This window comes from Neovison vison, chromosome 5 (assembly GCF_020171115.1).
Source record: "Neovison vison isolate M4711 chromosome 5, ASM_NN_V1, whole genome shotgun sequence".
Classification (NCBI taxonomy): domain Eukaryota; kingdom Metazoa; phylum Chordata; class Mammalia; order Carnivora; family Mustelidae; genus Neogale; species Neogale vison.
The window spans coordinates 22,925,175-23,203,769 of record NC_058095.1 but is presented as its reverse complement, the minus strand read 5'-3'; the positions used below and the strand labels follow the sequence as shown (position 1 = coordinate 23,203,769).

The window sequence follows — 278,595 nt, the reverse complement described above, 5'->3', positions numbered from 1 at the left end:
GTGCTGAAACCCCCGCTCCCCAGTCCTCCTTCCTTCCCTCTCTTCTTTCTGCATGCCAGTCCCGCATGGCCATCTGAGAACTTTCCCTGTTGACTCCTGCTCCCTCTTCTGTGTGTTCTCCACAGACACTGTGTCCGGAAAATCTGGGGAAATCTCATGCACTTTCTAACCACTTGGTGTCTGCTTCCCCGAGGAGTTTTCTTCATTTGCCAGACGACCCTTGCTCAGCCATGTGTATTTAAGGCCAAGAGCACTAAAAAACAAACTGGACATTGCATCGGCACGAGTGAGACCCTTTTTTTTTTTTTAACTGTTTTTTTTGCTTTTTAGCGATTGGGCAAAGAACCAGCTGTTTCCCCGGGAACACTCCAAATGTTAGTATAGGGATTTTTCTTTGAAGTCTAGTGTTTCTCCAGATAAGAAACTTCTGGTGTTCTGTCTGGATGTGGGAACCTTGTTTCTGCCTTTGTGTGCAGGGCAGAGGTGGAGGGGGCCAATGGTTCTTCCACCTCTGCCCTTCTGTGCAACCTGGGGCCTCCGGATTCCCTTTCCCCTCTCATCTTCTGTCTCCTTCTGTCCTGGTCGCTACATCTGTGACTCTTCCTCAACCCTTTTCAAAGCAACCATGACTTTGCTGAAATTCTCTGTCGGCTAAGATATCATTTACCCTGTCCTTGTGGATTTATGCCTTCCCTCCTTCTTCACTACCATTTGAGTGAGCCCTTAAAAGGGAAAGGGGATACAATTCGTCCCCGTTAACAAGGGACCCCCACATCTGACTTACACTGTCCCACTGCCCACCTGGCTGCTTTGCGGAGAAGGGACTGTGGATGGGCCGGGAGAAAGAGCGTCAGTCAGGAGGCCATTGCCACAGCAGAGGTGGGCGATGAGTGTGAGTAGGCCTGGGATGGGGTCCTGTGGAGATGAAGAGAAGTAGATAATTCAAGATATATTTCGATGGTGGTTTTAAAAGACATCCATAAATTCTTAGGCTGGCCTTAGTGACTCATTCTAACAAAGAAGACTACAGCAGAATTAACAGTGTGTGACTTTGGACACAAGATCAGAAAAGACATTGTGGCTTCCTCTTTGTTCTCTCTCTCTCAGATCACTCACTCCAGAGGAAGCCAGCCGCCATGTTATAAGGACACTCAGGAGCTCTATAACGTCCACATGACAAGGAACGTGGGCTTCCTGCCAACCGTCAGCACTAACTCCACAGCCTTGTGAATGAGACCCTCTGGAAGCAGATCTTCCAGCCCAGGCAAGCCTTCTAAATGTCTACACCCCCACTGGCATCTTGATGGCAGCCTCATGAGAGACTCGGAAGCCCTGCTAAGTCACTTCCGGATCCCTGGCCCCAGAAAAGCATATATTGTGTGAGATAATTAAATGCTTATTATTTTAAGCCTCTACGTTTTGGGAAGTCATCTGTTACACAGCAGTATATAACTAACTAACACAGGGGTTGAGGGAGGGAGAAATCAAAGGCTTATTCTGGGTTTGGGGCTTGAGTAATTGGGTAGAGGACAATACCATTGACTGGAAGTAGGGAAGCCTGGGAGAGTAGAAGGATGAGAAATCACGATGTGGATCTTGAAATGCCTTTTAGACATTGGGAGGTATCAGGTAGATGTTGACTATTAGTCTCCAGGCTAAAGAGATGACTGAGGGTCCCTGGCGTGAGGCTTATGGGTAAAACCAGGGACACTCAGGGAGAAAAGATGAGGGGTCCTGGACCAGGCTCTGGGGCCCTCTGAACTTTAGAGGTAGGACGGAAGAGAAGGAATCAGACAAAGGAGAGGCCAGCAGGGTGGAAATCTGGAAGCCAGTGGCAACTCAAAGCCAAGAGAAGAGAGAGTTGCAAGAAGGCAAGGGATCAGAGAGGGGACTGGCTGCAGAGCCAGAAGTTCAGAGGAGAAACTCCTCCTTGATGACAGCGACTTCAAAGAAACCAGACGTTAACGGCAAGCACAGCAGTCACCAGATCTGAGTGTCTACCACTTTGATGGGTTTTCCTGTTGAATCGTTACCATGAATCTATGAGGTGAATATTATTGGCCCCATTTCACAGATGGAGGGACGGAGGGGCAGAGAGATTAAATAATCTTGCTCAAGATCACACAGTTTGTGAAATGGCAGCGGCCAGGTTGAAACCCAAGCACGTGGGACACCAAAGGCCACAACCTTGACCATAAGGTTGGAGCAGAATGCAAGGGGCCTGACCTTTTTTTTTTTGCATCTCACATTGCAAATTTCCTAAGATTTTTGTGCTGGGCCCCAGAGGGAACCTAAGGAAATGTGAGCCCAACAGGTAGGTGTTCCCCAGAGAGTGTGCAAAGAAAGTGAGGTGGGGCAGACAGAGGCCTCTGTGAAGCTGGAAAGGCAGGACAGGGTGGGAGATCCGTGCCTTTTTGACTTTAAAGGAGCAACATGCAAATGATATTCAAAGTGATATGCAAATGATATGCAAATTTCATTTTCGAATGAGCATCTGTTCTTTTTGAGTCAACAGCTCAAGCACTTTTGGGTGAACCCTCCCCAGCTTTCTCCCAGGGTTGCCCAGGGTCAGGATCCCTTGCAGGGTCTATGAACTAAACTGAAGAAGTAGCAGGCACCTTCCGCAGGACAAACTGGGCTCTGGACTCAAAGGATAGGGCTGCCCACCCCGTCCAGGTGAGCTGTTCATTCATGCATTCATCTGACAAACACCTATAAAGTACCTACTGGGTGCAGAAGCAGATGCTGTAGGCATGTAGAAGACTCATTATTTCTAACTTACGGGAAGATATTCTAGTGGGAAAATGAATAGACCCAGCAAAGACCTCGGCATCAACTAACATCTAGACCAAAACTTCTCAACGCAGCATCTGGACATTTGGAGCTGGACTTCCTTGTTGAAGGGGATTTTCCTGTGCCTCCCAACATGTTCAGCAGCATTCCTGGTCACTCTCACTCCGTTAGAAGCCAGAACCACCCCCACCCCCAGTTGACAATCAAAAGTGTCTCCAGACATTGCCAAATGCCCCCTGGGGTGGGTGGGGGTGACCAAAATCACCCCAGCAGCTGAGAACCACTGCTCAAAACCCTGAGGTCTTGCACCCCTTGGGTGAGTTTACGCATTCAAGGGAGCTTAGAGTTCACCTTCCAGGCCCCAGCTTGTTCCATGTTTTTGTACTTGAACCATCATAGAGGGCAGTCTTTCTCCAATTTTGCATCTCATTCCTTTCCGCCAAACAGGACCCTCCCTTGACACCCCAAGCCCCCACCCTGAGCCAGTGCTGTTACTCAATCCAGCTCCCTGAGATTCTTGAGGAGCGTTCAAGGTCACCCCCAAACTAAATGGCCCTGGCCTTGAGCCGTTCAGGTTTGCATGTCTGCTTTTTAGCATCATTCTGCCTCTTCTCCCCTTGTCATCAAGTTGTCACCTGTGGGACTGTCACACTCCTATCTCGCCGGCCCCCATGCCTTTTGATTGGCAGCTTCCAAGAGTTAAGCAACTGAGATTTTGCAGATGAGTGTTTTTCTAGCTGTGCTCTGCCAAGCACTGGGAGTCCTGTGGGGCCTTTCAGAAGCCCCTAGGGGGCGGCGGGAGGGGCAGGAGAAGCTTCCAAGAGGTAGGAGGTGCAGAGCAGACAGGCCTCCCCAGCTCCCCACGGGTGGTTCCATCACAGCAGTCGGACTCTCCCTGGTTTTGTTTCTCTCTGCTTCTGCATGATACGCTTTGGACGAAAAGTCCCCAGGTATAAAGGGCTTTGGCAAATCACTGACCTGGATTGGGGGCACTGTGAGGAGCAGAGCGCCCCCCAGCATGTACTATGTCTGTGCTTTGATGCATGGCTTGGTAGAGTCCGTTGTAGCTGTTTGGAGGCCCTGAAAGCTTCGTCTCCAGCTCCTTCCTCTCAGGCAGATGGTGGGATATCACTTGACAGAGAGGCCAAGCCCTCTATGTGTTTGTGTGGGCAGAGCAATGGACCAGAGAAGCAGACCAGCCTTCCAGGCTTCCGTATCAAACCATGATGCTTTTCTTGGGTGGAGGACGCAGCAAACCCCAGGACACGAGGGGCCCTCATCTCCCAAGGTGGCAGAACAGAGAGTCTTTGCACTGAAGTGGCAACAGAAGGAACTGAAGCAAGACACCCAGAAGAACTTCCCAGTTTGGTACCTGGGGGCAGAGTAACGGCAACAGTGTGAGGCAGGCAGCTCTAGAGCAGGAGGGTGGCCCAGGGGTAGGCTGAGAGCTCATCACACACACACACACCCTCCCCCTCCCACCCCTTCCTGGCCCCTACCAGGGCTAAGTCCTTCCTGCACTGATAAACCTCCAGGGCTGGGACAGAGGAGGGGGATGGGGAGCAGAGCCAGGGCCAGACCCCATCCTGCCCTCTCTAAGAAGGCCTTTCTGTAGGAACCTTGCCAGACTATAGCAGAATGTGTGGGGATCTTGTTCCCAAGGGTTGGGGGATGGAGCAGGTTCTCCCTTCTCCTCCCGACCTCCAGGCCCCACAGAACTTCTGGACACAGGCACAATCAGGCATTTCATGCCTCTCAAGGGTCAGAATGAAAGGCCTGTGTCTGTCTGTGCTCCCCTCCCCCTGCCTTCCATCTTCAGATTTTTCCATCTCCCCCTGGGGCACAGCCTCATCTTTCCCTGCCTCTCCCCCTTGTGTCCTCTAAATTCTTTAAAAATATCTGGGAACAGAAAAGATTGCCCTCGATACCCTCTACTGCTTTCCACTAACTCAGGTCTCTGACATGCCCGAGAGCGAGTGAAGATGCTGATGGGCCTCCCCTGTCACTCCTAAGAGCCCAGATAGCTCAATGACGCCAGAAGGTCGCACAGCACTGGCCGGACTCACTGGTCTCCTGCCTGTCTCCTCCCATCCACTCTGTCCACCTCCACAGTTCGCCCTGGCTCTGGGCTGACTCGCCACTTTTCCATGGAACCAAACGGCTTCTTCCCACTGGAAAATCCCCAGACGCTGAAATGACCTGGATGAGCCGTGGAACCTAAAACAGCAAGTTCACATCGGAGTTCACCCTTCCAATGGCCGGCTGAGTGCCCCAAGGAAGGAAGGCTCCTGGTGCAGGTGGAGAGGAGGCGCTGATCTCTGAGATGTTCTCCCCACCCCCACCCCCATGCCAAAGCCAGACAAGCAGCCAGGAACTGGCGTCACCATTCTCTAGTCCTCCAGACACTCGCCCCACCGCGACCACCCGTGAGCCATCGTTCCGGGGCCTGACATTCTGTCGGCTTCACACCACCTCCCAGGGCCCCAGCCAGGAGCGCTTCCTGGATAAAATATTAAACATGCAAATCTGAGACAGTGCCTTAACGAGCGACAGACTGCACGACCACAGCCTGGCAAACGAGACGCATGCCGTCCGGGGGTGGGAGAGTGAGAAGTATATATAGATAGAGACTTTAGATCTATCTGTGCAACGTGTGTATGAGGCAGAGAACAGCAGGCGTGGAAAACTACCACAGCAGCCTCCAGCTGGGGTGGCCTGAGGTCGGCAGGCGGCTGGTGGGGGGGGAGGGTCGGGAGGGGACCCAAAGCCAAGCTCAGAGTGGGGATGACAAAAGCCCTTTGTGCTTGGGCTCCCGTAGTGCTGAGGGGACCAGAGATGCATGCAGGGCAGGGATGCAGGCATTTCATTTTGGAGAAGGGAACTGGTTAGAGGCGAGGCCTCGGGAAGGAAGAAGAGAAAGGTGGGAGACACAGGAGGCAGAAGTTTCTGGAGTCCCAGGAAGAGCACTTCAATCCTCAGGGGGGCCTGGGGGCTCTTTAATATGGCAGCCATATTGGTTTGGGCGTCACAGAGCTCCCATGACATTGGGTCAGTGTGATTCCGCCTTGATCTAAACCAACCCGAGGCTGACATGCTGCCGGTCAGCACTGGCTCTGCAAATCCTAGTGGTCCGGTGATGCCCAAAGCTTCCCCGTCAGAAGGTCTGGATGGGACCTAAGATGCTGCATTTCCAGCAAGTTCCAGGTGATGCCAAGCCTGCTGGACCTCAAACTTCCACTGAGCAGCAAGGGTCTGCAAGGAATTAGAATACCATAGAGGGGGGCGCCTGAGTGGCTCAGTGGGTTGAGCCGCTGCCTTCGGCTCAGGTCATGATCTCAGGGTCCTGGCATCGAGTCCCACATCAGGCTCTCTGCTCAGCGGGGAGCCTGCTTCCCTCTCTCTCTCTCTGCCTGCCTCTCCATCTACTTGTGATCTCTCTCTGCCAAATAAATAAATAAAATCTTTAAAAAAAAAAAAAAAAGAATACCATAATGGTCACTTGGCTGAGAAGGACACAGAACCTGCAGGGGTCCCTAGGGGTCTGGGCTGCTGATGGAGATGGTGTCTATCCACGGTGTCCAGCCGTATGCATGGAATTGCAACCATACAGGGCTGACCTGGACCTAAGCTGACATGGGTCTCCCAGCCCAGAATGTCAGGTTGCCCACGGCAGGCCACACTAAGAAGGACTCCACCGGGCCAAGGGATACACGGCATCTACAGGCGCTTGAACTAACGAATACAGAGCCCACATGGCTTTAGAGTATCCCGGAGCCCCATGAGGAACTAGACTGAAGTGCAGCCCCCCATGGCTACCGGGGTCTGAACCTACTTAGAGCCCACAAAGGATGAAGCTGACGCCCGCATGGGTGCAGAGTGACCCGGAGCGCCTAAGTGTTTGGACTAATGGGGTGCCTGAAACAGAGACCCTGACTTAAAGGGCCTCAGCGTGGGCCACAGACAGGGCAGGGGCTCTTGGTGGACTCCTGGGATGCAGAAGCCAGAAAGGGAGCCAGAGGGATGCTGTGGAGAGGAGGGGAGGGAGAGGAAGGGAAGGGGAGGGGAGAGGATGGGGGAGGAGCCAAGGAGCCAGCTCTGGTTCTGCTGTGAGCCTGCTGGCCTCGGGCTGAGTGGTACTTGGCTGGGCCCCAGGGGGAAGGTGTTGAGAGAGAAGGTGCTGCTGCCGCCCCAGCAGCTCAGATGGAGGAGGAAGCAGGAAGAAGCAGGAAGGTGGAGGCAGGGCCCAGGCGGCGGCAGGGGCCCCTGGGAAGGGGAGAACATGTCCTACCCAGAAAGACTCGGGCATTGGGGAGGGCCCCCTGCTCTATCCGGGGCCCCTGTCATTCTGATTCCCCACTCCCAGTACACACGGGGACCTGCAGGGTTGTGGAGCGAGGGCTTAGGGATGTGGGTTGAAGGGTGTCCAGCACTGAGAGAGAGAGACAAACTCCCTGTCTCCCTGGTTGGGGGACTTAGAGCCCAGAGGAGCAAGGATTCTCACTCGATGGGATAGGAGACACTCCCCCTGCATCAGGGTTCCTGGGCAGAAGGCCCTGACCCTCCTGGGGGAGGTTGTACCCTCCCCCAGGGACAAGAAAAAAAAAATAATAGAGGTTTCCCCTCCCTAGATCCCTAGCAAAGACCCCCCCCCCCATCAGTATCTGGACACAGACGCTCTCCATCTTTTTCTTAGTTAAATCTAGCCCTCACTCCCCCCATCTGACCAGACAGCCCCCCAACCTCTTCCCCACCCAGGCAAGACGCTATTCAGGGCCTACTTGCAGTTTCTCTTCGCCCCCAGGTGAAGGAAGAGAAGGGAGGGCTGTCGCCATGGAGTCTTGCTGTGGAAGGTCTGGTGGTATCAGGCAAGAGGGACACCAGCCTTTCTCCAAGGGATAAAGAGACATTTTTCTTGACCAAAGCCCCAGATGTCTGGCTCTCCCATCCCACAAGCCCCAGGCCAGGACATCCGCAACATGTCAGCCTTTCTCCACCCATTCCCAGTACCTGTGTGGTAAGGCTCTCCCTTACTTCCACTCCTTCCTTCGCACACACCCCCCCCCTTGCAGCTGTCAGGAAAAGGCTGGGGGCTCCCAGGATCCCAAGGATAGCTTTCCCTGTGCCCTCTCCCTCCTCCCCGCCTGCCATCTCTCCCCATTCAGCCTGTTACTGCTAGAGAATCGATCCCTAACTTCCCTCCCGCCCACACGCTGACCTAGTTTCTGCCTCCATGCGGAGGGGACACGTCCTCACACGCTCCTCGACACAGAGCCCTGCACAGCCAAGGGACAGATGCACACTCAGCGCGCTTGGGACCAACAGATGCAGGCGTGCCTCCGCAGACACACTCGGGCTCATGCACACGTGTGTGCAGGGCAGGAAACACCTCTCCAATTCAGGAACATGTCAGGGACCACTTCACGGACACATTCACAAGGCTCCCTTGGCCATAGGATCAAGGGACACAAGTGGACAGACTTACAGGCCCTCACAAGCCACAGACACAACTCCCCACAGGGCCTCCCCCGTTCCCTCTCCAGCTCCAACTTGTAGAACCTCTTCCTCTAGGCCAGTAAAACATCAAAGGAGGCACATGGCTCCCCACACTGGTCCTGTTGCTCTGCTGCCTCAGCCCCAGGATCGGGAATCACCCCAAACCCAGGAGTGGATCCCCAGGATCCCCTCTTCCCTGTAGGTCCCTTACTTCCCCAGGACAAGTCCCTGTACCTCCATGAAAGGGGTCAAGGGTCAGGGATACTTCCCTTCCTTTTCTATGGCAACAAAATCAAGGTCAAGAGAGACGTGGTCTACAGACATCACAGGATGTGATATGGGACAAAGCAAACCCCCCCCCCCAATGAAGATAGATCCTTGAGCATTTGAATCCCTCATTTGTTCCTCTGCTAAAACAAAAACTAGGGGCGCCTGGGTGGCTCAGTGGGTTAAAGCCTCTGCCTTCAGCTCAGGTCATGATCTCAGGGTCCTGGGATCGAGCCCCTCGTCAGGTTCTCTGCTCAGCGGGGAGCCTGCTTCCCCCCTCTCTCTCTGCTTGCCTCTCTGTCTGCCCCTCTGTGTACTTGTGATCTCTCTCTCTGTCAAATAAATAAAATCTTAGAAAAAAAAAAAGTACTAATTCCCTTCATGAGGGTTCCATCAACATGACCTCATTACCTCCCGAAGTTTAAAGCGTTACACAGGGGATTAGGATTTAAAAAAAATACACACCAAAAAAAACACAAAAAAACAAAAACAAGATTGCACAGAGAGGGGAAGTGAAAGCCTTTGTAAATGGCTAAGCTTTGCCACAGAAACGTGATGAGAGATCATTATTTATTCTGCCTGTCAGTGTTTGTTTGGGGGCAGAAGGGATCTCCTCATCAGCCTCCCAACAGCCCTGTCCTGTGCTACAGGAAGTCACTCAGCCCAGGAGGAAATGGGGACTGAGGCCCAGGGAAGACAGGCTAGGTGCGAAGGGAAGGCTCCTGCCACCATCTGCCCCGCCCACACCCCACTCTGGCTCTTAACTCCCAGCATGCCTCTCCAGCCCAAGTCCTGCTGTCATCCAGCGTGGCCTTGGGGGTCCTCTGCAAAGCTGGAAAAGTAAGCAGCCTCTACTAGCCAACCCCCTTACCCCGGTTCCAAGCCCCCCTCCCTCCACGCAGTGGTCTGCATCCTCCCCCCACCTTCCATGCTTCTCCATTTTCTGCTGAATTCTTTACCCACTCCCCTGGCTCCACTTCCTTTCCTGTCCAGCCCCTGGATCCAACCCTTCAGACTCTCATTCCCATGCCTATAATGGGAAAAATTCCCACCCTGAGCCTATCCCCCTGCCTGCTGCACCCCCTAGACACCAGAGGCTAAGGTCAGCTGGAAACAGCCCCCAGCCCCCCAAAATTCGGTGACTTTACCAGCTCTGGGTTTCCAACTGTCTCTGCCTTGTTAGCAGATTCCTTCTCTCAACTGAGCTCTGCCCAAGTCTCTCCCCTCCCTCACAGCACCCCTCAACCTAATCTCCTACTTCTCAGAGAAAATGGAAGCTCTCTAGAAAGTTCTTTTGCCTCCCTGCTCCCACAGCTGTCAACTTGCCAGTTTTCACGCTCATCTGCTCTTCTGTCTCTTGCGTGTGCGCGTGTGTCTGTGTGCATATGTGCATGAGTCAGAACTCGTCTGGGAGCACACATTTCCCTCCCATCCACCTGAGCTCATGGTCTCAGCCCCTGCCCTTCCAGAGAGGCCTCACTCCTGAATGAGCTCATTCTTTTTCCAGAGTCTTCAACCCCCCAAACTCCCCCGGCTCCTCCGTAACCATGCTTGATATGAGTCCCCTTCTAGAATCTTCTCCATCTCTAGCCTTCACATCCAAGTTCCTCAAGGAGATGGCTGCACTTGCTGTATCTACTCCTTTACCTTCCATTTCACCCCAGCATGCCCCTGAAAGGGCTCACTAGTCATCAGTGACCTCCTCATTGCCAAGGCCAGTGGACCTTCCTCATTCCTTATTATCTGATCTTTGTGCAACATTCAACACTGTTCCCCTCTTCTTCTTTTTTTTTTTAAGATTTTATTTATTTATTTGACAGAGAGAAATCACAAGTAGATGGAGAGGCAGGCAGAGAGAGAGAGTGAGGGAAGCAGGCTCCCTGCTGAGCAGAGAGCCTGATGCGGGACTCGATCCCAGGACCCTGAGATCATGACCTGAGCCGAAGGCAGCGGCTTAACCCACTGAGCCACCCAGGCGCCCCTCCCCTCTTTTTCTTGATGCACTGTCCTCCCTTGGTTCTTGTATTAGGATAAGTTACAGTGTATTAATAGCCTAACACAATATAAAATTAAAATGAAATAAAATATGGGATGCCTGGGTGGTTTAGTTGGTTAAGCGTCTGCCTTTGGCTCAGATCATGATCCCAGAGTCCTGGGATCACATCTGGCATCAGGCTCCTTGCTCAGTGGGGAGCCTGCTTCTCCCTCTGCCTGCCTTTGCTCCCCCTGCTTGTGCTCTCATGTTCTCTCTCTCTGGCAAATAAATAAAATCTTTTAAAAAATAAAATAAGGGGCACCTGGGTGGCTCAGTGGATTAAGCCGCTGCCTTTGGCTCAGGTCATGATCTCAGTGTCCTGGGATCGAGCCCCCGCATTGGGCTCTCTGCTCTGCGAGGAACCTGCTTCCTCTCTGTCTCTCTGCCTGCCTCTCTGCCTACTTGTGATCTCTGTCTGTCAAACAAATAAATAAAATCTTAAAATAAAATAAAATAAAATAAATTGTAATATAATAAAACAATAGCCTAGCTAATTTTTTATTAGGCTAATTAATGGTATTAGTTGGGTTATGCTAAATTGTATTAGCTTGGTTAGGCTAAGTCGTATTAGTTCAACTAAACTCCTATAACAAAGAGAACAGTGGCTTAGGGGCACCTGGGTGGCTCGGTTAAGGCTCTGCCTTCCATTCAGGTCATGATCTGAAGGTCCTGGGTTCGAGCCCCACATCAGGTTCCCTGCTCGGTGAGAAGCCTGCTTCTCCTTCTCCTGTTCCCTCTGCTTGTGTTGCCTCTCTTGCTGTGTTTCTGTCAAATAAATAAAATCTTAAAAAATAAAAAACAGTGGCTTAAAAGTGTAAAGTTTCTTCCTTCTCATGTTCAGAGGGAACATCTAAACATCAGGGCAGTGGGGAACCGCTGGGCGGGCATTCTGAAACCCAGGCTCCTTTTGTGGTGTTGCTGCAGTGCCCCCTAGGGTGTCATTGTCATCATCGGTGACTCAAGACTGGAGCGGGGTGGCCATCATGCTGGGGTGGCCATCATGCTGGGCTCCCGGCAGGAAGGGGAAGGGAGTGTAGAAAAGCTATATCCAGGGTCTTCAAGCCCAGGTGGAGAAGCGCCCACACCACCTCCCCCTGGAACCCCACTGGAGGGAATGAAATCACATGGCCAAGGTCCACATGGCAGACCTTGAGGGAAGCTGGGAGGCGAGTCAGCTGGGCAGCCATTGAGCACAGATTCTGGTGGCCAACCAACCGTGATCCCAGAGCCTCCTTGGCCTCTGTCCTACCTCCCCATTATCCTTCTCACCTTCGTTCATGTCCCTCAGGGTTCTCTTCTCTTGACACACAGTGCGGGGTCCTTCTTGATTCCCAATCATATGCAGACGACTCCAGAAATTTCCATCTCCGGTCCATGTTTCCCTCTTGAGCAGCAGACCCCCCTGGGCACCAAGGCCAAAATCTGGGACCCAACCCACACTCCCACACTCCTCCCTCTCCCTCACTGCACACTCAGTGCTGGCAATTCTACTCTATAAAGGCCTCTCCAGGAGGACTCTGCTCTCCTCCTCCAGCATTTCTCACAGCTTCCAAGCTGGTCTCCCTGCCTCCACCCGCTCCCCCCATACTTCGCACCATCCTCCAGTGAAACGTGGGCATTTGTCAAGGCCCTAAGCCCTCTTTTCTTCTCCCTTTTCAGTCCTTCCCTGAGCCCCACATCCAGCCTCCCAGCTTCCATTCCCACGGACACACACAAGTGTATCTCTAGCCCTCCCCTCTTCCCTGAGCATCAGACCCAAACACCCGCTTGGATGTCTCAAAGGCATCTTGGACTAAGTGCCACCCAGGTGCCCCTTATTTTCAAACCTGAGCTCAGGATGTGTCCCAAGCCCCCACTCCAGCGCAGTGTCCCCTGTCTCATTGTCAACCCAGTGTCTAAGGCCGGAGTCCTGAGACTGCTATTGTCACTGCCGTCTCCCCGATCCCCCACCTGACCTGCCCCACATCTGGTCAATGGTCTGTTCATCTGCTCCGCTCTATGCCTGCGTCGCACCCCTACCACCCCATCCCCCGCCCTTGCCTGGACTGAGATAGCAGTACCTTCATCAACCTGCCACATTTACCTCTGTTGCCATCCTCCGCTCTGAGGACGTGGTGATCCTCTCCAAACACAAAGTTGATTGCCAATGCCCTGCTTAGACCCATCTCTGGCTCCCCAGTGCTCTGAGAACAAGCCAAAATCCTTACCTTGGCCCACAAGGCCCAGCAAGTTCTGGCCCTACCCCTGCACAGAGAGGCCTCAGTGCAGCCTCTCCCCCTACTCTAGGCCCTGGACACACTCCGTTCTTGGATGCACTTAGGTCACCTAGACCTTGATCCAGCTGTCCCAGCCACCTGGAGCACTTCCCTCCCCTCTCCCTGCCATGAACTCCTAATCATCTTTCCAAGTTCATCAGGAGCACTGCTTCCCCAGAGATGTCTCTGCTCTCCCTGACTAGGGCACATGTCTTTCCCAGCAATTGTCTCAGCTGTGTGATTGTTGACTATGGTCTGTCTGTCTGTTTGCTACTTGCCAAGCTCCAGAAACCCAGGACCCAGCCTGTTTTGCTCACACTGTCTCTCAATGCCTGGCACAATGCCCCACACATAGTAGGAGCTTGATTACTATTTATGGAACAAAAAAGTAAATAAAGGAGAGTTTATGGCCACCACAGTCTGATTGGGACATCCTTTAGGGGCTCTTTGTTGCCTTCAGAATAAACTCCTCACCCTGAGACACAGGACCCTTTGTGATCTGACCTCTATCTACTTCATCTCCTGTCAACTTGCATCCCATTCTGCGGGTAATATGATCTATTTTTAGAGTCCCATTCACTCAGGCTGCCCAGTCTGTGCTCTGACCTCAGCACTTCCCTGGCCTTCCTCATTTCACGAATTCCTATCTACCTTTGAGACACAACTCAGATTTCTCCTCCTCCGGGAAGTCCTCCCTGATCTCCCAGGGCTCCTACAAGCTCCATTGTTCCTCCAGCCTCACTAATCTCTATCTTGTCCTGCCGCACTGTGGCCCTTTGCTCCCTTGGCTCTCTCCCTTACTAAGCTGCGAGCTTTGGGGAAAGAAGTACAGGGTTTTAGATATTTTTTATCTTATCTCCAACCCTTAGCCCATTGTCCAGTTAAGGCTCGAGTGGCGTTAGTGCCCTTTGCTTCTTTGACGCCCTGCCGAATTCCTTTAAAATTGGGCCACACAGCTTTATACACAAAGCTGAAAACTGGAAATGACCCAAAGACCCATGAACAGAATACAGAAATGGTAGACTATTCACACAAGAGAAATACTACATGGCAATGAAAAGAGTAAATGACTGCCACATGAAAGAACACGATGAATCCCGAACGTTATATAAAAGAAGTTAGGACCAAAACCTTTCACTTTGATGAAGGTTAAAACCATTCGCAGTGAATCTGATAGAGGCCACCAAGGGGGTCATGTCCAGGTCAGGGCAGTGACTGGGAGTGAGCCTAACAGAGTGTCCCAAAGGGCAAGACTAGAAATGGGTGGTGACCATATAAACGTTCATCAGGCCAGATTTTCATGCATTTTAAAGGAGATAATGGTCCTTCTCCTTTTTTTAAAGTGCTGTAATTTTGTAATCGATCATGATGGCTAACAAGCCTCCTGTGTCTGAGTCACTTCTCACTGCAGAGTCCCCAGTTTTAGGTGGTGATATGACATACCCCGCTCCTGCAGCCCAGAAAGGGTAAAACCCTCAGCTAGAGTAGACAGCATGTGTGTGGAGAGCCCACACCCCAAGGAGGAAGCTGCATGTCCTCCTTTCTCCATGCAGCTTTAGGCTCCTCAGGGTCAAGTTCTGTGTCTTTGTGTCTCTGGCACGGAGCTCTGTGACTTCCAGATGTTGGTGGGAGGCTACTTCTGGTCTGAAGCTGGTTGCAGCGGAGGCGGTGAAACCTGGCAGCAGTGTGGTCTTTAAGAGCACAAACTCGGGGGTGCCCGGGTGGCTCAGTCAGTTAAGTGTCCAGCTTTTGTTTTCGGCTCAGGTCATGGTCTTGGGGTAGTGAGATCAGGCCCTGCATCGGGCTCCCAGCTCAGGGTGGAGTCTGCTTGAGATTCTCTCTCTCACCCTCCTTATGCCCCTCCCCTCACTCACGTGTGCACTCTCTCTAAATAAAAATAAATAAAATCTTAAAAAAAAAAGAAAAGAAAAGAGCATAGGCGTGCCTGGGTGGCTCAGTCAGTTAAATGTCTGCCTTCGGCTCAGGTTGTGATCCCAGAGTCATGGGATCAAAGCCCCCCATTGGATTCCCTGCTCCACGGGGAACCTACTTCTCCCTCTGTCTCTCTTTCTCTCTTTGTCTCTCATTAATAAATAAATGAAAACCTTTTTAAAAATAAATAAATAAATAAAATTTAAAGAAAAAAGAGCACAAATTCTAATGGCACAATTCTGTGTCAGCTGAAATGCTCTATACCTCAGTTTCCCCAGCTTCAAAATGGGTATAATAATAGTACGTACCTGTTAGTGTTGTTCTGCAGATTAGAGGAGTTACTAGGCATAAGGCACTTAGAACAGTGCCTGGCTCCAAGCAAGTGCCATGTAAGTGTTTGCTATGACAATTGCCATTAGGGGAAAACCCAGTCAGATGAGAATTAAACGGTTCCTCCACTGGCTGTGTGATCACAGGAAAATTAATTAACCTCTCTGAGCCTCCATTTCCTCACCCACTAAACAGAGAAAATAATACCCATCTATTGTTATGAAAACAAGATAATGTATGCAAAGCACCTGACTTAGTCCCATGTATGCAGAGACCATGTATAACACAACCTCTCTCCAGGCCCCAGCCCTGGGAGGCGCTCAGTTGCATGGAAAACTTATTTCCTTCCCCCATCCACCTTTCTCCAGCCAGGCATCATCCTCTGGCGTGAGCAGACAGCAGCATCTAGTGGACGGCTCTAGAACTGCATCCTTGCCAAGTGCCACTCCCCACGTTGCTGTACAATCCTTTATAAATAAGCCCTTTTTTTTTTTTTAAAGATTTTATTTATTTATTTGGCAGAGAGAGATCACAAGTAGAGAGGCAGGCAGAGAGAGAGAGAGGGAAGCAGGCTCCCTGCTGAGCAGAGAGCCCGATGCGGGACTCGATCCCAGGACCCTGAGATCATGACCTGAGCCGAAGGCAGCGGCTTAACCCACTGAGCCCAAAATACACACTCTGCATTGGGCAAGAACTCATTAGGTGCCTGGAATACAGGACACAGATCCAGGACCTAAAGAAAATTAAGCGAAAGATACAAGATGACTATAGCAAGATGAAGGAAAAAAATCACAACTACAACCTTATCATCAACAACCTTAATTTTTTACCCTTAATTAAAGAAAATCCTTGGCACACTGGAGAGTGTCTTCTTGGGAAGTTTCTATGATTACAGGAGTGATTTTGAAGTGTCCGTTTTGTGTTAATAACTCAATTAAGGTCAAAGCAACAAAATGAAAGCTTAAGTCGGAAAGGTGATTCCTCCCTCCCCAGGGTGGCCTGACTTAGCTTCCCAGCCTCTCTGTGGAGAAGGGGAGCAGGAGTGTTTGGCTCCGAAGAAGCCCCTATTCTTCCACCACACTCCACTATCCCTGCCCCAGACGCAAAAGAGTAACAAGGGTCTAAATGTGGCATGGATGACATCCAGCGGGAGGGATCAAAAAAGGCTTTGTGGGGCGCCTGGGTGGCTCAGTGGGTTAAAGCCTCTGCTTTCGGCTCTGGTCATGATCCCAGGGTCCTGGGATCGAGGCCCACATCAGGCTCTCTGCTCAGCAGGGAGCCTGTTTCCCTTGCTCTCTCTCTCTGCCTGCCTCTCTGCCTATTTGTGATCTCTGTCTGTCAAATAAATAAATAAAGTATTTTAAAAAAAAAGGCTTTGTGGAGGAGACACCATTTCAAATGGGCTTTGGAGAAGAAAGGCAGAGAAAGAGGTGGGTGGCTGGGGAAGGAAGGCAATCCAATATGATGGGCCACATGGTGTATAAAGTGAAGAAACAGGGCCATGAGAGTTAGGGTCAAGTCCTAGAAGGCCCCAAATGATAAGTCAAGGAGGCTGCATTTAATAAAATCTGGGGACCTGCTGAATAAGGAGGTAATTGGATGTAAGGGGATCAGAGAAAAACCGGGGATACAGAAACTAGTTAGGTGGCTACCACAACAACCAGACTTGACATCGTGCCCGCTGCACCCTGATGGAGAGGAGAAAAGAGGTACTGCAGAAGCCAGTGGGAGGTGGAGGCTCAGAAATAGACAGCAGTGAGTCAAATGAGAGGACCCGGTGAGGATTCAAGGGGCTGAAGCTTGGGGAGAAAGGCAGAGCTGTATCCAGAACGTGGGCTTGACCAGGGGGGGCTGATGTGGGCCGGGGGTGGAGGCACGGAGCTGGGTTTTCAATAAGGAAAGTGTGAGTTGCCAGCAAGCACTCTGAGATCAGCTCAGGAAAGGGGCTGAGCTGGAGGGAGAGGAGGCTGGGACAGTAATTTCGACTCACTTAGATGTGCAAATGCCAGATGAAGGCTTGAGAGGGAGAGATAAAGGGAATCACATGGGGAGATGCCGGGGCGGAGGGTGGACACCACCCAGACATCACGGGGCTCCCTGTATCTCAAAGCTTCCTGAGGTCAGGGAAAGAAGAGAAGGCACGGAAGACAGAGCAGGCACTTGTTACGGGAGGGAACTGGAAGACTCTGGCAAACATGCAGCCGAGGTCATGGAGGATCCAGAGGTCAGGATGGCCAGGAGGCAACCACTGGATTTGTGGTTGGGGGTCGCCATGAGTGACCCTGGAAAAAGCCACTTCAGGGAGCAGAAGTCAAGCTGCAAAGATTTAAGAGGCAAGAAGCAGAGGGTATGGGGGTGGCTCCCAGGAGGAAAGAGGTGATGGTGAGCAGGGCTGGCCTTGGGTGAGGCAGGCGTCTGGGGAACAAAATTTAAGGAGGCCCTCCCTCTCAGGGTCCTGCAGGCGGTCCTGATGAGGAAGGGCAGACGTCCAGCCCCAGAGCTGTCGGGAGGTAGGGGCCCACAGAGACCAAAGGAAAAGAGAAAACCCAGTAAAAGAGACCCAGGGAGAAGCTAAGAAAACTCCCCATCTTGCCAGAGGGTGACCACTGGGAGAGCCTCAGAGGACGTGAAGTCTGGGTAGGGAAAGGCACAAGGAAGGACACAAGGGACAATCTGAGAGCAGAGGCTGGAGACACCTGAGGAGGCTGAAGGGCAGGCCTGAAGGGTGAGGAAACGGGACAGGGAGGAAGGAAGAGCCTTCCCTGTAGGGGGCTGAATGGTGGCACCCAAGAAGATCTGTCTGTGTCCTCATTCCCCTCCCTCTGGAACCTGTGAATGTGACCTTCTTTGGAACAAGGGTCTTTGCAGGTGTAACTACACTACATAAGGTTGTCAAGAGGAAATCTTGCCGTTTTATCTGAGTGGGCCCTAAATCCTGTAAGTGTCCTTATACGAGACAGAAGAGGGGAGGGCCACATGTAGACGTGCAGATGGGAGTGAGGCGACCACACCCAAGAGGGGCAGAGGCAGGCAAGGGAGTCTCCCCTAGAGCCTTCTGAGAGAGCCTGGCCCTCCTGACGCCTTAGTTTTGGACTTCTGGCCTCCAGGAGGGTGAGAGGAAAGATTTCCGTTGTTTTCTGGCGCCAAGTGTGTGGCAAATTGTTAGGGCAGCCGCTAGACAACTAATACAGTCCCCTGTTGTGCAGAATGACTGGAAAGCTTCTAGAGAAGCTTCCAGGCTTGAGTTTCTCCAAATTTAAACCATTCAGCAAGCAAGGGCAGTTGCAGGTCTGGCCAAAAGGTGTATTTTTTAACTCACCGCCCAGACTCCTTCCAGACTCAGGTTTAATGCTTCATGCTTTCCTTTCAAGGAGGAAGCAGGGAGGACAAGCAAACGGCATCACATCCCACCGCTCCCAGAAGTAGAGTCTGCCAAGGGTGTTCTGCGACCCACCTTCCTCCTCCTTCCAGAGCTCGCACCATCCTGCCCAGGCTGGTCCAAAGGGCCAAAGCTGACCTGCACCACATTACGAAAAGCAGGGGGCTTTTTAAAAACAGGAGCCTGCCTTTCCGAATTTTTCCTTGCAAACAAGACCCCCTCTTCACAGCGAGTCTCTTCCCAACCGAGTCTCTTCCCAACCCTCACGTCTGCCTTCTTCCTCTGCCTTCCCCATTCTTGCGGGGGGCGGAGGGGGGCAAAATAAGATAGATACCCCTGAAGCACGGGATTGGGAGGCACTCTCCCCGCCCTCCCCCCTCCTTCCCGCAACACAGCTGGAGGGGGGAGGGGAGGTCAGCAGGGTTCATAAAGGCCAGATGTTGAGGAGAAAGAGAGCAAAGCCCAACCCACACCGGCCCACCCCGCCCCCACCCTCGCCCCCCATGCAGAAAAAAAATTAAAAGAGACGGTTTTTAAAACAAACAAAACTTTTGTGGCGCAAAACAGTTTTTCTCAAGAATCTGCTCTATGCAAACAATAACAACTTTTTACAAAGCATTTTCACAGAAAAGGAGACAAGTCCTTCCCCAGTATCGTACGTGGGAATTGTTCCTCCCTCACCCCGTTTGGGGGGGGATGGGGGTGCTATTCACTAGTGTGGGCAGAGGGGCTCCCTGGGTCCCTCATTTGTCGGGCAGACCTACCACCTCCCAGGTTCCCCTCACACCTCAGCTTGGAGTCTCTCTCAGAGCTAACCTCCCCTGACCTCACCTGGGTGGAGGGGAAAGCGATTCCACCCCTCTCTGACTCTAGGGGATCCTCCCAGCTGCCAGTTGTGGTCCAGGCCTACCTCTCCCCTCCCCCCACAAAACAGAACCTCTGACCTCAAAACTAATCCCCTGGCCCTGCCCCCATCGGATCCATCAGGTCCCTGACAACTCCCAAAATGCCTGAAGTTAGGGGAGGAAGCTGAAGATGCTACAGCCCAGCTTCGATTCAAACCCAAACGTTGCCCCTTCAAGCCCTACCAGGCCCTGGAGGTTGGGGCAAGAACCCTTTCATTGACCCCCTCTATAAGGAGCAGCTAGCCTCCTCTCTAGCCTTTGAGGGGGCTGTTTGGGTATCCAAAGAATGGACCCAGGCCTGCCCTCTACCTCCACTCCCTCCCATCCATAAATCGGTGGAGAGGACCTCGAAAGGCAACTTGTTTGGTCTGATTTTATTGATTTCTTCCACCTTCCATTACTTTCCCTGGGATAGTCTCTGGCCCTTTCCCCAGGCAAAGGCTGCGCTTTGGGAGGGGAGGAGGTCCTTCAGGCTTGCCCCTCCTATAGGAGAAGCAAGCTGGGGAGGGGGGCTGATGGATCCAGGGGGGAGGTCCTCTTTCACCCGTCAGACCTTATAAACTGAAAGCAAACAGGAAAAATTGAAGAGAGAAACTCCAAAACTGGACAAAAGGGAAAGGCTAGTGGCTGAGGCTGAAGATCTGGCCAATTAGGGGGTCACCTGCCTTGGTCAGAGGAGAGGGCTTAGGAAAAGAACGGGGAGGGGGTGATCTCCCCCTGGCCCAAGCTGCCCTCTTCCCCACGAAGGCTCCCTTGGGCTTGGAGTGCTGGGGAAGGCCTGAGGGGAATGAAGGGTTAAAGGCCTGGATGGTGGGGGTGGGGGATGCCCCCAGGGAGCTGCCAATCACCTCCCCACCCCCACCACAGCCCCCTCGTCCCCAGGCTCGCCCACAGAAACAACCGGTTTGTCCATCACCAAGGTCTCTCTCCCTCTTTTTTTTTCCCCTTGTCTTTGAGCGGTAGCCTCCTTTGCTCCCCCTGGGGTGAAGGCCCTGCCCCCAGAGATCCGAGATGGAAGAAGGGAGGGATTGGAATCTATGTCATTAAGCCTTTTTCCGTTAAGCCTTCTCCTGACTCCAGCCCTTGATTCGTCTCCAAAGGATGAGGGGGAGGGGGTGTCACCCCAACCGGTTAGGTGCTTGAAGATCACTGTCATTTGAGGTCCCTCTGACCGCAGCCCCTAAAAGGGAATAGGCAAATGTGAGAAATGAGGCCCCGTCTTCGAGCCCAAAGTTTGGCCGCGGCCCTAACCTTTCCCCTTTGGCAGAAGAGGTCTCAGGCTCAAAGTTCCTCCAAGTTGATCCCCCAGAATTTGAGACCTGGGGGCTCAGGGACAGCAGGACCTCCTATCTGCCACCTCCACAGCGGGTGGGCGGGCGGGGGCTTAGAGTCTCCCTGCAAGCGAAGCGAGGATGCCGGCCCTAAGTCTCCGTCCTCCCCCACCACCAGGGCCGGGGGGCAGGGGAAGGAGTCAAGCAGGCTGAAGGTGCTCGTGGTAGGGAGCGTCGGTGCCGGGCGGCGGGGCTGTGCGCTGCGATGGGGGGGCGGCGGCCGCCGGCGTTTCTTGGCGGTTCCCCGGGCGGGCGCTTTGGTAGGCGGCCGCTCTGGCCCCCGGCGCAAACTCGGAGTGTCGAGAGCGAAGCCCTTCGCATAACACCAAAGTTTCGACCGGCGGATCAGACGATCGAAATGTTCCTGGCGGAGATCGCCGGGCGCGGCCGGAGGTCCGCTGGCCGTCGAGGGGCTAGCGGCTGGTGCCTCGGGGGCGGCCTGCGGGGGGCTTCCATCGCCTGCGGCCGTCTGGCCCGACGCGGGCGGCTCGGGCGCGGCCTTGGGACCCGCGGGCTCGGTGGAGAGGCCCGCAGGTGGCGGCGGAGGCCGGGAACCGCGCTCCTGATGGGGGCTGGCGGCGGGGCCAAGCTGGAAGTCGAGACCCGAGGCGGGCCGAGGCGGAGCCGAGGCGGAGCTGGTCGGAGATTCCCGAGGGCGCAGGGGCGCCGGGCAGCGGCCGGGAGGTAAGCCGGAGCGAGAGCCGAAGTGCGGGAAACTGCCTCCTCCCTCTTCCTCCTCGCCGCGGCCCCGGCACACTGCGGCGTCGGCATCCTGACCGGCGAGGGAGTTCGGATCGCTGGACCGCCCGGCTGGGCCCGCGAGGTGCTTCAGGCCATCCGCGGCCCAGCCGCCGGTGCACAGGGGGGCGCGAGGGCCCAGCAGCACCGGGGGCCGCGGCGCCAGCTCCCCAGGCCCCAGGCCCAAAGAGGACGCCCGAGGTTTGGCAAGGGCGCAGAAGGCAAGGGCACGCAGGCACAGCGGAGAGAACTCCTGGGTCCCCCGACGCGGCTTCCGGGGTGTCGGGGAGCAGGGAGACCCTCGCGGGGACGCCGGCACTGCGAGGCGGGGAGCGGGGCACAGAGTTTCCATGGAACCGTCCGGGGGGGTGCCCACTGCGGGGGCCCTGGTCCCAGCGGCGGTGTGCCCTCGCTGCCCGAAGAGCCCACGGGCGAGGGGAACATCGCCCCCCCTCGACGGGGAGGTCTCTGCTCACGGGCGCCCCCGGCCCGCAACCCCGGGCCGCGGAGCTCTGGCTCTCTCCTCGATCTCGTCACGCGGCCCTCCCGGCGGCCGGACTCCTGGGTCCCTGCGAGTCCCGGCGCGGTCGGCCGCCCTTCCTGCCGCCGCGTTCCCTGCGCAGCCCCGGCGGGAGCCCCTCTCGAGTAGCCCAGGGCGAAGAGGCTGGGGAAACAAAGCGGCCGGCGGCCGCGGGAGGCGGGAAGGACCCCGGGCCCGGCACCCGGTGCCCGGGCCCAGGCGGCGGGGAGGGCGCCTTCCGCCCGCTCGGCTTCTTTCTTCCCCGCTGGCTCCCGGAGACCGCGTTATAGAGAACTGCCCCCTCGCTGCCCCAATACCAGCGCCGGGGCCGCGAGCCCGCCGCTGATTGGGCGGCACGACCTGTGACGTTGGCCCGGACCCCACCCCTCCGGCGGCACCGCCCCCGTCCCCATTCCGCACACAGACACACACACGTGGACCCGGCGCGGCGGCGGCTGGGAGGGAGGAAAAGAGGGAGCGTGTGCGGGTGGGATCGCGAGGGGCAAAACGCGCCGCTGCACGTGGTCTGGTGGCGTCTGGCTATGCAGTTGTCGCAAAACAATTCGTTTTTCCCTTCGCAGTCACGGTTTTCACATCTGTAAAATGGGAATGTTCCTATCTACCCTCTTGGGGTTGCGCGAATAAACACATGAATCACAAAAACGGTGTGGAGGGAAAAGATGACTTGAGGCAATGGTTGTTGCAAGCTTGGCACGGCAGGGATTTCTGCGGGCGGAGAATGTTTCCTACCTCTCCGTTCTGGTGCCCTAGAACAGTGTGCTTGGCACACACGGGGCTCAAAAAAATGTTGAAAAGTAGTTAGGAATTCAATGTGTGCGAGATGAACAAAGGAAAAAATAAATTCGGAGCGGTGGAGGAGTGGTATTATTACCCCCACGGAAGACGATGGTAAGTGTTTCCATTTCTCTAATGAGCTTCTAATTACCCCTTGACCAAATACCGAGGGGCTGGCTTTTCGGCCCTCCCTAAATACCAAGACGCTGCCCTCTGAAGCTGAGCGACCAAAATGGGCTGAGGAATCCAGAGGAGGGGACCCCCAGACCCTCTTATCTCTCCCAAGGAGAGTAAAGCAAAGAAATATTGACCCCCCCCAAAAATCCTTATAATGAAAGACCACCTCCCCACAGCACATGCTGTCCCCCTTAACTTTCTTTAGCTTCTGCATAGCTTACTGCTATATGAAAGTCTGTGAATGTAGTTATTCTTTATTGTCTGTTTCTGATTAGTCTGGAAATGAGCCCATGAGAACTTTGTCTTAATCACAGCTGCATCCCCATGGCCTAAAACAGTACCCAGACATAATAGGTGCTCCATAAATATTTGTGAGTGAATGAATGAATCCCTGGAATATTTTTCTCTTGATAAAAATCAGGTTATTGGAATATGGCTGCTTCCCATCCCCAGAGATATAAAGAGATTGATATGATAGCTTTGAGTAAGAATGTGGAAGTTGGGGAAGAGTGTCAGAGAGAGAATATCTCTTTCTGGAGCTGGGGTAAGACAGGGTTTCTGGAAGGGGGCAAATGGTGTAGCTTGCATCCCTGCCCTCCTGGCAGTGATAACAGATGAATTGTTTTTCTCCTCATCATCAAATCACATTTGGGAGGAAAGGGATTTAGGAAGGTCTGCCTCCCCATCTCCCTCCTGCAGAGGCCCCAGACAAAGGCCCTGTGGTGGAGCCAGGATTTGAGGAACTAGAGGGCATGGTGTCCTATTGCTCCAAATACTCACGCCTTAGCATCTTCTGTAGAAGTCTTCAGGGCAGTTGTCATGAGGGGAGATCCTGGGGTCTTGCCAGGTCTATACCCCAGGGTTCCTGAGTGCTCCAAAAGCCTCAGCTCCCCTCCCCACCTTCTGCAGCCTCCTTCCCCTGCCATACACAGGAGGAAAGTTCTGGAAGGTTGCACCTTCTGCAACCACCTCCCCCCACAACACCACAAAACACCTACAAGAGGAAAGTTCTGGAAGGATGATGATCTGCGCAGCTGTCTCTTCTGGGAGTCAATGCTGAGAACTCTCAGACTGAGATAGCAGTGACAGATTTCTTTGGCTTGAGGGGCAGAGGGCTTTTGCTTCAACCCCACTGTACCCCAGCCTCTTTGCCACTTAGATGCCTGGGGAGGGAGCTTGGGCCCCACCTATGGGAACCTGAAATGGGAAACTCCTCTTATCTCCCATGGTCTCATTCATATTTGCATTCCTGTGCTTAGCACAGTGTTGACATAAGGAGAGAACACTCGAGATCCTCTTCAATACGACTACATGACCAAATCTTACCCAGCTGTGCAGTTCAATGGCCTCTTCCTTCTCCTACTCCAAAAGACTTCAGTCCTTCAGATCTGAGTTTAGGGGTTTTATTGGGGATCATTACCATTGGGAGTCCTTCCCTGGAGAAGGAATTCCCTCCACCTCCACTTTCCCTTCTCCCCATTCCTTGAATCAGACACCCCAGAATACAGCCCAGATGGGAACGCCTCTGTTGTGGGCATGGGAATACTTTACCAACAGTAGGGGTTAGTGTGACTATCTCCAGCTGAAAGGACCTGTAGTCATCAAGCCTCCATTTTCAGAGGACTGGGACTGGGGGTTCCTGCTGTGCATGCCAGGCAGGTCTCTGAGGTACTCTGAATCTCAGTGTCCCTCCTGGTGAAAAGGGGACAACAGTTGCTTCCTCATAACAGGAGGGTGGAAACGCGATGTGAGCGGCTTGCCCAGCTGTTGCAATACCCACTGCCTACGGTAGAGGACACTCGACCCCGTCCTCAGCTGGCGAGATGAGGAGGCAATACCGTTCTCTGGAACCCCTCTTCTCCGTAAGGAGAAAAGGAGGGACCAGGCTAGATGCCGGGTCCTATCTGACACCTCCGCAATAAGGGATAGGAAGGGCCTAGAGAGACCTGGAATCCAGCCCTCCCTGCTCTGTGGTCCATCTGGGTCTCACCCAAAGGCCCCTGTTCAAGGATTTGGGAGCAGCTCCTGCTCAGTTGTCCTTTTCCCTGGAAAGAGGCACTGCCAGGAAGTGGCCCCAGAGTTCCAGCCCAGTACCGTAACTTCTAGAGCCCTGACTGCATTCCAGTCTCTGTCTAGGAACTTTATGTTACGTAATCCCCATAACAATTCTAGGAGATAGGCTCTATATATTTTTTTAATTTTACATACCATACATAACCCATTTTAAGTATCCAAGTCAATGATTGTTATTAAATTTACAGGGTTACACAACCATCACCAGAAGCCAATTTTAGAACATTTCCTAAGAAATCCCTCATCTCCAATTGCTGGTAACTCCCCATTCCCACCCCCGGCCCTGGGTGACTAATCTGCTTTCTGTCCGCATGGATCTGCCTTTTCTGGACATTTCATAGAAACAGAATCGTAGCATATGTGGTCTTTGCATCTGACTGCTTCACAAAAGCATAATGTTTTGGAGATTCGTCCATGCTGTCCCTTGTACTAGTGAGTCTGTTTCCTTTTTCACACCGAGTAGTATCCCGGTATGGACAAAACGTATTTTGTGTAGCCAATCACATTTGGGTTTCCACCTTTCCATTTTCATGAATAGTACTGTTACAGACCCCGACACACAAGTCTTTGTGTGGACATAGGTTTTCATGTTCAGAGTGGAATTGCCAGGTCATATGGTAAACTTACACTTTTTTTTTTTTAAGATTTTTATTTATTTATTTCACAGAGAGAGAGAGATCACAAGTAGGGAGAGAGGCAGGCAGTGCGGGCGGGGGTGGGGGGGAAGCAGGCTCCCTGCTGAGCAGAGAGCCTGATGCAGGGCTCAATCCCAGAACCCTAAGACCATGACCTGAGCTGAAGGCAGAGGCTTAACCCACTGAGCCATCCAGGCGCCCCTATACTAACTTTTTAAGAAACTGCCAAACTGTTTTCCCCACTGGCCACACCATTTTACACTACTGTTAATATCCATGTTATAAGTAAGGAAAGTAAGGGACAGAGATTTTTTTTTTTAAAGATTTTATTTATTTATTTGAGAGAGAGAGACAGTGAGAGAGAGCATGAGCGAGGAGAAGGTCAGAGAGTGAAGCAGACTCCCCATGGCGCCGGGAGCCCGATGCGGGACTCGATCCCAGGACCCCAGGATCATGCCCTGAGCCGAAGGCAGTCGCCCAACCAACTGAGCCACCCAGGCGTCCCAGGGACAGAGATTTTAAGTGACTTTCCCAAGATCACACTGCTAGGAGGTGTCAGAGCCATGACTCAAAGCCAGGCAGAGAGGTCCCAAGACCACACTCTTAACCACAAGTCTACTCCCAGGACAATGAACCTAAAAGGGGACCCATTTCTTGGCCCACTGCAATGTGGCCACCACCATTTATGCCCATCTTACTTCCAGAATTCCCCAAGTCAAGCTCTGTTCCCACCCAGTGGGGCCGCATCCCCCCTATAGCCACAAGCACACTTTACTCTACCCCCTCTGGAAATGTGTGCCCATGATTAATAGCTGAAATTCTGGATTCAGATGGTCTGTTCGTATTCCTGACTCATCATCTTACCAGCTGTGTAGTTTGGGGGGCAAGTTACTTAACCTCTGCTTTCGTTTCTTCATCTGTAAAATAGAAATAGCATCTTCCTTCGTGCAATTCTTTAAAAATGCTTTTATTATGGAAATTTTCAAACCCCTACAAAATAAACAGAAGGGTACAATAAACCTCCATGTACCCAGCATCCAGCTTCAACACTTATGAATCCATAGCCCATCTTGTTTCATCCTTACCCCTACCCGCTTCCTCCCCTACTCCCATTTTTTAAAAAATCAACTTTACTGAGGTATGATTTATATAAATTAATGCACATTTTAAGTACATACTTCAAAGAGCTTTCATGAATGAATGTAACCATGAACAATTAAGGTATAGAACATACTCTATTATCCTGAAGCGGGTCCCGGACATCATACAGTTTCTTTCCTAAGTATTTCAATACGTATTTCTACAACATAAGGACTCTTTAATTTTTTTTAAATATTTTATTTATTTAGAAGAGAGAGACAGAGAGTACAAGCAGGAGGAATGAAAGAGGGAGAGGGAGGGGCGCCTGGGTGGCTCAGTGGGTGAAAGCCTCTGCCTTCAGCTCCGGTCATGATCCCAGGGTCCTGGGATCAACACCACATCGGGCTCTCTGCTCAGCGGCAAGCCCACTTCTCCCCACCCCCGCCGCCTGCCTCTCTGCCTACTTGTGATCTCTGTCAAATAAGTAAATAAAATCTTAAAAAAAAAAAAAGAAAGAAAGAAAGAGGGAGAGGGAGAAGCAGGTTCCCCACGGAACAAGGAACCCCACATGGGACTCGATTCCAGGACCCTGGTATCATGATGCCAGCCAAAGGCAGATTCTTAACCAACTGAGCCACACAGACACCCCCGGACTTTTTAGAAATAAACATAACCCCAGTGCTATTTGATAATAGTGACCTAAAAAGAATTAATGCTCACTCTTTAACATCCTCAAATAGCCAGCCAGCGTTCAAATTTCTGATTATCTTATACTATTTGTTCCTTTATAATTTGGCTTATTTGAATTAGGATCCAAAGATGGATTTGTCTGATATGTCTCTTATGTCTCTTTTAATCTAGAAATTCCTCCTTTAACTAATGCTTGTCCTCATCAGTACAGTTGTCCGTGTCCCCGCCTGTCTTTTAACTCTTTTTATTTTCTCTTTATAGTTTATTCATTGAGATACTAGCTTTTCATCCAGAATTCCCACGATCTGGAATTTACTGATTGCATCCCCATTTTGTCATTCAATCAAGCAACGTTTATTCAGGAATATTTACTAAGCATCTGCTACATACAGGATTGCCAAATATAGCACCAAAAAATACAGAACATACTTAAGACTAGAAAAATTATTGCTTCTCAATAATTCTAATTTAACTGGATATCTGTGTGCCTGTTATCTGTGTGCCTGTCCAGGGTTGGAGGCACAACGGTGAGCAAGGGAGACAACCCTCTGCCCTCAGAGAGTTTACATTCTAATAAACCAGGGGAAGCCAGGGAACAAATGAGCAAACAGTACTTCTCCTGGAGATTTTGTGAGGTTTAATGAGAAACACTTAACTTTCCTGCCTGGTCCACTGGAAGCCCTTGATAAATGTGAGTGTTCTTGGCAACAGTCTAGCCTTTCCCCGGTCTGTTTCTTCCCTTTTCCCACCCCTGCTCCACATCCCCCTGGGAATTATTCCAGGCTTGCCCTCCTCCTGCTCTACTTCCTCCACGTATCTAATGTTAGTTAATTCCTCTCTTCACCCCACAGTCACTGGGCAACCCCCCCAACCCTTGAAGCAAGCCCCAGACCAGGCCCTGGGTACTCAGAGATGATGGGGACATAGCTGATGGGGGAGATGGACATTCTAGGCTAATTTGAGAAGAAGGAACAGAGGAATGACCATGGTCCTTGGAACATTAAAGTCAGGATAACCATACGGAAAGTAAGTCTTTTCAGAGGTGATCTCCCACTTAGTTTCTAAAGGATGAGAAGGAATACCAAAGGAAGCATGAGAGAAGAATTCCAACTGAGGAAACAGTATGGGCAAGGAACAGAAGCAAGCAAGTGCCTGTCCCATGGGCTGCCAGCTAGCAGCCATCAACATCTCTTTCTCCCTGTTAAGTAGAGGGGGCACCCTGGCGTTGGTCCCGACACATCCGCCCTCTGAGTCATCCCTTTATCTGTCTCAGGCAGCCCACTCCATCAGTGTGTTCCTCTCTTTTAAAAGCTCCATCTTCCCTTGACCCCATAGGCTCTAGCCCCCATCCGTCTCTCCTCCCCTTCACAGCCAAACTTCCCCCAAGAGCTGTCTACACACTGTCTTCCGTTTCTCACTTCCCACTTGCTCCTCAACCCACTTCCATCTGCTTCCACCCCCACCCGCCACCAAAATAGCTGTTGCTGAAGTCCCGGGGCGTCCATCTCATCGAAACTGGCAGGCTCTTGTCAGTCCTCTCGTCTTGACCTCTCAACAGCATCCCACATGATTGGCCACTTCCTCTTTCTAGGAACCGTCTATAGTTCTTCACCTCCTGGGCACCGCTTTCCCGGTGCCCTCCCTCCTCCCTGACTTCTCCCTGGTGGTATGGGCGCAGGCTCATTCTCCCTGCCTCAGCCCAGACGTCATGGGGTCCTCAAGGCTCTGGCAAGAATTTCTCTCCTCTTTCTATAGACGTTCTTCTTCTGTGCCCACTCCACAATTAGCATCCATCCACCGGGGCAGGGGGGAGCTCAGAAGACACTGCTCCTCTCAGCTCTGACCAAGACACTCCACTGCCCTCCCAGCCTCTAGCTCGGGAGTTCCAGAAGTTCAGCAAAATCAACCTGTCCCAGGCCATTAGCAGCTCACCTCCTCTGCCGCACGTCGCACTTCCAGGGAATCGTAGCCCGGTGGAGGGCTCCACTCGTCACCCATTTTAACAGCCAGAAACCCAGGGCTCATTCTGGCACCTCCAAGGCAACGTTTCGGCAAGTCACGTTGCCCTGTCTATTTCTGCCCACCCCGGCAGTCCCCCCACACCCTGCTGTGCCCTCTGTATTGCCACCAGCTATCCTTCTAAGCCACAAACTGGATTGGGTTACTCTTTGCTCCAAACCTTTTAACGGCTTCCCACTGCTTTCCGGATGCAGAGTGAAATCATTCATTTGGCTCACAAGCAGGGTTACCTGGGTCTGACAGCCCTACCCACAGGTCCTCCTGGAGAGAGGGGATGAGTTCCCTCACCTTCCACCCCCATGTCCCCTGTGCCATTGTCTCTCCCTTCAGCTACCCAGGACTCCCTTAGTGCCTAAAGCAACATGATCCCCCCCTCTCCCTCCCTTAGCATATACTGTTCCTTCCAACTGCACACTTTTCCCCCACCTCCCTTCACCTGTACCAGGCCAATGCCCACTCCTCTTCAGAGCCCCACTGAATCATTCCTTCCTCAGAGGACACCTCTCCCACTCCTCCAGATACTAACCAGGTCATCTTCCATCTTTATTCCGCCCCCCCAAAACCTACGTATCTTCCTTCAAAGCATTTTCATCTGTTTGTCACTATTTAATCATTAGTGTGATGAACTGATTATTCACCTCTCCCCGCCACACTCTAGTTCATGTGGACAAGAAGTATGTTAGATTTTGCCTCAGCCCAGTGCTTAACACATGGTTGGCATGCAAATACATTTTAAAAGTCTTTTCTATCAGGCACTTCTGTAACCTAGAGAGAAGCAGAGAAGAGTAAAATAAACCCTACATACCCATTACCTAGATGGGTAATTATGTTAATAAATTTTTTTAAAGATTTTATTTATTTATTTGACAGAGAGAGAGAGATCACAAGTTGGCAGAGAGGCAGGCAGAGAGAGAAGAGGAAGCAGTTTCCCTGCTGAGCAGAGAGCCTGATGCGGGGCTTGATCCCAGGACCCAGAGACCATGAACTGAGCCGAAGGCAGCGGCTTAACCCACTGAGCCACCCAGGCGCCCCAATGTTAATAATTATTAGCATTTTTTGCATATTTATCATTTTTGCTTAAATATTTTCAAGGGACTTAGAGTTTACATGACTGTTCACCCCTAAATAGGAAATTTTTTTAATATACATTATGACTGGGGCACCTGGGTGGCTCAGTTGGTTAGGCATCTGACTCTTGGTGTCTGCTCAGGTCAGAGTCTGAGACAGAGTCCTTCATCAGGCTCCACACTCAGCTTAGGGTCTGCTTGAGAGTCTCTCCCTCTCCCTCCCCGTCTGCTCCTCCCCTGCTCTCTCTCAAATATATAAATTAAATCTCTTAAAAAATACAATATTATGATCACACCTTACAAAATTAACAATAATTCCTTGAGGGGTGTCTGGGTGGCTCAGAAGGTTACGCATCTGCCTTCAGCTCAGGTCATGATCCCAGAGTCCTGGGATCAAGTCCCACATCAGGCTCCCTGCTCGGGGGGAGTCTGCTTCTCCCTCTCCCTGCTACTCCCTTTCGCTGTTCCACTCTGTTTCTGTCAAATAAATAAAATCTTTTAAAAAAACAGTAATTCCTTAATATTGTCCAATACCCAGCCCATATTCACATTTCCCTGTCCCCCCAAAATGTTTTACATTTGGTTTGTTCCATCAAAGATCTAAATCAGGTCCACACATTGCAATTGGTTATGTCTCTTAAGTCCCATTTAAATCTAGAATAACTTTTTCCCCCATGCCATTGAGTTGTTGAATTGCTGAAGTATTTTAAGTAAATTACAGACATCATGTCCCACCTTCTAGATTTCTCTGATTGCTTCCTTGTGGTGTTGTTTATCCTGTATTTCCTGCAAACTGGAAATTAGATCTACAGGCTTGATTAGATTTTGGTTGACTAGACTAGCAAAAACACCTCATGAAGAATCCTTCCCTCATATCACACTATGTCTGGTATCCTCAGTGTCTGAGTTCCAGCCTCAGTGATGGACCACTGACTAGCAGGTCTGCATTGGTGAGAGCAGATTTCTTTATTGAGAAGTTGCGTTTTCTTCCTTTAGGGCCAGCAAGTAATCTGTGGGATGATATTTTGGAATGACCACGATTTTGTTTATTTATTTTTATTTATTTTTTAAAAGTAAGCTCTGGGGGTGCCTGGGTGGCTCAGTGGGTTGAGCCTCTGCCTTCAGCTCAGGTCATGGTCTCAGGGTCCTGGGATCGAGCCCTGAATCAGGCTCTCTGCTCAGCAGGGAGCCTGCTTCCCCCTCTCTCTGCCTGCCTCTCTGCCTACTTGTGATCTCTCTCTGTGTCAAATAAATAAATAAAATTTTTTTAAAGATTTTATTTATTTATTTGACAGAGAGAGATCACAAGTAGGCAGAGAGGCAGGCAGAGAGAGAGAGAGAGGAAAGCAGGCTCTCCACTCAGCGGAGAGCCCGATGCGGGACTCGATCCCAGGACCCTGGGATCATGACCTGAGCCGAAGGCAGCGGCTTAACCCACTGAGCCACCCAGGCGCCCCAATAAAATCTTTTTTTAAAAAAGTAAGCTCTGTACCCAACATGGAGCTCAAATTCATGACCCCAAGATCAAGAGTTGCATGCTGTACCAATTGAGTCAGCCGGGCACATCATGAATGACTGTGTTTCTAATAAGTGAATGAAGTAGGTCAGTGTGGCTGAACAGTGGTAAGGACCGAAGGCAGGAACTCCAAGGGCTGAATGCCTTGATAAGAAATTCGGATTTTAGGGGTGCCTGGGTGGCTCAATCAGTTGGGTGACTGACTCTTGACTTCACCTCAGGTTGTGATCATATGGTCTTGAGATCAAGCCCAGCATGGAGCTCTCTGTGCTAAGCGTGGAGTCGGTTTGAGATTTGCACTCTCCCTCTCCCTGACGTTCACACTGTCTCTAAATAAGTAAATAAAATCTTTTTTTAAAAGATTTTATTTATTTATTTGTCAGAGAGAGAGAGCGAGAGAGTGAGCAGGGGCAGACAGAGTGGCAGGCAGAGGCAGAGGGAGAAGCAGGTTCCCTGCTGAGCAAGGAGCCCGATGTGGGACTCGATCTGAGGATGCTGGGATCGTGACCTGAGCAGAAGGCAGCTGCTTAAACAACTCAGCCACCCATGCGTCCCTAAATAAATAAAATCTTTAAAAAATAAAACAGATTTGGATTTTATCCTATAGGATTGGGAAATTAAGGACATTTTTTTTTTAAATTTGACACCGAGAGAGAGAGAGAGATCACAAGTAGGCAGAGAGGCAGGCAGAGAGACTGGGGGAAGAAGGCTCCCACTGAGCCGAGAGCCCGGACTCAGGGCTTGATCCCAGAACCCTCAGATCATGACCTGAGCCGAAGGGCAGAGGCTTCACGCACTGAGCCACCCAGGCATCCCAAGGACCACTTTTAAGCAAAAGAAATCATGTGGTCCAACTTGGCAAGGGAAAGGGTGCGGAAGCATGAAGGGAATAGAGAACTAGCATTTCCTGAATGTTCAGCCTGAACTCAACTCCATGCCCTGCATCTGGCATACTTGATTAAAGTGAAACCTTCACTGTGTTTAAAACAAAAATCCTATTTTGCAGATAAGGAAAGCAGAGGCATCACTCTCTGTCACTCACCCACAGTTCCTGCAAGAGATGGTGAAGACCGGATGGGAGTCGGAGACCACAAGCATGGTTATTTGAGGGAGAATGTGCGACTGGGCGGAGGGAAGGCTGAGGCTTCCCGCATATCATGGGTGGGATGCAGGAGGAGACAGAGCAGGTTGGAGGGGAAGATAATGAGCTCAGGCTTCCAGCTGCCCAGATGTCTCCAAGCTGCTCTCTTGAGAAATGGTGTTTATAACATGACAATGCCTATAATTTGGCTTCCGGCATGACTCGATAATTAGCTTAAGTTATCCTTCATTGGCATTTCATTCAAAGCAAGGACACTCTTCCATTCATTCTGATGAGACCTGTTTTCTGTGAGTGGTACAGTGGTGAGTGTGAACCCAGAGCCATCCAGTCTCTCTCTTGGCTCAGCTGGGTCAGACTGAAGTTGGTGCATGGGCTGTCTTTTCTCCTGGCTGGTGCCCTCTGTCTCGGGAGCTTAGGGGTGTGGGCACCCCCCGGGATAGGGAGCTGTCTGAAGGTGATATTCTGGAACCTGAACATTCAGTGCCCAGCAGAAGCATAACCCAGAGACTGGTTCCAAGAGCCACATGGAGGGTGCGGTGAGGAGGACGATGGTTAAGAGAAGTCAGCTGGGAGGCACCTGCTGACGTTGGCCACAGAGATGTTTAGGACTGAAAGAGGGCCATGTTTCGGGAAAGTTTGATTTAAGAGGTGTTGACAAGGCAGGTTTTATGAGACTGGCTGGCTGATTCAGAGGAGGAGGGAGAGAGAGAGAGAAAGAATTAAGAAGGACCCTCACGTTTCTTTCTCAGGAGAGAGAGGCTATTAACCAAAGTAGGACAAGAGGAGGGGCGGGTCCAGGGACAAGCTGTCAGTTCAGTTTTGGTCTCGGTTCCCAGACACAAGTACAAGTGGGCATGGCCTGAGGAGCCAGGGGGAAGGCCTGGGACTGGAAAGTATCAGGACTAAGTCATGGGCGCCCGGGTCAGGGTAGAAACCACAGGCGTAGCTATGCTCTTCCTGGGAGAGGTCAAGCTGGACCATGATTGAGGAGCTGCTGGCTTTAGTGATCCTGAGATGAACCAGCCAGGGGTCTGGAAAACTGATTCTGGCTTCTTAGGAAAAACAGAAGAATAGAAAGGATCACCTAGAGTTGGAGCCCTGGGGGCCAAGAAGGGAAAAGTACAGCTGTCTCTCAGCAGAAATGGGCCCCGGACACAGTCCCCCCAACCCCAGGGCACTCTGGGCAAAGCCATCAAGAGGGAACCCCACCAGCCTCTGTTCTGGTCACTTGGATCCTCAGAGCAGATCACGAAGGCATCAGATGGGCGAGGCTTGGTTCCTGGGCCTGCATCTAGTGTCCAGGCACAAAGACAGATGCTCAGAAGTCCTTCCTTCTATTCTTTCAGCAAATATTCATCAAACACCAAGGGCATGCCGGGCACAGTTCTAGTTCCTTGAGAACAGCAGCCAAATCCGAAAAAGGTCCTTGTCTTCATGGCACTTCCATCGGAGGGGAAACACTGACCACCACCAACAGATAGAAACATACGAAGGAGAAGGTCAAGGACAAAGGAAAAGCGTAAGGAAGGTTGGGGCGGGGCAGAAAGGGCACAGGGGGTGGGTGTAAGTAAGGGGGCCCATGAGAGCCTAACTGAGAAAGCAGGGGCGTGCCCACAGTGCACGGGGGAACAACAAGGAAGCCAGTGTGGCCACAGAACAGAAACGAGGGAAACAGTGCAGATGAAGCCAGAGGGATTGGGGCGGCGGGCTCTGTAAGACTTACACGCCCCTGTTAGGAGTTGGGCTTCCCCCAGAGTATAGTGGGAGCTCTCTGGAGCCCAGGGGCCACGTGATCATCTTACAGCTTCATTGGACCACTCTGGCCACTGTGTAGGGAAGCGATGTCAGGGGGAGAGGGGAGGCGGAGAGAGCAGTTAGGAGACCACCACAGTCACCCACGGGAGAGGACGATGGTGCAGATGGTGGGAAGTCATCAGATTCTGTGTGTGTCATGAAGGTGGAGCTGGCAGGATCTGCTGACAGAGCAGAGGCGGGAGCAAAATCAGAAATTCAGGTTTGGGGCCCGAACAGCTAGAAAGATCGAGCTGCGAGCATTGGAGATGGAGAAGGCCGTGGGTGAAGCAGTTGGTGCTGTTGGGGGGTGGGGAGGTTAAGGTGGATAGAGAGTTCTAGGGTAGATCACCAAGTAGGAGGTTCCCCTGAAACAGGATGGGGGCATGAGACAGATGACAACCTCCAGAAAACACCTGTGACATATGGTGACTGCTGACCACTGACAGAGCAATTCCATCCGGGCAAGGGGGGGCCACAGAGTCAACTCAGGCTATGTAAAGCAGAGCGGGGGTGGGACACAGAGAAACCAAGAGACAAGTGCAGCGAGGTGGCCTTCTGGATGGAGCCTATTTGGAGGGTGAGAAGAAAGAGGCAGATATGGGAGAGGTAGGTCAAGATAAAGAGACCCCCCACCTCAAGAGGGAGGACAGGCAGGTCCCAAGAGAGGCTTAGCCCAGGCAAGCAGAGGCTTAAGCTCAAGGCGCTGAGGGTCAAGCAACAAAGAGGAGGATTCCAGAGACATTTTAACAGAAGAAGTGGCCAGGCCAGTGGTGGAGAGTGGGAAGTCAGGCGTGACTGAAGGATTTTCAGTCCCAACTCCACCATCCAGTTTGAAGGCCTTCAGTGTCTGCTTCTGATTCCAGGCCTCAGTCATGCCAGTGAGCCCCGGGGCCTCACCCTGCCCCTGCCATGAGGCAGGTAAATTGTACCTGAAATGCTTCTACTCCGAGCACACACTCAAACCTGAACCCACACCCACATGGCTGCTTTCTCTGCTTCTGCGGGAGGCCACACTTGGGGAACACTGCTCACTGGAGGTAAGGGGCTCCCTCTCCTGTTCTCCATCTGAGCCCCCTAGCCAGCAATGGCTTCATGTCCTGTTTCAGGGAAAAAACAAAAACAAAAACAAAACAAAACAAAACATAGTGCCGGGTAAGAGAAGCCAAACACAAAAGAGTATGTATGGTAAGACTCCACTCTGAGGAAGTTCTAGAACCAGCAAAATGAATCCACCATGACCCACTGTGACAGAGATCACATCAGTGTTTGCCTGTGGCTAGAGGATAGGAAGGAACAGGATAGGAAGGAACTTTCTGGGGAAATGGAAATGTTCTCTATCTTTATCAGCATGGTGGCTACTTTGCCAAAAGTCATCACTTACACAGTTAAGATGTGTGCATTTTATTACATGGGAATTATTCCATAAAAAGTTGATTTCAGGAAACAGAGCATGGTGGATGTTAACTAAGCTTATGACGGTGATCATTTCACAATATCTACAGATGTCAAATCATGTTGTACACCTGAAAGTAATACACATTGAACAATTATATCTTGATAAAACTGGGGTGGGGCGCCTGGGTGGCTCAGTGGGTTAAAGCCTCTGCCTTCGGCTCAGGTCATGATCCCAGGGTCCTGGGATCGAGCCCTGCATCGGGCTCTCTGCTCAGCAGGGAGCCTGCTTCCCCTCTGTCTCAGCCTGCCTCTCTGCCTACTTGTGACCTCTATCTGTCAAATAAATAAATAAAATCTTAAAAAAAAAAAAAACTGGGGACAAACCGAGAACTAAAAAATGTTCTACAGAGAGTAGACACTAACAAGCAGAAGTGTCTTATACAGGCATTCACCAGTCTCCTCCTTCACTTCCTCCCCCCAAGAATGGGGAAGCAGGGTGCCCTCTGGTCCACCCAAGCCTTGTGTGGGAGACTGTCCCAGAAAACTGTGGGCCACACGTCCCTGACCTTGAATTCTCCTCCCCTGCTGTCATGTCTCCCATCAGCTCACAGCCCAGCCCCTAGGAAGGTTGTCTAAATTCACACTATGCCCCCTTCTCATGCAATCCACTGCCATCCCCTCCACCCCGCTGGGCCAGCTGCCCCACTCTGAGACACCTACACCGCACAGGCCCCTCTTACCATCCCTCCTCCCCCCTTTCCATGACACCATTTTCTCTGGGGTCCTCCTCCATCTCTGGTCACTTTGCATGCTCTTTGCCTGGCTTCTCTTGCTCTGCCCCTTCTTAAATGCCTCTGGCCTTGGCCTTCTGCTCTCTGCACCTGCACAGCCTCCCACGGTGATCTCACGCACATCAGGGCTTCGGTTACCGTCTATTGCTGACAATGCTCAAAGATGTCTGTGATTTTTTTTCAGAGTATCAAGGATATGGCAGAAGAGGTTGACAGAATATTCCGTAGGCTTCCAAAGCACTTTATATTCTCTAAAGTGACATGCATATCCAACCTTCCTCTGGGACAGACAACCAGACCCCCAGTTCAAGAAGCCCCCATCTGATTTCTTCAACTCTCCCAATTTTGCTCCTCCTCCTCCCTTCCTCAGGAGCTCTGCTGTTTAAGACAGAAAGCTGGGAGTCACCCTCCCAGTCCCTGACTACCAACTGTCCCTCACCCCCTTCTCTCTACTTCACCCTCTACAAATCCTGTTTCTCAGTCCCCACACTCCAGTACACAGCCTCTTCTTTACTCCCAGAGATGGTCAACCGTTCATCCATTCACTCATTCATTCATTCATTCATTCAGCAAATATTAACTGAGCACCCATCATGTGTCAGACGCTGATCCACGGGCTGGGGATACATCAGCAAACACAACACATAAAAATCACTGTTCTGTGGAGCTGACACTCCAGCCCTTGTGATCATCTCAGAAGTCACTCCGTCTTCTGCCTTTACCCTCAGACCTCCAACTCGCTACAGCCATTGGACTTCGCAACACCTGCATCTGCTTGGCATCTTCCACGGGATCTCTTGCTCTGGGGAGGGGTCAGGTGAGGTGCCTTCTGCCTCACCGGTCCCATCCACGCTCATGTCCCCTTTCCGCCCACCACCACCTCCACTTTCCACTCCTCCTTCACTGAACACATTGCCCCCCACCCCGAACACAGCGGTGCTCTCATGCTAGCATGGACACCTGCTAGTCCTTGCCTTCAGTGCTTCTCTCACCTGGTGACCCAGCAAACTCCTGGTCACCTTCAAGTCATAGCTCTGACCCTGTCTCTTCCAAACAGCCTTGCCCGACTTCCCTGGGCAGACACTGGAGCTCCTTCTCCGGGGCTCTCTGCAGAGCAGTCCAGCCCCCGCACCTCCGATAACACGTCACACTGGATGGTGTAGTTTGCCTGCCCACCAGCCAGCCCTTCCTCTCCACCTTGAATGCCTGCAGGGCTGCAACCTGTTTCAATCCTTTCTGCATCACGGAAGTCTGGCCCATTATCTCACACATCGTTGCAGCCGTCAACAAATGCTGGCGGGTTAAATAAATGACAGTGAATTAGTGTCACAGATAGGGAGATACTTGGGGAGAAGGGGATATAAGACCTGAACTAGTTCCAGAACAGTCCTCTTACTGATCATTTGGACCCACCCCACGGTTAAAAGCGGGGTTCAAGTCCTGCTTCTGCACCTGCTGGCTGTGTGCTCTCTGAGCTCTAAGCTCATTCCCTTCCCTATAAAACAGGAACGAGAACAGAACCTACCTCGGTGGTGTTGCAAGGAGCACACTGGAAATTTGGCACAGTGCCTGGCAAACCAGCTCCATCAAAAGCAAGCCGTCATTATTATCATACTCACCATAGGTGTCTATCCTTGTCTCCTGACCCTCCAGTCCCCCTAGCACATTCTCCACTAACCCCTCCCTTCTCACCTTCCAATCCATGCTTGACCCACACCCACCAGTGCCTGGAATTTTCCAGGCTGAGGTCACCAGGGACCTCCTCCTTGCAGAACCCTTTCCTCTCTGGACCTCTCAATGGCATGTGACCCTGGCATCACTTCCTCCTTTTTAAAAGTCCCTCTCCGAATTCCATGAACGCTCCAGCTTCTCTGGACAGCCTTCTGACCCTCTCACTCCGGGTCCCTCCAGCCCAGTCTCTGCTGATACAGACAGAAACCATCCACTGCCTACTGAGCATCTCGTGTGTGCCACAAACACGCGATGCCAGGGGGTCCAAAGTGGCTCCTTACCAGCTCCACCCCCCGCCCTCACTCCTGGGGTCTATCAGCGAGTGGACAGAAAAGCCCCATCAACCAAATCCCCAAGCTGCCCCTCTGGGAGTTATTTCCCGGCTCTTGCCCTACTCAGCAGTCCCAGTCCTGGTCTTAAGATCCCACCTTCTTGACATCCTCATCCCCAGTGCTCCACTCATCCCCTCCGCTCTGCTGGAGTCAGACCATCTTCTCTCCGCAGGGCCCTTACAAGTCTGCTACCACTTGCTGTTCAAGTGTGCTCTTTGGATCAACAATACAGCATCACCTGGGAGCTTGTTAAAAATGATGGATCTCAGACCTACTGAATCAGAATCTGCATTTTAACAAGACCCCCCCAGGGATTCCCATGCATTTTAAAGGTTAAGGATTGCTATCCTAACCAATCTCCCAACCTCCAGCCTCCCCCCAACCCTAACCAACTCCAGACTTGACAAGCCATGTTTGCACCTCTTAAAAGCCCTTAGTGACTCCCCACTGCCCGTGGGATTAAGTCCAAAGTCTTTAGCAAATATGCAAGGTCCCCTTAATCTAGCGTTTGCCTTAAGGCTATCCCTCTAACCCTCCCTACTGTTTTCCTGCCACACCTACCACCCCGTGGCTGGCACAAGACACAACTTCAGTACACACTTTGCTGGTTCCTACCTCTGTGCCTTTGAACATGCTGTCCACCCCGCCTGGAATGTTCTTCTGTCTCTTATCTGCCTGTACCCACTTGGTCCCAGCTGAGACCTTCTCTGACTCCCTAAACACAATTACTTCTTTCCTGCCCATGTTAGCACTGTTCTGAGCACCAGCACGGCTCTTTTATCCCTGAAGTTATTTCTCTATATGCCTGTCACTCCCACCATCCTTGGTGTTATCTGTGTCTCTCCTGTGGTCCATCCGTGAAGACTCAATGAAGTATTTGCTAAAAGACTGAAGAATACAACGTTTTCAACTTCTGTTATGACAGCAACTATAACAGGAGGAATGGAGATTAGACTTCAGGAGGAACTGGAGGAAAAGGGGAACATAGCAGGGCAAATATGCTATTCATCTGTCCTCTCTCAGCCTGGAAACTCCCCAGGAGCAAAGTCATCAACCACAAAATGTTAACTGCAATGAGATTTTCAAGATCCGGTCACCCAACCAAATGCCAGAGAGGACAAGTGCTTTGCCCAAGGTCACACAGCTGGTGAGGGGCAGGGCTGGGACTAGATTCCAGGTAGCTCTGAGAAAAGACCTAGTAGATGGCTACTTCACCCCCATGAACTTCTTCCTTTCCTATCCATCTTAGCTCCCTAACAGAAGTTCCCTTACAACCTAATGTAATCAAAGGGACCACCTCACTCACAGCCCTTAAAGCATCCTTCGGGATCTTAGCTGGCTGGAGCTGCCAAAGCCCCCACGACTGGAAGAGGGCATCCAACTATCCCCATGTTCCAGAATGGCAAACTGAGGTAGCCAGACTGTGTGTCACACTGCCAGCTAATGGCAGAGGCGGGATTTGACACTAAGTACTGTGCTGTTCCCGTAGAAAGATTTGAAAAGCCAAAAATCCCACCACGCAGAGTCACTATTTACAATAATCATGACGGCTGGCCGCCTAATGTCTGGGGAATCCCCTAACTCCCACCAGTTCCCCTTTAAATCGAGCTTCTTTCCCTCTTGCACAGGATGTCTGACTTAGGAAAGAACCTGTACACCCGCCCTCGCACCCCAGGCAGGCCTGCTGGAGAGACCACCGCAGGGACATAACCTTTGACGGGGAAAACACCCTTCCCTATGCCCCACACTTGACAGTGTCACTGTTGACATCAGCCCTAAGGTTGGAAGTAGCGATCACATTCTGAGATGGGGGTATTGAGGGTCTCGGAGTGGTAATTACTAACCGATGGTCAAAGCCAGTAAGTGGCTAGGCTGAGTCTTGAACCCACGTCTCTCTGGCCCCAGCATTTCTCCTTCTATTCGGCCTCGCCAGGCTCTCCTACCCGGCAGGAAACCACCTGAAGCCTCTTACAGACTGGGTTACCTCGAGAAAGTAACTTAACCTCTCTGAACGCCCCAAGGTCAGAAGCTTTGCTTTCGGGAGGGAAAGCGAGACGCAAACCCAACGCAAACCCGCGGGCGCCGGCGCAGTTCCTTCCCGGAGCCCGGGGCTTTCTAATCCGGAGGGCGCGCCCCCAGCCCCCGGGACCCGCGAAACCAAGCGCCCGGCCGGCTAGCAGAAGCGAAACCTCAACACTCTTCAGCCTCCCCCGCTCGGTTCTGGGAACCAGAGAGCCAGGCTTCGTGGAAACGCGCGCGGCGGCAGCCGCCTCGGGCCCCGGGACCGCCCCGACCACAGCCCGCGGTCCCGGGCCGGGAGGTGCGGGGGCCGGCGCGGTCGGGCCCGAGCAGCAGCGCGACGCGCGCTTCCGCCCCGCTCGGCTCCGGCGGCAGCCGCGGCGGCCCCACAATCCCCTTCTGGCTCCGGGGACGGGCGGGGCGGGGCGGGGCGGGGCGGGCCGAGCGGGCGGAAATAATTTTCTGTTTGGTCCTCTCTGCCCCAGTCCCTTAGCCGCGGGACGCGCGAGTCGGGCGAGGCTGCCGGAGGCGGGAAGCGGGAGCGGGAACGCGCTGCCCTGGCACGCAGAGAGGGGTGGGCGGAGAGCGAGAGAGCAGGGATTGAGTGCCTACTGTGTGCCTTAGCGCTTTCCAAAAGGATTTTCGTTAGATTTTCACTATGACACTTGCCAGAGGGAGTTAACGTCCCATATAGGAAGGACAAGCTGAGCCTGAGAGGTGAAGTCAGTCGCTGAAAACTGCACAGCCCAGATCAGCGTGACACCCCCAAATCAGGGCACAGTTACTCCAAGGAGAGCAAGACGGACTTGAACCACTTGTTGGCTGAGTCCCGCTCTTGCTTTTTTGGGGGTGGGGGTGGGGGTGGGAGTGCATAAGCACATAGTAGGTTCTCAGGGAAATATTGGAAGACCGGGAATAAGCTTTACAGTTCAGCCCTCGGAGTGCCCGCCGCGAATCCAGCCCAACACGCGCGGAACCGGGTTTCTCCAGACCTCAGAAGGGAGCGTTTGTGATGGGCGGACATCAACACAGGCATTTGACCAATGCGTGGTGGCGGAACCCGAGCCCTAGCGGAGGACAGAGTGGGTTCAAGTCCCTGCTCTGCCGTTTTCAAGGCTGTGTGACTTTGGGCAAGTCACTTCATCCGCCAGAACCTCACCTAATTTGTTTATAAAACGGAATATTAACACCCATCCCAAAGGGTTATGGGAAGGATTAAACGAAACAGTTCCTAATACACTTACTAAACGCACAAGTATCATCGCGCGTTCACCTCACAATCTTCCGGCGGTCACCCGCATGGTATGAGAACCGGAGACAAAGCCTCGGCCGCCCCACGTTGGCCACCCCTGGATGCAGGGACCGATGGGCCTTCGAGTGACCCTCATCTTGCGAAACCCGAAACTTCGGCCACTTCGGCCGCGGTCGGTCCCGAAAGCAAATATTCAAATATTCCGAAACTGGTGCATGGTTAGGGCTGACATTTTTTGCGTTTGATTTTCTTGAAGTTTTATTCTTGTCTGGAAAAGTAATTCGTTTAAAACTCCTAAGTGACACTTCTCTTCTGTTTCTTAACTTTTCGTATGAGCGAAGTTCACAAAGCCGACCAAGATACCGGCACTTGGCAGTCCTCGCAAGGATCGCGGTCCTCTGGCCCGCTCCGACAAATCTCTAGATCTCCCTCCCCCCGTCTAGGCCCCCTCCCCCCCCGTCACGGAAGCCGCGGAGACAGGCCTCCTCCCCGCCGCGCCCGTTTAGACAGAGCTTCTACGTCCTGGGAGCCCTCCGGGATTCTCTGGTCCCTTGCAGGAGTGAGGGGAGGTGGAGGGCTGCAGTCCGGAGTTTAGCTTCCCCGACCTCCCCAAAGCCAGTGTCGCTGGGATTAGGGAGTAAATCCCTGACGCCAAAGACCAGGTCAAGGACAAGTTCTCCCCAGTCCAACTCCCCCCACTTCTGGGCGGGGATTCACACCCCCCCCCCTTCCCGGATGAAAGGTACTAAATAGACGCGAAGGGAGGGGTGGCGGCGGGTCCCGGCCCCTTGATGTTCCGGTTGAACAGGTGCTGGTGAAAAGGAGGCGGTCCCGGCGGAAGAATCGGCCAGGGGGGCAGCGCGCAGAAGGGGGGGGCAGCCTCCTCCCACCCTCAAGTCCCCCTGCGGGTCTTCCCCTCTCCTCTCCCTGGGCCCCTCCCCCGCAGGAAGCGTTCCCGGGCGCGAGGTCTTTGAAGCGTCGCTGAAGCCCTCAGGGCTGTCTTCTCCCCTCCGCCACCCCACCTCCCGCTGAGAGAGTGTGACCTTTGGTCCCTGAGGGCGTCCGCCCCCCTTCAGGAAGGAGGGGTCAGATTGCGTCCCCCTGGCCCACTCAGGTCTTGGGATAAAGCCATCGGGCTGACGCCCCTCACTTCTTCCCAGACCCAATTTCAGGGGCTTTAGTCCTTTCGGGGAGCTGTGTGTGAGTGTATGTTCTGTGGTTATGTACGTGCCTAGAGGTCAAGTGTAACTGGGTTGTTTGCGGGCACTTCCGTAAACGTGGGTCTCTAACTGGCGTGGGTCTCTAAGCGTGCCTGCGGGGGCCGGACCTGGGGTTTATGTCTCTCTGGGAGAGTCAGGTGGTGTGGCTGGATGAGGCTGGGGGTAATTTTGTGTCTGTGGGTGCTTCGAAGTGCCTTTAAAGGGTCCCAGTCCCTTTGCACGCCCTCCTGAGTCTATAAGCTGGATCGGAAGCTCCCTGAGGGCAGGAATCAATACCTGTTTTGTTCACTGCTCTATCCCAGCGGCTGCGCATAGTAAGCATTCAATAAATATTTGCGTAATGAACAAATGTCTGCATGTGAGAGTGTCTACCGTCCAGAGGGGCCTCTGAAGACAGAGCCCACGAGCGACCACCCAAACAGCACCCCCCAGACACGGAAGGGCGAGCGGCCCACGTAGTTCTCGATCGTTCTAGCGCCCCTTCCTCTGATCTCCACCTCTTGGAGTTTCTTCGGAGTTGAAGAGTAGAGAAGACCTGGGCAGAGGGGATGGAGAATTGGAGAACCGGGGCCGAGACGGAAGGGCAAGCGGAAGGAGAGCTCAGGAGTAACAACCGAGGGCCACCAAAAGAAAAAGAAAGAGGGAAAATACGCGCGGAGCGAGAGAGCGAAAAGCTCCCTACCAAGCCAGGCTTTGTTCCCTGAACCTAAGACTTTACCCGGCGGCTGGCGGCGGGCGGGCCGGGAGCGAGCGGAGGCGCGCGGCCATGGCTGCCGCGGCCGGGCAGGGGGGCCGGGGGGGCGGCGCGTGAGCGGGCGGCGCGGGGCGGGCGCGGGGCGGGCGGGCGCCCGCGATGTGCCACTCGGCGCCTCCCCCGCCGGGCCCGGGCTGTGAGGCGGCCGGGCGGCCCTGGTAGCTGGGCGCGCGGCGCGGAGGGGGCGAGCCCGGCGCACGGGTCTCATTGTTGGCGGGGGGGGGGGGGGGCCCGTCGGGGCATGAGGGCGAGAGCACGGCGGGGGGGGCGGCCAGACAGAGCGAGCGAGGAGGAGGAGGAGGAGGACGCCGAGGAGGAGGAAGGAGGAGGCAAAGAAAAGAAGCGGCGGCGGCGGAGGAGGAGGAGGAGGGAGCGAGGAGGCGCGCGGCCCCCCGCTCCCTCCCTCCCCCCCTGACCCCCGACCCCCGCCGGCCGGCCCCCCGCCCCAGCCCCGGAGGGAGCTCATGGGAGTATGAAGGAGATGGTAGGAGGCTGCTGCGTATGTTCGGATGAGAGGGGCTGGGCCGAGAACCCGCTGGTCTACTGTGATGGGCACGCGTGCAGCGTGGCTGTCCACCAAGGTACGGGGTGGCCCGCGGGGGGCGGCGGGACCCCGGGGGCGGCGCGCGCGGGGAGCCCCGGGCCGCGCCCTCCGGAGACCTCCCGGGGCTCGGGCGCCCCTCCCCCACCCCACCTGAAGGGAAGGGAGGCGTCGGGGGGCTCCCCCCGCCCGGTCCTGGAGGACCGGGTCAGGCATTGTTTTCTTGCCTATTGTTCCAGTCCCGAGCCCCCCACCCCAAGTTGAGGGAGTTTGGGGACAGACTAGGGGGCAGTGAGTGCACTCTCCGCGCCCCACACGGCCGGTGTCGGGGCTGCTGGGGGAATGTTTACCTGCGAGGTGTCCCCTCCCGCTCGGTTATTTTGGTCCCAGCTCCCGGAGGGAGAGGTCAAGGGGGGGTCATCCCCCCCTCCCGCTTCCGGATACTGGGAGGAGCGGAATTGGGAAGGGAGGAGAAGGGTCCCAGGGGAGAGGGGACTCCTAAAATCCTCCGGGAAGAGCTGCGGATAGGAGAGAGGTTGTGCAGGGGGCCGGGAATAGAGAAGAGGGAGGTTTGGAGTTTCCCCCAACAGCACATGGTTCGGGAGTTAACTCCTTGAGGAGTCTTGCCGAGGGCGCAGGCTGGCATCTCCCGCCTGTCTGGCTCAGCCAGCTTCCCCCTAGCCCCTTCCTGGGACAACCCTTAATGCTATGGCTGTCCGGGCTTCCCACCGTTCTCCTATTGGTTACCTGCACTGCACCTGCCCTCCAGCCTTGACTTTTGACCTGTACTTATTATAGTCAGTGGCTTGAGATGTGGTCCCTGGACCCCCTTCTTTCCCACCTCTTCCCTGACTGGCCCTTTAAGAAATGCCCCCCCCATAACAACAAAACGTGTTTGACTATAGTAAATGTTGTCCCTCTGGTTTCCTCTATCCCTGATGATGATAGTTTCCAGGCAGGCTTTGGGGAACAGGTCCAGAAAGAGCATGGCGTGGGGGTGGGGGTCTTCTAGAAGTTTAAGGTCAAGTACTCAGACTTCTTATCCCGGTTTGGACTGCTTGGTTGTGTGGTCAAAGGCTGACCATGTGCTGTTAGGCATTCCTGGTGATCTTGCTATCTAGTGAGCAACTCCAGACGGGAACAGCTCCCCTCTCCTTTAGAGTCACCCCCTCCCCCGCTTGCTCTGAGAGGATCCGCTGCTGACAGATTTCCTTGATGATTCTTCCACCCCCAGCTTGCTATGGCATCGTCCAGGTGCCAACGGGACCCTGGTTCTGCCGGAAATGTGAATCTCAGGAGCGAGCAGCCAGGGTGGTGAGTCTGACTCCCTCCCTGGTCCTGTATACCTGAGCATCTCCTCCCAGTTGAACTCGGGGACTCAGAGAGGCGCAGGCTAGGGTGGGACTGTCACACAGGACTTCCTGTTTCCTGTACATCTCTCACCAACCCCTCTCTCCCTCAGCTGATCCTTTACTCCTCCCCAACCCCCAGCACTGGGCCTTTTATTTTGTTTGTTGTTTGAACTTTTTATTATGGAAAGTTTTCAAAATGTACAGAAGTAGAGGGAATACTGTAATGAACCTCGTGTCCCCATCACTCATCTCTGACAATTATCACTCACGGCCAACCCGTGAGTGATGCCCCCACACATCCCCCATAACTGCTCACTTCATCCTGGGGCCCTGTGAATGTGTTCAGGAGGGGCCCAGCTCAGCAGATCCCCCCATCCCCTCTTGGAAAGCCCCCTCCCAAATCCCTGTGCCTCCTTGCTTTGGCAGAGGTGTGAGCTGTGCCCACACAAAGACGGGGCATTGAAGAGGACTGATAATGGAGGTGAGGGGGGCCCTGAGCCCAAGAGCTCATCGGTCGAGGTCAGCAGGGCCCCTGAGTGGGATCTGGGAAGGAGGAGTGGATTACTTTGGGGTGGCCAGGGTGAGGCTGGAGGTTGGGTTTTCCTTCCCTTGCTGGCATTAGAATCTGATGGGAAGGCTGTTGGGGGGGGGGACTGTGTGCTGTGTGGGGCGGTGAGGTGCCAGGGTCTCAGGCCGGCCCCCCACTGCCCCAGGCTGGGCCCACGTGGTGTGTGCCCTCTACATCCCGGAGGTGCAGTTCGCCAATGTGCTCACCATGGAGCCCATCGTGCTGCAGTACGTGCCTCATGACCGCTTCAACAAGGTCAGTGGGCCCAGCCTGGCCTGTACCAGCCCCTGCCCCAGCCCCCGCCCCACCCCACCCCACCCCCAGCCAGCAGTCATGGGGTCCCTCCAGCTCTCTCTCCACCAGTGTAATTGGAGTCTGTCCAGCCCAAGGGGGACTCAAGAGGTGGGTCAGTGCTTTCCACTGCCAGACACGCGCCTGTGCTCTGGAACTTGTGTGGACGAGCGTGCCCCATGGCAGTAGTAATGCCAGGTCATGGACCTGAGCAAGCCTGTCACCTACTCATTCACTGAACGTGTTGTATGGAATGCCTACCGTGTGCCAGGCCTGGGCTGAGGTACCAGGCACAAGGGGTCACTTATCAAAACAGATGTGCTCCCTGCTCCGTGGAATGCATACTTTTGTGTGGGAAGACTGTAAATGCCAGTAATCAGGCAAATAAAATAAATGCAGTTTGTGGTCAGTGCTGTGAAGAAAAGAAACAAGGTACAAAAATATAGACTACCTCCTGGGGCCCTGACGTTAGATAAAGTGGTCAAGTAAAGAGACATGTAGGCTGAAGCCAGCCTTGGTGGGGGGCTTCTGGATCCAGGGAGAAGGAACAGCATGAGCAAAGGCCCAGTGGTGGGAAGAAGCTGACTGTGAGTAAGGCAGACAGAGTCCTCAGCATTATAGGGCTCACCTTCCAAAGACTGCTGTCCTGCCTTGTAGCTACCAGCTCCACGCAGCGGCATGCATTAATTACAATGAAATATGATTTAAAGTTTAGTTCCTCAGTCGCAAGAGCCACATTTCAGGTGTTCAGTAGCCCGTGTGGTTTATGGCTACTGTACTGGACAGCGCGGTATGGAAAATTTCCATCACCGCAGAAGCTTTGATTGGATAGCACTGGCCTAGGATCCTGGGGAGAGAACAGAGCTGAGAAGGCCAAAGGATCCCTCGGGTAGGAGGGAGGAGGGGACGACTGTACCGTGTCCCGCAGACATGCTACATCTGTGAGGAGCAGGGCCGGGAGAGCAAGGCGGCCTCGGGAGCCTGCATGACCTGTAACCGCCACGGATGTCGGCAAGCTTTCCATGTCACCTGGTGAGACCCCTGCCTGTCCCCGCTCCCTCCAGGGTTCCCTGGGATCCCCCGCCAGTTGGCCCTTGGAGTTCTGCCATGGACAGCTGTCTCGTTGGTGGTGATGGCAGCGATTCCCTTGGACGGTCTTGGCCTCCCGCTAGCCGCAGTCCGGGAGGGTGGGAAGAAGGTGGTCCGCTCTGGTCTGCGGCCACATGCTTCTCAGGCTGACTCTTTCGCTTAGCGCCCAAATGGCAGGCCTGCTGTGTGAGGAGGAAGTGCTGGAGGTGGACAACGTCAAGTACTGTGGCTATTGCAAATACCATTTCAGCAAAATGGTGAGTCTTGTCCACCGGGCCGTGAGGGGGTCTGTCAGTCCTGCTTTCGAGAGGGCACAGGCTCTGGGCCAGGCTGGAGCCGGGTGCTGGGAGGACAGAGATGGACAGAGCCCAGGCCCTGCCGTGAGGAGCTTTGCTACTGGTTAAGGAATGGGTTGAAGTAGAGCCCATGGGAGGTGAATGAGGGCTGAGTCAGGCGGTCCATTCCAGAAGACAGAGCTCAGACCCTGCCTGTCAGAGTCTGGGAGGCTTCAAGGAAGAGGCAGCATTTAAGTGGAGTAGAAGTGGAAGCCTTAAGAGCCAACATTTGTGGGGATGACTGTGCTCTGGCCTCTGTAGGAAGCTCTTTACGTATGTCGGTTTATGGTGTCCTCCCCGCAACCCTAGGAACTGGGTATACTGTATTTTCCATGTTACAGATTAGTAAATGACGACCTCCCGAGATCTTGTACGAGGTCGTGTAACTTATCCCACAGCTGGTGGTGGGATTCAGAACACACAATTTTATCTGAAAGCTCCTTGGGGACATGCCAAGCAAAGACAGAAAGAAATAAGTCCTAGGTAGAGGGACTGGCATGGGCCAAGTCCTGAGGTGAAAAAGAACTTGGGAACAGAACAGGGTGCTCAGGGAGAATGAGGCAGGAGATGACCAGAATACTCAGGCAGGGCCAAAGCAGGGCCGGCTTCTGGCCTAGGCTTCTGGGGCCCCAGAAGAGGCTGGAGGAGGGGTTCTACTCCATGGTTGTGGGGAGACCCACCTGCTCTGGAAACTCTGGGCTATCCTGGAGAGGGAGGCTGCAGCCTGACTGGGAATGCAGCTTGGACCTCACCCCCCCGGGCCACAGGCTTGTAAGCAAGAGGGTAACCTGATCAGATTTGTTTTTTAGGAAGATTACCCTGGCAGGCACTGTGAGGCTAGATCCGAAGGGCCGAGGCTGGCGGCTGGGAGACAGCTGTGAGGGGGCGGGGGGTCGCTGGAGGGATAAGGCTGGACTCTCGAACGGTTTCTAGGTAGACAGGCCTGCATGTGGGGGTGGCTGAGAAGGAGGATTTAAGGATGGGACAGAGCATCCGGGCTCTCAGTGCTCGGGCACCTCGGCCTGCTATGAACAGGGCGGGTACAGTGGGCTTCTGTAGGGTGGCCTATGTCCTGTTCTGCCCTTGATAGTTCCAGTTCGTACCTGTCACCCTGGTGTAATTATTAATAGTTCCCCCTTTTGTTTTCAAACGTGTCCTGGTTTGGATCATAAATTATATGGTCACCTTGGTTTCAGGGTTTGATGACAATTTAGGACAAGATAGGGAGCTCTGTGGGGCTAATGGGAGGGGCCACATGGGGATGTTCAGGTTTGGCGGCTGTCAGCTCCCCAGGCGGGGTGGTGGTGGCAGCCCTAAGGAGAGAAGGATGGGCTGGAATCCTCAGGTGCCCACCAGGATTCGGTGGGGCAAGGTGTGAGGGGGACCATGAAGGGGAGAGTCTTGTGCTTGGCAAGGTAGGAGCAGTACCCACTACTGGGGAGCAACTGGCTTGGATGGGGCTTGAAATTAGTCCTTGGATGTGGCAACTGGGAGGCAGTGGGTGACCTCAGAGGGGATACCTGCAAGTCTGGGACAGGTGAAGCTATCAGGCAGGGAGCAGTCCTCAGCAGTGAAGGGAAGGAAGGGGAAGGCCCTAGCTGGGAGGAGAGGCAGAACAAGGATCATTTGTGGTTTTGCTGCCATGCATGTTTACTTTCCTCCACTTAAGGGCATCAGGTCCTTTGGGACAGAAGGACCCGCTGTGGGTTTGATGGAGGGGGAGGGCCAGGATCAAGAGAGAATGGGTGGAACGAAGTATCTGGAGGGGAGCATGAGGTGGAGTACAGGGGAGCAGGGCCTGCTTAGAGGTCCCCCATGTAGCCTCTACCCCACTGAAAGGTGGAACTGGGCTGTAGCTCAGGCTGCCTGTGATGGGCCAGGAGGCCCTTGTCCTACCTTCAGTGGTTCCTTGCTAGGGCCAAGAGGCCTCTAGCTTTTCTGGGCCTCAGTTGCTGAATCTGTGCATTGGATAAGCCAACCGGGGAAGCTCCAGGATTTAAGACTAGAGAATGCCTTCTGCCGGGCAGAGCATCACTGAAGACACAAGGTCCTTTTAGTGACAAGCAGGGTGGAAGGGCCTGGCCCCGCAGGATCATTTGACTTTCAGGAATCCTTTCTGAACCTAGCGAAAGGATGGTGTGGCAGTTCTTCTCTCTTCTTTCCCCAGAAGACATCCCGGCATACCAGCGGGGGAGGCGGAGGAACAGGAGGAGGAGGGGGCACAGGGGGCGGTGGCAGTGGCTTTATTGCTGGCCGGAGAAGCCGGTCAGCCTCTCCATCCACTCAGCAGGAAAAGCACCCTTCCCACCATGAAAGGGGCCAGAAGAAGGTAAGTGCCTTCTCCCTTTACTTCTCCTGCCCACACCCACAAACAGAACTCTTTCTCTCTTTCTTTCTTTCTTTCTTCCTTCCATTCCTTCCTTCCTTCCTTTCTTCCTTCCTTCTTTCCTTCATTTCTTTCTTTCTTTCTCTTTTTCTTCCTTCCTTCCTTCCTTAAGATTTTACTTATTTATTTGAGAGAGAGCACAAGCAGCAGGGAGAGGGAGAAGCAGGCCCCCCACTGAGCAGGGAGCTGGGGATGCAGGGCTCCATCCCAGGATCCTGGGATCATGACCTGAGCCAAAGGCAGACATTCAACTGACTGAGCCACCCAGACACCCCAACACATAACTCAAGAAACCACCACAAGGTGCCCCTGAGGCCTTGGGGCCTGCCCCCGTCCTTCCTCTGAGGCCACTAAGGGCTAGCAGGGGACTGAGGAAGTGACACATGAGGATCAGGGAGGGTAAGATGAGGGTCTGGCTTCCCTGGATCTCTTGGAGATCGGTTCCTCTGAGTCCTCCTCATGACATGACGTCTCCCAAGCCCTCGACACATGGCCCTGCACATTTGGAGACACCACCACCGTCTAGCCACGCAGCAACCTAATTGTCTGCATCCCTCATGCCATATACCCCTGTGTGCCTGGTTCTCAGCCCAGCTCCACACACAGCTCCACGTCCCAGGTGGACACCCTCGCAGGTGTGGGCTCCTGCGTGTGGTACTCTGTGTCCCTGGAGTGCTAATGGGACAGGCTATTTTTAGTGAGCCATGTGGAGGGGGGGGAGGGGCTGTTGGCTCCCAGAGCGCCCTGCCCAAACCATTCTTGTCCAGCCTAAGTCCCCCAGTCTCTTCACGGGAGTTGGGGGGGATGCCCACAAAGCCCCTCCCTGAGAGGGGCCTACCCCCTGCATGTTTGCAGCATGTGTAGCCTCACCCAGACTGTCCCTCACAATCCAGACCTGGTCACTTCTTCCTCCCCAGAGTCGAAAGGACAAAGAACGCCTTAAACAGAAGCACAAGAAGCGGCCTGAGTCACCCCCCAGCATCCTCGCCCCGCCTGTGGTCCCCACTGCTGACAAGGTACTGCTGCCCACACCTGGGGGGGGCGGGTAAGTCAGGGGAGGGAGGCAAGTCCTGAGGGGTCGGAATGAGCCAGGAACTCTGGGTGCCCCCCAGCAGCTTCAGGTCACTATGCCTGTGTTCCCTACCCCACCCTCCACTCCCTGATTCTACCCTGTGCTCCTCAGGCCCACCAATCACTGACCAGCCAGGAGGGTCAGGGTGGGGAGGTGCTGCTGCCCTGCCTGCTGGCTGCCAGATGTTTCCATCTGCCTCTGTCCAGACAGAGAGCCCCGGCACCAGGCTCTTGTCCACGGGTATAGCACTCAGGCTGGTTCTCCAAGTTCTGGGGCCCATTGCCCCAGAGATTAGCTCCCACCTCTGCCCCCCACATCTGCCCCTTTGGGAAGCGAGCCTGTTTCCCAAGCAAATGCCGTGGTGGCATGGGGCGGGCCCACAAACAGCACCCTGAAACCCCCACTCATCCCATCCTTCCTAGGCCTGCTATGTCAGGCCTGTCTCCAGAAATGGGCAACATCTGGAGGAGCAACCGGCAGGCCCTCCCTGAGGCCAGGGAGCTGCTAATCCAAGCCAGAGCAGGCCCCTGCCTTCCCCTCCTGCCAGCCTGCCTCCCCACCCCCTTGCAGAAGGAGCATGGGGGCCTGGAAAAACTGCTTCTTCCTGTTGCCACCCCACTCACCTCCACTGCCTTCGGAGGCAGGCAGAGCTCTGGGCATCATCTTCGCAGGAGGCTCGGGTATTGGGTTTCCGGGGTGATGTTGTGGCAACCATCCCAGTAACCCTCTCCAGGCCTGCTTCCCAGGGCTCACCTGGAAAAGCTTGTCATTCATGCCCTCTGACCTTTCCCTGGGGCCTGCAGGCAGGTGGAAATAGGGCTGGAGATATGGGAGTTCCTAGTGGCCAGCTGTCCCCTTGGACATGTAGGAGACTTCTACCCATCCCCCTCCACCCACCCCTACATTTCAGCTACCCCTCCCCCTTGGCCCTTTCCTCCCTTGCTCTCAGAACCACATCTGGCTCCCTTCAGAACTCCAGCTGTTGAAAAGAACAAAGAGGAAGACAGAGACCAGGACTTTGCCCAGGGAAGGGCAGTGCAGGGTGATTCTTGTCCCCTGATCCAACCTTCCTCTAGCTTTTATCTGGTTACAGAGTACCTGGTCTCCTCCGAGAGGAAGGGCGCTGTCCCTGGTGGTACCACAAAGCCCTCACTCTCTCGCTCACCACATGCCAGGGTCCCTTCTCGAACAGGAAGATGGAAGGGGTCTGTGGGGATTAGCTCATTTCATCCTTAAAATAATCCATTGAATTAGGTATTATATTAACCTAGTCTAATAAACGCAGAAGCCCAGGCACAGAGAGGTTAAGTAACCAACTTAGAAGTACACAGCTCGTAGGTAGGTGGGGGAGCAGAGATTTGAACACAGGCAGTCCGGCCTAAAAGCCCATACTTTCGCACAGGCCACGGTCTCGGCAGTATATTCACAGCGGCTGCCAACACCTGACTTGGTTGACCCCTTACTCTGTATCTGGCCCTGTGCTTCTCGTGCCATTCCAAAGAGGCCTTATTGGTCCTCTAAGGACCCTGAAGCTCAGCAAGGCTGAGAGGCCACACAGCATAGCACAGCCGTGGATGGTAGAGCCCCCCAGGCTGCCCGCCTGCTCTGCCTAACCCCAGAGCCCATGCTGCCCTCTGGGGCTCGCTGGAGGCCTCAGATGTGGGGACTGGTATTTCAAGGCGGTGTGGCAACTGTGGACATGGCCTCTGTGAGGACATGGTGCTCTGGATCTAAGAGGACAGAGCGACCAGGTCCGTCCCAGGGATTTAGGTGACCTCGTGGGTTAAGGCCTCACAGACTTCCAAGCTGGATTTGGAAGGACGAGAAGTTTCCCAGGAAGAGTAAGGAGAGACTGTCCTGACAGAGGCTTGGCACTGCTGAAGAGCCCAGAGTGGCCAGGGGAGGGGTTTTCAGGTGAAGGAGTGGTGACTGGGGGGCTCAAGGATGAGGCCAGGCAGTGGTGCCTCTCCCTTGCGCACGTCACAGTCAGCACGTCTGGGCTTCTGGGGCCCACTGAGCATTTCTTAGGTGGATGACTGAACAGATGGACACATGTGTACGGGCTCAGGGACTGTTTTCACTCCCCTCTGCCTCAGGTGAAGGACAGACAGACTCCCCTCTCCTCACACCCACCTCCCTGATCTGGGGTCCCCACCCACAGGTCCTTCCCTAAGCAAACTTAGACTCTCTTTGTAGCAGAGACGGCCCCGTTTGCATCTGCTACACGGCCAGGTCAGAGTGAGCCCAGACAGCTGGCCTTGAGCCTTCCCCTCTCCTCCTTCCCTCAGGTCCCCTCCTCAGCTTCCTCGTCCTCCCACCATGAGGCCAGCACTCAGGAGACCTCTGAGAGCAGCAGGGACTCAAAGGGGAAAAAGTCTTCCAGCCATAGCCTGAGTCACAAGGGGAAGAAGCTGAGCAGTGGGAAAGGTGTGAGCAGTTTCACCTCGGCCTCCTCCTCCTCCTCCTCCTCCTCCTCCTCTTCCTCCTCCTCTGGGGGGCCCTTCCAGCCTGCAGGTGAGTGTGAGCATCCTGGAGGAAACTGGGGGCGGGACAGCCTTTGGCCCAGAGCTTCTCCAGCCAGGGCCTCTGCACACTGCTTTGCATCTCATTTGCTTCTTAAATTGGTTAAAGATGGGGGCTCCCCACCAAGCCATGCCTCTCCAGCCCCTCCCCCTCAGGCCCCACCCCTCCACTGTCCTGACAGTATTGGCCTGTCCCCTGCACTTGGGCCTTGAGGGGCCATTGTTAAAGTACTAACGCTAATGATAGCTCCTGTGATCTCTACAGTCCGGTGAGGTCAGCTGGGCAAGAGTTCTCTTTCCCCTTTATCATACATGGGAAAGCTGTGTGGGCGGGGGAGACATTCATCCCAAGACATAGAGGCAGTGGCAGAGCTGGGACAGGAACCCAGTCTTCCCCAGCCCCTGACCAGAGCTCTCTCCAGCTACTGCAATTGCGAGGGCGGGGAGGTGGGGGGTGGGGGGGCGCAGATCTGGGGACCAGCTGTAATTCCATTTTCCCCTCTGTGCAGTCTCGTCCCTGCAGAGCTCCCCTGACTTCTCGACGTTCCCCAAGCTGGAGCAGCCAGAGGAGGACAAGTACTCCAAGCCTGCAGCTCCTACCCCTTCAGCACCCCCCTCTCCCTCAGCCCCCGAGCCCCCCAAGGCTGATCTCTTTGAGCAGAAGGTGGTCTTCTCTGGCTTCGGGCCCATCATGCGCTTCTCCACCACCACCTCCAGCTCAGGCCGGGCCCGGGCCCCATCCCCCGGAGACTACAAGTCTCCCCATGTCTCCGGGTCCGGGGCCTCAGCAGGCACCCACAAGCGGATGCCCACACTGAGTGCCGCCCCTGTGCCTGCTGAGGACACCCCTGAGACAGGCCTGAAGGAGAAGAAGCACAAGGCTAGCAAGAGGAGCCGACATGGACCAGGTCGTCCCAAGGGCAGCCGGAACAAGGAGGGGACTGGGGGCCCAGCTGCCCCCTCCCTGCCCAATACCCAGCTGGCTGGCTTTACGGCCACTGCTGCCTCACCCTTCTCTGGAGGTTCCCTGGTCAGCTCTGGCCTGGGGGGTCTGGCCTCCCGCACCTTTGGGCCTTCAGGAAGCCTTCCCAGCCTGAGCCTGGAGTCCCCCCTGCTAGGGGCAGGTTAGTGACCCTTGGGCATCTCAGGCCCCAGCCAGTCTAGTGAGGGAACAGAGGCATAAGCATGCAATCCGAAGGAAATGTGATAGAAACTGCTCCAAAGGACAGAGATAAAGGATGGAAGAACCAGTCCCCTCAAAGACACTCCATGATACCCATCTTCTGCGGGGTTGTAGTGGGAGAGATTGGAGTAGACTGCCAATAGAACTCACCTATTAGAAAAGCCTGGAATCCTCCTGGCCTGGGCAGGGCAGTCTAATAAGCAGGCATGTCAAACAGATGTCACACACAGGCAAGAGGTGACATCTTTGCAACTAAGAGGGTTAGACTGATCCAGGGGAGCATTCTCTCTGGGAGGGGCTGCCCTAGCCACCTGACTGAGGGAGGGTCCTGGGGGAAATGGTAACTGTAAGCATCCCTGTGTGTCCTTCTTGTGCCTGTAGGCATCTACACCAGTAATAAGGACCCCATCTCCCATGGTGGCAGTAGTGGAATGCTGCGTGCTGTCTGCAGCACCCCCCTCTCCTCCAGCCTGCTGGGGCCCCCAGGGACCTCGGCCCTGCCCCGCCTCAGCCGTTCCCCATTCACCAGCACCCTCCCCTCCTCCTCTGCTTCTATCTCCACCACTCAGGTGAGGCCTTACCCCTGGGCTCCTCCATCCCTGGGCAGGTGGGGGACAGACTGCCGGGGATGCCAGCTATCCATGGGAGAGACTGAGAGATTGGGCTTGGTGGCCACCAGAATATCACCGTCTCTACGGCCCTGTCCTCCCCAGCACATCTGATCCCCTCCCCCTCTATGTACACATGGTTGTGCCCTAGATCCCAGAATAACCACCAGGATGGACTATCCCTCCTTTCCCTCAGGTGTTTTCTCTGGCTGGCTCTACCTTTAGCCTCCCTTCTACCCACATCTTTGGAACCCCCATGGGTGCCGTTAACCCCCTCCTCACCCAGGCCGAGAGCAGCCACACAGGTACGTGTCTCTGACCCCATTTCCCTTTCTTCCCAAAGACCTGAGGGGCACCCATCACCTGCATGACACCCCAGAAAGATGGGAGGGTTTTCTGGCTGCCCCCTCCCTCTGGCCATTTCCCGCCCTGGGGGGAAAAAATCCACGCATAACAAGCCAGGGTACACTTTCACGTTAAAAAAAAAATCGTGGAGAGGACAGGACAGGACGCACAGAATTACTACGGCTCCATCTCACAGAAGAAAAAGGCTTAATGATCTGCTCCAAGCAGTTGAGAACCACGGCTCAAATTCTGGTCCTCACTCCAAGCCCAGTTCTCTGGTCACTTGCATAGTTCCCGGCTGGCCTCTTAGTCCTCAGAATGGGGCCTTTCGGTGCACCAGCTAGGACACCTGCGCTCCGGGTATTTCGGAGTTAAGGGGGAGGATCACAGGCGCCCCTCCCCCTCCCTAGAGAGCCAACCCAGCCCCAGAGAGCTGATTGGTGCAGAGACACCACCTGGCCGGTTAGGGGGCGGGGCTCACGCCCTGGCGGCCAGTTCAGGTAAACCTCCTTAAAGGGGCTGAATCCGACTCCTGAGTTAATGACCTGACAGCTCAGGGTGACTATCTTTTCCAAAACCCAAATTGGAATTCTGTGGCCCAACAAGGTTTTGCAGTCTAACTCGTGAGTTTTTGAGTATGAGAAATTGCACAGGACTAATTACAAAAGCTGCAGTCAATAAGGGCATGTTGCAGGACAGCTGACTGTCCACATTTATTACTTTGTTTGTAATCCTCCTAACAGTCATTTTAGTGAGATTTAGTTTCCAGCCCAAGGTCACATAGCAAGTATCAGATCCACATTCAACCGAGAACTGTCTAGACCCTGAATCTCTATAACCCTGAATCGGCCAGGAAGGAGATTGGGAGGTGGTTCTGAAAGAAGCCAGGCAGCGGCCGCCCTTCTGTCTAGAGAAATGGAAAGAGACCAGATCCCATCCATGGCTGTGCCTCCCAAGGGGCCAGGTTTCCAAGCCCGGTTTCCCAGCGCCTTCCAAGCTAGAACTGCCAGTCTGGGGTTGGGGGAGTTCCTGAGGGAAAGGGGTCTGCGATGAGGTCCCAGATCCTGCACCCACTTCCCAGGCGGGGACCGTGAGGCCGACGGCACCCCTTCCCCGCTGATCCCTGCTCCCCTTCTCCTTCCAAGAGCCAGACCTGGAGGACTGCAGCTTCCGGTGTCGGGGGACCTCCCCCCAGGAGAGTCTGTCTTCCATGTGAGGGAGGGGGCGGCGGCTTGGGGGAGGGGCAGGGAGCGGGGCTGGAGGGACGCTAGGGGAGGAGGGGACGGAGAGTCGGGCGCCAGGAGAGGGTGGGGTCCAAGAGGGGACGACTGGAACCCCTAAGGGGGGAGGAGGGACACAAGAATGGGGACGGGAGGTAAGCCTGAACCCGATTTTTTCTCCCGACTCCAGGTCCCCCATCAGCAGCCTCCCCGCACTCTTTGACCAGACAGCCTCTGCACCCTGTGGGGGTGGCCAGTTAGACCCAGCGGCCCCCGGAACGACTAATATGGAGCAGCTGTTGGAGAAGCAGGGCGACGGCGAGGCCGGTGTCAACAGTGAGGAGGGGTGGGGCCGGGCTGGGAGACGTGCCCCAGGACCCCCAGACTTGGTCACCTTTCTCTCCGAGGTCCCCAAACTTCTTTAAGGTTCCGTCCCTTGGCCTCGCCCCAGCCTCAACTCTTGGCTACCCCAAGCCTTACCTCTAACCTCTGCTAGGCCGGGCTCTTGGACCCGCTGCTTGTGCACCCTGCCTTCGGCCTCCGCGGCCTCCTGGCCCTTACATTATTGAGCTCCAACTTCCTCCCGCCTCTGCGCTTCCAGTCAGAGCCTCGACCCCCCAGCCTCAGGCCCCGCCCCTAGTCCTCACACCTCTGGCTCCCCGGGGTCCCGCCTTTCCCAGCTCACCTGAGTCTGGCTAGCAGGCGCCTTCTCTTTTAGGTCAGAGTCTGATTTCCTCCGCCAGGCCCCGCCCTCCAGGCCCCGCCTCCGGCTCTCTCGCCCCGCCCACTGCCCTCGCCCCGCCTCTCCAGGCCTCCGGGGCTCAGGCGCTCTCACCCTATCTCCGCAGTCGTGGAGATGCTGAAGGCCCTGCACGCGCTGCAGAAGGAAAACCAGCGGCTTCAGGAACAGATCCTGAGCCTGACAGCCAAGAAGGAGCGGCTGCAGATTCTCAACGTGCAGCTTTCTGTGCCCTTCCCCGCCCTGCCTGCCGCCCTGCCTGCCGCCAACGGCCCAGTCCCTGGGCCCTATGGCCTGCCTCCCCAAGGTAAGGGGACTGCCGCCCAGTCAGGGAGTGAGAGCCTCTGCCGGGCGGTGCCACGACAGGGCCCCGACTCCAGCCCTTGACCTCCTTCCCTGATCTCCGCAGCCGGCAGCAGCGATTCCTTAAGCACCAGCAAGAGCCCCCCGGGGAAGAACAGTCTTGGCCTGGACAACTCTCTGTCCACGTCTTCCGAGGTGGGCGCCGCGGTGGGGAGGGTGGACAAGGGAGGGGCAGGAAGGGAAGCGCCGGGGCCTCCAGGTCTCATCTCCACCCTGCAGCGATTGGAGGCTGGGCAGTGAAGTGATTGGCTGAGCAATTGGTTGACCGGTTCATTCCTTCTTTTATTAAATGATAATTATAGGTGTCTACTTAATGCCGGGCATTGGCCAAGCAATCAGTGAGCAAAACGGCCTGCTCCTGAAGCTAGACTAGCCATCCAAGAAAGTAATCATTACAAATCAGGGAAAGTGTGGAAATGGAAATAATTTGAGGTCAGGATAATTTGTGAGGCAGGATGAGGGTGGGATTCTTCTGGAGTTAGGAGGTGGTTAGAGAAGGCCACTTTGAGAAGTGTTTGGGAAGGGTTTATTACACCAAACGGCACCTAGTAACCCCACTGTGATTGGCGGTGTTACTAGGGAGCAGTCTATTGTTAGGTCGTGGTTACTGTTGAAATCAAACAAACAAGGTGGCTTATACTTGAGCAAAAATAATTGTTGCACTGATGAGCATTAATTGCACACTTGCCCTTCGAGATTGTGTCCTGCACTGACACTTTCAAAGCATCGGTTTGTTTAGTCCTCCAATGAGCTTATGGAATAGGTACCACTATTCCCCCCATGTTATGAGTGAGTAAAGTAAGACCCAGAAGCCGGTGAACTGTGGACACAGAATCTGAACCTGAGCTTTCCCCTCCAGCTGCTTGCTCTTCTCCTACCTGCAGAGTTACTTAGCCTGTTTAAGAATCAGTGGCTTTACCCAAATTTGGGACTAGATAGTTCAGGGCAAGTGGTACAGCCTGGGTCTAGTCCATTAGCTGGCCACCACCACCATTCCTGTTGGTGATTAACAAGGAGTGCGAGGGGTGCTGGGCCCCCAGGAAGTGATCTGTAAATGTGATTTATGAAGACCATTTGGATTCTTAGCCTTTATCCCTGGGCCTTGCTTCTCCCTCCTGGGTAGCTCTGCCTGAGTGAGGTGGGGGTGGCCGGGCTCTGTGAAGATGCTGGTGGGTGCTGGGCCGGGGGCCAGAAAGGTCACGCTGGCCCCCTGCCCCTCTGACCCCTCCCTTCCCCCTCCCTCCCCAGGACCCACACTCAGGCTGCCCCAGCCGCAGCAGCTCGTCGCTGTCCTTCCACAGCACGCCCCCACCGCTGCCCCTGCTCCAGCAGAGCCCTGCCACTCTGCCCCTGGCCCTGCCTGGGGCCCCTGCCCCGCTCCCACCCCAGCCACAGAACGGGCTGGGCCGGGCACCGGGGGCGGCGGGACTGGGGGCCATGCCTATGGCTGAGGGGCTGTTGGGGGGGCTGGCGGGCAGCGGGGCCCTGCCCCTCAATGGGCTCCTGGGGGGGTTGAATGGGGCTGCCGCCCCCAACCCTGCAGGCTTGAGCCAGGCTGGCGGGGGCCCCGCACTGCAGCTGCCGGGTTGTCTGAACAGGTGAGGGAGAGCTCAGCTTGGGGAAGGGGATGGGGAGGCTGGCTCTGGGAGGGGCTCCCCCCAACACCCGCAGTCCCCCCAAAAGGAAGAATGTTCTCCAGTCTTACAGGGTGTAGCATCTAGTCACCTCTTGGCCCCAGGTACTCCCTACATGGGAGATGTGAGTGCCCTCTGGGTGTGCTCTCCTGGGACAAAATCCTGTTTCTTTCTAGCACCCCCAGTCTTGATTTCCCTTCTGGGAAAGTTCTTCCATCGAACTTGTCTCCTTCCGGGTGGTCTCTGAGCTTGCTCTGTTTCTCCATAGTCCTGCCCTAAAACCGCATAGCCCTCTTTCTCCTCCTGGGACCAGGGAGTCTGGGAACTTGGGAGGGGCTGGGGTGGGGGGAGGAACGTTTCCCTGCCTCTCCCCACGGTCTGTGTCTTGTCGCCCTGCCTCAGCCTCACGGAGCAGCAGAGGCATCTCCTGCAGCAGCAAGAGCAGCAGCTCCAGCAGCTCCAGCAGCTCCTGGCCTCCCCGCAGCTGACTCCGGTAATGCCCTCCCTTCCTGGCAGCTCCAGCTCCTGGGGGGCCAGGGCCCAGCTCAGAAGGGAGGGAGGGCCACCTGAGGCTAGACCCCCCCTCCCCCGCAGGACTTGTTGGAGGGGGGGGCGCGGAGGGGATCAGGGTTGCTCTCAGGCCCAGGCATTGCAGAAGGGACGCTCACCCCCTAGTGAGATGGTCTGGAGACTGGTGAGTCCCCAGTTCCGGGCGTTTCAATCCCAGCCCCAAGGATCTTCAAGGGGAGCTGCAGGGTCTGTGGCCGAGCCAGTGGACACCCCCTCACCCAGAGCAGCCCCTTTGGGGTCTGCGCTGTATGTTGGGTTCTGTGAAGATTTCCTCTTGGAGAAAAGGAGTTCTACCTTTTTGAAAGGAAGGAATTGAAAAACACAGAAAACATCATCGTCTCCCTAAAAAGAAACACAAGAAACCAATTCAGTTGGTTACCTACAGGGGCCAGATGGGAACAGGGGTAGGAGCAAGATTTCTTAAGGTAAAGCTTGAAATCATTTTGTTGGTGTTTGGAACACTGACAATGCCTTGCCTGTTCAAAGCAAAAATAAATGAATCTTAAAAGAAACAAAACAGAAAGAGGGGGAATTGAATACTATTGACCCAGCCTGAGTTGTCTCTCAACTTGGGGTCATACCACCCCTGGGGGCATTTGTGGTTGTCATAGCAACGGAGGAACTGATGCAGCCAGGAGGTGGGGCCAGGGCTGGCAGAGGTCCTCCCTGCAGTCGGGCCAGGAGTGCCCTGTGGACCAGGGTTGACTGACACTAAGGGCCACAACTGCTTGCTTTCTTTCTTTCTTTCTTTTTTAAGATTTTATTCATTTATTTGACACAGAGACAAAGATCACAAGTAGGCAGAGAGGCAGGCAGAGAGAGAGGGGGAAGCAGGCTCCCTGCTGAGCAGAGAGCCTGATGGGGGATTGATCCCAGGACCCTGAGATCATGACCTAAGCCAAAGGCAGAGGCTTAACCCCGAGCCACCCAAGTGGCACCCCTTTCTTATCCACATGGGGAGACTGAGGCCCCGAGTGGGGAATTGGAGACAGGACCTTGACTGTCCCCCAGGCCTCTTCCTTCAGGGCTCCAGTGAGATGGGCTGGGGCCCCGGGCTGAGCAGGGCATGCTGGCTGTGGGGACCACTGGCCCCTGAGCCGTCTGGCCCCCTTGCAGGAACACCAGACCGTTGTCTACCAGATGATCCAGCAGATCCAGCAGAAGCGGGAGCTGCAGAGGCTGCAGATGGCCGGGGGCTCCCAGCTGCCCATGGCCAGCCTGCTGGCAGGAAGCTCCACCCCGCTGCTGTCCGCGGGCACCCCTGGCCTGCTGCCCGCAGCATCCGCCCCCCCGCTGCTGCCCGCCGGGGCCCTGGTGGCTCCCTCACTGGGCAATACGAGTCTCATGGCCGCAGCAGCGGCTGCTGCAGCAGTAGCAGCAGCAGGCGGACCTCCAGTCCTCACGGCCCAGACCAACCCCTTCCTCAGCCTGGCGGGGGCGGACGGCAGTGGCCCCAAAGGAGGGGTGAGTAGCCCCCCACCCCGGGCTGTCCTGTCTGCCTTCTCTTCCAGGTTGGGCGGGGAGGGAAGCATCCTAAGGAGGAAGGAAGCAACCCCGACGTCAGCCAGGCACCCTACCCCAGGCCCTGGGGCCTCTGCTTGCTCTGCCAGAGATAAACTCCCAGTGTGGGCTAACAGCAAAAGGGCTCCTCTGGGAAGACCAGTTAGAGAAGTCTGTTTCCTCTCTGAGTGGACCAGTTAGAAGAAGCTGATGCTCTGGGTGGGCCTTTTGGGGAAAGCCCCACCCCCCACTTCCTCTGAGAGCATAAAGTTGTTGCCCAGGGAGCCGGCCTTGCTCGGCTTGCACAGGGCACCTTGCCCTCACGGCCCCCCTCAAACACACACACACACACACACCCCTAACCCAAGACCCCAGGGCAGGGGCTTCAGCGGGGCTCCCTCGCTGTACCTTGCAGCAGTGGCCTTGCCCCTGGCGGCTGATCCCAACCGGGTGTTAGAACCAGACACCTCCTAAAGCCCCAGCCTCCCTTCCTCTCTTTCCAGACCGCTGACAAAGGAACCTCAGCCAACCAGGAAAAAGGCTAAATCCACCCAGCCTCTCCTGACCCCCAAATGGAGGGGGCAGATCTTGGCCTGAGGGGTCCTACCTAGCCTGGAGCGGGCACCTGCACCCAGACACTGGAGAGCCCCAGCTCAGAGCTCGTGCTGAGGCCTGGGGAGTGTGGGGTGCTCCTGGTGCCAAGGACTGAGCCGGAGAGGGATGCCCCCACCACTGGCCCCCTCTCCCTCCCCCCAACCCCTTTGTGAGGGGCTCAGAGGGAGGACAGGCTCCAAGTCCACCTAGGAGCCCCCACTCCCAGCAATGTTTTGAGGTCCTCCAAGAGCCACATGGGCCGTGGCATAAGTGGGGGTTTGGTTGGACCCCCCCACATAAAATGGATCAGCACTTGAGTGGGGAGAGGTGGGGGGACAGGCCCTGGGCCTGCCCACCCGCGGAAATCCCTTACAAAAGAAAGGGCGGCCCCGCTTTACCTGCAGTTTCTCCCCAACTTGGGCAGAGGGCGGAAGAGATCTCTTGGACTGTCTCTCCCCGCTCCCCTGCCCCTGCCCCCCAGCGAGGGTTACAGGCTGAGCTTGTGAACGCCCCGCAGATGAGGGAGCTGAAGAAGGGGCAGGACGGCACCCAACTCAGCCCATGCTTCCCCACCTCTCGGTAGCCCCCCCCCGTCCCCCCCCCCACGGGATGGGGGAGAGCAGGGGGGCACGGCCCAGCCCCCTTGGTGCCCTGCCCCTTGTTTGCACTATTGGATTTAGGAGTGCGGAGGGTGGGAAGATGGAGCTGCCTGACTCAGAGAGCGTGTGTGCCTGTGCGTGTGTGCATGTGTGTCTGTGCGTGTGTTTGTCTGTCTGTCTGTCTGACTCCCCCTGGACCTGGGGCAGCCGAGGGCAGGGATAGGAGCAGTGCTCAGATGAGGCAGCACCAGAAGGGGGGTTCCCAGCTTTTGTTTGCACCCTCCCCACCTCACCAACTTTGGTCCCTTTCTGGGCTGTGAATGGTTAGCAAAAACCAGAACAGTACTCCAGTATTGGAGAGTAACTGGGGGCTGGGGGCTTTGAATCAGGGTAATGTCCTGCCTTTCCTCCCCCAGACCTCCACATGGTTTCACTGCCTCCTCAGAGCTCCCCTTCTCCCACTGATAGTTGGCCCTGCTTCCCTGGCCCAGGGGGAGTCCCAGGGATCTGGGGGGCATGGGGCAAAGGGGGGGTGTAAAGTGCCACTTCCTTTGGTGAAAACCTCCCTCCCAGAATTAGCCAGCTTGCTTCCCCGCACCCCACCCCCTACCCCCCACCAACCAGGGGAGCCTTCAGCTGACCTGACAACTGTCCCCACCCACCAGCTATTTCCCCCGGGGTGGAGGGGGCAATTCTCACCTTAAAGAGCCCCCACCTGCCCAGAGCCTTTGATGGCAAAGGCGGAAGGGCGGGCAGGGCAGCCAGGAGAGGGGCGAGGATGAAGCTGTTTCAGTTGCACTGGGGTTGGAGCCGGGAGAAGGCGTTGCCAGCTTTCCCTGATGCTCATGTCTCGTCAGTCTTTGCATGTGTGGATTTTTTGTGTGTGTTTCTGTTTGGGTTTTTGTTATTGTTAGTTTTTTTTTTTAAATAAAGAAAAGAAGATGTGTATATTTTTGGCAACGACAGAAACGTAGTGCAGATATATTTTTGCCTGTGCTGCTCAACTGGTTTTTTTCTGATACTGAAAATAATATTAATATTCCTGTTGATAAGACTTTGTAAGATGTTAGGGACCTGATAAAGGAGGGGGTGGGCGGGAATCTTTCCGAGGCAATTTCTTAGGCACTTGCAAGGGCTTGGGGGTGGGGGGAAGGCAGTTGTGATGACCTCAGAAATACTCACTTTTTATTAATGCTAAATATCAATTAGAAATGGTAGGACTCAGCATCTTACTCATCTTCATCTATTAAGCTAATTCCCTGCCCCCAAACCACTGAAAAAAAATTACCTTCAGAGGTTCTTAGAAGAGCCGCTCATTCACACTCACACCCTTGCCCAAGGCTGTCCCATTAAGAGCCTAAATCAACTTCTGTTTTGGATGCTGAGAGAAGCCGGTCTGCTCCGAGGCTGCTGTGGCAGAGAGAGAGAGAGAGAAAGAAAGAAAGAGGTCCCTAGGATTTAGTGCACTGGAACCAAGACCTCCCCCCCCTCCTTCCCTCCCAGCATCCCAGAGCCTGGGGTTCTCATCTCCAAGAGCCTATGTTTTTCCAGCTTTCCCCAGGCTGGGGTGCAGGCAGGTGAGGTTCGATGAAGGGACCCAGGCTGGCTATGGGTTGCTGCTGTCCCTCAATTGGGGCGGGGGTGGGGCATGAGTGAGGCTGTGCATTTCCTTCTTCAGAGAGAGCTTTATAATAGGAAAGTTCTAGAGATCTTCAGGATCCCAGTGCAGGGGGAATGGCATTACCAACCTCACCCTCCTTTCCCAGCCTCTGTCCCTTTTTCCAGGATGAATTTGGATGAGGAGTGGGAAGAGACACAGATTCGTAGATCTCTCTCTGCCTAGCAGAGAGAAGGGATGTGGTTTACAGGGTGGAAATGGAGTCTGAAAATGCATGAGAGGAGCTTCGTGTGTCATCACACTCGGCGTGGAGGTGTGAGGGCTGTGTGTGCAGAACCCCTGTCCAGCTTTAAGGTCACAACTGGTGCATGAGTGTCAGAGCTGGAAGGGACCTATCTTTAGGGATGGTTGGAGCCAGTTGCTTGCTTCACAGGTGATAGCTCCAAGCCTAGGAGGGGCAGGGGCTCGGGGCAGAGCCAGGACCAGCCCTCAGGACCCTGGCCTCCTGGTCCTGGGCTCTCTCGCCCCCCACTGCGGCACCTCCATGTGGCTGTCTGTCTGTCCCTGTGTGTGTGAGTGCTGGGCTGGGCCCCGGGGTGGGAGGGCATCTATGTAGCACTGATTGTCTTAGCTCAGAGCTGATGGATCCTCTCCATAGACAATGACACTTTAAAGATTGCTTTTTTTTTTCTTTTCTTTTTCTTTCTTTCTTTTCTTTTTTTTTTTTTTTTTTAGGTTTTTCCTTTTTGTTTGTGTGTCTTTCCCCTCAGGCTCCTGGGTCTACCGCTGCCCTAACCTTGAGGCTGAGAGGTCCCCACCCATTCTTTTAGTGAGTTTTAGGGAAGCACTCCAGGGAAGGACCTCGGCAAGTGAGGGGAGCCAGAGCCAGGGACCAGCTCTAAGAAAGGGAAACCTCCACATTTCCCTTTCCCTGAACTGGAAATGCAGACAAGCTTTTCAAAGGCACAGGCTCCCCTTGCCAACATCCAGCATCTTCCTTGAGGTGTGGTGGGCCAAAGTTAGGAGTAGGCAGCTTGCTCCCAATTCTCCCTTATCTTAATTTCTTTTTCTTGGGGAGAGATGCCCAGAGGGATTAAGGTCACTTCAGTGGGGAATGTGGAGGCAGTGGGATGCAATTCCCTGGCTCCTTCTGGTCACGTCAATCCGGATTCAAAGTGTGTCTAGCTCCTGACCGATTTGACTTGATCTACTGAAAAGTTGGGGACTGAGGGGTGCCTTCATTGCCCTCTGTTCACTTCCTCCAGCCCAACTTGGGACTCAGGTGGCAGGACTGGAGACCCAAACCCGGACTCCCAGCCCCAGTCTCCCCCCTATCCATCCCAGCCTGTCTCAATGTAGCAGACCCTTAGGGGAGCAGGGAGGGGAAGCCAGAGTTTGCAAACCCAGGGGCTCCTTTTACATTCTTTCTAGAACCTCCTTTATATCCTCAGCCCAAAAGGCAATGCCCCCCTCCTTTCACTTCCAAGCCTGGAATTGTGCATAACCCTGATCTTGTATCTTTGTATAACGGATGTTATTTGTACGAAGGGCAGTTCGTAAACAGCACTTGTTCTTTTAATAAAAGAATGTTTTACAAAAAAAAAAAAATCCAAAGTGCCCTGCTTTGTCTGGCTTTACTGAAGGGAAAGGGAGGGGAGTGCCAACTGTGGGAGCCTGGGAGGGGATGGGGGGGGTCTGTTAAATTTCTTTAAGCACTTAGAATAGTAGTTCACATACCAGTAAGCCCAAGGCACCCAGGTTCCTGTTGAAAACTCAGATACCTATGCCCACCTGCAAGGAGGTGATGCGGGTGCCCGGGCCGGGCGGCAAGCCGTTAAAAAAGCAACCTCCCTGGGCGATGAGCTGGAGCTGCATCGCTCCCCGGTAACCTCGGCCTGAGCCGAGGGCTCACGGGAGGTCCCCGCCCACACCAGGAGGCGCGGGCGGGGAACGCCGAGGCCATGGTACCGGAGCGGACGCCGGACGGCCCCCTCCGCACCCATCCCCCGGAGGGTCTCCGAGCCGGCTGCGGTGGGGGGGGTCCTGGTCGGGCTTCCGCCGGCGGCGGCGGCCGGGTGTGGCAGGGAGAGGACCCGGGCCGCGCAGGTCCCCGCCCCCACCCGCACCGAGCCCCTCCGCGTCTTCCGGGCGGCCGCGGGTTGGGCCGGCCGGTTGGGCGGGAGCGGGAGGTGACCCGGGCGCGGGGCGGAGCCGGCGCGGCGCAACTGCAGGGACCGGCATGGGCGGCAGCGTGGGGGCGCCCTTGCGGCCTGCGGCCTGGGTGAATACCCCGACCCCGCGGCGCCCGCCGGCCGCGCCCGTGTCCGTCCCCGCTGCCCACCGCGGCTGAGCGTCCCCAGCTCCCGCTTCGCCTGCCGCCTGGCCGCTCTCCCTCGCTGAGCGCCGGCTATGTGCAGCCAGCGCCTCCCAGCACCTCCATTTCCTATCTTGTGACCCCTTTTTCTTACCCTCCTGTTTCTCCTACACCCCCTGAATCCCTGGCGTCTCGTCCCTTCCAGAGGGATTCCCTCTGGAAATCCAAAGCTTTCCACTGACTTTTTTTTGTCCCCTCTGCTTCCAAACCACCGTCTAGTCATGCCTGCATACCTTTCAGAAGCTCAACCAGAGGCGGTACATCTCCTCCTGGCTGGTGAGTACCCCATTTCCACTTCCCTCTGCCAGGCCCAGAGATACCAAAGGTAGAAACCAGAGAATGAACCAGAAGGGTCAGCCCCACTTCCCAGACTCTAACCTCAGAAGGCCCCCGCCTGTAGCCCCCTTCCTGGTGGCTCAGGGAAGGTGGGGTGAACAGAGGGCACAGGGCAGGGAGCCAGGCATCTCTGCTGGGAATAGTAGTGCCTGATAAACACAGCCCCAGGTGCAGGTGACTTAGGGTGCCACTTAGGGTGGCAGGATCCTGGCCCTCCCCTTTCTAGCCCCGGGGGTGGGAGTCCAGGTGTGAAAGGAAGGCCGCTGGGCCCAGAAACCGGAGTGCCTATGTGGGCTTGAAATCTTTTCCCTGTCTAGAGCTCAGAGTCCTGGGGACATGTCCTTGTGGGGTGGCATCAGACCAGCCTCCTGCAGAGGACGCCTGCCATAGGCCAGGGCCACTAGGAACCTGGGAACAAGGCCATAGGCAGGAAAGTGCTTCCAGGGCACGAGCTGACCCCAAGCCCTTCGTCTTCCTTGCTGCAGACCCGATGGTTCCACAAGACCCCAGCCAAGTCCGTAGTGGCCCAGAAAACGCCCATCAAGGTGGAGTTGGTAGCTGGAAAAACCTACAGATGGTGTGTGTGTGGCCGCAGCAAGAAGCAGGTGAGAGACCCCTACCCACCTCTCGTTGACACGGGACACCCCTGGCTGGGACAGTAGGTCTTTCCTGAGAGCTCCTGGCCAAGACCCTCCTCTTTTCCCACAAGTACCTGAAGGACTGCAAAGGGAGGCTGGGGGTGAATGAACACTCAGGCCAGCGCCATCCACAGCCCTGACCTCCCTGTTCTCAGCATCCACCCTCTGAGATGAGGCCAGGGAGACAAACTCAGTCTCACAGCCAGGCCGCTGGAGTCCCGGGGTTCTGCGCCCCTTCAGGTGTGCCCTCCTTGGAGCCCTCTGCTGGAAGCCCAAAGAGACCAAATTGTTTCTCTCCCCTCTTCTCTCCCTTTCCAGGAAGTACCTGAGTAGGAAGTTCCCAGGTCTTGGACCCCAACACTGGGGAGACCGCAGGCTCTCCTGCTCCCAAGTGCCCCTTGCCACTGTCTCCTGCAGACCCTCCCTCTCTGGGCTGCGGGCTTCCTCCTCCCTCTCCCTTCTGCCCCAGGAGCCTTCCTTTCAGCCGGAACCTGACCCATATTCCCAGCCTCCAGGGCCCCTTTCCTTCCTGAGCTGGGCTGAACTGTGTGCCTCTGAGCGGTGCAGTGTGGTGTCAACAGCCCAGGTCCCAAGTCCTACTTTGCCACGACTTGGCTGGGAACAGTCCTGGGGGTGGAGCGGCGCTCGGGGAGTGCCAGCCACCCTGCGGCCTTAGCTCGGGCTGGCACTCTGCCTTCCTGCCTCTTGCCCTCTGGGTTAGGCTGCTGGGTTTTATTTGTCGACTTCTCTCATCTCTCCTCCTCCCCCTTACCCTGACCTCAAAGGCAAGAGGCCTCCACTCCAGCTTTGCCGCTAACTAGCAAGTCTAGGCAGGTCTCGGTTTCCATGATCCAGTCTCTGCTGGAACAGCTTCCAGTGAGGATGGGGGAATGTCCTCCAGCACTGATTCACCCTTCCTCCCTGCAACATCCACTCCCTGTAACAAGCCCACTTGTTCCCCCGGAGCCAAACAAAATTGATACCCCAATTCGCAAAGCATTGTGAGGCATGTAGGTTCTCTCCCACGCAGAGAAGTTTTTACCCTGAGAGTATGTGGAAGGAAATGAATTGCATGAGCCAGTAGAGACTCAGAGACATTAAGGACAAAAACAAAAACTATCAGTGTAAACACAGCTGATACCAAAAGTCCCACTTCACCTTGAAAATTTATCCCGGTCTTCTGGGGTCCCCAGGGACAAATATTGTAAGGACTCCTACTTACTGAACACTATCTGCAGGCAAAGTGTGTAAGAACCACAATTTATTTCACAAATTCCTCTCACTCTCACACACTCTCACAGATGAGAGTGGTCAGCTAGGGACCCAGGCAGTCTCACTTGGGAGCCCAGTCGCTAGACCCAGTGGCCTTCCTTCCAGACCTGCCCCACCCCAGCAGGTGGGGCTGGGTCTCTAACATCTCTTTCCCTCACCAGCCCTTCTGTGACGGCTCTCACTTCTTCCAACGCACTGGTCTATCCCCACTCAAGTTCAAGGCCCAGGAGACCCGCACAGTGGCCCTCTGCACCTGCAAGGCTACCCAGAAGGCCCCGTACTGCGATGGCACCCACCGGAGCGAGCGGGTGCAGAAGGCAGAAGTGGGTTCCCCACTCTGAGGGACCAGCCCCAGGCCTCTGGTGGGCACCCCTTTTGTGGGGAAGGAAATGGAGTGCTGAGGCCAAGAAGGGACCACCCAGGGACCCCAGTCCCATCTGCTCGTTGTGAAGGGCTTGCTCCCAAGACCTGAGGTCTCTCAGGCAGCTGGGGACCCCACCCCTGGCTTATTACCTGCTGGTGTAAGTGGCATTAAACTCTGTACCCGCCGGCATAGTGCTCTTGTGGTCACTAGTGGGGGGCACACGGTCTACCCCTGCTTGGGGCCCTAACCTGGGGTGGGACATCCGACTGGCCGCAGGGAGGGGGCAGTTCACATTCATTCCGTATGGGGCTTCTTGAGGCAGGTCGAGCTCAGAGACCAGAGACATGAGGTAGAGGCTGAAGGCTGTGCTCCCCCGCTCCCTGTCCCCATCCCTCAAAGAATTACAGCTTCTGGAGAGTATGCAGCATTTATTACAAAGCCGGGAGATACAAATGTCCCAGGGCGGGAGGAGGGTACAGTCACAGCACCTCAGACACAGGACAAGGTGCAAACACAGACAAACCTGATTGTGGGGGGGTCCCGACCCAGAACACCTAGGTTGCAAGGGAGTCTTGCCTCCTCCCCGATTGGATCTATGTACATTGGAGGAAAAATAGGTGGCCAGGATTTGCTGGGGTCCGCCCTTCGCAGGGGACAGTCCACGGACCTCTCCGGACGGAGCCAAGGTCAGAGCTTACAGGTCTCCATCTTCTTGTGCTTTTCGCTGCCTCCATGGCTGCGTCCTGACTCGGCCTCAGCTGGGGGTGGGGAGGGGACTGGAGGGCTGCCGGCCTTCGGCACGATCTGGGGTCTGTGCTTGTGGGAGATGCTCCACTGCACTCCAGGCTCCTAGGTGGGACTTGGACAAAAACCAGCCTGGCCGGTCGGGGGCTCTGGGGTGCAGACAGGGGCAGAACCGGGCCAAGCATTCACCTGGCTAAAGCCACAGTGGGAGCCACAGTGGGATTTCAAGAGCTGAGGCCTCCTGTGGCCCAAAGCTTCTCTTCCACAAGATAAATGATGCAAAGAAAGGCCACACGCACGTTGGGGTGGGCTGGTGGGGGGGGAGGCAGAACTATCTACTCTTTGCACAAAGTTTCCACTGCAAGAGGAGGAGGTAATGGAGATGACATCTCTACCATGACTCGCTCCTCAGAATCAGGGGATAAACTGTATTTGTAAAAGGCACTGTCTTAGCGATTCTCTGGACATTCAACAGTGGGGGTGGGGGGCACTGGCAGGGGCAGGACAGCAGCCAAGATGGGGGGAGAGAGGCTAGACCCCATACACAGCCAGCTGGAGTTGTGCCTAAAACTCTGGGGCCCGGTAGGGCTCCCGGAACACCTGCCTTGGGAAACGAAAGGAGGATGGAGCAGAGCTTGACTGCCCCTTGAGTCCACCTCCAGGCACCCCCAAAATGAGAGCAGGGCAAATTACACAAGACCCCCTAAAAAAATGAACACTCCACCCCCCCCACACACATACACACACACATAAAGTTTGTTTCCTGTGGCATTTAAATTAATCTGGTTGGCCCATAGAAAATAAGTATGTATATTTGGCTTTTCCTATGTACATATATATATAGATTTATTTATAAAACCCGCCCCCCACCCCTAAGGCGGGAGGAGCTGGGGAAAGTAGAAGAGGTGGAAAAGGGGCCCAGAAAAAGTGGAGGGGTGGAGAGGCATGGCTGGAAAAGGAGGGAGAGGGTCCCTTTCCTCAAGTTAAGGGGGGCACAGGAGCTCCATTGACAGTCATCTTGCGCCCCCTGCTGGTGGAAGATGGTGTCTGCAGGCAGTTCGAGGTCCCCCCGTTGGCAGCTGTGGTGGCCCCACTGGCTGACGCAGTGGGGGTGGGGGAGGTAGGGTGGGTGGCCGGGGGCCCGTGGGAGCTGGGAGAGCCATGGCAGGGGGTGGCTGGGCTGGGCAGGGAGGAGGAGGTGGCCGGAAGGGTGGCAGGGCTGGGAGCCTTGTCGCTGACTGACTCACACTCAGATGCCCCGCTGGTATTGGTGCCCTCTGAGGGGGTGGGCGCTGTAGGCAAGGTGAGCCGCTTGCAGGCCGGCTGGACCCGATACTTGAGGGGGAGAGGGCCGTTCTGCAGGGAGAGGGGGCAGAGAGAGGCAGGGGAAGGGGAGGGTGTCAGGAGAAAGGGGCTAACCACACCTCACCCTGCGGTGCCCAAACAGGAAGAAAGGGGTCCAGGCCTTGGAGAGAAGGGGACAGACTGACCGAGTGAGGCCAGAGGTACAGGAGCCCACAGAGACCCACAGACACAGAAAGAATGCGTAAGGCCAGAGGCTGGACAGGAGAGAGGGAAGCCGAAAAATTGAGGGGTGACATTTCCCCCTCCACAGCCATCCGACCCTCCTTCCTGACCCAAATCAGGGCACATAATCTGCCAAACGATCCTCTTTTTCAGAGTGGCAGGTCATCACGAAATATGGCCTGGAGGCTGGCCGGCTGTGACAGGCCACCCTGGACACGCCCAGCTCACAGGACAGGCCCAAATGGGGATTACTGGTCACTGTGCGGCCCCTACAGAGGGACAAGACACCAGACCCCACACAGCTCCCCTCCCGCCCCGTCCCCACCCAGCCCTGACCCGCTCAGCTCACCCGCCGCCATGGATAGATGTAGGCGATATCCATGAGGGTGTAGTATTCCTTCAGTGGTTCATCCTCGTAGAGAACCTCCACCTGGACGAGGAGACAGAGGACACCATGAACCCCGGTCAGGTTCAAGGCTCCACCCATTTGACAATGAGGCTCCAAGCTAGGGGTGGGAGGTAGGACATTGGGAAGAAGGGACTAGCAGGTGTTCCCTTATTTCCCTGGGGTTTCATGGTGGGTTTGGCTTCCTTCCCGGACTTGTCCCAACAGAACTCCTGCCCACCAGACGGGAAAAGATCCAGAGAAAGCACCCAGGTCATTAACAGTCCTGGCCGACAGTCCAGACACACAGCTGTCTGAGGCCCCTTACATCTCCGGCAGGTCCTCCAGAGATCATGGGCGCAAAAAACAAGCCCCGGTGATTGAGATCTCACCGAGCACTGGCTCTCACCCAGGCAGTTTTAAAAGAAATACCAATGCTTGGATCTCACCAGAGATTCTGATTCAAACAGCAGGACATAAGTTGGGTTTTAAAGCTCCCTGTGTGATTCTGATCTGAGGCAAAGCTTGGGATCTACTGTCCTAGGGCCTTGACCCCTAAAGTGTGGTTCACAGACCAGTAGTACTGGCAGCACTGCAGAACCTACCGATCACCAGAATCTATGCTTTAATAAGATCTTTAGAGAATCACTGACAAATTCCAATTTGAGAAGCAACGTCTGAGAGCACCGTTAGAATTTCAGACTGGCCTTCTTTCAGCCAGCTCGCCCCAGGGAAGAGCCCGTATTTTTGCACACATACCTCTGCCACAGTTCTGAGCGTGTAAGCACGCAGTGTGCACACGTGCGCGCACGCACCCCCCATCTTGGTCCCATACGCCTCTGCACACGGGCTTCAACGAGGAAGATGGCCCCACCCTAATCTTGGTTTCAACTCCTCCTCTACTGGAGCTCAGTCACACAACCACGCAGGCCCTTGACGACTCCCAGCCGGCTCAGAGAAACGGCTGGGATGCCCAGACTGTCAACACGGCCACACACGGACACTGAGTTTCTGAAAGGTCCTGGGGACTCACCTTGTACTTGCTGGGCACATCCATCTTGTTGCGAAGAAACTTGGCGAGATGCATGACAGTCATGGCCGCTGGGCATTGCAGGAATCGCACCCCCGTCTGCCGGAGGAGAGGCACCCAAGGGCTGGGGTCCACACAAGACACTCACTCTCTCCCAGCCCACAGCCCACTCCTAAGCAGGTCCCCAGCACTCACCTTCTCCTTGTCCCCATCCCCATTCTCCAGAGGACCCTTCTTCTCCTCCCGGTCCCTGGGGGGAGAATGAAGAATGACGCTAGGGAGACCCTGGAACAGGCAGGATCCCCTAACACACATATCCAGAAGGGGGGCAGGGTAGGAGAGAAGGGGCAACCCAACCTAGGGCCCCCAAAAGACCAGGCGTGGGTCTGACTTGCCTGACACCTTCGTAGAACTCGATGGAGAGGCTGACAATCTCATTGTCACTCAGAGCCCCCTTCTCCTGCTCCAGGACCTCACCGCGGTCCTCATTGGAACCGTTGGGGACTGTGGAAGGAGAGGGCTCTGAGGGGTTGGCCTAGGACCGGGAAAGGAGGCCCAGCAAGGACCCCAGGATCTCGGAGCTCAGTGGGGTGATCCCAGCCTACCCGTGGGCTGGGGCGGCAGAGAGCTGGGACATACAAGACAAAAAGCCCAGTGCACCCAGCCCGCGTGGCTGTGGCAGCCCCGTGTACTCCCGTGAATGGACAAGTGAACACACTCACCTTCAGTCAGGGGATATGCTGCATAGAAATCCCGCCGCCGTTTCATCTCATCTGGAAGAGGGAGGAAGTGTGAGGACGGAGCGCCAGGCAGGGGAGTGGGGGGCGCAGGGAGCAGGAAAAAGGCTGCATGGATACCTTTAAAAAGCCCAGGGACCAGTTTATAGACGATGTCTTGAAGGGTTTTGTCAGATCTGGAAAAAAACACATATAGAGTCCTATCCACGACCACTTCACCCTAATCTCCCCAGCCAGGAACCCCTACTACCGCCTCCCTTCCTTGATCCAGGGCCCAGGTATCAGGGTCCCCATGGGCGTGGTCTTTACCCTTCTGGTATTTCTCAGCCTAGACAAGACAGAGGGAAGGGAAGGGCCTTGGGCTGACACCCTGTGCTTCTCCTCAACCTGCCACCATGGCTACGGGATGCAAGGAGGGCCGAGGGACAGAGGACCAGTGTGGCAGGAGGGACAGTGCCCGGCCCACCTGATGCTCAGCAGCGGCCTGGTTTTATGGACCTGCACGTCGCACATGGGACAGTACTTGTTGGTCTCCAGGTAGCGCACGATGCAGGTTTTGCAGACTTGGGGGGTGGTGTAGAGAAAGAAAGCAGAGTCAGAGCCCCCTTAGTAATCCAGCACCAGCTCCCCGCACCCCAACGGCTTCTGCTCACATTCAAGTCGCCCCTCCTCTCCATCTTGTCCCTACTGCTCAGCCCCTTCAGAGGCTCAGCATGGTCCTGCTTTGCACAGACAGCAACCGCCCCGTCTCCATCCCCGGGGGGAGCATGTGCATGCCTGTGTCAGGCTGGTGTCCTGCACCCAGCGGAAAGTGAGCCCCGAGTCTGAGGGAGCACAGCACAGAGCCAGCATGCAGGACACCCCCCAGGGCCCTCGACCCCTCGCCACCAAGTCCAGAGTGCACGTCAGGGGCACTGCACCTTCTGGGGCGGCCAGGGGCTCCAGGGGACCCCTGAGCCCACAGGTGAAAACTGAAATGGACCTCTAGGCTGCGCCCTCCAAGTCTCCCCACCCCAAGGAGTCTTTCTGCAACCAGGGACCGCTGCCAGCAAACAGAGGGGCTCTTTGGGGCTGTGCCCCCACCACTTACAGGAATGCAGGCACTCCACGATGGTGGTGGCATCGATGAAATACCCCCCGCAGAGGGCACACATGAGGTGAGGGTTCAGCTCCGTGATTTTGATCCGTGTGGCCCGATGCATGATGACGGGGCGGGGGGCGGGGGCCTGGGGGGCGTCACCTTGAGAAAGGAGAATAGAATCAGAAACCCAGAGACCCAACAGCGCCTCCTACATTCCCCTCCAGGCCACCAGACATCTGTCCCTGAGCCCGAGGCGCTTGCTCTGTCTGCCTGGTGACACGCATGGGGGCGGACTCGTCCTGGCCCCCAAGTCTTCACTGGGAGCCGGGGCGGGGGGAGAAGGGGGGCTCTGGAGAGTTAGGTGACCTTGAACAACAAGGTCAGGCTCCTCCATCTCAAGGGCAGGAGCAAAGACTGAAGTTAGACCAAGTCTCCAGAAAATATAGGGAAGCAGGAAAGTGAGAGAGAATGGTTTTTAAAAACATCCCTGGTCCCCGTCCATATTCTCCCAAGCGAGTGCTCGGAGCTGAGGAAATCAGGTTCCCCTCTACCCAGATGCCAGCCCCGGCCTCTACTCCAGCCCACCCCCTGCCAGCTTATCACTCTCCCCGCAGGAAAGCAGCCCTGGAAACACAGCAGGCATGGGCTGCCCTTAAGTTTACAGGGAGCACCCCAGTGCCTGTCCTCCTAGCTTGGCGTCCAGGTTGGCCCTGGAGCAGCTCCCCGGGGAATCCACTGCATGCTGGCCGTGCAGGTTCTAGGCCTGGTGCTCAGGCAGGAAGTACCGAGGATGGTCTTGCCATGCCCGCAGCGGGGAACACACAGCCCCAGCCGGACCCTCGAGTCCGGCCCCGGCAGGTCATGGCCAAGAGCCTGGGCAAAAAGGACTACCACGTTTCCCGGCCTGACAGCCCCCTGCACACGCCCCCAGATCCCACACACATTCCAGGACCTCCGTCCCACGCACACGCAGGGACCCACATGGGCACCGGCACCATCTCCACTGGCTGCAGCCTGTCCACAGGCTGTCCAGTGACAGATCCCAGGCTCTCAGACCTCAAGCTCTGAGATGCCTGCCAAGACTGGGCAGAAAGCACTCTCCATGGCAGCCCTGAGCACGCAGCCAGGCCTTGGCAGGGTCCGGGGAGGTCAGTTAAGGCCCAACTCGGAACTCGGTGACATGCTTAAGTGTCTTGGTATAGAAATCTAACCTGCACCTAGAAAGGAAGCCCCCCACCCCCCGCCAGCCCCTCTTTCCCAGAGGAAAAGCCCAAGAGGTGGGGCTCAGGAGGGTGGCCAAGCCCCAAGGACTCCTTCACAACACACACCCTTCTCTCCTTTCCAGAAAGATTTCTAAAGCCACCACACTGGGTTTTCTAGGACCAGAAATTCACAGCCAGGATCAACAGTTTCTATAGAGACCCCAGGATGAGTTTGGCCAGGACCCAAACAGCCAACAGAGTCTGGCCAGAGACCGAAAGAGATGGAGAGACACAAAGGCCACATGTGGGAGAGACAGCAAGTCTGCAGGGCGGACAGAAGGAAATGAGCGAGCCCACAGAGCCAGGGGAGACACTGCGGCCAGGAAGTGTAGACCTGGCCTAAGGAAGGAAAGGGGTGCTTGTCCCATGGAGGGTGGCCCCTGCCCCCCTCGCAAGGGTTCCCCCTTCACAATCCTGCAGGCTTGCTGGCTACTCCACTGTTTGGTCGTTTCCATAGTAACCCCGTCCTTGGCAAGATGCCCAAATATTATTACAAGCATCCAGAAGAGAGAGCAAACTTCAAGTGTGTAGCAGTGTGTGTGCAATATCCATCGGCCGTGGCCGTGACATCTGGGCGCGCAAAGGTCCTGTGTGCGACTGGCTTCCCGTGCGTGTCTAGGTTCCACGGAATCTACATGCTCACACACAGCCAGGAATGACACACTTTGGTTGATGCTGGGTGTCCACACTGCCACTGATGCATCTCACACCCCCATCTCTCCCTCTCACGTGTACGCACAAGTACCTACACACACACATACACACACGTAGGTGCTTCCCCTAAGTCACCTCATTCACACACTGGGTGCATTTTCAAAACAAGACACTTCCTCTGAAGAACTCCTATCCAGCTCCCACCAGGCAGACTGTGGCCTCCACACACAGGAGTTCCCAGGCAAGTGGCCGTGGCCTTTACCCTCTCACTTCCCTTAGCAAGTGGGAGAACTCAGACCAACATTATCCCTTGGGCTCCTTTCCAGATGCAGGGGTAACGGAAGGAGCTGTGGTGCTTAGGGAGTGAAATCTTCCTCCTCCTCTGGTACAGGAACAGGCACCCTGGCTGTGCTCCCTCTCCCCACACCCTATCCCCAGGGGCCTCAGACTGCTACCTCTGGGGCTGGGGGCGGGGAGAAGCCCTGATTGGTTCTTTACCTGATTGCCATGGTTACCTGCAGGGCCCAGCCAGCAGGTGCCAAGAACAAGGGTAAACAGGAGCTCAGTTCCCCCACTGCGCACTCCCCACCCCCAGGCCTCAGGGCCCTACACCTGACACCCAGGTCCTCCCCAGCTGCAACTGGCCAGGTGTATTGTGGGAAAGACAGCGAAGAGGGGAGAGGGCTGGACCTCCAGCTGTCATCACTTTAGGGAAGAGGTTGGGAGATGGGAAACAGCCAGGAAGAAAGAGACAAAATCCTCGAAGAGGACATGGGCCATTCTGAAGTGACTTCCGTGGAGCTCTGGGGGGGTTTACCGGGTCACTCCCAAGGATATCACCACAGCGACCTGAGCACTGCTGGCAGCCAAGTCCTTTAACACCTTTTGTCCCCAAACCACTATCTTGGCAAGAGCATGATTGCTGGGCAGCCCGTGTTTCTGGTGTCCGGGCATCCAGGTCTCGGTGACAGTGGCAGCAAGGGACCTTGGGTCAGCACCCATCCCAGCTCCTCTTGGCCTGTCAAGCCTGGCATTTTTCTTTGCCCTGCCTCAAAGCCCCTACTAATTAGAAACCACCACCCATCTCTCTGTTCTAGCTAGTCTTTTTCTGGAAGTTCCCCACAATTTAGGCCCCTCCCACTGTCAGGGTTTTTTTCTCCTTTTTTTTCATTTTCCTCTGCAGAAATAGTCTGTCTCTGATAACCCAGAGGTCTTTGCTCCTTCAGATGCTCTAAGACAGGGTTCTCTGCTCTGCTTTCCTCCACATGAAATTAGCCCTACTCCCCCACTAGAAAATCACCAGGTCTTGGGAAAAGTCACTCAGGATCACCTCGGGACACCTAGAACTGAAGTAGAAGGGTTCTTAGAAAAAGCCCCTTATCTGGGGCGCCTGGGTGGCTCAGTGGGTTAGTTGTCCAAATCTTGATCTCAGCTCAGGACATAATCTTGGGGTAGTGAGATTGAGACCCACATTGGGCTCCATGCTCAGCTTGGAGTCTGCTTGAGATTCTCCCTTCCTTTCCCTCTGCTCCTCCCCCTACCCTCATCCCTGCTCTTGCTCTCTAAAATAATAAATACATAAATTAAAAAAAAAAAAGAAAAAGGAGGGTACCTGGGTAGCTCAGTTGACTTCATAACTTAAGCATCTGCCTTTGGCTCAGATCACGATCTCAGGGTCCTGGGCTCAAACCTGCATAGAGCTCCCTGCTCAGCGGGGACTCTGCTTGTCCCTCTCCCTCTGCCCCTTTCCCTACTTGCTCTGTCTCTCACTCATATAAATAAAAAAAATCTGAAGAAAGCAAGAAAGAACGAAAAGCAAGCATGCATCTTGTCCAGTCTTTTCACTTTTCAGATGAAGAAATTCAGAAAGAAGTGACTTGGCTAAGGTCACCCAGTAACACAGCGGCAGAAACTGCCTTTCTCCCATTCCAGTACTCTTTACACACTGGCACCCAGGCCAGACTCCCCCCTCACTTAAGAAATTAGTAAGCCTGGCCTGACTCCATCCAGGCAGGTAGAAGGCGGAAGGACTCCAGGGTACCCTAGAAGAACACTCAGTGAGCCTTCTGGGAGCGGTCAGAGTCTGGCCCAAACATGACCTTCAGCACACATTCTCACTTTGAAGTAGAGAGAGGGGCAGAAACTAATCACCTTACTCCATTTCCATGGAACAGCTAGGAAAACTGAGGCTCTGTGGAATATACTGGGTCCATTCCTCTCCTAGCTGCATGTATCCAACTGCATGAGCAACGCGCATTTGTGTGTGGAAGGGGGAGTATAGGGGTCTGCCCAGGGACAATGTCAACCTCTCCGTGTTCCCTGATCCTTGAACCTGGGACCTGCCCCTCCCACCAGCAGCATCGAAACATCCTCTAGTCTCCTGAAACTGGGCTTATTGTCCCCTCTCTGTCTTTCCCCCCTTAGCTTCCTAAGACCAAACAAAGACAAAACCCCAAAATATACACACAGAGCTACACACTGCCGAATACACACAGATGCACACAAAGCCAGACACACCCCCTCCATCTCTCACACAACACACAAGGCCAGACAGACACTTGGACAGACACACACACACAGACACACACACACACATATACACACCAGGCTCACACACACACAGCCAGACCAGAGCCAGGCCAACACTCGCCAGATGCACAAGCCATCCCCACCCACCCCAGAATCACACAATCTGACATGCCTGCCTGAAACCAGAGCTGCAAATCCACACTAACCTTTTGTGCATCCCTAGTCCACCCAGGGTAAATGATAACAGAAGTCCTCCAGCAACAAAGGCAGTGCAGCTCCAACCTCCACTCTGGGGGCCAGAGGCTGAAGGCGCAGGGTGGGCATCTGCCCTGAACGAAGATGTAGCCTCTTCCTGCTCAGGCTCTCTCCATTCCCATGGCAACAGCTCCATCAACCAAGATCTCTCTGGCAAGGCCAGGGGCAGCAGAGAGCACCGCCCCCCCTTCCTGCCCACCCCCAAAGACTTCAACTTGAACCCCACCCTTGACCCAGACACCAGAAAAGAGAATAGCTACACGGGGTCTTGATCCTGGGTCCCAGGGGTCACCTGGGGGCTGTTTCTGGCCTCCTTCCAAAGACAGCTGAAAGACCTCAACCCCTAACTCCAAAACAGGGAACCCCTGGGAAAACCTCCCTACCCAAAAGCTGCAACAGAGATGGCTTTATGCTCCTTCTCCAAGTACTAACACCTTGGAACAGAGTGGAGACGGGAGGAAGAGAAATTAGAGTTTCAGGAACAGATACAAACTGCAAGAGGCCCAGAGAAGGAGGCATCAGAACAGAGCGGGAGACAACCCGGAGACCAACCCCCTCCTTCCCCTCCCCAAGCGGCAGGGAGCCCAGGAGAGACTGAGGCATGTATATGTACGGGGAGAGGGGTTACTCTAAGAGACAAAGACCAGGGAGAAGCGCGGAGTAACACTTCCACAATATTTACAGGCAAATTCACCACCCCCAGGCCTCTTCCTTCCCCACCTCAAGCCATCCGGAGCAATTCTGGGCAGATGGGGGCAGTGGGGGAGGGGGAGACGCATGCCTGGGCCCACTGTGGTGACTGGAGGGGCAGGGGTGTCTGCCGGACGAGAGGTCCCACCCTCTCAGAGACAGAGACAGGAGGGCCAGGCACGGAGGGGGCGGCCCAGCTATCCAGCAGAAGAGGGGGCCAATCGGTCAGACCCCTCCGGCCTCTGCCGGCGATGGAAAATATCGCGATAACTCTCCCCCCCAGCCCCGACAATCTCCACTCTACTCCCTCCTCCCGGGCTTCCCCCGGAACCTGGGTCAAAGGATCAGGGACCCCAGTTACCCGGTGGCCGCTCCTACCTTCCCTAGAGTCAAACTTTCGGCGGGGCCCAAGGAGGGGTGTTCCAGAGAAAGAGGCTCTGCCGAGGTGGTTCGGGGAGGGGGCGGGGCGCCCGGTCCTGGGCCGGTAGTGGGGGGGGACCCGCTGGGGGGAGGTGCCCGGGAGGCCCGGGACCCGGGCAAGGAGGAGCGCCCTCCCCCGGCCCCGCAGCAATCAGAAAGGCACGTCGCCTTGCTCCCGGCCTCAAGTCCCTGCGCGTCCACGACGCCCCGGAGCCCACGGAAGAAGCGGAAAGCGACCCCTCCCCAAACCGAAGGGGGTAGTGGGGCAGGTCCAGGGGCCGCTCTGGCCCGTGGGGTGGACGAAGGGGTCAGAGATCCGGCCCAGCGCGCAGCCCACAGCCCCCGTGGCTGCCTCGGACCCTCCCCCTCGCTACCTCGGGAGCAGGTCTGCGAGGGGGCTGCGGCACAAAGAGGTGGTGGTCGAGGGAGACGCCAAATCTCTAAAAGGGGGAATCCGTTTCGGCCATCTTGGAAGGGAGGAAAGGGAAAAGGGGAGAGAAAAGGGAGAAAGAAAGGCGGACGGGGCGAGCTAGGACAGGGGTTGGCGGGGTGGGGCGGGGACGCGAGCTGCAGGCCCGGCTCAGAGTCTCCCCCTCCCACAGGGGTGTGTAAAGAGGGATGGACCGGCCCCCCCACCCCATTCTGGTGGCGGGGTAGGAGAGGGAAAGGACAGGGAGTCTGCCTCCACTTACCTGGGTTCGGGGTCCGGTGGGTCTCGGGGAGGGGGGGATGGGAGGGAGGGAGGGAAGGGAGGGGAGGGGGGCCGCAGCCGTGTCGCTCGCTCCGGCGGCGGGAGGGGAGAAACCTACGGTAAGAAAGGAGTTTGTGAAAGCGGCTTGGGGTGGGAGGGAGAGAGGGGAGGGGAGGGGACGACGGGGGGAGGGGAGGGACCGGGGCTGGGGGGGTACAAAATGGCTTTTTTCCTCCAGACAAGAGTAGGTCCCGCCCACTACTCACCCACGTGACCTCATTCCTTCAGGGTGTTTGCCGAGCGGGGAAGAGGAGGAGGGGGAGAGGCTAACTCGGCTACCCCCACACCGGGTGCCGGGCCCCCTAAACTGGGACGCGACCTCACTCTTCCCAAACAGCCCCTGACCCTGGAAGATGTATCCTCTTCTCGGTTAACCTCCGCAATTAGCCCTACCGCCCCACAAAAAAATGTGTGCGCCCCCCACCCCCTGACCCTGCGATCCCCGCCCCTAAGCTGGGGCGTCTGGAAAATGGTGAAATGAGGACTAGGCTGAAATGTGGTTGGTTCTGCAGTCCTACCCGCCGCGGCCTGGACCGAAGGACGATGGGCTCGGTTGGGGGACACGACGCCTCCGGCCACGCGTCCAGGGTATTTTCATTCACTCTAAGTGACACTCCCTTAAAATTAATAACTGCAACCGTGGGAGAAATCGTGTCCTCCCTACTCCCCCCGGCCCCGCTCAGCGGCCAGATCACCGGCTCTAAAAGGCAGTCCCCTGGGACCCAGTCGGTAGAGGCGAGAGGTCCCACGCCTCCGGGAGGCGTGGGGGGATGTCGGTTTGCTGGGGTGGAGGCTGGCGCCCCTCGCGTGCTCGCGCAGAGAAGAATGCAATGCAACCCGGGCCGGGGGACAAGCTGACGACGGGGACTCAGGTTCCGGGTCCGGGACACAATAACCCGGTAGAATGCGAGAGGTCCGGCTGGACTAGAAAATCGGGCGCCAGGGCTCGGAAGTGGGCCCGCGCTTTTCCTCCTGCCTTGCGCTGGTTCCCGCATTTTTCTCGGCCGCGCCGAGGCGCTGGGAGCTCTGCGCGGTTGGTGCGCCTCCCTCGCCCCGGCGGCGGGAGGAGCCGGGCGAGCGCAGAGGCGGCTGGTGCCAGTCCGCCTCCGACAGTCGCTCGCGACTCCTCCCAGCGCTCGGGCTCCCGTCCCTAGTGGCTCCCGCCGGGAGGGGAAAACGGGGAGGGAGGCTTGGGAAGGCGGGGAGGAGCGGCCGAGGCTGGCGCCGGGGGAGCCAATCGATACTACGTTACGGCGACGACCGGGCCCTGCCTCATTAGGACGGTCGATTCGCTTATTCGTTATTCAAGATTTATTAGAGATGGTCACTGGCTCTGTCCCTCCAGAGAGCTCGATTATCCGGCCAGACGGGCCATTAAGCGCACTGACGGTGGGTGGCTCGAGAGGAAATTAGGAGACAAATCCGCAAGCTTCGGAGTGCCTGCCTCTTCCTCTTCCCTCCGCACTCGCAGCTCAGGCAGACCCGAAGCTGGGCCCCCTAGACTGAATGCTTTCACCCTTTGGCCAGCGACCAGGAGACCTGAGGACACTGGCCGCCAAGTGACCCCAGCTTCAGCCTTCAGCCCACACCGGGCGAATGGGGGCAGGGAGGAAGAGTTTGGGCGGGAGAGATACCCTCCGGGAGTGGGTGTGTCTGAGAACGCGCAGCAGAAGGTCCGGGGTGGAACCTGGTTACCTACACCTCTGTTCTTGCACGCGAAGACTAGGATTTTGCCGCCCCTCCTAGAAAGAGGGCTCTTGGGATGGACACACCAACTGTCCCTAGGGCAAGCCTGTTGCCAGCATCCCAAACTCTTCCAGGGAAGACTTGTGCATTCTCTACTGTCCCCCAACTGCCCTGCGGAGAGGCAGCGCAGCAGGGACTCCTGGTCTGTCACCCCTGTCCAACTAGATGATCCTGGGGCAAGGCAAACCTGTAGGGGCTTCCTGAAGATCTCTGACACACGATCCATATGGGCACCCAGGGTGTGTGTGTGGGGGGGAGCATATCAGCTACTTGGAACAGGGTTGATGAGTCCCCACTTTGGTCCTTTATACTGGAGTGTTGCAGCAAGGGGGCCCACCGTGCTGCCAAGGCATCCATTCACTCGTTCCTCAGTTACTAGCTCTAGTCACTAGCAAACCACAAGGCAGAGGGATGAAGACCCCATTACCCACTAAAACTTCATTTAATCATTTCCATCCTGGGCCACAGGTCTCCACATCCCTGGCCTTTCCAGAGAACTTCTAAGACTCAACCTTTCACACATCAGAAGTTCTTTGGTCTCCCTGCAAAAAAAGCACCTGTCCTGTACCAATGTGGAATACTGCACTAGCACCAGGGACCTAAAGCTGATGAGCCGGATTTTTGGCTCTAAGGAGCTCACAGGCCAGTGGGGGCTATCTAGCATGTCTCATTAGCTCCCATGGCACTGTGTATCCCCCTGGTTTGTCCCCACTAGCCCCGTGAGTACCTGGTAAGTGGGTGGGGGTGGCGAGCCCTGGGAAAGGTTTTCAGAACAGGTGTCTTCTGAACCCAATCTTGAGGAGAAGCCAGGTAGCCTGAGAGTCCTTTGCTTCGCTCCTGGTGCTGGGATGTGCCCTGGCTGCATTAGACACCAATGCCTCCCCTGCATTCTGTGCTAGTTGTAGTGTCTCACATAGTCCTCTAGCTGAAGAATCACTGTGTCTGTCACAGACTGGAAGCTTCCAGAGGGTAGGAACTTGGTAAATCTAATCAGTGATTTCTGGCACATGCCAAGAGCTACTGTGAAGATAAGATGTCCTTGAAGATGGTGACGATGGTAGGAGAGGGGCAGTCCCTCTAGTGATTTTTTGGCCATCTTTCCCCGTGTCCCTGGCTCCTCTCTCCCCAAGATAATGTCCTTTGTCAGTTTCTGTTTGTATTTCTCCATCCTCTGCCCTACTTCTCCGCCTGTACATCTAGAAAAAAAATAATTTTGTTGTTGTTTTCCTTTTTTGGAAGCTTCTCATATTAACTGCATCTCCTTTCCCTCCATTTTCTTCCTTCAGCTCACCCCGCCTACTTTTCTATCGTGTCCCTTTTCCGTCTCTATAATATCACAGCTGTGTTCTCCCTTTTTCACCTTTTCGCTTCCTCCCCCAGTTTCTCCCTGTCTTTGTCTCTCTCGCTACTCTCTTCCCTTCCAAACGCGGTATTTCGACACTGTAACATCGATTGAGGCAGACAATGGAAAAACTGTCCAACCTCCACTGTAAATTCATTCTTAATCGTACGAAAAATGCAACCTGAAACGAACACACGGTGAGACAAAACCCTCTGTCTTCGCCTTTCCTGAAATCCAGCCTGGGGGTGGGGTGGGAAGTAGGCGATGGAGGAAAGTGCTGGAGAAATTATCCCATCATTGACTGAACAAAAACGAATTTTCAATCACAATCATCTGCTGATTTGCTATAGAAAAGGAATCTCTGCCATTTCAAAGCGAAATTTAGCACTTTACAGGTTGAGAGGATAACGCTTAGGTTTTTCTTTTTACAGAAAAGGATCGCGTCCCTGGGTGGGCTCGAACCACCAACCTTTCGGTTAACAGCCGAACGCGCTAACCGATTGCGCCACAGAGACTACGACATCCGGCAGCTTTGCGGCGAGCTGAGTCAATGGGAGAGAGCCTACGACGGCGCAAGAATGCAACCGAAAGCCTGCAATCAGGCGAGAGAAGTCAGGACCCGGGGAGAAAGGGAAGAGTCCCGATCGAGGGAGGGAAGGAGGGGGGACCTTCACGTCTCTCCTCCACTGGTTTTGGGAGGGGGTAGTCGCCGGCTTCCTCTGGATCTCTCTTAGAAGAAGATAAGATAGGGACGCCCGAAACGTCCTTTTTAGGGTGAACTGTGTCTTGGGGATACACGAAGTCGACCTCCTAAGAGTCCCAAAAAGCATAACTACCTTTGGTCTCCAAACCTCCCCCTTTATAGCCGAGGCCCTGCAGCCCTGCAGTACACCCGCGACGCCCTTCTCCTGCTCCTCCTCCTCAAAACATTAAATAAGTGTTGAATGCGCACCTCCCAAATACCAGGCACCGTTCTAGGCCAGTGAATGTCCAGAGCCTAGCCTAGTACCTGGCACGTAAGAGATTAGGGATTTCTGGTGTGAATAAATGAAAGAAGCTAGCATGAGTCATACGCCCCATGCACACGTACATAAGCTACACCACAGCCCTTCAGCAGGGATCGCGGCCCCTATTTCGGGCTTCACCCGCCCACGTGCACACAGGTCCCGGCCCCGGGATTTGGCGTCCGGGAGTCCGGGTCCGCCGCGATCCCAGCTTGCACCGCGGCGCCAGGCCCTTCCGTACTCACAGTGACTTTTCACTTTCCGCTTTCCCAGCCTCGGTTTTGGCTTCTCAACCAAACTCCGGGGCTGATGACTGACAGAGAGGCACAGCCAATAGGAAGTCAAAGTGTCCCGGAAGGGTCGGCCTTTCGGCGCACGCAGAGGAAGCAGCTGGAGTGGCTGCGCGGTGCGGGCTGTAGCCGGTTGAGTGGGGTTGTGGTGGTCGGAGGTCTCACAACACCGCAGTCATGGTGAGATGGGGAGAAGGGAGAGGGGCACGGGGTGGGGATTGAGGTGGGGGGAGGGAGGCATGGGACGCTTGGGAAGCGGAGAGGGCCTGGTGGTCTTTCGAAGTTTGAAGGGAAGCTGACCACCGTGGGGCCCAAGGGGTTGAAGGCGGCTCCCCGCAGCTACACTGCGCTAATGTCGGAGCTGGAGTTCGGAGTATGCAGGCGCCTCGGGAGTGGAGGACGGTGAGGGCAGGAGCCTTGGGAATCGGGGGCCGAGCCGGGGGCTCTGGCCGCATTTGGCTCCTGGCGCTGAGCCCCTCCGCTCTGTCTACCGCAGTCTATTATGTCCTATAACGGAGGGGCCGTCATGGCCATGAAGGGGAAGAACTGTGTGGCCATCGCTGCCGACAGGCGCTTCGGGATCCAGGCCCAGATGGTGACCACGGACTTCCAGAAGATCTTTCCCATGGGCGATCGGCTGTACATAGGCCTGGCTGGGCTCGCCACCGATGTGCAGACTGTGTAAGTGTCGTGAGTCCCCGCCCACGCGCAGGCCTCTTCTTGGGCTAGCCTGGAGTCTTGAGTGGCCCAGATATCAGTCATCTACCAAGCAGCCCCAGTGAATCCGAGACCGGACACCGTAAGCCATACAGAACTGTATCCTAACCAACTTACACCGGCATTTACCCAGTGTCAGACTCGTAAAGTACCTTACATGCGCAGCCTCCTTTAATCCTCTTAGCTACATTACCAAGTTGCTGTCCCGTTTTGCAGACCAGGATACGGAGAGTCTTAAGAGTTTCTTGCTCAGTGTGCAACTTATGAATGCCATCCAGGATCTCAGTGCTGGTCTCTCTCAGGCTTGTGCTCAGTTCCTAAATAACTCCAGGTTTAGTTGGGAAAGGCATTCAGAAAGATAACTAACCCATGACTAGCTGGTGCATAGTAGCTGCTAGATTTGTCATCTAGTGGACAGAGGCTTTGTAATTTGAGAGGAGAAGGAATCTGGGAAATGAAATAGGTCGCTCTTGTTTTGGACCAGGTATGAGGGTTATTGTCCTGATGGGGTGGTAGTGGTGGGAAATGAAAGGAATGCATTTCTGGGAGTTGTTGCTGACCTGCTTTAGTGGCTACTTGGATATGTGAGACTAAAATTAGTCATGCATTGAGGCTGAATCTGTGTCTTTTTTATCTGCTACTAGGATCTAGATCGGTAGATGGCATGTGGGTAATCCAGAAATGTGTTAAGGATTTTATTTATTTACTTGACAGAGATCACAAGTAGGCAGAGAGGCAGGCAGAGAGAGGAGGAAGCAGGCTCCCCGCTGAGCAGAGATCCCGATGTGGGGCTTGATCCCAGGACCCTACGATCATGACCTGAACCGAAGGCAGAGGCTTTAACCCATTGAGCCACCCAGGCACCCTCCAGAAATGTTTTAAAGATGATTTCTGTTTTGAGCATGTTGACTGAAATACAGAAATTGGGAGGGCTAGTTTTAGGGGAAAGGTGATGGCCTAATTTTAAAGGGACGAGGCAAGCCAAGTAGAAACGTCTTTCAGGGGGTGCCTGGGTGGCTCAGTGGGTTAAAGCCTCTGCCTTCGGCTCAGGTCATGATCCCAGGGTCCTTGGGATCGAGCCCCACATTGGGCTCTCTGCTCAGCAGGGAGCCTGCTTCCTCCTCTCTCTCCCTGCCTGCCACTCCACCTACTTGAGATCTCTGTCAAATAAATAAAATCTTTTTAAAAAATTTTTTAAAAAGAAACATCTTTCAAGCAGTTGGGATCTTGAAATTACATATCTCAGGGCTGGCGAAGCACTGGTGATCTTTTAAACCTATGGGAACAGATTTTGGAGAGACAGAATATGTAGAGGAGAAAAATTAGCTGCTGTCGACAGCCGAACTGTGTATTTAGCGGTGGGGGGAAGAAGAGAGGCCAGAGGGAAAGAATTAGGATAGGGTTTTAAGAGGGATGCTGTGGTCACAGGTGGCAGGTCCTGCAGGAAGCTGGTGGCCCAACAAACAACAGTTCCTAAACTTAGTTCTTAGAAGATCAAGAGAACACTTCACTGTTAAGGGTGAAAAGCTTGTCAGAGAATTTTCTCTCTCATTTCCCTCGAAGCTCCCTCAGTCTCAAGAGCACAGAACTTGGAAATTCTTCCTAGATCTAACCCAGCCACATCCTGGTGGAATTAAGGTGACAGCCTTGAGTTCCCTTCCCTGCAAAGGTCCCCATCAGCCATCCTCTCTCCAGTCACAGCTGGTCCCCTCACACCATTTCCTTTTCTTCAGGAGCGTTTCTCACCAAGTATGTATGTTTGGGGGCAGTGATAGCTAATTTTGTTAGGCCTCAGTTTCTTCACCTGTAAGAGGAAGCTCAGTCACTGCTTTGCTTCTGGCAGCTGTGGCATTGGTCTGCCCCCTGCAGGGCCCTGTCCTGGGCTCTGAGTTGTGGCCCTGGGGGAGGTGTGGCCTTTTTGCTTAGGCACCTTCCAGGCCATTAGTACAGCAGCTGCTGCTTCTTAACTCGCAGAAGACTTTGTAGTTTTCCAAGCACCTGGTTGTCCCCCCATACGTTGTCTTACTGCCTGGTGATTTGTTGTGTCCCTCATCGTATGGGTGGAAAAATTAATTGGGAAGATGAAGGCTTAGGTCAGCCCTCGCAGTCCATTGCCCTTTCTTTTCTTTCTTTTTCTTTCTTTCTTTTACTTCCTTTCCTTCTTTCTTTCCTTTCTTTCTTCCTTTCCTTCCTTCCTTCCTTTTTCTTTTCTTTCTTTCTTTCATTCTTTTTCTTTTTTTCCCCCCACTGCTCTTTCTGCAGTCCACTCCTGTCATTGTGTGTGCAAATGGACTCCCGCGGGGAGTGCCAAGGAGCTGTGCGTTTTAGGGTACATAAATTGTTCCTCAAGAAAGAGGCAAAATCCACTTCTTGGTTCCCCTTTTCTCACCTCAAGAGGAGTATGAGAAAAGCAGTGTTCACAGAGCGGCATGTTTATAGGTGGTCGGTGTTGGACAAGTCTGAAACGTTAATGTGAGGCCGGACTTCTGGCAAGAAAATCACTGGGAGGGGAAGACAGGAGTCTTGGTAGGGGTGGGGATTATGTGTCTCCCTCCACACCTCCTGACCTCTGCAGGGTGGACACCAGGGGACATTCACTCCCGCATTTTTCTTCTGTCACAGGGCCCAGCGCCTCAAGTTCCGGCTGAACCTGTATGAGCTGAAGGAAGGCCGGCAGATCAAGCCCTACACGCTCATGAGCATGGTGGCCAACCTCCTGTATGAGAAGCGGTGAGTGGCAGTATAGCCTGGGACTAGCGACTTGGGACGGGCAGAAGCCTCTGGCCGAGTAGGTACATAGTATGGAGGGATGCCCATTCCTCCTCCTTCTGCCATTGCTTATTTGCAGGATGATAACCTCTTTGCATCTGTTTTCTGTGGGCCTGTCTGACAACCAAATAGGACAGAAAGGGCTGCTTCAGGAGGCAGGGAAAGCAAATAGCAGACAGATGTGCTTCCAGGCAACAGAATTAACCCCTCCAGGGGCACCTGGGTGGCTCAGTGGGTTAAGCCTCTGCCTTCAGCTCAGGTCTTGATCTCAGGGTCCTGGGAACGAGGCCTGCATCGGGCTCTCTGCTTGGCGGGGAGCCTGCTTCCACCTCTCTCTCTGCCGGCCTCTGTGCCTACTTGTGATCTCTGTCTGTCAAATAAATGAATAACATCTTTAAAAAAAAAGAATTAACCCCTCCAAAGGTGCCTGGAGTCTCACCCGTAGTCAGAGCAAATTCTGCTGGCACTAAATTCTCGGGACCTGGGAATTGGGGTTGTGAATTTTTGTCTGTTTTACTTGAAGACTTCATGACGAGGAAGGCAGATGCCCAGCTGCAGAATCCATTGCAGAAGCTGGGATTGAAGGAGAGCCCCACAGGAACTTCCACTCAGCTCTGGGCTAAACTGGGTGGCAGAAAGACAAGTGGAGTTCTTGGTTTCCTCTTTTTTTTCTTTTTAAACTTTTTTTTTTCCTAAGATTTTATTTATTTATTTGACAGAGACAGAGATCACAAGTAGGCAGAGGGGCAGACAGAGAGGCTCGATCCCAGGACCCTGAGATCATGACCTGAGCCAAAGGCAGAGGCTTAACCTGAGCCACCCAGGCTCCCCCTCTTCTTAAACTTTTTATTTTGAAATCATTTCAAACCTTGTGGAAAAGTTACATACTTTTTAGTTCTTAAAACTAAAAATCTTTTGACATTTCCATGTCTAGAGCAATACTGTTACCTTTTTAGTATTATAATCTAAAAACCGGTGAACCATGAGAGACTGTGGACTCTGAAAAACAATCTGAGGGGTTTGAAGTGGTGGTGGGAGGTTGGGGTACCAGGTGGTGGGTATTATAGAGGGCACGGCTTGCATGGAGCACTGGGTGTGGTGAAAAAATAATGAATATTGTTTTTCTGAAAATAAATAAATTGGGGAAAAGAAAAGAGAGAAAAAAAATACATATATGTTCATATTCACAAAAAATAAATAAATAAATAAATAAATAAAAACCGTGAAAGGGTTGCCTTTTTCTAGGTGTATGTTAATATCCTCAGCTGTGAACTGTCTGTCATGTGTGGTAACCATGTTTATGAAAATCCTGAATTGAGAAAGGCTTAAATGATTTTTTTAACTGATTTATAGAAGGGGAGAAATGTCTTACACACTTGTAAATATTAACTCATATTTAGGTATATGTGTAATGGTTCCTATTTCTGTTTTTGTTTTTGTTTTAAGTAAACTCCAAACCCAGTGTGTGGCCTGAGCTTATAAGTCGGTGCAGAGATTCAATAAACAAACTTCAGAGTTACATGTTCTACTGACTCAGCCAGCACTCCATCATGTCTACTAAAAATAAGAAAAATACAGAATGGGGTGCCTATGTGGCTCAGTGAGTCTGCCTTTGGCTCAGGTCCTGATCCCGGGGTCCTGGAATCAAGCCTGGCATCAGGCTCCCTGCTCAACTGGGAGTCTGTTTCTCCTCCTCCTTTCCGATCATGCTCTCTCTCACTATCTCTGTCTCTCTTAAATAAATAAATAAAATATTAAAAGAAAAATACAGAACACTGAGGCTGATTTGGAAAATTCTAAGTTCTTACCTAGGCAGGAGCTTTCTCTACAAGACCAAATGAAGTCAGTGATTTTCCAGTAGGATATCATGGGCTAATGCTATGATTTCAAACTTGAGCAATGTACAAAGCCTTTTTATTTTATTTTTTTAAGATTTTATTTAGGGCACCTGGGTGGCTTAATGGGTTAAGCCGCTGTCTTTGGCTCAAGTCGTGATCTCAGGGTCCTGGGATCGAAGTCCACATCGGGCTCTCTGCTCAGCAGGGAGCCTGCTTCCCTCTCTCTCTCTGCCTGCCTCTCTGCCTACTTGTGATCTCTCTCTCTCTGTCAAATAAATAAATAAATAGGTCGAGCCCTAGGTCATAGGGCTTCAAAATAGCTGGCCTTGGGGAAGTGGGTCTTCCCAAACAGGCCCTCTGTGCTCTTCCCCAGCTCTGAGCCCGGGCCTTGTCTGAGTAGGCCTGAGCAGGAAAGTGGACTTTCTTGAGTTGTGGTTTCTTTCTGCTCCTGGTCTGCACAGGTTTGGCCCCTACTACACGGAGCCTGTCATCGCCGGGTTGGACCCGAAGACCTTTAAGCCCTTCATTTGCTCTCTAGACCTCATCGGCTGCCCCATGGTGACTGATGACTTTGTGGTCAGCGGCACCTGCTCCGAACAAATGTACGGCATGTGCGAGTCCCTCTGGGAGCCCAACATGGTGAGTCGGCAGCACGGAGCAGGACTGGGCTCTGAGGTGTCCCCCCTTCTTGGCTATCAGGGAGAAATGTGTTTCCGTGGTGTGTAAGGAGAGTGAGGAGACTCAGGTAGGAGAGAAAGCTACAGCTGCTGGGCCTCGGGAGGGTGTGCAGAAACCGCCTGCCAGGCCTTGGTGCGGGCCTCGGTGTCGCTGCTGGTTAGTGGAGGAATTTCAGAGCTTGACTTCTTTATTTCCCCTTATACACCCCGCTTCCTTCGGAGGAGCTGAGGGGGCTTCCCACATCCAGGGAACCACCCCTCACTTCACCTTCTGTTAGGAGACCCCACCAGATACTTGGCTAACGACAGAGAGTTCTCCCCTTGGCTTTACGGGGTTCTCACCTCCGTTCAGGGAGCGAACACTGAACAAGGCGTAGGGTTAGAGGCAGCTCCACAGAATGGGCTCTGGCGCCGGCTGTCTGGGTCGGAAACCTGGATCCACCTGTCACCTAGTTTTGTTCTTAGGTCAGACATTCCACCTTTTTGTGCCCCCACTGGTCCAGCTGGAAGTGGGAGATAATAATGTGACCCAGCTCGGGAGGGGCAGTGGGAGGAAAACGCGTGAAGACTGATCGGTGCCCCACAGTGGGTACTGGCCGTTCTGCCAGCTCCGCTGGGCCCTGGGAGACCAGGCAATCTGTCGTCACCGGCTTAGTGCAGTCTCACAAAGCAGGACAGACTCCTGATGCGCGTTAGAATGCAGTTTGTCAGGAAGCGAGGAAGCGGAAGGCCTGGCTGGCAGAAGCAGCAGCCTCTGCGAAGGTGTGCGAGGAGTCAGGTTGTTCAGTGGTAGAGAGCGTTTGCGTGGCTGCTGGAAGGTGGGCCGAGTGTGGGTGAGATCATGGTGGAGAGCACGAGTGGGCTGAGACTTCAAAGGTCTTGAATGCCATGCCAGGGAGCTTGAACTTCTCCCTAGTACCCAAAGTCAAAGGCAGTCAGGATGCAGAGCCCGCGGGTGGATGCCACAGGCTGATTGTGGTCACCTGTAGGAGGCGCTGAGTGAGGCCTGAGCAAAGATGGTTGCCGGGTGGGAGGCGGCCATAGCAGCTGGTCTGGAGGATTGGGTTGCTTCAAACAGAAGTGAGGGAGGTGGAGACAACGGGGATGTGTTTTCTGGCCAAGCCAGCTAAGATGGAGGATGTAGGAGGAACAGGTTTGGAAGGAGTGGGCCCATGGTTGGACAGGTAAGTTTTGATGTACCTGGTGACCCCCGGGAGGAGAGCCCGTAGACAGATCGTAAAGCATGTGGAAGTCGAACAGGGATTTGCCTCATTTTACAGAAGAAGGGATTGAGCTTAGTAAAGGCATGTGTAACTTGCCCAAGGTCACTGCTGGTTAGTGAAGGAAGCTCAGGGCTTACGTTCTTCACTTTGCCTTACACATCCTGCTTCCTCCGGGGGAGCCGAGGGGGCTTCCCACATCCTGGGAACCACCCCTCACTTCAGGCATGGGTATAGCCAGAGTTGGGGACCTTGAGACCAGAAAAAAAAGAGTTAAGGGGTCAAGCCAAGTTAGGGTCCAAGGCTCTGGGGCCAAGGCTTCTGTTTTGTGGGCAGGATCCAGAACACCTGTTTGAAACCATCTCGCAAGCCATGCTGAATGCCGTGGACCGGGACGCAGTGTCGGGCATGGGCGTCATCGTCCACATCATGTGAGTAGAGTTGGGAAGAGCAGAGAAGCTTTGCAGACCCCTGCCTTTCCCTTCCCAGACAAATACCTCTTCTTTCCATCCCCCTGAGCAGGTGTGAGGGAGGGAAGGCACTTGTGGCAGGCTTGGGATAGCAGAAATCCACCCTGGTTCCCTTGGCCTCAGTCAGGTGAGGCTTTATGACCCTGAGTCCTCCGCCCTCCCCCCCCACCTGCTCACAGTGGACACTGCTTTCTTAAGTATCCCTGAAGTCTCAGGGGCCTGTGTGGGGGTGAGCCACAGCGGAGCGACTGCATTGTTGGGAGCTCCAGGCGACTCCCTCCCCTCCCAGCTCCTGTTTCTGGGTGACATCCTGAGCCCCAACAGGGTGATACTCTGAGCTTCCGGAACAGAGTTTCCAACCCCAGCCAGTTCCCTCCCTGCCATCCCCCATAGTCCCTCACTTGTCTGGAGCTGCCTCCAGGAACCTGATCCAATGAAGTAGAAGTCCTCCCAACAGCTCTTCTGGGGCACATCCCAAAATAAGCTTTTGGACCCTTTTGTCGTGGGAGAGCTTGCTTAATTATGACAAACAGACTGCGGCTGATACGGAGAATTGACCACTGGGGTCCTTTGTGTTCCTTGGGATGAAACGCAACACATCTCCTTCCTGTGACTTGTTCTCTGGGCTTGGGGGACAGGGGCTCCTGCCCTTCCTTGGAGGGCTGTTGCAATCAAGCCCTGAGTCACCTAGGCTCTGGTTGGGTCCCGCTGTGGGGGTCCTTCACTGGACTCCCTGTTTCCCCTTCCTCTCCTTCCTCCCCTTTCTCATCCCAGGCTTAGCAGACAGGCTATTAATGTAACAGGAACAAAACAGTTAAACCTAGAGTTGGCAGCACAGGTCTTTGTTCTGCATTCTAGAATCATGTAGATGTTTTGTGACTTTCTCCCCCTGCAGTGAGAAGGACAAAATCACCACCAGGACACTGAAGGCCCGCATGGACTAACCCTCTTTTTTTTTTTTTTTTTTAATAAATAAATAGTTTTTCTTTCACTACTGCTTCTTTGTGTTTGGGTCTCCTACCAGAGATCTTTGTCCCCAGCTGGGGAGTTACAAAGAGCTCCTCAGGGCCCCCGCACAGCCCTTGGGTTTTCTCACGGACTTGCAGCGCCCTCTGCTGGTAGACCTTGATGAGTGCCTGCTGGGTGCTAGGCCTGGTAGTGCTTCACACATCCTAGAATTTAATCAACGTGGTGACTTAAGGCAGTTAATTTGCTCAAGGCCACTTTAGGAGCAACGATGGAAACCCATATTCCATTTGACCCCAAAGCCTAGAATCCTTTTCACTGTACTCTGCTCAAAAACTTAAATCTTTCTTTGTTTCAGGAAAAAACTGGGCCAAGTAGCCACAAGTAACACCCTTGTGGTTAAGCGTTTCTTAACCTTGGCTGCATGTTAGTCACAGATACTTTGATTCCATCCCTCAAGATTCTGACCTAACTAGCTTTTAAAGGCCTGGGTACCTGTCTCTCCTAAAAGCTTTCCAAATGATTCCAGCTTGCAAGCTGGGGTGGTGGCTCCCGAACTTGAGCCTCCATCAGAACCACCTGGAGGGCCTGTTAGAACCGTTTCTTTTAGAACCTGCAGAGGGTCTGGGGAGTTTCTATTTCTGATTCGCAGCTGCTGCTGATACTGCCGGTCGAGGACCACACTGGGAGAACCCCTGGCTTCTAAGCTAAGCGTTTACCTAGAGAACAGGAGATACACAGAGGTGACAAAGCTGGGACAGGTGTCGTAGGCATGTAGCTCCTCGCCACTGCTCGTCTTACCCAGCTGGAGAAGTGAGGGGCAGGCGGTTTGTCCGCTTCTCGATATTCGTAGTAAGGTCTTGATGGCGGACCCGCTCTGCTCTGGTGCCCGTGCTCCTTGCTCAGCAGGCTGATCTGAAAGTAGGCGGCCAACGTCCTAGCCTATATGCTTTCTCCAAACTCAAGTCACACGGATTTTGTCCAAGCAACCTATGAAACTGGAACCCAAACCTTTTAACTCTGGGAAAAAAAAAAAGAAGGCTCATCTCTAAAGGACTCACCCATGACAGATATATACACAAAGCCTTTTGAGTTTTATTTGTTCCTTGGGCTGGAGATTCATCTTAACATGCATGCATTTTAAAACAGTAACAGGGTCTCGAACTGTTCCGAGCAGACATTAGACAAGCACAAGGGGCTGAAAATTCCTATTTTAAAAAAATGGAGGTCGCAGTGAGGAAACCGAGAAGTCACGTAATTATGACGGGTGCTAGTGTATCCCGCTCCCCCACGAGGTCAGTCTAAGCTTCGTTCACACTTTTTGATGACAGTAATCTGACCTGATGTTAGGGTGTGCTGAGCAGCTCCGGCCCCCCGCTAAAGGCTGCTGGTTCACAACTCAAGAAACAGCTCTGTGTAGGGGAAGGGGGGTCCTTTGGAAGTTTCCTCCCCTGCCTCCCAAGCATCTCAGCATGACCCACTGGGGACAGCTGAGTCTCCTCTTCCCTTTGGAGGCGCTATTCCTCCATGGCATGTCTCTTGAGGGAAGGTGGGCCACGTCCCTGCCCCCTGCAGACAGCTGGTGGATTTGGGGGCAGTTGCTCCAATGGGTTTTCCCTATGATTCCTGTGCTCAGGCTGGACCCACCCTCCCCACATTTCTGTCAAAAGGAAGTGAGGTCCCTAGACTCGGGGGAGCCACACAGCTCTAAGGCCAGAGCTGTAAAGGCTGTTGAAACACACGGTCCCTTCTGGCCCCTAACACTTGAGTAGCTCAAATGCTAGGGAGTGCTGAAGTTTTTTCCCTCCCAACCTGAATTAGTAAAAAGACAACGGGGTGGGGGGGTGGGATTGGCTGCTGAGAAAAGTCCTGGGTCTTTGGTCCACCTCCCCGGGGCAGGTCCTGGCAGACTGAAGAGGGGAACGTCATTAGGGTAGGAGTCTAGTCCCCAGCCCTGAGCATGACCAGGGGACCAGTTTGAGGCCTAAAGCACAGGCAAGAGAAAGGAAGAGGAGGAAGGGAGAGGGAAGGAAGAGCTGCCTGTGGTGGAAACTTAGGGGGTGTCACTGAGAACAGCCACAGGGGCGACTCGTGGCACCCGCCACAGACCAGTAACCCCTGAGCTAGATAAGGAGAGACGGAGTGCTGCTTCAGCTGCTCCTGGAACTGCTGGCTTCTGCCCAGGACCCCCAAAACGCAGGGCACAGGGAAGGAGCTTGCACTGGGGGACAAAGACTCAGTGGTTCACTAAAAGGAACAAGGGCCAGAGTCCTTCATCTAGTGGTCTAAGTGGAGTTTCCAGAGAACCCTCGCTTGGGCTGGGAGGCCTGGGAAATGGATTTCTCAGCCATAGGCTTCAGGACGGGAGAAGCTGTGAGCGGCTAGGTGGTCAGTGTGGGGAACGGAGAGGAACTGCACACGGGCTTCCCCATCCAGGCTCCATCCCGGCAGTCCTGTCCTATTCTTACACCCTTGTTCTTGGGAGACCCCAAACTATTCCGGGGTGCTCGGAGACTACTGGAGCTTTTCCTCGGGGCTCCAGAGAGGAAGGTTGAGCGAAGTCCCTTGCCCTCGGATGCTTTCTACAGCCCACAGAGGGAACGGTGGGGCTCGGAGAAAGGAATGGGGGCACACAAAAGCTTGGGGACCAGTTCACTTTCTCCACATTCAGACCACAACCCAAATATACCTGCATCATTACAAAAAGAGAAAGAAAACTGGTATAAAACAAAATAAACAGTTTTTGAACACCTGAATGCCAAAGGAATTAGAGGGCCAAACCCAAGGTTTTGAAGATAGCACAGAGAATGACCTTAAAAACCAAAAACAAAAAAACAATAAAAAAAAACCCACCTCAAATCCACCCAACCACAGCTCAGGTTTTTGACCCAAACAACAATACTGTCAGAAAAACAAAAAGAGCATTTGAAACAGAATGCTACTCTCGAAATGTAAACAATATACCAGGAAAAAAAAAAATAAGAAACCCACGAAAACACAAAAACTCAATGTTAAAGAAGTTAGATACCTGGTAGCTCATCTTGAACTGAAGGATCGTGTTACATTTTTCATACACATGATGGCAACATGATCAGCAGACCCAGCGCAGGAAGCCGCCGGGAGCCCAAGGCTGTGGCCGTGGCGGGGGGGACAGCCCACCAGGCTCTGAAGACGTTGGGCCTCCTGAGGGGCAGATCCAAATTTTCATTCTTGATTAGGAGGTGGGGAAATCAGACGTCCAGACGTTATTCCTACATAATCTCTTCCTAAGTCTGACTGGTTTTCTCCATGAGCCACTTGGTTCCAAGTTCTTCCCCAAGTCACTGGGTGGTCTCGCCCCTTCGTGGGGCCGGGGCTGTCTGATCTCTCTGCCTCTTCCAGAAAGGTTCTAGCAGTCCCAGTGGGCTCCAAGAATGTGGCCTCCCTTCCTCCCTGACCTGAAAGCTGTGGGTAGGGCCCGGACACGGTGCTGGTTCCTGCTCCAGGAGCTGAGCCCGGCCGGGTTTAGAAGGAGCCACAGGAAACCAATCCATTTGTTCCAAATGCTTCCACAGACTTGCTTCGCATGTGTGGGGTTATGTACAAGTTCCATCATATCTCATCCTAAGTCCCCAGTTCCGACACAGGGCTGTTTCCTTCCTAGCCAGACCAGACTGCTCTGACGGCGTCACAGGAGGACACGTGGCTCAGTCCTGAGTCCTGGGTCACTCAGCAGCTGGGCAGAGGCCCTGAAGGATGCTCAGGACGCCACTCCTGAGGAAGGCCGGGGGAGGCAGGTCTGTGAAGGAAAACGCCCCCAAAGCCCGGGGCAGGCGATCCCCAAATCAAGCCTCCAGACTGGATTTCGTGGGTCCCCTCCTCAAGTGACTCTGAAATAACTTCAGGCTTGGATGCCACCCTCCAAGGTGGTGGTGGGGTGCACCCCCCTGCAGGCCACGACTGTCCGGGCGACAGACCCACAGGCACGGGGCCTCAGGGGCGTCAGATCGTCTACACCATGGCCCTGGCGTTTGAAGAGGCTTCTCTGAAGGGAGGGGCCCGGGCAGGCAGAGATGTGGCCCAGCGAGAAGCTCAGCTATGAGGGAGGGTGCCCGGGGCCAAGGTCAGAGGGAAGTAAATGGATGGAGGACACCAGGTCTCATCTGACACCCAGTGGCGACTGGGGGTCCTGTTATCTGTAAAGATGCTTCCTAGTTCCTCTTGACCCAACAGGAGACGGGCTTTATGGACAGGAGGTGTGAAGGCCAGGGGCCAGGGGCATGGATGATGTTCACGGGGTTCTGTGAGAACCTGCCGTCCGACAGCCCGGCCGCGACCCCCACCCCCGACCATCCCAGAGGATGAACTCACGCCCCTGGGAGATCTCTCCTCATCCAAGATGCCTGGTGCTAATCTGGAGCCTTCCTTCAGGAGGACAGCATTTACATGGAGGAATCCGGTAACATTTCACTTGGATCCGAGGCAAAAAGGAGGAGGACATTGTGCACAATACTCCATAACATTCAATCAAAAGTTAATCCAGACAAGATCCAGTGCAGCAGGGCTGAGGTGTCTGACCTCCTGTCCTCTGGCAACAGAGCATGTGGACCCTTGGCCGGGCCAGTGGGGTGCCCCTCTAACCGAAGGGAACCCAGAGCAGGGCAGGGATGGGGAGGGTGACGGGGTGATGACACACATCATTATAAACACCAAACCTGGAGCAATGAGATCGCAGAGACGGAACCCACAGAAACCCACAAAGTCCTCTCTAGCCCCAAGGTATTGTAAAAGGTTACAAGGGAACAAAAAGGAAACCCCTCTTTGACCTGGGTCAGAAGGGGGGAAAATCAAGGAGCGGAAGGTGAAGTGCACCGCGAGAGCACGAGTCCACGCAGCACCTCCCCTCCCCACCCCCACTGGTCTTTCTGTCCTGGGTGCCGGCTCCTCACCAAAGCCCTCCCCTCTGCTCCCCACCCTCCCCTCTGCTCCCCACCCTCCCATCCAGCCCAAATACGCCCTCTCCCTTTTCCGACCCCGACCCCACATCCGGCTCTCTGGCTCTGGCTGAAGGTAGAAGGTAACTACGTGAGGATGTTGGACATGAACTCGTTGAAGCGTTTGGAGTACTGCTCAGGGTTCACGGTCGAGATCTCGGCCCCTGCCTGTAACACATAGAGGCTGACTCAGGTCGAGCTCCCCACCCTAACTGGGAGGCTACTGGGCTCTAGCAGGGAGGGGCCTGGGGATTCAGGAGCCTCTGGTTTGGAGTGAGAACAAGGCTACAGCCCAGCCTGGCAGGCTGCCCGGAGGAGAGGGTCCGTCTCAGAGAGGCCGTGGCCTGACTCCTGATTCACAACTCCAAGCCTGTGCCCACTGAAGGAGCAGCAAGGTGGTGGGGAGGTGGTGGACAGACTCGGGATCTCTGGGCAGGATCCCTGTTTGGAGACAGGAGCTTCAAGTCCAAGGGGAAAAGGGTTCTTTGGGGAGCAGCGTGGCACGTGAACAAAGCTGCTAGCTGCAGTGACACCCAGCAGCCCTGGGGAGAGGAGCCAGCGTGCTCAGCCCCTGTGGCCTGCAGACCAGGGGGAAACGGATGGAGCAGACCAGCTGGCAGGGAGAGCAGCAGGGGTGCCCAGGGGTGTCCAGGAGGTGGGGGGTGTGGGGCAGCAGAGGGGGACTCACCCCGTGCTTCACCGTCTTGGCGGCATGGGCAGCTTTCTTCTTCGCATCGTACGGCGTGAGGATATCGATGATGGCCATGAAATAGACCTCCTTCTTGGGGGCACCTGCAGGAGATGGGAAGCAGGGTAGGAGGAGGAGGGGGTAGGGGACCAACAGAAAGAAGACGGCTTCGGAAGCCTGCAGACCGGAGACCCAGACCCATCCCGAGCGTTCCAGACCTGAGGAGAGGAATGCTACTGCAGCCCTTGTCAGAGCCTTCAGAGCTCTTCTCTCGTTTGTGGACAGTCTTCCTATGGGTTTAGAACCGTGACCCGGGGCCGAACTCAGCCTCAGACATCCAGGACAAGCAGAGAGGGGAAGGAAAACCTGACAGGGAAGGACCCCAGGGCCCCAGGAGCCAGAGTGACTGGCGGTGGCTCAGGAGGAGAGTCTGCGGGCAGGAAAAGGCCAAAGTCAGCAGTGAACGAGGCAGGGGTCCAGACACCCTGGGAGGCAGCTAAACAACGGGCCTGAGGGGATCGCAAGGGGGCCAGGGCTAGGCGGGGCAGACGCGGGCCCCTACTTACTTTCATGGCTTTTCATGGCATAGACGTCAACAGAGGGGTCGAACTCCCCGGGGCCGAAGAAGCGGGGGAAGCTGAGGAGGTTGCCCGGGCTGTCGGGAGGCGTGCCGTAGGAGCAGAGCAGATTGCCCCCCAGCCCGTCGTTCTCACATTCCTCGTCCTCGGCACGCTCCTCCACCTCCATCTCCTCCTGCTCCGCCCGGTCCACGTCGTGGATGCCCACCAGTAGGCTATAGTCCATGATCTTCAGTTGGGCCAGGAACTAGGGAAGGTGCAGAAGGAGAGATGGGAGGAGAGGTTACACTGGGCATCCCTGGGGCTCCTGGAAAGGGGAGAAAAGGCACTCCCTTCAAGTCCATTCTCCAATTCTGAAACACAGGGAGAACAAGCCATCAGAGTCTCTGCCCTGCGTGGGCTCGGTGTCCGGTGGGGCAGACGGCCACTCCCGAGGGCAAGGAGCTGTGGGAGCCCAGGGCAGCAGGGGGAGGGGTCTCCCTGGGGAGAGGAGGTGAGCCCGCCTGACGGATGAGGAGCAGTCCGGCAGGTAGGAGCTGCAGGAGGAAAGGCAGCAGGAAGGCCAAGGGAAGAGGCCCACAGGGTCTGGGATTGAGGGAGGCTGGGGCAAGTCTGAGTGAGGAATGGGAGGCTGCAGTGCACAGAGGCCCGTGGCCTTCAGGCCATAAATCACACCCACTGGGGGCCCGAGATCCGGTCTAGCAGGCTGGAGCCGGGATATTTTTTTATGATGAAGTGGGAAATAGAACAGAAAATGTGAGAGGTCGTCACGTGAAGTAGGTGGGACAGTGGTTCAGTTGTGTGTGTGTGCTAGGCTGGGAGGTAACACGTACTTCTCACTGATGGCCACAGGCACAGTCCGAAATGCCACTAACTCAGCTTCCTTTACCAGTCAGGACAAGAACAGGGAGAAAAACAAAAAGGAAAGGGAACAGCCCTGAGAAGAGCCAAGCAACACTCGAACCTTTTCCCGAAGGTCCGAAATGGCTGTGACGCAGGGTTCACACCTGCATGAGGGTCAGTGTCTTGTGATTCCCAGGCTAGGACTCTGACTTGAAGAACGAGAAAGTATGGGGCTGATCAGACGGAGTCAGCCAGCCAGAAATCCAGCTCAGCGATTACTGAGGCCGCAGTCACTGGTCAAATCCTCATTGAAGCGGCCTGCGGCCGCCATGCAACACATACTGAGCACTCTGCCGTGGTCACCGGGAAACTGTCAGACAGACCACGGCGACCAGCACAGCCCCACACATAGGCCCCTGGGGTTCTAAAAGCAAAAGCAGCCCTGATGGGAGAAGATTTGCAGCCTCTCCTCTAGAGAGAAAGATGGGGAGCACCATGCCAAGCACCTCCAGATGAGCCCTTCTCAAGATCCAAGGAGAGGGGCCTGAGGTCCCAGAAGAGAGAAAGGCTATGACCCACACCCGCTCCTATCCACCTGAGAAGACTCAGGAAGAAACAGGCAAGGGAAAACAAATGAAATGTGTAAACTGCCTTAACTTCCTCTCAGGAGAGTAGGGAGAAAGGGAGAACAGGGAGGAAAAAGACTCTGAACAAACTGAAAGGCAGAATAAAGGCACAGACAGAGCAGGCGATGATGACGGAAAAGCTTCCTAGAAAAGAAAGCCGTTCGCAAAACCTACGCACACAGCAGCAGCATTCGCAGTGAATGGGTCCAAGAGCGGCGGTTAAATTTTGGTGCGCTTTTGGTCAGATATTAATCTGGGTGCATCTGTAAGGGTGTCTGTAGATGAGATTAACATGTGACTCAGCAAACTAAGTAAAGCAGATTGACCTCCCCAGTGTGGGTGGGCCTCACCCAATCAGTTGAAGGCCTGAGTGGAAAGAAAAGGGTGACCTTTCCTGTGAGTGAAAGGGACTCCTCCTGCCTGGGTCCCTTGGAGCTGGAACATTAGTTTTCTCCTGCCTTCAGATACAGACTAAACATTGGCCCGTCCGAGATCTTGAGCCTGCTGGTCTCTAGACCGAAACCACACTGTCTGCTCTCCTGGGTCTCTCCAGCCTGCCAACTGCAGCTCTGGGGGACTGTCAGCCTCCATAACTGTGGGGGCCAATTCCTTATACTAAACATGGGGCTACCTGTCTAACTATTTACCCATCCATCCACTGGCACCATCTACTGGTCCTGTTTCTTTAGAAAATCTTACCTATTACACCAGTTGCCCTTTGATGGATGAACGGGTACACATACGATGCAATATTATTCAGCCTTAAAGGGACGGCCACTCTGACAGGTGCTACAACACGCATGAACCTTGCAGACATTATGGTAAGTGCAAAAGCCTGACACAAAAGGTAAGTACTGTGTGATTCCACTTACATATAAAATACTAGAATAGTCTGGTTCACAGAGATGAAAAGTAGCATGGTGCTTGGCAGGGGCTTAGGGAGAAGGAGAAGTGGGGAATCAGTGTGTAATGGGGACAGAGGTTCAGTCTGGGAAGACAAAAGTTTCTCGAGAGGGATGGCTGTGACAACTGTGCAACACGGCGACTGTACTCCATGCCACTGAGCTGTGCGTTTACAAATGGTTAAGATGGGAAATTTTATGTTATGTGTATTTTACCCCAATAAGAATAAATAAGAAAACACTTCCAAAAGTTTGTAGGATTTGGCCTTAATGAACAGCCTCCCAACTTATGGAAACAGGAGACACCAAGTTATCAAGTAGTTAGGTAACACATCCGCTATCTAGCACCTGACCTCCCCAGAAGAACTTCTCTGCCGCGAGTCCCGCTCCACCAGGAGGCCGCCGGGTGAGGGAAGAACCAGAGCCAGAGAAAGGCCTGGTTGGTAGCGCTCACGGCTGGCTTCCCTTTGCTCTGATGGCCAACACCCCCACCCCCCAACGATGGGAACACCTGCAGAAAGGAAGTTTAGGGGTGTTTGAAAAGGCGTTGGAATAGAACAGTGAGGCATCCAGGAAAACGTTCCAACTTGAGCTACAAAGACTACTGTTATGAACGTGCTGCTGGTGATGGAACCCTCATTGGCACCCACACTGTTCAAATCACCAGCCTTCCTTTCCAGGAGTGTGGAAAGTAGTGAATTCAATTTTTCTTTTCTTTTTTTTAAAGATCTCATTTTTAAGTAATCTCTACACCCAACACAGGGCTCGAACTCACAACCCCCAAGATTAAGAGTAACATGCTCCGCCGTCTGAGCCAGCCAGTCTCCCCATGAATTCAATTTTTCTTAAGGTTAAAGAGGCTCCTGCTCTGGGGACAACCGGGGGCCCTCCTCAACCAAGGTGAAAATGAGGGTTAGTAAGTACCTCTACGTCCCGTTTCAGTTTTTCCAGGAAGTTCTTTTTACTTTCCTCTCCCACATGCAGCTTCTGCCCTTCATTAAGGAAGTCATTGTCTTTGAACGTTGGCAAGTCCTTGGCCTGGGAGAGCAATAGCAGTGTGAGGCCGGGTGGCCGAAGACACTCACCCCATGAGGTAAGAGGAAGGGTCCTCACAGCACAGAGGGGCAGCCTGTCCCATCAACGGGGTCAGCGCAGGAGGCCACAGTCCCAGGCCTCCGGCAGGCAGGGATGGCAACTACATGGCAAACGTCAGGCAGGGAGGACAGACCAAAGCAGGTCTTCCTGCTGAGCCTGGACTACCTCGGGACCCAGGTAGCCACACCCCAAGTGAGGCTGGCCAATGAGACAGAAACCGCCAGGCCTGCAGGACTGTGGACACATGGCAAGGCTGGAGCTCAAGGCCAAGGCCAAGGCCAGGTGGGTGCCCAGTGACACAACCCCAACCGAGGGTGCGTGTGGGAACCAGGCTAGGGGCTGTGATGGAGGAAGGGCCAAGAAGACTGACAGAAGTTATTTCTGATTCCAAGCGACCCAGGCCACACTTGATCAGTACCGGTCCCAGCATACCTTCTCTTTGTCGCTGGCTTCTCTGGCGACAGTGGAGCCCTGCAAGGACAAGAGCCGTCAGGAGAGATCTAGCTGAGGCAAACTCCGCTGGGCGGAAAACATGCACCCATCTTTGGGGAGAGGCAGAACGTGAACTGAAGGAGGCTGGTTAGAATCCTGGAGGGGCCAGAGGCAGCAGCTTGTTCACGTCCTCTGCCACAGACCGCTGACAGAGCTCTGATTAGGCCCGAGGTTCGAGCTCTGCAAACAGGACTGTACCAAGACTCAGTCCCTGCCCTTAGGGACTTCCCTTCCAACAAGGGAGACCGGCATTAACAAGTGGTTACATGATTAACTAATCCATTAATCACACTGGTGCGAGGTGGAAAACGGGAGGACACATGAGAGCAGGTGGCACAGGGGTGGGTCTGGGCTGGGGGCGGGCAGCGGTCCAGGCTGGCTTCCGGCAGGAAGTGACATCTGAGCCGAGCAGGAAGAAATCAGGTGGCGGAAGGCAGAGATGGACAAAAGAACAGGGAGGGGAAGAGGCCAGGCGGCCGTGAGAGGGGCTGGGGAGGCGCAGAGCACAGACGGGGCAGGAATGGAAAGGACAGCGCTGCGGCTGCAGTGGGGAGAGAGACGGGTGTGAGGTGACAAGTCAGGAAGCCGGCTTCCAGAACAGTGGAGCGCTGTGGCTCCCAGGCACAGGTGTGTTCCTTTCCGTGTCTAGAAATGTGCGTGTGCTGTCAGTCCACAGGGCCTGTCCCCCAGCGGCTGCCCTCGGAGAGCACACGCCCCCCACAGGAGCTGAAGAACACTGACGGTGACATAAATAAGGCACGTTAAATAACCTCTTGTCCCTGTCACTTGGACTTCCAACAGCCTCTGACCCAGAGGAACTCTGTGGAGTTGACCCACATCAACTCCAGGGTCACCTGCCTGTGCTGAAACCCCTGCTCTCAGGCTTTCCCGTCATGAGGAAGCCTGCGGCGGGGGCGGGGGGAAGGAGACAAAGCGCAGGAGGGCAGAGCCCGTTACCTTGAGGTCGTACTTGCGGTGTACAGTGAGGCGGTGGCTGAACACGTTCCTGGTGACCACCATGTAGGTCTCCACGCCATCCACGGTCAAGCGGTACATGCCCAGGAACTGTGGCAAGAGCGTGTTGCCATGACACTCCACTATGAACTAGAGCAAAGGGAGACAGGAGGGGCGGCTAAGGAACAATGGAAGGCGCCGCACGGCTGGGGCTCTGCCCAGGTTTAAATGCCCCTGGGGAGTCCAGCCTCTGGGCCAGTCGTTTTCAGAGGGGTCCTGTGAAGTCAGGGGGGCTCCTCGGACTTACCGAGGCCACAGCCATCCCCGCCCCCAGCCGGCCCTGCCAAGTGAGAGCTTTGGGTCTCCTGTTCCAGGGCTGCCACTGAAACTTCCGTGTGAAACCAGATTCTACTGCCGGAGATAAAGTGAGGCAGGCCTGTGAGCGGGCTACAGGGGAAAGAGGAGCGGCTTCCCCTCTGCCAGAGTTCTTAGCCGTGGCACCCCAGAGGTTCCGCTGTAGCCCCAAAGACCAGAAGTCCCTTTCACCACCTCCTGGTGCCCCAGAGAGAAGGCAGCATTCCCGAAGACCCAGGCACTAGGACCAGGGCGTGCGGAGAGCCGGCCGGAGAAAAGAAGCGACCCTGCCCAGCCCCCGGGGACCTCTTTTAGAAGAAATTTGGCAGGTGCTACCAGGAGCCACTTTCCCACTCTGACAAGGAACAGCTGTTCCATGGGATCTGAGTGAGTGAAGAATGTGCCTTCCCTCTTGCTTTTTCCCTTTTTGCAAGCAGGCATTTCAGCTCCACACCCAGCCCCGGGGAAGGCCAAGTGCTTGATTCTCAGGAGGCAGGGACCACAGCAAGGGGCCCGATCCCTCCCCAGGAAGCCGCCCAGGGCCTCTGTCCTCCCCCTGCCACCCGTCCTCTCCCTCCCAGGCTCGGGACTCACCATACCTGGTGGTATTTCTTTAGGATGTTGTGCATCTCGGCCACGTCCTCACTTGACACGGTCTTGATGACAAAGCGTCGGTCGTAGGTGGTGAGGAAGCGCGTGCCACAGCGGCCCTGGCTGTCACTGTTGATGGGGGCGCTGCGCGTCACTGAGTTCTGAGGGATGGAGACAAAAGCGGGCTGGTCTCGGGAGAGGAATGAGGGCTCTGACCTTTACTTGGGCCAACAACGCTGAGACAGGCGGGCCCTGACCCTCCCCTGGTGTCATGGGAAGTTGCTCCGGACCACCTGTTCCTGATCCCTGATCGGAGGGGCAGCAGGCTGGCTGCACCAACACTTCCTTTCCTTCTGACCCCTGAGAATGACCCTGTCCACGAGATCCCTACCTCAGGGATCCCTGCCCTGACCTGATGCCCACAGGTAACCTGGCCTTGCATGAGCCATTTCACTTCTCCACTCCTGAATTTCCTGACCTGGAACACAAGGAGGCAGTCCAAGATGGTTTTCCCAGTTTCCTGGGGTGACAAAGACAAAGCTTAGGGACTAGTCAAGATGTCCAGCATAAAGCAGCAATGGACAGTAGTCTCTTTTTCCTGGACGTACCCCGGTCCTGGAAAACCCTTCCCACAGCAGACAGGTGCTGCTCGCCTCTCTGCCCAGCCCCTCTCCCCTCACCTCATGCTCCTGCTTGTCTGTGCAGAGCTATGAGGCAATTCTGGGGAGCTTTTCTGGCTCCGCCACTGCTCCTCCTCGAGGCCCCATTCCCACTGGGCTCAGAGAGCAGTAGAAGCCTCTAGAGGGGGTGGAGGGGGAGGTGTGAGTCAACCAAAGGGATGTGTTCACCAAGCAGACGCCGGGAGAAGACCTTTGAAAGGCAAGGCAGAGAGGAAGCCCCAGCTGTCCCTGTTCCCAAGCAGACACATGTGGGGAGCTGCTCGCAGAAAGGCCTCCTCTCTGAGCCCTTTCCTCGGCTCTTACCTAGGGTCAGACACTCTGTCCTCCCCCGGTGCCTCCTCAGGAGACCCTGGGGAAAAGAGAGAGCACCACCCTCACAGGGAAGACTCAAGTCTGAAGTCTAAAAGGGCACCCCCAAAACAGAGTGTCCTCCATCCAGAAAGATCGAGTAGGCGCTATAGCAGAGGGCCTTGCTCCCCCAGCCTGGTCCTCCTTCCACAAAGCGGAGCAGGCCCCCAGCCTCGCTGGGAAGCATGCTCCCATCCCTGCCTCGTTTCCAGGCAGCAGGCTCTGGCACTCCACGTGGTCAGAATCCCCTCCCTGAACACCTCACGCCCTGCCTCTTTTAGTCGGGAGCACAGTCAGTTGCCCACAAGGTTATTAGAGAAAAAAATGCGGACACGGAGAGGATGTGGTAAGAGCGCGGAGGGAAGGGAAGGAGCCACAGCAGAAGATGGCTGAGCAGCCTCGGGTTGCAACAGTGACAGGTTATCAGAAAACCTCCAGCTCCAATCAGGTCATGGTTTAGCTCCGGGTTCGGCCCCAACAGAGAGGACTGGAGGCACCTCCCAGTACCTCTCAGGCACAGCTGTTCTTGAGCTTTCCTGCCTCCGCATCCCTGCGCCCTCCTCTTGGGGAGAGCATCTTTGTGGGCCTCCCTCCAGAGTGGATGGGAGAGGAGAGGGGTCTCACCCAGGTGCCTCCTGCTCCTCGGGACCTATTCCGTGAAAGACTTGCTAGGACCCGGCCGGGAGGGGTTACGGTACTGCAGATTTGGATACTGGTTTTAGACCGCACTGGGCCGTGTGGTCCTTCCCCTACAACCCCCTACCCAGACCACCGCAGATCAGCCGAACTTCTCACTGCTAGCAAGGTGAAGTGGAGAATTCTCCCACCGTCACCAGCAGGCTGTCTGCCAGGGGAAGAAGGTCCGCAGAAGGTGCTAGGTGGGGCAGTGACAGAAACCACAGCCTAGGAGTCAGATGGTAATGTCCCCAAGACTGGGTGGGAGGAGCGCTCCAAGCAGGCCAAAGGCTGCATCATCAGCCCTGAGAGAGGGCAGTCGCCGGGCACACGGGCCCCAGGGGAGGCAGCATGCACACCTGCCAAGGTCACACTCCCCTCCAAGTCTTCCTTTTCTACTCTGTCTTATCTGCTTTAAGAGGCCTCATCATCTGCTGGCAACAATTCTCTTTTAAGAAGGAGAAGGGTTCCTGGGCCTAGACAGGGAATGTCAGACTGAGATGAGGCAGCTTCCACAGCCCATTCCCCTCCCTCTGCTCTGCCTCCCGGGGAAAGAAGACAGAGCACTTCTGGGCCCCAACCCCAATCCAGGAGCCCACTGGTACCGGGGAGAGACCCCCAGGCTGGAGCAGGACAGGACAGGAAGACAGAGCACGAGAATGGGAATCTTTCCTCTCCTTGTCCTGTGGCCTCCAGACCCCACTGCACTCCCTGACCCCTCCGACCACAAAGACACCCCGTACCTGGTAATCCTGATCATCAATCCCAAACCTCTCCCGGAGATTCCGGAACACCATGGGGCAGTACTCCTTGAACTTAAAGCGGCTGGGGAGGTTCTCCCTAGGGCAGAGCGGAGAAATGTCTTTGTGAGCCCCTCCTCGTCCGCCTGATTCTTCATCCAAACTTCTCTGGGTTTGGGCCACAGGTCACCAGGATCGGAACAGTCTGCGGCGCTCAGAATGTAGGTTTCTAGGCCCCAGAAATTCTGGAGAGGAATCTGGAAATCGGTACTTTTAACAAACATTCCTGGTGATGCTGAGTGTGTTAAGAGTTTTAAATTTGGGGGCGCCTGGATGGCTCAGTGGGTTAAAGCCTCTGCCTTCGGCTCAGGTCATGATCCTAGGGTCCTGGGATCGAGCCCCGCATTGGGTTCTCTGCTCAGCAGGGAGCCTGCTTCTTCCTCTCTCTCTGCCTGCCTCTCTGCCTACTTGTGATCTCTGTCCGTCAAATAAATAAATAAAATCTTAAAAAAAAAAAGTTTTAAATTTTTACGTCCCTGTGTTCATTTTGTAAAAATGAGTTGAGCTGTATCCTTAGGATTTGTGTACTTTTTCTGAGTGTACGTTCTCTTCTGACAAAATTTACATGAAAGGGGAAAAACCTCATCTGCTGAGAAGTGAGACGGAGCGTGGGCCCCACTGCCCAAGGGCCGAGCTTACGCACGGGAGTGGCTGCGTGTGCATAGCTGCTGTGAGGCAGCCGGCAGTCTGATGGCTAAAAGGAGTGCCTTTTCTCAACCAGTTTTCTCCTCTGAGGAAGATTCTACCAACATGGCCTGAAGATGGTTACACCCACGAAGCCCCAGGCTTCCCTCCGGATGGAGGACGAGAGAGCTTTGGATTGAAGAGGTCCTCAGTCAGCTGACTGGGATCCCAGCTTTTCCAGAAGCCTTGTCTGTGGGCTGCCAGCCTTCCCGCTCCTTAGCCAATAAGCCACAGACTCCCAGGAGGGGAGAGGATAGCCCTGAAGGGTGGCCTCCTGCAAATCCTCTGTCTTTACAACGGTCCCCTTGCTCGGGGACACCCTCCAGGGACTACACTCCAGGATGACACACTTGGAGGGAATAAACAGCCGTGGCTTCTCCTGAAGGCAGGGGCTTCCTCTGCCTCCCCTTGGCACGGGCACTGTGGTCTAATAATTGGCACATCAACAGCCGTTGGGAGGGCAAAAGGAATAAGGAAAGACGGAGAAGAGACAGGATGCTCTGCTTTAGGCCAGGATGTCAAGGTGGAGCCTCACCAGAAGCCTTGGACCCTGGAACAGGCAGTGGTGCGATGTCCCCTCCCAGGGCCCTGAGCCCTGGGACAGAGGCTCCTCCTTTCCTGCCTCAGGCCCAACGGCTGTCTCTCCTTCCTTGGGGGATGCGATACTGTGATGTGTTTGATCTCTGTTCCTGTCCGAAGCACAGAGCAACTAAAACCAAATTTCTGAAGTCATAAGAGCAATAAACATGTCTTGTTTAATTCCTAACAAGCCCCTTTCAACCACATCTGAGTTTATGTGAATAAGGTGACTTTTGGCGGAGGGGAGGGGTGCTTGGGTGGCTCGTCAGTTAAGCATCCGCCTCTTGATCGATCTCAGCTCAGGTCTTGATCTCAGGGTCATGAGTTCAAACCCTGTGTTGGGCTCCACAATGGGTGTGGAACCTACTTTTTAAAAAAAAGGTGACTTTTGGAAAACCTCAAAGGTTCGGTGCTGGTTGGAACATTCAGTCCTATTCCCCTGAGTTGCAAGGGAGGGGAGAGGGGCTGGAGGGTGAACCCATTACCAATTGCCAATGACGCATCAATCACACCTTCACAACGAAGGCAGGGCTCTGGGAACTTGTGGGCTGCCGAACAGGTGCAAGCGTGGGGAAGGGGGCGCACCCAGAAAGGGCGTTCCTGAGCTGTAGCCTTTATAATAAACCAGTAAGCGAGTAAATAAACTGTTTTTCCAAGTTCTGTGAGCCACTGTAGCAAACTAACCAAACCCAAGGGGGAAGGTTGAGGGAATGTGGGACCCACTGCAGGCTGGTCACTGACCCAAGTGACGACCTCAACCTGTGATTGGCATCTGAAGACGGTGCGGGAGGGGGAGCTTTGTGGGGCTGAGCCTGTGGGGCCCAACGCTGAGTCCAGCCACAGTATCGGCTCCCCGCCCAGGACACCCCGCCATCCCACACAACTGCTCCACGTGTGGAAAATCCAGGGAAGTGCGGCGTGGTAGTGAGAGGCGTGAGCAGAGCACAAACCCAGGAGTTTTTCTTCTACACGGGTGGCTGGCTGCTTTGCTCTGAGGACAGAGGGCTTCTAGAATATGATGTTATTATTACATACTATGGCAGGGAGAGGCCACTAAGGGGTGTTTTCAAACCGAGCTTCCCCTTCAGACTAACAGTCTGGAAGTGGTGGGGTGACACAGCCCAGCTGAAGGGGTGCCAGGGACTATGAGGCCAGGGAAGGTGGCGCTGGGATGCGAGCACAGAAAGGAGGGTGCGTGCAGCAAGCGCCTCCCCGGGGGAGCCTGCGGTGGGCTGCCAGAGCAAGGCCTCCCCAGGCCTTAGGGCAGGACCCACCTGCTCCAGGTAAAATGGCTGCTCCAGCCCAGAGTCGCCCTCCAGACACCAGTGTTAGTCCCAGAAGCCACAGTGAACAAAAGTGGGAGGAATTACTTTGGAAGGCGCCCCTGGGCACCGTGCTCAGCCTTTGACCCTGGCCAGGAACATGTCTGGTAGCTTCTTGCCGCAGATGAAGATCAAGATAGGGCCACCGCTGTCAGCCTCCCACCAGACACCAGCTCGCTGCTCCCTAACCTGGCCCCAGATGAATCACCCTGGGTCGGGCCACACGCCCAGAGGGACCCTGGAGGCGGGCGGATAAAGGAGAATGACAGAATGACACAAAGGGAAGAGGCACATAATGAATGGATCTTCCCAGCCAGGGCGTCTGCCGGGAGAGCCAGGTGTCGCTGTCACACCCTGCCAGGTGCCAGCTTGGCACGGCCATGCGTGAGTTCTCAGAAGCTCTCTGCCTTGAGGGAAAGGGCTGTCCACAGAACCTGAGCCCACTCAGGAGGCCACTTACTTATTGAAGAGATGATTGTCCACCTTGATCTTGCTGTATGCTTTGAAGTCATCTGGCATTAGCATGACAGGCACAGGGACATTGCTCAGCTCATTGATCTGCGAAGCAAGAGGAAAGGGAGAGCTTCTCAGCCAGGAGGCTACCTGCCTCAGAGACACGAGATGCTACAATGCGAACACCACCATCTCACCAAAAGTATGTCCGTGGATTCCCTCCTTGTCTTTATTTCTGCCCTTCTCTTCAGAGAAGTTCCCAGTCTCATCTCCACCTAGTATATTCTCCCCACCTGATAAACTCCGGCTCAAAAGGCACCTACTCCATGAAGCTTTCCATGATTGTCTAGACCAAAAATGTTCTCTCTGACCCTGGGATTCCTGAGGTCATGTTTGTCTCCATCCTTTGGCCATCGTACAGCCTCCCTCACATTGTGGTATTAATGCTTATCAACCTCACAAGCTTGCAAGACTCTAAGTGAGGCCAAGATCGTATTACTTACTGATCCTTGTAAGCCAAGGTCATCTAACTGATCTCTGGAGGCTCCATGGTGCTTGGCCCCATGGTCTGCATATGGCAAGTATTATATAAATATTTGCCAAATGTAGCAGTAAGTGGATCAATGAATAAATATCACACAACCTATGTGGGTATTGAGGCCTTCAACATTTTCCTACCAATTATGGGTCACTCAAGATGTTGGGCTGGGGTAGGAAAAAAGCTGGATGAGTTTGTGTGGGTGTATAACTCATCTCCAAAGTAAAGGATTAAATTTAAAGTGAAAAGAGGTAGGCATCTGGCCACTGGCTCACTTTTCCCCTCCTGATTAAAACAGGGCCAGCTCCTCAAGCCATGTCCTGCCTTTGGCTGACTGCACGAGATGGGGTAGAGTGCCTTGCCCCACCACAAACAAACCTTCCCATTGGCTTTCATCCCCCTTCGGGGAGCTGGAGGCTGGCAGGGAGCTGGCTTCCCATTGGCACAGAGCTGAGAGCATGTCTCCTGCCCTTCCCTGTCCCCAGCTTAGCCAATTAGTGGTCTAATTAGCCGCAGATGTCCTCTCCCTTCACAGCGGAGTATTTGACATTTGACCCTCAACCCAGCGGCCACTAATGCATTCAGGATTTACAGAGGAAACCCTAGGTCTGCCTTAATGGATGCGGGGGAGGGGACGCACAGCCTTATGTCTCCCGGAGAATTTCCTTGCAAATCCTATTATCTCAATGAGGCCCATGTGGCAGGGAAGGAATAACTGAGACTCATAGGAGCATAAATGGGGGGAAACAGCATTTAATTTGCTGCCCCTTTCATGCTCCAAACATTTTTTTTTTTTTAAGGTAGAAATGTCAGAGGATGGAAGAAGTTGAGAGTTAATGCAGGATCTGGGCTAGGGAACCACACTTTCCTAGAACTGGTGAAAAACCCAACTTGCTTCCATGGAAATGAAGGTAGGCACAGGCGTGTAGATGTCTGGGGAGAGGGGGTGGCAGGGTATCAGCAGAAGCTGCCAGTGGGGCAGGGAGTCAATAAACTGCTGGCAAAAACTGACGGGCACAGACACCAGAGTATATCCTGCATATGAATTCCTCAAAGCGGGATCTCCAGTGAGAGCAATCCAGTAAGAAGCTGCCTGGGTTGGCGGGGGGCAGCTGACTGTAAAGGGATACGAGAGGTATGATTTTGGAGTGACACAAGTGTTCTATGTATTGTTTGGGGTGATCATTACATGATCAGATATACGTTTGTTGAAACTCATCCAACTGGACACTGAAAATCCCCAGCACCCAGGTCTGTGGCAACCACCACACTGGCTTACTGGCCACAGGACAAAAGCCACACCATCTCCCATTCCAGCGGGTGCTTACAAGGGAACCCGACTGCGAAGTGCGTGCCTGTGGAGGAAACCGTGCCACTTCCTGGTTTTCCTGCCAAAAGAAACCATTCACGGGAGCTGTCCCGCTTCCTTTTTCCTGGCATATCTTGCTTGGCTCGGACAGCTGAAGAAGTTAAGAAGTTCACGGCTCTTGTGTCATCATCCCACTTTGCCAGTTCACACCTCCACACCAGAAAGAACACACCGCACTGGCTCGAAGTGCATGGTTTTATACCAGAACGTTCCAGGACGTACTACTCATTGATTCTGCATGAGTCTACAGTCCAGATTTGGTGCCAAGGCCAAAAGTACCAAATGCTGGGACGTCCAGGACGGAAGCCCTTGCCTGACAGGGTCAGCTATGCCGGGCCAGGGTGAATTTTTCCAACGGCAAAATTCTATTCAAGAATGCCCCATTCATTAATTTGCTGTAACTTCTGGTTCAGCCTACTTTGAATGGTTATAAGTTGGCAGATTTTTAGATTTCCCGTCATCTCTCTTCTTGACTACAGAGCCCAACAGCAGGAAATTTCTGAGAGAATTTTTGGTGAACAATCCATATATATGAACTATGTAGCCTTGTCCCTCATTTCTACGGGGCCCCATGCAGATGATTCACTCTAGGGATTAGCTGTACTATTTTTTTTTTTTTTAGTTGTGCTAACTTTTATAGCCCCAAAGAGTTTTATTTGATTTTAATTGAACAAGCACTTACTGAGATACCTACCATAGGCTTTAGTTCATATTAGGGAGGAGGGGGGTACATGGGGGGGAATAGGAGGCTTATCCTCTTATCGGGGAGATGAGACAAACCCATGACACACAGAAACTCAAAGTCAAGTGGTAAACATGTAGTGCGAACACGGGGACAGACACATCCAGAACAACAGAGGCTCAGCTGGTGAGGTTAACAGAGTCACACAGACTCCTGGCCCTCACATGTCAGGCTAGAAACAGGGCACCTCATGCCTCTCCTGGTATTGCCAAGAGCACTTGACACTGGACGAATCTACAACAAGATCATGTTACACCCCCACTTAAGGCTGTCCGTGGCTCAAGTCATCAACCTTGGGGTAAAAGTTTTACCTCCTAAGCCTGGCATGGAAGGCCCCTCCTGACCTGGCTCAGGCACCGCCGAACTCTATTCAGTTTACTTCTACTCAGGGTAGTGAGGGCCTTACTCTACACAAGCTGGGACGGTGCCCGGGCCGGGGATCCAGAAACGAGAAGACATGGACTCTGTCCAGCTGGGAAAACGGCAAAAAATACAGTACGACGAGTGCTATGGAGTTAGAATACAGGGAAGGGGAGAAATAGATGAAGAAATTGGTGCTGTCGGGGGGCGGGGAGTCAGAGAGCCGCTTGCTAGAGTAAGCTGAAGAGAAAGGCCTAGGATGGTAGTTCTCAAAAAAAAAAGACATGAAGGGAATCCCAGGCAGCGGGAACAGTCAGAACCAAGCCTCACAGCTGTAAAAGTATACTGCCCAGCTTAAGTACAATGTGTGGGGGCAGTCTGGGGGGTGGCAGGGCAGGACAGAAGTGCTAGGGGGTGGATGGAGAGGACACAGGAAGAGCAGTGAATGGCCTAGTCTACTATCAATGTTAATAAATAACAGCTGCTTCTTTTTATTGAATACCTAAAAGTGGCTGGGGCTTTCACATTACTATATATTCACAGAGAACACATATTCTGTGCTATTATTTCTAATGCTTAACTGCCACACAAACTGTTATTAATCTTATTTTGCAAAAGAAGTTTAGGATACCTTGCTCAAGGTCACACAGACAGGATGTGCTGAGTCAGGGTTTGCTCCCAGGTCTGTCTGGTACCCACAGCTTGGCTCTGCGTACTCTGCTGTGTGAGCCTTCTTCTGGATAGCTACCTTGACTAAGGAAGTGTTCCCCCTTCCTTGCCTCTCTCCTAATAATCTGCAAGGAAAGTGGTTTTGCTCATTTTATAGAACAGGAAAATGAAGTTCCAAAGCTACAAGAAGGGGCAGAGCCTGGATGTGAACTTAGATCTGTCCACTATAAAAATCTAGACTCAGGGGCACCTGGGTGGCTCAGTAGGGTCATGATCTCAGGGTCCTGGGATCCAGCCCCGCATCGGGCTCTCTGCTCAGCGGGGAGCCTGCTTCCTCCCCTCTCTCTGCCTGCCTCTCTGCCTGCTTGTAATATCTGTCTGTCAAATAAATAAATAAATAAAATCTTTAAAAAAAAAAATCTAGACTTAACTGCACAAGAAATGGGAAGTGCTCTCAGGTTCAAATCTGGGACCTCACATGATCAAATGGATGCTTTAGAAAGGCATCCTGGAATCAAAATCAAGCAAGGACTGGACGAGGCAAAAGAAGAGCACTAAGACCATTTATGCGGCCATTATAAAATAGCTAAGGTGACAGACTGTGGCAGCATGGACAGAAGAAAGGATAAAGCTAAGAGAATCCTTCAAGATCTGCCTAAACAACACCTCCTCTGTCACAGCAACCCTGTCTTCCTCTGTGCATCTTTATATCCCAAACAGCACATTCACTGGGGTAACGGTTTGCTCATATTTCACTTTTGCACAAGGCTGTGAGCCTCTAGAAAGAAGAGACGATCTTATCCAGGCTTGTGCCCCTAGCACAATGACTGGCATAGAGGAGGTGCATAATCAATGTTGGCTAGAGGGACAGATGGCTAGAAAAATCGGACTGAAGTATGGCTAACACCAGGATAAGGAGAAAAGAGACAGCAAAGCTGTTGTGACCAGGCCACAGACTCATGCTCTGAAGGGTGAGAACAAAGGTTAAGTTGGCTGTGGAGGCTAAGACCTGACTTTTTTTTTTTTTAAAGATTCTACTTATTGGGCCACCTGGGTGGCTCAGTGGGTTAAAGCCTCTGCCTTCGGCTCAGGTCGTGATCTCAGGGTCCTGGGATCGAGCCCCGCATCGGGCTCTCTGCTCAGCGGTGAGCCTGCTTCCCCTTCTCTCTCTGCCTGCCTGCCTACTTGTGATTTCTCTCTCTGTCAAATAAATAAATAAAATCTTAAAAAAAAAAAAAAAAGATTTTACTTATTTATTTGACAGAGAGAGGGACCGCGAGAGCAGGAACACAAGCAGGGGGAGAGGAACACGGAGAAGCAGGCTCTCTGCTGAGCAGGGAGCCCGACTGGGGGCTCAATCCCAGGACCCTGGGATCATGACCTGAGCGAAAAGCAGGCACTTAGCTGACTGAGCCAACCCAGGTGCCCTAGAAAGAGTCTGAAATAGCAGGGAGAAAGAAGAAACTTTATTTGGTAGACAAAGGGGAGTAACTAAGAGTTTCGAAGCATGAAAGTTCATGACTAAAGCGATGTTCCAGGAAGACGTGCCTGTGCTCTACTATCTAGCACAATCCTGGGCCAACCCCCTCCCCTTCAGCACAGTGCCCTTGTGGAATGCATATTCATCCAAGGATCACGTTAAATACAACATATTCGGATGGGAAATCTGTTCGGTTTCACATCACGTAAGTGGTTTTTGGATTATCCACATGATTAACTCCAGGAGCCATCAGCATAAATAATAAGGAGGCTGACCAAGCTGAGTGAGAAATTTAGGAGCCCAGAATTCACTCTACGCTGATCCTACTAGAGATGAAAATTCAGTCACTAGTTCTAGTCTGCTGAACTTCTGATTCCAGAAACTTCTACTTCCGTGTATGACCTTCAGAGGCACCCAGGAGGCGTGGGCCAGGCATGCAGGTTCCCTGACTTGTCCTACGGTTCTGTGGGCGGCTCAGCGGCAGGCCGGCTAGCACTAACAGTCAGGTGTTACCTGCCCCCATCGGGAAACACAATGTCTTGAAAATCCCCAAGACCAAAGAAGTCCAAGTAAGAGCTCAAACTAGAGAGGAAAAGGGCAAGAACAGAGCCACAGGTGCCAACAAATTCAGTCCTGCGTTTATTCCTCCTTTTTCACACCACAGTTTTTCTTCTTTTCCTGTTCTCCGTGAGGTGGAAAGGCCTGGAGAAGGGCGGCCCACTAGAGCAGGAATATTTACTAAAGATTTTTAAAGTCGCAGAGCAAGAGAAAAAGGCAGGTAAAAGAGGTTCTGGGTCTGCACTATGCAAAGAAAATGCATGGACAGCATGGGGGGTGGAGTGTGGGAGAGAAGTGAGCAGACTTAAGAATGAATCTGTTCCTTACACCATACACAAAAAGTAGTTCAAAATGGATTACAGACCTAATTGTAAGCACTAAAACTGTGAGTTTGGGATGCCTGGGTGGTTCAGTTGGTTAAATGTCTGCCTTTGGCTCGGGTCATGATTTCACTGTCCTGGGACAGAGCCCTGCATCAGGTTCCCCATACCCCAGGCTTTCTCTCTCCATAAATCAATAAAATCTTAAAAAAAAAAGGGCACCTGGGTGGTTCAGTTGGTTAAGCATCTGACAGCTAGGTCATGATCCTGGAGTGCTAGGATTGAGTCCCGCATCAGGTTCCCTGCTCAGAGGGGAGTCTGCTTTTCCCTCTGACCTTCTCCCCTCTCCTGATCGATCTCTCTCTCATTCTCTTTCAAATAAATAAATAAAATCTTTAAAAGACAAAAGCTATAAGAGATTTTCTTAGAAGAAAGTACAAGAGTAAATTTTCATGACCTTGCGTGAGGCAAAGTCTTCTTAGATATGACACCAAAAAAGCAAGCAAACAAAGAAAACACACAAATTGGACTTTGTCAAAATTAAAAGCTGAGCTTCAAAAGATACCATCAAGAAAATGTAAAAGATAATCCAAAAAATGGGAAAAAATACTTACAAATCATTATCTGATAAGGGACTTGTACCTAAAATACACAAAGAACTCATAAATCAAGGGGCGCCTGGGTGGCTCAGTCAATTAAGCATCTGCCTTCGGCTCAGGTCATGATTTCAGGGTCCAGGGATCAAGCCCCGCATCACACTCCCAGCCTCCCTGCTCAGTGGGGAGTCTGCTTCTCCACCTCCTTCTCCCTCTGCCCTTCACCCTGTCCCCTCCATCCGAGCTCAAGCTCTCTCTAAAAAAGAACTCTTGTAACTCAATAATGAAAAGTCAACCCAATTAAAAATGAGCAAAAAATGTTTTTTTTTTTAAAGATTTTATTTATTTATTTGATAGAGAGAGATCACAAGTAGATGGAGAGGCAGGCAGAGAGAGAGAGAGAGAGAGAGAGAGAGATGGAAGCAGGCTCTCTGCTGAGCAGAGAGCCCGATGCGGGACTCGATCCCAGGACCCTGAGATCATGACCTGAGCCGAAGGCAGCGGCTTAACCCACTGAGCCACCCAGGCGCCCAGCAAAAAATGTTTTTAAAAAAATTGGACAAAGATCTTGACAGACATTTCTATGACGAAAATATATAAATGACCAGAGCACCTGGGTGGCTCAGTCAGTTGAGCATCAGCCTTTGCCTCAGGTCATGATCCCGGGGTCCTGGGACTGAGCCCCATGTGTGGCTCCCTGCTCCACAGGAAGCCTGCTTCTCCTACCTCTGTCCTACCCCCTGCTCGTGCTCTCGCTCTCAATCAAATAAATAAATAAAATATTTTTTTAAAAAATAAAATATATAAATGGCCAATAAGCACATGAAAAGGTACTCCAAACCATTTGTTATCAAGGAAACACAAATCATAACCACAATGAGGTAACACTCTGCACCCACTAGGGAGGCTATGACAAAGACAGACAATTCCAAGTGTTGGCAAGGATGTGGAGAAAATGGAACCTGGTCTTTATCCTGGTGTTAGCCATACTTCAGTCCCATTTTCTAGCCATCTGTCCCTCTAGCAACATTCACCGTGCACCTACTCTATGGCAGTCATTGTGCTAGGTGCATAAGCATGGAACAAGCACCCTGCTGCTGGTAGAAATGTACAATAGTGTAGTTACTTTGAAGAACAGTCTAGCAGGTTCCTATTGGTTAGATACAGTTACTGCCAGCTGCTCCTAATCCTTGTGATCACCTGAGCGAAGGTTCACGCATTCCTGGTTCCTAACTCCGCCAACAGGTCAGCAAGCCAGGTCGGCCTCCTCTGGTCTCCACACCCCTCTCAGAGGCAATCTCTTCTCTAACTCCAGAGCCCCTAAACTGTATTTCATCCACTAAAACACTGGTGTCCTCTCTTTACTAGTTCTCCCCTAACAGATCTAAAGTCTTCTTCTTCTTCTTCTTTTTTTTTAGTTTTATTTGTTTAAGTAAACTCTAAACCCAACATGGGGCTCAAACTCACCACCCACAGACCAAGAGCCGCGTGCTACTCTGATTGAGCCAGCCAGGCACCCCGATCCAAAGTCTTCTGACTTCTTTGCCTGTTTCCTGCAGTCTCCCTCCACAAAGTCCACCGGCTGCACCTCTTGGCCACAAGAGGAGCTCCTGGGATGACACGGTGGTCAGTCAACCATGTCAGGAGAGTCATTGACTTCAGCCCTCCATAAAGACATATCCATCCGCCATCAGCCATAGACTATCATGCCCTAAACACTTAAAGGGGTGAGCAACTAAAGAATCAAAAAAATGTGCTATCTGAAGCCTCAGACTGCAAAAAGTGGCAAAAGTGGGCTTCTGAAGGAAGGCAACCTCCCAGGAAGCCTGGCAATACACCAAGAACTATGTAGTCCTGACCCCCTTGAGAACTGCAAGATTTTATACCACTCTTCTTTCAGGGACATGCCTCCATTTCCCAAATGGGGGACTCTAAAGTACCAGACCTTACATTGGGCCCTAATGAAGCACTAACGCTTGGGGCCAACTGAGCTGCGTCCACACCCGAGCGTACATAACAAGACCATCATCCCTACTATCATGGCACCTGGCTGAGAAACGGACTAGGGACCAGGAGGTACAGAAAGTGACACCTGCCATTCAAGCACCACCACGAATCACACAGCCCGAAGTCCCAGACTGTGAGCTGCCTCTTCTGCTGCAGGCATGGGGGAGCTAATCCTCTAGCTGGGGCCTCCATTTCTCCGTGTATAGAATCAGGGACCCAAGGTAGTTAGTGGCAATATTCCAAGGCAGGAGCTGTAAGATTCTCCATATAGACAGGATGCTTTCTAGTGAGAAGCAGGCTGCAGGACAAAATCAAGGATTGACTTCCAGGCAGGGATACAAGGTCCACATTTTGATGACCCAGTTTCCCTCGAAATGTTGTCAGATGACCCCTGAGGCAGCAGGAAGCAGAAGAAACAAAGTCTACTGGACTACTGCCCCAGAGTCGCTTCCAGGGGTCTGGGCACTAAACCCACGCTACTCCCTTACCCTGGCCAGGACTTTCACCTGAGGGAGGTTCCTGAAAACAGTAACCTGTCCGAGACCAAAACACCAACAAAGACCTCACCATAAACGTGCACTTTTCCGTATTAGATTGAAGCTCTTAACACTCTGACTCAGACTAAGGTTCATGGATCTCCAGCCAACCCTCTCCAGAGGTTTGCTCCTCTACAAAGAAAAACAAAAAGCCTTGCTGGCCCCAGGCCCCTCTGTTATCATTTGGTCTTGTGGGCTATTTCAAATGCTCTGAAAAGTCAGGGTGCCTGAAGGACTGAAATTCACAGGAAACCCAAGCCAATAGTTTCATCTTCCTCATTCCAAACTTGTAGTTGGTGAAGTTGGGTGTTTCAGGTCCTTTTACTTCCTTTCATCATTCCTGGTGTAGGGAGTCACAGTGCAAATGGTCAGAACGCAAGGAACAAGTGGTTGGAAAAGAAAAAAGAAAGACCCTAAACAAACAGGGCACAAAGTCCTCCAGCTTAAGCACCAAAGCTGGGCTCCAAATTCCTGATAGGACAATCTCAAAGCACCCCAAGGGTCCAGGGGACCACTCTCTCATCCTAACCTCCGACCATTATCACACCTTTCATGACCTTACAACAGAAAGCTCAGTAAAAGAGAAGCCAGTGTCTTTGACATGAACATCATAGGAGAATGCAGGAAGGCACATTATTTCTACTATGAATAGTCTTCCTTATAATCAGGCCTCACCTTCTCTCAAATGGTTACATTCTCTCTTCTCCCTAACCCAGGAAGACCCTGGCAAAGTGTCTGTGATTCAAGGAAGCCTGTGCTTCTCCAGTTGATACATCTTGTTCGTGAAGAAAAAAAGGAAACCCAGGGAGGATTTTCCTAGTCAGGGGTGAGGAGGTCTGGAGGATGGGAAACTTCAAGCAGTCGCACAAACCAAATAACCAGAAATAGAGGAATATTCAGGCAGGCCAAGGCCACTTGCCCTGTCAACTGGACAGGGAGCTGGCAGCCGGTTGAAGGAACAAGGGGGGAAACACATGCAACAAACAGGGAGAGGGGATGAGAGCGATTCTGCCGCACCCAGGCCTTCCCTTCTGCGCTCCAGGGACTGCCCGAAGCGAGCAAGCCCAACGCAGGAAGCCAGAGGGACTGGAGGGGAGGGAGGGGGCGTCGGCATACCACCGTCGGAGACACCAGGCCTCGCGTGGCGCGCGGGGAGTGCACACCCGGCCGGGACGGCGAGCAAGGGTGGGGTGGGCGTGCAAGTGGCTTGGCGAGAGGCTGCGGGCGTCCTCAGCAGGACCCGCGGGGTGAGGGCCGGGCCTGCGGGGGGGCGTGGGAGCGCGCGGGGCCGCGCTCGGAGGGGCGCGCGCGGGGGGAGCTGGTTACCGTGTGGTTCACCCCCCACATCAGGACGCTGAGGATCGGCTCGCTGGCCCGGAATAGCTTCACTTTCTGGCACACGAAATGCTTCTTCTTGGTCTTGGTCTTGCTGGCGCTGAGCGGCGCCACCGCCACCGCCGTGGTGCTGGTGCAGTTGGACGACATGCCCGGGGCGGCGGCGGCGGCGGCGGCGGCGGCGAAAGGGGGGGGGGGCGGTCGAGACGGCGCACAAGCCAGCGGCCCCAGGCCTCCCCGGGACCGATCCCCACCCCCGCTCCCTCAACGCGCCATGGTCGCGCCCGTCCCGTTACCTCCCCACCCCGCCCCGGTGGTTCCGTCCGCCCCACGCCCCGCCCCTCCCCGCCCCGCCCCGCTCTAGGGAGCCGGCCGGCTCGCTCCGAACCCCGCCCCCGAGCGCCGCCGCCACCGCCCCGCCGTCACCAGGCGCTCTCCTCCCCCCTCAGGTGGTAGCGCCCGTCCCGGGGAGGTAGCGGCCGCCCTTCCCGCCCCTCCTCCCCGGGCCTGACAGGAACCGGGCTGGCCTCGGGACAACTCAGAGTCCCGCACCGGAACGGAAGGGGGAGGTGAGCTGGGGGTAGGGCTCGCCGTCCACCGCGGGAGAGTCCCTCTGTCCGCCCCCTCCCAAAGCCAGGGTTTGGCTCTTTCCCTCAACCTGACGTGCCAAGATGGCGGCGGCGCCCAGGCTCCGAAGGGGAGAAGGGGCGGGAATGCGAGGAGGGTGGGACGTACCATCCCATCCCGGGGGGAGAGGAGGGACCCAGCGAGGGGAAAAGAAAGTCCTGCCGGGAAAACCAAGGAACGCCCCCTCGCTCCACCCAAGTGTGGATCTTCCCACTCCCCCGGGCCTGGCGCGCGCTCCACCCGCGGGTCACGCCCCTTTCCCCAGGGGCCAATGAGAGCCACGGGCCCGGAGTCCTGGGTTTTATGAATGGGTCCCGCACCCACCCAGCTGCCAATTGGCCTCCTCCCTTCAAAGGGTCGAGTTAAGAGACCTGCGGCACCTTAAGACACCTATCCTGCAGCAGAAAATTGTAATCGTTTTATTCTCTGGCACACTTCAAGACATCTGTGAGTGAATTGCCCACGCTTTGTTATGTAATTCCTCTCCGAAGAAGGATCTCCAAAGATTCGACACAAATTACGGGTCAGTATTATTCTGTATGGGAATTCATAAATTCAGTACTCAGCACGTGGTTGTTCTTTAAACAGTTACAAAAATAAATGTAGCCTTTATTACCAAGTAATAAAATAAGACATAATTAGCATAGAGAAGGAGGATGAGGTGATTAAATGAATAACAAGTGTGTGTTACTTTCTCTCTGGGGAGAGACTGGGTTTTAAGTATTACAGTGCCTGGCATCTAAGTGCACAAAAATATAAACCCAAATTCGTTTTAAACAGAATTAGGGATTAGCAGAACAAGGAACTAGCCCCGCTAATATGTGGGTCAAGAGAGCCTGCGGAGTTCATGGGTCAAATGAGGGCTTCTGGTAAAAGAATAGAAAAGGGAAAGGAGTAAAAGCAAGAGACTGGTTCCATGAGTTTTGGGGGTTTTTAATACCTGACTAAAAAATAGTAGCAAACTCCTGGAAATCTAGAATTGTAATAAGATTACTACATGATTAAAAGGAAGCCATGAAATAAAACAGCTTCCATTTCACTTTAAGAGCCAGGGTGGGAGCACACTGGTAATTTGGTCCTAACTCCTAAAATCATTTGACTTCACAGCTGCACTGCCCACATGGGAGCCTGTAAGCAGTGTAACAGGATAGATCCCCTGGATCCTATCTATAAACCCAGGCTCCTCTTAAACTAGCTGAATTCAGAGGGGAAAAAAAGCTGACCTGCATTACTGTATTACTCGGTAACAAGATACAATATGGTTCCATTATGTAGTAAAGTCACTTACCAAACAAGATGTTCTCACAAAGCTAACTTTTTTAAAAAGCATGTAAAAATTATACATTTGTACACATACACACTACACTTTTTACAGTTCAAAAAACAGTCCAAATAGTTCAACAGCTCATTTAGTGCTTTTTTGGATTGTGTCCCCTTCCAGATTCTTTGTCTCTCCTTGGCTCTGCCCTAAGCTGACAGCATTCTGTCACATGATCTACTAAATCAAGAAAGATGTTCATTTATCCCACTAAGCACAGTCTTATCTGCGCGACTCCGGAGAGAGGTTTCTGCAAGGTCCAGTCTACACTGAGGCACACAGTTCTCACAGCAGGGAAGAAAGTGGCATAAGAAGTATCATGACCACAGGAAACAGCCTTCCAGAGCAGGGTGAGTGCTCACACCTAGAGTGTCTAGTGCCCACCCATTAAAACCTACAAGGCACTCAGCAAAAGTTACTGAGTGTCCCATAAAGTGCGTTGCACTGGTTCTCAAAGGAAATAAGCTGTTTCAGGAATCACCAGAAGAGAGTCACTTTGAACAGTGGTGCTTTGACGACTGTGCAAGAAGTCACTTGAACTCTTATAAAGAGAATTTTTAAGGGATCAGCAGCCTCCCTGGAAAATTCAGGAAAGCCAGCAAGAGAGGGGATAGCTTTCATCTTTTCATAAAGTTCTTCTCCAGAGCCATTGAGGTTCTCTGTAGAGAGTAGATGTTCCGTTTCACCCTATCCTCCAGGGAGGAGGAAGATGCACTCTCCAGCTTCATGCGGCTAGGAAGACAGGAGAATATCTGTGAGTAACATATTTGTCAAATGGTCACCTATCTGGCAGACTTAGAAGAAACAGGTTGCCAACCATAAAGCAGATGTAGAAACTTAAGCTCTTTTAAGCTCATATAGGTTAACTTTGGAGTGGACTCCAATTGGAATTAATTTTTTTAAACCAACGTCCAACAGGGAAAAGTTACCTGTTTTGAAAAACTAGGTAAAGCCTCATTGGAAAAAGGCCTCCTGAGCCATGAATTTTTACTTAAATAGAAAGCAAGGAGATTCAATGAAAATACCAATTCACTTCTCCTTCCTTCAAATCAGAAATACCCCAGTGTCTAGCTAGATGCTGGGAGTAGTAACAAAGGTGGCCTGGAGGCTGATCTCCCCATTCTCACTGCACAGACAGTGAAACACCAGGAACACAATGAATGAGTCCGCTGCCCAGTTGCCTCCTTGGGACCACAGCCATGAAAGCCATCAGGCAGCAAGAAGATGCACTCACTGGGGGGGCCCGGGTGGCTCAGTGGGTTAAAGCCTCTGCCTTCAGCTTGGGTCATGATCGTTGGGTCCTGGGATCAAGCTCTGCATCGGGCTCTCTGTTCAGCAGGGAGCCTGCTTCCTCCTCTCTTTCTGCCTGCCTCTCTGCCTGTTTGCGATCTCTGTCTGCCCAATAAATAAATGAAATCTTAAAAAAAAAAAAAAAAAAAGATGCACTCACTGGATAAATTTCCCATCCCGGGAGCCCAGCTTCTCCAGCCTCTGCTCCCGTTCATCATCCTTGGCGTGCCTCTTGAGGATGGTCAGCCTCTCTTCCTCCCGCCACTTGGCATTTTCCATCATCTCTTGACGTTTTCGCTCTAGTTCCTCTGATGAGAGCTTTCTGTTGAACACAAAAACCATCCTATCAGGTCTACTTCTCTCCCAGCAAAAACATTAGGTAGGACCCCAGGCTCTCCACCGCCCTGCTCTCTCTATGGAAATGCTCAACCCGGGGCCACCCTCAGCATGGGTCTCCTTCCTTCCTAATACCTTGGGCAGGTGGTTTCATCGAAATTTCAAAGACTTTCATAGTCTCTCTTAGTAATCTCTGGAGTGGTATTTCTTTTTTTTTTTTTTTTAAGATTTTTTATTTATTTATTTGACAGAGAGAAATCACAAGTAGACGGAGAGGCAGGCAGAGAGAGAGAGGGAAGCAGGCTCCCTGCCGAGCAGAGAGCCCGATGCGGGACTCGATCCCAGGACCCTGAGATCATGACCTGAGCCGAAGGCAGCGGCTTAACCCACTGAGCCACCCAGGCGCCCCTGGAGTGGTATTTCTAAACATAAAATACAAAATATTCCGATTGTTTGCTCAATAACTTATTGAAGAACACAGGACCAAGTTAGCCATGTGACTGCTGACATCTACCATCTACCTACTGGAAATGCTTAGAAATCCATGGACATAGCCCAGAAGTACACCACTTTATGAATAAGTTAGAATGCAGATACCAGAAGAATTCAGGTAAATTCAACTTAATCTCAGAGAGTAGATAAGTCTTCTTTCCTGACACTCATGGCAAATGAAGTCAGAGGAAAAAGAGGAGGTGGTGAACCAGCTCAATCACTATTTAACAAGGTCAGAAATTCAAATCCATTGCTTCTCAAATGGATGTGATAAGCCCATTTAAAAGATCCCCTTTTAAGAGGAAAAATATTTGGTGGAGTCTCATTAGGGAGTGGAGCTCAATTTTGACACAGAACCTTAAGACACTAAAACTTAACATTTAGTTGTCTATAGTGAAATGACAATGCTTCATTTAAAAAACCCATTAAATAAAATATATAAAACCACAAAGAGAATGGGAGAGGAGAGGACATTGGATAAGAGATGTCTAAAAATTGTTGGAGAGGCGCCTGGGTGGCTCAGTGGGTTAAAACCTCTGCCTTCAGCTCAGGTCATGATCTCGGGGTCCTGGGATGGAGCCCCGCACCGGGCTCTGCTCAGCAAGGAGCCTGCTTCCCCACCCCCACCCCACCCCACACCCTCCCACCCCCGCCTGCCTCTCTGCCTACTTGTGATCTCTGTTTGTGAAATAAATTTAAAACTCTTAAAAAAAAAATTGTTGGGAGAGGGAAGCAGATGAAGGGGTAGCAACTACTTTTCACAGATTAGAGAAAACTGTCTCTTTAAGTGCCCAATACTAATCAGAAGCAAAATCCAGGAAAGGTTCAGAGACTGCAGGCACCAAGTAGCAGATGGCGGTAAAGGACTAATTTAAAGTCTATATGACGGGGGCGCCTGGGAGGCTCAGTGGGTTAAGCCGCTGCCTTCGGCTCAGGTCATGATCTCAGGGTCCTGGGATCGAGTCCCGCATCGGGCTCTCTGCTCAGCAGGGAGCCTGCTTCCCTCTCTCTCTCTGCCTGCCTCTCTGTCTACTTGTGATCTCTGTCAAATAAATAAATAAAATATTAAAAAAAATAATAATAAAGTCTATATGAGGAGCAATCAAGACACCCTGGGTCCTCATTCCTAACTTGGGGAAGCCAGTGATTGTTCTCCCAAACAATGACAGGAGACCCTCCAGAAAGGAGACCCTTCTGGTAGTTTCTAAAGAACTAAGCCAAACAGGAAATTAGGAGTTGCAGGCACATCGGGCACAGCAAAGGAAGCTGGCAGGGCCACCAGGGGTGAAAAGAATGTCTCCCAAAATGCCAGAAGCCAGAGTTAGAGCCATTGTCAGGGAGCCAGAGGGTTTTTTCCCTCTATAGAAAAAAAATTTCTTTTAAAGATTTTATTTATTTATTTGACAGAGAGGGAGAGAGAGATCACAAGCAGGCAGAGGCAGGCAGAAAGAGAGAGAGGAGGAAGCAGGCTCCCCACTGAGCAGAGAGCCCAGTGCGGGCTCCATCCCAGAACTCTGGGATCATGACCTGAGCCAAAGACAGATGCTTTAACCCACTAAGCCACCCCAGAGGCCCCCCCCCCAATTTTTTTAGGATGTATTTATTTATTTGAGAGAGAGAAAGAGAATGCAAACAGGGATAAGGGAAGAAAGAATCTCCCACAGATCCCTCACTGAGTGTGGAGCCCAACATGAGGCTTGATCCCACAACCCCATGAGCATATTCAAGAGTCAGACATTCAACCAAGTCACCCAGGCACCCCCATCTACAGAAATTTAATGGTTCTTGGAGGCCTGGGTGGCTCAGTCAGTTAAGCATCTACCTTTAGCTCAGGTCATGATCCCAGGGTCCTGGGATGGAGCCCTGTGTCAGGCTCCCCGCTCAGCAGGGCATCTGCTTCTCCCTCTCCCTCTGCCTGCTGCTCCCCCTGCTTGTGCTCTCTCTCTCTTTGTCAAGTAAATCAATAAGATGTTTAAAAAAAGAAAAAAGGAGAAGAAATTTATTGGTTCCTGACAAGAAAACCAAAGATACTGATTTGCGTATCCCCAGCTAAAAACCAGTTCAAACCCAAACTCCCACCAGTAGGTAAGTGCTGCCCACACACAATACAGTGATCTCAGCTTTAATTCCTTACTCTTACATATGAATAGACAATGAAGTATCACCAAACATTTTTCAGAAGAGCCTCTCACAGGAAAGACACCAAAGGAAAAGTAAACGGACTAAGATAAAGCACAAAACTTATTAAAAGTTCACAATTAAAAAATGTCACTCAGAGATAATGAACGATGTTACAATGATAAAATGAGAAAGGTTTTTTAAATTTTTTTTTAATTTTTAAAGATTTTACTTATTTACTTGACAGGGAAAGTACAAGCAGGGGGAGTGGCAGAGGGAGAAGGAGAAGCAGACACCCCGCTGAACAGGCAGCCCAGTGTGGGACTTGATCCCAAAACCCTGGGATCCCAACCTAACCCAAAGGCAGTCCCTTAGCCAACTGAGACACCCAGGTGCCTGAGAAAGGTTTTTAAAATGGAACAGTCAAACATAAAAGAGCTCTTAGACATTAGGGAAGGGGCACCTGGGTGGCTCCATCCATTGAGTGCCTGCCTGACTCTTGGTTTCAAGTGAGCCTGCGGGCTCTGGCTAAGCAGGGAATCTGCTGGAGGTTCTCTCCCTCTAACCCCCGCCCCAAAAATAAATAAATTTCTCTAAAATAAGTAAATAAAATCTTTTAAAAATTATAAACGTGCTGTATTGCCTGTAAAAAAATTTGTAATTTCACAAGCAATGGAAAATATTAAATGGGAATCCCACAAGACCCCAAAAAAATTTTACAAGAAAAAAAGTCTTATCCTGTAAAAATTGGTTTTTTTTTGTTTTTGTGTTTTTTTGGTGCCGAAACCCGGGAACGAAAAAATTGCTTTTTTTTTATAAAAAAATTTCTTGGGGCGCCTGGGTGGCTCAGTGGTTAAGCCGCTGCCTTCGGCTCAGGTCATGATCTCAGGGTCCTGGGATAGAGCCCCGCATCAGGCTCTCTGCTCAGTGGGGAGCCTGCTTTCCTCTCTCTCTCTCTCTGCCTGCCTCTCTGCCTGCTTGTGATCTCTCTCTGTCAAATAAATAAATAAAATCTTTTAAAAAAAAAAATCTTATTTAATTATTTTATTTTATTTTATTTTATTTATTTGACAGAGAGAGAGATCACAAGTAGGCAGAGAGGTAGGCAGATGTGGGGGCGGTGAGCAGGCTCCCTGCCGAGCAGAGAGCCCGACGCAGGGCTTGATCTCAGGACCTTGAGTCGAAGGCAGAGGCTTAAACCACTGAGCCACCCAGGTGCCCCTTTATTTAATCATTTTGAGAGAAAGAGAGCTTACAAGCAGGGAGCAGGGCAGAGGGCAAAAGTGAGAACCTCAAGGACCCCCCACTGAGCATGAAGCCCTATCTGGGGCTCAATCCCAGGACTGTGAGACCATGACCTGAGCTGAAATCAAGAGTTGGACACTTAACCAACTGAGCCACCCCACCAAATTTTGGTGCCCCCAAAACTGCTTTAAATCAAGCACCTTAGCACAAAAGAGAAGCTTCATCTTTTCAGCTGTTAAGAGTTGTTTTCGACCACCAATTAAAAGAAAACATACACACAAAAGAAAACACACGCATTTAAAAATTCTGACAAAATTCCCCATTACAGCCATAATTTTTCTCTTTTTATCTTAATTCACCATCATCTTAATTACATAAAGCAACCTCAACCACCTGGAACACCAAACCAAAATAGACAATGAGATCACAAAATCTATGGACTAAAGTTTCTGTGCTTTTACTGCTGGGAGAGAGAGGTCTTGAGGGTTCTAACCCATTTAAATCACAAAATTCAACACAAATTCTAAGGGGGATAAAAAAAGGCTGATAAAGTATGACCAACTAAAGTGATGACAGATGGCAAAAGGGACAGGACAACAAAGCAGGATCTGAAAAAGCATAGTCACACGCTGACCAAGAGCCTTAAAACACAGAAACAAATACACACGTTCATGAGCATTGACTGGAGGAGCAGAATGACCTCCAGCCCAGCTGAAAAACTGTCACCAGAGAAAGATGAAATTCTACAAAACATACTCTGGCGAGGCAAGGAAACATAGAACATATTTTAGAAAGTTGTCAGTCAAGATGAAAACGTTTAAGAAAGTTTCTGATTCTTAGAAACTTCAGGAATCAGGGGCGCCTGGGTGGCTCAGTCGTTAAGCGTCGACCTTTAGCTCAGGTCATAATCCCAGGGTCCTGGGATGGAGCCCCGCATCGGGCTCCCTGCTCCCTGTTTCTCCCTCTCTCATGCTATTCCTTCTCCCCATGCTTGTGTTCCCTCTCTTGCTGTGTCTCTCTGTCAAATAAATAAATAAATTTTTAAAAAAGAAAAAGAAAAAGAAACTTCAGGAATCAGGCAATCAAGAGTTAAAAGGGACTTGTAGGGTCTGCCTCTTTTTTTTTTTTTTTTTTAGTATTTTATTTATTGATTTGACAGACAGAGATTACAAGTAGGCAAGAGAGGCAGGCAGGGAGAGAGAGGAGGAAGCAGGCTCTCTGCGGAGCCAAGAGCCCGATGTGGGGCTCGATCCCAGGACCCTGGGATAACGACCTGAGCCGAAGACAGAGGCTTGAACCCACTGAGCCACCCAGGCACCCCTGCCTCTTTTTTAACATAGTGAATACAAGACATGGTGCAGACTCCCAGCTGTCCTCAACACTGGCTGCCTGTTGAAGTCACCAGGGAGCCTTAAAAATACTGATGTTTGCCCCCACCACCAAAGATCATGATGGCCAAGCAAAAGGGAACCTGAGCTGTAGCCAGGTAATGGAACTTTTTTTAAGCTGCCCAGATAATTCTACTGTGCAGCCAACTTGTTTGGGCAGTAAAAGGAAGTTCACAAAAGTGGCCCGGCTCCTCTCGACTTCTATAAAGAGCAAGACCCCTACAGACAGTCTTTCGTGGGCAGAGCCAACTCCCCTCAGGTCCCAGGGCCGCAGACCCCGGTTCTGTCTGACCCACTCCACACCCAGCTCCAACACAGAGTCCATCTTAGGGTGTCTGCCCTCAAGGACAGCACCCTGCTTCCCCCTCAGCTGATGCCTCAGGAAAGGAACACTCTCTAGGGAAAAGCTTCTCTGTGGAAATCACTTGTGAGAATCAACACGTTTACAGATGTTCAGAGACAGTCACTTAATCAATTGTTCATCAAGGTAAAACTATTACTTTGTCCTTTCAATGTGCCTTGCCGGGAAGGGAGGTGGGAGGTCAAGACTGTTATGACAAGAAGAATAAAAGTAGATTATCTGGGGCACCTGGGTGGCTCAGTGGGTTAAGGCCTCTGCCTTCGGCTGGGGTCGTGATCCCAGGGTCCTGGGATTGAGCCCCGAGCGTCGGGCTCTCTGCTCGGCAGGGAGCCTGTTTCCTCCTCTCTCTGCCTGCCTCTCTGCCTACTTGTGATCTCTGTCTGTCAAATAAATAAATAAAATCTTTAACAGTGGATTATCCACCCGCCCTGGTTTAAGCCACTCCTAGACTCGAGCCCAGAGAGTCTGCAGTTCAGGTCTGGGCCTCCTGACTCACCTGGTGTATCCAGGGGCGTGCCGCCTTTGGTAGACGTCCTTTTTAGGCGATGGGCTCTTAGTTCGGCCTCTCTCTCTTCTATTGACCTTAGAGTTGTGCCTGTGACAGACGCACAGAGGGCAGACAGGAGAAAAACCTTTTCAACACAGGGGCTTTTATAATGTCCCTCAAATAATGGGAGAAAAGCTAAAGGTCTTAGAATTATAATCCAAACTGAAGAGAACAGAGGGCAGAAGTAGAAGAAAAGCAAACACATAAAGATACATAAGATTTGATATTAGACTCACTCCAAAGATTCTACATAGATAAATCTGTAGTTCTAGGGGCCTGAGATTTTCATTGAGGTGGCTGGTGGCAGGAGGGTGGGGGTGGACAGACACACAATATAAAGGAGATAAAGCAAAGACATTTGGAAAAATTAATGAGCAGACATCAGCAAAAACAAATACCTGCTGTGACCAGCCCCACATTTATAGGCCATTTCCCAGTGAATTCCCACACTCACGCTTTGCTTGGCCTCGGGGACCGTGACCTTCTGCCTGGGGATCGAGAACTCCTGTCCCGGGCCCCTGCTTCCCGGGTGCTCTTCTTGTTGGCATGTCTGGGAGGTGAGTGGGAGGAGCTTCTGGACCTGGAATAATTCTTCAACCCGTGCGTTCCCTTTTGCTTGGCCATCAGGGAACTCTGTGCTCCCTGGCTATGGTAGGAGTCCCTGATCTGTAGCATCAAGGAAAGGAAGAGAAGGTATTCATAGAAGCTCCAGAGAAAATGCAGTGAAACAAGGGAATCAATGAGCACTGTGAAGCCAAGCAGGCGTACTGCACCCACCATAGTTACCCCAGAGAAGCACTCGAACTTAGCAAAGTTCTCTGCAGAATCCCCTCAGAGCATGGGTCCCGGCAGCCACCTGCACTGCCTGACTCTTCACCACAGCCCGGGCAGCCGCAAGAGACAGCACGGAGATCGGGACCTAAGGTTAAACCTACTAAGGGGAAGAGGAATCTAGAGGGACATCCACCTGTCAAAAGTCATCAACCTAGAAGCCTAAAATGCCTGCGTTTCATGGAAATTATCGGCAGAGGGAGAGGCCAAATGCCTAAGGCCCCACTGGTGATAGAGGGTCTCTGCTCAGAGGAGAATGGGCCAGCTCCCCGGCAGCCCCCACCCTGTCGGCCCAAACTCCTTCCTTCCCTCATGATGTCGGGCGGGCTGCGGGAGATGCTCTCTGTCCAAACAGGCTCTCAAGCGAACACATTCTACAGCCCATTGTCACCCCCTGAGATGCTCACAGCCTTACCTGTAAGCCATATCCCGGGGCTCTGGACAGCACAGGGGAAGAATCTGCCACCTTCTTTTGAGATCTAAACGATTGAAACACATAGTCACCTATACAGAAAACGCCTTAAGGCCCAGTTTCAATCTCACGCTTAAGTGTGCTTCCTGCTCTGGACATGACCTTTCCCCACCGGTGCAGTCGCTCGGCAGAGTGGCTGACTATCTGCACTGTCTGCTGGAGGACGCGTCAGCACAGTCATGTTTTTCCTGTGAAAACCCGTGGGCCTGGCTTTTCAGCCCCAAAGCCTGAACACGTTCTCCTCTCGCCTCATGCTGCTATTCCGGGGACTAAGAGTGAGTCAGCAGTGACACTGCTCACTGCTCCCACAGAGAAGACACACAGAATGGGCCCAGATGGGCCCATTAATGCATTTTTTTAAAAAAAGGAAAGAAGAGAAGGCTACATAAAATCCACTTCCGTCTGGGAAAAGTCACCAGCCAAATGAAAGTCACATCTAGGAGGGCTGTGCTGAGACCTACAAGGTCACGGTCAGCTCCATGAGGGGCCTCACCCAGACCTCCAATGCACGTGGGTGCTGGGTGATGAGTTCTGTGGGCCAGGGGGCCCACATGCGAGTGCTCACCCCTGAAACCCCAGTGCCTGGCAGCTCCCCACACAAAGCACAGTCCGTGACTATCCAGAGAATGAATGAGTCAATGAGTCACGGTGGGGGGCCTGCCTCCACGTGCTCACCTCCCCCGGCTGCGCTCCTCCTCGCTACTGCAACCATCACTACTGGAGCTTCTGTGCTTATGTTTCTTGTGCTTCTTCTTCTTCTCCTTCTTTTTCTTTTTCTCCTTTTTTTCCAGACTCATCTGCAACTAGAAAACGGGACAAACATAGACAGGCAAGATCAGGGATGGCCCTGAGGGGCCTGGCTCACACCCATACTACCTGACTCTGTACCTCTGGCTTTATGGCGGTCTGGGATGCTAGCAAAGCTTCCTGTCAACAGGAGGAGGGCAAGCGCTAACCAGGCAGTACACGAGCACCCCCTGGACCCTGGGGCGGAATCTCGGGGGCAGGGCTAGGGATCTCTTGTAAACCATCCCCAGAGCCCAGGCCTCAAAATTTCCAATTGGTCAGAAGAACTCCAACTCCACTGAAAGCCATCAGGGACTGCAAGATCAATTTTTACATTTTCCTTACCAACTAACCCAAAACACAATCACACGGGCCGTCCGTGAATGATAAATGGGACCTAGGGGGTTGACATCACGTGATCTCTTGAACACACCGTATGTCCAGGATTCCCACAGCATGTCCCATACACCTCATTTCTAAAAAAATTGACCTCACATGCTGCTTTTCCAACCAAGTAACATAAAGGAGGGAATCATTCTGCCCTCCCGCTCATGAAGTGAGAGTGAAATGTGAGAAGTTCTCAGGTTAAGTACCTATAGGATCCTATTAGTGCTTATTTGACGCACTACTTACCAATTCTTTGATTTTCTTCATTTTCACAGGATTATTCAACACCTCTCTTTTTTTCTCCTCCTCCTTCTTCCTAAAAAAAAAAAAAAAAAAAGAAATGATAAAAAATCATGACTCTCTCTTTTGGCAAGGGGATTAAGTCATTCACTCTACTCTGGACCAAGTCTACACAGCGATCTTTTTTTCCAAATGCACACAGAAAGGCTCTGGGTGGAAAGCTGCATGGTGGTGTGGAAGCCTTCGGGCTTATTCCTCAAACCTACAGAAGGGACTGAATGCTGGGGGGCAAGGCCATGCTATGTCCCTGTGGTAGAGAAGAGCGTGTGTGGGCTGTTCCTTGGTAGGCTTTATGCTCAGGGCTTCCCAGCTGGTTGAGTAAATAGGGGCATCCTGTGTATCAACTGGCTGCAGCATTTCAATGCCACCTGTACTACTTAGCACGACAACCAGCTGGGAAACAAAGAGAATGGATTCCTCTTTCAAGAAGTCTTACTCTAGGGGCGCCTGGGTGGCTCAGTCGGTTGAGTGTCTGACTCTTGATCTCAACTCAGGTTGTGATCTCAGCATCATGAGAGAGTACCTTGAGTCCGGCTCCACGCTCAGTGGGGAACCTACTTGAGATTCTCTCTCTCTCCCTCTTCCTCTGCCCCTTTCCCACCTCTATAAAATAAATAAAATCAATCTTTAAAATAGAAGAAAAAGGGGTGCCTGGGTGGCTCAGTGGGTTAAAGCCTCTGCCTTCGGCTCGGGGCTCGGTCCTAGGGTCCTGGGATCAAGCCCTGCATCGGGCTCTCTGCTCAGTGGGGAGCCTGCTTCCCTTCCTCTCTCTCTCTGCCTGCCTCTCTGCCTGTGATCTCTGCCTGTCAAATTAAAAAAAAAAAAAAAAATTTTTTTTTTTTAAGATTTTATTTATTTCATTTGACAGAGAGAGAGATCACAAGTAGGCAGAGAGGCAGGCAGCGACAGAGGGAAGCAGGCTCCCTGCTGAGCAGAGGGCCCGATGCGGGGCTCGATCCCAGGACACTGAGATCATGACCTGAGCCGAAGGCAGCGGCTTAATCCACTGAGCCACCCAGGCGCCCAAAAATTTTTTTTAAAAGAAAAAATATTCGGGCCCCTGGGTGGCTCGGTAGGTTACATGTCTGCCTTTGGCTCAGGTCATGATCCCAGGGAAACCTGCTTCTCCCTCTGCCTGTCACTCCCCCTGCCTGTGCACTCTCTCTCTCTTTCTGTCAAATAAATAAATAAAATCCTTAAAAAAAAAGTTCTTACTCTCATTTATTGCTCATGAGGGTAAACTGGTCAGCCTCCATGGAAGATAATTTGGCAACACTTATCACAACCTGTGTGCTCTTTAATCCTATAAATTCTTGAGAATTTGTGGGGTGCCTGGGTGGCTCAGTGGGTTAAAGCCTCTTCCTTTGGCTCAGGTCATGATCCCAGGGACCTGGGATCGAGCCCTGCATCAGGAGGCTCTCTGCTCAGCAGGGAGCCTGCTTCCCCTTCTCTCTCTGGCTACCTCTCTGCCTACTTATGATCTCTGTCAATTAAATAAATAAAATCTTAAAAAAAAAAAGAATTTGTTACTGTAAGGATATAATCCAGGAAGGTCTCTACAAAGCTGTCCACATTATAACAATGAAAATTTGGAAACAAGTTAGGACCCAGTAAGAGAATATTAATCAATAAATTATGGTATATCCACACAATGCAGACATAAAAAAAATAGTACTATAAAAGCACAGTTAATGACATAGAAAGATGTCTCCTATATTTAACTTGGTGAAAAAAAGGAGTTTATAAAATAATATGCATAATATCTATACATCAATGTTCAGAACAAACATTATTCACAACAGCCAAAAGGGGGGAAAAACCCAAATGTCCATTGACAGATGAAGAGACAAACAGAATCTGTATGACAGAGTATTATTCGGCCTTAAGGAGGGAGGAGGGCGCCTGGGTGGCTCAGTCGGCTAGTGACTGACTATAGACTTCGGCTCCGGTTGTGGGTTTGGGCTCTTCGTTGGGCTCCCCGCTCAGCAAGGAGTCTGCTTGAGGTTCTCTTTCTCCCTCTGGCCCTGGCCCTGCTCTCCTGCACTCTCTAAAATACATAAAGTCTCAAAAAAAAAAAAAAGGAGGGGTGGAAGAAATTCTGACACATGCTATATGGCAGATGAACCTGTGAAGACCTTATGCTGAGTGAATAAGCCAGTCCCACAAAAAGATAATTACTGTGCGATTTCCCTTATGTGAGATTCCTAGAGGAGTCAAGCTCACAGACACAGGAAGTGGTATGGTGGTTCCCAGGGGCTGGGGGAGGGGAAACATGGACTTCTTGTTTCATGGGTAAAGAGTTTTCAGTTTTGCAAGGTGAAAAACTCCTGAAAATGGGTGGTGCTGATGGCTGCCCAACAGGATGAATGTACTTATTGCTACTGGGCTGTACACTTACAGGTGGTTAAGACTGTAAATTTTACAGGGTGCCTGGGTGGCTCAGTTGGTTAAGCGACTGCCTTCGGTTCAGGTCATAATCCTGGAGTCCCGGGTTGGAGTCCTGCATCGGGCTCCCCACTCAGCAGGGTGTCTGCTTCTCCCTCTGACCCTCCCCATCTCATGCTCTTGCTCTCATTCTCTCTCTTTCAGATAAATAAACAAAATCTTTAAAAAAAAAAAAAAAGACTGTATATTTTATGTTAGGGTTTATGAACCACAATTTAACTAATTAAGAAGCTAACAAAATGGGATGCCTGGGTGGCTCAGTTGGTTAAGCAGCTGCCTTTGGCTCAGGTCATGATCCCAGCGCCCTGGGATCGAGTCCCACATCAGGCTCCTTGCTCCGCAGGGAGCCTGCTTCTCCCTCTGACTCTGCCTGTGCTCGCTCTCTCTCCCTCTCTCTCCCTGACAAATAAATAAATAAAATCTTAAAAAAAAAAAAAAAAAAAAGAAGCTAACAAAATAGGAGAAAAAATTTGCACATACATACACAGTATCATTACATACATCTATGTGGTATTTTTACCATGTAAATAACTTTTAAATTTTTTCAAAATTAGAACTATAAGTGATAAATGTTTTTCGATGTTCAATCTTATACACCTGAAATAAAATGCTGCAAATTAAACCAAAAAAATTAAGAGGCACAGCATGAGTTGGCTCCCAAAACACAACTCTACTTTGATGTTGCATATTAAGAGTTTTAAGGAAGATTCTAAGGTTTCTTCTTAAAGCGTTGTGCTGTACCAAAAAAAGGGGTTGGGGAGTTAGAAGGCCTGCTCACCCACCTATCTCGCTCTGTACATAGCCCCAAATTCTCAAGAAGCTGCCGGCCTTTCTCACCATGCTTCTAACTCCTATTTTTGTTCAAAGGCCAATCTGGTCTGGTCTGGTCCACTTGCCATCTCTTATCATGTGGCCTACATAAGAAGCCCTTGAAGGATTCTCCTTCCCAACATCAGGGGAACCAAATGGAGACAAAGCCTTTTACAGGGCAGAAAAAGCCAAGAGGAAACCAACTGCGAAGTCAAGCAACACTGGGGAAAAAAAAAAGCAAACCCCCGTCATCAGTACCTGATGATGAAGAGTGGGTCCTCCCGGATTTTGCTGGCCATGTCAAGAAGGGAATTGGCACCAGAAGGGGCAAAAATGGAGCCTGGGAGCAGTCCTGTCTCCGAAGAACAGCCTGCCTCCTTCTCCTCCATCTTCTCAAAAACATACTTGTCGATGGGGCGCCCCAGCAAGTACTCATCGCGGTTCACCATCCCGCCAGGCCCCTGATACATCCAGTCCAGTTTTTCCTCTTTTTTCCTGGTTCAAGACAAAAAAACACAATCAAAGGAAATGTCAGCTCTTACAGACCTACACATACCACTGAGCACCAGAGACAGAGGACTCCAGCTGGTCGGAGCCGGACCCGCTCTCCAGGTGCCTCGCAGGGCTACCCCCTGTGCTCCATGTGGCGCACGGGAAGACCCAGGGCTGCTCGGCATGGAGCTCACCATTCAGTGGACAGATTGTTTCCACACGCTTGATGCCATTTCTGTGGAGAAAATTATCCCTCAACCTGGGGCATGGACATTTGCTCAGGGCTTCTCAAGCCTCCTTTACCTCGCCTGTAGGTTATGCTTTTATTCTGAGGCAAATTGGAAACGTACACAGATTCTGGATCACCTCATTACCTAGAATGGTATCAGTGACCGCATACGCATTTCTGTGGGGTGTGTTTGGCTGTGGGTTGTCACATGGGCACAAGCAGTAATTCTTCACTTGGGAAGATAATGAGAAAAGACCAGAGGTGACTAAGTTAACTATGCTTTCAAGCCAAAAGAGGGGGGGCAACTTATGTCCAATGTTTGCCAAACAAATATTGCCCTGGGGTTCTGAGAGAAAAAAGTGGTCGGAAAATCGAACAAACCTCACACAACAGACAGTAAAGGCTGACCAACTGCGGCTGACTGACTGACAAGTGCCTGTGTGGAAGGGCTGAAACCACACTCACGCTGCAAGAGGCAACGTAGTTTCATCAAAACAGTATTATCTGTAACATTAAATTCAATGTTCTTTGAATATCGCTTCTTAACATTTGTGTATTTATTTTCACATAGGATTCTACAACTCTAAGCATAAAGAATGTTTTCCTAAGCTATGTGTTTGGACATTTTTTTCTTTTTTTTTTTTTTAAAGATTTATTTATTTGACAGACAGAGATCACAAGTAGGCAGAGAAGCAGGCAGAGAGAGAGGAAGGGAAGTAGGCTCCCAGCTTAGCAGAGAGCCCGACGCGGGGCTCAATCCCAGGACCCTGGGATCATGACCTGAGCCAAAGGCAGAGGCTTTAACCCTCTGAGCCACCCAGACACCTGGACATTTTTAAAAATTTTATTTATTTGAGAGAGAAAGACAGAGTGCACATGGGGCAGGGGTAGGATAGGGGAGGAACAGAGATAGGAGAAGCAGACTCCCCACTGAGCAGGGAGAGCTACATGGGCCTTGTTCCCAGGACTCGGAGATCATGACCTGACCCGAAAGACAGACACTAATTGACAGAGTCACCCAGGTGCCCTGGTTTAAAATATTCTTAGTAAAAATGTCCAAGGGTGGCTTAGCGGCTCCATCGGTTAAGTGTCCAACACTTGATTTTGGCTCAGGTCATGATCTCAGGGTGTGAGATCAAGCCCTGCATCAGGCTCTGCACTCAGCCGAGAGTCTGCTGGAGACTGTCTCTCTCCCTCCTTCCCTCCCTACACTCTCGCTCTTTAAAATAAATAAATAAATAAAATCTTCAAAAAAATAATATTTTAAACCAATAACGGGGGGGGGCATAACCCTTTAGTTTTAGTTTGTTGGGTTTTTGGGGGTTTTTTGCTATTAAAACAATTGGTTTAAGAAACACTATAAAATTAAGAACTGAGGGGCACCTGGGTGGCTCAGTGGGTTAAGCCTCTGCCTTCGGCTCAGGTCATGATCTCAGGGTCCTGGGATCAAACCCCACATTGGGCTCTCTGCTCAGCGGGGAGCCTGCTTCCTCCTCTCTCTCAGCCTGCCTCTCTGCCTGCTTGTGATCTCTCTCTGTGACAAATAAATAAATAAAATCTTTTTCTTTAAGTTTTTTTTTTTTTAGATTATTTATTTATTTATTTATTTAACAGAGAGATCACAAGTAGGCAGAGAGGCAGGCAGAGAGAGAGGGAAACAGGGTCCCTGCTGAGCAGAGAGCCCGATATGGGGTTTGATCCCAGGACCCTGAGATCATGACCCAAGCCGAAGGCAGAGGCTTAACCCACTGAGCCACGCAGGTGCCCCTAAATAAATAAAATCTTTATAAAAACATTTATTTATTTGACATAGAGAGAGAGAGAGCACAAGTAGGCAGAGAGGCGGGGGGGAGCAGGCCCCCCACTGAGCAGAGAGCCTGACACAGGCTTCAATCCCAGGACCCCAGGATCATGACCTGAACCAAAGGCAGAGGTTCTAACCCACTGAGCCACCCAGGCGCCCTTAATTTTTATTTTTACAGATTTTATTTATTTGACAGAGAGAGAGAGAGAGCACAGCAGGAGGAGTAGCAGAAGGAGAAGGAGAAGCGGGCTCACAGAGCAGGGAGCCTGATGCGGGACTTGATCCCAGGATCCTGAGCTAAAGGCAGACACTCAATGACTAAGCCACTCGGGCACCCCAACTCTGAGTTTTTAGATGAAAAGATACTTGGGGGGAAAGCCATGTAAAATCAAAATGATCTTGGGGTGTCTGGGTGGCACAGTCGGTTGAGCAAACGACTCTTGGTTTTGGCTCAGATCATGATCTCCAGGTCCTGGGATCAAGCCCCACATTGGGCTCCATGCTCATCATGGAGTCTGCTTGAGATATTCTTTTTCTCTCTCTCTCTCTCTCTCTCTCTCTCCCAGCCCCTGCCCCTACCACTCATGCTGTCTCTCTCTCTCAAATAAATAAATCAAATCTTAGGGGGAAAAAAAGCAAGATGATCTATAGAATTTTTATTGTTGCTATCATTAAAGATATAGACCCGGTTCTCAATGGAGGCTGCCCATTAGGATCACTGAGAGCTCTTAAAAGATGCAGATGCCCTTGCCTATATGTACCCCCTGCTATTCTTAGGGAACCACTCTCATCTTTAATCTTCCAAGAACATTCTAAAGTGCAAAGGTTGAGAAACACTGGTATAGACCGCAATTTAGAACATGTAATTTTCTAGCATTTCAGTAAATACTAAAGCAACACTCTATTGCGAAGAGGAATTTGGACATCCAGGATAATACGTGTACTGAGGTTTCTATTTGTTCCGAGTGATGCGTTATAAACATAGAAAAGATTATCTAACCCATGAAAGTGAATCATTACATAGTAAAAGGATTCTACTGGCATTTTATAGGATAAAGTAAAAGCATCCCACTGTGCAAAGACCTATACAAGCATGAGACAGAAAAGCAGATGATTAAAGACATCTGCAAGTAAATATCCAAAAAGAAGGACATCCGTGCTGACCTTTGTGTTTTATGTTGGAGGGTATGTGAGGGGGGCAAAAAAAAAAAAAAAATCAAAAGAATATAAAATCGGGGCGTCTGGGTGGCTCAGTGGGTTGGAGCCTCTGCCTTCGGCTCAGGTCATGATCCCAGGGTCCTGGGATCGAGCCCCACATCGGGCTCTCTGCTCAGCGGGAAGCCTGCTTCCCTTCCTCTCTCTCTGCCTGCTTGTGGTCTCTGTCAAATAAATAAATAAAAATCTTAAAAAAAAAAAAAAAGAATATAAAATCAACTCCTGGTGCCTGGGTGGCTCAGTCATTAAGCGTCTGCCTTCAGCTCAGGTCATGATCCCAGCATCCTGGGATTGAGCCCCACACTGGGCTCCCTGCCCAGCAGGAAGCCTGCTTGTCCCTCTCCCACTTCCTCTCTTGCTGTGTCTCTCTCTGTCAAATAAATAAGTAAAATATTTTAAAAAATAAAATAAACTTCCTCCTATTCACAACAGATAAGCAGGCCTGAGGGTCAGCAAAGGATAAATGTTTCACTCCCAGCTCTGAAGCTGTTTGTCTATAGTCCCACCTCATTAACTAGTATCTGCGAAACCCACATTTCTGATACATCAGGCATGCTGTGTAAAATCAGGCAAGATGTGTAATACTTTGCTGAATAAGAGTTTCAAGGGGCGCCTGACAGGCTGACATTCCAAGTCAGAAGAGCATGTGACTCTTAATCTAGGGACTGTGAGTTCAAGCCCCACCATTAGCATACAGATTACTTTATTTTTTTTTCCTAATTTATTTATTTGACAGAGAGAGAGAGATCACAAGTAGGCAGAGACAGGCAGAGAGGGGGGGAAGCAGGCTCCCAGCTGAGCAGAGAGCTGTATGTATGTCTATGCATTTAATGTAGTCTATGGTACTAGAAAACATAAAATTTCATTCCCTTATCTCACTTGATGTATTAATGTCATAAATTTATTTTGTTCTATTTAAAAATCCTAAAACTGGGGCGCCCATATCAGGGTCTCTGCTCCGCGGGCAGCCTGCTTCCTCCTCTCTCTCTCTGCCTGACTCTCTGCCTACTTGTGATCTCTGTCTGTCAAATAAATAAATTAAATATTTTTAAATATAAAAATCCTAAAACTATTTTTTGTTGTTGTTATTTTTAAAAAAGATTTTATTTATTTATTTGACAGACAGAGATCTCAAGTAGGTGGGAGAGGCAGGCAGAGAGGCAGAGGAGGAAGCAGGCTCCCCACTTAGCAGAAAGCCCAATGCAGGGCTTGATCCCAGGACCCTGGGATCATGACCCAAGCCAAAGGCAGAGGCTTAACCACTGAGCCACCCAGGCGCTCCAATCCTAAAACTATTTTAAAACATTCCAAGTTTCACGCTTGAGCCAGAGTGGCCTTCTCCCCAATCCAGTGTCCTGAAAGAATGTCACTGTCACCACGCCTAAGTTCCATAATGCCACTTCCATGTGTAAGTTGCACATACACACACCACCCTGAATGCCACCGATCCTTCTGTCGTAAGTATTAAGGAAAAGCCCTAGATGCCCAATGGGGACAGTATGCCACACACCACCCAGGAGACTTACCCACAAGGACATGAACAAAGAGAAGGACAGTATCGATTACTTTGATTTTAGTCTATGTGTTGTTTTCACTAAATTTAAGAATGTACTATATGGGGCGCCTGGGCGACCCGGTCAGTTAAGCGTCTGCCTTCGGCTCAGGTCATGATCCCAGAGTCGTGGGATGAAGCCCCATGTCAGGCTCCCTGTTGAGCAGGGAGCTTCCTTCTCCCTCTCCCCTAACTTGTGTGCTCTCTCTCTCTCTCTCTGTAAAATAAATTAATAAAATCCTTTTTAAAAATGCACTATATATACATTTTATTCTTTTCATCTTTCTCAGAATACATCTGCTGCCACCTTATTGTAGGAGATGGATAGGATGACGGTCCCCTGCTGCCCCTAGCCTATATTCTACATGAGGAAACTGAAGTAGGGTGAAATGGAGTGGGACGGTCCACCGTCATACAACTTTTACTGATAGGCATGATGCACCAGCTTCCACGAGCCCTCACTGTCCCCCTCCCGTGAGTCCATGAACAAATAGAAGCAGGACTGAGGCCCAGGCACACTCAGAGAGGTAGGATGGGAGCAATCGTCCTCAGGCCTGCTTATGAACCACCAGGCATGCGCCAGGCCTACACTAAGCCTTTTCCATGCTCTCTCATCTGTTTCCCCCACAAACCTTGGGAATCAGGTACTCTTGCTCCGCTGGTTCCTCTGAGATAACTGAGCCCCCAAACTTGCTCCCAGGGGACACAGTTAGGCTAGTATACGCAAAGCCAGCCTGAGGTCGGACTGACTGAGCCCAGGTCGGGCTGACTCCAAAACCCAAGCTCCCAGCCAGCAGCTCTAAGCAAGCGGGTGCGGGCCAGCCTCAGCCCCGCCACCCCGCTGCAGCCTCAGCCTCTCACTCACTTGACAGCCCCGACGTCCTCAGCATAGCGCTGCATCTCCTCCCGGGCCCGCTCCTCCCGCAGCTCCCGCTGCAGCTCCTCGATCTTCTTCCGCTCAGCCTCATGCTTCTGCTCGGCCTTCCACACCTTCTCCACATTGCGAAGGGTCTGTGGGTGCCAGCTCTTCTTCAGATTCTGTGGTGGATGAAGTGGGGAGAAAACAAGACAGGCGGTGGGCGGGTGGAGGGGGTATGCCCCCCCCCATTCCCTACTCATGCCCAAGCAGACATCTAAGGGCAAGATGTCCTGCACAATGACAAGGTTGACACCCAATAATCTCTCACACATCTGGGGGGTTTGTTCAAGTATATAAAGCTTCAAGATAGGGGCTCAGTCATTAAGCGTCTGCCTACAGGTCACGTCATGATCCCAGGGTCCTGCGATCGAGCCCCACACTGGGCTCCCTGCTCGGCGAGGGGCCCATGTCTCCTTCTCCCACTCCCCCTGCTTGTGTTCCCTTTCTCACTTGTCTCTCTAAGTCAAATAAATAAATAAAATCTTAAAAAAATTACAAAACTTGGGGCGCCTGGGTGGCTCAGTGGGTTAAGCCGCTGCCTTCGGCTCAGGTCATGATCTCAGGGTCCTGGGATCGAGCCCCACATTGGGCTCTCTGCTCAGTGCGGAGCCTGCTTCCCTCTCTCTCTCTCTCTCTCTGCCTGCCTCTCTGCCTGCTTGTGATCTCTCTCTGTCAAATAAATAAATAAATAACATCTTAAAAAAAAAATTACAAAGCTTCAGGATAGAACAGGCCTTTTCTGGATTCCCTTTGAACACTTTCAGCTTGAAATGCTTATGGATCAGACTTCAACTGGCCATGCCTGAAATAAGGGGCAGTGGTGACAGTACAGGGGGAACAGGCAGAGAGGTGGGAAGGTAAACTCTGAAAGGCAACAGAACTCTAGTGCGTTTGGCAGGAGATGTTCATTTTTATGAACACATCTTCTGCTCCTTGAGTCCGGTTAGCCGGCCTTCACCTTATGTGTTTTACCTCCCCATCAAGTACCTCTTTCAACCTTCCTTCCCAGGAATCTCTCCTTCACAGGGCACCCTGAAGCACCTCAAGAATGCTTCTCCTCTCCCCTCTCCCCATAAGCCACTGTTCTGGTTCAGCTGCCAACCAGGGAAGGTTTCCTGGAAAAAGTAACATCTCATGACAATTACGATTTAGCCCAGTGATGTAGGAAGCAGGGAGGAGCAGGGGTAGATTTCCAGAGGGAACAGCACACACAACTATAGGCCCAGTGGTGAGAAAGAACATAGCACAAGTGATTCTGTGGGGCTAAAGGCGGCATGCAAGCTGGTGAGGAGGGGGGTCGAAGATGAAGCCAACTAAGCCAACTAAGAAAGGAACAGACTAAGAGCCTTATAAAGCATGTTAAGGGAGTGGGCTTTATCCTGTGGACAGTAAGAAACACTAAACAGTCACATGCAGGTGACAGGCATGACTAGCTATCGTGTTTAGAATGCACTGGAGGGGGCACCTGGATGGCCCAATCAATTAAGTGTCTGCCTTTGGCTCAGGTCATAATCCCAGGGTCCTGGGATCGAGTCCTGCATCAGGCTGCTTGCTCAGCAGAGAGCATGCTTCTCCCTCTTCCTCTTCCACTCCCCCTGCTTGTGCTCTGTCTCTCTTGCTGACAAACAAATAAATAAAACCTTTAAGGAAAAACAGAGGCGCCTGGGTGGCTCAGTGGGTTAAGCCGCTGCCTTCGGCTCGGGTCATAAGCTCGGGGTCCTGGGATCGAGTCCCACATCGGGCTCTCTGCTCAGCGGGGAGCCTGCTTCCCTCTATCTCCCTCTCTGCCTGCCTCTCCATCTGCTTGTGATCTCTCTGTCAAATAAATAAATAAAATCTTTAAAAAAAAAAAAAACCTTTAAGGAAAAACAAACAAACAAACAAACAGAATGCACTGGACAGGGCAGAGACTGAGGACCAGGAGATCAGTTAAGAGGCCTAAATGAGAAAACGTACACAAAGTTCCTGGCTTATAGAAGGTATTCAGGCAATGAGAGCTGTCCTTTCTTTCTTTTCCACCTTGTCCTTCTTTTCTCTTTATCAGGTTGCTCAGTCCACTACCCCTACCCCATCTCTGGCCTTGTCCTACTGGTCTCCCTCTCCCTCCTTCAACACAGGGAATTCTGCCCCCCAGGAAACATTTGGCAGTGTTCAGAGAGATTTTTGGTTGTCCCAACTGAAGAAGAAAGGTGCTAGTGGCCTCCGGTGGCTAGTGGCCAAGGATGCTGCTAAACATCCTACAATACACAGGACCCCCCACCTACCCACCCACCACCCAAAAGCAGAACAAAGAGTTATCCCACCCAAAGTGTCAACAGCACCAAAGCTGAGAAACCCTGAACTAGAGCTTTCCTGTCCCTAACTACCATTACCTGAAGAATACACTAAATTGGGGCCCCTGGGTGTCTCAGTCAGTTAAGCGTCTGCCTTCGGCTCAGGTCATGATCTCAGGGTCCTGGGATAGAGTTTTCAAAATCCCACCTTGTGGGGGGGAGGTCCTGCTTCTCCCTTTCCCTTTGCCCCACCTCCACTCATGCTCACTCAATCTCTTTTTCTCTCTCTCTCATAAATAAATAAACAAAAAGAATACACTAAACTGTATGAATCCTGGAGTCTTGGAAAGCATTCTAACTAACAACACCTGACAAATTCCAATACAGATCCTGGACAGGCGGCAAAATCTGTTTGCTGATTCAGTCAGTAACACTTTAAAGGAACAAAGAAACACGTTTCTCTGATCTTGCACCATGCTCTTGTGGCTCCTTTGCCCTATCTGGAGCTCAGCACCCTACAGATGAACTATACAGTTCAAGAGAAATTCCCACGTAACTTATATTAAGTGCTATAATTCAGAATACAGGGCGGCTCAGTGGGTTAAAGCCTCTGCCTTCAGCTCAGGTCATGATCCCAGGGTCCTGGGATCGAGCCCTGCTACTACCGGCTCTCTGTTCAGCAGGGAGCCTGCTTCCTCCTCTCTCTGCCTGCCTCTCGGCCTACTTGTAATCTCTGTCTGTCAAATAAATAAATAAAATCTTTTTTAAAAAACTTCTATAATTCAGAATACAGCTCTGTCACTACAGATCAGAATATAGCACTGAAGGAGGAGTGGAAGTCAGAGACATGGATGTGAAAAGATAACTTCAGGTTTAAAATAGGTATGACTCAAAAATAAAATAAAATAGATATGGCTCAGGGGCAAAGACAATGGGGTACGACCACTCCTACTACAGCCCAAAACATGACTAAACTCCCAGCTGAGGAAGAGAGAAGTGTCCCAAGACAAGATATACAAAATAAAGCCCGCGTGGCTTGGTATCTGCCTCCTTTCATAAGCATGGTTCCACCACCACCACCTCCTCCCGGGCCTTCCCAGAATTTCCAGCCGGGAAGGGCCCCAGCAACAAACACACAAACACCAGTCGCCATCGTTGGCGACACACGTCGCACACCTTCCCAGGCCTCTGCCTGGTCCCTCCGTGATCCCAGAGATCGGGCTCCTCTCCGAGGCTACAGCTCCCTTCGTACGAAAGCACGGCCGTGTAGCCATGGTCACCCACTTCCACACCCTCCAATTTCCGTCCCCAATCCGGGTCGGTCCCTGGTTCCGTCCTCCCCCGCCCAGGTCTCCCTCACTTACCAGATCTCCGCCCCCCATGACAGCGGAGAAGTTTCGTCTCTACGCTGACCTGCAGGACTCAGGAGGGATCGAGAGGAAACGCAGAGAAACAGCTCAGCGGCGACCTGGTTGCCACTTTTACTGCCCGATCCAGAGCCCACTTCCGGGAGGGCGTCCTATTACTGCGTCGGCGTCGCAGGACGATGACGTTCAGCACTTTGTCGCGCAGTGCGGTGTTAGCGTCACGGGTAGTCTCAGAGCGTGGGCCTCAGATCTCGCGGCTCCTGCGGTCCGGTTTTGGGCACCTCTGTTGGCACCTCACCGGGTTTCCGGAACGCTGTGTTGAAACCGGGCTGCCCCGGCCACTTAGAGTCGACTGGGGCTCCGCCCCGCCGGCCTGTTGCCATGGCAGCGCGCCACGACGTCCACCCCGCACCCTCTAGGCGCCACTGCCAATTTGCCTAGTTCGCCTCCACCCAGCCCTTCCCGCCCACACCCGCCTGTAAGAAACGCTTTTCAAACCCACACTCCTCTGCCAGCTCCACTCAGCGTCCGCTCTTACTCCCAGCCTAGCTTATCGAGGGAAGTAGAAAGCGTCCCGCAGAAATTCCATCGGCGTCCCTGCACCAAACCTTTATTATTTTTTTAATTGGCTGAGGCCCACCCACATTAGGCTTTCTACCCAAAAGGCGGGGCTCAAACTCACGACCCTGAAATCAAGAGCCTGCTCTACGCACTGAACCAGCCAGGCGCTCCTTCCTGCACCAAACCTTTAGAATCTGCCAGCTTCTCCTTTTCCTTTCCCTTCATTTATGCTGGAAGAGGCGTCCTTCTTAAAGCCTGACGGTTCATCAGCTCTGGATCCGACCCCTTACATCTGGGATTACAGATACCTTCTTCTCTTCCTTGGAGCCTTCAGGACTGGCCCTTTGTCAGCAGCATTTTTTTTTTTTTTTAAGATTTCATTTATTTTTTTAGAGAGAGAGAGAGAGAGAGCTCGAGGAGGCAGAGAGGGACAAGCAGACCCTGAGCTGCCCAGCGTGGGGCTGGATCTCAGGACTCTGAGATCATGACCTGAGCTGAAACCAAGTCGTCTGCTCAATGATCTGGGCCACCCAGGAGTCCCTGTTTTCAGCATTTTATTTTTTTTTAAGATTATATTTATTTGAGAGAGAGAGAAAGTGTGAGAGGGGAGAGGTTCGAGGGAGAAGCAGACTCCCCGTCGAGCAGGGAGCCCGGTGTAGGACTGGATCCCAGGACTCCAGGATCACGACCCAAGCCAAAGACAGTAGCTTAACCAACTGAACCACTCAAGCACCCCTGTTTTCAGCATTTTGCACTCAACTGACCGTTTAAAAAAAAATTGGTTAAACAACCATGTCTTTCCCCCAGCTACTCCACTCTCTCTCTTAACCAAACTCTAAATGGGCTGCCTCCACTCAAGATGCCTCCCTCCACTTCATCTTCTGCTTAACCTCGGTCCTCCACTCAGCTATTTTTCCCCCATGATCTTGAGTAATCCCCCTCCTCATACTTAAATCAAAAGCCACATTGCAGGGCGCCTGGGTGGCTCAGTGGATTAAGCCGCTGCTTTTGGCTCAGATCATGATCTCAGGGTTCTGGAATCGAGTCCCGCATTGGGCTCTCTGCTCAGCAGGGAGCCTTCTTCCCTCTCTCTCTCTCTCTGCCTGCCTCTCTGTCTACTAGTGACCTCTCTCTGTCAAATACATGAATAAAATCTTAAAAAAAAAAAAAAGCCACATCGCATACTCATTTGACCTCCCCTAACCTTTGAAGGTATTGAGGACCACACTCCCCTCTTCAAAACACTTTACACGTGACTTCTCTGTATCACTCTTTAGATTATTGTTTTATTCTCTAGTCCCTCCTCAGGGAACATTTTGTTTCTACTTCATTTTGCCTCTTCATCTTGCTCTAGGTTCTGTCTTGGGTCTTTTCACACTAAATGCTCTCCCTGGGTGATCTCATCTACTCATAGGGCTTCTGTTACCATCTATATACCGACGGATCCCAAATTCATTATCTCCAGTCATATTTCTCTCTCAAGCTCCAGGGTTTTAAACCTGACTGGTAGATGCTCCCAGTTGGACATCTGGGAGGCACGGAAACTGAACTCATTGTCTAACCTAACCATATTCCCCCAATGCAGCTCTTTTCTCCCCTGTTACCACTGTTTCTCCATTTCAACATCATTCAAGACCTCTCCCTCACCTCCAACATCCAATCAGTCAACAAGATCCCCGCTGCTAAAAGTCTCTAACAACTATCCACTTCTCTGTCACTATTCACCACGAGCCTGGTTCAGGTTCCATCCTCCCTTCTCTTGGAAATGTCATTTCCTCACTTTCAGTTGAATCCCTTACCCATCTATGTACTCATTTATAGCTAAGAGTGATCTCTCTAAATGCAAATTTGATTTATTAATCCCCATGCCCTAAAACCCTTAATAATTCCCCATTATTCATACTATAAAGGCCACATTTTAACATATCTAGGCCCTTCAGGACCTGACCTTCTTAACTCTCCAGCTTCATAAGATTCCCTGCCCCTAGGGTTCCTGGGGGGCTCAGTTGGTTAAGTATCTGCCTTTGGTTTAAGTCATGGTCCTGGGGTCCTGGGTTCAAGCCCTGCTTCAGGTTCCTTCTTTGGCAGGAAGCCTGCTGCTCCCCCTGCTTGTGCACTCATGCCATCTCTCTGACAAAAGACTAACCTTTAAAGAAAAAAAAAAAAAAAAGACTTCCTACTCCTTATTCACTGTTCTAGAGCAACCCAGGTGCCCCTTCACTCTTTTCTATAAGGTTTTTATCAGCATAATGTTTGTGACATTCATTCATCTTCTATCAGTAATACATTCCTTGTTATGGATGGGTAATATTTCATTGTATGAATAAACCACAGATTTAAAAAATCATTTTCCTAATAGTGGGCCCTTGTCCGTTTTTAGTTTTGCCTATTATGAATAAAGTCTCCATGAACATTTTTTTTTTTTTTTTTTTGGCAGAGAGAAATCACAAGTAGGCAGAGAGGCAGAGAGAGAGAGAGAGGAGGAAGCAGGCTCCCTGATGAGCAGAGAGCCCGATGCGGGACTCGATCCCAGGACCCCGAGATCATGACCTGAGCCAAAGGCAGCAGCTTAACCCACTGAGCCACCCAGGCGCCCTCCATGAACATTTCTATATACGTCTTTTGGTAAGCATGTGTTTTCATTTATCCTGAGTAAAATCCTGGGAATGGAATTTCTGGGCCAGAAGGTCAGTCTACTTTAGTTTTGTACAAACTGCCAGATCTTTTCCTGAAATGGCATACCATTTCACATTCCCACCAATTAAGAGTCTGGTGTTGTCAGCCTTTATAGTTTTAGTCATGCTGATGCATGTGTGTAACACTATGATTTCAGTTTGCATTTCTCTGATGACTAACGATGTCAAATACTTTTTCATGGGTTTATCTGTGATTATTATTCACGGATATATGTATCTCTTCCTTTGGATCTCTTCCTTTGTAAAATGTCTCCTCAAATCTTTACTCCATTTCCTCTTTTTCCTTTTCTTTCTTTCTTATTGGCCACTTGGAGTTTGATTTCCACTTGGTGCAAGGCACATGGTTACAGGGTGTCACAAAGACTTACGTGGGGCTTGGATAGTAAAGGGGATGGGGGTTCTCTGAACTTCCTTTTTGGTGTTTTGGTGTTTTGCTCTAAAAGAACCCAGCTGGTTCCACTTGCTGCAGCCTGGAGTCTACGGGAGGGGAGGATCTCTGATGAGCCCAGCACCCCTAGAAGCATGGCAGTGGCCGCTCAGGACTGGGACCCACTGTTGGCTTTGCCAGGTTGGCCACCAGGCTGCTTCTCAGGGTCTCCAGAGCCAAGTTATAGGTGACCCTGCCACTGAAGGCCTAGGGAGAGTCCCCACTGGGGGAAAGCTTGTGGTCAGAGGTTGCTTGACGTGCCCGCATCACCCACACTGGCCCCCAGGAGGGTGGACACACCATTCTGGGAACTCTAACATGGTAGCCATGGATGGGAGAGTGGACTTCCTGCAAAAGAAGCCAGCGTTCCATTGCCCTGGGTGCACCTTGGAGAGACCTGCATGGTGGGGTATGGCTTCCCCAGGATCGTCTGCACTTGCATAAGACCTGTTACTGGAAGTGGAGCACCGGGTGTCATAGGGAACAGTCGCGGGTGGCCACAAGCAAGCCGCTGGAGGGGATGGCTGCTATGCTGTATCTTGTGGGCTGGTGGAAACCTCTGCAGGGAACCTTCATGGGCCTCGGTGTGTGATCCCGGGTGCCAGGGAAACTGGACCACAGAGCCCATCTGTGGGGGAGACCAGAAAAGCCGCCCTACCACCCCTGTGGGCGGGGCCTTTACCCCATTTCTTTCTTTCTTTTTTTAAAGATTTTATTTATTTATTGGACAGAGATCTCAAGTAGGTGGGGGTGGGGGCGGTGGCAGGGAAGCAGGCTCCCTGCTGAGCAGAGATCCCTATGCAGGGGCTCCATCCCAGGACCCTGGGATCATGACCTGAGCTGAAGGCAGAGGCTTAACCCACTGAGCCACCCAGGCACCCCGCCTTTACCCCATTTCTTAACTGGGTTGTTTACAGCCTTTTTACTTTTGAGTTGCAAGACTTCTTTATATATTCTGGACAGCAGTTCTCTGCCAGATCTGTGTTTTCCAAATAATTTCTCTCAGTCTGTGGCTTGCCTGTTCTCAAAAGGGTCTTTTGACAAGCAGTCTTAGTGAAGTCTCATTCATTAATATATTCCTTTATGCTTTTTGCATCCTCTTACTAAAGAATAAAACTACACATAACACTAGTTAAAGAACAGGGTAAGGAAGACTTTATTTAGGTTGGGGGGAGACTATTGCATAAGTACCAGTGGGGCCTTACTGGGAGGGGAGAGAGGGACTTCAACTCTGAGAACAGCATGGCCATTTATAGCCAAGCAGCAGGGCAGAGGGGTTGGGTGGGGTGGGTGGAAAATTACTCAGAGGAAACATCAGGGGCAGGGGGAGGGGATTTCTGGCTAAAGTGACTTTACAGGATGGTAACTGATGGCAGGCAAGACAATCAGACTTCGCCTTGAGGACGGTGGGGTGTAAGGAACCAGATCAGATACTGAGCATGATCAGATCTGATCCTGGATGAACTGACTTAGCAAGATTCCTGCAAACATTGGACAACCCAGCCCTTGGCCTCACCATCTTCTTGGAAACCTCTGCGCCATGACAGCCAACTGGAGGAAGAAGCAAATGAGCTTAAGCATAGGAGAAGATGAGGCAGAGGTCCAGGAGATTGCTCGCTTGCGCACCCATGGAGCCATAGGAGCAGAAATAAGGAAAGCAAGAGGCTAGAAACAGTCCATCAATTGATGGACTATATGCCTACTTTCTAGAGCTTGACCCAATGGGTAGAGACCGTCCTTCGCCATCTGATCTCAACGACCACCTTTGAGAGACCCACCTTGCTCGTTCCAAAACATTCTATGCTGGCCTCCACAGCAACATATACTAAAATTGGAACCAGAACAAGTCACTTTAGGTCCTTTGTCCTGGACCTGTGACTTTCGGGACTTACTGCTTTCATTTGTGGCTGAATGTAACATGGGTACAATAACTCATCTCTTCTGCTGGTCTTTGCTGATGGAAAAAAAAAAACTGGACAAGGCAGACAGGAACTCAGAAGTCCTAAAGTCAGGACCTAGTTGAAAAAGAGCTCAGGAGAGCCCGTCCAAAGTTTGATCGTGGAGAGAATCTCTTGGTCACTCACTAAGATGCCTTTGCCAACCCTCGAGACAGAAAGCTATTTTCCAATGTTTTCCCTTAACAGCTTGTCTGTGATCCTTCTTGAATTGTGTTGAGACAATCATTTAAGTATTGGGCAGGGCAAGACCATTTGAAAAGGGGAAACCTGTCGGTACAAATGTGTGTAGGTGGTTGTCACAGGCATCAGTACTCATGGCAACTCTACTCCAGGCCACACACAACCAGGAAGAGGCTGTCACGCCAATCAAAATATTTAGGAAACAAAGAGGGAGCTGCAGAGCATGCTAGCCTCCCATTCACTAACCTGCACTTTCTGTGTCTGGGTCATTAGCCCAGAGCATCTGGCCGGTTCCCTGGTTACTAAGAAGTGAGCCTTCCTGTATTCTAAAGAGCCTTTCATAGTATAGGCTTCAGAATGTCCCTGCAGTCATAGTCCGCTGCAGGCTTAACCGGAGTTACCTGCCGAGCGACGAAAGCTTCTACTCCTGCTCTAAAAAGTCCACCTTGTGTTCACTGTTGCAATACTAACTTTAAAACATGGCCTTTTAATTACAAGGGTGAGAAGGCGGCAGTGGCCAGGTGTGTTAAAAGCAACGTCAAGGGGCACCTGAGTGGCTCAGTGGGTTAAAGCCTCTGCCTTCGGCTTGGGTTGTGGTCCCAGAGTCCTGGGATCAAGCCCCGTATCAGGCTCTCTGCTCAGCGGGGAGACTGCTTCCCTTCCTCTCTTTCTGCCTTCCTCTCTGCCTCCTTGTGATCTCTGTCAAATGGATAAATAAAATCTTTAAAAAAAAAAAAAAAAGCAACGTCAAATATGTGTGTTTGTCAAAACAGGGACACCATAAAGAGGGCAAGAAACTGAAGACAGCTTTCATTTGACCAAATGTGTGTATTGGTAGAATTATGTCTCCTGTGTCGCTGACAACCGCCATCCTTTTTCTAGAAAATTTATGTATTTATTATTTGAGAGTGAGAAAGTGCTAGGGAGAGACAGAGGGAGAGAATCTCCAGCAGACTCCCCACTGAGCACGGAGCCCGATGCCAGACTTGATGTCACTGAAAGGGTCCATGGATAAAAGGACGAGACTGATACAAAGCGAAGGTCAAGCAAAGCTTTATTTCGCGCCAAGCATCGAGAATCAAACTGACCGGCCAGGGCCGCCTCTTGCAAAGAGGCGACCCCTCCTAGTCTCACAGACTAACTTTTATAGAGTAAAGGCCAGGTGGTTGAGCCTGGCCACACACAGGTGGCCAATTGAATTACAATTCACCCATGATAGTCATTTAATTCAGCCTATGACCTTGGCTGGAATCGGCACCTTTGTCTGGCGCCTGATAGGTGGGGCTCACTCTCCTTGGCGGGTAATACGTGCACTTTCCCTTGATTGGACGTTTCCACCTGGCCTAGCTCATCCTTGGCAGGTAGGGAGGTAATACGTGCGCTTTTACTGATTGGACGTTTCCACCTGGCCGGACATGTCCTTGTATGTGGGCTCCGTTATCAGGGGCTGGTCAGTCATATTTCACCAGTTCTGTTTCTAAGCGCTTTTCTCTTGGGGGGAAGGAGCAGGTTCAATCGAGGTTTACTGCATAAACAACAAAATAGCTCACTCTGGCTAAATCGGCCCTTACAGTCACAACCCTGAGATCATGACCTGAGCCGAAATCAAGAGTTGGATGCTTAACCGACGGAGCCCCCCAGGCACCCCAGACAACTGTCACCTTAGATAGAGCTCCTGGTGTGTGTCAAGCACGTGGTAGGCATCCCATATTTCAGCTACTATGGACAAATGAGTGAAGGAATACAAGAATGCAAGAAAATTCTTTCCTGGCTACTGTAAAGAGAGACCATATATGCCAAAGTGCTCTCTCCTAAGAAATTTCAGCCCAAGAGATAAGCTACATGCATACACATTTGAAATTATATAAATTATATAAATAATTCTCACAGAGCAACGAATCTCTATGGATCATTAGGTATTTATATCCACTCCGTCCCAAAACCCTTAAAGTGTATAACTTTTTTTTTTAATTTTATTTATTTATTTGACAGAGATCACAAGTAGTCAGAGAGGCAGGCAGAGAGAGAAAGGAGAAAGCAGGCTCCCCAAGGAGTGGAGAGCTCGATGCGGGGCTTGATCCCAGGACCCTGGGATCATGACCTGAGCTGAAGGCAGAGGCTTTAACCCACTGAGCCACCCAGATGCCCCCCGAAAGTGTATAACCCTTAAAGATAAAGAGAAGACTGAAGAGGGAACAGAAGGAGAATGCCCAACAGTTTTCAAAGATGGAAAGGCAGGGTGGCAGGTGACTTCAGCAGAGCAGAGGAAGCTGAAACCCAAGTGTTAGCTGAGGCAGGCGTTCCCAATCCCAGGTGCACATTAATGTCACCTGGGAGAGAAACAAATCAGAAGGTCTAGGTCCTACTAGGCATCAATAGTTTAAAAAATGCCTCCCAGCAGGGCGCCTAAGTGGCTCAGTTGTTAAGTGTCTGCCTTCGGCTCAGGTCATGGTCCCAGTGTCCTGGGAAGAGGCCCACATCAGGCTCCCTGCTCAGGGAGACTGCTTCCCCTACTTGTGCTCATTCTCTCTGTGTCAAATAAACAAATAAAATCTTAAAAAATAAAAATAAAAATCTCTCCAGATATTGTGGCTCAGGTCATGATCTCCATGGATCAAGGTGTTGGGCTTCCTGCTCAGTATCTGCTTGAGGATTTCTCTCCCTCTCCCTCAAACCCTCCCCCCTCAAATAAATAAATAAAATCTTTATTTTTTTTTAATTTTTTTTTTAATTTGACAGAGAGAAATCACAAGTAGGTGGAGAGGCAGGTAGAGAGAGAGAGGGAAGCAGGCTCCCTGCTGAGCAGAGAGCCCGATGCGGGACTTGATCCCAGGACCCTAAGATCATGACCTGAGCCGAAGGCAGTGGCTTAACCCACTGAGCCACCCAGGCACCCCTTTATTTATTTTTGAGAGAGAGAGAGCGAGGTGGCAGGGGTACAGAGGGAGAAGCAGACTCCCCGCTGATCAGGGAGCCTGATGCAGGACTTGATCCCATGACTCCAGGATCATGACCTGAACTGTAGGCAGACGCCCACCCAACTGAGCCACCCAGGTGTCCCAATAAATAAATCTTTTTAAGAAATTTCTCAGGTATATGGTAGTCCTCAAAAAAATTAAACATAAGAATTATACATGATCCAACAGTTCCACTTCTGGTTATACACCCCCAAAGAATTTAAAGTAGAGACACAAAAGTTATTTGTATACCTGTGTTCCTAGAAACATTATTCACAATAGCCGAGGAGGAAGCAACCCAAGGGTCCATCAATGGATGGATAAACAAAATGGGATATATCCATACCACGGAACATTATTCAGCCATAACAAGGAAGGAAATTCTGACATGCTTCTCTACTAGGAACTTGGAAAACCTTATAAGTAAAATAAGCCAGACACAAAAACCAAATATTGTAGGATTCTACTTACATGAGGTACCTAGAGTAGTCAAATTCATAGAAAGTGGTTGGTTTTTAACAGTGAGAGCTATGGAAAGGAATACAGAAGAGAACTGATTTGTGCATGAGGAATCCTGGGGAAGTGGACTTCCTGAGAAGAAAATTTGACATCACCAGGAAGGGCAGAGGAGTGGGGAGCAAAAGGAAATTTTTAAAAAAGATTTATTTGACAGAGAGAGATCACAAGTAGGCAGAGAGGCAGGCAGAGAGAGAGAGAGAAAGCAGGCTTCCCGCTGAGCAGAGAGCCCGATGCGGGGCTCTATCCCAGGACCCCGGGATCATGACCTGAGCCGAAGGCAGAGGCCTTGACTCACCGAGCCACCCAGGTGTCCTGCAAATAAGGAATTTTGGAAAAAGTCTGTATACGGAACAGTTAAGATCCTCAATCTTTACCTCCAGTCCTATGGGTGAAAGATCCATTAGAGAGACTGGATCTGTGAGGCCCCTCTACTTCTAACTGGATAGCCAGGGGCTTTCAGAATAGCAGTGGGGATGCAATGTAAGTCTGCATATTGAAAAGTGAAGTCACCATTTCCCTTCTTTTTCCTTGTCTTGCTCCCAAAATGCCAGCATCAAGGAGATATCCCAGGCAGTAGACCTCAGGGTTTTTGTTTTTGTTTTTAAGATTTTATTTATTTGACAGAGAGAGACACACAGCAAGAGAGGGAACACAGGCAGGAGGAGTGGGAGAGGGAGAAGCAGGCTCCCTGCTGAGCAAGGAGCCTGATGCAGGATTTGGCAGGACTCACGGGACTCAATCCCAAGACCCTGGGATCATGACCTGAGCTGAAGGCAGACTATTAACGACTGAGCCACCCGGCGCCCCAGATCTCAGCATTTTCCTATGGAGAAACTAAATGGCCCAAGGAGTCAGAAAGAATGGTGACCCGCAGATATAGACATTGGGAAGTTCCTAAATGAAAAGGCTAGCTCACTGTTGGAGAACCTACAAGGGAGTTCACCAGTCAACAAGCCCTAAGAACAGAGCTTCCAATGGCCTTAACCTATTGGAGGTCCAGTTTTTTGGTGAATGCCCTCAACACCAGTCCAAAACCAAAGGAAACGGTGGCAAAAAGAAGGGAGGAAAGGCAATACTTGGATTAGAACACTTCAGAAACAACCACAATTTTAAAGAAACAAGGGGAAAAAATGGTATCCATAAAACTAGAACAGGATGTAGTTTTTTTAAAAAGCAATTGGGGGGGGACGCCTGGGTGGCTCAGTTGGTTAGGCGGCTGCCTTCGGCTCAGGTCATGATCCCAGCGTCCTGGGATCGAGTCCCGCATCGGGCTCCTTGCCTGGCGGGGAGCCTGCTTCTCCCTCTGCCTCTAGCCTGCCACTCTGTCTGCCTGTGCTTGCGCTCTGTATCTCTCGCTCTCTCTAACAAAAAAAATAATAATAAAAATAAAAATTTAAAAAAATAAAATAAAATAAAAAGCAATTGGGGCACACGAGAAAATGAAAATCCAAAAGCCAATAAAAAAGTGGGAAGACTCGGTTCGGCATCTGCCTTTGGCTTGGGTTGTGGTCCTAGAGTCCTGGGATCCAGTGCTGGCATCAGGCTCCTTGCTCAGCAGGGAGCCTGCTTCTCCCTCTGCCTCTGCTTCTCTCTGTCTCTCATGAATAAATAAACAAAATATTTTATTTTAAGTGGAAAGATAGTGTGAGGAAATCTTGAAAGTACAACAAAAAGACAAATCAACAGGAGGAGGGAAAAGATAAGTCCTTACATGAGCAAATGACGGAGAAGAAATTATTAGACATAATAAAACTTAAGGTAGGAAATGAATCTCTAGATTGGAAGAGATCACCGAGTAAGTCATGGGGAAAAAAAAAAAAAACACCCAGAACACCAGGAACAAAGAACCTAAGATTTTACAGAGAGAAACAGATCATGTACAGGAATAAGAGTGACATCAAACTTACCAAAAGAAGTTAGAAGACCATGATTTTCAAACTTCTGAAAACAAAATTCTCAGCAAAAATTATGTTCTCAAACTATCTCTCAAGTGTTCAGACAAAATGTATTTTCAGATCTGCCAGAACTCAAGCATCTTACCTGGCATATATTTTTTCTCTGGAAGCATCTCAGGGTTATTCTCCACCGTATAAAGGAGGAAACCAAGAGAAAGGGAGACCTTACCCAGTAAACCTGGAATCCCACACCAAGGAGAGGGAAAGCGAATTCCCAAGGCAACAGGTGGGCGACAGGTCTCAACAGCCTGCCCGAAGCGGAAGCCGGGAGGGTGTCAGGAAGACTGCCTTGAAAAAATTCATTTGAGGGCGCCTGGGTGGCTCAGTAGGTTAAAGCCTCTGCCTTCGGCTTGGGTAATGATTCCGGGGTCCTGGGATCAAGCCCCACATCGGGCTCTCTGCTCAGCGGGGAGCCTGCTTCCCCCTCTCTCTCTGCCTGTCTCTCTGCCTACTTGTGATCTGTCTGTCAAATAAATAAATAAAATCTTTGGGGTGCCTGGGTGGCTCAGTGGGTTAAGCCGCTGCCTTCCGTTCGGGTCATGATCTCAGGATCTTGGGATCGAGTCCCGCATCGGGCTCTCTGCTCAGCAGGAAGCCTGCTTCCCTCTCTCTCTCTGCCTGCCTCTGTCTACTTGTGATCTCTCTCTGTCAAATAAATAAGTAAAATCTTTAAAATAAAATAAAATCTTAAAAAAAATAAAAATAATAAAAATTCATTTGAAAAGTTTGGACCAGGGGAACAATTATGCTGGGAGGCTGTTAAAGGATTGAACAGAAAGAAAACTACACATGTGAAAAAATGAGGTAATTATCTTTCAGAGAAAAAAAGTTTTCAAGAAGCCAATGCTATTCTAGTATATATAAACTCAATTCTAAATAGTATTTCCCGGATCATGAACATAATAATGTGACATAATGTGGACATAACTGATTTAATACAACATTTTGATCTAATTTTAGCAAATGGGAAGTCAAGGGGTGTGACAAGGCAAATCCTCGACAGCTAGAACTGGAAATTTTTGCACCCAAACACCCTTCCAGTTCTGGGGGAGTATCTCGGGTCTTCAAACGCGGTGAGGCAAAGCGACCCCCTCCCCATCCTGGTGGAACACTGCACATGCGTCAGACCACGGTTCAGCCAATCAGATGCCTCCTCCACTTGGCATTGGGAAAGCGGAGGAACTGTCCTTGAGATGCAGGTGCAGCTGGAACAATAGTTACGCCTGGTGATGAGTGCCCTGAGCTAGTGGCACCAGTGGTGGACGCTCCCGAGATGAGACCTGAGCTGGATTTCCCTCCTCAGCCGCCCTTCATAGTTAACTGCTTTGTGAATTAGGTTCTCCAACCTTCTGTCGGCTCTGCAAGCGTCTACCATACCTGCATTCCTGCTTTGCCTGGCCAGAGAGGATATCGGTTCCATTCCAAGAACCCTGACTTGCACCATAAACTACTAAGAGGAGTAAGACGCCTGGGTGGCTCAGTCCATTAGGTGTCTGCCTTCAGCTTGGGTCATGATCTTGGGGTCCTCTGATCAAGTCCTGCATCGGGCACCTTGTTCAGCAGGGAATCTGCTTCTCTCTCTCAAATAAAATCTTTAAAAATAAAAAATAAATAAAAAATAAATACTAAGAGGAAAAAAAGTGCCCCTAACCTTCAAGAGAGAGAATTGCTCAGTGTCATAAATAGTATTCTTCAGATCAGGCAGAATATCCCTTCAAATTATAGGAAAGCTTCAGTTAGAAATTAGTCTAGAAAAGGTGAGTAGGTATTTTTAAAAGACATTTCTTCCTCGAGTTACAAACATGTCTTCCCCTGACTGCTGTGTGCGAACATGCCAATTTCCAGCGGACACAGAATTCCCTAAGGACAGGGGCCTGGTTTCAGGTTTTCATTCACAGCTGCCTTGTATTATACTAAGTTCTCAAAAATACATGTTGTATGAACCTCTTTATCTGTACTCTCATACATCAGATTGCTAAATTTGGGTTCATAGCTCTGACACCTAATTTTTTATTTTATTTCATTATTAAAGAGTTTTGAGAGAGCACAAGCAGGAATGAGGGACAGAGGGAGAGGGAGAAGCAGACTTCCCACTGAGCAGACTCAATCCCAGGACTCTGGGATCATGACCTGAGCGAAAGGCAGAAGCTTAACCAACTGAGCCACCCAGATCCCCCCTCACACCTAATTTTTAAAAAAGATTTTATTTATTTATTTGACAGAGACACAGGAAGAGAGGGAACACAACTAGAGGGAGTGGGAGAGGGAGAAGCAGGCTTCCTGCAGTGGGGAGCCCAATGTGGGACTTGATCCCAGGACCCTGGGATCATGACCTGAGCTGAAGGCAGACACTTAATGACTGAACCACCCAGGCACCCCACACCTAATTTTAGATTTATAGTTTCTTTAGGGACTTTGGCTTCATTGAAGCCCAGCTGGGTCCTACAGGGATCTCAGCTAAGAGTCATTTGAAATGTAGGGGAAACTAGTAGTGTTTCAGTACAAGAATGAGTTGAGGGTTCCTTGTCCTCTCTAGTAACTCTGGCTGGGAGTTAAGAGGTACAGAGCATTTCCTTGATTCTATTCAATGGAAGCAAAAAAAAAAAAAAAAAAGGAGGAGGAAGGGGGCACCCGGATTTGAACCGGGGACCTCTTGATCTGCAGTCAAATGCTCTACCCCTGAGCTATACCCCCAACACCCTACTGTCCTTCTCTTCCTTGTCCACTTGAGGTGACTCAGTACCATCAGGTTCCACCCATGCTAGAGCTCTGGCAAGCTTTGTGTTCTAAAGCTCCACCTTCTTTTATATCCATCATCTGCTTTGGCTTTTCTCTTGGCCACCAATAAACTGGGTGGGGACACTTGAAAAATGACATCCCAGAAACTAGCTGAAAAGGAAATTGACAGAGCGCCAACAGGGAAAATGTTCACAAGTACCGTGTCAGAAGTACTATGGCAGAATCCAGAGGCTAAACAGCAACCCCAGATATCCCCTTGTTCACTCCCTCTTGATGGACTACAGGATGGGAAGGAGAAGGAAGATGTCAGTTATTTTGAATGGGATGACTTAGGAAAATCAGGAAATCCTTCTCAGGGCAACCAAGCACAATCTCTTTGGACTAACGCACCGGCTCCATTCTTGATGAGCAAACATAGCCAGCTTCTAGCCTGGGTGCTGCCCGGGCAGAGCTTTGTGGAGGCCAAGGTGTGCAGTGGCGTCCTTCTTCTGGCAGGGGCATGGGGGAACGGAGGCCTCCTTTCAAGCATGGCACTGGTGGGCATGGAGTGTAAGGGAGCAGGTCTGAGGACGCCCTCTCTCCTCCCACCTCCTCTCCAAAGGCTAGAGAAGCTGAGGTAGACAAACTAGCCAGTCCCCTCCCAACCTCAGGGAAGAAACACACTCAGAGGCACAAATAACATCACTGCTTATATAAAAATAGCATTAAACATCTGTCTTCTCTTCAGGTCAAGGGGTGGGAAGGGAAGAGATGCTGTTAGAAGAGAGGGAATGGGGTGACCTCTCCAAAGACAGACGGGTGCTGCCGGAGGGCTGGCGTGTTCCGGCGATAGCCAAACCGACCGTTGAACCCCTTGATCGTTTTCAGTTCAGCATTGTAGTGGTCATGGCCGGTCACCTGCTGGAGAGAATGCCCTTGGGGGGTAGAGAGAGAGGCCTGAACCCCCATTCAGCCCCCTCTTGCTTTTCCCCTGCTCCCACGGGGCTGGTATATAATGTACTCCCCATGTCCCTCTTCAAACGTCTCAAGCCTCTTGATTAAAAGCCAAGGGTTGATAAAATCCAGGAGACAGTTTTCTGGAAACCAAACTGTATACCAGGAGGAACGTGAATGCTATGTGCTAAGACAGGAGCGGCCAAAAATTTCTGGGCTTGGCTGAACTTGCCTCACTCCCAGGAAGACTGAAAACATTTCACCCTTGCTTCTGACCCATGTGGAAGAAATGGATGAGCTCAATTTGGCCAAATGGTACAAAGGGTCACATGACTAGAGAGTGGCCAAAGGGTGATGGAATTGGGGTGGGAGGAGGGTTCACACTGTCAGAAAAACCTCTCTCCACCCTTCTTTTCCTGTTGCTCAACGGGGCCTGGAAAAGGAGGACACAGCCTGTTCAGAGAGCAGGGAGGGCAACATGGGCTTTAGAGTTGGAAAGAGCGCAATTCCAATCCCTGCCAAGCCCTCGTTGGCCAGTCACTTCACCTTCCTACACTGATTTGCCCAGCTGGAGGGCAGCGGGAGCGTGGGCATAAAAACCGTCTGATCTACAGCCGGTTAGCTTAGTCACTACATAGGAGCATGGTGATGCCATTGGCGTACGTCTGAGAAGCAAAGCTAGGGACGCAGTCCCAAGGCCTCTCCCCTGCCCCCCAAGCCAAGGGTCTCTGTGGCCTGATTTCTCTCCCTGAACCAGGGACCACACACCACTCTTCCACGGGGTCCATGCCGAGGCTGGAAAGCCAGGGGCACTTGCCTGCCCCAGCCCAGTTCCTCCTATTCAGATATCTCTGTCCTTCTCCAAAGATGTGGAAATAATCCACTATCCAGCCATCTCTTCCTGTGCCGCCATGATCCTGAGAGTGAGAGAGAAAACACAGAAGATGGTCAGTCACTGTGCTAAGAGGGGCACACTCAAAACTCCCTTTGGGTTTGTTGCGGGGGGGGGGTGGTCACCAGGCCAGATTAAATATGAAACACAGGGGCGCCTGGGTGGCTCAGTGGGTTAAAGCCTCTGCCTTCAGCTCAGGTCATGATTCTGGGGTCCTGGGATAGAGCCCCACATCCGGCTCTCTGCTCAGCAGGGAGCCTGCTTCCCCCCCCCACCTCTCTCTGCTTGCCTCTCTGCCTACTTGTGATTTCTATCTGATAAATTTTTTTAAAAATCTTTAAAAAAAAATAAATATGAAACACGGATTGACCCATTGTCTCTCAGAGAGGGGCAGCGTGGGCGGGCAGTTCAGTGTCTGCTGCCAGACTGGTTACAATTCCAGCTCTGCCGCTAACGAGCTGTGTGACCCTGGGCCAATGGCACAGCTTTTCTGGACCTCTATTTCCTCATCAGTGAAAGGAGTGTTGCTGTAAGATTTGAGACAAATAAAGGGCTTGGCATAGTAAAGATTCTTTTTTTTTTTTTTTAAGATTTTATTTATTTAAGAGAATGAGCAGGGGGAGGGGGAGCACAGGGAGAAGCAGACTCTTCGCTGAGCAGGGAGCCCGATGTAGGGCTCAATCCCAGGACCCAAAGATCATGACCTGAGCTAAAGGCAGGCGCTCAACCAACTGAGCCACTCAGGTGCCTAATTTATTTTTATTTATTTATTTTTTTTAAGATTTTATCTATTTATTTGACAGAGAGAAATCACAAGTAGATGGAGAGGCAGGCAGAGAGAGAGAGAGGGAAGCAGGCTCCCTGCTGAGCAGAGAGCCCGATGCGGGACTCGATCCCAGGACCCTGAGATCATGACCTGAGCTGAAGGCAGCGGCTTAACCCACTGAGCCACCCAGGTGCCCTGCCTAATTTATTTTAAAAATAAGCAATATCAGGGCACCTGGGTGGCTCAGTGGGTTAAAACCTCTGCCTTCGGCTCAGGTCATGATCTCAGGGTCCTGGGATCGAACCCCGCATCGAGCTATCTGCTAAGCAGGGAGCCTGTTTCTCCTCTGTCTCTGCCTGCTGCTCTGCCTACTTGTGATCTCGCTCTCTGTGTCAAATAAATAAATAAAATCTTTTAAAAAAATAAGCAATATCATGGAGCAGCTGGCTGGCTCAGTCCTCAGAGCATGCCACTCTTGATCTTGGGGTCTTGAGCTTAAGCACCACGTTGAGGCAGAGTTTACTTAAAAACAAGAACAAGGGGTGCCTGGATAGCTCAGTGGGTTAAAGCCTCTGCCTTTGGCTCAGGTCATGATCCCAGGGTCCTGGGATCGAGCCCCGCATCAGCAGGGAGCCTGCTTCCTCCTCTCTCTCTCTGCCTGCCTCTCTGCCTACTTGTAATCTCTGCCTGTCAAATAAATAAATAAAATCTTAAAAAAAAAAAGAAAAAAACAATCATTATCTTTATGTAACTGAAAATACCCACCACCAACAGCTGTGATGATTAAACCCTTATAAAAGGGAACATAGTTTCAAAAGTATGCATACCATATTATTTTCAAGCTTTTAAATACTCAAGTTTTTCTTTCTTCCTCCCACACTCTGGATCCTTCGGTCATAAAAATTATGCGAGTAGAGCGTCCGCACACACTCCAGCATGGGCATGGGACATACAGACGTGTCCACGCACATGCGATGCACATCCAGGCACACACACAAACACCAAGACCACACACACACACACACACACACAAAGAAACCCAAGATTTGTTCTCAGAACAACCCCCATTAACCCCACCTGTCCCCTCCCCATACCACTGTGACAAATGTACACAAATACTGGAGGCAAAAGTGTTGGAAAAAGTTGCAGTCATCAGCAAACACTGACAGATCTCCCATCACCGGTAGGACTCTGCGGAGGAGAGGCAACACCCACAAGGGGAAAGGCCGGGAGAGAAGAGAGGTCTGCACAGGTCTGGGAAGTTTCCTTCCCACCAGCTCACAGGAAGTCCCATGGAGCGAGCCCCTCTGTCATTGTGACATCACCAAAAGAGGACACCCCGCCTGGGGGTTCTAGGCTTTGCTTTGTTTCGTTTGCTTAAGTCACAAGGATTTTCGAGCTTTTAGAGAATCTGTGGCATGTGATCACCCCAAAGGGTGGGTCCGTGACGTCAAAAAGGACAATGAAACTGGTTTGGCAGAGGTGGGCTTCCAGCCCCATTCCCTAAGGCTTGCAGAGACCCAAAATGAGATCGTTCTCAAACGCAGGGCTGGAAAGTGATTCTGTGAGCTCAGGGAGCTCAGTCCCTGTCACCTGCCTGCACCAGTTCTGGGCTTTGATTAAGAAAGCCCACGGTGGGGACGCCTGGGTGGCTCAGTTGGTTAAGCGGCTGCCTTGGGCTCAGGTCATGATCCCAGCGTCCTGTGATCGAGTCCCACTTCGGGTTCCTTGCTCAGCAGGGAGCCTGCTTCTCCCTCTCCCTCTGCCTGTGCTCACTCTCTCTGATAGATAGATAAATACATACATACAATCTTAAAAAAAAAAAAAAAAAAAGGCAAGCAAGCTGAGGGTGGGTGAGAGCAGGGAGCCCTCCCTAGGGGTAAGATGCCCGGATTTGGGAAGTCCGGCCCCACCATCAGGGTCAAGCTTTGCCGGGCAGCCCGTGGGATTGGGGCCCTAGCCAATAACCTGTTCGGTTTTCCGCAGAATGGGCGGAACCACGCGGCTCTGGAAGTAGCGATGGGCGTGGTAGTCCTGCTGGGCGTTGTAGGGTGGAATCGCTGACCAGAGCTTGGGCCTCAGGCGCTCATGGGCGCGGGCCACGGAGCTCACCGCCACGCCATCCAAGATGAAGCTCTTCTCCAGCCGCAGAGGACACTCGCAGTAGTACGACATCCCCACCACTGCAGCCCCCAAGAGCCTTTCTGCTGGGACTGGAGGGACGAGGTAGGGGCTCCCCTGCGCATTAGTCGCATTGTTACGTGGTGGTACGTTGTCAAAGACTCCAGTGACACAAACCGTCTTGTGTCTGAACAGGGTAGGCTCTTAGGGCTGCCTGGTTAAGTTGCTCTCAAGGCCCTGGGGCGAAGGATGACTTAAGACACCAAGCCAGAGGAACTGGAGACTGGAGAAGGTATTACTAAACTCAGGTGGTGTGCGCGCAGGGCTAGCCTCCTCCTCCTCCTCCCCACTGTACTACACTTCCCAAACTCAGCTCGGTTGAAAAGCTTGTACCCAGAATGGATCAGAAAGAGTTCAGAGACCATCTACTTCCAACTCTCATTTTTAGTAATTTTAAGTTGAAGCTCAGAAACACTGAGATACTAGTCCTCCTCCTGTTAAAAAAAAATAATAAAAATTTAAAAATAAAATCTTTAAACACGGGGCGCCTGGGTGGCTCAGTGGGTTAAGCCGCTGCCTTTGGCTCTGGTCATGATCTCAGGGTCCTGGGATCGAGTCCCGCATCGGGCTCTCTGCTCAGCGGGGAGCCTGCTTCTTTCTCTCTCTCTGCCTACTTGTGATCTCTGTCAAATAAATAAATAAAAATCTTTAATAAAAAAAAAAAATCTTTAAACAGAACAGGGTCGCCTGGGTGGCTCAGTCATTAAGCGTCTCCCTCAGGCTCAGGTCATGATTCCAGGGTCCTGGGACAGAGTCCCCACTGGGGCTGTGTGCTCAGGGGGTCTGCTTCTCCCTCTGCCCTTCCCACAGCTTGTGCTCTAATAGTCTTTAACAAAAAAAAAAAAACAAAAACCAAAACAAAAACCAGCAGGTTAACACATTACCACATTACTTTCCTCTAGGTTTTTTTTTTTTTAAAGATTTTATTTATTTGACAGAGATCTCAAGCAGGCAGACAGGCAGGCAGAGGGAGAGAGGAGGAAGCAGGCTCCCCGCCAAGCAGAGAGCCGGATTCGGGGCTGGACCCCAGGACTCTGGGATCATGACCTGAGCCGCAGGCAGAGGCTTTAACCCACTGAGCTACCTGGGCGCCCCATCCTCTAGCTCTTTTTATGTACAACTGTCAGGACACAGCAAACCATGAACAATAATTTCTAGTCACCAGTTACAGGTCATTTTTACTTTTTATTTCCAAATTTTCCCCCTTGAATAACCTCACATAGATGCTTTACACATCAAGGTGCCTTACTCAGTGCTCCTCACACCAACTCTATGAGGTGCTATTATCATCCTAACATGAGACAAAAGGATAATGGAAATCTTTTATAGTCACTATTATATGAAGGCACATTTTATTTTTTTTACTTTTTTTTTTTTAAAAAGATTTTATTTATTTATTCGTCAGAGAGAAAGATAACAAGTAGGCAGAGGCAGGCAGAGAGAGAATGGGAAGCAGGCTCTCCGCTGAGCGGAGAGCCTGATGCGGGGCTCGATCCCAGGGCCCTGAGATCATGACCTGAGCTGAAGGCAGAGGCTTAACCCACTGAACCACCCCACATGTTTTTTAAAGATTTATTTGAGAGCGACTGTGAGAAAGAGCACAGGAGCAGGGACAGAGGGAGATGGAGCAGACTCTCCATAAACATGGAGCCCAATGTGAGGCTTGATCCCAGGACCCTGAAATCATGACCCCAGCAAAGCCAGGCAATTAACCGATGGAGCCACCCAGATGCCCCAAAGGCACATGTATTAACTAGAAAAAGGTTGCCTGTATGTATACACAAACCCCACTAATTCTGGCAAATTAATGCTGAGCATGTTTCTATACCATTAACAGGTAAATTCCTAGGGAATCTGAAATTACAGAAAATTAAGTCTATAGTTTGAGCCCTGGACAGAGAACCTGGACAGAGCCTGGAAGACAGAAGACGTGGGGCGGGAGGGGACGTAGAGGGGAGGCTCAGCCCTTGTACCTCTGGGAGAAATTTCATATATAGAGTTAACACAAGGGGATAAAAATGATTAACTTTTTAAAAGATTTTGAGAGTGAAAAAAGCAAGCACAGCTGGGGGTGGGGAGTTGGGGAAGAGCAGGGAGCGAGGTCAGGCTCAAGCCAGGACGCTGGGATCATGACCTGAGCTGAAGGCAGATACTTCAGGATTTTTTTTTTTAAGACTTTATTTGACAGACAGAGATCACAAGTAGGTAGAGAGGCAGGCAGAGAGAGAGAGGAGAAGCAGGCTTCCTGCTGAGCAAAGAGCCCGATGTGGGGCTTGATCCCAAGACCCTGAGATCAAGACCTGAACCAAAGGCAGAGGCTTAACTGAGCCAACCGGGCACCCCCCAAAAAGGATGAACTTTAAATGGAGGACCTGAGGGCTTCATGTCACATTAAAAACTTCAAATTCACCAGGATGGAAAATAGGGTAGGACGACAGGTCTGTTTTCGACTCCTGGTCCTAAAACCTGCCTGAGCCGCAGGCAGAGGCTTTAACCCACTGAGCTACCCGGGCACCCCATCCTCTAGCTCTTTTTATGTACAACTGTCAGGACACAGCAAACCATGAACAATAATTTCTAGTCACCAGTTACAGGTCATTTTTACTTATTTCCAAATTTTCCCTAGATAGGCTCTAGACAGCCCTGGTTCTCCATCCTGGCTGCACCTTGAAATTTCCTGGGGGGGGGGGTCTTTAGAAAGTACTGAAGCCTGGGTCCTACCTCCACAATCTGACTTAACTGGGTCTGGGATATTGCCTGGACACTCTCTGGCTGAGAACCATTGATTAGATTAGTACATTCCATTCTGAATCTTGGACAAAAGGACAGTCATCTTACCATGTGCTAGGGTCCACACAGTCTAATCCTCAGCCTTACAAAGAACACATAAGGTAGAGTATATTGATACTAGATGTGTGAACACAAATCTAGGCTGAAATGCCTGTTCCAACGTCTTTAGGCCAGACTATTGACCCAAACCTGCTGAGCGCTCATTTTTTTCATCAGACTCCAAATTTCACATACATCACTTCTCATGGTTTAGAAAAGCACAATGTCCAATGCTTTCAAGCAGAATTTGCCAAGGTTTACACCCACTGCGCTGGTTCATTACATTACCTTTCATTCCCGAACTAGGGTTTTGCAGGTACATACAGCTATCCTATCAAAATGGGTTGGTAGCAAACCACGCAGATACTTTTAGTAACTCAATTGCCTTCCACAAGAGCAAATTAACACAGTAATCATGTGTTAGGTTTTACAAATACAGCCATTTATGGGGTGCCTGGGTGGCACAGTGGGTTAAAGCCTCTGCCTTCGGCTCAGGTCATGATCCCAGGGTCCTAGGATCGAGCCCTGCATCTGGCTCTTTGCTTGGCAGGGAGCCTGCTTCCTCCTCTCTCTCTGCCTGATTATGATCTCTGTCAAATAAATAAAATAATATAAAAATCTTAAAAAAACAAAACAAAACAAACACAGTCCTTTATGTGCTGGTTTACGGGAAGGACACCTGTAACTCCAAGTGTGCACACAGACACACACACCTGGGCCTTCCCCACATCACTCAGTGAACTCCGTGTGTGTCCACCATCTGACCATTCACTATCCCTTATCTCAAACTAAGCGCAGTGCAGTTACCTTGGGTAACCTCTCAAATAGTAACTACTGCCTGCAATTTACTTTAAGAACTCTGAACACAAATAACTACGTTTTTACAGCAGAAATGGGAAAGTCTGTAAGTTTCTGTAGAGTCACAAAACCAAGTACTGCACTAAGCAATTTCATTTTACAAAAGGTTCGGGGTTGTCAAGAGTGACAGGTAGAAAAGAACAGGAAGACAAATTTCGGGAGCAAATAATTTTTAATTTTTTTTTTAAACAATTAAACCAAAGAATCATGCAATGCTGCCAGCATTGGATGCAATCCTGGGCCACAAGTCTGCACACTCCTTTGCGACTGGTCCTGTGATAGCAGACCCTACATTAAAAAAAGAGTGAGATGACAGATAAGATCAGATAGACCCAGAGGTTAAATCATCCCATCTGGAACTTAGGCAACACTGTGGTTTCTTTCTTACCTTTCATTTCACCTTTATTGTTTACTATGACCCCCGCATTATCTTCAAAATAGAGAAACACACCATCTTTTCTCCGGTATGACTTTCGTTGTCGAATTACCACTGCTGGATGTACTAAGAGGGAAAACAGGACAGTAGTCACTAACCTGACAGGTCCCAGTGCCACCACAAGAAAGCAGTTTACATCTCACCTAGTTCCCCAACATTTCCCACTTCAACAGAATGCAGACTCACCATTTGCTTTTCATTTCCTAAAAGCAAGTGTGAGAGACAGTGCAAATAGTACTCACCCCTTAAGGAAAGACCTTATTTCAAGGCAAAACTGCCTGCACTTCCTACAAATGTAAATCTGTATTCTTACAACAATCAGCAACACTAGCATGAAACTTGCTAAGCACGTTCTATACTTGTTCCCACTTCACCCAACAGGTGGATGCTGTTAAGATCCTAGTATCACAAAATGGGACCCCCTTTTGGACGGAGTAAGTAAAGACCCAGCTATTAATGAACTCATTAGATATATTCCATCCCCGTATATATCAAAACTTCCAAGAAAGTACACACCTTGATCTAAAAATTACTGCTTTTCAGAGTTTACTGGCATTAAATATGCACCGTGTTAGATTTTACAATAGAAGTTCATTTACACACCCATTTAACCAAAGAAAACCTACAACAAGGTGTGCATATATGTCTTCACACTCCTTGAACCCCAGAAGTACATCCAAGATACTGACCACACACTCTACACCTTATCTCAAATGCCTAACTGCGGGCACATGTGTTGTTGTATTAGAGCAAAAAGCTGGAATTAACCTATGTATTTCATGGCAAATACACAAAACAGAACCACTTAAAAATGATTATGTCGATCTGTAATTTTTCATATGTAGGACAGTATCTGTGAAGCAACGAGTTACGGGAAGGCTGTGGTCCCATTCAAACAGTAGTTTACAAGATAATTTTTTGCAAGTAACTCAAAAAGAAAGGATGGGGCACCTGGTGGCTCAGTCGGTTAAGCACCTGCCTTTGACTCAGGTCATGATCTTGAGGTCCTGGGATCGAGCCCTGCATCAGGCTCTCTGCTCAGTGGGGAGTATGCTTCTCCCTCTGCCCCTTCCCTGAGCCTGTATGCTTATTTGTTCTCAAATAAAATAAAATCTTTAAAAAAAAAAAAAAAAAAAAAAAAGAAGACACACAACAAAATATTAACAGTGGTCATCTCTTGGAAGTCTGAAGGTTGGGTAATAGATATTTAATTTCTATTTCCTATGTAATTAATTATGTCTAGGGATGCCTCCGTGGCTCAGTGGGTTAAGCCTCTGCCTTCAGCTCAAGTCCTATCTCAGGGCCCTGGGATGGAGCAAGGAGCCCGCTTCCCCCCTCTCTCTGCCTACTTGTGATCCTTCTCTGTCAAATACTAAAATTAAAAAAAAAATTGTGTTTAACTTTTGAGGAACAGTTTTCCAGGATCTTAATTAAAAAAAAAAAACAAAAAAACAAAAAAACACCTACCAGCACTAAAATGAACCCTTTCCAGACCTTCATCTACAGTACTTAAAAGAACTTAAGTCAGACATCACCTGCATGCAAACCATGACCATCATTAGCTTAGAGGCTCTGAACAAGTTACTTAAACTTCTGACATTCAAGTGTTCCTTTCGTAAATAGGGGTATCAGTTACATTTCCACATTCAACATCAGACACTGCAAATACAAGAATTTTTTTTTTTTTTTTTTAAAACAAGGACAGGGATCCTGGCTATCCTTGAGGCCATTATTATTTCTATATGTAAGATGGCCTCTGATCAGGGTTTTCCCCCCCCCTTAGAAGAAATCTCCACACCCAACATGGGGTTCAAACTCACGATCTGCCTGAGATCAAGCTGCATGCTCCACTGACTGAGCTAGCCAGGCAGCTCTACCTGATCAGGTTTTTAAGAATGAAATACACATTGAGAGGTAACTGGTATTTACTGAGAGCCTTCTCTGTTGGACCCTCATCTACTCATAACCATTTATATTTTTAACTAGAAAAAACATTTTTAAATGTAAACTCTATGCCCAATGTGGGACCTGAACTCATGACTTGGAGATCAAGAGTCACATGCTCTAATGACTGAGCCAGCCAGGAGCCCTTACTCATAACCATTTAAATTCTCACAAATGACCAATCTAGCAGATGAATATGGCCACACACAAATCCAAGACTCTGGACTTCCAGAATTGCTCCTTTCCACATTTCTGTCTGTTATATGGAAGTCCAAGGTGAGGGATCGTATTCATTCAGCAGAAACAAGGACAAGATTAATTAAGAGCTGGCAATTCACTATTTTTAAAACTATAAAGCGTTGTCTGGTCTGTCCCACCACAACCTGATTGAGACCAACAACACACCCTGCTGCCATCTCACCAACAGTGACAGTGGATTGCTCTGCCCTTCTCTGACAGCTTCCCAGGCCACAGACCAGACCCAGCAAGTGTTCTAAGAGGAGAGCCCGTCCAGTTGCATGCAGATCCCAATCTACACATCAATTAATCAATGCTTAACCACAATGCTTGGTACTCCACGCCCTCAAGTCGGTATTAAATGTAAACAAAGATTTCTGACCACCCCCACCAAATCATCAGCGGGTGGCAGGGGTGCTTGTACAGGCCTACAAGGAGAGACTGCAGTATGTAGCCAAGACCTGTATTTGCACTGTCCATCAAGAGATGGCTAGGACTTCTCAGAAGAGCAAGATACCCTAGACCAAAGACAGACTACTTGGGTACAGGAGGGAAGTTCAGGAGCTGAAGTTTAGTGCATGGAGTATCAGGAGCTCTAAAGCCAGACAGACAAATCAAAGTGCCTGAAACCCTCCCCATCAACTCATACACCTAGGGGATTAAGCAATGAGCAGCTCCTATTTTAGTTTCTACCAGAAGACATTTGGAAGCAACCATGCTTAACTTTTGACAAGTCACAATTCTGAGTTAATCTCTTCTATAAAAACAAACAAAAACCATTCTTAGGGATGCCTGAGTGGGTTAAGCTGCTCCCTTCAGCTTGGGTCCCAGTGTCAGGGTCTCTGGATAGAGGCCCACATCGGGGTCCTTTCTTGGCAGGGAGCCTGCTACTCTGTCAGCCTCTGCCTGCCACTCCCCCTACTTGTGCTCTCTCTGTCAAATAAACAAATAAAGCCTTATTTTTTTCCTTAAATCAGGAAGCATGTGTTTTTCTGTACTTACAAAGTGTTAGGTCAGAGGCCAAATGCTCTACATGCTCAGTTTATTACCCGAATCTAACGACCACTTGATAAAGTATTCAAGGATCATTCTTCCCCTTCAAATCAGTAGTTCCAGAAAAGGAAACTTGCCTGAAACCTGGTCAAGCTCTAAATGCCTACCAAAACAAAAAACAAACAAACAAAAAAACCAACCATTTACTGGGGTGCCTGGTGGACCAGTCAGTAGAGCATGCGACTCTTGATCTCAGGGTAATGAGTTCAAGTCCCTCCTTGGACTTAAGAGATTATTCAAAAATGGAAACAAATACAGCAAGACCGGGTAGTGGAGAGCACTTAAGACAGCAAAAGCAGCAGAACTTAGATTGCAGATATTTATCTCACACTGCCCCTCCAAGGAAATTGAGCCTTCAGAATGGTAAAATTGATTCCATTTTCCAATAAAGGGAAAAATCCTTCAACTGTTCACCAGTCAAGGAAGATTCAGCGTTTCTACTCACCCTTCTTTCTGAGCTCTGGTTTGCCTTTCTTCACTGTGGCCATCACCATGTCACCCACACCCGCAGCAGGAAGTCTGTTCAATCGTCCCTTGATCCCCTTCACAGAGATGATATACAGATTTTTGGCTCCTATTGAGAATGTAAACAAGTGGTTTTTTTTGGGGGGGGGGGCTGTGTAACGTTTCCCCGGCACTTCCAGAGCCTCTCTCTCAGCTCACACTCCCAGTCAGTATCCCCCAACCAAGGCGAACACCTTGTCACACCACCGATTGAAGCAAAACAACACAGCACGCTGCTGCTTCACCCAAAAGCAGTGTTTTCACTCTGCCCTTTCTTGACGGCTCAGTGGGTCATTAGTCAAGGCCCAACGAGTGCTTTTAAAAGGGGGAGCCTGGCGGAGTGCAGCTGAAGGTCTCACCTGTGTTGTCAGCACAGTTGATCACGGCGCCCACCGGAAGACCCAGGGAAATCCGGAATTTCGCACCGGAGGACCCACCACGTCCTGTGGGTAGGAAGGAAAACAGGATAGGAGTCACTGACTAGCCATGGTTCCGAGTTTCCCCTCACACTCGCACATGCTTTGGGCAACGGTATCCTCCAGTCCCTTTCTCTGGGACTCCGCCTACCCCTCCCCACGAGTCACCCGGTTCCCCATAGCAAACAGCCAATTCCTCACTGTTATCGCCCTTACATTACGGTTAAGGGGCCTGAGCTACTCAACCCTCACTCCACCTTTTGCACCACGTAGTTCTCCCTGCAAGGCGGGAGATCACACAAGTCGTCCACTCTGGGGCCTCAGCCAGTCTCACTTCAACACCATTACTGGAGTGCTAGGCGCAGAGGGATCCCGTCGGTTTGGTCTAAACTCCTGTCTGGATGCTGCCAACTCAACTCTCCAAGCACACCCCCGCCGCCACTTTCGGCGGCCCTTCCAGTGCTCTCACGGCGCCCTCCTCTTCCTCTCCGCCCCAAAGAAGAGCAAAGCGCCCCAGCTGCCCATGGCCACCGCTCTGGGAAAGGCCAGCAGTCACCCCGCGACAGATGGCAAAGGATACTCAAAAGTCAAACCCTCACCTCGCTTCGACATCTTGAACGCCGGAAAGGGACAAAAAGGAAGTAGGTACAAAGGATTCTGGGATATGAACTTTGATGCCCCGCCCAGTCTCGTCACGTGACCCGGAGTTTGCGCAATCCTCCTCTTCCCCCCACCCCCCCGCCCCGCCCCGCCCCGCCCTCCGCAAGCACGTTGTCTTTTCACGTAATAAGTCGTGGACGTCGGATTGAGTTCTCGTTGGGAAGTGGGAGGTGTGGGTGTTGAGGGCTGCTGGAGAGAATGACGCCCGGAGTCTCTTCTTTACGAGCTCTAAAGTTGTTGGGGATACAGAAACGTTGGTTAATTTACCCAACAACTGAGCACGTAGTATGTGTCAGGAACTTCGCTGGACACTCGAAATTAAGAAATGATTAAAAGGGCCTGTGTAGGAGCCTCAAAGAACACAAGAGAGTAGGGTATCGAGCGAGAAAGAGCTCTGAATGGTATCTTTAGGATGTGGTATTGAAAAAAAATTGTGTTAAAAAAAGATTAAGAATAAAAATCAACAACCCCCATCCCCCACCCCAAAAAAGGATGTGGTTTTGAGTAAGTGCCATTTTAGCACTACAGATAATTCCATTTACGTATGTTTGGTCCCAGACTCATTTGTATTTCAGGTATCTTTGTTTATCAATTACCCCTTTCACGGCTTCAACCTCCTCTTCTGGCTTTTTTGCTTTTGCCGATGCATTCATTCAAACATTTATTTATTTATTTATTTATTGAGTGCCTACTTTATGCCAGGTACCATCATGGGTATACATTAGACTGCATCAGGGAAAAACGCCAGATCAACATTTCTGCCCTTAAGGATTCTGCAAGGGTGGCAATGATAGTGGATATTCCGCACTAAATAGATACAGTAACTGCAGTGTATCATGTAAGATGATGATGTGTACTATGGAAAAGTAAAAGTATCAGGTATCAGGAAGTCGGAATAGGGGCAAATTGCAATTTGAAACAATATGGTCAGGGTGGGCTTCATTGACGAAGTCGATATTAAAGCAAAGACTTTAGGTGAGGGAGTTAGCAATATGAATGTCTGGGAAGAACAGGGGAGAGAGTCAACAGCCAATTATCTGGTCCAAGGGGGAAGTGTGCCTAAGCAATATGAAGACCAGCAAGGAAGTGGATGTGACCAGACAGAGGAAGTGAAGGGAAGAGTCGTAGGTGAGAAGGTCAGAAGTAATGGAATGAGATTGTGTATGGCTTTGTACACCACTATGGACTTCAGCATTTTGGGACTGGAAGAGAGAACTATTGCCCCGTGGTAAGCAGAGGAACATGATCTAATATATCAGAAGGGTCACTCTAATTGAGACTAGAGTGTGGGAGAGGAGGCAAAGTTGCAAATAGGAGATGTGTTAGGAAGCTCTTGAAATACCCAGGAAAGGAATGATGGTGATTCGGACTACAGTGGTAGCAGTGGAGGAAATGTGATGTGGTCAGATACTGGATATGTTTTGGAAGTAGAGCCAACAAAAGGCAAGGTGTGGAAAAAAAGGAAGGAGTCAGATGTCTCCAAGGTTTTAGGTCTGAGCAAGTTGAAGATGTCATTGCTATCAACTGGGATAGGGAAAACTATGGAAGGAACAGATTTGTGGTTAAGAATAGGACATAAGTTGGGGCGCCTGGGTGGCTCAGTGGGTTACAGCCTCTGCCTTGGGCTCAGGTCCTGGTCTCAGGATCCTGGAATCGAGTCCCGCATCGGACTCTCTGCTCAGCAGGGAACCAGCTTCCTTATCTCTCTCTGCCTGCCTCTCTGCCTGCTTCTGCCTGTCAAATAAATAAATAAAATCTTAAAAAAAAAAGAATAGGACATAAGTTAAATGTTTATTAGACAACCGAACAAGATTCAAATAATAAGTTGGACATATTAGCCTGGAGTTCTGAAGAGAAGGGGCTATAAATTGGGAGTTGTTAGCATATAGGTGTACAGTTGAGCCTTGAACAATTCTGGGGTTGGGGTACCGACCCCTCTGTGCACGCAAAAATCCATGTATACAGGCACCTGGGTGGCTCATTCATTAAGCGTCTGCCTTCAGCTCTTGTCATGATCCCAGGGTCCAGGGATCGAGCCCCGCATTGGGCTCCCTGCTCAGCAAAAAGCCTGCTTCTCCCTCTCCCACTACCCCTGCTTGTGTTCCCTCTCTTGCTATGTCTCTGTCCAACAGATAGATAAAATCTTAAAAAAAAAAATCCATGTATAACTTTTGACTCCCCTAAAACTATTAATAGCCTACTTTGACCAGAAGCCTTACCAATAACATAAACATTCAAATAACATATTTTATATGTTATGTGTATTAATACTGTATTCTTACAACATGAGTAAGAGAGAAATGAAAATGTTACTAAAATCAAAAGGCGGGGCACCTGGGTGGCTCAGTTGTTAAGTGTCTGCCTTGGGTTCAAGTAACTAATTCCAGGGTTCTGGGATTAAGTCCCATGTCCGGCTCCCTGCTCAGCGGAGAGCCTCTTTCTCTCTCTGTTTCTTTCTGCTGTTCTTTCTGCTTGCGCGCGCTCTCTCTCTCTGTCAAATAAACAAATAAAATCTTTAAAAAAAAGAAAATCAAGAGGAAGAAAAAAACACATTTACAGTATTGTACAGCATTTTTTACAAAATGGGATTTAAAAATGGGATTTCAGGGGCGCCTGGGTGGCTCAGTGCATTTAAGCCTCTGCCATCAGCTCAGGTCATGATCCTAGTGTCTGGGATCGAGCCCTGCGTCGGGCTCTCTGCTCAGCGGGGAGCCTGCTTCCCCTCACCTTCTCTGCCTGCCTCTCTGCCTCTTTGTGATCTCTCTCTCTGTCAAATAAATAAATAAAAATTTTTAAAAATGGGATTTCAGTTCAAACCCACATTTTTCAAGGGTGAACCCTGTTTGCAAACATGACAGTGGATGAGATCATAAAGAAGTAAGGGTGGGGGGGGCGCCTGGGTAGCTCAGTGGGTTAAAGCCTCTGCCTTCAGCTCAGGTCATGATCTCAGGGTCCTAGGATGGATCTGGTCCGCGTCGGGCTCTCTGCTCAGCAGGGATCCTGCTTCCCCTTCTCTGCCTGCCTCTCTGCCTACTTGTGATCTCTGTCTGTCAAATAAATAAATAAAATCCTTTAAAAAACAAACTGTGAAATATTTAAGCATTTGCTAATTCACAGAGGATAATAAGTCCACTGCCTATTAAAAAATACATAACATCTTAACATGAAAAATACATGTTTCCAAACAAAAATAATTTAATGAGAAGAATGACTTTGCTTTACATGCTTTTGGAGATCCCTTTAATGTCTGGCTTAATGGAAGACACCTGGATTTTCATGTTCCCACTCTTAATCTGTTGTGATAGCACACACTGTGGCAGCCTTAGGAAAGTTCTACTGTGTACTCATGAAAAAACAAGAAACAGATCGTGTAGTCTTATAAAATGAGCTCTTCTCTTGCTACAAAGGGTCTCGGAGACCCCCAGAAGAAATCCCCACAGACCATATTTGGGAACTGAACTGGATAGAGAACCCTGGAATGGCTGCAGACATTCTCACCTTATAGGGTAACTGCGCTGTTTTCACATTGACTCAGGTATCAGAACCCGGAATCCTTGGTGCTGCCAGCTTAACACTCTGCAGAACAGACAAGACAGGAGGATGCCCGCTTGGTTAGCATCGCATGTGTTTTCTCTCCTGGTCTGGAGGGTGGTAAGGCCTAAAAGTGAATGTAGTAGGGGGCACCCGGATTTGAACCGGGGACCTCTTGATCTGCAGTCAAATGCTCTACCCCTGAGCTATACCCCCCCTGCTGAAAGAAGAGGGATTATACTTTAATTGTAGTGTTTGCTGACCAGTCCTTCAGTGATTAATAATAGTTTAGTACCTGTGATTGACTGTTTCAGGTTTTCCGGGGTGATGAAAAGATCCAAAATGAGATTTCAGAGGGATTCTGGACCCAAGTGGCAGGGGAGGAATGTGAGGCCTGCTCTGACCCAGGCTTGAAGGTTCTGTGTAGGTGCGTGTGGACGGGATTCCCTCTTTCCATCAACTGTAGGCTTTTCTTACCTCTGGCGTCTGGGAATTCTTCTGTGCATTGCCTGCATCCCAAGCTGTCCTAAATCCCCAGCCCAGTGCTTTGTGCAAGAGAGAAAACGCTTCCCCTGTGCTTCTTCAGACCCTCCCTGCTCCTGTACCAGAAAAACCTCTCTTGTCCCCATTCTCTGCATCTTCTTCAGTCACTTCCTTTCCCTTGGTTTCTTCAAACATCAACAGGTTTCCCCTACATCAGAAAGCCCTTCCGTTGCTTTGTATAGCTGTGGTCGCCTGCACATTTCTTTCTCGCTACCCATTTTTAAGAAAGCCAGTGACTTCATTTCTTTCAACATCACCAACCTATCTCTGCAGTTCTGCTACTCGACATTTCCCTTCCTGACTGTCAGCAATCCCCCCTACCCCCTATCCAACCCCCCCACCTGCCCTGGACTACATATCTTGGTTCTCCAACTGGATTGTAAGTTCTTTGAGGGCAGGGATCACTTTGCATTCCTCTGTTTTCCCAGAGTAGCTGGCACTGTTGCCTGGTTCATTACACGCCCTAGTTGGTACTTGGCAAACCAAATCAGTCCTGATTAAACTCAACCATCACATTACACCCAGCTAGCACCCAAGCCGCTGAATTTTGCTGGAGAAGAGCTCATAAGGCCCGCATCAACTCATCAATCTCAAACAGGCTAGGCTTCCCCGTCTAGTATTCCTACACCACTGGCTGACTAGGTTCACGTTCTCAGTCTCCAAAATGTCTATTTCACATACTTTCTCCTGTCTCCAACCTCCCACATCTTATCTCTCTTCACTCGCTTTGCCGAATAGCTGGCCTCTTTCTTCCATTTTGGAGAAAATCGGAGTCAGTCGGAAGCAGTGGTGTGCTGATAAATGGCTAACAACTAACTGGCTTCAAAGGATGTGGTTTATAGCATTTGCTAATTCCCATGGTGCAAATATCCCCACCTGCCAATTTCAAGCTACCACAGGGAAGTCAACTGGCTTTTAAAATTCCTGAAAATCCAGTCATCAGTTCTCAGAAGCAGCATGAGCCAAGTCTAGCACACTTCTGGGATTGACTTCCTTCTTCCTCAGCTCCCCACTGTATACTGACAACTCACGGAATTACATTTCCAGCCTAGACCTCTCCCTGGTCCCCAGAATTCACTGGGTCTTCAACTGCATGCTTACCATCCCGTCTTCGATATCTATGGGGCATCTCACCCTTAACATGTGGAGCCATACGAGCATGTGAGGTCCATGAGGGCAGGGCGTGATACTGTCTTACTTTGTGTGTAAGAGTTTTAAAAAGAAACTTAATTTTTTTTCTCCTCTAAGCTTCCTCCTTTCCCAGTGTTCTTTAGCTCAGGAAACCACACCACCATCCACCCAGATGGGGGACAAAAAAGAAGAGTCGTTCTTGATTCTTCTTTTTCGCTCTTCTTCCTCAAGCCATCCAAAGTAGAGGAAGCATGTAACTCCCCTCCTGTGGCCCATTTGGAGGCCCACACTCCTCTTCAGCTCTGCTGTTCCCATGGCAGTAGGCTAAATAATGGCCCTCCAGATATGTCCATGTCCCCAACCCCTTGTGCATCTGTTAGCTTATAAAAGACAGATGTGGTTGCAGTTAAGAATCTTGAGTTGGGGAGATTATTCTGGGCAATGTGGATAAGCTCAATGGAATCACAAGGGTCCTTCTAAGAGAGAAGCGGAAGGATCAGAGTCAGAGACAGAGAGAAGATGTAAGAATGGATGTGGCGGGAATCAGAGGGCGAGAAGATACTACCCTGGACATGGAGGAAGGCGCCATGAACCCAGAAATGCAGGGGACTGCTGGAAGCTGCGAAAGCCAAGGGAACTGAGGCTCTTCTAAAGCCTCCAAAAGAATACAGACACGTCAACACCTTGAGTTTAGCCCCGTACATTTGATCTTGGAATTCTGACCTGCAGAAGTGTAAGATAATATTTTTGTGTTGTTTTAAGGAAATAAGTTTGTGGTGGTTGGTTACAGCGGCAATAGGAATAAGTACACTATTGTAGTTAGTCTAAGACACCATCACCGTCTCTCACCTCCACTATGCATCCTGTCTCTCCATGTCCATCTTTTGCTTCTCGTTTGTGGTAAGAACACTTAACATGAGATTTACCCTCTTCACAGATTTTTAAAAGATTTTATTTATTTGTTTGTTTATTTACGAGAGAGAGAGAGAGACTGTATGTGCGTGTGCGCACGCGCGTGGGTGTCAGCAGGGGGAGGCAGAGAGGGAGAGCCAGAGAATCTCAAGCAAACTCTGTTCTGAGCATGGACTCTGAGGTGGGGCTCAATCTCACGACCCTGAGATCATGACCTGAGCAGAAATGGAACCAAGAGCTGAACGCTCAATGACTGAGCCACCCAGATGTCCCTTCGCAGATTTTTAAGCGTACAATACAATATTGTTAACTACAGGCACAGTATTGTAGAGCAGAGCTCTAGAACTTACTCCTCTTGTATACCTGAAACTTCATACCCATTGCTTAGCAACTCCCCATATTTCTTTCCTCATCCCTGGCCACCACCATTCTATACTCTCTGCTTCTATGAATTTGACTGTTTTAGATACCTCATCTAGATGAATTATTCAGTGTTTGTCCTTCTGTGATTGGCTCATTTCACTTAGCATAAAGTCCCATGTCGTCAAATACTGCAAAATTTCCTGCCTTTTCAAGGCATAGTAGTATTCCATTGTATGTATTCTCTATGTCCATTCTTGGATCCCTATACATCCTGCCCTCAGAAATGCGGGTGATGATTTCAGATCCCCACTCAAAACCGTCCAATGGCTGCCTTTTCATCTATTTGGAATAAAATCCAAACTCCTTACCTTGGGTTACAAGGCCCTCACTGGCCCTGGCTACCTGTCCAGCTCTTTTGAATTGTCCTTCCCTTGTCTACCTCTCCTCCCACTCTGGCTCTAGGGACATGGCATTAGTCTTACTACTTAGAAAGCATGTCTTCCCAGGTAGCTAAGTGTCCCTTTCATGTCTTTCAGATCCTAACTCTCCAGTTTCTGGTTTGTCTTCACTAGATTTTTAATTCGGTGTGAGTGAGAATGGAAAATATATTCTGCACCTAAAGGGGAATAGTTGCTCCATAAAAAGAGAGAGCGATCACTAGAAAGTATAGCCAGGGGACGTCTCCCAGTGATGTCCTGCTAGCTGTTGTTTGTATTTTTCTTAGAGAGACCAGGGAAAAGGATTCCCTATCTAGTTTTGCAAAAGATTGTTTTCTGACTTCCTTGGGTAAAGAGATGGGGTCTGTTTTGGAAAAGGCAGATTGGTACCTGACTTCACATGTTTTCAAAATGTCACATCTTCAATTGGTATTTTAGCTCTGTTCCTCTTACTAGAAAATTCAGTATTACCTAGCGGGAAGAAACAGACTTCCAACAAAGAATTTTCAAGATGAAAAATTTAGGATTGCAGTAAAGAGAATTTTACAAGTCTTTGCCAGCAGAGGGGGTATAGCTCAGTGGTAGAGCATTTGACTGCAGATCAAGAGGTCCCCGGTTCAAATCCGGGTGCCCCCTTGGCTACCTTTACTGTTTTTCACAGTTGTTCAGGTGTGACTCCAATATCTGCAGGTTCTGAATACCTGTGTGACCCCAATTTCAGCAGGTTCTGAATACAAAACGGTTTGGAATCCCCGTCTCTTCCACTTGGCTGATTTCTCCTGGCAGCTACCTCTTCCTTGTACCTGAGAAGCAAGCAGTTAACATCCCAGAGGTTGAACAGTGATTATTACTCTGTCCAGTCTTATGATATAACTCAACGCAGTGCCAAGAAGCCCACTTGTGGGTGAAAGATGGGATCAAACTATTTTCATCTCTGAGACTTAGACCTATTGGTTTAATGTTAATTACAGGTTGTTTTGGGGGCGGGGGCGGGGCAAACAGCGGAGTGCCTGGTGGGGGAGGTAATATTATTTAGCCTTATTCATATTCTGACAGAGGAGACTAGGAGAACAGAATCTACATTCAGAAGGTTTATTTACGTGCTTGAGAAGTTTAAGTCCCAGCGCAGACAGAAGACAGGTCAAAAGTATATGGTTTTCTCCTTCTTTATATTATTCAAAGGGAGGGCTTTGGTCTGACAAAAGTGCAGGTGGTAAGCCTGAGGCCTGGTGTCCAGAAAAGGGATGAAAAGCTGGCTATTCCTTGGGATTGGCCTCTGCTCAGTCTCCATGTCCTGGCTTTTAACGCCTCTCACAGTTATGAGAGCCGTGGGGAAAAATGCAACGGAGGATTCCCCAGGGGCTCCCAAGGATGACACAATCAGATTCCGGGTTTAAAATATCACAGCTGCCCCCTGACCCAGGCAGCATGTCTCTCCCTTTCTCCTTTATTTTTTCTTTTTTTGGGCAAAACCTAGTCGAGGGGGCCGCCCTTGCTGCTTTCACACATCGTTCCCCGTGACCCAACAATGGTAACTGTCAGTCAGGAAGCCAACGGAGATATATGGCCTACCTTCAGGTTGTGAAACTCCATTGTCTCCTAGTGCTAGTTCAGTGGTTCTCAAAGTGTGGCCCCTGACCACCAGCGGCGGGAGCCCCCAGGAACTGGTTACAAATGCAAATTCTTTGAAGTTCCCCTCCAGGCTCAGAAACGGGACTCAACAAGGTCTTCTGGTAATTCTGGCGCACGCTGGATTTGAGAGTCACCGCATCGGTATATATCCGTTTGCATCCGGACGTAACTATTTTTGTAAATTAAAATGAGCCGGTGGGTGTGCATTCGCCGTTTTAACATTCTTGAAGCGCGTTCCCTCTGCCTGTGTCACGAACAATAGGGAGGGGTGAATACAGCAGGTCCATGGAACCTGACTTAAGAAAGAAACTTGAAGTTGGGGAAAGGTTGAGTTTGCGGGTTTCCCTCTTTTGACCATCCACCTCCCCCATCGGAAACGGAAAGCCAAGTTGGAGGAGTAATACTGTCCTCCGACCCGGGCGCCTCGAACTGCCTGACACACTTGAGGCTGTTGGCGGCGGCCGCAGAGATCGTGACAATTCTGGCGCGGATAATAGGGAGCTGCAGGTTTTGAACTTGATTTGTGCGCGCACGCACTCCTTCAGCTGGATACAAAGCAAAATCGAAAGCCTTCTGCTAAGGTTAGGAAAATGAGGAAGGCATTTGTAAAATAAGTCAACTTTGGGGTTTTTTTCAACCTAGGATCCAATTCAACAGTAAATCCAATTCACGAAATGTTCATCTCAAGGTGAAGGAAAAGCCACGAAGGGGGCACCCGGATTTGAACCAGGGACCTCTTGATCTGCAGTCAAATGCTCTACCACTGAGCTATACCCCCACGCCGCTGCTGCGTCCGGACACGGCTCTTTTGGGTACTAAAACACTGCTACACGGGAGGGAGTAGGGAGTAAGACCAAGGAGAAAGGAAGAAGGAAGAAGGGGGGCCAGGCGGAAAACAGAAGGTATCGGGACCCGGAGAACCCCAGGAGAGCGCAAGGCAGAGCGCAGGGAAGGAAGAACCGGCCAGGGCTGCCCTGCGCCGCGTCCGGGCTGTAGGGACGGGTTCCGCCCTACAAATGTGCGAAAGGATGTGGGGGAAGGGAAGCTAAAGGAGGGGCGGGGTAGGGGCTTCCCGTTCCGTCCGCAGGTTCACGCCAGGTATCGACCGGCACAAAGGAAAGTCCCCGAATCTGGTGAATCCAATCCCGCGTTCGGAAGGGTTCCAGCCCCCACCCTCGACGGGTGCGAGGGATTGGCCCGCCTCTCGCAGCCCGGGCGCCCCAGATGTGCAGCCAGATTGGCTGCGCGCCGCCTCCAGCGCCAACGGGTCCCTGGCCTCCGGGCGCGCTTCTCGCGGGCATCTTCTGCTAGAGAGCGCCCGCGGACGGGGGACCCTCGAGACGCACCTAGGCGCGCGCCCCGGGCCCCGCCGCCCTCCCCGGAATCCGCCCCCGCGCAGCCCCACGTCGCCCGGGAAGCGCGCTGCCCGTGCGCGCCCCTGCCCGCGCCCGCGGCGCGTCCCCGCCCCGGTGCAGCCCCTCCTCCCCGCTGTGTTTATTAGGGGAAGGAGGGCGGAGGCGGAGGCCAGTTCCTAGCTCCAGCCGCCGTCGCCGCTCACTGAGTAGTTGCACCCGCGGCCGCCTCCCGCCAGCTCGCTCGGGGGAAAGAGAACGCGCGCGAGCTCGGGCGTCCCCGCCCCAACCCTTCCCGGAGCCATGAATCCCAACTGCGCCCGGTGCGGCAAGATCGTGTACCCCACGGAGAAGGTGAACTGTCTGGATAAGGTGAGCCCCGGGATCGGGAGGCACGTCGTTGCAGTCCCCGAGCAATGCTTCGGATTAGGGGAGGAGAGAAGGGCCGGGTCTGTGCCGCCTCATCCCCACGATCCCGGGAGGAGGGACGGAGGGCGGTGTCATGGGGTGTGGGGACAGACCCCAGCCTGGAAACCGGGAGATCTGCGGCGCGGCAAGGAGTCCACGCGTGGCGGCAGCCTAGTGGCGAATAGTAGAGCTCTGTGCCCTGAAGCTGGGAGGACGGAAGAGGAGTAGGGTGGCCAGGCCCCGGGGTGGGGGGTGGGGGAAGGTTAGGGGTGCAGTCCCGCCCCCAGGGCCGGGAGAGTGAGAGGAGACGGCCGCTCCCTCTCCCCGCCGCGCTGAGCGCCAAGTAGGCGGAAGCGCGGGGCGCTGGGGGAGGGGGCGACGGGGGGGCGGGGCAGAGGCTGGGGGGCTCAGCGAAACCGTCAGCTCTGGCCGCAAATGGCCGGACTTCAGGGCCTGGAGACCGGGGTCGGGGGCTATCAGCGGCGAGTGTTGCATCTGGTGAACTGGGCTTTGAATAAGGACCCAAGCCCCACTGCGAGACCCCCCTTTTTTGGACGACTTGCACCCCCTCGGTGGTTCCGCGCTTAATGGACTAGCGGACCTCCTCTATAGCTTTCCAGCCCCCACCTCAAATTAGAAGCCAACTCCCGGGGTTGGGCCGCCCAGCCAGAGCGGGGCGGGGTCGGGTGCTAGAGTAGGGTGGGTGGAGGGTGCTTTGCAGAGATCTCCTGAAATTGTGCTCAGAGCCTGAGACCGGCGTGTAGAACAAAGAGCTAACTTTTCAAAGCAGGTTTCCCCAATGGAGGGTGGGGTTGGCCGAGTTCAGGGGAGGCCAAGAAAAGGGGGAGGTGTTAGGGAGAGGGAAAGGTGGCCTTCTAGAAATTCACAGTCCCCTAGGGGCCCTTACGCGTTGCCACCCCCACCCCCCATCCATGTTGGACTTGTTCATCTGGTTGCTATTACACTTTTGGAGGGGGGTGAGGAGTAGAACTGGGTGTTTCCAGCAGTTTGGGGTAGGATCTGGCCTTGTGAGCTCCCTAAGATCCTAAGGCGATGCCTCCCCTTTGCATCTTCTCTCCACTCTGCAGGAGAAGTCTCTGTGATTTTGTCTCCTTCCTTGGCAGGCCTTTCACTCACCTCCCAAAGCTGACCCCAGATCCAAATACCCCTCTGATTTGTCTGAACTGGTAGAGGTTGAGGGGCATGGGATGGAAGAGGGGTGCAGAGCCCTGGGGCCAACTTCATTGAGCACCTGGAGCCAGGTTTTGTTTGGGAAAGGATAGTTCATTGACTTCTTTCTGTCTCTTCCCTCCCCCTTGGGATTGGAGCTTCCCCCATGATCTTTAGCCTTTGAGTCAGGGCAGTGGGAGTAGGCCTGAGATAATTTTGAACTTGCTCTTGGAGGAAGAAGATACATGGGCATATGTATGTGTTTCTGCTGTTTCATTGTCTTTCCTGGGTTTGGCTGGGCAGAAGAGAAGGGCCATATTGTGGGCATAAGCAGTGGGGGTGTTGAGCTTCCCAAAGACCCTGCCAGCTTCTGGGGGGCAGGACTTAAGCTTGGAGGCACAGGCTGAAGAGCTAACTGTCCTTGCACACTGAAGTTTCGCCTACTTTGGCCTCTGCATCTTGCATTTTGGCCTCTGCATTCCATGTGCCGCAAATCCCCCTTCCCCCCATTCTCTCCATAATCATGAACTAGGAAGAGGCTGTAGGCTGTTTCACCTGTATAAGGCAGAAGCTATATATGGTGGAGGGATTGCTAGGCTGGAAGTTGGGAAACTTGGTCTTAGTTCCGGGTCTGCTCCCACCAGCTTTATGAATGGCTTTAGGCCTCAGTATTCACCATCTGTCTTACGGGTATGAATGATGTCATTTCCTTGGAGGTGGAGCAGTGTACTAAAGTGCCTGCAGGGGATGTGGTACATGCACTCTGTGTCCTGCCTGTCTTTCTGGGATACTCGGTCCAGCCTCACATCCAGCTCCCTTATAAAGTCTTTTGGTGCTGGGTGCCAGAGGTGAGGGGGTAGGGATTCTATAAGGTGCTTCTCCAGGGGTTCTCTTGCCCTACCTAGAAGAAGACATTCAGGTTGGGTTGCCCTGGGAAGTGGAAGTTGGTTCTTCCTCCTTTTTAGAGCCCTCCTTACAGGTGATGGCCTTAGGGAGACCCCCGCCCCCACCTCCACTGAGCAGCAGGCCTAGAATATTCAGGTATAAGACTTAATCCTCCCAACTCTCTCTATGCAGTAAGGACAGGTGCTTGGACTAGGGACCTGGTGCCCAGACGACTGAGACCTGGGAGGGGGAAGCATTCTGTCTCATAGGTGTGATTGCTAACCAATTTCCCAAGGCCTCCCATTTACTATAGGAGAGAGTCAAATTAGACACATTTCACTATGATTTCCCTATGGTACATAGCTCACCTTGTGACCCAGAGCACAAGCGACGTCCTTGCTGTTAGCTTTTTCTTCTCCCTGAGCTTTATCTCTCAAAGGCTTAGGTGGGTAAAGGCTGTGTCACCTCTAATGGCCACCCTGCCCCCAACCTGTCCCCAACCTGCAACTTCCAGCATGCTTTGCATGCTGAATAAATATGCATTGCTGATGATGGCATTTGAGGAGGGAGGTCGGAATGTGCTTTCCCAGAGGACTTCTAGGCTTAGAGTTGGGGGAGAAATGGGGTGACCTCATTCACTCATTCATTCAGCAAATATTTATTGAGCACCTGCTTTGTGCCGGGCTCTCTGAATGGTTGCTGTGAGGCCTTTGGGGAGGAGAGGAGTCTGTGACTCAGAACGTCCTCGACATTAGGAGAAGGTTGGAGTTTTGTCCTGGACCCTGCTGGGGAAACATTTGTATCTGGGGATCTGTACTGTCGAGGATGCTGTCCCCTGCCTTGCTTTGCCAGGACCCTGAAAACTAGTGGAGACATTCGGGAGGGGTAGAGGATTGGTGGACTGTCGGTCCACTTGGAACTCGTTGGCCAGAGGGCGCTCTGCTCTGGTGGTCTGAGCCACCCCGCCACAGGGGGCAGCAAGGTAGAAGGTGGCTGGGCTAGATGTGAGAGAGGACAAGTCGAATAGCCGTGGTGCCCCACTTTCCTAGCTGAAGCTCAGCGCACCCCATGATCTTTGTGACCATCCGTTCATAATGGCTACTACTGACTGACGTGCCAGGTTCCATCTTCACAAAACAGATGTGATTGCTCCTATAAATTATGAACCCCGTCCATGGAGGCTCCGACATCACGTGTCTGTTCCCCCTCAGCCAGAGCTGGAATTCAGATCTAAAGTTCTTTGTGGTCAGCTTTTCTGTCTGTTCTGTGTTCGCAAAAGGTACTTTGATTTACACCGTCTCCTAATGTCCTTAGTGGTCCACTTCCTGACCCCGGCCTGAGGAGTGTTCTGGGCCTGGGCTCCTGTGTGGAGCTGGAGCACTGGGAATGGTAATCTCCCCCTCGAGAATTGGGGAGGTGCAGCCAGGGTCTGTGCCTTTAAGCCAGTAGCCCAGGTGGCCAGCAGAGCTAGGGTGGTGACCCCAGCCTGGCCAGGGTATAGCTGGTGTTGCTCCCAGAGGAGGGAGGCTCTGTAACCCTTGGCAACAGGAAGGGAGGGGACAGCTTCACCCTCTAACCCTGACTCATGGCCACCCTGGGTAGTCTGGGCTGGGCGCGGAGGGCAAGGTGCTAGGCTGCAGGCACAGTGACCTGAGGTTCGCCACATCCCGCTCCCCCGGAGCTGTGAGAAACCCTTCCGCCCCTGCATGGTGCTTCCAGAGAGAGAGGCTGGCCCAAGCCTCCACCAGTGTGGGAGATCTGGCTTCTGCCCGCATCGGCCTCCATTTGCCTTCCTGTGGAATGGGTCTGCAGTGGAACGGATGGCAGCTTTGGAGGTGCAGGTGGAGGAGTGTCGTGGGCACCTCCGGAGCCTGGAGAGGGGCTGAGAGGCTTCTAACTGGCCCCCCCAGCTCTGGTTTTTGTGACAAGGGAAACAGTACACTTCCTGCAGGCAGCAGGAAGGATTAGAGCAGTGCCCAGAGGTGTACTTTGCTCCCCTGAGGCTAGAGTCTCAGGCATGACTCTCTGAAATCTTACCTGGGGCCTCCAGGAAAGGGTGGGGGATCTCTGGCTCTGGGCCAGGGCAGTCGGGGCAGGGGAGGGAGGCAGATAGGTCATCGTGGGGCTGTACTGACTGATTTCCCTGCGTCCTTCACCAGACCTGATGGAAACAGGGATGGGGTCCCCTTCATCTTGGGATCCCCTTGGGGTCTCCAGCCCCAACTTGGCCCCCAAGGGCCATCGTCTGTTCCCCCTTCCACTTCTCCCCTCCCCTTTCCAAAGAGGACACAGTAGTCGGAGCTACTTGATTTTCTTTAACCTTGGAGCCCTCCCCTTGAGGGAGGAGGGAAGTGACTGGAAGCGGCTCTCCCTGCCGGGCTTGGAGCCTGCATCTGGGTCACCCCGTCCCTCACATGCCCCCGTCGCGCACCTCTGTGAGACCACTCTGTGGACGGGGAGCCCGAGATCAGTAGCTCTCCTTTCCATGATCCTGCTCCTGAGGGCTCCCCCCCCCCCCCCCCCGCTTCTCGAGTAATGGAGTACGGGGTCTCTGAGGGTGAGGGGGGATGAACCGTCTATGGAAATGGGCGCCTTCCCCTCCTGGGGACTCCCCTTCCTCCAGAAGGCAGCTGGGAGGTTTCTTGTGGCAGTCCTGTACCCCCAGCCTCTCCAGTATGCCCTGCCCCCTTCCTGAGGGGTTCACCCCCCTAGTGCGGGGACCTGGCCATCTCCTTCTTGCCCTGTGTCTCCCCCAAGTCAGTCAGGAGGCAGCTTTGGAGGTCCCCAGTCCTAGGACAGTGCATATTCCTGCGTATGTGTGTGTGTGAAAGTGGGTCATGGTCCGGATTCCAGAGAATGTTTTTCCTGGCAGGCCCCTGAGGGGGTGGCGGGGAGGTGGAGGCCCAGGCAAGGGGCCTGTGCTTCTAGGCAGGCAGAGGCCGGCAGACTGGGTGGTGACAGGGCTGGGGCACTCTGCCAGCACCTCCCAGGCACTGGGGGAGAGAGGGGGGCTGTCACTTGGGGGGCACTGATGGGGGGCCGGGACTACCCTGGTCTCATTTTCCAGCCAGGTTGTGTGTGTATGGGTTTCGTACTGGGAGGAGTCAGGGCTGGGCTCTGGGATAGGCCCAGGTGGGGGTAAAGGCCAAACTGACAGCAGCCATGCCTTTGCTTCCAGACTTCCTGTTGGCCTTCTTCCCTAAAGAGTGGGTCTCCTACCACTTCATTTACTCCTCCACCTTGGGCCAGTCTCCTTGATAGGGAAAGTGGCTCTTACCCCCAGATTATCCCCTGGTCTCTGGTTGAGGGGGGCCAGGGTTGAGGAGGTGGTATCCTAGCCTCTCAGCTTCCATTTTTCTGCCCCCTCCTCCAGAGTGACCCAGGAGCACCCCTTGGCGGGGCAGCACATTTTGAAGAGCACTGACTAGGGGGATTTCCTTGACACAGGGCTGAGAGCCAGCTCTGTGCTGGGCACTTCCAGAAGTCTCCCCCTAGGCCTTTCCCTGGCTTCCGGCCTCCTCCTCTGAGGGGTCAGGAGTGCCTTCCTCTGACCACTAGGAAATGGGGCAGGGAGGGGCCAGCCAGGTCAGCAGATAGCCTAGATTCTGGGATCCTGGAAGCTGGACTCCAGGTTGGTGTTGATCTCTTTCTGGGCTGCCTGGGGCAGGATCCCTATTTCCCTGGCAGAGGATTGCCTGCCAGTGAGGATCAACATTTCTCAGGATGGGGACAAGTCATTCGCACATGCGCGCTGTAGCTGTGGTTGGGCCAATAGAGGCACCCCCCCCCCCTGCCGCCTGCTCCCTAGCACACACAGACCTCCACTGGGAGCTGCTGAGCCCCTGGGGGGGTGGGTTTATACCTGTCGCAGTGCCCAGTGTTCCAGAGGGGCCAAGCTGAGTGCTTGTGCTGAGTGCTATATATGTGATCTCTCTCTTTTTTTTTTTTTTAAAGATTTTATTTATTTATTTGACAGAGAGTGATCACAAGTAGGCAGAGAGGCAGACAGAGAGCCTGATGTGGGGCTCGATCCCAGGACCCTGAGATCATGACCTGAGCCGAAGGCAGAGGCTTAACCCACTGAGCCACCCAGATGCCCTGTATAGGTGATTTCTCATTGACTCCTCAGTGTTACTGTTTTCACTCTACAGACATGGAAATGGCTTAGAGGCCTGGGCCCTGACTTGATGTCCCCACTGTGGCATAAGCCTCCAAGCAGAGCTCTGTAGTGCCTCCAGGGAAAGCGAGCCCCTGTGGGGGGGCTCTCCTACCAGTTCACTGGCTCGGGCTGGGAGAAGGGTGAGGGAAGGTAGAAAGGGCATGGGTGTAGTCACCAGAGCTTGGGGCACTCACCCCACTGTGGTCACAGGGAGCCCCAAGGAGGTGGGAGGTGACAGCAGGAATAGCCTTGCGGTGGGGGTGGGGCTGGAGTGGGAGTAAGGCTTCCTGCCCAGGACGTGGCCACTGGGCCCGCCTCCGTTGGCTTCTCTAGACCTTGTCAAGGCTGTGGAGCTGTCCCTTCAAGTTCAGCAGTGATGGCTTCTTAGCAACCCTGGTGCAACTTTGCATCAGCAATGAGGCTTCTCCAGCTTTGGGGGGGGGTAGGGGCAGCAGAAGTGGTCTCGGGGAGGCGGAACCAACTTTCTGGGGGCCTTTTCCCCCCACTCACCCAGCATGTCTGCTGGAGCCTGTGACCTGAGGCTGTGATCCAGTCCCTGGGAGGGAGTGCTCCTTCTAGGGCCTGAGTCCCCCTTCTCTGAGTCCCAGTGTCTCACAGCTGTGCTCCCTCTGCCTCTGTCCCCAGTTCTGGCACAAAGCATGCTTCCACTGCGAGACCTGCAAGATGACACTCAACATGAAGAACTACAAGGGCTACGAGAAGACCCCCTACTGCAACGCGTGAGTCCCGCCCCTTCCCCCTCCTACCCCCTACTGCAATATGTGAATCTCCCCCCACTCCCCCCTCCTCCCTCCTGTTTGGGGATATTGCCCAGCACTACCACAGGAATAAGCACTCATCACCTTTAGTCCTCACCTGGGCAAGATGAAGTAAGGGCAGCTCATAGGCCCGTTTTACAGGGAGGGAAACTGAGGCTGGGGAAGGGAATGGACTTGCCCGCAATGACATGGCCAGTGAGAGGCTGGTTCAGACCCAGTAACCATGCTGCTCTCTGCCAGGCAAGTGTGTTCCCTCCACTGCACCCTACTGCGAGAGAGGGGCCTTTGAGGACACGGTGCTCTGCCCTGTTGTGTTTGCCTTCCCTCATTTCTTTCTCTCCCCTGCCCCCTGTCAGAAGGTCAGCGCCCTGGCTTTGGGGGCTTCTGGCTCTAGCCCTTCCTGATGTTCACCCCCTGAGAACTGGAGGCAGCCTGCAGGGGCCCTGGCCCCAGGGGCAGGTCTCTTCCCTCCTGGCTATAGAATCCTTGTCCTTCCCAGTGGAGTTGGCTGGGCTCTGTTCCTGCTGCACTGGGACCTATTGGGTCCTGCCACCCGTCCTGCTGCAGGGAGGTAGGGTGCGACTCTGTCCGGGACACCCTCTTCCCATCCTGGGCAGTTCCAGAAAATTCACCGCCTTCAAGTTGACCTCCTGTGTAGCAAGTGTAAACTCCGCATGGGGGCTGCCACGTGTGTGTGACCTCACGGCACCCTTGGCAGATGAGGGCTTTAGAAGGTCAAGTCACTAAGTAATGGCAAAGTGAAAATTCAGAAAAAGCCAGGATCTGACTTGAGTCCTGGCTTTTACTCAGTCAGGAGGCTCTTCGCAACTGAAGTTCACCAAGGAGGGGAACCATGGGACTTGGCTAAAAGGTCTGGGGGGCTGAAACCCCTTTGAAAGGCTGTCTATTGCTTATAGCACCCCAGTCGCCTCTTAACCCCACAGTGTCTTGTCCCTGGGCAGCTTGGACATTGTCCCTTCTGGGTGAGACTGGGGCACTGGGAAGGTTGCCCCTGGGTAGAAGGAGGGTCACAGCCTGGTCCTGGCTCTTCTGCAGCTGCCTCTGCTTTTCTATTAGCTTCCACGGATCCTCTTCCCCCACCAACCCCCCCCACCCCCCCAAGGGAAATGGGACATTCTTAGAATTCTTAAGGGCTCACACAAGCCCTGATTCTCTGCCACTTCCTCCCTCTGTTGGGGAGTGGGGTGGGGTTCAGTGAAGCCAGAGGCCAGGGACAGTTTAACCCCTTCGTGGCTGGACCACGTGAAGCTGGATTCTGGGTTCCAAGGCTCCTTTGGGGGCATCTGCTGAGCCTCTGCCCCTCCAAGGCCGAAGTGTGGCAGAGCCCCAAGCCTGGTGTGGGTGGCAGGGATTGATGCTTTCTCATGTCTCTGGCTCAGACTCTAGTAGCCTAGAATTCAGTGAGCGATGGGAGTTGGCGAGAGAAATCAGAGGCTTGTCCTTGTTCTCTCCGTGTCTTCTCAGCCTAGTGCCAGAGTCCCAGCTTAGCTGTTCTACCCTCTCCCAGAGAGGTCGCAGTAAGTGGGGTGAGGGCTCCTGCAGGTGTTGGGGTCTCCAGGGAGGGACAGAAGTTGAATCTCTTCCTGGGTGCTATTTCCCTGAGGTTCTTGCCACCCCCCTCCCCACCCTGCCTGAGAAGTAGGTTGGCCCCTCATTCCCCCAGTCCTTTCTCTCTTCAGCTGGGAGGGCATCTGCTGAGCAGTGGGTCTGGCCTGCGCACCTGATCTGGTGAGTCCAGAAGAAGCCAAATGTAGTAGGCCTGGCCTGCAGGAAGTATCCTCTGCACCTGTCTGACCTTCAGTTTCTCCCCTGTTACGGATGCCGGGTGTCTTAGGGATGTCTCAGGGATGCTGGCCCTTAGACCAAAGAGGGCGAGCCCCTGCCATGGGCCAGGCCCTGTGCTGACATCCCCTCTCATTCCCTCCTGTTCCCTTTCTGCCTCTGGCCCCATCCTTCAGTGGCATTCGGGTTTCTAAATCTTGGGGTTTCCCAGGGAGTAGCTGTGTTCTCACTCCGCTCCCGGCCTTGCCTTGTAGACCTCAGGCCTGGCTTCCTTCCTTCTCAGCCCCTCTGGGGAGGAGCTGCTGCTCTCTCCTGGCACTTGGCCAGGGAGTGGGACTGTGCCCCCTCGGTGGGTGAGGGTGTGACTTTGGTGTGCAGGGAGGCTTCTATGGTGTGCCTATTTTTGGCCAGTCCCTGAGCCAGAATCTTGCAGGGGGAGGTGGTCAAGAGAGAAGAAGGCTGGCTGTCATTCCCTGGTGGCTTCTCAAGACTGAGAAATGTTCCATAAAGTGACTGTGAGCAGCAAAAAGGCCTCTTCTGTTTCTCTCCCTGCACCAGACTTGTTTCAGGATTAGACAGGAAAGAGAACTCAGGCGAGAGCTTACAGCCAGCCTGCTGGGCGGTCAGGGGCCCCTACAGATGGGGCCTTAATAAACACGTGCCTCATGCGTATCCAGACGCACATGCTTGGGTGTGGGGCCGGGGAGAAATGCCAAGAAGTCAGATGGAATGGGCGGCGTGTGTGTTCACAGTTCCCAGGCACAGCCACTGCTGTGGCAAGGGAGAGGTGTGCCTTTCCGCTTTTGCACAGTGGCTGGAGGTACAAGAACGACCGTCAAATGCTTTCGGGAAACTTCTAGGTAGGTGGGGTGAGCCTGCTGGCTCCCTTGGTTAAAGGAGTATTTATGCCCTCGATTATTTGTTTTGTAAACTATGTTTTGTGTAAGTGGGGCTGATGTGTCCACACCCACAAACCTGCCCCTTTGTCTCCATGCACATAGTCCAGGAATGTGGAGGTCATGGGTGGGTGGGGTGCGAGTGGGGAGAAATGGTCCTTTTCCCTCCTCCTTGGGAGCCAGGAGTTCATGGAGGCCACATACGCCAGGCAGAGAGGGGAACCAGCTTTTGGGGGTGTTGAGTGTGGGAGTGCACATGGGCTGGGGAAGGAAGGGAGGACACTCAGAAGCACCTTCCCCACCTCTTCACCGACTGCAGATTTCCACATCCTGCTGTCAGTTTCCTTGAGCTGTGTGGTGAGAGGCTGAAGAGGGCGGATGGAGATGGCTGACTCTGGAGAACAAGGGACTGTCGCCCTGCTCCTTCCCTCAGGTGTCCGAGTGTGGGGTGGGGCCTGTGCTCATGGGGTTGCCGGCTCAGAATGTCTCTGGGTTCTAACAAACTGTCCCGAATCCCAGCTACACTTAGGGATGGGGCATTAGTGGGTAAATCGGGGACTAGGGCCTGGAGTTTTCTACTTCCCTCTTTCCTGCCTCTGATTGGGAACAGTGGGATCAGATGTCCCAGGGAGCAGGTGCAGCGCTGGCTGGGAGCGGCAGTGAGGGGGTGTGTGTGATGTGTGTTTGGAATGGAGAAGGCAGACTCAAAGGGCCAGTACCACTCAGAGATGTCGGGGCCTCAAGGGACCTCAGGGATTGTTTCCTAACCGCCCATTTTAGAGATGAGGAAACTGAGGCCCAGTGTTTGCATGCCTTCCCCATCTTGGCAGAATCATTTTTCTTTATGTACTCTGCCATCAGGGATGGGTACCAGCTTTGAGTTTTCATCCTGTCTCTCATTCCTGAGGGCTGGTAAGTTCTTCTTCATGTCTGGCCTTGATCTTTCTGGCTGCTCTTTTTTTTTTTTTTCCTCTGGTCAAACAATGCTTCCTTGTTGCTTCCTGTCCCCACCATTTCAGCCCCTCAGGCCTGGGGGACGGGTGAGAAACTGGGTTAGAAAGGAGCTCCCCCAACCCCCAACATGGGCAGTTTTCCCAGCAGGGGAATCAGCAGCTCCTTCCACAGGCAGGATGTAGGGGCTGGTTTTTTTTTTTTTTTTTCTTTTGGTAAAACCAAAGGCTCCTTGTTGCTTTTGTTGATGTATTTTTGTTCCTCCCTGAACAAAAAGCTGTGGTTTTTGAAGGGGTGTAAGGCTGGAAGGGGCCAGGTTGCTTGTAGAAAGGGGGAGCGGGCTTTCAGGATCTCTGGTCTATTCTGGTTCTGGCTCTGCCTCTGGAATGTGGCTGAGGGTAGGAGCGGAGCAGGGCTGTGTCCTGTAAGCGATCCCTGTCACCAGTGTGTCTATAGCGGGAGCCTCACCACTTCTCAGCATCCTCCCTGCCCTCCTTGCCCTTCTGAACAGGAAGCTGACTCAGAGGTCCTTAGGGCAAACCCAGGAGAGGCAGAGGACCCTTCTCCCACAACCATGCAGGCCACTCTCCCCTCTTGAGACACCTGCTTTAGAAAAGTTTTTTTTTTTTAAGATTTTTATTTATTTATTTGACAGATCACAAGTAGGCAGAGGCAGGCAGAGAGGGGGGGAAGCAGGCTCCCTCTGATGCAGGACTTGATCCAAGGACCCTGAGATCATGACCTGAGCTGAAGGCAGAGGCTTAATCCACTGAGCCACCCAGGCGCTCCTGCTTTAGAAAAGTATTGAGTAAGTGGCTTCTGACTGTCCACCAGCCTTCTGACTCCCAGAGGGTCTCATAATGACCAAGCTTAGGAACTGGTTGGGCTTGAAAGATAAAGTACTTTGCTCAAGACCCACCCTGCCAAGTGCATCTTTCCCCAGAGCTCTGGGAGCTAGCAGTCTGGGCTGGGGTCCATCTGAGAGAGATGTCAGCCTCCCGCTAGATGGCCGGGGCCCTTGTGGGGAGGAGGAGTGCACTGGGCTAGGTCTTTGTCCTTGACACTGAGCATCAGTTTCTTTATCTTAAAATGGGCACGATGATAATGCCTGCCTTTTCTAGCCCAAAGCCTTGTGGCGGATTTCAAGAGAGAGGGGGCACAGGACATAGTCTTACCAAGAAGCCACTTGGTGTGCCTGTAAATTCTCCTAGAGGTCCTTGCTGCTGCCAGCCGCTGCCTGATTGGCCTGCTGTTCCCTGTCCATGCCCTCATAGCTGCTAGATCCCTTTCCATGGTCTCCCGCTCTACCCCCAGAGCTTCCCCTCCTAGTGGACTTGGCCTGTCTCCATGCCCTTCTCTTCCCCAGAGCAGCTGATGCAGCTGTCAGAGGCGGGGAGGGACATAACTGAGGGCCCACTGCTGGGAGAAAGAAACAAGGGGCTGGGTGCAGCCTGGCCCACAGAAGGGACAAAGAACAGCTGTGCTCTGCGCCGAGCTCCAGGTAGGGTTGGAACACCCAGTTCTTCCCACCCTGGCCCCGGGCTGTTGGTGAGGCTGAGGTCCCAGCAGGGTCACTAGCTGAGGTGGTAAGCCCTCATGACCTCAGTGGCCTCAGCGCCCTGCACTGGCTTCCACGCACATCTGTTCATCCCGACTGGGATCTGCGGGTGGTAGGTGGGGAGAGCTCCAACCTGAGGAGATGGGAATCCCTGAGAGAGGGATGGAAAAGGTAGAATTTCCAGCAGTTACCTCTGGAAGCAGGTCAGATCAGTTGCAGGCTTCTTGGAAGGCAGTTGTGTGGGTGGGGGAAGGGCACAGCATCCACATTTGTGCATCCTCCCCCCCACCCCGAAACACACTCGTGGCACCTGTCTTCCTTACTGACACTGTCCTCGAGGATCCTGAGTTCACAGCCTCCTGGTGTTGCCCTCCTGGGTGTCCTCAGCCACCCCCGCGTCTGCGCCTCTACCCCCCACCCCCACAGCCTCTCTCTGTTTGCTTCTGCTCCTCTCTCCTGCCTGGAGCTGAGGATGGGGTTGCCATGGGAACCTGAAGCGCAGTGAGCAGGGGAAGGGAAAGGCAGGGTTGTCTCGTCAGGGGCCTAGGGCTGTGGGGAGGGGACAGGTTTGACCAGCAGGAGGAAGAGATGTCTGCCTGCCCTCCTCTGGTCCAGGGTTGGGGTGAGGAGGTGGCGGCGGTGGGCTAAGAGATTAGAGGTTCTGGAGCTCCTCTTGAATCTATTTAATCTGATGCAGGATTAAAATCTTCCCCATCTTTTCCCCCCACCTTCCCTCCAGATTAAGCTGCGTGAGCATCTAAGCTGGTCTCCCCTTCCCTTCTGATGGGGTTGGCTGTAAGGGGCTGAGATCTGGGGGTCATGGTGGTTCCAAAGTGAAGGTTAAACACCTGACGGTCCCATCCAGAGGCCCTTGCTGCATGTTGCAGGAGTGGGAGACTGTCCTGATACTGCTCTGGTGCAGTGGCAGAGACAAGGGACCCACTGGCCCCTGCATCTCGGAGACACGCGCCACTGCGGAGGGCCCGTCTCTGTATTCTGTGGGTGTGAGGAACAAAGGAGCCTCGTAACTGCAGATTGTGGGGGGGGCATGTCATCCGCCTGTGTTGGGCTGTCCTTGGGCCACCAGAACTGGCACTCCATGTTAACCTTGGACATTCAGGCAGATGGGAAAGCCCAGGTGTGTAGACTGGCTTGGGAGCACTGTGTTTGCTGCCCGCCACCCTGCCCCACCCGGTGCTGAGTGACGTCATCTGGAAACTGACCAGAGCTGCCCGGGAGGTCTTCCCCTTGGTCCCCCTGCTTTAGGAGCCCACCTCTCTTCTCTGCCAGGGATGCTCTCCTCCACACTCCCTACCCCGTGACACCTGCAGCACCTGCGGACACCTTCACACCTTCTAAAGGGCCCTGATGTGGTGGGAGGGTCCTGTCTCCAGCCTTCCCTCCTAGGCCCTCAGGGCCAGCCAGTTCTGCTAGAGATCCTAACTTGGATCCCTCCTGCCAGTCTCTTCCTAATCTCCAGAAACAGACTCCCAATGGGCCCTTCCTTTTTCCGGAACTGTGGAGGAATTTTGAGGGAGCACTTGGGCTGTGGGTGGCCCAGCTTTCCTGCGGTAGCCTTAGCCCTGCCAGCTGTAGGCACCTGTGTTTACTTTTCTGTTCTCTCCCTCCCTCGCTGCTGGAGGAGCAGAGGGCTCAGCCTAACTGGGAGGCAGGACCCAGGTTGGGCAGTGGAGGCTGGGGGAGGGGCACAGCTGGGAGCACCTGGGTCCTGGACAGTGAAACTAGCCCAGGAAGAAAAAGGATATGCTGAACTCACCCAGCGAGTCCGTGGCAGGGCCAGAGCCCAGCTCTGTGTCCATTCTAGTCACCGCCCCACCCCCGACCTTGGTTTAGTTCTGCAAACCCAGTCCTGCCCTTCACAAGTGGTGGCTCGGGGAAGTCATGAGTTCAAAGGTAGCTCTTGCTCAGGGCGCCTCCCCCCTCCCCCCAGGAACCCTTCCAGCTTTGGTGAGCACACAGTAGGAGGGCAGCTCACGTCCAGCTCTAGGGCCTGTCGGCCAGGCCAGCAAGGGTTGAACATACCTGGAAGGAGGCGCTACACTGCTTACCTGAGGACAGTCTGTGACGCGGCGATCTGCAGGTGGTCACGGTCGTGGTGAGGTGTCTGTCACCCAGGGCTGCAAATGGCCAGACCTCAGCTCCTGCTCAGAGAAGCTGCTAGCCAATCCTTGAGGTATCTGGAGCCCATGTGGACCCGTAGCTGTTTCCCATTCCAGCACATTCCCACAGACCAGTGACTCAGGGCTGCCGTTCCTCTAGCTGGTTTGCTGGGGACCTTTGGCATGACCAAGGGGGCATAAGAGACTTGAGTTCTAGTCTTGACCCAGCTTCAGTGCCTTGTGGGACATCATTTATCCAACACACATTTGTTAACACCAGGTTCTGTTTGAAGGAGTTTGGGATAAATCTGTGGACAAAAGAGACCCAGAACCCCCTCACATCATGGAGAAGTAGAGAAAAGACAAGAAACCAGGGTGACAAATAAATGAATTATGAAATCAGCTAAGTGCTAAGTGCCTTGCATCACAACATTGTTTCCTCTTCTGGGAATTGAGGGGACACGACCTGCCTGATCCTGGAGGTCCCTGTGGGTTTCCCTCTAAGGGCTGCCCTAGCTCCTGTTACCTCCAAGCCAGTCCTCTTTCTGGGGCACAGGCTCCTGGTCTGCCCTGTGTCTGGGATCAGGAGGGTTTGGTTCAGGATGCTGGGCCCTGGGGACACGGGGTACAAATTTAGACGCCATGACTTACTGGCCCAGTGCTTTGGCCACATTGTTTAATTTGTCTGAACCTCAGTTCTCCCTTCTGTCAAAGCAGGAAAATAGGGCATTTGTGGGGATTTGATGAACTGAGACACTGGGCAAACATCAGTCATTGTTAGAGCATTACCTGTCACTTGAGGGCCTCAGGCTGATTTTCTGACGTCAAGTCAATATCTCACCTACCTTCCAGCTAAGTAAGACCACATTAGCCCTTCATAATACCACTCTGGATTGTGTGCTTTTTCTCTCTTACCACCTCCTCCAGGAAGCTCCCCCACATCCCCCTGCCCCGGATATGCATGTCCCATTCCCCTTTACTACTTTTTTTTTTAAGTTTTTATTTTATTTTATTTGTTTTTTTTAAAGGTGTTATTTATTTATTTGACAGAGAGATCACAAGTAGGCAGAGAGGCAGGCAGAGAGAGGGGAAAGCAGGCTCCCCACTGAGCAGAGAGCTTGATGTGGGTGGGGTTCAATCCCAGGACCCTGAGATCATGACCTGAGCTGAAGGCAGAGGCTTAACCCACTGAGCCACCTAGGCGCCACTAAATTTTTATTTTAATCACCCAGTGCTCATCACAAGGGCACTCTTTAGTCCCCATCATGTTTTTCTCCCATCTCCCAACCACCTGCCCCCTGGTTAGCTAGTCATCAGTTTGTTCTCTGGAGTTAAGAGTCTGTTTCTTGGTTTGTCTCTCTCTTTTTCCCCTTTGCTCGGTCTGTTTCATTTCCTTTCTCCTTTACTTCTGTCTCCACATCCCTCCTGCCCTTCCTCTGCTTGGTTTGTCTCCATTTCTGCCTTTAGCTGGACGCTTTGTTCTGGCCGCCGCTGTCCTGGGCAGCCCAGGCCTCTCAACCCCGCTGGATGCTAGATTCTAAGACATGGATTCTCTCCAAACAAGGGCCATCTGAAACCCTCAGACACTGTCCCCAGGGCCTTCTGTTGGCTCAGGACAGCTCTCCATGGCCAGCCAGCCCCTCAGGCCTGATATGTCTTCCTGGTTCGGCCCTGGCCAAGTCTGAGACATGCTTGCCTCTCCTTAGCCAAGTCTGGTACACATCGTGGTCCTGCTGCTGAACAGGGCAGGGGCTGCCCATGGATAAGAGGAACTTTCCAGGAGACTCAGGCCTGTGAGAAGCCCAGAGGTTCCTACCCCTTCCCCAGAGTGACCTTCATTCTTTCTTTCTGTTCCTCAGACACTACCCCAAGCAGTCCTTCACCATGGTGGCTGACACCCCGGAAAACCTCCGCCTCAAGCAACAGAGTGAGCTCCAGAGTCAGGTGAGGGGGCGGGGCAGGCCCTGTGGCCTGGCGGGGAGTGCGGGGTGTTGTAACCCCTGGGTTTGGCAAGGGCTGCTTCCTCCTCCCTGCTGTGGTTACTCAGCAGGGCTGAGGTGCTGAAATCCTGGCATTTGCCATGTCTCCCTGCCCCCACCCCTGCTCCTGGTTACTTCATATTTCCTGACCTTATCAAAGGAGTGGAGGAAGTGGGTTCGGGAGGTATGGGTGTCTGATTCTCTCTGCTCCAGAAATTTCTTGTGGGGCCTCTGAAGCCCGCCTCCTTCAAGAAGCTGTTCCCTTCTCCCTCCTTTCCACTCATACCCCCCCCCAAAGGAGAGGACTCACCTCTCCAGGCTCATGCCATCGGAGGTCCGCCCTCCCTTTATGGTCATGTCTCCAAAGCCCCTCAGAGGGCAGGCTGCAAAGAGGGTCTCCCCCTGGGGGCCTGTCCTACCTTTGTCTCCTTGGGCCTGATTTTTGGAGCCTGTGCTTTGTGGGGAGTGGGGTACATGCCGCTGTGTTGGGGGGGAGATGGGTTCTTGTCCAGGCAAGACTCTGAATTTAGGGGACAGTGAGGAATAAGCAAAGAATCCAGAGCCCTGAGCCCTGAACAGGACATTCTATCTGGAGGTCTGGGAGGGCTTCTGGGACCAGCCTGGCCTGGACTTTCGGGGGAATGGGGCTTCTACAAAGACCCCTTTAGGGACTTACCCAAGTGGGCAGGGTGCCCAGGGCCAGGAAAATGTTTCTGGCAGAGGATCCCCCTGGGGCCACAGGAGAGAATCTCTCCTGATCCCCCTGGAGTGGGCTTCCTGCTCTCTGGCGTTTACAGGACCTCCCTAGGTCCCTGTGTCCCAGGAGGTCCTGTGAAAGAGAACCAGCCCTGTGCTCTCTAGGGCTTTACATGTGTCCTCTGGCAGCTGGGAGGAAGGTGCTGTTTCTCCTGTGGTACAGATGAGGAAACAGCCCAGAGACATGAGAGGACTTGCTAAGATCATACGGGGTAGCGGCACTGGTGGGAAGACTGTTGACTGCTCCGGTCTTGAGTGCCAAATGCCCTGAGCATCTCAGTGCCCTTAGTTCTCACGAGCCTGAGCCCTTGGCAGGATCACCCCCACTCCAAGGAAGAAGGAAGGGATCCTACGGACTTTGAAGGCCGGTTTGTCGAATCCTGAGACTTGCGTTCTTTCCAGTTTTCCACCCAGCTCCCTCAGGAGAACTTATCTCTACCTTGATAATAAACACGTTAGTTCCTGGTGCTGCTGAGAATTATAGCTTAGCACAGTGCTTATAGTTACTTTTAGCCTCATTCATCCTTGACCCCACTCTGGGAACCATCAGATGGGGGAATGCAGGCTTTGCCTGTTGACACGCACAGTGAGGGAAGTTTCAGGATCCGGACTCTGGTTTTTCCACTCTTAAGTACAGTGATATTGACCACGTACAGTCCCGGTGAGGTGTGAGGTGTAAGCCTCGTGCGTGTCCCACAACAGCCGGGAGCAAGTAGGGGAAGCTGGTTTTTCCCTAGGCGGCAGCTTTGCAGCTGCCAGCCCGGATGCTGACCCTGCTGTGTGTGAAACCCACAGTTGGCGGGGAGCTGGTGTGGACACCGGACCTTGCCTGCGGAGAAGGGCACGGGTGGTCCAGCTGGCAGGAAGAGGGGCTGAGGCAGCCCTGGGGCCTAGACCGGGTCTGCATGGGGAAGATTTTGGCCAGACTCTAGCTGGCTGCTGACGACCACCCGGGACTCCCCCATCCTGGAGAGGCGCCCCCCCCATCCTGGAGAGGGGCCCCCTGGGGCCAGAGGTGGAGGGGGCTTTGGGGAGTGTGCAGGCCACAGCATCTAGGGTGACCTGGACTCACTCTACAGCTTGAGAGGGGCAGTCAGAACCCCGAGTGGTGGGGGCCCCAACAGAGGAACCTGGAAGAAGAGATGTGGGAGGGGCTGTCAGGTGTTGGGAAAGGTGCAGCTCCCAGAGGTGTGTGAGAGTGTGTGCACACACTCAGGCAGAGGCACACACACACACACACACCCCTACTCTCAAGAGGAGAAATTCAAACCCTGTTAATTCCCTTAGCTTTTGTCAGTCCCACAAAGGCACGGCTGTAGCCCTTTCTGGCCCTGGAACCAGATCCCTGAGGGGCGGGGTATGTAGGAGGAAGCAGCAGGAGCTCAGGCTCCCCGTGCTCCTCAGGCCCCCTCTGCCCCACCTCCGCTTGCTGCTTCGCTGCTCCCCGGGGTCTGGACTTCTGCTTGCTTCTTGGGCCTCCTGTCTCTGGTTGGCAATTTTGGGCAGTACCCAGGAATCTGCATTTTGACTGCCCTGGTGATTCTCATGAGCCTTTTGGACTTACTTTGTGAGACTTAGAGCCAGATTTGAGAGGGGCAGGCTGGAAGCTGGGTGGAACTGCCTGGGGCTCACCTTGCTTCTGCTCTGAGCGGAGGGGTGGGGGCCTTAGGGAGTCAGGGCTCTGCACTGAGGACACGGCTCTAACCTGCGTTGGCCTCTAACCTGCATTGGGCTCCTGGGCCTGGAAGCTGGGGTAGGCAGCGAGGATAGAGATGGGAGCCCTGTCTTCTTTGCAAGTGTGGGTCTGTGGTCTGAGTCACCTGGCTGCTTTACTCTCCTAGCTTTTTTCAAAACTCCCTGGTAAAATGGGGACAGCAAACCCCAGTTGCCTAGCGGTTGGGGCTGGGCTGATGGCACTGAGGTTTGGAAGAGCTGAGTGGTCTGTCCGGGGGTGGTGACAGGTTCTGGTTCCTGTGGCTCCTGTGGGGGCAGGGCTGGCTAGAGCAGCTTGTGGCTGGCGGGAAGGGAAGTGGGAGCCTCCTCTGCCTACCGTGCCCCACCCCACCAGGGTGTCACTTGGGCTCTTTCCAGGGCCCCTTCCTGACCTGCATGTGTGTGTCCCAGCCCTCCTCAGTCTCTGGAAGCTGCCAGTGCTAGTTCAACTTTATTTGTTTTCCTGTGTCTAGATTCGTTCCCAAAGTGGTACTTTGGGTGTCTGGGACACCTGGAGCCTCCCCTGCGGGGGAGGTAACCACAGAACTGACCAGAAATGACCCTGTGGGTGGTCCTGCCCAGGCCTGGCTGAGGCAGGGAAGTGGAGGCTGAGGCCCCAGCTGTACCCCCTCCCCTAGGCAGCTCTCCCTCCCCCAGCTCCCAGCTGAGTAGAGGCAACATTCATGTGGCTCCCAGAACCCAGGCAGAAATTCAGGGAGAATAAATCTCTCTCTCTTGCCCCCATTGTCCCACCCTGTGGCGCTGTACAGTCCCAGGCATTGGACAGTGTGGTCTGTCCCCAGCACCGCAGGCAGCATACTTGGTGTTACTCTGACCTGAGCCTGCTAAAGGTCAGATCCTGGGTCCGCCACCCTAGCTGTGTGACCTTCCTGAGCCTCAGTGCCTTCATCTGTAAAATGGGGGTTACCTTTCTCCAAAAGTTGTTGTGAGGATATAGCAGATGTCATGAAGGACATATACCATCATTAGGATATAGAGGATATTAGTGTAGGGTAAGCCTTTAGAGCAGTTCCTGGCTAGAGTCAATACTCACTCAATGTTCACTATTTAACTATTCTCTTAGAAAGGGGAGGAAGTAGAGCCTGGGCTCAGTGAAGCTGGGGAGTAGACACTGACCTTTTGATGATTGCTTCCAACTGACCTTCTTCATTCACTCTCCTCCTGTGTCTTAATTTTCAAGCTAGTTTCTTTTGTGTTAGAAGGAGGTAAGTTACACAGTATGTGGACCTGGCACATAGTAGACACACAGTAAGCACTGTATTTTCTTTTTTTCCCAAAAAAGAAATGGCACTGTATCCCCCCCCACCCCAACTTTCTGGTTTTGTTTTGTTTTATACTGGTTTATTTAGGAGAAAAAATTTTTTGTTAAAGTCATGATCTTTGCTCTTATGTTCGGTCAGCAAAACAGTGACTTTCCAAATTGTGCTGTCTGTTTGATATTTTGTGTCTATTCAAGTCACCCATCATGCACGCCACAAACACTTACTTGTACCTACTTGGCTGGGATAAATAATGAACAAGATAGACCCAGGGAGTTATTAATAAACACGTGAAGAGAAAGTGGAGCCTCCAGGGCCCTGTTTGGTGGGTGGGAGGAGCCTCGGCCTCAGACCTGGCCCTGCGTGGGGAATTTCCAGAATGGGCGGCCCAGGCAGCTCCCAGACATAGAGTCATCTGTCCCCAGAGCAGAGTTGCCCCCTGTCCCTACCCAGAACTGGGTTGAATGACCTTAGGCAGGTTTCCTCCCTGAGAGACCAGTCCCCACAACATCCTGCTGAGCCATCCCAGGTGAAGGCAACACTCCTGCTTGGGAGACCAGAGAACCCTGAGAGAGGGGCTCTGGGCAGGGTCCTCCCCCACACCCCCTGGCTGTCTACTTCTCACTTCTGCCACCACTCCAGCCCCAAAAGGCCTCACAGAGAATCTTCCTCACCTTGATCTTCATAGTTGAGATCTGCAGGTACTTAAAAATGATCACAAACTCCAGAGCTGGGTAGGTTTTTAGAGATCAGCCGGCCAGTCCCCACCCCCCCACCCCCCGGCTCAGTCCAGAGAGGGGGACTGGTTTGCCTAGTGACACACAGCCCTGAGGGGCTGACCTCCCTTCAGCCCTTCTGCATCCTGGTTCCACCCCAGCTCCGCCCTATCTGGTGGCCTGTGCCAGGAGTGAAACACATTCTCCTTCCCCAGCAGGGAGGGAGAGGCAGTTCCTGAGCCTGGGAACTAGCTGACATCATTGTAGTGTCGCCATGGCTATTATTCCCCTGGATTAGGGACCTGACCCTTACAGGGCCAGGAAGTGGAGGAAGGAGTGGGGGTCTGGCACGTGGTCAGCACTTGAATGTTGACAAAGCACTTCCACACTTGCCCTCAGCAGCAGATGTGGAGCCCGGCCTTGCTTCAGGATGCTCCAGGACTCATTGACTGTGTTCAAGCCACTGTCTGTAGTTGGCGCCACTGACTGGAATGGGTGGTGCTATCCCCATTTTACAGATTGCAGATGGAGGCTCGAAAGGTGAAGTCATTTGCCCAAGATCGCCTGGCAAGTGGGAGACTGAGCACCCGTTAGGACCACTTCCCTCTAGCTGTTTGCCCATGCTTGGCATGGGAAGTCTCCTCCCCGTATTTTAACTGAGTCCCCTTACAGCTCTTTTATGGATGGGGAAACCGAGGCCAGAGGCCTTGGATTTGGGGCATCTGCATCAGGAGCTGTATTTTTCTGACTTCCAGTGCCACCTTCTCCCTGATGCTCTTTTCCCAGAGGGTCTCCCTGCCCTCAGCACTAAAGGTCACCACGCTCTTCCAGGGCTTTCTGGAAGAGTTGATGCTGGGGGCAGTTCTGGGCACTTGTGGGTGGGTCAGTGTACATGGGTCCATGTATTACTGTGTTAACTTGCAGTCTGATGGGAACTGGCACATCCAGTTTTCAGTTTGGATCAGAATGAAGGGGCTTGTTTAAAATAAATAAACAAGGGCGCTTCTGAGACCTTGTAGGATCAAGAACACCTTGGGTGGATAAGCTGGGCTCCAGAGGATGAACGAGGACCTCTGACCCTTGGGCGGTGTGCCGAGGACCTCTGACCCTTGGGCGGTGTGCCGAGGAACTGGTGGGCGTGGCCGGATGAATCCAAGAGTGTTGTCGTGGGTTGGGTCAGGGTGCAGCTCGGCGGTGGGGCCAGGTGACTCCTGACTCCACGCCTGCGAGCTGCCTGGGCATCCTATCCTGGAAACTCCCGAGGCCCTAGGCCTCGTGTCCTGGGCTGACCTGCTTCTAGGACAGTGAACACACACACATACACACACACACACACACACCTGGAGGCAATCCAGGCAGCTGGTGGGGCTGGAACAGCTGGTGGCTCAGGAGTGGACAGCGAAGTCTCTGGAAACCAAGGAACTGTTCTGTGTCTCATGGGCATTTCTAGCCTCCATTCCATTCTTTAAAACCCCCTGGGGAGAATGAGATATTTTTCATATTTCAATTCCATTAGCGTTCGGGAAGTCCTTTCTTAGGTCTGACTCGAGTCCCGCTGGTACTTGAGTTTCCATGAATTTCTCAGGAGAGGAAGGCAGTGTTGGAGGGTAGGGTTCTTTCTCGGAGCTTGGAACCCTGTTCCGAAGTCCTGTCTCTGCCCCCACCGATGTCATCTCCTCATGTGGCATTGACCTTAGAAGCAGGCTGGGCAGGCTCCAGGAAGCCGCCGGGCCCGTCAAAGGCTCATTGATGGAGTCCTTCCGAGTGGCTGTCTCTCCGCCCTCCTTTCCGGGTGCCGGCTTTGTCACTTGGCACAGTCTTTGCTCCGCTGGGCGCTTCCAAGACTTCTCGGGGTTCTCAGTGGGTCGGGCTGTATTCTGGCTAGGGTGAGGGCTGGGGCAGCCTTTGGAGCTCTGGAAAGTAAGTACCTTCTTCCTATAGCTTTCACATAGGATAGGTCAGTGGGGAGAGGTTGGGAGTCAGGCAGCGGAGAGTTTGCACCCTGGTAATTCTGGACTTGCAAGCTGTATGACCTTGGCAGGGGGTTTTGCCTCTCTCTGGCTTAGTTTATCTGTAAAACGGAGCTTGCAGACTTACTTGTGATAATTCATGTAAAGCACTTGGCACTCAGAAGGCACTGAATACATTTCCGTGGGTTATTGTTAGTAGTCAAACACTTTTTGGCTAAGCCTCCTGCTTTGACTTCGGGGTGCGGGGGCGGTGGACGTCACTGCAGGGAATTTCTGGTCAGGGTCTCCATCCTGGCTGGTTGTTCCGTCAGAGGTGGCCGTGGGCTGGGGCCCTCTGCCGCCCCTGTCTTGATGTTAATTCTTCTCCCCAACTTGGCCCTCCAGGTGCGCTACAAGGAGGAGTTCGAGAAGAACAAGGGCAAAGGGTTCAGCGTGGTGGCGGACACGCCCGAACTCCAGAGAATCAAGAAAACCCAGGACCAGATCAGTAACGTACGCTCCCTTGCCTGCTGTGGGACCCCTACTGCCTCGCGTCCCCCGGCCCGCCTGGGTGACAGCTGTCAAGAAGGAAGGAAGGGTCTAGGCTTCCCACTTGTCTTTTTTCTGTGCACCCCCATATTCCCCCGTTCCACCCTGGGCCCACATGGCACTTCTACTGGAAAAGCACTCAGCTTTTGTACAGGGAGGGCCTGTGTGCTGAAGCTCTCCCCACCCACTCTAAGTGCCCCCCCACCGTGGCTGTGGTGGGTGTCAGGGTCCAGACGGACTGTTTGTCAGAGCACAAAGGTCATAACTGGGTGGCTAGGTGGGGAGGGGCCGGCCCCCCTTTCGTCTGTCTCTGGGTGCTGATACTGCAGTATTTCCGCCCTCCCTCGGCCTCCACCCCCACCTCGGCTTGCTCTTCCTTCCTGTGTAAAAACCCCAGCTGGCTTTGTTGGCTGGCCGGTCCCCCGGGCTAGGGATGGTCTGCGTGTCTGGAGGTGGCGGCACTGGGTATAGAGCGTGGGTGGTCGATCTCTCGGGGCCGTGGCACCTGTGGCCGGGGAATAGGCATTGGTATCCTGCCTTGCAGAGCCACAGACCTGCAGTCTGTATCTGAGTTTGCAGGGAAGCTGCCTGGGGTGGGGTGGGGGAGTTGGGGCACATGCTATGAACCTGGGCTGCAGGGCCCCAGGGCCTCGTGGCCCCATGGCCCAGGGTCCCAGGGCACAGAATAGCAGTATGTGCCCAGCCAGCCTCGTCGGGGCGGGCGGGGGGGTGGCGGCGGTCCTACAAATTAAGGCCTGGGCAAATGGTTGTCTTTATGACTAGAACAGAAAGGAGTCGGCAGGTGGCCCGAGGTCACTTGGGGTGGAGGGTCTGGGATTCAGGTAGGCCCCCCTGGGGCACCCATCTCCACCCACCCACCTACCCCCAGCCTCCAGAGCCCTCCCCCAGCCTCCTTGGTGGCACTGTGCTTAGAGTGACTCTGCAGTGGCTCGCATGGCTTCCAGGGCAAGGGCTTAGGGCCAGGAGAACCAGTCAGGCCCAAGTCAGTGGCTTTTAGACTTTGCAACCTACGATACAACATACATTTCAGATGATGACCCACCAAACAGGCTTGCTTATTTATTTAGAGAGGAAACCTACTCAGAGCTTTCCTCGAAGAGTCCTTGGAGAGGATTCAGATATTTTCTGTTCTATTTTATCTTGTAAAGATGCTTGCTGCAGACTTAACTAAATGGGTAACTAAGTGGGTTTTGCAATAAGGCCATTGACCTACGGTTTGAAATTTGTGGCTTGAGGAAATGGAGAGCTTCCCTTAAGCTAGGAGGGCTCAAATTCACCCCCCCATCCAGACACACACACTCTCTCTCTCTCTCTCTCTCAAGTAAAATCTGTTTCAGTTGCTTTATAAGCCAGTGTCTGGCCTCGTACCCTAGAGTTTCCCCACGGATGCTGCCCAGACTCTCTGAAGGGTAAAGAGGGTTAAAGAAGGTCTGTGTCTTCCAGCTCTCCACATGACAAGTGGGAGGGAGGGGGAAAGCCTTGGGCAGTGGGGAAAACGTGGAATGGCTCACAAAGCTGGAGTCTTGACTCTCCAGGCCTCTGTGGTGTTTCTATTGCAAGGACACGTGCTCTCATCTACAACCCCAGTTCCCCAGCACATTTACTCATTGCTTCCAGCCTGTGGCTTTTAGAGGCAGAAGATAAGCGAGCCCAGTCATCCCTGCCTTCCTTACTGGAAGGCTTCCAGAATATTCCATACCCAGTTATTGGAGGTGTTAACATCTGAGGAGCTCTGGTAACTGAACTCACTGTGGCCAAGACATCTACACCTAAGGCGATAACCATCTTATCATTAACCACAGGGCTGCCATTAGCTGATTGTCCTCTGCTCGGAGGTGGGGGAGGTGGCTTGAACCTGACGGGGTTCTGCTTTTTGCAGCTTTAGCTGGGAGTCTGAGGTGTGACCACAAAGCTGGAGGACTCTCAGTTTTAGTGAACCCAGTTAGTCTGTCAGGTGTGGCCTCAGTAAATGACTGTACTAAAATCACATGGGAGAGGTTTTTTTGGTCTTGTTTTGTTTTAAAGATTTTATTTATTTATTAGAGAAAGAGAGAGAGTGCACACACAGGGGAAGAGGAGCAGAGAGAGAGAATCTGTGGCAGAGTCCTGGACTGAGCACAGAGCCCGATGTGGGGCTCGATTTCACAACTTTGAGATCGTGACCTGAGCCCAGACCAAGAGTCAGGCACTTAACCAGCTAAACCACCCAGATGTCCCAATGTGGAAAGGTTTATTGACAATGCAGGCCCATAGGCCGGCTCCTCATAGGCCGCCTAACTCAGCATCTCTGGGAGCCCGACCCAGGAACCAGCATTTTATTTTGTTTCATTATTATTTTTTTAAGATTTATTTATTTGAGAGAGAGCGCAGGGGGAGGGGCAGAGGGAGAAGGAGAGAATCCCAAGCAGACTCCTGGCTGAGTGGGGAGCCCGACGCGGCTCCATCCCATGACTCTGAGATCATGACCTGAGCCGCAGTTAAGGAACCAGCATGTTAAGCACGTTCTGGGAAGAAGCTGTGTTCTGGGGATGCTCAGTGAAGTTTGAGAGCTGTTACTTAAAAAGCTTGAAAAAGCTTTCTCAGGGTGCCTGGTTAGCTTGGTCACTGAGCTACTGCCTTTGGCTCAGGTCATGATCCCAGAGTCCTGGCATTGAGCCCCACATCAGGCTCCCTGCTCCACGGGAAGCCTGCTTCTCCCTCTCTTACTTCCCCTGCTTATGTTCCCTCTCTCGCTGTGTCTCTCCCTGGCAAATAAATAAATAAAATCTTTAAAAAAAAAAAAATGCTTTCTCAAGCCTTAAATCAGGGATTGCCAGGCCCGGCCACATCCCCGAACTCTCAGGGAGCTCGAAACCATGCTGAGAGCCATTGTGAGGTTGTCCTAACCTCCAGAAGAGTTGGGGGCAAAGATAGTGTTTAGAAGAGAGCCACACCTTTTGCTTAGTATCCAAAATAGTGTCCTCTGTGTGGCTGGTCACTCGCTTCCCAGGTTAGCACCCGGTGACCCCCAGCTGCTCCCGGAGAGGTCAGACCATCTTGTGAAGGGATGAGATTGCATCCCCGGAGAAATAATAGTTAAAGGCCTTGGATGTGTGCGGTCTGTCATCTGTCAGATCAGTGTGGTCAGTACAGTTACCATCTCTGTAAAGGCAGACCTGTCCACTTTCCTCACTGTGGCTCAGGAAGAGGCAGGGGATAAAGCTTGGTTGAAAAGTTGGGCCATTGTCTGCTACTGAGAATGTGTGAAAGCTTTTGAGGCGGGGTCCAGTAAGTTGTACTTCTGGGGGAACTGTGTCTTGGATAAAGGCATGGGAAGTGTTGGGAGGTCAGGGCTGTGTGCTCTGGGATGCAGCGTATCCTTCTGGAAGGACCTTTGGTCCCAAACGCCAGTGGCTCTAATGCACTGGGATATTTTCATGGCTGAGCTCCTGCTAAACAGTGGGGGAGTTCTGGTTTTGTTTATCTCCGTATCTTCTTTTTTTTTTTTTTTTTAAACATTTTTATTTATTTATTTGATAGACAGAGAGAGATCACAAGTAGGCAGAGAGGCAGGCAGAGAGAGGGGGGAAGCAGGCTCCCCGCTGAGCAGAGAGCCCGATGTGGGGCTCGATCCCAGGACCCTGAGATCATGACCTGAGCTGAAGGCAGAGGTTTAAACCACTGAGCCACCCAGGCGCCCCTCCGTATCTTCTTATATATTGATTTTCTGTATACAACCCTGTGTCTTTTTCTGTGAAACGTAACATCCAGTAATACTGAGGGAACACTTGTGCTCACTGTGCAAGTCAAGAAACATTCCTGAGGGCGCCTGGGTGGCTCAGTGGGTTAAGCCGCTGCCTTCGGCTCAGGTCATGATCTCAGGATCCCACATCAGGCTCTCTGCTCAGCGGGGAGCCTGCTTCCTTCTATCTCTCTCTCTGCCTTATTCTCCGTCTACTTGTGATCTCTCTCTGTCAAATAAATAAATAAACTCTCAGAAAAAACAAAACAAAACAAAAAAAGAAACATTCCTGAACTCCCCCCGCCCGCCACAACCTGAACTCCTCTTAGAATAGAGTTTTGTGGTTTTTTTTTTTTTCTTTTAAGATTTTAGTTATTTGACAGAGAGAGAGAGAGATCACAAGTAGGTAGAGAGGCAACGAGAAAGGGGGAAACAGGTTCCCCACCCACAGGTCCCAGGACCCTGAGGTCATGACCTGAGCCAAAGGCAGAGGTTTAACCCACAGAGCCACCCAGGTGCCCCAGAATAGAGTTTTTACAGTGCTAAAAACCTAGCTCTCATACAGTGAGCACCTCTCCTATATTTCACTTAACTATTATGCTGGAGGTTAGGACAGGCAGATGTGCTGTCTAGTCAGTGAAAGAAAGTGCTGGATACAATGAGACCGGAACTGGTTAGTACTCTGCTGTTATCTGCAGAACTCAGTAATGTTCTACAGGACCATAAAACCATAAACTTCAGGAATATCTTTGCCACAGGCAGAAATGCTTTGCGTTTATATCAGTGAAAAATAATGAGCAGGGCGCCTGCGTGGCTCAGTGCGTTAAAGCCTCTGACTTCGGCTCTAGTCATGATCCCAGGGTCCTGGGATCAAGCACCACATTGGGCTCTCTGCTCAGTGGGGAGCCTGTTTCCCTTCCTCTCCCTCTGCCTGCCTCTCTGCCTACTTGTGATCTCTGTCAAATAAATAAAATCCTTAAAAAAAAAAAAAAAAGAAAGAAAGAAAAAGAATGAGTAGCGCATATTCTGGTTAAGTTGGCTTCAGTCTTTAAGGGCTGGGCCTAGTCAGTAGTTAAGTAGTAACATCAAACAGAAATTCCATGCCCAGGGTCAGATGACCTGGACACAGGCTCGTGGAACAACCGGAGTATACTTTTTGAGAGTGTGTGCTGTGATTTATTTTTTCTAGTTAAATTTTATTTTATTCTTAAGATTTTATTTATTTGACAAGCACAAGCAGGGGGAGCGGCAGGCAGAAAGGAGAGGGAGAAGCAGGCTCCTTACAGAGCAGGGAGCCCGATGTAGGGCTCGATCCCCAGGATCCTGGGATCATGACCTGAGCTGAAGGCAGACACTCAGCTTAACAGACTGAACCACCCAGGCGCCCCTTTTTTTTCGAATTTTAATATGTTACTGTGTATTACTAAATGCTATAGTTTTGTTTTTCCTGATTCTGAACATATACTAGGTATTCTTTTTGTGTCTTTCTTCCTTTGGTCAACATTATGCTTAAAGATTCATGGATGTACTTGCATGTAGCTACGTACCATTCTTTTTCGTTGCTGTATAATATTCCATTTAATGCTTAATGCATTTTATTGATACTGGTGTTGGATTTGAGATTGCTTTCACACGCTCTGGATGTCCGCATACATATTTCTTGGGGTTCCTGTGGAGTGGAATTGCTGGGTCTTAGAGTTTATGATCCTTCACCTTATCAGATAACGCTGATCTATTTTTCAAGTGGGTACTGATTTCCCCTCCAGCCAGCAGTGATGAGTTCCCATTGCTCTGCCTCCTCACTTAGACTTGCTCACTTTAGCCATTTTGATTGTGTGTAGTGGTATCTTACTGTGGTTTTAACCTGCAATGATTTCTCTGATGACTAATGAAGGTGAACACAGATTCACATTTGTTTTAAAAACAAAATACTGTTAGTCTGTAGTAGGGAGCAGTATTGCATGGTAGTTGAGAAGTAAGGATGCGATGTGAGAGCTGGATTCTGCTAACTCCACCCGTTACCTGGTTTCCCCATCTAGAAAACTGGGGGGAGGAGGGGCGTCATAGTGCTGCACAGTCGTAGGGCTGGCTGAGAAAAGGAAATGAGTAATCCATGTAAGGACACACAATTGGCCCTCAGAGAGTGGGAGACGTTAAAAAAAAATTATTAAAAAAAATAGACTCTGGCTGGTGAGTTGATGATTCCATCCAAAGCCTGTGTTCCCTTGTGGCCTGTGATGTAGAATCATGTGAGAGTGTGGTGTGGTGTCAGACCTCCATTTTCCATCACAATCAGGAGCAGGGGTTCAGAAAACAGAATGTGGGCTAGCAGAGAAAATGGGGTTCTATATTTAGCCATGCAATGGACCCTCCACTGGTCACCCCCGAGTCCTAGCCTCTCAACCCACGTGCACTTGGATCTTCTGGGTATAGAACAGGGTGCTTGGGGGCCCATGACAGTTCCTTATTTTTTAAAAGATTTACTTATTTGAGAGAGACAGATCGAGAGAGAGAGTTGGGGGGAAGGGCAGAGGGAGAGAAGCTTTTAAGCAGATTCCATGCTGAGCGCAGAGCCCGACACGGGGCTTGATCTAATGACCCATGAGATCATGACCTGACCCAAAACCAAGAGTGGGACGCTTAACCGACTGAGCCACCCCGTTGCCTGTGACAGTTCTTAAGCTGAGGCCCTAGGTGACCTCTCTGGGTTTATGGTGACCCCCATTCAGGGCTCTTGGAAGATGAAACTCTGCCGACTGTGGAACAGGGACAAGCCAGATCCTTGGAGTCTGGAAAATGTTTCTTTCCCTTTCGGATAGGCTAACTCCCTTCAGCATGCCTGTTGGCTTCTCATGCCATTCGGTAGACCGGCAAAGACAACACAGTTTTCTCATTTGCTGGGGAAGGGAGGGAGAGGTTGTGGAGAGTGGTGGCGTCTTCTCCCAGTGGGCCCAGGCAGAGGAGCTGCACCCCACTTTCCCTGCCACGCTGCCTCGTCTCCCCTCAAAGTTAGGGCGACCTTGGGGTCATCACCCCCATTCAAGTGAGAGGTGCACCACTCACATTTATGTCCAAACCGAAGCCGTGAAGTGGGGTGAGGGGTGGCCTTGGGCACGTGGCCCCCCAGCTCCGCACCTGCCCCTGGGTGCAGGCCTGTCTCCTGTGACTCTGTCCCTGTGTCACCAGCCTCGGCCCTTCCTGAGTAGTGAAAGCTCTGTCTTGGGAAGTCATTGCAATTCTGAGCTCATGTCCATCTTCTGTAAAGTGGGAACGAAAGTGTACCTGCCCAGTGTGAAGGGGGGATTATCACCAGGGTCGGGGGAGATGATGGCGGAAAGAGCCTTCAAGCACTCTGCGTGAGTCGCCAAGCAAATGGGAAGGTTCTTGGTATTCACACTAACAGGTGGTGTGTACATCGGTGGTGGGGGGGAGGGTTCTGCTATTTTCAGGCTGCCACGACTCCATCCACCTGGGGCAGCTGGCCCTCATTTAGAAGTATTTATCCTGGGTAGTGGTTTTCTAAGCACCAAGAGCGATTTTAGCAGCCGCTTATGGAACTGCACGCTTGTCCGTACTTGCTTTCAGCTCTGGAGTCTGGTTTGGTTGCTGGACCTGGTCTGGAGCCTCAGGACCTCCTGGGAACAGCTGGTACAGTTTACAGATCAGGAAACTGAGGCCCAGAGCGGTAGGGACTCTCCCAGGGTCACATGAGTAAGCAAAAAGCTGATGACCTTCCAGGGATGAGGCGTGGGAGGGGCACCACTGTTGTGCTGACGGACGGAGTCTGTAGGACACTGACTGGGAATAGCTCTAGGTCTTGGCTCCTGAGGATGGCAGAGGAATTGGGACGGACGTACCCTCTCCCCCAGGGCTCTCTGTCACCCCTTCACACCCAGAGAAGGCGGCTGCCATGCAGGGAAGCTGGGCCCCCAGCATTAGGGACAGCTGTCCCCCCAGTGCAGGCCTTTGTCTGCTTCTACGCATGTGCTCTCCCTCCCCTGGTCACTGGCTCCCGGGGTCAGGTCTCTATTCTTCCACAGAAAGTAAACACAGGAAGCTCACCCTTCTAACCCCTAGGACAAAAGTCGGAAGGGCAGTTGCCTTGTGAGCCTCAAGACCTCAGGAGGGGTGGCCTCGCTCCTTGTCGCCACGTCCCCTCTCCAGCCAGTGGACAGGAGTCACCGAGGGAGTGGGGCTCGGGGACACTCGGCTTTGGCTCTTGTCTTCAGAATGTTAGAGCAAAGCACTGGCCTTAGGTCTGAAAACTTCCCTCCTGGGTGCCCTTCTGAGCAGGAGTTGAGGGAGCCTGTTGGTTTTTAGTCTGGCCAGGGCTAGCTGCTTCCCCCTAAGTAATATGGTCAGCCCATAATACACTCAGCCCATCTCACCATTTGGGGGTGAGTCCCTGCTCTGGCTTGAAGGAAAGGGGCAGAGAAAGGAGGGGCTCATCAGGACCCAGACTCCTAGGTGAGGTGTTACCCCCGCCCTGCCCGTCTTCCCAGCTGGGCCTCCCAGCCGGGCCTGCAGTGAGCCACAGATGCTGTGTGCCCTGTTCTCCTCGGCCACACCTCTAGACCTTGAGCCCGGGTCTAGTAAACGTAAGCCCTGCCAGGCCAAGTGTCAATTCTTGCCCTCCTGGCAAAGCGAATGCCGCTGAGTGGGAGAGAAGGGAGCAGAGCAAGTGGGAGAGGATGGCCAAAAGGGACTGCCCTGGGCGGGGACAGCTCCCGTCAGGCCCTGGGGCCCAGAGTCACTGGTTCCTTCTGCTCCAGAGAACAGGGCAGGGTTTGCTCTCCTCCCTCATTTAGCTTGTCAGTGCCTTCATTTCCTTCTTGTCGGTTAGGCAGGGACTGTCATATATCCCTCCCCCAGGTGCCGACAGGCTAAAATGGGCCTGGGAGGTAGAACCCAGCACAGTGCCTGGCACCCAGCAGGTACCAGTGAGCGGACATTCTTGTCGTCCTGCGGCAACACCAGAGGTGGGCTCCAATGTCCTATTTTACAGAGGTGGAAACTGAGGCCCAGCAAGGTTAAGTAGTCACAGGAATCTGGTCCCGTCTGCCTGTAGCCCTTGGGGAGTCTCTCCTCTCCTGGGAGATCTTAAGTGGCCACAGGAAAAGAGCTTTGGTTGGTTTGCTGTGAGTCCTTTACCCAGTGTTCTCTGCCACTGCAGATAAAATACCACGAGGAGTTTGAGAAGAGCCGCATGGCCCCCAGCGGGGGCGAGGGCATAGAGTCTGAGCGCCGAGACACCCAGGAGCAGCAGCAGCCGCCCCACCACATCCCAGCCAGTGCCCCAGGTGAGAAGCCAGTGCCCCTATTTAGGCAGAGGGCCTGAGACCAGGCCAGCTTTGGGATGGGGAGGAGGTTGGCAAGAATCTCTCTCCACACACACACACACACACACACACACACACACACACCCTCACACACCCTCCCACAAACCCTCAGGCCCTCTCCCAGTGGGGCAATGAACACCCGGGTCAGGGTCCATGCCAGGCGCCAGCATGTTGGCAGAGGTACAGCCCCTGTTGTAGAGTGTGCAACACCAGCAGATGTACATGTGCAGACTGATGAGCCTTTGAGAAGTGGGGTCTGAGTAAGGTTGTGGGGGGTGGAAACGCATGATAGGGGCTTCTTGGGGGAAGGGAGGGGGCCGAGGGAGGGATCGGGTTTCTGAGCCTCATCTCTCCCATCTTGCAGTTTACCAGCAGCCCCAGCAGCAGCCGGTGGCACAGTCCTATGGTGGCTACAAGGAGCCTGCTGCCCCGGTCTCCATACCATGCAGGGCCCCAGGCGGGGGCGGGGTAAGTAGCTGTGGCCAAGTGGGAGAGGTCCTGGAGCCGGGAGGTGGAATGGGGGTCAGAAGTCTGGGGAAGCAGAGGTGGATGGGCCCAGGGAAGGCCTTCGTGGTCACAGCTCCGAGAGTCTCCTTAGAAACCCAACCTAGAGGCCTGGCTTCCCCAGATCTTTGACCCCAGCTCCTTTTGCCCTCTGCAGGTGATAGAGACCTGTGTGGTCAATGTACCGAGCCCTGGGCTGGGGATGGGGCCCAGGGCTCCAGCTCTGGGTGTACTTTGCACAGGTCACCTCCCCTACTCAGTTTCCTGCCTCCTGCTCCCCACTCCTCATGAGGATGACCCCCAAGCCTGACCACATCCTTTAGATCTCAGTCCTGTCTCCAAGGGGTCCTCCTAAACCCCCCAATGTCACATGGGTCTCCCCTGACACATCTGTCACTCCCCACCACTGGTTCTCTTCAGAGCACTTTTGGCAACTCAGAATGTTCTGTTTGTTAACTTGTGTCTGCATCCCCTGCTGGGTTTGCAGCTCTGTGCGGGCAGGGCGGTGTCCTCTTGATTCAGCGGCTCTGAACCAGGCGCAGAGCCTACGCTCAGCGATGCTGCCAAGTCAGTGATGAGCAAAATAGGAACTGGGGCAGGACCAGGCTTACTGTGCTTAGAGTTGAAGTCCCTGGTCTCTAAGTTCTGCCACCTGTCCCACTGAGGGGGCTGCTGGAACCCCCAGCCTGAGCTCCTGGCTGCGTTCAGCTCCTCTGTGCTGGGTTTCTGGGAATCAGAAGTAGCTCATGGAGGAAGAAGTAGGAGACACTATACTTAGAGAAGTAAAATAGCCTGAGATACCTGTCCTCCTGGAGCCTCATGCCCTGGACATAAGGGGGTAAACAAGGGAGTGTCCATGCCACGGGGCTGCTGGGCAGGACTGAGAAGTCATCTGTAGGATAAGATTCCAGATAGACCAGCCAATCCTTCTAATACTAGCTAAACCTGTTTTGGACACTAGGGATTTGGCACTGAATAAAAGACCACCTTCCTGCTGTCTTGGAGCTTATATTTCAGTCAGGAAGACAAATAAGGAGGCAATAAATAAGTAGGTATATAATGTAAGATCGGATAGTGGCACATGCTGGGAAGAAAAAGCAGGACGTTGGGAGGGAGAGCCCCAAAGTCCTCAGTAAGATGAGAGAGTGAGTGGTTTAGGGAGAGCAGCAACTGTAAAGGCCCTGGGGCCAGCAGGAAGGCCAAGGCGATTAGAGGAGAAAAAGGTAGGAGATAAGGTCAGATCAGGCAGGGACTTGTAGGCCACAGGAAGGCCTTTGTGATTGGTGAGCTATGCAGAGTGACATTTTTGATTTCTGTTTTTAAAGGCTCACGGGTGGCTCTTGAGAAGTGGCAGCAGAATGTTGAGGGCGGAAGCAGGGAGACTAGGGAGGAGGCTGTCGCGGGATGCAGGCGTAGCTGGCGGCAATTCAGCCCAAGAGATAGAGGCGGAGTTGGTGATAAGAGACCAAGGTCACTTTGTGGGGCGGGGTTGTAACCTCTTACCCCACACACAGACTTCGGTGCTGATGGAGCTGTTTTCTGCAGCTTGAAAGAAAGTTTGCAATTTGGTGCTGGCTGGCTGGGTCCATAGAGCATAGGACTCCAGATCTCGGGGTCTACGTTAGGTGTAGAGATTGCTTAAAAATAATATCTTTAAAAAAAGAAAAATCTGGTGCTGAAGGAAGTGGACCACCACTGAAGGACTTCAAGCCGGGGAGTCACATGATCAGGTCTGCGGTTTGGAAAGTTCCCCCTGAGATCACAGTGGATGAACAGATCAGAGGCCTGGGCCGTATAGGGTTAGAAAGAAGGGCCGGGCCCCAGGCTGACCGCATCCCCACTCTTGCAGAAGCGGTACCGCGCTGTGTATGACTACAGCGCCGCGGACGAGGACGAGGTCTCCTTCCAGGATGGGGACACCATCGTGAACGTGCAGCAGATTGACGATGGCTGGATGTACGGGACCGTGGAGCGCACTGGCGACACGGGGATGCTGCCGGCCAACTACGTGGAGGCCATCTGAGCCCCGCCCCCCACCACCCGCCCGTCTCTTCAGTGCATTCCACTGCATCACATCTGTCCTGGGCGGACCTGTCCACCCTTCAGTGTCTGTTTTTTTAAATCTGCGACAGCTTGTTTATTCCCACCCTCCTCCAGCTTCTTTTGCCAACTGAAGCCTTGTTCTGCCACTTTCGCGGGCTCTTCTCTGGCAGGTTTTTCCCTTGACCAACTTCTTGGTTTTCTCTCTGGACGGAACAGGTGTGGACCTCTCTGGGGGAGGCTGAGGCCTGGGGAGCTGGTCTGGAATTGCAGACCCATTGGCTCCCAGGCCTCTGCCTTCTCTCTTTTCTGCCCGCCCCTCCACCCAGACCTTCCTGCCCTCCTCACACACCCCAACTTTCCAAGACTCCCAGGGGAGGGGCTCCGTACATTCCGAGATGGGACCCCACCACCCTTGTCCCTGGGAAGGGCTTTGCCTCTGCTTCTCAAAGACAGGGCGGCCAGCCCTCTGAGGGGGCCCCTCACCACCCTCTCCCACTCTCAAGGATCACAGAGGAGGGGAGCGTTCCCGCTTCGGGGTTCATTCATCCCTCCCTGCATGTGTTCCTTCTCACACTGTGATTTCGCTCTCCTGCCCACGCACAGGGGCGTGGGCGAGGAGCTCCCTAGGAAGCATGGCTTGGGTCAAGTGTTCGCCTTTCTTACTTTTAGGGACAGCTGCATGAAGGAGGGGAACAGGGTGTTCTCTCCCAGAGCCCTTTTCCTTCCTCCTCCCCCCAGTCCCCAGGCGCCCTGGCTGGCTCTTGCACCGAGAGCCAGCCCCCCTGAGCTCTGGGTTAGGTGGGTCCTACCCCCTCCTCCCCATGGGAAGATGTCTCAGGCCTCCCCGCAGCCGCCCCTCCTCGGCCCAAAGCCAAGTGGACTGGAACTGTGCAAAGCCACAGAGCCTTTGCGCCTCTCCAAGATTCCGCCTGTGGGGGAAGGAGCATTTCTGTATCTGTGGCAGTCAGGGTCCAGGCCTGTGGGAGTCTCTGGGAGGACCCCAGTGGGGGAGGAGTCCCTGGTGTCTTCTTTGGCATGAAAATTCCTCCTTTCCTTCGATTGCCAAACGGCGAAAGCCCACCCGCCCCCTTTCCAGTGTGCTGGGCAGAGGTCAGGGAGGGGGGTAGTTGTGGAGTTGGCTGGGCTGATGTGGGGGCCGGCAGCTTGCTGGGGTGAGGGTGGGAGCAGGCTCCATGGCTCTAGTCCTCTTCTTCCCTTCCCATCTCTGTCACCCCTACCGGGGGTGCCTCGCTACTCCCCTGCCCTCCCCCTTACTAACCTCAGGCCCCCTTGAAGCAAAAGGAGAAGGTCCCAGGGCTTCAAAACTGGAAGCACAGACCCCGGGATGAGGAAGGGAAAGATGGTGCTATTTCCAAGTCCCTTCTCTCGCTCGTCGGCGGCTGTGATGACCCTTGCTTGGCTTCATTCATCTCTTCTGGGCTCTTCTCTACACATCCTGGGTCTCCCCCTCCTGTCTTGCCCTCAGGCTCCACAGTTGACATCTTTGCCTCCTTGTTCCTTCAGGGGAGGGGGGACCCTACAGGCAAATTTCAGCAGTCAGGTCCTCAGTGTGTGGGGGTTGACGTTGGAATATCTTCCCCAAATCGGAACAATGAAGAAATGACCATTGGGGGTGGGGAGAGCCCTGCCTGACCCGTCTCTCTCTCTTTGTGGCCCCAGCCGAGGTGAAGGCAGGTGGAGGGTCTATGTTGGGTGATCTGGGGGATGAGGGAGCCGCCCATTACCTTTCCTCTTGATCTCAAAGCACAGCTTGGATTTGGGGACCAAGGTCAGAGATGCGTCCTGTCGTTGGAGGACCTGTGCAGGGAGAGAGGGGAGGAAAGCTTAGAGGAGCAAGAAGCAGCCTGTTCTCCCTTTGCTTCGTTTTCCTTCCACAACAAGGCAGGCCAGCCACTGGTATCTCGTTGCCAGCCCCCCTGCTCCTCCCGCCCTAAAAATAGGGGACCTTTTCTTACACACCCCCAGAGAGAAGGACTGTCATACTGGTGCTGAGGGACCAGGGGCTGCTAAGGCATCCTTGCTCCTTTCCAGAACCATCCACCCCTACTATAGCACAGAGCCGGTGGCTGGGTCAAGTCCCTGGCCTTCTCGTACAGTTTCCAAAGGTCTTTGGCCAACCTAATCCCAGGAAAGAAGATGCATCAAAGCTAGAATGTGAATATAACTGTAGTGGACCAATAAGAAAATGCAAGAAGTCCATTGGTGAGAAAAGTGAATTCTCTCATACTGCTTCCTATTTTCTTCCTCATGTCCCTCCAGGGAAAACGACTTTATTGCTTCATTTCTGCCTTTATTCTCTCACATATGCACTTTTGGGCCTTTTTTTTTTTTTTTTAAATAGCTGGGGAAAAAAAAAAATACCACCCCACAAGCCTGTATTTAAAAAGAAACAAATGACCATGTGAAATTTGCCTCTGTCCAAACATTTCATCCGTGTGTGTGTGTGTTTGTATGTATGTGTGTGTATGTGTGTGAAGCCGTCCGTTCATCTTTTTATATGGGGTGGTTGTCTTTTCTTGGTCTGTTCTGGTCCCCTCCCTCGTGGGCTTGTGCTTGGGATCAACTCTTTCTGGCCTGTTAACGATTCTCAACATTTGACTTGGACCACAAGTGAATCTTTCTCCTGGTGACTCAAATAATAAAAGTATAATTTTTACCTGTGGACTTGGTTTTCTCTCTGGCTCTGTGTGTGCGCGTGCAGGTGTGTGTGCGCATGTGCATGTGTGCCAAGTGTTAAGGGCCTTAGCCTGGCACCCTCCTGCGAGTCCTGATGCCCTTCAGGGAGGGGATGACTGGTTTGAAAGCTGTCAGCCTGGCGTGGCAGTCAGTTCTGGGATGGGGACTTGGCATCTGTGTCTCGTGCAGAATTTTCCAGCCAGTCTGCTCCTGGCTGTGCCCAGCTTGGTGATACTCCCCAAACATCCCTGAGCTGTTACTTCCCTCTTCCTGTCTGACCTCCTGAGTTAACGCACCTGTCTCTGCACGAGCCAGTGCCTTCCTGGGGCAGGGGATGGATCTAATTCCTCTAAAGCCCCAGGGTCTGTCCTGGGCCAGACCCATTGCTGCTCAACAAATCTGTGTTGCCCTAATGCAGCAGCTCAGCCCCGGGGCACTGTGCCCTCTGCCACTGCCCAGCATCTGGAAAGAGTTTGGTGCTGTGTGAGGATGGAAATGATGGAGGGACCATCTGGGTGGAATAAGACAGGATGAAGCCATCTTACCAGCCCAAAGCAGTATTCATCAGCTGGGTACCGACTGTCCTGTCCGTCTCACGGGTTCTGAAGCCCAGGGGGGCTGTGATTTGGCATAAGTTGTATAGCACGTTGCTGGGCCCGAGGTCTCAGACCCGCAGCCCCACTCCATTCTGCCTTGCCACGGTGAGCCTTGCGCCCCTGCTCTCCGCACCTCACATCTTTGTCCCCACCCACCCCCCCCCGCCACTCTGTCCTTTGCTCCAGGTGCCCTGGGTCTGATCCCCCATCAGACGGCCCGGTGGCCTCCCTTCTGTGGCGTTGGGAAGGGGACCGTGGTAGAGAAGGAAGCCATCCAGCTGCCTTGTGGAAAGGGGCATTTCCCACTGTGGGCACGGCAGGAGGGCGCTCTGGCTTTGGGAGAGCCATGGCGGAGTTGGAAGGGCCCTTCCTGAGCCTTGGTCATGGGGAGAAGGACAAAAGTGGGTCTGCAGGGCTGGAGAGGTGTAGGGAGCGTTGGAGGCGGGGGTGGGCTCGTTAAAGACAGGATGGACACCCACTCCCTCTCCAAAGGAGCAGGCCGACTAATATTCTCCCAGCAGAGGGGCATAAGTTGGCAAATCCGGCCTCCTGTTGGCCTGCCCTCTCTTGTCTGCGGAGCTGCAGTCCTCCCTCTCAGGAGGCTTCATTCACCAGAGCCATCGGAGGGGGCAGTGTGCCTGGAAGGGGTGACCCCACTCCCTGCTCACAGAAAGCTCTGGGCTCTATCTACTGGGCACAGGCTGGTGAGAGCAGTTTCTAGACCCCCTTCCAGAAGGGGCCTCAGTTCCCCCCGCAGAGCCTGTACAAAGGGGTCCCTAATGCCCTCATTCCCCTGACCCCACCCTGGGGGCCTTCAAAACAACTCTAGGGTGGAACTGAGGACACCAGGCCTCAGAGATGACACGGGGAGTGTTTTTAGTTTACTAGGGAATAATTAAGATATAAAAAGACATAAAAACAACACAAGACAGAACTGAGTACCCACCATCCAGTTTAAAAAAATACAGCATTTGTTCCCCTCTCTCCTCAGAAGGCATCACTTGATTTGCCTACCTAGACTCTCTCCCCGCCCAGGGACAGGCCTAGGAGTCCACACCACGCTCTTTGGGTAGAACACTGCGCGGAGCTCTCAGAACAGGACACAGACGAGAACAAGAACGAGGGTCAGGACCACAAAGAGAGAGACGGAGTTAGCTGGGGGAGAGACTCCGGGGCTTGCACGGAGGGATTTGAGCAGTGTCGGGAGGGCCGAGGGGCATTTCGGACACCAAAAGTGGGCCAGTTCGGGAAGGGGGCGGAGGCGAGGGAGGAATATGGACTCCAGAGTGTGTAAGCCTCCTTTTCCATCTTGGACCACCAACACCGCCCGCCCCCCCACCCCCAGTGAAACATCAGGCAAGTTCCTGACCGGCTCTGAGCCTCATCTGTGCAGGAGTTGTAGGGAGGCTGAACTTAACAACCGGTGTGCGGTAAAGGAATCCAACCCCAGAGAGGCCAGCTGGGACTCCCACGAGACCCTTGTCTATGTCCCTTCACACCGCGACCTTTACAACCCGCCCATGGCCCCCCCCGACGTCCAGCCATTATTTTTCCGAGATAATTGGCCACCAACGTGTTAGAGGACAAAGGCAGAAGGAAAGCAGCCAAGAGGATTCATTCCTGGGGGATCCGGATAGAGATCAGATCTCCTCCTCCGTCCCTATCATGCCGGCTCCATTTAGATACGAAGGGCTGGGATTGGGTTCCTGCGGAGAAATTGAGCCTCTGCGCTTCTGCCGGCTCTAAATCGAGCAGTGCCTTGGTTACCCGCTGCCGGGCTACGTGATTGGTTGGCTGGGGGGCGGCGGGGGGTTGGGGGGGAGGGAGGCTGCTGATGGAGCGGCAGCATCCCTTAGTCTCCGGCCCTGGGAGGGGGAAGGGAAAAGACGGAGCCGTGGAGGGAAGAGGGAGCCATTTCTCTCCCCGGGCTGCAACCTCCGTGGTCACAGCTCACGTTTGCCCGGAATCCAGAGGCTTCCCCAGCCAAGGACTCCATAATGCTGGATATTTTCATCCTGATGTTCTTTGCCATCATAGGCCTGGTCATTCTGTCCTACATTATCTATCTGCTCTAGGGGCCTGCAGCTGCGGCGGGGAGCCCACTGAACCCAGCTCAGGATGAAGCTGACCGCCCGAGCATCCTGCTTTGCTGACGCACCGGTGGATATTTGCTTCTGGTCGTTATTCCGGGTATTGATTCAAAAACAAAATTGAAAGAGATCTTATTATCCTATTTTGCCCCCCTCCGATGCATTCCTATAGCCTTTCTCAGACCACTCTGCAAAGAATAAGAAATGCCAACTTCTTTTTTTGAGACCTAATTTAAAAATAACAAGATTTTACAATGAAACATAAAACCCACAATGCAAAGCATTTTTAGAGAGAATGGATTGGGAGGGGGGTGCGGGGGGGGGACTATTATCTCCTAGTAGGTGCTCGGACTCCAAGTTGTCTGTTGATCCCACCCCATCCCCCTTGGTAATTAAAGGTAAAACACATCTTTATATGTCGGCAGAGTGGTTTGCAATTAAGCTCTCATAGTTGCATTAATTAATTAGTGTCTCATTTTCACCGGAAGATGAAGTAGCTAATGAAATGTACTTGGGTGTGGGGTCTGGGGGAAGACGTCAATTCTTTCCCAGCTGTGGGGTTTGGTGGCGAGGAGAGAGGAACGCATTCATTTGTTCATCCGTAGCCAATACGGGGTTGCTGAGAGTGTCCTGGGTTTTCCCATCTGAGCCCTGTTTCTGGGTTTCCTGCAGCTCCTGGTCTCCAGCCCAACCAGAGGCCTCTTAGCAGCAGCACCGGTCCTGCTACACGGCAGACCTCTTCCAGAGCCTTCCGGATATGGTTAACCACTGTCGAGCAAGGGGCTTTTTGAGCTCCGACGCAGAGGCCCTCCATGGGGACCTCAGGAATTCGTGGGCACGCCTGGCAGATGCTGTGTGCATTCGAGCTGTGGATAGAGGGTGTTGAGGACACCTAGCTGAAATGTAGACTCATTAAAGTTACCATGGAGAACTGCTCAGATACTCATCGTGACAGCCTTTCTTTAGGTGTAAATACAACAGATGATGCTAAAATATTTCTTTCCTTTCCCTCCCGCAGGCAAGGGGGCCCCTTGTAAGTTCAAGAGCACATTGTCTATCTTCATCTCTGAAGTAGTCACTTTGACACTGTCTTTACAGACCGCAGTGTGAGCTCGTGTGGTGGCCCTTGTCTTGCTCCCCAGCAAGAAGGAAATTGTCGTTTGAATTTTTAAGATTTATCATTTTTCCCCCCCACTCCATACCATTTGTGGCCCAGCTTCTCATTTCAAGAGAGAAATAGTTATATATATAGTCCTCATTCTTTGTGACTGGCTGAATTATAAATTGTTGAAATAGGGTAGCTATACCTCATCTTACTTGTTATTGGGGGAGAAAATCTGTCTCTTACTCCCAAATAAATGTCTTTTATATTGTCAAATGTTCCTCGTCTGGGGGGGAAAAAAACCTTGCAACATATATATATTTTTTGAAGGGGTCCGATTAGGGTTGAAGGAACCATATATTGTGGAATCCAGAGTAGATGTGGGCCCCAAATCTGTGGTTCCTGTTCCCGTGAAAAGTCCATCGTAATTGTTCTACGTTTGACTTTCCTTTCTAGCTTACAAATAAACAAGGAGAAAGATTAACTTAAGAGTTTTGATTTATGATATTGTATTCAATTTCCATGTCTTAAAAAAAAGTAAAATGGAGGCACTACAACATATGATCCAATTAAAATGGAAACTTGCATTTTAAAATTCTGGCCAAAGAAAAACACTGCTCTAGAAGCATTGTCTTGGTAATGAATGACCTTCAATAAGTCACTTAACCTTCAGGGCTTCTGTTTATTCTGACAAATGAAAGAGTTGGACTAGAAAATTGTTACTTATTTATTATGCTATTATTTATTAAATTTTAACTTAGTTTTAATTTTAAAATTTCCCTTTCCATTGAAAATTCTACAATTCTAGGATGCATTATCGTTGGAAACCACACCTTTGAGAGCAAAATTCTTATGGAACAAACTTTTAACAGTTTACCAGTAGTTCGCTTTTCTGCTCTCTCTGCATGACATTTTATAATAAAAACTCAACTGCAAAACTTTTTTTCTTTTGGCACCACCAACCACACTGCCAGGAGAAAATGACAGTATTTACTTATTCCAAACATTTGGCAGTGACAATTTGCCCAAGTTGTTTAGGGGATATTAACAAAAGCAATGCTATGTGGTGGTATGTAACAGCAAGAGGCAATTTGACAAACACTACACTGATGTAGGAGGCATGGGTCTGAACATTAATATATTCAGAGATGCGGGCACCTGGGTGGCTCAGTGGGTTGACCCTCTTCCTTCTGCTCATGATCTTGGGGTCCTGGGATCCAGCCCCACATCGGGCTCTCTGCTCAGTGGGGTCTGCTTCCCCTTCTCTCTGCCTGCCTCTCTGCCTACTTGTGATCTCTGTCTGTCAAATAAATAAATAAAATCTTTAAAAATATATATATATATGTATTCAGGGATGATCTCCAGTTATCTGGGGAGTCCTTGACATGACACTAAAACATTCCTCTGACTCTTTGGCGTAACTTCATTTTTCAAACTAAAATTTTCTCTACTTCAAGGCAAATGTCAGTGTCTTGGAGGGGTCCAAGTTACACAGTTAATTATAGTAGTATGGATCTTCAAGGTTTAGTCTCTAACCAAGTTCGCTCTGAAGACTTTTATGAGGTCAAGGCTCTTTAGCCTGTACACATGCATAGCTGAAACCACTAAACATTCAGTGAAAACAAGCAGGCAGTTTCAGTCATACCCCATAGATACATATCACTGGTATTGCATGTCATGAAAGGACGTAGAAAGAGTGCCCATATTACTTGTGAAATATTATGGTTTAAAAAAGTAAGTGATTATGTTTTGGAAGAAATTTTAGGACTTTGTGCCCATATCCATGCTATAATATGCCAGTTTATAACAGAGTTTTATGGTGTTCATCATTTCGATACTTTTTTTAATTTCACATTTAAACTATTTGAATACTGGCGTATATTAGCATTCTCATACATAATAAAACATGGAAGAAAGTTACTTCTGTAATATGGAGTTGTATAAATTTTACGAATCTGTCGTATGGCAATCCTGTACTATAGAGTAGATATTGTACTTGGCCCACATCGATGCATTAAAAACATCTCTGAATAATTGTAAGTTACTTAGAAAAAATTAATGTGGCATTACATTAATTCCTGTTTTCCTGACAAGAATTAGAGATTTTTATGGGGAAGTGATGTATTTTATTCCAGGAGAAAGAGGATATATTTTGGGAAATGTTTAAATAATGGAAAGATAAATGTTACTAAGTTTTGAGCCACCTAAGACTCATTGTTCTGGGTATACAGAATCAAATCCAAACTTTCTGAGTTTGCAACTTGGCATGACATGATTTATTAAATTTCAGAAAGTGTGTTTGCTTTTAAAGGGCTTAAAATTAGCATTATTCAGACTTCAAATCCCCTAAAAGTATCATTTTAATTTTAAATTACTCAAAAAAAGGAATTTCCTTTAAGAAAAGACTTAGCATAGTTGAAGTGGAAAATTGTAAATTACATGATTTGACTTTATGACACTCCAAATTTTGCTAAACCTAGAATGACCTATTCTAAGTTAGTTTTGTCCCATCTATTTTAAACAAAAAGCCAAAATCATTTATAAAAGAGGAAACAGAAAAAACGATTGACACAACTTCATTATGAACTCAAAAATGCAAAGGCAGATACATTTAGACATATTTAAGAACTTCTTTTTTCTTAGAAAAAGAGAGCTTGTGGTCATGGGAAATTGCAGGTAATCCACAATACTTACTTACACACTTTGTTTTTTGAAACTGATGTTAAACAATGGTAATTGTAGTATTTGGAACATTAATTGTTTGGGAATTTGGCCTCTGAATTAAATAGGAGAATAGTACAAAACACTGTTCTACTTATAGATTATCGTTCGATTTATGAGTTGTTGCTAGTAAATGAAATTATTTAACTAATTAACTTATGTACTGTAATACTAAGCATAAATAAACATAGATCATATGGCTACCTGCAACATTATATTAGGATGTTTTGTGTTTTCATCATGGTAGAGCTACAACTAACAGCTTAAATAAAAATAAGTTCCTGGGGCTCCTAGGTGGTTCAGTGGGTTAAAGCCTCTATCTTCAGTCAGGTCATGATCCCAGGGTTGTGGGATTCAGCCCTGGGCTCTCTGCTCAGCAGGGAGCCTGTTCCCTTCCCTCTCTCTGCCTGCCTTGCTATGTACTTGTGATCTCTGTCTGTGAAATAAGTAAGTTTAAAAAAATCTTAAAAAAAAATTTCCTCCATAAGAAATAAAGGAATTATACTCAATGACTGGCATAATAACAAACACTATACAAGTCAGAATGTTTCTAATTTAAATTTTATTAATATGAATAAATAACAAATTAAATAAAAGTTAGCAAATATTAAGGTATCAAAGACATTTTGCCATAAATACAATACTTTAAAAATAACAATGCATAGTTTTCAATTTTATACATATCTGTAAGAAAGCCTTTCGAGGGCTAAACTTTTTTTTTTTTTTGGTCTCTTTACTTGAAGAATATTCTGGAATTATATTTGCTCTCTTGATGAAAAAAAACTGTGTTCTTGGTACTTCAGCACTTTTTATTTTAACTTAGAGAAGACTATCAAATATAGATGTCTTTTGGGTCATCTTTCCTATCTTAGTGATGTTCCAATAAACCAAGGAGCGTATGTCCATGACCTGATTTCCTACAGTTTTTACTGCTACCTGCTAGTAGAACTGAAAAGAAATCTGTAATCATATAATCGAGTACTGTCCTATTCACTTAAAGAGACTGAGTCTCAAGTAATAATCACACAAAGAGATAAAGGTTTGTTTTTATTGTGTCAGACAATAAGTCACCTGCTTCTTGCAGAGTTGTTCTTGACCTAAGATGGTTCTTCCGGTTGCATCTTTCCCTGCACACCTCATGCTTGCTCTAATCTCCACTTAAGGTGGATGACTGTCCTGGCAATAAAAATCTTTGTTCTTGTTGGAAGAACAGGAAGCATGAACTAAGTCATCAAAGGACGGGGAAATTGTGAAGTCAGGTGTCTATTATTCATGCTGTGGAGAGCAGCCTGATAAGCAACCACTTAAACTTCTGGAATGATTAAGCTGCTTCCCCAATACAGTAATTTACGGCCTGCATTGTGAATATGATAAAGAAGTTAAGGGATCAGAAGGGCATGAGGAGAAATTATTTTAAAAAAAAAGTGTTAAGGATAGATGTTCCATGGTTTCTTAAGGCATAGAGTATTTATCACAAGATATAAACTTTAAATTAGTTTCTAAGAAAAGAAGTGTCCTCAGTTTATTAGTACGGTGTGTATGTGTCTAGAAACAACAGTATGATAAATATAACGATGTTATATTAGATGCTTGCTTTCTAAGAGAGGTAAAAATCAGCTTCAAATGAAAGGAGATTGAGGGAATCACTTTTAAAAGGAATAAAAGGGCTAGACGATCAGGTCCATCTTGTAATTTAGGAAAAGATATAGGATAAATTATCTGACCTGTTAGCAGCTCACATTGTTATGACTGTTCTAAAGTTAGTCATAAGTGGACAAGCTCTTAGTAATTTCAGGCTATGCGTTTTGCTAATACTCCTTGTTTGGTGGTACTATGAGTGTCTATTCTGTCAATTAAACATTGACACCAGTGACAACAACATGCACTTTTGCAAATTAATCTCCCAATTAAACATTTGATATCACATTTTATTCCTGACTCCATTTGGAAAACAAAAACAAAACAAAACAAAACAGGCTGCTAAATTGAGGAAATTGCAAGTTTGGTTTCAGTGTTTTTATCTATTGATAACTGAATGAAGTCAGTTTACTCTTTATTGGTAGTGAGACAATATCATTTATCTACTGCACCCAAAGAATGAATTCAATTTTTTTATATTCCAAATTTTGGAGGAGGGTGACATAATAATCTCACAATTATCCAGGATAATATAATAATATGTGTAAAAAAATTTTATAGTAACAGTCACATCAGTTCAAGTGTACAGGAGATTTAAAACCTGGGTCAAAAACGTGTAAAGTTAAACCATGCTTCTTTTGTAAAGAACTGTGGGGACTTGGATAATTCAAGGAAACTTCACAAAGCCAAATTTCTTTCTCTAAGAGAATGAAAATATCTATTGAGTAAAATACTAAAAATATTCAGTATATATTAAAATTTTTACTTTTTCCTCTACTCTTCTTTCCCTGCCCCAACTAATCTAATGGGTATACTGTCGATTTGGAATCACCAGTGTTTTAATAAATATATGGATTAGGCTTTCCAGAGTATGTACAGGAAAAAGAGTGTGTGGGGGGAGAAAATGCTAAAAATCAAGGTATATTTTGTATTCTGGTCTTTGCCAATTTTTAATCCTTATAATTTAGTTGTGGGTGAATTCTTAGAGGAAGAAAAATGAAACCAGGAGAAAAGCAAGAACTTTGTTTCTGCATGAATATGCAAATACTAAACTCTGGAGAAAAAAATTTCTGCCATTGATGAAATTATAGTTGGACGATTCATCACGGAAAGGTAGTTAACTTCCAATATTTCAAGAATGAAGGTAAGTGCTTTTGTTACTGAAATATAGTAAAATCTTTTATCACAATTTATATTTTTCCCCAAATTTTCACTCTTCCTCTATCTTATTAAACTCTTGCCAAACACTTGAGAATTTCCCACAAATTACACAATTTACACCCCACTTCTGTGGGTAATTTCCATATTTTCTAGTGTCCCTTTCCTTCCTCAGCTGCAGAGGTGAGTTAAGTCAAAGGCTTAGAAAAAGAAAGCCATCCTCTAAGAAGTCCAGTAGGAATGAGGATATCTTCAGCAGAAATAAAATGGTCAAACCCAAGGAGAAGAAAATGGGAAGGCCCCAGCATGATTTCAACTCCATGAGACACTGTTCATTTCTATTTTACTAGTAAAAGTGGTGGGTAAATGCTAGTCAGACTGAAATAGTCTGGAGTATCTTTGGAATGCATTTACTGGAGTGAAACCCCACTCTCTCAGGGCTGCCCTCCCTATGCACGCTGTTTCCAGGTTCCCTCAAACCCCACTCTTGAAGAGAGAGAGGAAAGCTTTAGGAAGAAGTGCAAATTATTTGTGAAGATTGTTCTGGCAGCAGAATGGGTACTTTCTTTCATTTTATATTCTCCCTTATTTGCAACATTTTACTCTAATCTCCAGGAAGGAATAAAAGATGACTTAATTGTATTAAGACAACATATACTTTCCTCTGTTTATAGACTTTTGTCTTAAAGAAGGAAATATGTGTGTGTGTGTTTGTATGTATAGAAATATACAGACATACTTATATATGTATGAATATATATATACACACACTTCCTTTAGTTTTTGATCTGTTAGTTCACGTAAAACATCAACAAAATATGTTCTATGCCATAAGGTGGTAAAAAATGTGATTTCTATCTGCACATTCCAAAGCATCATATTACAGTTCTTTATAAAGCATACTAGGTTATGTCTACACGACCTAGGCAAAGTGAACATATAGAAGCCACTTAATGAATTTGAGTCACCTCTACTTACAAAACAGAATTTTCCCTTGCTTCCAACATCTAACACATACAGGTTGGCCCCCAATTGGGCACTAATGCTCTATGTAGTTGGGGGTTAGGTTTACCAAAATCTGGAAAGGCACAGCTTGTTTTCTGGAGAAATCTCAATACACTCTTGGGTTTGCCTGTAATTTTTATATTAATAATGGTACAAGCAGATGCTTCTAAAATTCTGTGCAGCTTTGGAGTTTTTAGGTTACTTAGGTCATAAAAAGTCCCATGGATGCTATTCTTTGAGTGTGGAAAAGTAGCACTCTTCCAATTATTTCTTCGGTGAGGTATTCTCGAAATGCAAGACTTCCTGAGTATTTAGGTAGAAAGAGTATTCATGCTCAAATACAAGACCTCCTTATGGAAGTTTGCCTGAGCATGCACAAGATGGAACAAATTCAGAAAGCTTCTGTCATCTTCGTCACGGTCTCCTGTATGCCACACACAGAAGTGGACAGTAGGGAAAAGAAAATGACAGTTAAATTTTTAAATAAATGATTTATTTGGAATAAGATGTTCCAATTTCTCCTAATAATAGGTAACAGAGGACTAGTCAGTGATCTTTACTAAGTCAGGGAACTATATAATGCCACTGAATAAGGAGTCAGAAGAAAAGGATGCTGCTCCATGCTTTACTGCCTCTAACTCTATGACCTTGGGCAAGTCAAGTACTTTCTCTAAGCCTTAGTTTCTCATCTGTAAAATAGGGTTGATTATCATGTTGGCTACTTAATAGAACTATATAATCATATGTGTTGAAACTAAACAATATAGGGCATTATGATGATGATTAGGGTGGATGGGAAGTGAGCAAGTGAATGTTTTGCTGTGCAAAACTGGAACTAGCTCCCTTCAGAAGAGACTCCTCAACTTTAGGTTTTCCATTAAAATCCATGCAAGATTTAAAAAAAAGTAGCAAAACCAAGAGCTAAATATATCTTGTGGAAAAATAAATAAAAAATGCTTCTTCTATTCTTGGTTTACAAATGAAAGTCTACATGGAATTCGCTGTTTCAAATGGAGACTAGAATGCATTGTAGTCACACCTGTGCACTGTCTACAAGCACACTCACTCACCGGACATGATCGACTGGAGCATTTCCATTATAACACACGCGAATGCATTCGCCACACTCTGCAGGAAGTTATTTCTTTCCATGGGAGTGCTAAAGACTTTACAGACTTTTTGCATCATTTTAACTGCCCAATCCATGCAGTATAGTTCTTTCTCACAAACCTGATTTCGATATAAAAAGAGTAATGGTAAAGCTTCATGGGAAGAAAACACTGGAATTTAAAAATGGTATTGACAATGATGGTTTATGACTTTACAGAATTTTTTTTTTAAGATTTTATTTATTTATTTGACAGACAGAGATCACAAGTAGGCAGAGAGGCAGGCCGAGAGAGGAAGAAGCAGGCTCTCTGCCGAGCAGAGAGCCCGATGTGGGGCTCGATCCCAGGACCCCAGGATCATGACCTGAGCCGAAGGCAGAGGCTTTAACCCACTGAGCCACGCAGGCGCCCCGACTTTACAGAATTTATTACACATGACATCATATTGAGTTTGTAAGTGGGAAATGCTCCTACATCTAACTTTCCTTTCCTTTCAAATGGTACAATTTTAGTGGAAAAAAGTGTGATGTAAATAAAAGCTTTGTCCAAGATTATCACAGCATATTATTCATTATGGTAAGAACTAATATTACAAATAATCGTTAAACATACCAAAAATAAGACTTCTGCTCATTCATTCATGCAGTTATTATTTATTGAGCAGATGCTAAGAGCTGGAGATACAATGGTTAAGCCATAAAGCCATAAAGCCTCTATTTTCCAGGAATCTAGTAAGGGTGACAAACAGGCAATTTTAATAGGCAAGAGAACTATGATCTTATCAATTCTCCACCTTGAGAGTTGTACATAATATTTATCCATTACTTAAAAGATAAAATATTTAGGGGGCACCTAGGTGGCTCAGTCAGTTGGGCATCTGTCTTTGGCTTGGGTCACGATCCCAGGATCCTTGGTTGGAGCCCTATGTCTGGGCTCTCTGTTCAGCAGGGAATCTGCTTCTCCCTCTCTCCCTGCCTCTCCCCCTGCTCATGCTCTCTCTCTCCTCTCTCTCACAAATAAATAAATGAGATCTTTTAAAAATAAAGGATAGAAATATTTATTTATTTATTTATTTTTAATATTTTATTTGTTTATTTGACAGACAGAAATCACAAGCAGGCAGAAAGGCAGGCAGAGAGAGAGGAGGAAGCAGGCTCGCCGCTGAGCAGGGAGCCTGATGTGGGACTTGATCCCAAGACCCCGAGATCATGACCTAAGCTGGGCAGAGGCTTTAACCCAATGAGCCACCCAGGCACCCCAAGGATAAAAATATTTAAAGATTACATGTTAATAGTTAAAGCTGGCCAAAAGGAAAAAGGTTTATTTACTAACATTCTAAATGGCCAATTTAATTCACATAGCCAAATAATATACAGTATGAAAACAAACCATATATATAAATAAATAAACCATATATAGTAGTGCAACATTTAGTTATAATGTAAACTTAACAGGAAAGGTTTGTTGACTATGTATTATGTGTAAGGCACTGTTCCAGGCACTATGAAACAAATAAGTCACCTAGTCCTGAATGTCAAAGAGCTCTCAGTCTCTTCTGGGAGACCATTTACCCCACACATAAAATGGTTTAAGAACACTAGTAGTCGGGACGCCTGGGTGGCTCAGTGGGTTAAAGCCTCTGCCTTCGGCTCAGGTCATGATCCCAGGATCCTGGGATCCAGTCTTGCATCCAGCTCTCTGCTCAGCAGGGAGCCTGCTTCCTCCTCTCTCTCTCTGCCTGCCTCTCTGCCTGCTTGTGATCTGTCAAATAAATAAATAAAATCTTAAAAAAAAAAAACACTAGTAGTAATTGAAGATGAAAAGAAGACAAAACTGAGGCCACTTAGAGAAAATGAATGATCAGCACTGAGATGTTTATCAGAGGTTTTCTAGGAAAGTCAATAAAGGTGACTTGCTATAGTGCTGCCAAAGTAACCTTCCAAACACTTAAAACTTACCATGGCTCTCACCTTCCTAAAACTTTTCAGCAGCTCCCTATTAGAGGATATGTTTAAGACCCACAGAATGATTGGCAAAGCCTTCCTTACCTAGCCTCTCCCTTTTTACTGCCCTTCCTCACCTCCTTTGCACATTCTACTCCTGAAATAATACTGAGCGGCTTACGGTCCTGCAAATACATGCAGTTCCATCTCTCTCTCCCTCTCTCTCTCTCTCAGAGGCAATCTACTTAATTACTAAAATAAATATTTACACTGTGAATGTAGTTAATTTGATAGCTTTCTTCAGTTTCGCATTTTAAGAAAAGCCACAGAAGTTTTATTCATGTTTTAAGCTGTTGCTTTGGTAAAGATTCTTGTATCCACTTCATAAGAAATGCATTACATCGGGCGCCTGGGTGGCTCAGTGGGTTAAGCCGCTGCCTTCGGCTCAGGTCATGATCTCAGGGTCCGGGGATCGAGTCCTGCATCGGGCTCTCTGCTCTGCAGGGAGCCTGCCTCCCTCTCTCTCTCTCTGCCTGCCTCTCCATCTACTTGTGATTTCTCTCTGTCAAATAAATAAATAAAATCTTAAAAAAAAAAAGAAAAAGAAAAAACAAAAGAAATGCATTACATCACTCATTCCTCACAACAGTCACCTGGAAGACTATTCTAGTGCTTCTGAAGCACTGGCTGGGGTGGCATCTGTGATGGTAGGCAAATCAGTGATATTTCTATGTAATGAATGCAGGTACACGTTAGAATAATTTGCACACATACACCCACCCCTCATCTCCCTGCAAACTAAACTCCTCCCATTCATTTTCAAAAATCTATTTCTGGGGCCCCTGGGTGGCTCAGTGGGTTAAGAGCCTCTGCCTTTGGCTCGGGTCATGATCTTAGAGTCCTGGGATCGAGCCCTGCATCGGGTTCTCTGCTCAGCAGGGAGCCTGCTTCCCTTCCTCTCTCTCAGCCTGCCTCTCTGCCTACTTGTGATCTCTCTTTGTCAAATAAATAAATAAAAATTTTTTAAAAAATCTATTTCTGCTGGGGCTGGGCAAGCCTTGTCTGTGCTATATTCACCCAGTATTGGCTCCCCTTTGCTACGTCTGTTTGTATCTTTTTAATACACATATATTTGTACTTATCACACTGAATTTATTTATATATACCTTGAGAGATCTCAAAAGACCTTAAGGAGGGTGCTTGGGTGGCTCAGTGGGTTAAGCCGCTGCCTTCGGCTCAGGTCATGATCTCAGGGTCCTCGGATCGAGTCCCGCATCGGGCTCTCTGCTCAGCAGGGAGCCTACTTCCTCCTCTCTCTCTCTCTCTGCCTACTTGTGATCTCTGTCTGTCAAATAAATAAATAAAATCTTAAAAAAAAAAATACCTTAAGCAGCTTTTTTTTTTTTTTAAAGATTTTATTTATTTATTTGACAGAGAGAGATCACAAGTAGGTGGAGAGGCAGGCAGAGAGAGAGGAGGAAGCAGGCCCCCTGCTGAGCAGAGAGCCCAATGCGGGACTTGATCCCAGGACCCTGAGATCATGACCTGAGCTGAAGGCAGCGGCTTAACCCACTGAGCCACCCAGGCGCCCCCTTAAGCAGCTTTTGGTTGGAGATTTGTTCCATTAATTTCCATACTCTTAGAATCTCACACAGTGTTAGGCCCACAGTAAAACATTCAATGTGTTTAAATGAATGAATATTAAATATATCTAATGTTTATTTGTTTGTTTGTTTTTGAGAGAGAGAGAGAGGGGCATGGAGGACAAGTTAGAGGGAGAAGGAAAGAGAAAATCTTAAGCAGGCTCCACATCCAGTGTGAACCCTAATGCTGGGCTCGATCTCATGATCCTGAGATCCTGACATGAGCCAAAATCAAGTGTTGGATACTCAACCAGCTGAGCCACCCAGTGGGCCCCCTTTAATGTTTTTTTTTTTCTTTTTAAAAAGATTTTATTTATTTATTTGACACACAGAGAGTGAGAGCACAAGCCGGGAGACAGAGGGAGAGAGAGAAGCAGACTCCCTGCTGAGGAGGGAGCCCAATGCAGGGCTTGATCCCAGGACCCCAGGATCATGACCTGAGCTGAAGGCAGCTGCTTAACCAACTGAGCCACTTAAGCACACCTAATGCTTTATTTTGAAAAACATTTTAACTATACAAAAGTGGAGATAGTAGCATAGTGAACCCCCAATATCCATTCCCTAGCTTCAGCAATTACCAATCTTGTCTCCTCTCTACTACCATTTACTTTCCCATCCTCTCCTGCTCCCCAATGATTATTTTGAAGCAAATCATAAAAGCTGTTTTTAAATGGAATCTTTAAAGAAGAATATAACTCAGCAGAGCTGTATAATGAAAATATGGACATTAAGTGGGGTGAGATTAATATAAGGAATGATTCCAAATATGCTATTACATTATATATATTTTTAAAAATTTAAATATACATAAAATAGATGTTTAAGGGTGCCTGGGTGGCTCAGTTGGTTGAGCGGCTGCCTTTAGCTCAGGTCATGATCTTGGAGTCCCGGGATCGAGTCCCGAGCCCCCATAGGGCTCCCAGCTCTATGGGGAGTCCGCTTCTCCCTCTGACCTTCTCCCCTCTCATGCTTTCTCTCTCATTCTCTCTCTCACATAAATAAATAAAATCTTTAAAAAAAAAAGATGCTTAAGTACTTATTCTTTCAAAATGTTCTGAACATATTTCAGTTCCTTTAGGGCAGCTCCCTGGTAAGTCAACTATAACGTTAAACAACTTCCTAGAGAAAAGCTTGTTTTTTACTTACCAAAGCCAAAAAGACTATCAGCTTTGCCAGTTCAATGGCCCGTCCATTCACAGCTTTACTCGCCATGAAAGTGAAACAGATGTTGTTTCCACTTAGGATTAGGAGACGTGCATTATTCTCTAGGAGCCACTCACGGGGAACCACTTTTATTAGAGGAAGAACAGTTATTTAGTAAGAAATTACATAATAGCTCTAGTAAACATCATTAAATTCATGCAATATTATATTACCTTTTTGGAAATACAACTAGAGCCAAGGGAAAAGCACAGAAAAAAAAATGCTGTAGTTTTGCAATTACTGCATTCAACCAGAAAAAGAGATTATTGCCAAGTTATAGTGGCTTTTACAAATGTCCTAGCAATATAGTAAAAGCATTTCTCCCACACACAGATCAAAAGGCAAGGTGATCTAATTCTATGTAAGCAAAAAAACTTACAACCTTTAGAGTCTAAAGGATTCTGCAGGAATAGAAAAAAACTATTTTCCTTTTGAGCCAATAGGAGAGGGCTCTCTTCTTACACAACCTAGGAGATTGTGAGAATTTGGAATTTGCAAAATGGGAATAACTGAGCTGATTAAATTGTGAAAATTTCAAATAATAATAAATATATATTTATTGGCAATTGGAGAAAAGGAAATTGATTATATGTATTCTCTTCAAACATATACCAAACTCTTCAAATATTTTAGAACATTTATTGATTTCGAATAGGCAATTCATTTGTTACCTGTAGGATTATCCTTACAATTTTATAATTATATTCTAAGAATACATTTCTACTACTCTGTGTGGTAAATATGTACGTTTACCTGATAGTTCATCTACAAGACTGATAACATCATCTGCTGTCCACTCTTTGGTGCCTGTGTCATACAGTAATTTAATAGCATCAGCCAAACCTTTCAGACTGGATTCATCTGTAGGTCCTTCTATCATTTTCTGCCAAACCACCTGTCCTGGATAATTGAAACAAAAACTAGGCTATGACAGAATAGTTGGCTTTGTGATAAAGATTCATGGATTGTTTAAAAAGGAAATTGGATGGCATTACAGAATCCCATTGCTTATATATGCTACTTTCATAATGAAAAGTCAATTCTGACAACAGTAAAGTGTGAACGTCTCTGACTGATGTGACGAAGTTTAGCAACAATTGCTACATGAAGTAAAGAAAAGGTAGTTTCACCAAGAAAATAGTGCTTCTAGTTCAAAGATAATGCTACTCCTATAACAAAAATTATAATGGGATGCCTGGGTGGCTCAGTAGGTTAAGTGTCTGCCTTCGGCTCAGGTCATGATCAGACTCTTTGCTCAGTGGGGGAGTCTGCTTCTCCCTCTCCCATTTCCCCTGCTTGTGCCTTCTCTCTCTCTGTCAAATAAATAAATAAAATCTTCAAAAATTATAATAAACAATTAATGTAATCTTATTAAAATCAAATGAAATCTGATATCCTTCAAAAAGAGAGCATGCTGTATTTGAGTGTCTTCCAAACATTAAATATATCAAAACACAGTAATCCAGTCAATTTTTGAATCTTTACCTATGAGCAATTCTCCTTGTGAATTACACATAAAATTTAATCCCAGATTGGCTTCCTGCTGCTACTTTAAACTGGATACTTCCTGATATAGGTAATGTGAACTGAAGAACTGCATGCTAATTTTAACATTAATCTAAGCCAAACTTAATTAAAAAGGCAAAAAAATGTGCATAATCACATTATGCACCCCAAATTAGACAGAATGTCAATTTAACTTCTACTGTGTTTTACAGATAGTATTATTCCCTTCCAGCAGCAACATAATCTTGCGGTAAGGTAATGTTTAGAAATGAAAAGTAGTGATTTTTAGGTACACCAGAGATGACAGGAATATATTTGGTAGTGGCATGTAGTCTTGAAGATTAAGCTATGCATAAGCTAATGTAGTGAGTATGTGAGTATCTATGAAATTATGAAACACATTTTAATCATCAGGAATGAGGAAACTAAGGAGGTATAAAAAGATATGCTTCCTAAAGTAAAAGTAATTAACATTTTTGAAACATACATCCCTAAAAAAATGGATGCTCACCATCTTGAGGAGATACTGGTCCGAAGATGATATATAATAATCTTGCCTGATTCACCATTGGCCATGGTTTTAATATACGTGTCAACCAAAAAGCAGAATCACTCCGATGTATCCAGTGATCAAGCAGGACGTTCCTACAGAACAGTCTTATCCTTAACTCCAGTTTTCGGGCACTTCCTATGAAGACAAAAAGACTGTAAACCATTCTTCCTAGAAAGGCTGATGTGCATATTGGATATGCACACAGTGGATATGGTCAGTGATAGACATCTGTAATATACTTTGTACTGAAGTGTTACTTCATTTTCCTTTGTAAAATTTTAGATTATTAAGGGACTATTTTTTAAACAATTTTATTGAGATAAACTTTATATGTCATACAATTCAGTGGTTTTAGTATATTCACAGATATATACAGCCAGCACCAAGTCAATTTTAGAACATTTTTATCACGTCAAAAAGAAATCCCATTCTTATTTTTTTTTTAAGGTTTTATTTATTTGACACAGAGAGAGACAGCCGAAATAGGGAATACAAGTGGGGGGAGTGGAAGAGGGATAAGGAGGCTCCCTGCTGAGCTAGGAGCCCAACACGGGACTCATTCCCAGGACCCTGGGATCAGAACCTGAGCCGAAGGCAGACACTTAACAACTGAGCCACCCAGACACCCTAGAAGTCCCGTTCTTTTAGCTCTTACCCCCATCCCTCCATTCTTTACTACCCCTGGACTTAAGTAATATTGGTCGCTTAATCTATCCTCTGTCTCTAAAGATTTCCTTTTCCTGGACTTCATAGGAGTGAAATCATGTAGTATGTGGTCTTTTGTGACTGGCTTCTTTCCTTTAGCACGTTTTCAAGCATCCATGTTATGGAATCTATCAGTACTTCCTTCATTTTTATGGCCAAATAATATTTCATTGCATAGATATATCTCATTTTGTTTATCCATTCACCTGCTGATGGACATTTGGGTTGTATCCAAATGTCTATTACAAAAAATGGCTATTACAAACAACGCTCCTATTAACACTGGTATACCAGTTTCTGTGTGGAAATAAGTTTTTCATTTCTCTTGTGGATATACCTAGGAGTGGAATTTCTGGGTCATATAGTAACTCTAAGTTTAGTCATTTGAGGAACTGCCAGACTGCTTTCCAAAATGGCTGCACCATCTTATATCTGGACAAGCATATTCTTGTCTTACCAACACTTATTATATGACTTTTTGATTCTAGCTGTTCTAGTGGGTATGAAGTAGTATCTTGGGTTTGTCTTTTTAAACAGACTTATCAAAATATATGTGATTTACATGTCAAGAAATTCACTCATTTAAAGTGTATAATTCAGGGGCAACTGCGTGGCCCAGTAATTAAGCATCTGCCTTCTGCTCAGGTCATGATCCCAGGGTCCTGGGATTGAGCCCTGCGTCAGGCTCCCTGCTCCACGGGAAGCCTGCTTCTCCCTCTCCCACTTCCCCTAATTCTGTTCCCTCTCTCCCTGTCAATTAAATAAATAAATAAAGTCTTAAAAAAATAAAGTGTATAATTCAATAGTTTACAATCTATAATAATATTGGGGTGCCTGGCTGACTCAGTCGCAAGAGCATGAGACTCTTGAAGTTGAAGTTGTGGGCTCATGCCCCATGTTAGATGTAGAGATTACTTAAATAACTTAAATAAACTAAAATACTTAAATAAACTAAAAAAAATCTATTATATTGGGGTGCCTGGGTAGCTCAGTGGGTTAAAGCTTCTGCCTGTGGATCAAATCCTGCCTTTGGATTTCAGGGTCCTGCGATTGAGCCCGGCATAGGGCTCTCTGCTCAGCAGGGAGCCTGCTTCCCCATCTCTCTCTCTGCCTGCTTCTCTGCCTACTTGTGATCTCTGTCAAACAAACAAACAAAATCTTTTTTAAAAACCTATTATATTATTAATTTTTAAAAATTGTGGTAAAATATAAATTTATTTATACATATATAAATATATATAACACAGTTTGCCATCCTAACCATTTTTAAAATGTACAATACAGTAGCATCACTTGCATTCAATTTGCAGTTCAACCACCACAACTATTTATTTCCAAAACTCTTTATTACCTCAAATAGAGGTTATTAAGTTAGTAAGCAATAACTCTCCATTTCCCTTTGCCCCAGTTCCTGATAACCTCAAATCTGCTTTCTGTTTTTATGAATTTGCCTGTTTGAGGTACCTTAGTTACGTGGAAACACAATATTTGTCCTTTTGTGTCTGATTTATTTCACTTAGCATGTTTTCCAAGTTCATCTATTTTAGCATGCTTTAAAACTTCATTACTTTTTTTTTTAAGATTATTTATTTATTTATTTGACAGAGAGAGAGATCACAAATAGGCAGAGAGGCAGGCAGAGAGAGGAGAAAGCAGGCTCCCTGCTGAGCAGAGAGCTCGATGCGGGACTCGATCCCAGGACCCTGAGATTATGACCTGAGCCGAAGGCAGTGGCTTAACTCACTGAGTTAACTCACCCCAAAACGTCATTACTTTTATGGCAGAAAAATATTCCATTGTATGAAGAGCCAACATTTGTTTATCCCTTCCTCTATTTATGAACACCTGGATTGTTCCCACTTTTTGGCTATTGTGAATAACACTGTGGTGAACAATGGCATGTGAGTATCCTTCCAAGTCCCAGCTCTCAATTCCCTTAAGAATACCTAGGAGTGGAATTTCTTGGCCATATGATAATTCTGTGTTTAGCTTTTTGAGAAATGGTCAAGTTTTTTTCCATAGTTGTGGCACCATTTTAAACTTTTATACCATTTATGTTCTACTTACTTGTAGATAAGACAAGAGTAAATGGAAAGTCTATTGATCAAAGGCCATATGAAGTAAGTACCCCTTGATGTATTAAGCCAGGTAACACAGCATCAGGAAAGGCTTTACAGAGGAAGTCTGGCAAACTGGGTCTTAAAAGATGAGGAGAGATGGTATTTTAGGGAAAAAAAAAAGAGAGAGAGAATGAACAAAAGATATGAGGTAGAAATGTGTAAGAGATATGTGAGACAGTGAGGGAAGAGGTAAAGACTATTCTATGTCAAGCAGATACAGAGAATAGTGGGGAATAAATTTGAAAAAAATAGACTGGGATGAGAATGTGAAAGCCAGTATAAACAGTTTGGACTTTATTTTGCTGACATTGGGGAGCCAATAAAAGTTTTTCATCCAGGGAGAGATATGATAAAGTAATTTTGTTATTGTTTCATTAGACTTCGAATCCGCCTTTTTGATCCATAATTTGTTTCATAATGAAATATCTCAAGCCGGGGCGCCTGGGTGGCTCAGTGGGCTAAAGCCTCTGCCTTCAGCTTGGGTCATGATCCCAGGGTCCTGGAATCAAGCCCTGCATCCAGCTCTCTGTTAAGCAGGGAGCCTGCTTCCCCTCTCTCTGTCTGCCTCCCTGCCTACTTGTGATCGCTCTCTCTGTCAAATAAATAAATAAAATCTTTAAAAAAAAAAAAAGGAAATATTTCAAGCCATCAGAAAAGCAGAAACTCCATAACAAATACTGGATACTGGTCACTTAGTTTTGTCAAGGCTTAACTTTTTCCTATATTAGCTTCGGATTTTTAAAAAATAAATAAAACATAGGTATGGTTACAGCTTCTTGTATATCACTCCTGATCCTCTTCCCCTTCATTCTTAGAAGTAATCACCACCTTGAATTTGGATATTGATCCTCTTGTACAAGTCAGGGTTCTCCAGAAAAAATAGAATAAACAGGATGTATATATATACATATACACATACACATATATATATGTATATATATACATGGAGAAGAATTGATTTTGAGGAATTAGATCACAAGATTATGGAGGTTTGGCAATCCAAAATCTGCAGGGTATGCTGGCAGACTAGAGACCAGAGAAGAGTTTCAGTTCAAATCCAAAGGCATTCTGCTTGGTAGAATTTTTTCTTGCTTGGGAGGTCAGTCTTTTTCTACTAAGGCCTTCAAGTGATTGATGAGACCTACCCTTATTATGGAGGGTAATCTGCTTTACTTAAAGTGTACTGATTTAAATGTTAATCTCATCTAAGAAATAACTTCAGAGAAACATCTAGAATAATGTTTGACCAAATATCTGAGTGCTGGGTATTGACCCAGCCAAGCTGACATACAAACTTAACATCACATCTCCTAACTATGTTCTTATATTTAATACAGGTATATTACCATAAAGAATATATAGAATTATTTTACATGTTTTTAATTTGTATATAAATAGTAACATGTTCAAAATATCCTTTGGTTATCTTTCTCTCAACTTACATTTTGAGATTTATCCATATTAATACATGTGGCTTTAGTTCATACATATTAACTACAATGGTTTTAACTGTATGGATACTTTTTTTTAAGGTTTTATTTTTTATTTGGCAGAGACAGAGATCACAAGGAGGCAGAGTGGCAGGCAAAGAGAGAGAGAGAGAGAGGAGGAAGCAGGCTCCCCGCTGAGCAGAGGGCCTAATGTGGAGCTCGATCCCAGGACCCTCGGATCATGACCCAAGCCAAAGGCAGAGCCACCCAGGCACCCCAACTGTATGGATACTTAATTCATTTTTCCATTCTCCTGATGAGGGGCATTTGGATTGTTTGCAGTTTTTCATGCTTACATGCTGTAATGCTCATTCTTACACAGGTCTCCTTATGCACACTGTAGGAGTATCTCAGCATGAAACTGCTAGACTATAGGATTCCATAATTTTTAAAACTATGAAATATCCCATATACATAAAGGTTTAAAGAATACTATAATGAAAAACTTTGTATCCTCCATCCAGTCTTAATTAGTAAAATATTATTCATACAGTTGAGCCCTCTGAATACTTCTTTCTCTAATCACGTGCCTCACAATCTAATTCAGTGTTTATCTTCTCCTTACATTTCTTTGTCCTTTTACTACATATGGATGTCATGATTTTCTTTTAAACATACTTTCGAACTCTGCTATTTTTTTTTCTATTTTAGTATCTGTATAATATTAGCTGTGAGTTGTAGTTTTTTTTTTTTTTTTACCTGGTTTGCTACAGACAACGGTCTGCATCTTGCGGGAGAGATTAGTCAGCTCACATAAGAAGTTATACACACGATGGCACTCGAGTCCATCCCAACCTGCCGTTAAGGTCTGAGAATAATAAAATGAAGGAAATATTACAGATGTCCTGACCACCAAATCAAAATATAAGTCACTGCTAGCTTATGAGCATGATCAAGGTGATGTGCAATTTTTATCCACTATGTAAAATTCAAATTAATAAGAAAATATACATAAACAAATCCTAGAAATGCCCCCAAACCCAGTTTTTTTTTGGTTGTCAAGGGAGTATCCTTTCAGAACACTTTCAAGTGGTGCTGAATCCTGAACCCTGACAGTATGGGCAAAGTAACAAAGACCAAAATCCTAGAGCACAATGTTAGTTACGTGGCACAGCCATACCGTGGTTTAGTTTTCAACAGAATCCCTTTGACTTCCTCTAGTTACCATTTATGATACTGCTTACAAATGAGAATGATCTCATCTTAAAGTGACAATTATGAGCAATTACTAATAACATTCTGATGCGAGTGAGCAAAAATTTTTTATTAGGACAAAGTTTAATATTTATCTTTGACCCAACCAGAATGTACAGTTAAGCATATATGAAAAGGAAATTCAAATGGCATGCTAATCTATAGTTAGATTTTGAAAAGGTTGATTAATCATATCAATTTTTCTTAAAATAGTTGATCTGGATTTTAATAGTTTACGAATTAATCACATTCCCTGTGCAAGCACGTAGAAGAAACTGCTAACAACAGTTACTTTTGTCGAAGGCGACTCAGTGGAACACGGACAGGCCCTGATGGTAGACTTCCTTTTCATTTTATACAGGTTTGCACCTTTTGAATTTTATATAAATATATGTGTTTATATTACCTGTCCTTCCTCCCCCAAAAGCAAAAACATATCTTGGAAGAGAGATGGTAGGAGGGCCTACGCTACTGGAATCTGGGCATGCAGATGGTGGCTGGCAGGCTGGCGTATAGAGCAAAATTGTAAACTTTGCAAGGCATTTTTTTTAAGATTTTATTTATTTATTTGACAGAGAGAGAGATCACAAGTAGGCAGAGAGCCAGGCAGAGAGAGAGGAGGAAGAGGCTCACCATGGAGCAGAGAGCCCAATGTGCGGCTCAATCCCAGGAGCCCAAGATCAGGACCTGAACCGAAGGCAGAGGCTTAACCCACTGAGCCACCCAGGCACCCCTGTAAGGTTAAGTTTTAAATAAGTTATTGCAGTTGATCCTTGAGAAAGGCAGCGGTGAGCGCCTGAGTGGCTCATTCATTAAGCATCTGCCTTTGGCTCAGGTTATGATCCCAGGGTCCTGGGATCACGTCCCACATCAGGCTCCCTGCTCTTCGGGAAGCCTACTTCTCCCTCTCTCACCCCCCTGCTTGTGTTCCCTCTCTCTATCTCTCTCTGTCAAATAAATAAAATCTTTAAAAAAAGAAAAGAAAAAGACAGGAATTGGGGCACTTACACCCCCCCACTCAATTTTGCTTACCCAAAACTTAACTATTAATAATAGCCTACTGCTGACTGTAAGCCTTTCCAATAACGTAGTCAATTGACAATATTTTGTATGTTATATGTATTGTCTACTGTATTCTTACAATAAAGTAAGAGAAAAGAAAATGTTATTAAAGAAAATCATAAAAAAAGAAAATCATAAGGAAGAGGTAATACACTTATAGCACTGTACTGTATTTACTGAAAAAATTCTGTGTATAAGTGAACCTGGACAGTTCAAACCCATGTTCTTCAAAGGTAAACTATACATTTAAACTGCTTAAAACAATATAATAGATTAATAATATACCATTAATATTGAATAACACTAAATAATAGTACTAATCTTCTTTGTTTATAATAAAAGATTAGTCAAAAACTTTTAAAAAATCAGGTAGTTGATTTCTTTTTTATCAGCTTGAGATCTAATTGACATATAACATTGTGTAAGTTAAATTATATAATGTCGTGATTTTACAATTGTACATACTGCAAAATAATTACCACAGTAAGGTTAGTTAACACATCTACCATCTTCCAAAGCTTTAATTTTTTTTCACTTCTAAAAATCACATCTTAAATAACTAGCAAAAAACTAAAAATTCATTACATACACACATATGTGCGTGCGCCCGCACGCAATACCCCACAAGATTTCTAGTCTTTACAACTGGCTGGAAACTTCAAGTATATTGGTATTGAGCAAATAAATGTTTTGAGAAATTCAAGAAAAAAAATCTGAGGTGGCAAACACACTGTTAGATTAATACTTCCTCAAATCTTTATAATTTTATTTTGTTCTCTTTTAGATTATTATTATTTTTATTAACCTATGGAAATGTAGACTACATGCTTTACCTGTTAACACTTCAAAAAACATGCCTTTTCCTCTTTCATTTAAAAAAAATGTACCTGTAAAAATATGCCATAACATGGTAATCCTAAACATTGGATAGGAGCTGCACAGCCATTGAATTTAAAACAGGAAACCTGTAAAGAGAACAACTATTAATTCCTCTTTTACAATGGAACTGTACAATGATTGGACATTCAAATTTAAAGGAAATATGCAGGAATATTTTTCACTATTAATTGAAAATAATGAAAAGGCTAAATAACTAGCATTGTGTTACATAAGTAAGGTCAAAATAGAAGTATAAAACTGAGTGTCTTAAAGGAGCTCATAATTTATTTAGAAGAATAAAATAGAGGCATGTGAAATTATTTTGATAATTCAGGTTAGAATATACATAGATGTGAAAATGACTAAATACACACTATATTAGACACTGTGAAAGTAAAAACGATAAATTTGGGAATGATCAAAACAGCTTCTGAAGCATGTGAAAAAAGCATTGTCTTAAAGTAGGATTCAAATATAAGGAATGAAAAAGATAGGAAAGATAGGTGAGGGAAAAAATAAGGATAACATTGTGCAGTGGTAGGAATGAAAAGCTTTATGTGGGAAGAAAGATATGACATACTTAACTGGGCTCAGTGTAGTAGGGAGTAAGATTGCATTGTCAGGAAGAGCCCTAAATACCAGCTACAGACTTTGGACCTTATCTTGCTGAAATTAAGTAGCCACTGAAAGATTTTTAAGTAAGAAAATTAACTCAATGAAAGGGATGCTTTGGGAAGAATAACCTTGATTCAGCACACAGAATGTCTTGCAAAGTAAAGAAAGAGATGGCAGGAAGATTATCTGAGAAGCTGCTCTAATAATATAGACCTGAACTCAGTGCAAATACTGACATGAAAAAAAGCGAATGCATCAGAAACAGTTTGCATACTATTGAGTGTAGAACTGAACCATCAGTGTTGGATGTATGTTTGAGTTTGTATATTGAAAATCAACACTTATACAGAGATTATGCCCAAACACATGGATACACATTCAAGTCATAAATTACCATAAAAGTTTTATTTTTTAAATGTTTTAAAGATTTATTTATTTTAGAGAGAATTAAAGAGAGAGTGTGTGCTTGTGTGCATGGGGAGGGGATGCCTAGGGGCAAAAGGAGAGGTAGAGGGAGAGAGAACCTCAAGAAAATTCCCCATTGAGGCCTGAGCCTAATATGGGGCTCAAATATGGGGCTCAACAACCCTGAGATCATGACCTGAGCTGAAACCAAGAGTCGGACGCTTAACCAACTAAGCCACCCAAGCACCCTCAGAAGTTCTGTTATTTTAATATTAAAAAAACTTTCCTGGGCCACCTGGGTGGCTCAGTGGCTTAAAACCTCTGCGTTTGGCTCGGGTCAGGATCCCAGGGTCCTAGGATTGAGCCCCGCATCGGGCTCTCTGCTCGGCTGGGAGTCTGCTTCCTCCTCTCTCTCTCTCTCTGACTGCCTCTCTGCCTATTTGTGATTTCTATATGTCAAATAAACAAAAATCTTGGGGCACCTGGGTGGCTCAGTGGGTTAAAGCCTCTGCCTTCAGCTCAGGTCATGATCCCAGGGTCCTGTGATCCAGCCCCACATCGGGCTCTCTGCTCAGTGGGGAGCCTGCTTCCCCCTCTCTCTGTCTGCGTCTCTGCCTACTTGTGATTTCCCTCTCTGTCAAATAAATAAATAAAATCTTTAAAAAAAAAATCTAAAAAAAACCCCACTTTCCTTGTTTTCATACGTTCATAAATAGTAAGAGTAAACATTCAGATTCATTTTAATAAAAATCTAAATCACCACTTTAAAGGATTTAAGGATTCTCATGTAGGTTAAAAAATACTTTTATACTCTGATAACTCTAATAAACTTGAATGATATTCTTAATTATACATAAAAATTATTTTATAAGTAAGAGACTACTACATTTTGGTGTTTTATAATCTCTGGATACTTGGTATAGTATTAGACTATCATCAATCAGTTATTAGTATTAATCAGTTATTAGTATTAATTCACAAAATTCTACTAATTAATTGAAGATGGATCTAAAATGGTTAATTTATAGCTTGTTAAAAAGCTATAACAAATAGCTTTATTAGAAATCAAGATTGTGAACCAGTTGAGAAGTGTGATCTTACTTCTGCCAGTATTTTGTGAATGTACTTTAGTCTTTCCCTTGTGGGCAGCAGCAACGTACATCTTTTAAACAGCAGACCTGAAAACATAAAGAGACACATGAAAAAAATGACAATGATACAATTAATGTAAAAGTACCTGTAAAGCACAGCATACATTTCCTTGAAAGTCAAGTACAATAAATCACAGTGGACTGTGAGCTGATATGATTCTGAAGAGGAAGTTTGGGAGCAAGGGTACCAAACACTTAGAAAATATGGTGTTTACCAAGAAACTGTGATGTCCACTAAGTGGTATAAAAATCTTATAAAAATGATGAAATTGATATTATAAGATAGATATAGAAAATATTTAGACTAAAGAAGATACAACAACAGACACAAAGATGCACTAGTGGAACTGTATCTTTATTCTACAGAAAACAGATTCCAATATTTCTTGAAATTAAAATGTTCACAAAGGAAAATGCTTTAAGAGTTGTTAATGTAAAACATGGAAAGAACGAGAAAAGCGATTTTGTATTCCTTTCTCCATATAAAAAAATTTTGAATCGTAAGTACTTAAAATTTCAGAGGTTAGAAGTTATTTTCACTCACAGAAAGTATTCAGTTTGGATGAAATATCCATTTCTTCCTTCAAAGATATCCTTTTATGGGGCTTACATGTTAAGAATGTATAGAATTTTGTGTTCAGATATTTTAAAAAAGAAAAAAAAAACCTTCAATTTCCCAGTGAGACATGTAACTTGAACTACAGTGACAGAAGTGTATGATCGGTTTCCTCTAACTTTATGTGTCTGTTTTCCTAAAATGGCAATACGTTGTTAACATTCCTATAAGGGCAATGCTACTAAAAATAAGATATATAATAGGAAAATAAATACCTGAATATCATGAATTTCTCCATCTTTATCTTCCTTGCATTTACTTTTTTTTTAATGTATATTTTAGCTACTTCAGATAATTCTGTAGAATCTATGGGAATCCAATTTATTTTTAGAAGTTGCTATGTTTGGACAACACATGACCAGAATTGAGTTTGAAATATAAACCCTCTGTATTTTTGTACATAAAAAGACATTTTCAATGTTTGGTTTTTAAGCTGAGTTCTTTCCCTTTCATGTTTTGGCATCCAGTCCCATAGCAGATCATAGCTGGGGAAGTGTAAGCTATAATTGTATGCTGGTTGCTTTTTCTAATGTAAAACTCCTATTTTTGAGGATTGCAATTTACCATAAAAACCAATACTGGCTGACTTATTTATTTTTTTTAACACAGGTGCTCTGCTATACCCTTTAGAGACTAACTTTTAAAATTTCTTCCCACTAAAATAGAGTCAGATGTAATGTTCTTTTCACACTGGCCATCTGCTCTGTCTTATATGAAGAAGCAAATTAAAATTTATAATCTTCAGAGCACAGAATTCTGAAAATGTTATTTTAATGTCTGAAAACAAGAACAGATCAGATAGGAAAGGCAACATGAGAAAACGGTAAGTACATCAAACATTTACCTAAAGAATCAGTCATAAGCCAGGTGTCTGTACCAAAACTAAGTGGAAGGTTGAAATCATCACGTGAATAAAACTGTGTTTAAAAGCTGGCTATTAGGGTGCCTGGGTGGCTCAGTGGGTTAAAGCCTCTGCCTTTGGCTCAGGTCATGATCCCATGATCCCAAGTTCCCAGCCCCACATCGGGCTCTCTGCTCAGCAGGGAGCCTGCTTCTTCCTCTCTCTCTCTCTGTGCCTGCCTCTCTACCTACTTGTGATCGCTGTCTGTCAAATAAATAAATAAATAAATCTTAAAAAAAAAAAAGATAAAAAGAAAAAGAAAAAAGAAAGAAACAGAGCTGGAATGCAGACTTAAGGAAAAAAAATAAATAAAAGCTGGCTATTAAGATCAATACATATTTGTATTTTTCACTGAATTATCCATATAATTATCTTTTTTAAAAAATTTATTTATTTTACAGAGATCACAAGTAGGCAGAGAGGCAGGCAGAGAGAGAGAGAGGAGGAAGCAGGCTCCCTGCTTGAGCAGAGAGCCCCATGCGGGGCTCGATCCTAGGACCCTGAGATCATGACCTGAGCCGAAGACAGAGGCTTTAACCCACTGAGCCACCCAGGCGCCCCTCCGTATAATTATCTTAATGTTTGTTTGTTTCTTGGTTAGGGAGAAAAAAAATTCTTTCAGATCAAAACCATAAGATAAGCTCTTTTACTGTACCACTTATTCTACAACTAAGGATGTTTGAAAAAAGATATTTATAATGACAAGTAGCAAAAAGTCATTGCTATGTTCTGTTACAGGCTTTACTAAATCCAACTATAAATACTGAAACACATAACACTGTAATCAGATTACATACCTTTCATTTAGTCTTATGAAACTAAATCTAATTAATAGTAATCTTATTAATTTATCAAATATACTTTTATGTATTTATATACATGTATATAGTCTTATTTTATTATCTTAAAGCTAGGCTTCCTTGCGCTACTAAAGGGTAATAATCATTTAACTTAACTAGTATGCCTTTATATAAAAATTGAAAACATCACCTTAATTTTGGGCTTTATTGCCATGTTTTGGTTAATTATAAGGTAGTCTCATAATTAAACTGGTGCCACTAGTCAAGTCAAAATTAGAATTTTATTTGAGTACATCAATGAATGGGATAAAAGACATAGATGATTTTAAATCAAGGGAATGGATTATATGGAATTTCCTTTGATAAGACTAATTTATTATAGTGTAATGATTTATTAATAAATGTGTGGAGTACTTTTAAAAATTGTTTCTGATAAGAGAATAAGTGATCTTCCACAATAATGTGTTTACATTTCTTTTCCATTTTAAGGACTGGATTATGGTTGAAAGAGAAAAGAAGTTTAGAAAAAAATTCATTAGATACCCAGGAAGTATAGGAAGTACATCAATTTCACTGGAAAGTCACCTAAATAATAAGAAAAGGTGACACTGTATGCACATGAAACCACAAGGACTGATACTTTACACTAAAGCGCATTCTCTCATCTTTAAAGATAAGTATAAGGGACTATTATGGAAAAGTCTTCACACTGAAGAATTAAAGCATCATAGAAATAGGCACATTTTAAGAAATATCCCCCATTTCCCACAGGCCCTACGGAATTCTTTAATAAAATCCCCTTAATTAAGTGTAGTTCTTTACTTGTTACAATTCTCATTACATAAATTACCTAGAGATCTGTAATGCTCCAGTATGGCAGAGTCTTGTCTCTTGCTAGGCAGCTCAAGGTTATGAAAATCCTGTAGTAAAAGTCTTTTGCTTCCTGACGAGGTTGAAATATAATTAATAATGTGCTGGCTGACTGTTTTGGACACCATGCTTAGCATGCTGATATCCTTCACTACCAAAAGAAATACATATACATATATATATATATATAAATAGCTTAATTACAAGAACATCATTATTAGTACAATCTATGAACTTATAAGTTAGCTCATCAATAATATACCAAATAATAAAATATATAAAAAAGTGGAGGAAAAGGGGAAAATTTTAAATTGTTTTAAATCTCCTGTTCAATGAATTGGAAATACTTAGGGATGTAACAGTTATAATTAGAGGCATACTTTAAAGAGTTTGAATGCCACACTTTCTTCATTATATCCCTTACCTAATAATGATGAAACCAGAAAACAAACATAATGTAAATACCATTAACATTCTAGCAGGGCCCAAGATGACACAGTAGTTCGTGGGGGGGGGGGGAATTCAAGCATCTATATAGCCTACTCATAGTTCCCAGACCTCACCTGATAAATATCTTAAGATTATTTGGAATATTTCCAATGGCAAGGCTTTAAAATTTCCAAGCGTTGATAAGGGCTGAGAGTCTGAGCCAAGGGTGTTGGAAAAATAGCTGCTAGATCGACGATTACTACGTCTATATTTCTGGTTGGGAATCAAAGTGAAACTGGTATTTATTTTAGATGCCATCCTCTTTCTTATGTCATGAATTTATCCTGGTTAGAAAAATAAAATACAAGAGACAAAGGAGAAAGGAAATTATAGCAATAAAGAGCTGTTTTTTAAAATGGAGAAACTGATACCTTGTTGGTAAATAGCTATCTATCTATTTACAAAACTTTTTTTTTAAAGTGATTTCTAGCCACATTGTGGGGCTCAAACTTAGGACCCCAAAATCAAGAGTCACATGCTCTACTGACTCTGTCAACCAGGAACCCCTCTATTAACAAAACTTTTAATATAATGTCTAATTTACCGAGCTCCCACCAATTAAGAGTGTATCTATTCATCTCAAATGATATGGAATGTTTAAAATCCTTTTCCCTCTTAGCCAAATATTCTAGAAAAAGAATGTTAGTAGAATAAGAGACATGTATTTGGATGAGATATAGTCTAAGAAAATATGCAAAGTCTTTAAAAGATTTGACAGAAAAAAACCAATATAACAAATTCAAAACATTCCAGATCTGTCAATTAGTATGTTGCTTTTATAATCTTTACATTTTAAAAAAATCAAAATATCATTGTAGCTTTAAAATTTTGTAGTGAAGTTTTTCCATTTCTTTCAAACTGAGTACTGATATTTTCTTTGTTGGAAGCAGTAAAAAGAGAGACAAGAAATAGAAATTCTAACTTTAGAACATTTAAAATTTACAAGTTCTAACAGATTAAGAAGATTGTATTACTACTACCAATTATGTGCTGTGCTGTATAACACAAACAGCGAAATTAAAGTCCTGTAAAATTAAAAAGATTAGAATAAATGAACAATAATTTTCCTCCTAATTCCACTTTTGGTTACTTATAATTCTTAAGAAGGGCCTACACAACTTGATTTTGAAATGAACATTTCTTAGAACTTATTAAAATCACTGATAATTTACTTACACCAAAAAATAATTCTTAAAAAATATTCATAATAGGTGACTTTGTGTCACTATTGCGCCAATTCAGAAGACATTGTTTTTTGTACATATACCCATACATGTACATAACTACAACTCTAAGCCTTTCTGTTTTTTTTTTTAAGCCTTTCTGTTTCTGAAGTAACAACTAAGACATTTCATCAAAGAGTTACAAATATATCTGACCCAAATGCATATTCTCCTTTTGTCACAAACTTGCTAAAATCACATTGTTACTTACTCATCTAAAAGGTTACATATCAACTTAAAATCAGTTATACTTTGAAAACATGGCCAAGAAATTTAGTTCTCAGTGAAAAACATACTGTGAACCTCCTTTAAAACCATAAAACCATACCATAGCACTTTGCTTAAGCATTCCATGAGCACTTCAATTAAAAGCTATTTTAAAATAATCATTAAAATTACACAAGTAACATTGAATTGTCAAAAAAGTTTACAAAGTACAGCAAGACAAAAAGAAGGCACTTAAATTCACTTAGAAACTTTGGTTTATATCACTCCAGAATTATATATATCACAAGTATATATAGAACATATATATATTCTGACAAAAAAGATCACTGTTCATACTATTTTGTAATCCGCTTTTTTCAATGATAAGGAAAGCTAAGTTATTCCATGCCAATAGATACTTCTGCAAGTATATATATTTTAAAGGCTGCATGTAAATAAATGGAAGAATGATGATCCATGAGGTTGTTTTTAACTTTCACAGTAGGCACTTTGAAGTATTTTCATTGTAATAAAATTATCAATCGGGCCTAGATTTGTCCGGCCTGCGAAGAACATGTAAAGTGGAACTTAGATGGGGCCTTTGGGTTCTTCAGAGACTCACTGACCCCTCGGAGCCCCGGGGACTTCAGTGTCAACCACTAAGCGTATATATTTAAACCTCTGAGGATTAAAACTCAATGGGCCCCTTCTTTTAACACCGAAGTCTCCTCTTACAATTCCTTATTTTCCTCACTGGAGGAGAGCTGGACGACGTGGGGCGGGGGCATACTGGCTTTTCTGAAAATCCCGAAAGTGTAATCCCAAACTATTTCCGGTTTTCTCCCTCCTCCCACAAGAGAATGAGAATCATTGACCAAAATAATAAAGTTTCCATGCCTCCGTTCCACCCCAATTCGTTGTTGACTGGTAAAGGGTTTGAGGGCCTTCTTGGCTGAACTTCCCCCCCTTTCAGAGAAAACCGTCCAACAGCAATTCACCACAATTTCTATTTTGTTTCAACCTAAGAAAACCCTAGAAGAGACCCACTCCTGCTAGGGTATTGGCCCCAAACACCTCCAAAGAGCTAAACCGGGGACACCATAAAGCAGAAACTGGCCGATATAAGAATCAAACCACATGGTGATGCATTTTTTTACCCCCTTCAGTCAAGAAAAAGATGAAACTATCTCAAGAAAGTACTGGGGAAAAAAAGTCTCTTTTTACCACAGATTTTGACAGTTTTCCGCCTACGGAATCACAGGCAAATGGGACTTAGCTGTTCTGCCCCACCATCCTCAAATTTCTTAATGTTTAAAAAAGAAAATTTCTCCTCAAGGTTTTCCCGCCGGGTTGAGGGCGGGTCCAGCTCCGGTCGGCTCCGGAGCTGCGTTCCCGCCTCCCAGGCGCCCCCGTGGCCTCAAGAATATTTTAGAATCCTCCCAGGAGCCCCAGCGGGAAGGAAGCCCCGCCCCCTCATAAATAGTAAGCCGCCCACCCCGGCTCCCATAGTGCCCTCCTCTCTCATGAATATTTTAGAACCCTCTCAGGAGCACTACACCCACACGGGTAAGAGACCCCGCCTCCTCATGAATAGTAAAAAAAAAAAACCTGAGCACCCATAGTGCCCTCCTACACCATGAATAATGAACGAGGATGAGGTTCTCGGAGCCCAAACCAAGACCAACGCGACTCTTTGCTCCAAGTTGAAGACAGGAAGGGGTGGAGCCGTTAGAGTCTAGGGGAGGGGAGGGTGCAAAGGAAGAGCCGGTACCTGGCGCGCCGGGCGTCTGCTCCAAACCACTTCCTCTCCCTTCAACCTAGTTTTGAGCCCGTTTTTAGTTCCCCCTGCCCACACCCCAGAAGGGTAAATTGGAGAGCTTTCATCAAAACTTCTGTTGGAGGAAACCTCCAAACATTCTTTTTTAAACCTATCTGGGTTCCTAGAATCAGACGAGGATTTGTACCTCCAGCTTCCCAAGATGGAGTCCAAGACAGAACTTGCTAGCTTGGCCCTCTTCCCTTGAAAATGAGGTTCTTACTCATTTATTCATTCATTCAGTAGCTGGGCCAGCTACTGGAGTGGGCCCTAAGGACACAAGAGAGAACAAGGCACATGTATTTCCCTGCCTTAATGGAGCTTATTAGTCTAATGGGAAAGATAGCATAAACACACAGTGTTATGGAGGAAATAAGGCAGCAGAGAAAAAGATAGTATGGAAGGGGGGGTGCCTACTTTAAATGAACTGGTCGGGAAGGTCTCTTTAAGGAGATTACACTTAACTGGAGAACTAGTGGAGGAAAAGGAACCAGTCAGGAAAGAGCTTGGGACAAAGGGAACAGTAGGAAAGATTTTGGTACATTGTAGGATTTGTAAGGCTGCCTGGCTGAGTTTAGTGAGTAAGTAGGAGAGTAGCCTCATGGAGACCATGGAGAGGTAGGCACAGATGGGGTATGCAGGACCTTATATAAAGGCCTTAAAAGAGGCTCATTTTAGAACCCCTGTAGGCTCTATATATTCGAGCTTTGGGGGACCCACTCTACTTTATATCCACATCGTTTAATAAAATAAAATACATAAATGACTACATAATCATTAACTTTACATTTAGGATTAGTTGACATATTGTTATATTATGTAGTCACAAACATTGATTTTTGATTTTTTAGTTTTTTGGAGCTAGTTCTTTTTTTTCCCCCATCTCAAACATTTTTTATAGGTTCATAAAGATCTTAGCCCCAGGAGCCAGGAGCACCTAATGAGTATAAAGATTCTGAGTGGTAAGCAGTTTACATTTTATTCAAAGTGTCATGGAGGAGTTTTAAGCAGAGTGATATAATCTGATTTATATCATTGAAAGATTTCTCTGGCTTTTATGTGGAGAATAATTGAAGCTAGTAGAGGTAGAAGAGGGAAGATCTGTTAGGATGTTGATGCCTGACTAGAGAGTAGGGGCCCTGGAAAGAAAGGTTTGAGATATATTTTGGGGCATAGAAGTAGCTGAATTTGCTGATGGATTAGACATTGTGTGAGAGAAAGGAAGAAGATATGAATGATTCCCAGGCTTTGGATTTTAATGAGTGGGTAGATGTTAATCCCATTTATTGAGATATGCAAGTGGAGAGGAGTGTTTCTAGCAGAAAATTCAGAGCTTAATTTTGCAGATAGTAAATTTGATGTGTCTAGGAAACATCCAAGTAGACCTATCAAGAATGTTGTTGAATTTACGAATCTGGAGGTTGGAAGAAAAACTCTGGACTGGAGATACACATTTATGGACATTGAAAGATTGGGAAAAGTAGGACAAGTTCTTAGACGAAGTTAAAAAGGAGCCTCTGGTAGAGTAAACAGCAGAAAGCCAGGAGAGAATGGAATCATGGAGCTAGAAAATAAATGTTTCAAGAGTGAGGCAGGGTCGGTAGTGTTGAGTGCTGCAGCAGTTCCACAGGTTGTCTGTTTGAGTCCTACCCGTGTCCACCGGATTGGCAATCCAGTTGATGGAGAAGTACTTTGGGTCCATGTTGTCGTTTCCCATCTCAAGAATGTATAGTGACTTTGCCTTGCCAGCCACATCACATTCAACTCTCTGCCATTTCTTCAGTGTTCTCTATTATCTCTTTCCCTCTACTTGTTCATTCATTACATTTGACCCAAGCCTACTTTCTGCCAAATCCAGTGGTAATTGCAGGGTAAATAGTTTCTGCATTCTAGTGGCTAAGGGTCACAAGCACCTGACCTGGTCTAACATGTATTCTGCTCCTTCCCAAGGAGATAGACCTGCTTCTTCTGTGCAGATGAGGGGTTGGGGAGAATGGATGGGAGAAGTTTGTCCTTAGAAGATTTACCCCCACCTTCTTGAGTTGAAAATTCCATCAAACATGATTTATCAGGGGTCACCTAGGTGGGTTAAAGCTTCTGCCTTCGGCTCAGATTATGATCCCGGGGTTCTGGGATCGAGCCCTGAGTCAGGCTCTCTGCTCAGCAGGGAGCCTGCTTCTGCCTACCTTTCTGCTTACTTGTGATAACTGTCAAATAAATAAAATCTTAAAAAAAAAAAAAAAAGATTGACCAGGGTAAATCATTGGCCGGCTGGCTCAGTCAGTAGAGCATGTGACTCTCTATGTCAAGGCTGTGAGTTCCAGACCCATGTTGGGTAGAGATTACTAAAAGAAAAAATTAAATAAACTTTAAAAAAATAATTTCCCTCCTTTCTAAATCTTCCTCTGGTCCTACTTTAAAATTTGCACCTTGCATGAAGCTTGTTTCTTCAGTAAGTATGCTTTCCCTCCTAAATGAAACTGTGAACTCCTTAAGATGCCTTATGTCTCTTTTGTATCCTTAATATATGGAAGAACAATGGATACAGGGATGAATCTACCATGAGCCTCCTGCTTGCACAGACCCCTTCCAAGATCCTGCACTTGATTTCGTAGTCAAAAGAGCAAGAAACATTGAATACAAGTTTGCTGATGGACACCAAATTAACTAACTTCAAGTATTTATTGATTTATTAAGCTTGTTTTATTCATTGGGATTTCTATGAAGATTTTAGTTACCGATTGTATCATTCCCTTTCCCAAAAGCCTTCAGTGGTTCCTTGTTGCCTCTAATTAAGTAGAAACTTCTGAACCTGATCTTCAAGGCCTGTCTCAATGAGGCTGAATTTTATGTCTCGAGGTAACTCCTCAAACTCTCCTTACTTCCGCAACACTGACCCCCTTGTTGTCCCCATAGTGGTATGGTTCATGCTGATTTCCCTGCTATTTCATCCCCATCTTCAAGCTCTCATATTTCTCTGATATTTCTCAAGCCCCATATTTCTCTGATTTCATCCCCATCTTCAAGCTCTACCTTTTGACATCATAAGAATAGACTTTAGACAGTTGCTTCTGGAAGGAGTCCCAGGACCAAGAGCATGATCTGAGAGCTTCTTAGAAATGGAGACTCTCAGCCCCTGCTCCAGACCTCCCGAATCAGAACCTACATTTTAACAAAATCCACAGTCTAGTTTGAAATGTATGGACTTTGGCCATTTCTCAGGCTATTTCCTCTCAGTGTCTTAAACCTTTAAAAATCCCTATAATGAGAAATGTTTTTCTTCTTTCGAACCTTCTTCATTCTGGTACTGCTCTCTGGGCGATTCATTCTGCCTTGAGTCATGATTAATTCCGTGAGCTCTTTGAAAGCACTAACAATGGAGTCTCCACTTAGAGATGAGTTAGTTCCCTTGGTATTTCTCTCTATGCTTCTGCTACATCCTGTATACACGTGTATACACACCCAAACCTACGTGCTGCTCGAGTTGTTTTACTTGATACTCAGAATTTTGCAAGGATCCAGATATAATTTGACTCCCAGATATGCCACGTGTGGGCAGGGAAATCATTTGCAATTATTTTTATTAAGGAAATGAGCATCTCACCAGTATGTCATGACAGTCTTTTTTTTTTTTTTTTTGGGACAGAGAGAGAGATCACAAGTAGGCAGAGAGGCAAGTAGAGGGAGAGGGAGAAACTGGCTCCCCACTGAGCAGAGAGCTCGATGTGGGGCTCAATCCCAGGACCCTGAGACCATGACCTGAGTCGAAGGCAGAGTCTCAACCCCCTGAGCCACCCAGGCGCCCAACAAAAGTCTTGAATATCATTCCCTTTACCTTTGATTGATACCATGTGATAAAATTATATCTTCATCCCTGAATTTCAGAGTAGGTGGAAAGCTGGCCAAAATTATTCCAAAATAGCTGGTTGCCTGTAACATTCCATAAAAATTGGGGGGAAGGAAATTCCCCCAAATTTTTATTGGTTAAAACAATATGCTGGTTTTCTTCTTAAAATATTAATTGAAGGGGCGCCTGGGTGGCTCAGTGGGTTAAAGCCTCTGCCTTCGGCTCAGGTCATGATCCCAGGGTCCTGGGATCAAGACCCGCATTAGGCTCTCTGCTCAGCAGGGAGCCTGCTTCCTCCTTTCTCTCTCTGCCTGCCTCCCTGCCTACTTGTGATCTCTGTCTGCCAAATAAATAAATAAAATCTTTAAAAAAAAAAGAAAAGAAAAGAAAATATTTCACAGGTCCCTGTGCCCTATGAAAAATAGGAGATTCCATTACTATATAAGGAGGGGAGAGCAGGGAGCATCTGGGTGGCTCAGTCGGTTTGCATGTTGGACCCTGGTTTCCGCTCAGGTCATGATCTCCAGATCCTGCGCATGGCATCTGCTGGAAATTTTCTCTCTCCTCTCCCTCTGCTTCTGCCCTCCCAAAGTCTCTTGAAGGGGGGAAAAAAAAAAAAAAAAGGAAAGAGCAGATATCAGTGTACAACAGCAGTCCCTATACAAAATGTTAGCACATTTTCCATTTTTCCATTTTCACTGCCTTTTCCATCTCTTTATCAACAGTTTTTAATGTGTAAGTTAATCTAACAACAGCCTAAGCCAATTTCCTGTTGGTTCTTGATAGAGAAGACACATAATTGGCTTATGTCTTCTATATAATTGAATGTAATTAAAGCCACCTCTACCTTCCCTTCCTTAGAGTAAGTAATTTTCCTTTCTAGTTGGATTTCCTTCGAGTTTCCAAATCCTATCCCATCCTTCTGAAATATGTTTTGTGTTCTATTGATGTTGGTTTATTTTGGTCCCTAAGTTTCTACCCTTTTTTCTTACTAAATCATAATTGTCTGAATTGAATTGAAATATAGTGATTTTCATCCTCTACTTTTATACATTTATTTCTTTATACACCAAGAGTAAAGACTAATAATGGATTCTTTTCAGCTTTTGTCATCCTTTTTTATTAAAAAGATGGATATTTTATTTTTACTTTTTATTTTTAAAGACTAGTCAGCTGAATCACAAAAATTGCTAGCAAAAATAATAAGGCAGGCATGGCTTGCATGGAGCACTGGGTGTGATGAAAAAATAATGAATACTGTTTTTCTGAAAATAAATAAATTGGAAAAAAATTTTTTTAAAATGTGAACTCTTAAAAAATAATAATAATAATAAGGCAGATCCCAATGATTTGCATAGGGCCTTTGAAAATACAGACTAACAAAAAATAAAACTCCATTTAAACTGAGGGTATGTGGAACTAGGGGCTGTTATATGGAGTCCTCGAGATGTGTCATAGTGATAAAACATCACTCCAAAATAGACTTTGGCAGGAGAATGGCAAGAAATTCTTCACTTTCCAGACAAGGACACCAAGGTCCAAGGAATTAAATGTCTTACCCAAGATTTTCAATGCCAGCATCTTGGCATGAAGCCAGTTAGAGGAATCACATGGGATCTTGTCCATTAATATGTTGGCCATAGTCATTTTTGCATGGCAATATAAAGGGAGCTGGAATTAAGTTATTTTTTCTTTTCTGCACTTCTGAGTTTTCCAAGCTCTGTATATGGAGCCTGTGTTACTTGTTTTATCAGAAAAAAATATTAATAATATGCACTCTTGTCTATTACGGTACCATAAATGGAAGGATTGGAAAATAGTTTGGGGTTTAATGAGTTTTAACGTTTTGATGAGAATCATCATAAACTGAAAGATGGTCATAAATAAATGTATTCAACTATCCAAGCCTGTTGATAGTTCTGTCTGGGAAGTCACAAGGTAGAAGGAGTAAATGGCATAGCCATTAATGGACATCACCTCTTTTTCCCCCAGATCTTTTCCTGATCTCCTTTCAAAATAAGCCCTACCTCAAGGTTAATTTTTAGAAAGGAGTGAGATTCTGCTTTTTTTTTTGCCCTTCAGATTACATCAAGCTTCTGGCAGGTATACAACAAAAGCCTGAGATAATGTGGATTCAGATACAAAGGGACTGGCTTTTGGCTCCCACCCTGTGAAGCTGACTCAAGCCCAGCTGGCAATATATTTAGTCCTATATTTTATATTTTATGATTGAGTTATTCAGACTGCCCTTTTAGCATTATGATGGGAATTCTGGAAAGCGGTTTTGTTTTAAAAATGAAGGCCAATGAAACATGGGCTGAGAGCAAATGCCTTCAAAAGACATACCTTATAAAAGACTGTTATCTGAAATATACAAAGAACTTCTAAAACTCAACTCTAAGAATACTAACAACCCGACTGAACAATGAACAACAAGACCTAAAGAGAGAGCTCATGGAGGAAGATACACAAATAGCAAGTAAGCAGATGAAAATATGCTCCACATCATCGTGTTGTCATCAAGGAATTGCAAATTTCAACAACCTTCTCAGGACACACCTATTAGAATGGCACAAGTCCCAAACTCTGACAACACCAGATGCTGGTCGGTATGTGGAGCAGTAGGACCCGTGATTTATTGCTTGTGGGAAGGCAAAATGGTACAGCCATCCTGGAAAGCAGTTTGGTGATTTCTTACAAACCCGAACATATTCTTACCAGATGATCCAGGAATCATGCTCCCTGGTATTTACCCAAAGGAGCTGAAAGCTTATGTCATGCAAAAACCTGCACACGATGTTTATAGCAGCTTTATTCGTAACTGCCAAAGCTTGCAAGCAACCAAGATGTCTTTCAGTAGGTGAACAGATAAACTGTGGTACATCCAGTCAGTGGAATAGTTTTCAGTGCTACAAAGAAATGAGCTATCAAACCATGAAAAGACACAGAGAAAACTTAAATCCATACTCCTGAGTGAAAGAAGTGAGTCTGAAAAGACGGCCTATTGTATGACTCCAATTATGTAACATGGCCGAAAGGCAAAAACGATGAAGACAGTGAAAGGACCAAGGATTGCCAAAGGCTGGGGAGGAGGGAGGATGGAAGAGGCAGAAAGAGGATTTTTCGGGTACTAAAGATATTTTGTATGATATCATCATGGTGGATACATAGAGTGCATTTGTCAAAACCCATACAACACCGAGAGTATGTACAATATCTCATGTGAACTGTGGGCTTTGGGGGCAAAGATGTAGCTGTATAAGACCATCCGTTTTAACAATTGTACCACTCTGGTGGGGGAAGGCTGTGTGGGGGTGGGGCATGGGCACATGGAAACTTCTATGACTTCCACTCAATTTTGCTGGGAACCTAAAACTGCTCCCAAAAATAGTCTATGTGTAAAAGAAATGTTAAGGCCAGCACTGAGTCCTTATTTAAAAATTTTTTTAAATTTTAATTCCAGTATAATGAATATACAACTCAGCCTTTAATTTAGGAATTTTTTTTTTTCCAGTTAAAAAAACTAGACTCCAGGGGTGCCTGGGTGGCTTGGTTCGTTAGGCATCTGCCTTTGGCTCAGGTTATGATCCCAGAGTCCTGGGATTGAGCCCCACATCAGGGTCCCTGCTCAGAGGGGATCCTGCTTCTCCGTCTCCCTCTGCTTGCCACTCCCCGCTGCTTGTGTTCTCAATCTCTGTCAAATAAAATCTTAAGAAAAAAAGAAACAACTAGATTTCAGATGTTAAGCAGTCAGATTTTTAAAAAATGTATTCTGAATTGTGTGTGCTTGTAGGAATGTAGGTGAGAACTGTATCTGTCTTCCTGAGCAGAAAAATTAAATGTTTCAGAAATCTTTAAAAGATACTTGAAAAAAAAATACTTGAAGAAAAATGCCTTTTTTCTGTTCTATTAAATACTTTTTATCAGACCTCACGAATGCAACACTAACGGCAATGTTTTATTTTGTTTTTACTAACAGCTAGTATTAAAGCGAATTCCATGTGAGCAGATTTGGCAGGACAATCATTGCAAAACACTGGACAAGTAGAAAAAATATGTCCCTGTGGGAAAACCTAAGAAATTAATTTCCAGATGGTCAAAGTTCAGGCTTGACTCATTTGGACTGTTTCACAAATTGAAAACACTGAAGCTGGGAAAACTCAGAAAACTATAATTCTCATTAATTGACTGAAATTACTAAGTAAACAAGCCTGGGATCAAGGGTACTGGCTGGTTACTGAACAGAGCGCATTTCAAGGAGAAATGGGCGCTGTAATTTTTCCAGCAGGTGGCAGCAGAGAGCTGTATAAGATTTTACTATGTCTCTCCTCCCACAGCTAACCTGCCCCTGCCCGCCCCCCCCCCGGAAATCCCAAAGTACGTCAGTTGTCACAAAACACCTTCTTTTCACAGATGAGGAAACCGAGCTCCAGAGAGATTATCTGACCTTCCTAAGGCAAAACTCGGCATTAAAATTCCTTGAAACCTGTCAGGCTATACAGATTTCATCTGTAATTACATTTCATGCCATGCAAACACATTTAATTAGATATAATAAATATTTCACATGAAATATTAACTTTTGATAAAAAAGGCTTTGGAATATTTCCGGAACTCTCTCTTTTTTTAAAGTTTTTATTTTCATTCCAGTTAGTTAACATACAGTGTTACATTAGTTTCAGGTGTGCAATGTGGTGATTCAACACTTCCGCACAACACCCTGTGCTCCTGCCAAGGGCACTCCTTAATCCCCATCGCCCATCTAACCCCTCCCTCCCACCCATCTCCCCTCTGATACCCATCAGATTGTTGTCTATGATTAGAAGGCTGTTTCTTGCTTTGACTCTCTCTTATTTTTTTCCTTTGCTTGTTTGTTTTGTTTCTTAAATTCCACTTATGAGTGAAATCATATGGTATTTGTCTTTCTCTGTCTTACTTGGCTTAACATTATACACTCTAGTTCCATCCATGTTGTTGCAAATGGCAAGAGAACCCTATCTCTTTTTGATTAAAATCTTTTTAAAAAGCCATGTGAAAGCTTTCTGGTAGAAAGTGCACTGAGAGGGAGAAAGCACAGATTGGGGAAGCAGATTTGAATTTGATTCTTCATCCATCCCATGTCTGCCATCTAACCTTGAGTAAATTACTCGAGCTTTGTGTTTACTTATAAAATGAATAAGACAGGACTGTGCCATAGGACTGTGGCAAGGTTTAAATGAGATCTCACTTGTAATGTATTTGGCTGATCTGTAGCAGACATTCGGTGAATGTTATTTGCTTTTTCTGCCCATGCCAGGGTACACAGAGATGGAAAGACTAACTACGTCATTACTATGCCTGCCAGATAAAATACAGTGGATTAAAGCCTCTGCCTTCAGCTCAGGTCATGATCCCAGGGTCCTGGGATCTGCCTACTTGTGATCTGTCTGTCAAATAAATAAATAAAATCTTAAAAAAAAATTACAGGACACCCAGTTATATTTTAATCTCAGATAAACAATAAACACTTTTTTTCCTTAGTGTAAATACATCCCTGATTCTGTATGTTACATACTCATCCTAAAAAACTACTCGTTACTTATCTGAAATTAAAATTTAACTGGGTGTTCTGTATTTTTCCTTGCTAAATCTGGCAGCCCTGAGTTTTAAAATCTCCTGATTTATTACAAAATGAAAAAATGCCAAATTGGTGTTAAATTCGCACTCAATTTTTATTTTATTTATTTTATTTTATTATTATTTTTTTAAGATTTTATTTATTTATTTGACAGACAGAGATCACAAGAAGGCAGAAGCAGGCAGAGAGAGAGGAGGAAGCAGGCTCCCTGCTGAGCAGAGAGCCCGATGTGGGGCTCGATCCCAGGACCCTGAGATGGTGACCTGAGCCGAAGTCAGCGACTTTAACCCACTGAGCCTCCCAGGCACCCCTGCACTCAATTTTTAAACACTTACATTTAATAAATTAGAATTCCAAGCAGAACCACTTTGCCATATAACTGCTGGTCCCAAGATAACGACAGGACTCATAACAACTGTTCATTCTCAGAACACCTACAGGAAGTACAGCCTGATATGGAGACACACACTTAAACAGCATAACAAACGTTTCCATCTTTCTTGTATGTCTTTGTGGCTGTATTGTAATCTCATTTGGAGACGAGGTCAAAGAGCTAAGTTTGAGGTCTTTTATGACTGTGAGGGCTCAGCCAAACAGCCTCTGGCCCCCTCATGATAAGCCTTACTCACTTTCTGATAGACTAGAGATACTTGGTACTTTATCCTAGAAAAATGTTTCCTTTGTCCAATATGACAGGATCTTTTATGTGGTTGTATTTTCCATGTTTTTTCTTTGTTGGTGTTGGGAAAAAGGCAGAGGAAGTTAATGGGCTGGGCACAGCCAAGGGACATAGTGGCCCAGTTTCCACCCTGTAAGGAACTAGAGCTGCAGCAGAACTTTAATACAGCCCGAAGGAGGGTGCGTTCTCCTTTTAACCGCCTGCATAAAGGAGAGTGATCATTTATTGAGCTCTGAAGCTGTCCGTTCATCACATCACAAGACCACGGTGGTTATCCCATGGCACACAGAGGTGTTAGGGAAGATATAGCCTAGACAAATAGCCCAATGAAATAGCTGGCCTCAGGGTTAGACACATGCCAGATTTACAGATAAAGCTGATCTTTATTTTCTCTCTCTCTCTCTCTTTTTTAAAAAGATTTTATTCATTTATTTGACACAGAAGGAGAGAGTGAGAGCAAAAGCAGGGGGAGCAGCAAAGGGAGAAGAAGCAGACTGTTGGCTGAACAGGGAGCCTGATGCAGGAGTGGACCCCAGGACCCCGGGATCATGACCCGAGCAGAAGGCAGATGCTTAACTGTCTGAGCCACTCAGGTGCCCCGGAAAGCCAAGCTTTAAAAATCCACACCTATACTTAGGTATATTTGCAAAATACATGTAAGGAGTCAAGAATGGTGATTTAAGGGATTCCTGTGTCTGTCCCACCACTCAGTTTTAGAAAATAAAAACCAGCATGACCTCTGAAGTTCCCTAGGATCCCCTTCTAGGTCCCCTCCCTTCCCTCCCTGCTCAGAGGTAAGCATTATCCTGAATTTGTGCTTATGTATCTACTTGCTTTTCATTATTGTTTTAGCACGCGTTTATATGTGCTTAAACTTTTTTTTTTTTTTAAGATTTGACAGACAGAGATCACAAGTAGGCAGAGAGGCAGGCAGAGAGAGAGGGGGAAGCAGGCTCTCCGCTGAGCAGAGAGCAGACACGGGACTCGATCCCATGACCCTGAGATCATGACCTGAGCCGAAGGCAGCGGCTCAACTCACTGAGCCACCCAGGCGCCCCTATGTGCTTAAACTTTTAAGAGAAATATGGCATGCATACAAAATCATGCATGGAAATCTATGTTTCTTTAAAAAAAGCAACAATAAAATGAACACTTGGGAATCTATTTCCAAGCCAAGAAAGAACATTATCATGTCCCAGAAGACTCTTGTGTGTACCTGTCCAATTGCATCTCCTGTTTTTATCCCAGAGACTAGTATTACCTGGAATTTTGTGTTAACCATTTTTTATTATGGTGGAATATACATAACATTTACCATTTTAACCATCCGTAAGCGTCCGTTGCATTGAGTACATTCCCTCTGTTGTGCAACTGTCACCAATACCCATCTCCAGAACTTTTTCGTCTTCTCAGCTGAAACTCTGTCCCCATTAAATATTAATTCTCCATTCCCCTCTCCCCTCAGCTCCTGGCAACCACCATTCTATTTTCTTTCTCTATGAATGTGACCACCATAGGTTCCTCATGTCATACTTCAGCATGCAGCTCCTAAGTGTACGGACATATTCCTTCAAAAACACAATATATTGTCACACCTGAAAAAAATAAATAATTAGTTGATTTCTTAATATTAAATCTATTACACCTTCCTGGGACAAATCCAACTTGGTAATAACCTATTATCTTTTTAAACACTGCTGACTTTGGTTTGTTAGTAGTTCACTTACCATATTTGCATCTATATTTGTGAGTGAACTTGGTAGATCATATTCTTTCCCCATCCTGTCCTTGTACGGTTTTGGAATGTTGCTTTGGCATTTTTCTACGGATGTCCATTAAATTAAGCTTGGTGATTGCACTTTTCAAATTTCATAAATACTTATGGTTGGTTGTTTTTTTTTTTTTTTTTTTGCCTACTTGGTGTATTGGTCATTGAAGGGTAGTATTACTTACTATCTCCCATGATCATGGTAGATTTTCAGCCTTGACTTTTGGTCTGTCAGTTTCTGCAATGTGTTGTTTTATCATTATATGTATAGTGATCTAATAATATTTTTACCTAATAATATATATTTTTTGCTTTCAAGTACATTTTGTCTGATACTTACAGAGTTTTATCAGCATTCTTTGACTTAACATTTGCCTAGTGCATCTTTCCCATTCTTTTGATTTCAGTCTTTTTGTATCCTTATGTTAGGTGGGTTTTTTAATGAACTGGATAGAGCTGGGTTTTTCTCTACTCTGACAATCTTTTAATTTGTAGCCTCTATTGCATGGCACATTGCTAATAAATTATTTTTTTCTTTATTTTATTATTTTTTAAAGTTTATTTATGTAATCACTACACCCGAAGTGGGGCTTGAACTCATGACTCTGAGATCAAGAGTCACATGCTTTCCCGACCGAGCCTGCCAGGTACCCCTAGTTTTCTCTTTTAAATTGTTGTCTACAGTTGACCCTCCAACAACATGGGTTTGAGCTATGTTCCACTTACACACATTTTTTTTTCTTACAGTACAGTCCTGTAAATATTATTTTCTCTTCCTTATTATTTTCTTTCTTTATCTCTCTCTTTCCTTTTTTAAGATTTTATTTATTCATTTGACAGAGAGAGACACAGTAAGAGAGGGACCACAAGCAGGGGGAGTGGGAGAGGGAGAAGCGGGCTTCCCAGCTAGCAGAGAGCCCGATGCAGGGCTCCATCCCAGTACCCTAGGAGCATGACCCGGGCCAAAGGCAGACACCGAATGACTGAGCCAGGCACCCCTCCTTATTATTTTCTTAATAATATTTTCTTTTCTCTAGTTTACTTTATTGTAAGAATACAGTATATAATACATATAAAAATAAGTTTGTCTTTTTTTTCTAAGCAACAAAGGTTTATTTCTTGCTCACATTATATGTCCAATGCCAGTTGCTCATTTAGTGACTCAGGGAACCTGGCAGGTAGAGTCTCCTTCTCAACACATCCGTCCATGACCATCACAGCAGAAGCGAGCACTGGATGGTCTCACGCTGGAAATGAAATATTCTAGCGTAGAAGTGACACAAGTCAAAAAATAAGTGTTGGGGCGCCTGGGTGGCTCAGTGGATTAAAGCCTCTGTCTTCGGCTAGGGTCATGATCTCAGGGTCCTGGTATCCAGCCCTGCATCGAGCCTTGCATCAGGCTCTCTGCTTGGTGGGGAACCTGCTTCCCCCTCTCTCTGCCTGCCTCTCTGTCTACTTGTGATCTTGGTCTGTCAAATAAATAAATAAAATATTTTTTTTTAAAAGTGTTAATCAACTGTTTATCACTCAGGTTTCCAGTCAACAGTAGACTATTAGTAGTTGAGTTTTTGAGGAGTCAAAAATTACACGTGGATTTTTGACTGCATGGGGAGGGGGTCAGCACCCCTAAGTCCTGTGTCGTTCAGGGTCAACTGTATTTGGTTCACTTCATGTTTCTTCCTCTATTCGGATGGAAGCTACATATTCTATTCTTAGACTTCTAGTAGTTGATCTAAAAATGTATCTTGCCTCATTAACTCATCCAAAGTGTATCTTCATTCTTTCGCCTTCTTCCAAACACTGTAAGGACGTTAAAACACCATAATTCCCGTCACCCATCTTCTGACTTCTGTGTTACTGGGCCGTGTGTTTGAGTCCCTTCTTGCCATTTCGTTTCTTCTGTAAAGTTTTTATCACGTGCAGCAGGGAGTGGGCTTGGTCCTGTCGGCAACTGTTTTCTTCCTGGTAGCCGGGACACCGCTCAGGTCTCTTGCTTCCTCTTGGCGCAGATATGTGCTTCTACTGTTTTCTTGAACTTGAAGGCCTGCCTGTCCCTGGAGACCTTGGGAAGCTCCATGGCATGCAGTTCATGTACTATTTCCAGCAACACTGCACTTGGATGACATCCCAGAGGAATGTGGTGTGCCCTATGAGGTGCCCGAGGCCACCGCTGTGTGTTGGCTTGCTCGTGCTCTTGGTTGTCTCATGCCCTTGTTGGAGATCCATGGCCGTGGAATAGCTCAGAACCACGGCTGGACCTATACTGCAGCCCCGGGGGCCAGAGGACAGCAGATAGCCTTCTGTTAAGTTTTCAATGTTATGGGGCTTTATTATAGTTTTATACAGTCAATGGTTGATCGGTAAAATAGAATTATTTGATTCATTGTTTTACCACTTCTGTCTCTTTTCACTCCTTCATCTCATTCCTTCCATCTGAGATTACTTTTCTGCTGCTTGAAATACATATGGGGAGGGAAATACATATTATGAGGGCTGCCCAGGAGGCTCATTTTGTTGGACATCTGACTCTTGATTTTGGCTCAGGTCATGATCTCAGGGTTGTGAGACTGAGCCCCGCCTTGGGGTCCATGCTGAGTATGGAGACTGCTTAAGATTCTCTCCTTCTCCCTCTGCCCTTCGCCCCCCACCAGATTGCATGCACCTGTTCACACATTTTTCTCTCTCTCCAACCATCCCCCCCCAAAAAAACCCAAAAAACATACTTTGAAATTTCCTTAGGTGATGCTCTTTGGTAGAAAATGTTTTTAGTTTTTATTTGTTTGAAATTCCTTCTTTTCACCTTTGTTCATTTTTTTTTAAGATTTTATTTATTTATTTGACAGAGAGCAGAGAGAGAGGAGGAAGCAGGCTCCCTGCTGAGCAGAGAGCCCGATGTGGGACTCGATCCCAGGACCCCGAGATCATGACCCGAGCTGAAGGCAGCAGCTTAACCCACTGAGCCACCCAGGCGCCCCCATTTTTTTAAAAACTATGGTCACACCCAACGTGGGGCCTAAAATCAGGACCCCAGAGATTAAGAGTCCTGTGCTTTATTGACTGAGCTAGCCCAGCACCCTTCACCTTTGTTCTTTATAGGTTTTCTGTGGGTATAGAATTCTAGGTTGACTTTAATGTTTTCTTAGCTCAGTGAATTCCATTATCTCTTTACTTTTATTGTTGCTTTTAAGATAACAGCTATCAGTCTAATTGCTGCAGCTTTGAAGTTATCTGACTTTTCTTTCTGCATTTATGGTCTAGAGTCTGTCTGTGGTGTTCCGCAATTTTATTATGATGTGTCGGAATGCAAATATCCTTTTATTTCTAGTAGAGATTCACTGTGATTCTTGAATCTGAGTATCCTTCCATTTCCCAGTTCCTTGTCACACTGTACTCAGCCTGAATCATTTCTTCAGATGTCTTCTAGCTCTCGAATTCCCTCTTCACTGTGTCTGCTATTAAATATGTCCACTGAGCTTTATGTTTTAATTATTACATTTCTCATTTCCAGAATTTTAAAAAAGATTTTACTTATTTATTTGAGAGAGAGAGACTGAGCCACCCAAGTGCCCCTCATTTCCAGAATGTTACTTGCTTTCTGCAAACTGCTTTATCATTTTTGCAGTCTCATTATTTACTCCTCTGAATGCCTTTTTTGGTTCTTAAAAGCTCTAAAATAGTTATTTTATATCAGGCTTCTGATAATTCTTTTTTTTTAACTTTTTTTTTTTTAGATTTCATTTATTAATTTGACAGGGAGAGATCGCAAGTAGGCAGAGAGGCAGGCAAAGAGATAGAAGGAAGCAGGCTCCCTGCTGAGCAGAGAGCCCGATTCGGGGGCTCATCCCAGGACCCTGAGATCATGACCTGAGCTGAAGGCAGAGGCTTTAACCCACTGAGCCACCCAGGTCCCCCTAGGTTTTCTTTCTTTCTTTCTTTCTTTTTAAATATTTTATTTATTTATTTGACAGAGATCACAAGTAGGCAGAGAGGCAGGCAGAGAGAGGGGAGGAAGCAGGCTCCCTGGGGCTCGATCCCAGGACCCTGAGATCATGACCTGAGTGGAAGGCAGAGGCTAAACCTGCTGAGCCACCCAGGCACCCCATCCCCCTAGGTTTCTGATAATTCTTACATCTAAATATGTAAATCTGATTCTGCTGTCTGTGTTTCAGCTTTTTTTCTCGTGCTGCCTAGTTTCCTTGGGTTTTATGATTTTCACTGGGAGCTTACATTTCTTAAAACTTTACCTGTGGGACTTTGGGGGACCCTGAGATAAAGATGAGTTCATCTAGAGAGGATCTGCATTTGCTTCTTCCGGCGCTTCAGGCACTCGGGACCCCTTTCCATTAAATTTTCATCTGAAGGCTTTTCTGACCAAACAACTAACACGCACATGGGCTGCGAACTTGTGCGGGGGCTAGCTTGGGGTATATATCCTCAAGAGTTAGTTTTGCTTTCCTGGGGTACCAGGAACCAAGATAGCCCATTTTGGTTGCCAACCCTCCCAGTGGAAGCACGAAGTTTCCAGATCTTCCTTGATTTACAATGGGGTAAACTTCGCGATAAACCCCTGGTAAGTTGAAAATATTAAGTCGATAATGCATTTAATACATCCAACCTACAGATCCTCATAGCTCAGCCTAGCCTACCTTAAATATACTCAGAATACTTACATTAGCCTGCAACCGGGCAAAACACAAAGCCTATTATTTTATAATAAAGTGTCAAATATCTCATGATTTACTGAATACTGAACTCAAGGTGTAAAAGACGGTGGTATGGTACGGGATGGTTGTCAGTATATCTATTGTTTTACATGCCTGCTTGCCCTGCCCAGCCTCATGAGAAAGCATCCTACTGCATACTGCTGGCCCGGGAAAACACCCCAAAATGCAAAATTTGAAGTATGGTCTCTGTGGAATGTGCATCAATAATATTCTTTTTTTTTTTTAAAGATTTTATTTATTTATTTGACAGAGAGAGATCACAAGTAAGCAGAGAAGTAGGCAGAGAGAGAGAGAAAAGCAGGCTCTCCGCCCAGCGGAGAGCCCAATGTGGGACTCGATCCCAGGACCCTGGGATCATGACCTGAGCCGAAGGCAGCAGCTTAACCCACTGAGCCACCCAGGCACCCCTGCATCAATAATATTCTTAAAGTTCCTCTAGAAAAAGTTCCTCAGACCTTTATGTGTCAAACCTTCTGTCATCTCTATATCATTTTCCCCTCTCAATGCCCTGTCCTTGGAGTATGACGCCTACTCACTCACTGAGTTTTAGCATGTGAACCTGATAGCTTGGGCTGATGAAGAATTAGGTAGCATTAGAAGGAGAAAAAGATTTTAAAGGCAGTTGAAGTCCGAAATGGTCACTCAGTTTTGGATTTTGCTTTGTTTTTGTTTTTTTCCTTTTGTTTTCTTTTATGGTATCAACTTCAATTTTGAAGTACTCCTAAATAGACCTGCTGTTTATTTTCCTTATTAACATTTCTGGTAAAAAGAACAGTCTAATGTTTATCAAAGGGATACTTTGAAGGACAGCATGATCACATTGGATGGTCTCCATTTTTAGTATGTCTGGTTTCAAAGCATGTCACTGAAACATTTTGAACATCTGATTCTCCACCTTTCATCATAATGTGCTTTATTTTCTACAAATGCACTGATTATTGCAACCGGAGTCAAGAAAACATGTTAAAGAGGCGACGAGATGGTATAACTCTCTCTCTTTCCACTTTATTTTTCTCACTTTCCTTCTGTTTCCTAAAAGCTTCTCTGACCGGCCCAGGTGGATCTCCTCTCCCCCTGAAAGGGAATGACGATGGTATTCTAGTCCTCCATAGCATTTTCCCAGAATAGCCGCTGGGAAGATCAGCATCTTCTGGAATATCCTTTTCTCCTTTTGTTCTCTGCTACCTCTCTGGCCTCTCCTTCTGACCCCCTTCTCAAGGAACCCTTCTCATCCTCTCACTCCTTAAGTGCCGATGCTCCTGTTGGCCTGTGTAAGAGACCATTTTTTCTCCCTCAGCCAAATACCCCAATCTGTGGTTTGAACCACTCCCTTATGTTGTGACGCACAAAGCTAGATCTTCAGGTCAGCCTCCCCAGGAGCCCTGGATCCCCTATCCAACCACCTAAGGAGCATCTCCACCTGGCTATCCATGGGCTTCTCAACCCAATATGTCCTGAACTCAACACCCCACTTCCAACCAAAATCTGCTTCTCTTCCTGCTTGTGTTCAAGCTGGAAGCTGGGAGTCATCTTAGACCCTCCCATTTCCTTATTTCCTCCTCCCCTTCCTCCTCTAAGGCTGGCCCGTTTTTTTAATCACACACATGGGAATATTCCTCCCTCTAGTCCATTACAAAGGCTGCAGCCCCATCCAGGCTGGCTTCATCCTTCCTTGCCTAGCCAACTACATGTACATTTTAACTGTGTCCCTGCTTCCCATAGTATCATGCTCTAATCCATCCTCCACACTGCTTCCAGGGGTCTTCCATCCAGAGTGATTGTGTTAGAACGCAAATCTAATCTCCTTCCCTTGCTTAAAACCCTTTGGAGGTACTCTCACCTTAAGGATATGACTAGACGTCCTCAGGTAGCATGCCCTGCTCCCCAACCTTGCCACACCACCCCCGCATTCCTGCAGAGTGAATTGCTCTCAGCTTAAGGCTCCAGGCTCTTGCAAGACTGATCTTCTCTGCTGGGAATGCCTTTCCCCTTGCCTGCCTGCTTGTGCGCCAGCTCATTCCTGTTTAAACTTCCATGCCCAGCTCAACATCACCAATTCGGGAAGGTCCCCCTTGGGTCCTACCCCTCCCTTGGGTCCTCTCCTTTTCTCAGTGTGAGCACAGTAATGTCTTGGAGCATATTGGTTAGTAAGGTGGAGGTCAGT

At 49.8% G+C, this 278,595-nt stretch overlaps 11 protein-coding genes, 2 long non-coding RNA genes and 6 other non-coding genes across 26 annotated transcripts; 7 read left to right on the top strand and 12 right to left on the bottom strand.

Moving 5' to 3' along the window:
- Positions 1 to 19,014: 19,014 nt before the first annotated feature.
- LOC122906318 (elongin BC and polycomb repressive complex 2 associated protein) lies at positions 19,015 to 22,221 on the bottom strand. The gene has a single exon (XM_044248124.1). It carries the CDS (start codon positions 21,808 to 21,810, stop codon positions 20,671 to 20,673), a length of 1,140 nt encoding a protein of 379 aa, XP_044104059.1. The 5' UTR covers positions 21,811 to 22,221; the 3' UTR covers positions 19,015 to 20,670.
- A 22,604-nt stretch (positions 22,222 to 44,825) lies between these two features.
- MLLT6 (MLLT6, PHD finger containing) lies at positions 44,826 to 67,157 on the top strand. Of its 4 annotated transcripts, none has more exons than XM_044248120.1 (20): positions 44,826 to 45,001; positions 46,196 to 46,275; positions 46,740 to 46,794; positions 47,027 to 47,136; positions 48,101 to 48,204; positions 48,425 to 48,518; positions 50,767 to 50,925; positions 51,900 to 51,998; positions 54,343 to 54,568; positions 55,086 to 55,700; positions 56,141 to 56,328; positions 56,564 to 56,672; positions 57,858 to 57,924; positions 58,123 to 58,268; positions 58,781 to 58,978; positions 59,081 to 59,169; positions 60,283 to 60,632; positions 61,071 to 61,161; positions 62,355 to 62,702; positions 63,242 to 67,157. In XM_044248120.1, exons 1-20 carry the CDS (start codon positions 44,893 to 44,895, stop codon positions 63,281 to 63,283), a joined length of 3,279 nt encoding a protein of 1,092 aa, XP_044104055.1. In that variant the 5' UTR covers positions 44,826 to 44,892; the 3' UTR covers positions 63,284 to 67,157. The 4 variants fall into 4 exon arrangements, with proteins under 4 accessions (XP_044104055.1, XP_044104056.1, XP_044104054.1 ...); XM_044248121.1 differs by having other exon boundaries at positions 50,764 to 50,925; positions 54,343 to 54,481; XM_044248119.1 differs by having other exon boundaries at positions 50,764 to 50,925.
- A 608-nt stretch (positions 67,158 to 67,765) lies between these two features.
- On the top strand, positions 67,766 to 70,722 carry CISD3 (CDGSH iron sulfur domain 3). The gene is made up of 4 exons (XM_044250448.1): positions 67,766 to 67,830; positions 68,143 to 68,199; positions 68,745 to 68,864; positions 70,331 to 70,722. Exons 1-4 carry the CDS (start codon positions 67,789 to 67,791, stop codon positions 70,508 to 70,510), a joined length of 399 nt encoding a protein of 132 aa, XP_044106383.1. The 5' UTR covers positions 67,766 to 67,788; the 3' UTR covers positions 70,511 to 70,722.
- Positions 70,723 to 70,946: 224 nt separating this feature from the next.
- On the bottom strand, positions 70,947 to 82,698 carry PCGF2 (polycomb group ring finger 2). Of its 2 annotated transcripts, none has more exons than XM_044248116.1 (10): positions 82,540 to 82,698; positions 76,047 to 76,196; positions 75,423 to 75,519; positions 75,077 to 75,132; positions 74,942 to 74,992; positions 74,615 to 74,723; positions 74,415 to 74,469; positions 74,223 to 74,318; positions 73,154 to 73,234; positions 70,947 to 72,633 (listed from the first exon to the last, which is right to left on the bottom strand). In XM_044248116.1, exons 2-10 carry the CDS (start codon positions 76,156 to 76,158, stop codon positions 72,256 to 72,258), a joined length of 1,035 nt encoding a protein of 344 aa, XP_044104051.1. In that variant the 5' UTR covers positions 76,159 to 76,196; positions 82,540 to 82,698; the 3' UTR covers positions 70,947 to 72,255. The 2 variants fall into 2 exon arrangements, with proteins under 2 accessions (XP_044104051.1, XP_044104052.1); XM_044248117.1 differs by lacking the exon at positions 82,540 to 82,698 and adding an exon at positions 82,222 to 82,320.
- Positions 82,699 to 86,127: 3,429 nt separating this feature from the next.
- On the bottom strand, positions 86,128 to 86,201 carry TRNAN-GUU. The gene has a single exon. It is a non-coding gene; the product is annotated as a tRNA-Asn (tRNA).
- An 850-nt stretch (positions 86,202 to 87,051) lies between these two features.
- On the top strand, positions 87,052 to 95,662 carry PSMB3 (proteasome 20S subunit beta 3). The gene is made up of 6 exons (XM_044248118.1): positions 87,052 to 87,160; positions 87,477 to 87,661; positions 90,320 to 90,427; positions 92,766 to 92,943; positions 94,538 to 94,632; positions 95,567 to 95,662. The coding sequence occupies exons 1-6, from the start codon at positions 87,158 to 87,160 to the stop codon at positions 95,613 to 95,615; spliced, it is 618 nt and encodes a 205-aa protein (XP_044104053.1). The 5' UTR covers positions 87,052 to 87,157; the 3' UTR covers positions 95,616 to 95,662.
- Positions 95,663 to 96,712: 1,050 nt separating this feature from the next.
- Positions 96,713 to 124,016, bottom strand: PIP4K2B (phosphatidylinositol-5-phosphate 4-kinase type 2 beta). Of its 2 annotated transcripts, none has more exons than XM_044248114.1 (10): positions 123,776 to 124,016; positions 113,282 to 113,379; positions 110,180 to 110,276; positions 107,742 to 107,894; positions 106,792 to 106,938; positions 105,775 to 105,813; positions 105,172 to 105,285; positions 101,865 to 102,123; positions 101,299 to 101,402; positions 96,713 to 100,778 (listed from the first exon to the last, which is right to left on the bottom strand). In XM_044248114.1, exons 1-10 carry the CDS (start codon positions 123,932 to 123,934, stop codon positions 100,698 to 100,700), a joined length of 1,251 nt encoding a protein of 416 aa, XP_044104049.1. In that variant the 5' UTR covers positions 123,935 to 124,016; the 3' UTR covers positions 96,713 to 100,697. The 2 variants fall into 2 exon arrangements, with proteins under 2 accessions (XP_044104049.1, XP_044104050.1); XM_044248115.1 differs by lacking the exon at positions 123,776 to 124,016 and adding an exon at positions 123,125 to 123,298.
- A 267-nt stretch (positions 124,017 to 124,283) lies between these two features.
- LOC122906313 lies at positions 124,284 to 125,936 on the top strand. The gene is made up of 3 exons (XR_006384531.1): positions 124,284 to 124,353; positions 124,767 to 124,934; positions 125,853 to 125,936. It is a non-coding gene; the product is annotated as an uncharacterized LOC122906313 (long non-coding RNA).
- Positions 124,988 to 149,556, bottom strand: CWC25 (CWC25 spliceosome associated protein homolog). The gene is made up of 10 exons (XM_044248112.1): positions 149,386 to 149,556; positions 145,695 to 145,867; positions 139,796 to 140,032; positions 136,229 to 136,298; positions 135,485 to 135,612; positions 134,753 to 134,816; positions 133,961 to 134,172; positions 133,456 to 133,554; positions 127,180 to 127,341; positions 124,988 to 126,461 (listed from the first exon to the last, which is right to left on the bottom strand). The coding sequence occupies exons 1-10, from the start codon at positions 149,401 to 149,403 to the stop codon at positions 126,347 to 126,349; spliced, it is 1,278 nt and encodes a 425-aa protein (XP_044104047.1). The 5' UTR covers positions 149,404 to 149,556; the 3' UTR covers positions 124,988 to 126,346.
- A 13,707-nt stretch (positions 149,557 to 163,263) lies between these two features.
- On the bottom strand, positions 163,264 to 163,335 carry TRNAC-GCA. Its single transcript has one exon. It is a non-coding gene; the product is annotated as a tRNA-Cys (tRNA).
- A 721-nt stretch (positions 163,336 to 164,056) lies between these two features.
- Positions 164,057 to 168,146, bottom strand: C5H17orf98 (chromosome 5 C17orf98 homolog). 2 transcript variants are annotated; one of them, XM_044250447.1, is made up of 3 exons: positions 167,940 to 168,146; positions 165,131 to 165,230; positions 164,057 to 164,294 (listed from the first exon to the last, which is right to left on the bottom strand). In XM_044250447.1, exons 1-3 carry the CDS (start codon positions 168,144 to 168,146, stop codon positions 164,137 to 164,139), a joined length of 465 nt encoding a protein of 154 aa, XP_044106382.1. In that variant the 3' UTR covers positions 164,057 to 164,136. The 2 variants fall into 2 exon arrangements, 1 of the variants encoding a protein (XP_044106382.1); XR_006384735.1 differs by lacking the exon at positions 167,940 to 168,146 and having other exon boundaries at positions 164,232 to 164,294; positions 165,082 to 165,216.
- Positions 168,147 to 171,992: 3,846 nt separating this feature from the next.
- RPL23 (ribosomal protein L23) lies at positions 171,993 to 177,110 on the bottom strand. The gene is made up of 5 exons (XM_044248111.1): positions 177,029 to 177,110; positions 176,373 to 176,456; positions 175,955 to 176,083; positions 172,228 to 172,341; positions 171,993 to 172,127 (listed from the first exon to the last, which is right to left on the bottom strand). Exons 1-5 carry the CDS (start codon positions 177,039 to 177,041, stop codon positions 172,045 to 172,047), a joined length of 423 nt encoding a protein of 140 aa, XP_044104046.1. The 5' UTR covers positions 177,042 to 177,110; the 3' UTR covers positions 171,993 to 172,044.
- LOC122908130 lies at positions 176,207 to 176,341 on the bottom strand. The gene has a single exon (XR_006384909.1). It is a non-coding gene; the product is annotated as a small nucleolar RNA SNORA21 (small nucleolar RNA).
- Positions 177,111 to 180,764: 3,654 nt separating the features above from the next.
- Positions 180,765 to 180,836, bottom strand: TRNAC-GCA. The gene has a single exon. It is a non-coding gene; the product is annotated as a tRNA-Cys (tRNA).
- Positions 180,837 to 184,570: 3,734 nt separating this feature from the next.
- TRNAC-GCA lies at positions 184,571 to 184,642 on the top strand. Its single transcript has one exon. It is a non-coding gene; the product is annotated as a tRNA-Cys (tRNA).
- A 1,702-nt stretch (positions 184,643 to 186,344) lies between these two features.
- TRNAC-GCA lies at positions 186,345 to 186,416 on the bottom strand. Its single transcript has one exon. It is a non-coding gene; the product is annotated as a tRNA-Cys (tRNA).
- Positions 186,417 to 187,136: 720 nt separating this feature from the next.
- On the top strand, positions 187,137 to 224,974 carry LASP1 (LIM and SH3 protein 1). 2 transcript variants are annotated; one of them, XM_044248109.1, is made up of 7 exons: positions 187,137 to 187,362; positions 194,258 to 194,352; positions 203,579 to 203,663; positions 210,518 to 210,625; positions 219,577 to 219,703; positions 220,107 to 220,210; positions 222,096 to 224,974. In XM_044248109.1, the coding sequence occupies exons 1-7, from the start codon at positions 187,294 to 187,296 to the stop codon at positions 222,267 to 222,269; spliced, it is 762 nt and encodes a 253-aa protein (XP_044104044.1). In that variant the 5' UTR covers positions 187,137 to 187,293; the 3' UTR covers positions 222,270 to 224,974. The 2 variants fall into 2 exon arrangements, with proteins under 2 accessions (XP_044104044.1, XP_044104045.1); XM_044248110.1 differs by lacking the exons at positions 187,137 to 187,362; positions 203,579 to 203,663 and having other exon boundaries at positions 194,272 to 194,352.
- Positions 224,975 to 227,421: 2,447 nt separating this feature from the next.
- Positions 227,422 to 229,263, top strand: LOC122907634. The gene is made up of 2 exons (XR_006384734.1): positions 227,422 to 227,772; positions 228,345 to 229,263. It is a non-coding gene; the product is annotated as an uncharacterized LOC122907634 (long non-coding RNA).
- Positions 229,264 to 235,135: 5,872 nt separating this feature from the next.
- FBXO47 (F-box protein 47) lies at positions 235,136 to 259,371 on the bottom strand. The gene is made up of 11 exons (XM_044250446.1): positions 259,205 to 259,371; positions 256,625 to 256,834; positions 256,042 to 256,212; positions 252,825 to 252,901; positions 250,712 to 250,789; positions 248,268 to 248,376; positions 243,212 to 243,388; positions 241,948 to 242,094; positions 241,138 to 241,280; positions 236,367 to 236,526; positions 235,136 to 235,720 (listed from the first exon to the last, which is right to left on the bottom strand). The coding sequence occupies exons 2-11, from the start codon at positions 256,806 to 256,808 to the stop codon at positions 235,608 to 235,610; spliced, it is 1,359 nt and encodes a 452-aa protein (XP_044106381.1). The 5' UTR covers positions 256,809 to 256,834; positions 259,205 to 259,371; the 3' UTR covers positions 235,136 to 235,607.
- Between the last annotated feature and the right edge of the window lie 19,224 nt (positions 259,372 to 278,595).

Coding starts and splice junctions, on each gene's coding strand:
- LOC122906318 (XM_044248124.1), bottom strand. CDS start 21,810: ATGGAAACTCTGTGCCCCGCTCCCCGCCTCGCAGTGCCGGCGTCCCCG.
- MLLT6 (XM_044248119.1), top strand. CDS start 44,893: ATGAAGGAGATGGTAGGAGGCTGCTGCGTATGTTCGGATGAGAGGGGC. Junction 47,137..48,100: donor CTCATGACCGCTTCAACAAG/GTCAGTGGGCCC, acceptor CGTGTCCCGCAG/ACATGCTACATCTGTGAGGA. Junction 56,673..57,857: donor GGCCGAGAGCAGCCACACAG/GTACGTGTCTCT, acceptor TCTCCTTCCAAG/AGCCAGACCTGGAGGACTGC.
- CISD3 (XM_044250448.1), top strand. CDS start 67,789: ATGGGCGGCAGCGTGGGGGCGCCCTTGCGGCCTGCGGCCTGG. Junction 68,200..68,744: donor GGTACATCTCCTCCTGGCTG/GTGAGTACCCCA, acceptor TCCTTGCTGCAG/ACCCGATGGTTCCACAAGAC. Junction 68,865..70,330: donor GTGGCCGCAGCAAGAAGCAG/GTGAGAGACCCC, acceptor TTCCCTCACCAG/CCCTTCTGTGACGGCTCTCA.
- PCGF2 (XM_044248116.1), bottom strand. CDS start 76,158: ATGCATCGGGCCACACGGATCAAAATCACGGAGCTGAACCCTCACCTC. Junction 75,133..75,422: donor AGGCCGCTGCTGAGCATCAG/GTGGGCCGGGCA, acceptor GTTTTTTTCCAG/ATCTGACAAAACCCTTCAAG. Junction 74,470..74,614: donor GAGTTCTACGAAGGTGTCAG/GCAAGTCAGACC, acceptor TTCTCCCCCCAG/GGACCGGGAGGAGAAGAAGG.
- PSMB3 (XM_044248118.1), top strand. Junction 90,428..92,765: donor AACCTCCTGTATGAGAAGCG/GTGAGTGGCAGT, acceptor TGGTCTGCACAG/GTTTGGCCCCTACTACACGG. Junction 94,633..95,566: donor GGCGTCATCGTCCACATCAT/GTGAGTAGAGTT, acceptor CTCCCCCTGCAG/TGAGAAGGACAAAATCACCA.
- PIP4K2B (XM_044248114.1), bottom strand. CDS start 123,934: ATGTCGTCCAACTGCACCAGCACCACGGCGGTGGCGGTGGCGCCGCTC. Junction 101,403..101,864: donor TGCCATGAAAAGCCATGAAA/GTAAGTAGGGGC, acceptor CATCTCCTGCAG/GTGCCCCCAAGAAGGAGGTC. Junction 100,779..101,298: donor CCAAGACGGTGAAGCACGGG/GTGAGTCCCCCT, acceptor TATGTGTTACAG/GCAGGGGCCGAGATCTCGAC.
- CWC25 (XM_044248112.1), bottom strand. Junction 134,817..135,484: donor GAGGAGCGCAGCCGGGGGAG/GTGAGCACGTGG, acceptor TCAATCGTTTAG/ATCTCAAAAGAAGGTGGCAG. Junction 133,555..133,960: donor TCCCCGAGGCCAAGCAAAGC/GTGAGTGTGGGA, acceptor CGTCTGTCACAG/GCACAACTCTAAGGTCAATA.
- C5H17orf98 (XM_044250447.1), bottom strand. CDS start 168,146: ATGTCGTACTACTGCGAGTGTCCTCTGCGGCTGGAGAAGAGCTTCATC. Junction 165,231..167,939: donor TTCTGCGGAAAACCGAACAG/GTTATTGGCTAG, acceptor TCTCACTCTCAG/GATCATGGCGGCACAGGAAG. Junction 164,295..165,130: donor GAGGAACTGGGCTGGGGCAG/GCAAGTGCCCCT, acceptor CTACCCCCCAAG/GGCATTCTCTCCAGCAGGTG.
- RPL23 (XM_044248111.1), bottom strand. Junction 172,342..175,954: donor ACCAGAGCTCAGAAAGAAGG/GTGAGTAGAAAC, acceptor TTTCCCTCTTAG/TACATCCAGCAGTGGTAATT. Junction 172,128..172,227: donor CAATAAAGGTGAAATGAAAG/GTAAGAAAGAAA, acceptor TTTTTAATGTAG/GGTCTGCTATCACAGGACCA.
- LASP1 (XM_044248109.1), top strand. CDS start 187,294: ATGAATCCCAACTGCGCCCGGTGCGGCAAGATCGTGTACCCCACGGAG. Junction 194,353..203,578: donor AAGACCCCCTACTGCAACGC/GTGAGTCCCGCC, acceptor TCTGTTCCTCAG/ACACTACCCCAAGCAGTCCT. Junction 203,664..210,517: donor AGAGTGAGCTCCAGAGTCAG/GTGAGGGGGCGG, acceptor TTGGCCCTCCAG/GTGCGCTACAAGGAGGAGTT.
- FBXO47 (XM_044250446.1), bottom strand. CDS start 256,808: ATGGCATCTAAAATAAATACCAGTTTCACTTTGATTCCCAACCAGAAA. Junction 250,790..252,824: donor TTCACAAAATACTGGCAGAA/GTAAGATCACAC, acceptor TTCTCTTTACAG/GTTTCCTGTTTTAAATTCAA. Junction 248,377..250,711: donor GTTATGGCATATTTTTACAG/GTACATTTTTTT, acceptor TATTATTCTCAG/ACCTTAACGGCAGGTTGGGA.